The sequence below is a fragment of the Clarias gariepinus genome, chromosome 5 (genome assembly GCF_024256425.1).
Source record: "Clarias gariepinus isolate MV-2021 ecotype Netherlands chromosome 5, CGAR_prim_01v2, whole genome shotgun sequence".
NCBI lineage: Eukaryota > Metazoa > Chordata > Actinopteri > Siluriformes > Clariidae > Clarias > Clarias gariepinus.
In genome coordinates, this window is record NC_071104.1 from 24,041,754 (window position 1) to 24,330,111 (window position 288,358).

Genomic DNA, 288,358 nt, shown 5'->3' on the forward strand with positions numbered 1-288,358 from the left:
GGGTAAGGTATTGTTTGACATACGTGAATAAGGCATATTCTAGACTTGTACCCAGTGTCTGTAAAATCCATGTAAAAAAAAGTCCATGTACACTGTTAAACCATTTTACAGTTGGGGTTACTAAAGTAAATATAAATTAATCTAATTAATTAATGAATCAATATTTAATTGTTTGCCTTGGCTTAGATTTGATCCATACATGACGATGATGAAATGACAGAATAAAGGTTATGTATTTATTGGCCTTTTCATCTTTTAGATTTGAACTGTACTGAAAACCGGTCTAAATTAAAGTCAGTCCACAAGTGCAAATCCAAAAGATCCAGGTGTTTCCAGGAAAAGGAATATTAAGATAAGATAAATCATGTCTGACATTTTACCCTGATCATATTATTGCAACCAATGAAGTTTTGTTAAAAAATGAATAAAGATGCTTTATGGAAGATGTAGATGCAACTTAAACTAACCTATTTGATACTGTACTGTAAGTGGGCACATCCTGTTACCATTTGCTTACGTATAATACAGCACTCACTGTTTTGGGTAAGAGTTTATGAACTTAGCACATCTTGATTTGGATTTTTTTTTTTTTGTCACTTTTTTTTTTGGAAAAATACTTTAGAATTTTCAGATTGTGAAGGAATCTTCTGTGTATAGTCCTCTTTGAATTATTCAACAGGTTTTTATAAGACTTATACCTAAGCTTTGACAGAGCCAGTCCAAACCATTCATCTTCTAAAGCCATTACCTTGGTGAATTGGATTTGTGCTTCGGATCGTTATTGTGCTTGGAGATTTTTTCTTTCTTTTGGAAATGTTTTGTGATAGACAGAGTTGTATTAGTCTATTTTATTCTGGCTAATAGCCCAGCCTTAGCTGCACCGAAACCTTACTTTCGTCTCATCTGACCAAAAAACTGTTTAATATTTGGTTTGGGGTAGATTATCTGGGCGGGTTTTTTTCATGACAAAGGGCTTCTATATCTCATAAAACAAACACTACACATACTGTAGCCCAGCTTTGTGAAGAATACAAGGGATTGCTGTCACATGCAGGGGATAACTTAAAAGATATTTCTGAATTTAGTTGGAGCTTCTGCAGCATTTTTTTGTAATATCACTGTTCTGCCCAGTTGTAACGTGTTAATGAGGGGCCTTATTGTTTTTAATGGTACAAATAATGTTTTAGGACTTCTTTTGTAACCCTCTTCTGATCAATACCAGCTGACATGGCTTCAGCTGTATAATTTAAAAAGTTGATTATTAGAATTACTGATGACAGCGGTATAATGTTTAGATTCGGTCATGCTCCAGCAACAGTCACAACCTGCTACTGTAAGTGGATAGTTCTACTGTATATTGTATATGTATTGTATATTGAGTAAGAAGAAGAAGGAAAGTAGCCGAACAGTCTAATTTATGCCTAACAGTTGCAGGATTCCTAATTCAATCTTGAACATGGGTTTCTGTACGTTTCATTCATTCATTCATTCATTCATCTTATATAGCCCTTATCCTGTACAGGGTGACAGGGGCCTTGAGGCTATCCCAGGACAGTTTGGGTATATGGTGGGGCACTCCCTGGACAGCGAGCCAAGTGATCACAGGATACACACACATACAGAAACACACTACAGGCAATTTGGGAACACCAATTAGCCTAATCTGCATGTCTTTGGACTGTGGGAGGAAATGGAGTACCCAGAGGAAACCCACCAAGCACAAAACATGAGTAAACTCCATGCATGCTGACCCGAGGTTAGAAATAAAACCTTGACCCTGGAGGTGCAAGGCGACAGGGATAACCACTGCGCCACCCGTGCTGCCAATGTATGTTTTAATTTATTATTTCCCAGGGCTTTGTAAGTTGCCGCTAATTTTTTCCCTCTATCCAGTTACGACGCAAAATGTTCTAGTTTTGATAACTCTAAATAAACTTCTCCTCTGAGGTTCCTGGGAAGGTCTTCATAAAAGCCAGTTTCATCGTGATGCTTGATGGGTTTTGCAAATGCAGCTGACAATACTGTTCTTACAAGAACTAATCGAGGACAGCTGACCTTTGTGTTTAAAAATAACAAATGACCGTTGTTGTTGTTGTTGTTACATAATTACCTAATTCCATTTGTGTTATTTCATAATTTTGAAATCCCCAGTATTGTTGTAGAATGTAGAAACAAAAAGAACGAAATTTGCAAGTGATCCCAAACATTTGAGCGTTAGTGTATGTCACACTTCTTTACTGTTCACTGCATTTTTAGACATGTGTAACCAAAAAAAGCATCTGATTTATATGTATTTATAGTTACAGATAGAATGCTTTTTTTATTCGTTTGTTTTTTTTAAATCCATTAACACACTTTCTTCCAAAAATAGCAGTGTGTGTGTGTGTGTGTGTCGTCACCTGACCTGCAGGGCCATGGCAGATAAACAGCAGCATCTCGGCTTCCATGCTGGTCGACCCTTTCATATTCACTACTACAGTGTCCTGTCACTTCGGCAGCGCGCTTCATGATCTCGCGAGAAAAGACGTGAACGCTGCAACAAGACAACCAAAATAAATTGTGGACAACAGTTCGGAGTGAACGATGGCGGCGTCGCTGCTACGCCGGGATAAGAAAGCTACAGCCGCTCACTTAAAAGCAGACCTCAATCGGACTGACAACAGCTCTGGGGTCCGGCAACTTCAGGAACTGCTGGATAATGTTCTTAATCCGGAGAAACCGGCGACGGACACCGAGGCCCTGGACTGGTGTAAATCCCTGCTGGCAGGAGGGGACGGGTTCGAGGAGTTCTGCAAAACCGTCCGCTCCTATGATAACGCTACGCTCTGCGGCTTGGTCTGGACTGCTAATTTTGTAGCATATCGCTGTCGGACCTGTGGCATTTCGCCGTGCATGTCACTCTGCGCTGAGTGCTTTAATAACGGCGACCACACCGGACATGATTTTAATATGTTTAGGAGTCAGGCTGGAGGGGCCTGTGACTGCGGAGACAGTAATGTCATGCGAGAAAGTGGGTAAGTTCAGCTGCTCCATAGCTAGCATATCGCCTAGCTGTCCATGTTTAGTCATTAGCTAGCTGAGAGAACATTATTAGCTAATGTCACCTGTCTGTCCTGTACTTTTTTGGATGGGTGTTTTCAACTCGATGCATGTCATGAGCACCAGGACGCGGAATAATACAAAAATAACTTGTTTAAGCCATGCTACAGAGTCGACTCTTCCCCTCCAGGCTCCCAGCACAGTAACACAGCTAGCTTAGCCTAGCCTAGCTTAGCTTAGCCTAGCCTAGCTTAACCTAGCTGCACGCCTTACAGAGTGTCAGTGGTTTATTTTTAACCTCGCAGAGCCTTAGTGACAGCTCTTTCCTTTTGCTTCTTTACATTTAATTACATCGATATTGTTTAGCAACTCAAATACAAACCGAATGTATAAGTTTTTCATGTCGGCTGATTTGTGGTTTTACACACAGGTGTCCTGGGTAACTAATGACAGCTTTCATTGGGTTAGGGTTTGATTTCTGAATTGAGTAATAGTGGTACTAATTGCCCTGCAATTCTGTCTATGTTCATGTTTACAGTATAGTTCCAAGCCCTTGGTGCAGTTTAGAGAGAAACCAGTGCATTTCAAGATAATCAGTGAAGAAAAGTTACTGTGCAAACACAAAGCATTGAAACGTGCCAGTCAATAACACAGCACAATAAATATAGCACAGCAGAGTACACCTGATTTTACAGTGCATGTCTGATCAGCACACCAAGCTGCAAAATATCATCCATATATTTGTTTCGTTTCATGGTTGACTTTTGAGCAGAACAACACAGTAAATTGTCTTACAGAGAAAGATCCATCCGTCTTTTTTTTTAAGACTAGTATTTTAACTTTCATTACTTCTAAGTGTACAGGAGGTGGTACTATCAGTCTTTAATTGAAATAATCCTCTTTTTTTATGTTAGACTTTTGTTGTCATGACGACATGAGGACATAATCCAAATTGCACACTTTTTTTTTTTTTTTAGTTAGTTAGGGAGTTCTTCACCTCTGTTATAGCTACAGATTAAAATATAGTTTTACTACTTGCGTGAGTTTTAACAGGGTAATTGAGAGCTTTTCTGGGCTTCTTCACAGAACGAGCAGCTGATAAAGGAGGCGATGTGCTTAAGCTATTTTACACAGATTTGGCAGCTGGTGTTATTAAACCTGTCTTTAGTTTTAGGGTTGCTTTGTTAATTTATACATTTTCATTTAGTATGGAGGTACTTGTTTACCTCTTATCGGTTGTGTGATTAAGGTTTATTGGACAAAGCAAATGAAATAAATCCATGATGTACATTAAAATGGCAGGGGTAAACGTAAAATTTGTATGATTTAGGAGGCAGTTTGTTTACTTGTAATCTGAGCAAAAAACATGAACAACTGGATTGAACACCCTTGTTTGCCCACTTTCAGTGGGCTTCCATTTAACATACAAAGACCAAATCTGCCATTTAGGAAATAAACATGTTTAACTGGTGTGCAATGACTGCCCTCCTTCCCCAATAATGGCCTATCCTATTATTACAATCTTTAAATGATCATTAAAGTCATACTCTTAATCTGTATATAGTTACACATGGAGTGTCCATTCCATACAATTAAATGTCAAATGTATATACTAGTTCCTGTAATAGCAATAATGTATTCAAATGATCACAGTGATATAAAACTATTGTTGATTATTATGACCAGTACTACTGTGAGCTATTATTATAGAAAATTAATAAAAAATGAAAAGTGAAGAACTCCTTAGGTTTATGTACCTGAAGGAAAAAGCATAAGTGTACATGCCCTGTGATTTTAAAATTTCTTAATTTTTTTTACTTTATTTTTAATTTGTTATATCTACCTTTCTTTGATTTGTTGCCATATGGGTACAATAGATTTTTAAAAAAAAATTTATGTCTAGTAAATATTGCCAGTTAAAGCGTTTAATGAATTTGCTTGCTAAGAATGTTATTAAAATTGGCAGGTTTTGCCGAAGACATCGGTTAAGAACCGGAGAGAATGTTCCATCAGTTCCTAGAGATCTACTGCTCATGTCTGAGATGGTGCTTCCTCGTTTTATTATCAACATAATACAGTACCTGAGAGATGGCTACACAGAGTCAGGTAAGCACATTAGTCACAATCTTGCATTTCCAGAACCAGTATCATGTGTCAATTATGGGATCTTTTTTGTTTAATGCACAGTGGTGCTATTTTTATGAATTTGTCTCTGTACACCATCACAATGGTTTTGAAATAAGGCAATTAAAACCGTTACTGAAGTGTGGACATTCAGTTTTTTTGGGGGGCATCAACAAACTATTTTATTAAAGGATTAGCAAATAAAGCTTTCTTTAAAAAAAAGAAAAGAAAAAAATTCTTCCCATTTCCACAGGCTTAAAAGTAGTCAACAAACTGTGCTGCCCATAAAGGTTGCAGATTCTAAGCATTGATCATGACCTGCAGTGCAGTAGCTAATTCATGTGTGCAGAGGTTTCCTCAAAATCCCAGAACTACTTTTTTGCGATTTCAGTCCTAACATATAAACATTACTTTATAGAATAAAAAATGCTCCAATGGGATAAAGGTTATCAGCTAATTTAATTTATTACCACATAACGCTGAGCCTAAACCTAACCAACGAAAGCAACCCCAGATCAAAACACTGCCTCCCTACTCTTATACAGTGGGGCTCTATGCATAATGGATGCATCACTTTATGCTCTGTTTCTTTCCCTGATTCTTCCAAACCTTTTTTTTTCTTTCTTTCTTTTTTTAAATGACGGAGCTTCAAGTGTTAAGTGTTATCAATCCCCCCCCCCAATACACATTTTTTCTGTAAAGTTGATGGTTTAGCTTAGTCATTTTAGATTACCTTGGTTGGTTTCTTTCCTTGATGCATACCAAAAATCGGACCCTTCTGATACACTGCCTTTTTTGCCAGGCAGTGTAATATAATCATCATCATTGTATTAAAATTAATATTAATACTTAAATTTTTGGTTTTTGAGTCTAATAATGGCCTCCTTCACTTGCGTTGCAGCAATTCCAATTGGTTTCTTAGTTTGTTGTAAAATAACTTAAACAGGTCATATCTATCCAGTAAACAGTTGTCTCCCCACCCCAGAATCCACCACAGAGAGAGATCTGCAGAAGGTCCTTCAGCAGCTAGAGCCTCAGATTTCTTTCCTAGAAGACCTCACTAAAATGGGTGGAGCCATGCGCACAGTCCTCACAAAGATCTTAACCAATCAGCAGACCTTTAAAGAACTCAGCATGGGTAAGCACATCCATTTGAGCAAAACATTTTGATTTAGTCCATATTTAAAAGGCATAAACATAAAACTGTGGTTTGTTTAAAAAAAAAAAATGCTTATTTTCATCATACATGTTTCTGTAATATCCACATTGAAAAGGTGAGTACTGTGCTTGTAACAAATGTATTATCCATATTATATAAATGTATAATGTTCCCAAACGTCAGCAATTCATAATAACTCGCCTCTTCGTTGGTGTGTTGGTATGCATGATTGCGCAGCTAAAGCTAAGTTATGTTTCACATGACTTGGTAACAATAAGCGTTATGTGCTGTTCTTGTCTCACTACAGTCACCCACACCTGAACTCTGGCCTAAGTGTTATTAAAGCAAAGTTTTTTTTAAGGGAGTCATGCCTTGTTTGTTTCTCTTTGATGACAGGCCAAGAGGAGAATGTGTATGCCAAGAGAAATTATGAGAAGTACCTGTCAGCACTCAAGAATTCTGGCCTGGTGTCTGCAGAGGATAAGGGGTCGGTGGGGGCAGCGGCAGGGGCAGCAGACTCTTCGGCTGGCGGTGGAGCACTTGGTTTACTGGGTAATTGTTTTCATTCTTACTGTTTGATAGATATTTTTATTTATAATGTAAGACACACTTTTTATTTATTTATTTATTTATTTGCTCTTCGTTATTCTTTTTATTTATTTTTGTTTGTTTTAGGGGCCACTGCAGCAGTCAGCCCAAATGAAGAAAATAAAGAGGTAAGATGTAAAATTAGTCTCTTTTATTTCTCAGTAATGCATGGTAATGTGCATGTTTGAGTATTAATCACATCACAGCACATTTAAGTTCCTAAATGTTATATGGTACCTGCACCACAACACTGTCACTGATTAATTTTACTATAAGAGAATGCTACATTGTCTCTTAAGCCTCTGTGTTCCCTATAAGAAAATCTAAGGCACATGCTATTTATCTTTCTAAAACAGGAGGAACAGGATGGAGGGCAGAGTATAGGCCAGAGAAAGAGAGTAAAGCTGAGTAGCAGTACCAAAGGTGAATGATTTCCTTGCAAGGTTCCATTTCTCAATCGTTTATTTGTTTGTTTGTTTATTTATTTATCTATTATATCTTATCTCCTGTTGTTTCTTTATTTGTAGATTCGTCTATAATGGACGTTCTAAAACATAAATGTTTTTTAGAAGAGTTATTGTTTTGGACTATTAAATATGAGTTTCCACAGAAGATGGTTACTTTTCTACTCAACATGTTGCCAGATCAAGACTATAAGGTACACGTTTCATACTGAAACAGTTCGCTCATGTTGAAACAATTTATTTTTCTTTACTACTATTTACATTTAGGCATTTGGCTTATCCACTGAGCTATTTTTTATATACTGTAGTTATGATCACGCAACGGTGGTGTAGTGGTTAGCACTGTCGCCTTGCACCTCGAGGGTTCGATTCCCGTCTCTGTGTGCATGGAGTTTGCATGTTATCCCCATGCTTGGTGGGTTACTTCTGGGTACTCCTGTTTTCTCTCACAGTACAAAGACATGCAAATTAGGCTAAGTGGCATTACCAAATTGCCCATAGAGTGTAGATGAGTGTAAGTTGGTGTATAAAAGTGTTCCCTGCGGTGGTTTGGCACCCTGTCCAGGGTGTACCCCGCCTCGTGCCCTAAGTTTCCTGGGATAGGCTCCAGACCCTCCATGACCCTAAATACAGGATAAAGTGGTATAAATGATGAGTGAGTGAGAGTATTATGATCACTTAATGCAGAAGTGTGTACCTATTCAGACAGGGTTCTGTTTTTTTCCATTGTTCTATTTCAATGCTTTTCATTTATTGCATTTGTCAGAATAGCTTACTTCTAAGCAGGGCAATGAGATTATGAATTATGAACCTACGGTAAGTGGCTGATGGATTTGTAACCGGTTCACCTTTTCTCTTCAGATCACTTTCACTAAAACATTTGTCCAGCACTATGCCTTTATCATGAAGACTCTGATGAAGAGCCATGAATCAGACACAATGTCCAACCGAATAGTTCATATCAGTGTGCAGCTGTTCAGTAATGAAGAGTTGGCACGTCATGTCACAGAGGAGTGCCAGCTGCTAGACATCATGGTCACCGTACTGCTCTACATGATGGAGAGCTGCCTTATCAAGAGTGAGCTGCAAGGTACAACATGCATGCTGGTCTTGATATGTTGGTATCAAAAATAATGCTCAATTAATGGTATCACAAATTAGCTTAACAGTTTTATTTACATTTTTTTACAGTATAAAAAAAAACCACTTACCATAACTGAGGTTTCTTTTTTTTTTTCTTTTTTTTTTTTTTACAGTGTTGTGCAAGTTTACATTTCACAGGAACTAACTTAAAAATTATTTGTACCCATCCTACCTCAGCCTCCTTGCCCAGGCCATAATTGCAAAAATTTAAATACGCTTTGCTGAAAGCAGCATTGTTCTCAACAACATGTGTAGTGCGCTGTTTTACGTCATCAGAAAATTCTTTAATTATATAATTTTTTAACACATTGATGCACACCACTGCCTCTTAATATAGCTAACTAAAAATGCATAAAAGCCGGAATAGGGGCCTCCGAGTGGCGCAGTGGTAAAGCGCTCGCCCTAGCATCCGGAGATCGCTGGTTCGAACCCCGGGTAATGCTGTTTTCCTCTCACAGCCGGAGGCACAGAGAGAGCTGATTGGCCGAGCTCTCACAGGGGGGAGGGATGCGAGGTACTTGCGCTCCCACAATAATCTTGGCTCTACAGCCAATCAGGGGCGTCTGTGAGCTCGCACACGCGAAAGGATAGGGCTAGTGCTTTCCTCCAAGTGTGTTACTCCGCCCCTAATGGTGCGTGAGCAAGCAGTTCGAAAAGATGCGGTCGGCTGACGTCACGCGGTTCGGAGGAAACACGGGATAGTCTTCGCCCTCCCAACTGAGTGGTAGTAGTAGCCTTAATGTGGGAGCTCCCTAGCGATGGGGAGGAATTGAATACGACTAATATTGGGGAGAAAATTGGAAAAACCCCAAAAAATTATAAAATAGGGATGCTAATAATTAACTTTTGTTACTATACATCTGCTGTACCTCCTGAACCATTAGTTCAGCTTTTTATTTCATTAGATTGATAAATTTTGTAAACATCCATCCAGGTACAGTGTGGTTACATTATGGCACTGTCAAAAGTTTGGGCACCTTAAGAGTTCCAGAGTCTCAGAATTTTTACAAGGTTTCAGACCTTAGTCAGCTCATTAGATCTGATGCATGACAACCACTGTCATTTAGTAAATTCCAATTTCAAAGCTTTACAAATACTTTGACTCTTCAAACCGAATTACTGAAATAAAAACTTTTTTGATATTTTTATTTATTGAGATTTACTGTGTGTGTGTGTCAAAATGTAATGAATTAATGTGAAGGGTGCAGGAGTTATTAAAACACTTAAAATAGTATAATGTGTACTGTATATAATGTAATTATATAATTAAACTTTACCCTTTTTCCTTTTATTGTAGATGAAGAGAACAATCGTCATGTGGTGGTGAACTGTGGTGAAGCCTTGTTAAAGAACAACACCTACTGGCCTTTAGTTAGCGACTTTATTAATATTCTCTCTCACCAAAGTGTAGCCAAGCGGTTTTTGGAGGATCACTCTCTGCTCATGCTCTGGATGAGCTTTGTCTCCTTTTTTCAAGGTCAGTTTTGATGTCACTTTTCTTTTTACTTTGTCACTTATTTTTTTGGTTTGTAATTTTTGATTGCAAAAAAAAGACAAGCTTATAAACACAAGTGTTTTAATTGGAGACACAACTATTTGTATTTGTCTATTTTAGACAAAATTTTAGACAAAACAATGAACTACTATTCCCCCTTTTTTTTTCTTTTTCTTATTCATCGGAAATTTCTGTATTATCAGGAATGAATCTGAACAAGAGGGAGTTGAACGAGCATGTGGAGTTTGAATCACAGACATACTATGCGGCTTTTGCTGCTGAACTAGAAGCCTGTGCCCAGCCTATGTGGGGACTGCTTACACACTGCAAAGTCAAAGTAATGTCTCAATTTAATACGGTTTCTTTGTTTTTTTAAATGCACATGTGTATTTTTATTTTTTCAGGGAGCATAGCACTCTGACAAAAACAGGCCTCATCACTTTATACATATAATAAGCCAATCCTTACGTCATTATTGACTTAAGTGACATGTGTTGATGTAATTCAGAATTCAAACAAAAAAGTGTTTAGGATGTTTTATGTAATTTGATTTCTTAACAGGAAACACAGGATTACACCAAAACAGTTGCACGCTACTGCTTGGAGACTTTACAGATATGGTTTGATGCCATTGGCTTTGTTGATGAGGTACAGTATTTTTTCTGGTTGCTGGCATTCATGTTTATTAGAATTATAATTATCTATTTGTGCACTTTACATCTGGCATGTTGAGTGTGACTTTTCTCTCTCTCTCTCTATCAGCCGGCTCCCAATCAAATAACATTTCATTTGCCATTGCACCGCTACTATGCCATGTTTCTTAGCAAGGTAACACACATTTTTTCAGTTTTTGCATACAAAAAACCTACTTATTTATTAAATTTGTCATATAAACAGTTTACCTTTTGGTTTTTAAGCTTAAACTACCAATGTATTTACTTCTGATTTTTCTATTCAGTTGGGTGTTTTATAAATAGGCTTTTAGAAAATCTGTTATCTGTGTTTTTGATTTGATCCAGGCAGTAAAGTGTCAGGGGCTAGACTTGGACAGTCTCCTTCCTGACCAAGAAATGCTGATGAAGATTATGGTGCATCCTTTACAGATTCAGGTAACCTAACACCTAAGGCCTAAGTAGAGTCACACTTGAATATATTCTCAGCAGGATGATCCACTGGATTCATGAAGATTTATTTATGTATTTAAAAGTATAAACAGCATTTAACTTTTTTGAATACATAGAATTCTGAAATGCCTTGCTTTAGGTGACCCTAAGGAAAAATAAAAAAACAAAAGTTGAGTGATAGTGGGTCTGGTTCTGTTATATCTTCTCTTGGTAGTTTTAAAGCTATTTTGGATCTGAAATAAAAATTTAAAATGTATCTAAGGATACGCGCCAATGGATCCAGACTTTTGGGCCACTCTATATATAGCATCAGGTGACTGCCAAGATGTTGGAGGAGCAGCCAACCACTGTGGTAATGTAGCTAGTGTCAACTAGATTTCTGTTGAAGTTGAGCTTGATGTTTATACAGAGCCCTGTTGGTTAGTTCATTTAAATGTTATGTAAATGCTGGCAGAGTTGTAAGAATGACCCATGGGTTTGCTCTTGTACAGCATCAGTCTTTAAGGGTGAATTCACAGTCCAGTGAGAGCATTTTCAGAGAAATGTCATTAGTCGTATGTTAGAGCTTCAAAATTTAAGTATTTCTTGCTAAGATCATGACTAATAAGTACTGTGTTGTTGGGGTTGTTGTTGGTTCTGTTTTAGAGTGGGACTTGTGTTAGTTTAACAGTATTACAACAGGCAGGATTTAAATTAATTATGTCTATGGTAATGGCTTTTTCCCCCCACCATTAACATTTTAGCAGTGAGGTAGGGCATGAATTGTAACAGGGGTCAGCTCCATGTCGTGTTGTGATGCCTGTGCTGTTTTTGAAAATGTTAATTAACTGATTAGTGTGTGTGTGTGTGTGTGTGTGTGTGTAGGCATGTCTGTCTGAGATTCACAGTAACATGTGGGTGAGGAATGGTTTACAGATCAAAGGGCAGGCTATGACGTATGTCCAGTCACACTTCTGCAACTCTATGATCGACCCAGACATCTTCCTATTACAGGTATTATTTTATAATCATCGATATGAAAGCACTGTAATTTACCTCCTCTGTTATTTAGGTAAAATGTTTCAAATTGGACATTTTCCAAATGCAGTGATTGGGGGGGGGGGGCTCTCACAGGTGTAAACATGACTTGTTGTTGACATCCGTGCTCCAACAAGGTGTTATTGTGGCACAGATCATAGTGTTCTTTTACTTCGAATAACATGGAGTATGGGTGCAAATTGCTCAACAGGGAGCCACTGTATATAACACCACATGCTGCCTTTTAGATAAAATGAAGCACTTTGAATGGTTGAGCTTCTCAGATTGTCATGAAAATCTCAAGTAATGGTTGACTATTTATTTGATCGAGCAGAACAAAAAGCAATGGCTGGTTTTGTAACCGAGTGTGTATAAAGAGCTGTTATGTCCTACCTAAATGTCAAATAAATGGGATGATACAGCCAGACATTTACATTTAGAAGGCATGTGTTAGCAATGCATTTGTGGATAAAAATCAATATTAGCTCATTTTTGTGCTTAAATCTTGTTTTACAGTCTGTGTTAATAATACATCTGCACCAGTGAGATTTTGTACTTTTTTTAATATATATATATTTTTTTTTAATCCAGGTGTGTGCATCGCGACTAGATCCAGACTACTTTATTTCTTCAGTGTTTGAGAGGTGTGGCTCAGATCCTTTCTCATACTTCCACTGCTTCTTCTGATTTACCCCCCTTTTTTTCTTTTGTTAAATAAGAACCATGTACCTAGTATTATGTGATTAGAATACGTAAATCCATCTACCTTACCTTGTATTATGTCATCTGTTAGCAAGATTGCACTTGTATTTAAATGAGACATTAGACAGGTTTCCCAGTTAAAGGCATTATTATGCTTGTATATCAGGTTTAAAGTAGTGGACTTGTTGACGATGGCATCACAGCACCAGAATGCAGTGCTGGATGCAGAGCAGGAAAGACCCATGTTGGAGGGGGCGCTTACTTTCCTTGTCATATTGTGCAGCCTTCGCATACACCTGGGTTAGTACTAACCACATAGTGGTGCTATCTATATGTTTCTATAATATACATGTCGTTTAGAGTTTAAGGTGTCAAAGGCATCTGTTTGCAGTGTGGGTGCAGGTTTTCATTCCAACTAAGCAGAGGCCACAACTAAATATGTTAAAAGGCAACTATATTTAAACAGGTGGAATCAGGTTTGACTAAAAATGAAAAAAATTGAAAATGAAAATTTGCATTACCTTTTCTAACGAGATATGACATCTCTGAACTCGCTCTTATTCTGAAAAACATTTGGTCATCAAAGTTGCATAAGGTCAAATCTGATCACAAAATAAGCAAACGTACCATGAACAGTTTCTGTCAGATTATCAGATTCAGCTTTGGCCTATTTAAACTGGTAAGAGTACACGTAACTCATATGGCATTAGGGTAATTATCAACAACAAAACAGTCAGTTATTATTTAATTACCTAATGCCATATGTGTCACGTGCTGCATTAAGTAATTAAGTAAGAACAACAAAACAGTCAGTTGTTATTTTAAGACATGAAGGTTGTTCTGGAACAGTTTTTGCAAGAACAGTATTGTCAAGTGCATTTTCAAAACCCAACCTGCCTCTCCCTTAGAGAAGACGCATTGTGAAGGCTTTAAGATCAGAAGACACGTTCTGATCTGTAATATCAACTGTTCAAAGATTATTGCATATTTTGGATGCTTTCACCATTGGAGACAGAAATAAAAATCAGAAAAGACTATTGAATTAGAAGGTTTTGAACAATTGATACGCAGGGTGAATCAATGTTCTAATGTGTGAAGTAAATAGAAACCTTTCCACTTCCAGTGTTGCATCAATTCTATACAAGATTTTATTTATTAATAAGGATAATACTTTGTATAAAATAAGGATTTTCTTTTTTTTGTTCTTAACAGAAACCAAGCTCTGCTGTATTTTATGTAATGTTTTGGTTAAAACTGACATTCAAATTGAATAAAAAAATGACCCAATATCTAAGGTTACATGCTTATGTGCAAGTTTGAAAAACTATTATCTTTTTTTTTTCTCCCCCCCACATTTATTAGGCATGACTGATGATGAGATACTAAGGGCAGAAATGGTCTCCCAGCTGTGTATGAATGACCGCACACACAGTTCTCTTCTTGATCTTATATCCTTTAGTATCGCCTCTATCAGGACATGGTTCTCAAACCGCTTTGCAGAAATCTGAATGTAGTATTAATTTCTTTAAAAAAAAAAAAAAAAGGCCACAAGTGACATTTGCCACAAAAAGGAAGAAAATTTGAGAAGTGCAAGGAATCCTTTGTTCTTCCGGGTGCTGCCAGCATGAAGGATATTAAATGATTGATCATAATCACTTAGTTTTTGCCATCATCAACCCATCAGTGTGTATTTATTTATTTATTTATTTACTGTTTTTAACTGACTTTATTTCCTGTACTTGTTGTGTTTGGATTATACATTTTTAATACTTCTGCTGCTCCTTAACGAATATTGCAAATCCCAGAGAACCCAAACCCTAAGAGTGGGATAGTGCCTGGTAGTTGTAGCTTTGAGGAGATGCTGTCTGCTGTTGCTGACTTTAAAGCTCCAGTATCTGAACCTGGTGGCTCCATGCAGCAGGGCATGTACACACCCAAAGGTGAGCGACCAATGCTGCTTGTTCTTATACATATTTATTGTGCATTATTAATCTTTGTTTCGTCATGAACTCCTACTGAAGATAAGGTAAACACCCAAATGTTTATGATCTCACTAATGCTAAAAACATGTTCATATTGAATCAGTAGAATTGCCCTAGCTTGTATATTTTCCTGTTCATGAGGTAATCAAAAGGGACAAATGCCACAAAAGTTACTGTATTTATTACACATTAGCACGTAGTACATATTGTTTAAGAAAATATTTGCATGGGTAAAGAGAATGTAGGCAATATTAAAGATGAATCATACATAGTTTAGATGGGGCAATGGTGGCTCATTGGTAGATTTCTCTGCTGCCATGCGGAAGGCCAGAGTTCGATTCCCAGTCAAAACTGACCTCAAAAAATTAAGCTTAGTATTGTGTAGGTTCCTCTTGTGCTGCCGGGGTAGCTCTGGCCCCTTGGGCATGACTCCACAAGACCTCTGAGGGTGTACTGTGGTGTCTGCCTACGGCACATTTGCGGCAGATGCTTAAATTAACTTGTGATTGGTTTGCTGGGTGGGGCCTTTATGGATCAGACTCGTTTGTCTGGCGCATGGGTGCTGAATAGGATTGGGATTTGAAGGTTGGGTGTTTTGATGACTTCTTGTCATGGCCAGCGTTGACATTTTTTGGTGATTTTGTGCTGCATTTGGCTTTTCTATGGGATTGGATTGGACAGGCTGGCAATTGTTTCCCACAGGCATGCGTGAGCCTTGGGTGCCCATGATCCTGTCTTCAGTTAAGTGGTGTATAATTGGTAATCAATTGTGTTGTGTGCTGTGTTAGTAATATGGCTGTAGTGGTTGTACAACCCTCTTTGTGTATATAGCTTTGTGTTCCTTCCATCTACCTCATGATGGCACTCCTGTTCCATTGCTGAAACCTCTGTGCTGTCAGTTATACAGTAATTTAATGTCCAGACATATGTTGAATGTGATTTATGTGCCGTTTGCTTTGTTTGTTTTAGCGGAGGTTTGGGAGAAGGAGTTTGACCCCATCATGGTGATTCTGCGCACAGTTTATCGGCGAGACGTCCAGTCAGCAATGGATAGATACTCAGCATTGTGAGTCATCTTTTTTCAGTCTCCATAAATGATTGACTGCTTTTAGAGCTTTTGCTTCCTGGGTGTATTAGAGAATTTTTTTTCATTAGGATAAATCTTTTACTCCCAGTGATCTCTGTGTCTTCTGTTAAAATGTGAGGGAGGGTGTACGGCCTCTCCACTTATTTTGCCCTTGAAAAGATGTGCGTGTGAGAGTCTGTGTCTGATACAGGTGCCTCCAATTAGAGCCAGGGCAGGAGCAATCAATAGATCAAGTCCAAAGTCTAATTGGCCAGGGTGAGTCCTGCTGTATTAAAGTCAGTTTAGACCCTCAAGACAAATGTGAAGGTCTAGGTTCAGGAGATAAGGCAAGGTTAATTTCCTATAGATCTCAGCGTGATGGGATGTCTCCAAATACAGTACGACATTCTGCAGCTGGACAGAGGAGTGAATTTTGTGTTTAAATAAATCGTTTAGCAGTTTAGGGCTAAAAATACCAGCTTGTGGTTGGAAGAGTCTAGTACAGTGCGTCTATTATCTATCAAATAAGCACAAGTTATTTAAAACATGACCATACTATACAACATAATTAACTCCATGGCAGATATAACTATGCCTAACTATGAGCTGATGCAATTTTTGACAAATAGAAATCAAGGCACGGATCATAAAAACACCATTAACTGTGTGTAGTAGAGATTTATTTTTTTATTTTTTATGTTGCCAGACTTGCTGTATGTGCTGTACAATGATGGATTGCCTGTCAGAGCAGCAAAATGTTTCCTGTTCCACACCCTTCTTGTCTAAATGCAATCAATGACATTTTAAAAACCATTTATTTCTCTGTTTAAAATATTTTTTAAGTAAATTGTCTAGGTATATTGTTAAATTAGTTAAAATAACCCCCGTACACACACTGAGCAGTATGTTGTGTTCTGAATGCAGTTTGAAGCAGTCAGGTATTCACACCGGCAACCCCTGGCCTCCGTATAAGGAGAGGACACCCCTGCACCCATGCTATAGAGGACTAGTTCGACTGCTGCATTGCAAAACTCTACATATCGTCATTTTTACCCTGTTGTACAAGGTTCTCATCTTTTAAGAATATTCATGTATTGATTACAATTTAATTTTGTTTTGCTGGCTTTCTCAATAAATTCTGTTTTGCTTAGATCTGGATGGACCATCAGAACATGTCAGAGCATGTGCTGTGTATGGTGCTTTATTTGGTTGAGTTGGGTTTGGACAACCATGCACAGGAAGACGAGGAGGATGAAGTGAGTGACTCTTCTGCTGCAGCCTTTTTTTTTCTTTGACCTTTTTCCAGAGCTCAGGATACAGCTGTTCTTTACATGAGGTCCATGTTTTCCTGTTTTCTTAGTATTTGGAGAAAATTAAAATGTGCTCCCCCCCCCCCCCCTTTGCTAAAGGAACCATGTATTGAGGAGCACTGCCATGACAGCTGGTTCCCGGGTACCAGCCTGCTCTCCAATCTGCACCATGTTATCAACTTTGTACGGGTGCGAGTGCCTGAGACAGCCCCAGAAGTGGAAAGAAAAAGAGAACGGGAGAGAGAAAGGGAAAGGCAGAGAGAGACGCCTCCCAGCACCAGCACTGACTCCTCAACCTTTGGACAGGTCAGCTAGACATGTTCAGCCCTAGTTGTTAAGCAGTACTCCAAAACTAGTTTTCATTTTTTTTTTTACCTTCCGAAGATGTTTACTTGTATAATAACAGTATAGATATTCATTAATTTTATGGTGAACATTAGCATGGTTTGTAAAATATTTAGTTGTGTAAATCAGTGGTTCTGGAATCGTTGGTCCAGAACTTCTCATATAGCTTGAGATATTGCTCGATATTTATTTAGTTATTCATTCATTATGTTACAGTGGTGAAAACCACAACTCAGTGTTTCCAAGTATTAATTTTTCTTTTACATTTCTTTACCTTAGTTACTTTTGGGTTCTTGTAATTTGGTTGTTTAGAACTTAATGCCATAAATCGAAAGCTCAACATCTCAAAAACCATTTGGTCTATAAATAATTTCACTATTAACTTACTGGTCATTTTAATAAAAAATGTACTCTGTGAAGATAAGTCTAATAAGAAAATGCACTTTGGAAAGTATATAATAATAAGAAGTCAAAATATTTATAGTACTTCTTCAAATTAACCTAAAATTTGAGTTGTTGCAAATTGTATTTAAAATTAATTCTCAGTTTCATAGAAAAGTGGTCTTTCATGTTGTCTAATAATCCTTAAAATAATAATGTAATGTTTGGCATATTGTAAGAGGTGTTGCTCACTTTGTACTCCACAGAGCTCCAGAAGGCTTACAGGGAATTGGAGAGAGGTAGCTGGCTTTGGAAATGACTGGTTTGGAATTTGGGAATGTTTTGGATTTGTTGACATTGTAAAATGAATGATTGGGAGTAAAGATCTGTGAGACAAGTGTAGGCTTGATCTCCCTGGATGCAAAGACTAAGCATTCAGTAATGTGATCTTCCAGTAATGTTATATATATATTTTAAACATGTTCCTCGCCTTGCTTAAAATGGACTAAATGGTGTAATAAACATGCATGTTGTTTATAACATTAAGTCCCAAAATGTTTGGAGCTGCAGTACTTGTCATGTGAAGTGTTTATATAGTGTCTGTGTGTTCTGCACTTTTTGTGTTTTTGTGAAATGTTGTCAGTGCTTGGGTGGTTGCCTTCTAGAGTTTCACAACTGATGCCTTTGCAGTGTGACAAACTAATTATGCATTAATGTTGAGTAAACAGTTTTTGGCATGTAAGATTGATGGATGTGTTTCTGAGGGAGCGGTGACACATGTTGCAGGTGTAACTAGCAGTCAGCAGGACTGACTGTTTTCTTTTCTAACACGTTAGTTCTGTATAAACTTTGATAGGTCAGTTATTCTGGTACAAACTTGTGAAAGAACACATGATGGGCCATAATAGAGATACACCTATTGCAATTTTGTTGTCCATTTCTGCTTAAAAAAAAAAAAAAAAAAAGACCCCTACTTTGCCTGATTTCAGCTTTCTTTAATCTTATAAGTTGTAAATTACAGCATAAACACATTCAATTGTATGTTTATAATAAAACATGATGAAACTGGCTCTCATGAAGAACTTTCTAAGAAACCAAGACCAAAACATACCTCTGTTGCAGAGAAGTACATTTAGAGTTACCAGCCTCAAAAATCTGGTTTTAATCACCTCAGATTAGAGCTGTTATGAAGGCTTACAGAGCAGAATTAGCAGACACATTTCAATACCAACTGTTTAAAGGAAGTTATTGCATGTTTTGGAGGCCTTCAGCATTATTTTGCAGTGTGGAAAAAAAAAATAATCTGGAAACGCCATGGAATTAAAAAGCTTGTCCAGACTTTTGACTGGTAGTGTATATGTGAGGCCGATCACTAATTCTGGCTGATCATGCTGAAAACCATCGAATTCTGGTTACTGGCCTTTCGGGTGTGAAAGGGATGTAAATGCAATGAATAATTAAATAGTTCCAGTAATATGCTGTGCACCTAATCTAAATTAATTATTTGTATCCATATCGTTTTTAGATATGTGTGGTATGTATACATATTACTATAAAAACTACAATGAGCATTCTGTTGCAATGTTTGTTTAATTATTTATATTAATTTGCATTTGTCCCATCAGTGACCTTACTTTATGCCAAGAAGGGTAACTATATTCAGCATGGTTAATATATTTTCACAGGCAGTTGACCCATACCTTTTAAAATGTGGTAAAATGGATTTGTTAGCCAGTACTGTCATTGACTTGACTAAAGTATTTTTCTAATTGTTATTCTTCTTCTATAAATATGTGCAATAGTGATGCACAGGACGGGTATTTTTCCAACCCGCGGGTCCCGCTTTTATGAAATTATTTGGCCCGTCCCAGCCCGCCCCGCACCACTGTATCTATTTTTACAACCCGCCCCGCACCCGCGACCATTAAATAGACATACTAGCCATTGTAATTTAAATGAAAACAGCCTTTATTTCAGCCTGAAAGTGCTTGGAAACATTGCCCTGTAAACTGGCAACAACACATGATTATGAACGATAAATCAGGTCATATTAATAACAAGATAATAATACACATTTTAAACATTTACAAAGCAGCGTTTGTAATTTAGGCTAAACAATTTTTTTTTTTTTTTTTTTAGATTTGTATAGGGCAGGCCTACAGTTTACAGCCTATGCTAAATAACCACTGACATTTTTTTTTTTTTTTCAGTTATCACAAGGAAATGTTCATTTTGCGTTTTTACGTTCACTGTGCAAAAAAAGAATGCTAAAACATTAGATTTAGGAGCCTGACCTTTATTTCTTTTAATGATGTAAATTCCCGACCTCAAGTTCTCCCACGCCTCGTCTTCCATCTTCACTTTTATTTCTTTGTTTTTGTTGTGACTAGTAGCGGTAGCTGCTTGGCGCTTTCGTGACTTGTCACGTGATGTAACTTTATCAAAGAACTTAATAAAATATAAAAATAGATGTTCCCAAATATTTAATATAGGCTATAGGGAATTGCACGCAACGTACATGGATTATTTTAATTTTGTTTTTAATGACCCACCCCAACCGCAAGTAAAGTGACAATTTCTTTACCCGCCCCAACCCGACCCGCGGGTTACCCGTGGAGTCCGCGGGTTACCAGACGACCTGCGCAACACTTATGTGCAATGGATTCAGGGAAATCATGATCATCCTTACCATTTTTTTAACTCCCATTTATGCATTATTTTCTTGTGAAGGCATAGATCTTTTATATGTTTTTCATTGTACTGTATTTTTTGTATTTAATTTTTTTACCGTTTTTTGTCTCTCCATCAGAACCTGCGTGAGGCTCAGCTGTTCAGTCTGGTGGCAGAGCGCAGGAGAAAGTTCCAGGAGATTATAAACCGTAATAACCATGAAGCGAACCAGGCTGTGCGGCCAAAGTCTTCCTCACGTTGGCTTCCTCCAGGCTCTCCCCCTCAGATGGTCACTGAGATTCTAGAGATAAGGGAAAGCATGCTGTCCCTGCTGGTCAAACTGCACCAGAAACTGTCAGCCAAGCAAAACTCGCTAACTCCGAGCTGGCTGGAGGAGGCCGAGTCTGCACACCATACACATGGAGATGGCATCACTGCCATCGAGAGGATTTTGGCTAAAGCAGCATCACGCAGCAGACATAGCAAAAGATGCCTGCAGGAGATTTGTGGCAAAGTGTGTCCACCCGTGCCTCTTAAAAAGAACAGCCCAGGAGACAAGAAGAGCATGGATAAAGAAGAGAGGTGTGTGCGTATGTGTGTTTATACCAAGGTTAAAATAGTATGATTCTGTACCTCCGTTTTGCGTTATGCATAGCGTTTTTTAAAGTGCAGACAGTGCAGGGTTTTAATTTATTTATCAAAAAAATTCTAGCCATCAACATGTATATGCAGCAAGAGAAAATTTCTTCTATTTCCATTTCTTCTGCTTGGGTAGGTCTGTGTATATCCCAAAGCTGAGCAAAATTGTTCATTTGGCTTTCATTTGCATTCCGTTTAAATAGATTTGCTTGTTTCTTTTTCCACGCATAGGAGCAAAAATGCCAAAGTTTACCCAAATTTTTAAAAACTATGTGAAAATTCTGTATGTTAAACTTTCTAAAACATCTAAACCTACATAGCTCAAACTAACAAATTAAAATAGGTCACATAATCTATATTGTTATTGGGTATTTTTTTACATTTTTGTGTGTAGTTTCGCATACTGTTGTCTCAGTTCTGTACAAATGCTTGTGCATTAGAAATATGGTATTAATTTAACCTTGTTGTGTTCATGATGCTGTTACTGCTTTAAGTCCTCTTGCTCCATGAGCTGTCTTTGATTGATCTGAATCTTCACCAGATTTTTGAGGGCAGACTGTCTCTGATTTTCCCTTTCTAAAGGTGATGGAACAGCCTATAAGTCATCCATTAGCACCTGTTATTATGGGCTAGGCACCACCTGCAAGTCTAGATAAATCACACGCCTACATTTTAAAGATGATTGTAACCATGACAACAGTGCTTGGTCATGGCATTGGACCGTGCATTTCTCAGTGTCCTGTCTTTGTCCCTGAAACTGGTGTGTGGGAACTGAAGTGTATCGTTCCTGTCTGCACTACTTTCGTCCTTTTATTAAGCCACTTTGTTTTGCTGCATGCATACAGTATGTAGACAGTGGAGAAAGCAGAGGAAAGGCAATTGTGCCATTTAGATCTATTTTATTGCTGCACGTGAGCATGATTAGCTGCTGCTTATTTATGATGAGAGCTAATGATGGGAGATAAATTAGTATTATAGCCATGCAAATGAAAAATTGTAGATTCTACAATATCTGTACCTGCTGTTCACAATGTTGCATCTAATCTTACTTATTGCTGCTTTTAAAATTGGACACATTACCAGATTTTATTTTTTGATGTTTTATTTATGCATGTCTTATCGACTGCTCTAACATTTTCTTCACTGTCTCAGGCGGCAGAGGGCCAGAGAGAGACAGCAAAAGCTCTTGGCTGAATTTGCCTCCAGGCAGAAAAGCTTCATGGAGACAGCCATGGATGTTGGTAAGCATAGTAATTACTCTACTATTGGTGCTTTTTAAAGTCAATTAAATTGTCCAGTTAAAATAAGAAGTGTATTTAAAACCCATGCAACTGCCTTTCTAATGTACGAATGATCAATTATTTCAGTCTGCTCGTTCCAAAATTGAGTAAGTCTTGTTTGCTCCACATTCACAATCATATGTGTATGTTTTTATATACTGTATCCATATGTTTGCGGACACAAACTTCTCAAACGTCCTTGAAGGAAAGTGCTTCATTGAGGGGTAGGAAAGCGAGGTGACACCTGCTACAGCTTCCCAGGTCTAGTTAGCATGTGTCTTTCTCAGGGGAAACAGCTCACTGGTTGATAAGACTGTAGATCAGCATGCTAACAGGACTGTAGACACAAAGGGACTGACCCCATGTGGAGTTGTTAAGGGATGACTAATGTTGCTTTTCAACACTTAGCACCACTAAATATAACTCTGTGTCATGGTATAGAGGGCATAGAGTATATACAGTATCAAGGAAACGGGCTTCATGCATGACTAACTACCACTGGTATTATGGTATGCAGTTTTGCATTAATGTTGTATCTGTGCCTATACATTCCTATAAAAAATATTATTGCACATATCTAAGCAGTAAGGGGTTTAAGGTAATGTGTTTCTATTATCTGGTACATCAGGATTTGTTGAACTAAGACACATGTTTAACCACCTGTAATATTTGACAGGAGAAGTTGTCTTTAGTATCATCATTGGTGCCTGGTCTGACATTAACCCTCTGGATGTAATTGCTTCCCATCTTATTGGAATGAAAAATGGTCACTCCGACTCAAACTCTTTTCTCACCAGACTGATAGAAAAGGTCACTGAACAGCAATATTTGAGGTGGAAATTTGCCAAGGTGACTTAAAGCACATCTGTTCAAATAGTTTGAACACAGTGGTTGTGTGACAGTGGTAGTTTTTTTAATCTGTAACTTGAATATTAGAATAACATTTGTTTTTTTTATACATTTATAAATTTATCATGAACAAGGTCCAAAATATTAAATTACTAGCCCCATTATTTGTAAATAAGATTTTTTTTTCCCCTATAGTGATTGTTGCTGAATTAACTGATGTCAAATGTTTGGAGTGTGTGCACATTTGGTCTTTTGAGAAATGTGTGTGCACGCCATCAAAAAACGCTTTTTGTGAGATTGCCCCAGGCCCACACTGTCACATTGACTTCCAAACAAAACATTTTTCCCAGCTGTCTTGCCCCCTAAAGCAACAAATCAATCCAAACACACTGGCATTTGTTGCCCTGTGTTTATAATTGAATTGAACACACACTAACATTTTGAAAAAGTAATTAATCTTCAGAGATGAAGGTCACTGAAATTGTGGGAAGTACTAGATGTAAAGGGTGCATAGGCAGGTTAAACAGTATTTACAAAAAGGTTACAATACTGTGATCAGATAAACAGAATAGTAGAACAATGGTAATGCTTGCTGTTGTGGTACGGTGAAAGGTGTCCAGAATTTTTCCCCTTTAGATACATGCAAATGCAGGGAGGTTGTCCAAGTCCGCTTGAGCACTTGCCCCGTTACCCTTCCATATCAAAAATACCCCCAAGAATAGCTAATTGTGCCTCGTTCCTAAAAGGAGTGGAAAGTGTTAAATCAGGTGAGGAGACAGGGGCTCAAGTGAAAGCGTGTGCCATTGAGTCACAGTCAGCAGAATGAGTCTAGGGAAAAGCAAGCCCAGAGACATGAAAAGAGGCCTGATTGAAAGAGGGACATAGCGTGAAGGCGTCCATTCTTTTTGAATGTATTGCTACAATTTAACACATTATGCGGTAAATTGTGCTGGTGTATTAGCATTTCCCACAAAATAGTACAGGTATGCCAGGCCTACATGACAAACTAATACTAATTTATAAAAAAAAATATATATATTCATTTTTTTATGTTATGACTATCTAAAACCATACAATAAAACTGTAAGCTTCGTAATGCGGCTATACAGTGATACCAAATAATGCAGCAGTGACGCTTTCTTTTTGTTGTGATAGATTGTAGTTGAATGTGTGTACAGAAGGGGTAGTTTTGCTACGATACCACTCTTGGCTACCTTGCTGAAGTTTCTCTCTTTAGTTGTTAAAGAGTGGTGCAAGTATGTTATGTATTGGCTAATGTTTGTGTACGGTGTAGACAGCTGGTTTATGTGAACGATGTTTAATACTGTCAGAATAAAGCTATAGTATGGAATACCCCATCTGGGAATGTTTTTGCCTTTCTCAGCTAACTTGCTATCCTTAAACTAACCACAGGCTTCAGCTCCCCTCAATAAAGTTGAATTGACATTTCAATATTTTCTTGGTATTCAAAGTTTCTTCCCTCCTTATGAACCAATTGAGTAGGAAAATGACCTGATAATCCTCATTCACATTTTATATATGATGTGTGAAAATGTACCATCAATATTTATTCAAGAATGATGCTTAATACTTTATCAATTAATCTGAAACTTGTTAGTTTGTGTTAATATTTGTAACGCACACAAACAGTTCTCCTTTAACACACCATGTCTATTGCTCTGTTAGTAGTGTTACCAAAGCAATATATGTGTACAGACCTAAAGATCTGCACTAGCTCTAACAGTATATGAAGATTATTTTAAGGAGAAAATTTGTTAATTATATCTAATCCTCTTACCGCTTAAACAGTAGTCTATTAAGCAGCTTCAGAGGTTTTCCAGATAACAGCTTTTCTCCACTACATTACGTCTAATGTTCTTGTGTTTACACGTGATTGGCCAAACCACTACAATCTGTTAATTTAACCAAAAGAGGACAGAAAAGCAGTCACATTTTTATTATTTAGCTAATTAAATATTGTCAAGTCTACCTCTCTTGTAACTCGTGTTCAATATTTTTGTCCCTATCCCCTCTATTTCTTTCATTGTTGCTGTTTGTTCGCTCCTGGCAAATCTACAATTGATCTAAATGAACAGTGGTGTGAATTTCTGATTGCTGGAGTTCTTCCAAATCCTTTCTGGGCACTGGTGGCTGTTCTGTATTTCACACACCATTTGAGCAGTGCCACACAGCTGCCTACTCATTTTAATCACTGTGGGATTTTACAATCAGAGGCAAAAAATTAATCCTTCTTTCCTTTTTACATTGTTTTGCTTTTATCCTTTCTGGTCTTGTTATTTCAGTGTACTCATGAACTAGAAAATCCATATGGTTTATTAAAAAACCATTTATGATCAATCAGTGTCCATCCTTGTTTGCTTGGTTCAATTATTTATTTATTTTTTTCAGCGTATGGATTTATCTGCCACTCAGTGTTGATAAAAGATGCTTGATAAAAGACTGAAACCGGGTCTCTGTTTAAGCTTGTTTGTTTGCTTGTTTGTAGAATGTCCTGAAGTGGAGGCGGCAATGGATGTGAGCTCAGCCGAGCCTCTAGACACTGAGGTTCTCTATGACTGTGTAATATGCGGCCAGAGCGGCCCCTCTACTGAAGACAGACCTACTGGATTGGTGGTGCTATTACAGGCATCCTCAGGTGCACAGATAACCCATACCTTTTATCTTTTCTCATATTTCGGGTGGGGTTTTTCCTCCAAATTTAAGCATTTCCATCAACAGGTGAAGGATTTTATAGCCAGTCTGCAAGCGCATCCCGCTGCACAGCCCAATGCTGTTATAGCGTCTATTAAACAGCACCTGAGCCTGGGCGCATTGCACCACTACTTTTAATGACACCACATCGACACCACCATTTTAATTGCTTCATTCATCATATGTTTTGATCCTTGAACTGACTCCATCTTCTGTAGAGTAATTTCTGCCATGCTGATTTGGACACAAGAATCTCTTATTCAATGTCATGAAAACAAATAGCTTGTTTTATTTGTAATTACCACACCACGATGATGAACGCTAGAGCATGTGTGAAATGCACAGCATCAAGGTCAAAACGATGTCCTCTGGTATTCGCCAGACTCCTAAAATAAAGCCGCATGTATACATATTCCTTTAAATAATGGTCATTAAAGTGTGGTCATTAGCGTTGTTATTTTAGTTCCACCTGTTATCATGGACAGTCATTTATATTCTGATGTATAAATAAGTAGAACATGCGGCGTGAAGAACATTTTAGATGGCGTGATGGGTGTCACAGTTTTGATTTTGACGTGGTTCTTCATTACAGTATGCAAATGATATAATGTTTTCCATAAATGGAAACATCAAAGTTAATTAGCATAGTGCTGTCATTTATGAAGTAATGTGTGTGTGTGTGTGTGTGTGGTTTCAGTGTTGGGGCATCGTTGCTGTAGTGATCAGGCAAAGCAGCTCCCCACAAGTGATGACGAGCAGATCTTTCCTGATGACACGTGTGGGGCAACTAACGACGTTAGACTAGCACTTATGCAGCGTTACTTTAAAGAGGTATGCACTTGATATGCTCCAGATTCTGCCGCAGATTAGACACTCACATTCAGGATACACATGCATGTGCAGGTGTCTTCAAATACTTGATTAGTCTTTCTAGTACATGAAATTTTAATTATTTCAATTAGATTGGTGGAGATGCTTTTGTTTTGAGAATTCTTTTGTTCTTGAATGCTTTTGTTAGACTCAGACTTGTGTAAATATGTATAAGCTGATACCCGTTTTAAATTAATTTGTGCAAATGGTTTCTTTCACACCAGCAGAAATAAACCAATACTACAGGAGAAAATGTATATATTTATGATCTATCAAATTTAATGCAAATGAAGTTAAATCTTGCAGAATACTGTAGTCCAATCCTGTGCAAGCCTTGATTTGCTGACTATGATGTTGTGTCCCATTGCCACATTAAACAAAATGATGCAAGTCCTAATACACTATTAGGCAATAGCCAGTTGCTGATGATAATGTTTATGCAATTTTTTATTTATATTTGTGCTTTCTTGTCTAACCTACAGCACATGGTTACCTTAAACTAATCGATTCGCTAATTATGTGCACGGGCAAAGTTGAAATAAATTGAGCTGAATTAACCTAACTAGTAAATCTGGCTTCCTGTATTTAATTGTTGCCTTATGTGATGTGTCAAGAACTGCATTAATTGAGAATTCAAGTGCGACTTTTTTATAATACCAATCTATTTGTACCGGTTATGCTAGTAATAAATATATATTTTTTATGATGTGTTGAATGCAAGTATTTTAGGTGGTATTGGGTTGTATTTAAAAAAATTTTGTTCACACTAATACAACTGTTGCAACTGTGTACTGTGGTGTTCTTGAATGTCCTTAAAGGCTCAGTTTTAAGAGGTAAATGGTAACTCTCTCACCAGAGTTCCTGTCTGCAGTCAGTGTCTATTGGATGGGATGGGGGTGTGTATGTGCAAACTTGTGGTCATACATTGCACATAGACTGCCACAAGTCCTACATGGAGTCTTTACGGGTAAGAGAATGAAAAATTACAAAAATATTAGCAGCATATTCAGTAACAATCGTGTGTTTGTGTTAGAGCAGTAAAGTGGAATCGGGTTAACAGGTTACCGACATCAGCACTCACCATCACATGGTGCATCACTTGTGCTTAAGGCTTTGATTCATCATTTCCCTGCAATGGCTTTGGAGATTTTATATTTTTATAACATTAACACGTACAATGCTGTGTCAATAAGAACATTTGGTTCTCACTGACACAGATTGTGTTTTTAAATTAAACAATGACTGTAAGGTTAAAGTCACTGCTCAATAGTCTGTACTAAGCACAAGTGTTTATTCCAACCCCCCTTTACCATATTAGTTTGCTGAGATAGAGAGAGAGAGAGAGAGAGCATGAAGATGGGTCCCTTTCAGATATCTGACACATCATTAGTAGGTCATCCATCAAAGTGACTTTTCTCAAATTGATATTTCAGAAGTGCTCGCTCCATCACTCACTCTTGTGACGTTTATGATAATGGGCACAATACGACATCCCTCTCTGCTGTAATAAGCTCTAATGTGAGCAGACAGGGTGAAGACTGACATCAGAAAAAGAAAGTGATTTTCCATGCATGTTGTATGGGTCTATACAGTGGCAGCTAAGCAAGTTTTAATATATAAGATCTCTTTTCCTTAAATGTCCACAGTTGGTTAAATACATTTATCATATTTTTCTTTTAGTGTTTGCTTAAAAAAAAGACCCGTTTTTGAAATTCGACCCTTAGAGTGATATGATGTGTACATAATGTCTTCTCCAGGTTTTCTTCGTTTTCATTTCTTGTTTATGTCTGGTTAGAATGACCAGGTGTTGCAGGGTTTCTCGGTGGATAAGGGCGAGTTCACATGCCCTCTGTGCCGCCAGTTTGCTAACAGCGTCCTGCCCTGCAAGCCGGGCCGTGGTACGGAGGCAGGCGCCTGGCACATACCCACTAACAAGAACTTAGCAACACTAGTGAAAGAGGTGGAGGATCTCCAAGACCAGTTGACCATCTTTCCCGTAAGCACAAGTGTAAGGCAGACATTTCTCCAAATAGCATTTGTTAGACTGTTTCTATCTTCCCTGTGACAATTCCATCCTCACCACAACCCCAGGCTGGATGGAATAACACGTGTGAGTGTGCGGAACCTGACGGTCATGTAACTGTTGTTCACAGCTTTACTGATTTAGCAACTCATGTTATGTGCATCTTTGAGGATTGTTATTCATTGCATTTGACCTTTATTTTAATATTCCATACACTGAATGCTTTAAAACCCTCTCATACTCGCAGCCTAAGGATATGTGATCTTTTACTTTAAATATTGATTTGCCTTTCAGACGGAGTCTAACCTGACAAGGGAGATGGAATCTGTGATTAAAGACATAAAGAATGCCACACAGAAAAAGTACATGGACTATGGCAAGAACCCTGGCTCCCCTGATAATGACTTCCTGTTCATGTACTCAGTGGCCAGGTAAACATTGTGATAATTATGGATGGACATTTACACATGCATACATTCAACTGCTAGCTGCTTTTATCCATTACCAGCTGTCAGTATCATCTACAAAACTCAGCAGTTTTAATGAAACTCAGCATTTTGATTAAATGATTGATCCATCTGTGGCTTACTGGCATTTTTGGGATTTTAACTCGCATTCTTAACCATTTATTCATGCCAAACATACAGGGAAAGCATCTTGTCTAAGCCAAACCTTAAATGTTTATCTGCATAAGTAGACTGCCTATTTGTCAGCATTTTCATGAAAAAAAAAAAAAAATCAAGCATGCTGTCTGTAGAGGTTTTTTTTTTTCTTTTCTTTTCTGAATCCCAGTCCTTTTTCTCCCCAGTGATAGCTAGTGTGCTCAGACCTCCTCCCTTAAACCTCTTTCCTCTATATTCCCTCCCTGTTTCTGTTCTGGTCCCCAGTTTTCTGTCCTCTTTTTCCGTATTGGCTGAACAGTGCAGTGGAAAATTCCACTATCTTACGCTCACCTTGTTATCAGTGCTAGCCAGGTGAAGTTGCATGTCTGCATTATCTGTGGGGAAAATTGCATTTTCTCTCACTGTCACTTTCACATTCCCATTTATGAAAGGTTGAGTATTTTGCTTTCCTACTATGTTCACATAGACCTACTAATTGTTTTATGCCCTTAACAGTGCAATAAGTTAATCACTAGACAATGTGTCATTTCATTTGTTCATTTTTTCATTACATAGAAAGCAATTTAAACATGTTTAGCCCCCTTCCAACATACTTTTAGCATTTCCTACTTATTTACTTTTTCTTTGTCTTGCTCTGTCTTTCTCTTGTTTACCCTCTGTCAGGACAAATCTTGAGTTGGAGTTGGTTCATCGTGGTGGGAACCTGTGCAGTGGGGGGGCGAGCGCTGCAGCTAAACGATCCTGTCTCAGTGAGTGTTAACCCACAGCCCAAGACATCCATAAACTTTTGGTATCTGTCTCTGATTTCTAATTTTGTTTGTTCATTACTCCAAACCTTTGAGCTTTATTACCTCACTATCTTACCCCTGACGTTCTCAGGTAGTACAAAATTATAACATGTTAAATTAGGTTGATATAAAAACCATATTCATTCCAATATGGCTGTTCAGACAGAGGTTATATCAGACATGCATTGGATATACCACATATAAAAGTCCCAAAAAATAATTGAAAATGTTTTTTATTATTATTATTATTTCCCCTCACACAGCCATGCGAGTAATAAATTTGGGTTCAAGTTTTAATAAAAATATTGGATTTGCGATTTAAGTAGTGGTGATAAGCCCTGAGCATGTCATGGTTGCAGTTACAACATTAAAATAAAATGTTACAAAACAAAAAAAAATTAAATAATTATCTAAATGTTACTTATGATGTATTGTACATTGTTCAGTTAGGAAGAAAAGAGATAAGCTACTCCCTGTGCTCTAATCTCCACCCCAATTTAAAGTTTCTTGTTCAGTCTCCTGCATTAGCTTTGGTGTGTGTGTGTGTGTGTGTGTGTGCACGTGTATGCTTGTGTTGGTCATGTCCCTGGGCTCTCATACAAAGTTCTGTCACTCTTGAATGGAGCTGAAGAGATTTCACACTCCACCACCAACATTTGCTGAGCTACATTAAGATCATGGGCACAGCTCTAGCCAAATTCACTCCATGGCAAAAACAGGAGGAGAGAGAATTGCAGGGGGTGTAGAAGACAGCTGCTGTATGAATGGAAAGGAACTGAGTCAAAGAATAAGAAAAAATAAATCTGGAGTTTACTGGTATCAAAGTAATTGAAATAATATTTAGAGGTAGTTTGTCTGAGAAACTTGATGTTATTATGGTAGTATTATACTGTTGGGATTTACAATTATTAAACATCCTTGTGCATGCCTCATGAACTACAGAGCTCAATTAAGCCTTTTTATTCTAATAGACATATTATTAAATTATTATTATTATATAAAAAAAATTATATCACCAATCTTTACATAAGGTCAGAGATGTTGGGTAGTTGGGAAGATTTCCAAAATTCTAACTTCCTGTGACCATTGCAACAAATGCCTGTGCTCACCCTTTTGCTGACAAATAATAAACATGCAGATATCTAGGTGTTCATGCATATATTTGTTTGATGTATGGCATGGCTAAAAAATGCTAAGCTGTGGGGAGGTTGGTACTTTATAAGCAAAGGTTGGAGAATAAGCCAGATCAATATCAGAGTAAGAGAAATGGTGAGATCTCAATTTCAGCTGTCAGTGTGCTTCCAGCCACAGGAAGATAGAGTGATTTAACGAATGAGTGCCAGCAAGATGAATGTGCATCAGATAGTAGTATACCAAGTTTGATTAGGAAATGCGTGGTGCATATGTCAGTGGTTTAGAATCTGTGCAGTTCTGAGACAGAAATGAATCATCCTCATCCCTGTTCTGTAACCTTCCTTTTAGTTGCTTTTCTTTGCTTTAAGCTGTCTCCAGAATGACATAATCAATAGTTTGATGAGACATTTTCTTTCCTCATATTACTGAAATGAATGATGTAATAAAGATGTAATGCGTGTTTACATTGTTCTCCCACTGCTGTGCTGCCTGCAGATGGCAGTATTGCTCCACAATAGTCTTTTCAGAGAGAACAGGTCAGCTTGGTTGCCTTCTGGTGCTGGTAATGTATTATTTGCCATCATGACCTCAGAAATGGGGACATGTACACCCGACAGAGCCAGACCATGTTATAAAACCAAGAGAGTTCCCTTGTGTATTTTAAGTGAGTCTGGATGCAAATGGAAAGAAGAATATGATTGTGAAAATGGCACTGTTGGCAGTATGTCACATTTCTTTTATTATAAGACACAGTAGTGTTGTAAGTAATGGATATTAATGTGTTTGGTTAATGAATAGCTTTTGTCTGTATACAGCAAAGAATGGCTTCTATTTGGAGATTTGCTCTTTCACCAGAGTATGTCTGTTTTTTTCCTTCCCTTTAGGAAATTGTAATCATACTGTATCAGGCAAGAACCATAATAATAATAATAATGATAATAATATAAAAAGTATTTGAGTTCGGCAGGACCTATGTAAGGTTGACCTGGATTTTGTTAAATAATGCTCTGCTTTTTTTTACTACTTTGATGCTTTGAAGGTTGTTTCTAGACCACCAGTCTTGATGTGATTTGTGAAACAGGACTATGTGCATTTGATGTATAATTGTCATAATGGCTGCTGTGATTGATCAGTTTCTGCATTCTGAGGGAGAAAGTTCTGACTAGCAGTGCTCTGATCACTGTCAATTGCCTTTCTATAAGTCTTTTAGGCCAAGTGATTCATTGTCCATAATATTGGGCTCTGATTTCAAGCATGAAGTGCAAATCAAATCTCTAACATGAACATGGTGTTAGAGATTTGATTTGCACTTTATGGTTGCACTACATGGGTATAAAACACATAAATACAGTCATTTGATAGTCAAACCCAAATGTTCCTCGAAATACCTTCAAATTGAGAGTATTTATAACAACAATTTCTATAAAACAGCTCAGAAGATTAGCTCTTGTATTTAATTTGTTTTTGAAAGCTGTTAGTCTTTTGGTGCATGTCTTTATATCTGAAAACGAAACTGCTTTGTGAAATGTTGAGGTTCTCCTTTGTGTTCATGCTATTCATGCGTGTCCTTTTGTTCTGTTTCAGATCAGTTGTTCCATGTATTAGCCATGCACATGCGCCTGTACAGCATCGATTCTGCTTATAATCCTTGGATTCGACTCACACAGATCACCCAGCACAGAGAGTCAGAGTAAGTACACGCGCGCGCACACACACACACACACACGCATGCGCATGTCCACACTCCAGTGCACCTCCTACATTCATCCTTCCTTTTTCATGTTGCACTAAATGGTGCCATCTCCTCAGGGCTCCCAGAAAGGGAGCATCGGGGGGGAGAAACCCATATGGCGTTGCCATAGATACCAGTAATTGCTGCATCTGGCAAATTATGGGGTGCTGTGCTGCTCAGAAACGGGCAACCTCAGCCTTAAGTCTCTGAATAAAAGACCTGTGTGTGCACTTTGGTCTTTTGATTTTCTGCAACTTGAATTAATAGCTCTTTGCAGGAAAGTAAAAAAAAAAAAAAAAAGCATTTGTAGCAGAATTTCTACTGTATTGTGGTTACTGTTCCCTAAGTACCATGCCCCCACTCAGAATACAAAACCACCCCAGATTGGAAAAGTACTCTGCGGTCAACTCTCATGGCTCCACACTACTGTATATTCACTGATCATCTGCTCAGCATGGCAAAATGGTAGAATAGCTTTCTTCTGGTTTTGTTTCCCCCCGTTCTCAGATTAGCATAGTATGACAGCTTTTGCACCTTTGAGGAAGCTCTTAACCTTGCAGTATTCAGAGGGGAGGCATATACTGCTAAAACATCTTGTTAGGGATATTAAAGGAGAGCACCATCAATTGCTCCCCTGGGTTTCCTCCCAGTGATATTCAAATAATGTTAGTAATCTCTTGGGCAGCTTGCTGAATTTAGTTTCTTTTTCTGGCAAACTACAGGTTCTTATATATAGGTTTGTGTTAGAGGGACTGATTTAATTATTAAAGTGTTTAGAAAAATAGCTTCTTTTTAAAAAATCTTACCACCTGACAGTTAGCTGAGATGGAGAAGGTTTTTTTTGTGCCTGTCTGTGTTTGACTGTATCTGTGACGTTGCGAAAGAAAGGGAGAAAAAAAAATTGAGCAGGCTTCTTGGGTACCCATTGTGTAACCAGAAGAAAATATCCTATTAAAATGGAGATGGCAATCTAACAACTGCAGCCTCAGTGCTGCCACACGAATATTAACATTTACACATATAAAAGCACTTTGTCTCACTGCAGTGATAAATCACAAATACTTTGAGCATTTTATAGACTTTCGTTTTCTGTGAACAATGCTTGGAACCTAATTTATTTAAAATATCACTGAGGCATAGATACCACTTCATTTAATCCCTGCATGGTTATCTAGTAGTATGTCATGATATATTTTAGGAACATTAGTCCTGGATATTTATTCACTATTTTAAGTCAGTGACACTTTATTTAATGTGATTAAATAAATGCCAGGATGTTTTCCAACGCTTTCATTAGTTATGTAGGCTTTGAGAATGTGCTGTAATGTTTGGACTTTGGTCATCCACATTTGAGCATGGGGGGAGGTTCTTTTGGCGTTTAATGCTATTAATTGACACATCATGGAACACCACTTGCCTCTCTCCTACCATTGAAAAATTTTACATTTTCTCTTTTGCCTGTCAATATGATTTTCTCGCTTGAAAGATATGGCAGCATTACTTTGTCAATGTACTTTTATCAGCCATAACATTTAACACCAACAGCAGGTAAATTGGATAACATTGATTGATTATCAGTCATATACAAGTAAACTAGTGACAGAAACATGGGCACTCAAGGCTCATCCAGAGGCCAGCCTGTTGGTTTGATCTCACAGAAAAGCCAATGCATGTTGATGTTCAGCCTCTTATTTCCCCAGATCTCAATCCAATCCATGAACAAAAAAGTCAGATACATAGAAGCTCGCAAACCACATAGCCCACTTTCAGAAGTCTTGTGGAGTCATGCCCCGAGGGTCCAGAGTTGCCCTGCTGACACCAGGGGAAACATGCACATTAATGGGTGTAATGTTTTGTGTTTTAATGATGTGTATAATCAGTGAATTTCTTTTTCTTTTTTTTTTTTACGGGTGATTCTGAAAACTTGTTTTTGCAAACTATAAACTGTTTTGATGTCCACTAAATACAGGAGTTTACCAGCCCTGACAATTACTCTTAAAGATGCACTATTACATTAACTATATCCAGTTTGTTGGGGTGTAGTCATGTGTAACATTGCTGATGAATGTGTGCGTGTCCTGTGTGTAGATATGAGGATGAAGAGCATCCCGAGGTTCCAATGCTGTTCAGAGATGTCCCATCACTACTTATCATCTTTGTACTGACAATGCCTCAGCCACTACGCAAAGGTACTAAGTCAAATTCACTTATTTAGATTTTAGTGGAAAAGACCGTTGCAAGCCTCCAGGTGTTATATAGTCATTTAAAGTATTCATGGTAACAGTTAACAGAAGGTTTATAGTAATACATGCTTGCACAATTGTTGTTTTGATATCACCATCAAAATATGATCGATTATACTACAATGAAAAACAAGTTATTGCAGTCAGAGCTTTTATTTTCAGCTTGTAAGCAGGTTGTAGAAAACCATTTTATGCCACTTCTATGCACTTCAATCCAGTGGCCAGAATATGCAACATCAGATCTCGGCCATTTCTCTCCTTATCTGTAAATGTTATTAGCTTACACAGACTTAAATAAATAAATAAAATTAGGTATTGACTGTTTTAGAAAAATGAACAGTGGCATCCCCTATCTCAGTATGACTTCAATACAGTAATGAAGGACCTTTAATATTGTGGAGTATACAGAATGTTCCCTGCTGTGTGTTTTAGCTCGTATCTGTTCTAACCTTGTCCGGAAAGGCTACTGTCCAACATAGTTTTGCTATCTTATCTGCTCCCTTCTAGTTACTTTATCAGGTCTACAAATAACTCAATCCTCCTCTTTTCGCATTGCTGTTGTATTTTAAAAACTGAAGAAATTGGCGCGAATTGCAGGATGCTTGTGGAAGCGCGCACACAGCTCTGTAGAGCTGTAGAGGAGCACAGGAAAATGTTGACACATAATTTTATTATTATTATTTTTTTTTTAAGTATTTAGCCAAAAAACATTTATATAAAACAATCTGCCTCAGATTGCTGTATACACCAGGTAAGTAAATGTTTAAGAAATAAGTCCTTGTGAACAGTATACAAATGAAATGCATGCTGCGGATGCATATATGAAATATTTCTTCATTCTTCTTCTAAATGAAAAGGCTCAATGTTTCATATGTCCATGGGGGGGGCTGTGCTATTTGCTTCTAAGTGCTTTCTTGCGCATCTAAGTGTGAAGTTGCATCAATTCTAAAAGCACTCTAGCAAATATGCCTGCCCTCACACCCCACCTGCCACTGTGCTTCAATTACTGCTCAAATGAAAATGACCAATGCGTAAAATAGCAGTAGGATTTACAAGTGGAAACCAGTCTCAACATAGACTGCAGAAAAAGTCAATCTGATGCCCTTTTTGAATGCTTCATGTTTAAAGAACATTACCCCTCCTTGCTCGATGTGTTCTTCAGGTCGAGCTCAGGGGAACAGTACACAGTTTATGGTGTGTATGTGCCCATCTAGCATTGATCAGAGCCAGAATAATTATCTTTACTCCACTCATTGGGAAATTGAGAATTGATTTTAACACATCACAGTGGGACTTGAGTGTGAATGAAGTCTTTTAGTAAATCTACAGGGCTGAACAAATGGGTCAAGAATTGACCACTTGTGTACAGACACACCCGCTGGTCTGTGAGCTGTATATGTGGTCCTTCGGAGAATGGTGCAATAATGGCGTTTCATTGTGCTCCTGTCTGACTCTCTGAAATCTGCACTACTAATGGGGACACAATTTACCACTTCGTTCCACACATGCATTCACACATTCAGACAGCATGCATTTATTGTGTTCATGTGATTGATCCCTGTGTCTCTTACATCCACTTTAGCAAGCGACATGTCAGCCTGCATTTTGCAGGTGTCCACTGTTCAGCATTTTTGTTTAGCTGTGATGAAAATCAGTAGTAGCAGCTTCTTTAATTTTTCATTTTATGTTTCATACCAGATTTGTTGACTGTTTAGCACAGCAGTGTATAGACGATATTTGCTACTTTCTTCCAAGCACATTTAAGAGGGGATAAGATCAGGGGGGAAATGCTGCTAGAAGATTTTTTTTATTTTTTTTTTGTGAATTAAACAATAAATGTAGACAGTTTGAAGTATTGTGTGATTTGGGAACTGAAGAAATGTCTCAGCATCTGCTTCATAGAATTGATTTTAAAAATAATTTGTTACCAGTTATCTGGATTTGTCATTTTAACGCAACATATTTGACTCCATATTAATTAAAAAATCTCTGATAATTAAATGTCTTTTTTTCACATTTGCTTTAAAATCACTGTTGTGTTGTAAAAATGTTGGTTGCTTGATAGTCTTAATAAAGGGCAATGATTTTATACTTTAGCAGTGATGATGTAACAAAAACTGACTCTTACCTAAATATAGCCGTAGAACCTGGCATGGCATTGAAAAAAGAAAGAGAGGGAAAAAGATTGTCACAAATTAATAACAGTTAGGGAAAAAAAAAGCATGCTTATGAAAAAGAATATAGTTAGTTCCATTAGGATTTGTCTATTTACACTTCTTTTTTTTTTTATTTTTTTTTTTTTTACATTTTTAGCTTTACTTCAAGGCATTTAACATGAAATGACTTTAACCATTTAAGAACCATTTAACCATTTTGTCTTTATAGGCTGGGTTGTAGGCTGTAACCTGTACAGTGTTTGTTAGACAGTTACTGTTTACATTTGATGGTTCAAATTTGTGTCTTTGCAGAACACTTCACATCAGTTGTGAAGGTGCTATACACTCTGTTGTATACTCAGGCCTTGGCTGCTCTGTCCATTAAACTTAGCCCAGAGGAGAGACTAGCCTGGAGCAACAGCGGAGTAGCCAAGAAGGTAAGGCTTATCGGGACACTAACATGGTTTCCACTGCCACTTATCAGCTAGTAGGAATTGGGAGCTCCACAGTTAAAATATTATTGATTGTTTAATGCATCTCATTCATAAACAGGACCTTGGGATTAATTTATTTGTCTAACAGAATTATAAGAATTATTAGGTTAACACTATACAGCAAGGAGAAATTAGACATCTGTAATATTTTAATAAAAAGACATTTATTTAACAGTCCCACAGTAATAAGCAATTTGGTATTGCAGATGCCATGTATGTGCATAGTAAGGCTGGGGTCATTAGTCTGAAATTGTTTTTAAAAAAGATGAATTGTTTTAAGACTTAAACATCTATCATTATTATAGAGGTTTGCGTTCATCGTCTGTAAGGATTGGTCTATTAGCTCTCCACTTTATTAAATCTCAGTTGGACATGAATCATGGAATATAAATTATGAGACCCAAATGTAATAACTTGCTGATTGTTCTTCAGGTTCCTTTATTCCCCATTAGCTGGGGCATCCGGTGTAAAACCCGTGCCAAGTTGTTGTGCAGATCAGATGGTCCGCTCTGGCGAACCCTTAACAAGAGCAGCCGATGGACTAACAATATATCTACCCACATACAATGGTGTAAAAAAGTGTTTGCCCTGTACTGATTCCTTTTTTTTTTTTTTTTTTTTTTTTTTGCATGTTTGTCACACTTTAATGTTTCAAATCATCAAACAAATTTAAATATTATTCTAGGATAATATAAGTAAACACATCATGCAGTTTTTATTTGAAGGTTTTTATTGTTAAAGTGAAATCAAAATTCAAAACTACATAGCTCTGTGTGAAAGTGTCACACAGTGTGTGTACCAAAATATCCTTAAGGAGAATGTCTGGTCATCTGTTTGTGGCCTCAAGCTGAAGCAAACTTGGGTGGTTGCAGTAGTTGCTGCTAAGGGTGGCCCAACCAGTTATCAGGTTTTTCACACAGGGCTAGTTTTGGATTTTTGTTTTCCCTTAATAATAAAAACGTTCATTTCAAAAACTGCATGATGTTTACTTATCTTTGACTAATATGTAAAGGTGTTTGTTGGTCTGAAACATTAAAGTGTGACAAACATGCAAAAAAATAAGATGTCAGTAAGGGGGCAAACACTTTTTCACACCCCTGTACATGTATTATGATAAACTTTTAAACGTCATGGCATTATGTTCTTTGTATTTACTTTAGATAGATAAGGTTTTGTTTTTCTGTTATGCGTCATTGCATTGCTTATTACCAAAGCATTAAGAATTTTGTAGGACAGTTGTCTTTCATCTGATCTTTGTGTTTGAGTATTATTAGTTGGCAAAAAAAATTCCTTTTCTTTTCATATATAGAACTTGCCAAATTCTGAGAAATCATGGGAGGCACTTCTCAGCCATGTGATCGGTGAGCTCACCATTGCCAAAGGGGTCTATGACAACAAACCTAATGAGACCGTGGTAAGAATACTTTGACCCAAAGTTATTCTACTCCATTTTGTAGTAATGTTTGACCACCTGAGCATCAGTCAGTCAGAGCAGCAGAGGAAAAAAAAAAAACTATGTTTTTATTATGGAAAAATGTTATGAACGAGAGTACAGAATCAAATGGGGGGAAAAAACATATTGTGGACATAAAATTATTTTTGATAAATTGAAGGTTTTGTTTTGGGTTTTTTTTCCCACCAGCTAAAAGCATAACACAGTAATATAAGGACTTTTAAATGATTCATTTATTTGGAGTCGGGATTATATGAAAAGTGGGTTTAAAAAAATCTTTTTAGCTCTACATCTCACCATGTTTTTCTTTTTTGAGGAATAGCACCATCGCTACTATAGCCATGCTTTAGAGGTCCTGCTCTCTTTCCACTGAAAATACCTTAACATCCATGTGACTGTTACCAATGGGAGGTCATTAAGGTGATTTCTTTTCTGCCCCTCTCTCTTCCTTTTTCTAGTTAAGTTCGAGTGTATGGTCTCCTCAATCTATAGAGTTTACATTGCAGCAATTCTGTTTGCCCTTCATGCGTCTGTCATGTCTTCTTCAACATCATCTCTATGGGGACAGTTTACCTGGCTGCTTGGTATTATCGCACACACACACATTCACACTTATTTATATATACTGTCAGGAATACATACACACATCCATATGTATGTATACTGTATATTGTATTAATATGCATGTCTATGCGGTTTTGTCTGCTGGACTGAAAAGTTAATTAACTTTGGACTGTGATAGTCTGAGAACAGAAGCTTACAATTCTGGAATTTTGTTGTTGTTTTTTTCAGCTGGAGGAGGAATTCTTATTGCTGGCTGGTGGTTTGGGTCTGCTGTCTGCCTCATTTCAGCCCAGCACCTCCATGAACAGTGCAGCATGCCTGGAATGGAACATCAACGCATTTGAGCTCATCTCTCAGTGGTGCTCTGAGCTCATCAGCCTGACAGACTCACCGTCACAACAGTCTATGGTCAGCTTTGTTTATTCTTGTTGTTTACCGTTTGTAATAAAGCTTGTCAGTTAAGCCAAAGAAAAGATTTTAATCAGAAAGCTTCCTCCTCCCCCAGTCTCTGTTGGCGCAAGACACTCAGTGGTCAGCTCCTCGTTTGCTGCAACTTCCTGACAACTACAACACTATCTTCCAGTACTACCACAGGAAGTCCTGCACCATGTGCAATAAAACGCCTAAAGACCCAGCTCTGTGCCTTGTGTGTGGAGCATTCGTCTGTCTCAAGGGCCTGTGCTGCAAACAGCAGGGTGTCTGTGAGTGTGTGCTGGTGAGTGCTGATGCTATATAGTTTTGCCCATCATTGAATCATCCATAATTCGGTGTGTATCAATAGGTTTAATTTCCTCAGACTTCATTCAAGTCCATATTGCTTGTGTTTCCAGCAAACATATAACCATATTTGGATCCAACACATTGTTAGATTCACTAAGGCTAAAAAAGGATGAAAACTGAAAAAAAAAAAAAAAAATTGTTACATGCAATAGTTAAATCAGAAACAGCTTTAGCAGGCTTTCTGGGAAAAGTTGAAAAAAGCAAGTTTAAAGTATAACTACTAAGCAGATGTAATGGGCTCTTTATCAAATTTGTGCATCTTTATAAACAAGCATGAACAGTTAGAATTGCTTGTTGTAACACATGACCTTTTAAAGATATGTATCTTTTATGTTTTATTTTCTGTAAAAAAAAATTTTTTTATTATTATTTTTTTTAATAGCACTCTCAGCACTGTGGAGCTGCAACAGGAATCTTTCTTCTAATAAACGCCTCTGTGATCATCATTATTCGTGGTCATCGTTTCTGTTTATGGGGTTCTGTTTATCTAGATGCACACGGAGAGGAGGACAGAGACCTACGGTATGAACGCTCATTTTTATTGTAGACAAATAAAACCTGAACACTTCAGTATCAATTTCCATTTGTTAATGTTTTTAACAATTTAATATAAGCCTACAGATGTGAAATGTTGTTAATGATTGTGTTTGTGTGTAGTCGTGGCAAGCCTCTGTTCCTGTGCGAGGAAAGATACCGTGTGCTGGAGCAGCAGTGGGTGTCGCATACCTTCGACCATATTAACAAGCGCTGGGGTCCCCACTACAATGGACTTTAACACACAACCCCAAACTCAGAGGAGCCAGATCACAGTGGGCATCAGTGCCAGCCTCCCGATCTCCTTTTGATATATGCTGTCATGTAATATAAAAACAATGCTGTGAGTGAATTGCTGCTACAGCCTTGGTTATGTGAAGTTTAGTGTACAATCATGCCTAATGACTAACAGCGTGTGTGTGTTTTTAAATGATTTCTGGTGGATTTGAGAGGGGAAGAGATTTTATCCTTGTTTTTGGGACTGGCTCACAGTGAAAGCACAAATTTAGCCCAATCCTGAACGCATTTATTTGAGTGATGTTTGTGCACACTTCTCAAAAACATGCTACTGTTTCTGCATTGGAGAGTAAAACTCCATGGACACCTGCTGTCTGAAGCTTAAAGAAAATTTTTACAAGTCCACAGCCTACTGTATAAGTGGACATCTCGGCCATTGTAAAAAAAACACAAGGAGGTTGGCTTCTCTTAACCGTGATGTAATGGACGTACCAAACTGGCACCAGGCATCCTCAAACATCATAAACCTATGACAAATTCAATGAGTTGTCACCCTACATGTTCATAGCTCAGGCCTTTAAATGCTTGTATGGGGTAAAAGTTTTGTTTAAATGCAATGTTCCTTGTTCCACAGAAATCTTCACTGAATGGTAGAACAATAATTAAGTGCCCATCGAGCCCTAGTTGGATTCATCCTCAGGATTTTTTTTTTTTTGTAGTTAAAAAAAGGAACTTTTTAATATTTAAATTATTGATGCTATTTGATGTTGATAGTTATATCATTGTGCAAATGATTTAAGGTTTGGGCAGAGGGCAATGTGGTGATCAGTTTGCAAACTTTGTGTGGCAGAGGCTGCAGAGATGGTGTGCAGCAACCTTGCCAATTACAGAGCATTTTTTTTGCCGTCCGAGTAAATCACAGTAGTACGGGATAAAACTTGGAGTAATCATTTTTTTACATGAATTGGCAGCAGGTCATATAAACAGTAATCCTAGTAATGATGTGTAGTAATAATGTTTTGAAGAGGCATTCGGAATTGCTTTATTCATCCCAATCAATAACAAAAACATTCTTTTATTGGCTAATCCCACATTAAACTTTAGGTTTTAAATTTATAGGTTATAAATTTATAAATTTAATCCCACAGTATATAAAACACTCATGTAAAATGTTTTTATTAAATGCACTTAATTTGGATTGAGTTTATCCGCAACAATATAATTGTACTTGCATAAAGCGATCCATAATGCAAGGGGAAACCATCTGTCATTTTCATGTTTCCATAGTCCTCCTTGTTCCGGTTCTGTTTAGAGTTAAACAAATATTTCAAAGCATCAGGTTAAGAGCATTAAGGTTATAGACTTTGTAACAGTTTTAACTAAATCAATTGTCGAATAGAGAACAAGGCAAATATTATGAATTTAAATTAGAAAAAAAAAGACTCTGGTAAATTATTTTCCAGTGGCCAGGATTTAAATCGGGCCTCGCAAAGTTGTAATCAGTAATGACAGAATGTAGTTAAGTGGATTTTTTTTTTTATTATTATTATTAATGTCTCGCCCCCTTGATATGGTCTTGTTTAATACACATGGAAACTATTTCATAATATTTATTATAAGATGTTTTTGTATGGTATATAAAAGATATTCACCTGTGACAAGTTTTAGTTTCTTTACATTATTTAAATAAGTTCTGTTGGTATGTTTCTTACTCCTATGAGCTTTCTCTCAGAAACTGACAATAGTCATAATTGAGTGATTGTCACACACGATTTAGAATGCAATCTGTTCCAGGCTTTAAAACAGGATTGAGGATTTCAGTGCTGTGTATTTTTATTTTTTCCCCTTTCACTCAGTCCCCGTTTTAAGTCTGTTATATTTAGAAGGAGCCACAGATGAACACCGAAAAAGCATGTTTAGGTTTTGTTCACCATATTATCGAGTATTGATTCTCAGTGCTGCACTTACACAATGCTGGATGGATGCCAGGGACTCAAATTCTTAGTTTCCCGTCGTTCTTCTGTCTTGACATTTTGCATGCTGCTGTTTTTCTTCTTTTTATTTTCTCTTTTTCTTCCACAGCCCAAATATTGTATAATTGGAGTTTTTGAGTAATGGGTATATATTGGAATGGAAAGCTGCAGTGTGTGTGTGTGTGTGTGTGTGTGTGTTTGTGAATGAGAGGAGAGTGACTGAGGCAGAAATACAGTACATTACTGTAGGTGCTGATTCAAACCTTCAGATTGCAAATCAGAAAGGGTGGCAGACATTTAATGCAACATGTAACATATGTGAATAAAATGTAACAATACTCAGATATGTGTGTTTAATTATTTTATAAGTCAATGTTCCCTCTGATTCTCACTACTAGTAATGGACTTTTAATAGACTATACAGTGGAGGTATTTAAAGGTTTCAAGATTAGCGCACCACAGATCGGATTGCTTTTGCCGTACGTCCTCCCTCAGGCGCCTTAAAAGTAATATTTGGTATTGACTGACTGGACCCCAAGTTCTCTGTGCGCAATCCTGTAAACGTTGAAAAAGGCATGCACTTGGTCGAGGTGCACACTTACCTTGCCTTTTTCAGCTGTGGAGATGACGGGCTCTACCATTGTGAGGACTGTTGTTTTGTCTCAGGGTCTTATCCATACAACCAAGTTTCGTCACCGGTAATGATTCTCGATATGAAGGACGGGTCATCCACGTCACACTGACGGAGTTCTTGGCAGATTTCGACAAGATGTTTTTTCTGCTCCTGGGTCAGCAGGATGACTCTGCAAGTTTACTTCAATGCAGTAAATCATGTAAAATGTCTCCGTGGCAGATTTGCTCAGTTTCATGCAGAATTTCACGTTTGTTTGTTTTTCTACAGTAACTTGCTGTCCATGATAGAGTAGCAGACAGGGTAACACGTGATCAGAATAGCAGCAGCTGCACAGCTCCTTAATTAGACACAGGCTAATTAAATTTTATTTGTATAGCGCTTTTAACAACGGTCATTGTCCCAAAGCAGCTTTTCACAGTTAAAAGAAATTATTGAAGAATGTGTATGAATCAAAATGAACAGAAGATTTCTTTTGGCACACTGACTTATGAAGATTGGTGCTCCCTGTGACTATGCGTGCAACCCTGTGCTGCCATCTGTGGTCATGTTACAAGACTAATCTCAAAACATTTTGATACCACCTTGTATTGGCGTCATGATTTGATATGAGGGTTCGATTGTGGAATTAAGTTTTGTCTTGTTCAAAATAATAATTTTGGTGTGTCATGAAACTGGTTCAGATAGTTTAAGGGTTTTTTTTTTTTTTTTTCTTCAATTGGCTGATTTGTAATGCAAAGGACCTTATTTTCAATCAGGTCTCAATAAAAGTGAATGTTTTGGCACAGCTAAGTTATACTTTTCTATAATGTCTAATAACAGTGTTAGAAATATATTTTTTTAAGCTTGTGCTGTAAATAGGATTCATGCATGAATTCATGCAATAATATGATTTAATACAAGTCTGTATGAAGTTAAAGTAGTATTGGGCAGCAAAACTGCTGTTCATTTTTAGAAATATGAAACAAGTACAAGGAATTACTCATAGGTAGTATGCATATTGTGTGCAGTATGACATGGAGTAGAGATGTTTATTAGGGACAGTTTCCCCTCACTTCGTTCCAGTTAAGTGATTCAGTGACCAGGCCTGAAAATTAGATGGGAAGTTTTCGGGGTCACAAAACAATAGCGGTTTTGTTTTGTTTTTTGGCCGTGGCAGCTGCTCTGTTTCATTGGTTCAGCTAACTTGAGATAGCAAGTGGTATCTGGTCTCTGTTTGACTTACATGTTTGTTACATCTATGCTTTTTGTCAGCATTCTTTGTTAAAATTCACACTATTAAAAAAAAAAAAAGCCCACATTAAGCTCTCATATTTTTTTTTTGTTGTGTGTTAACATTATGGTCATCATGTACTGTATGAGTCCTGGAGTTAAGTGGTTTGTAACTTCCCTGTGTGTGTGTGTGTGTGTGTGTGTGTGTAGCTGTGGGACTAGCAGTATGGTAACCGTGGTGTGCCACGCAGCTTCCTCCGTCACTGCTTCTTCTCACATTCCACTCAATTATTAACCTTGATGGAAAGCCTTGAAAATCACTTCGGCAATGTTAGGAGATGGCCATGGCAGGTGAGTTTGTTCTTCAGAAAACCACCTTTTTGACTGCTAAACACAAAATTAGTTTGGCTCTGTTGGAACAACCGGTGACATTATTCTATAGGGACTCTTGTACCTGGTATTATCCTGAAGATAAATAAGCTCCATCTGCATGGTACTGTATGGTGGTATAAATGCTTTTAAAATCACTTCTGCTTAATTTTTTTTTAGGAAATGTAAATGGAAGAGATGACACACTCAATAATGGGTAAGAAATTATACTTTCTGATATTATTTAAACAGCTAAATATATATATTTGTTTAAAAATATTATCTCCTCAATGTTATCTATGCTGGAAGCACCCATAGTCGTGGGGGATATTTGAATTATACTGTAATTTAACTATAGACGTATTAATTATAGTTAATTATAAGTTATGATATCAAGTCTTTTATATTTCTTTTGTATTATCATTATTCTGTCATTATTTACAGTATGTTTACTGTTGTGACCTTGATTTGCTCTCAATCTTAAGTATTTCAAGGACCACCGTATTTTAAATCTCTTATTCTTCCCCATTATAATATCATTTTCCGTTAATTTTATTTTTGCTGCAGTTTGGGTGTTTGTTGACACAATGCAAGAGTAAAAGACATAAACAATGGTATTAGTAAAATGTAATTGTTGATGCACATCAATATGGAAAGGGGGATAAAACCATTTCCAAACAATTTGGAGGTTAATGTTCTGCAGTGAGAAATATTATTCACAATGGGAAAGCACTCAAGACAGTTGCCTATTTTCCCAAGATTGGACGTCCCAGCACTTTCACATGCTCAGGTGTGTGTCTGTGTGTCTGTCTAAGACCCTATAGGCCTCACTGATCAAGTTAAAGTCTATGACGGCACAATTAGAAGAAGACTCTTTCAAATTTGAATTTGGAATTTGACTGAACAAGTTTCGTTTAGGTTTGTTTTGAAGGGTTGCCAGGAGAAAGCTTCTTGTGTCTAAAAAGGACATGGACACAAGACTGGTTCACAAACCTGCATCTAAACAAAGTACAAGGCTTCTAGAACAATGTCCTATGGCAACTCCAAAGTGGAGTTGTTTGGCCTAAATGAACAGTGCTGTGTTTGGGGAAACCAAATAGCATTTCAGCAGAAATACTCGAAATATATGGAAGCAAAATAGTCTCATTAATAATTCACAAAAAAAAAAAAACGATGCACACATGCGTATCCTAATTCACATGCATCAAACCCAATTTATGTGCATGAAAAAAAAAAAACATTCACAAAAAAACAACTCGCGTGCACAAAATAAATATATATATTCATAATATACGTTTTACAAATGCAAAACGCAATGCAATGCACGAGTGTTTCATGGAATGGAAATGTGAAAATCATCTTTCGTGTGAATCGCCCTGGATTGTGTGTGTGTGTGTGTATATTATTGAGACTTTGCTGGCAGCAATGTGGGTCACTCATACTCTTCAACCAATCAGATGCGGCATCACCATTCAACCAATCACAGCCCTCCAGGAGCGCAGCACTCAAGTAGCTCAGCTTTGCACACCTTTTGCGCAATCTGAGTTAATTACAATGGAAATGTAAACCAAAAACAGGATTCACGTCTAAGTTATTACTCTATTTCATAATATTTTACTAGAGGACTTCGCCAAAAATAACACAGATAACCACTTTATCTTCTTTATAAACACTTCACCCTCATTACATGTTTGTCAATCAAGACAGTTACAGTTTTTAATTTGGAGAATAGATGTTTCTATGGGTCATAGGGTATTCTCATATCTAAATGCAACCAGATTCATTAACAGCTCAAATGTGTACACTGAAAACCCTAATAAGTTAATTGGACTAAATTGATTGAGTAAACTCGTTGCCTCAATTTAATTGAGTAATGGAATCTTCCAAAACTTGCATATTTAAGTTTATTTAACTTGGCGGTTTTGTAGACTGTACTTAAATCATTCAGTTCAACAAACTTAGCACTTATTTAATGTACTTAAAAAATTGCGTTCACTTGGTATAAATTTTTTTTAAGTGTACTTATATATTTAAGTTAACTCAACATGAAAATGTAACTTAAACCTGTTAAACAATGTTCTTATATTTGACTGCAAGCTTTGTGCACACCGAACTGAAATAAAACAATGAACAGCATTTTTAAGCTTAGATTTTTTTATTAATTCAGCCTCAGCATGAACCGGAGCACATTTCACACGTCACCCCTTACCCACACACACAAACAGGGCCGAAGCCACTAACCCAAACACCCTTCCTCAACATGGTGAACACACCGACATCCCCGCAAAGCATGCTGGTCGTCAGCCGCCGCCCCGCCCACGCCACATTCACATTTGTGAAAATTGACCTTTTGAAAATTTTCAATTTTTTCCCCCAAAGGATTAATCATGATTTTGAGCTCACAACACTTGAAATCTTAAGTTTATGCATTTTGATGGTAAATAAGTTAAATGAACTTATATTTTTAAGTGATGGGTCCAAAATGCAAAATTTTAAGTAATGTTTAGTCAACATTACTTGATTGTATAAGTAAAGACAACATTAGGGTTTACAGTGTATAACATAATGAATTAAAGCTGCACGACTTCAAATTTGCTTTGTCACTGAGCCAGAGAGCGGGTGTCATTTATAGGTATTATTAAACAGCTTCACAAACTCTCTCTTCAGTCACCATTATTTCTTACAATATGATTTTCTTACGATAATTCAAATTATCAGAGGTACTGGGATAAAAGTTTGTATTTCTGCTATAAACACTAATGTCTACAATACAAACCAAAATAGAGTTTTTGAAAATTTATAACATTTCGAAAGCAACTTTTGCTTTAAATAAAAGTCGTATCAGTTATATCATGGCTCTCAATTTATCCATTCATGCAGCTGAGTGTGAATTATCAATAATTATAAAAGACTGTTTCAACAGGTGACGAGAGTTAATTGATACAATAAAATAACACCAGTATTACATAGTAGCTGGCAAAACTTGTCAGAGTACAGCATCTTACTGCAATCTTTTATATATCTATATTTATATTTGTCTGATCCACTGACGCTGTATGAGGTTGCCTGTATTAGATTTGACAGTGCTGTCATGACATCTTCTGGAATATGTATCATTTCATCCAGGGCACTAATAACCACTAGCTCCTGTCTGCAAATAAACTGTAGGTAGTCAATGTTCAGTGGCTGTGTCTCCAGGACATGAACCAAACGATCATGAAGTTGTTGAAGAACATACTGCTGGAGAGATTTCTAAATTATTAAAAAAGAAAAGATGTATTTTAATGGACAGACAGTAAGTTATATTGTTTAAAATAAATGTTTTGAATCATGCTGCATATCTTCTTCAAACCACATTGTTACAACATAGTTGTTACGTAAAGTACAACATGCTATACTGTATGTATTCATTGCAGCCGCTGTAAGTTCAAACGGACCAAACACCAGTTTATAAAGTCATAAGAAATGATCAATTCACCACTTAAATGGTACAAATGGTAGTCAGTCACATGCTATTTTTACTATGCTGAGTCATTGCATTGTTTCAAAAAAATGAAAAACTGTGACAAATATGTAATGAGGGTGAAGTGTTTATAAAAATGATAAAGTGGTTAGCTGTGTTATTTTCGGCAAAAGTCATTAATGAAACATTACGGAATAAAATAATAACTTACACGTGCATTCTATTCTACTGATGGGATTTCCGTTGTAATTAACCAGTGTGCAAAGCCAAGCTACTTGAGTGCTGCGCTCCTGGAGGGCTGTGATTGGTTGAATGGTGAGGTCGCATCTGATTAGTTGAACATGACATGAACAATGGCATCTTATTACAACTTATCTGAAATAGGAAAGGTGCCTTCATCTGCTATCCTGCCCCAATTGTTTGGCATGTGATCTGCTAAAGGCCCCTCCTTATCCAATCTTATCCAATATCCAATCCTATATCCTATATTATCATATATCTAATATAACCAATATCGGTTCCCAAATTGCCCGTAGTGTGTAAGTGAGTGTGTATATGTGCGTGCCCTCGTGATGGATTGGCACCCTGTCCAGATGTACCTCGCCTCGTGCCCCAAGTCTAGGATAGGCTCCAGGCCCCCTGCGACCCTGAATACAGGATATATATGGGACATTCTTCTTATTTAGTTAACCAAGAGGCGTCATGAGATTTTGTGCATGAGAGGATCAAGAGAACAAATAGTGCTACTCTACTAGGTATAATGTCTGCATTTGGGGCGCATACAGTATGTAAGAGGAGTCAAACTACAAGGTAAGTATGTAATGAGAGGCAGGATTGGCTGTCATTACTGTGTGTGGTGTCCTGTGTTTTAGGTCCACAAATGCATGACTCAGTGTTACTTGTTTTCCGCCCCATGTGCAAAGTGGTAGCTATCAGTAAGGGCATGTTGTGTGTTTTTTATTCTTATCATTCCATGCATAGGCTGGCTTCAACGGAAGGGAAAGAATTATACCATCTTCACGGCAGGATATGGTGAGAGAGAAAAGCAGAGACTGATAAATTAACAGTGTGCAAAGTTTGTCCCAAAGCTATTCATTATTTAAATGAAACATATTTACACACTCACTCTTCACTTTAATAGAAACACATGTACTGTACATCTTCACATTCATGCAGTAATCATATGGCAGCAGAGCAACTCATATCCACACTAACCCACAGTAAAAATAACAGCTTCTGATCAGGGATCTTATACATTTCCTTAAAATAATTACACAGCAAAGGGGATCTACACTGCTTGGTCAAAAAACCCTTTACCTTAAATTATGGTGTACATTGACCATGGCATTGTTTCGACAACCTTATGCAATGCCAACCTTATGCTTCTGACTTGAGTAAACTTTTTGACGAGATCTTGTATAGACAGGTTCGACTCCTGTCTCTGTGTGCATGGAGTTTGCATGTTCTCCCCGTGCTTGGTGGGTTTCCTCCAGGTATTCCGGTGGATATTCAGGTCAGGTTAATTGGCATTCCCGAATTGCCCATCGTGTGTAAATGAATGTGTGTGTGCCCTGTGATGGATTGGCACCCTGTCCAGGGTGTACCCTGCCTCGTGCCCTAAGTCTCCTGGGACAGGCTCCAGGCCCCCTGCGAAACTGAATAGTGGATTAAGCGGTATAAACAATGAGTGAGTGAGAGTTGTGAGATCTTGTATGGATGACGGGAGAGTCAAACACTCCTCCACTTCTCTAGTATATCACCAAAACTTTCAATGGGGTTAAGGTCAGGACTCTGGGATCTAAACTAGTCTGCATGCTCCTTTACAGTTTGAGCCCAATTAGTCTTCAACTTGTAGTTGGGAAATATGTCCTGGCCATCAAAGAAAAAAATCCTTTATAATTATCCACAGGGATAACGATAATATAGTACAGGGATGAATAATTGGATCATTTACATGGCTAATGGCATTCATATGGTGGCCCCTAGAGACAAATAACATGCAAAAGTTTAAGCACAAACATTACAGAAACATGCTGCAAATCCAAAAACACACACAGAAAAGCAATGCAAATACTAACACATTCACCAAAGTTATTTTAGAAAGAACCAATCAAAACCAAAAACACAAAAAAAGTCACAGCACATGGTTAAATATCTATGGTTTAATGAATTGGTGGTAATAATTACTGTATCATTCCAATTGTATTTTGTTTCTGTAATAATGCAGTGTTCTAATAATCCTTAAACAAACAGTTAAATCAAATGCCCATGTCTTGTTCTGTCAAGTTTATTCTGTTAGCTGTGTAATTAATCCCACACCCTAACCATCCCTGTATTTCACGGAACTGGCATGCTCTTACCTTTATAAGTTATTAGTCCTTTTTCTATCTGTCTTTATCCTCTCTGCATACTATAGTACTGACTGAAATCTTTTATCCCGGATATCCCACTCTCTTTCTCAGTCTCTAACACTCTAGTATAATCTTTCTCCTGTGCCATAACCCCATGCTGAGGTGCCGTGTCCCCGGTTGCTTACTATTTATAGTAATTGATTATGTTTTAATGAATGAAAAGAAGCTGCCAGGTGTAAAATTACTAGCACTGAGCGCTACACTATGATCTTCAGCTGACGCACCTCAGATCGCCCCTCCCCCCTTTTTTTAAATAATTATATATATATATATTTTTTTTTAAACGTAAGAAAACTGTCAAAAAAAAGAAAACATCGATCTACTCAGAAACTTTTTTGAGGGGAGAAAATAAGAGCTTATGTGCTAACCAGTGGCAAAATAGAAGTGATGACAGCCACCTGTAGCTAAGGTCCATGGGATCACAATCAGCCATACTGATGGGAGGGACAGCGTATTTTTTTCTCTCTGGTCAGTCACAGAGGCACTAGCCAATTGTACTGGAAGTGATACTCCGTCCCTAGGACGGCATCATAGCCATGCTGATATGACCCTCCAGGTCATGCTTTTGTGCTGAAAAAGGTTAAAGATCCTTATAGCATGTAAAGTGACTGACAGCAGCTAAATAATTGCTAAATAATTTTTTTTTGAGGTAGGCCCTGGTCAGTAACCACAATGCACTGTGTGTTCTAACACATTTTTATCCAATCCAGGATTATCTTCATTGTTTTTTTTATTTTTATTATTTTTTTTTTTACAGTAGCTCTACTTCATTGGATCGGTCTACACAGGCCAGCCTTCACTTCTCATATGCGTCACTGAGGCTAGTAACCAGTTTACTGGGTTTCTTTCCTTGGAACATTTTGTCAGGTTCTAACCAACACTTCAACTTCAGGGACAAAACCTTATACAGTGAAACCTAGGATTACGAGCATAACTCATTCCATTCCAAAACACTTGTAAACCAAATCAAATTTTTCCATAAGAAATAATGGAAACTCTAATTATTCGTTCCACAGCCCAAAAAAATAAATACATAAAAATAATCAACACAAAATATAAAGTAAAAATAAAACAAATTAACCTGCACTTTACATTTTAAAAAAAGTAAAAATAAATCCTGACGGATAACTGTTTCCATTTGTGCGCGAAGGCACTGTGTATGTGTGTGAGAGGTTAAAGAAAAAAGCCCCTCCCCCCATCTCATCTTACACACCCTTCCTCCACTCTTTTCACACACAGGCGCACACAACAGAAACACTGTTTTATCGGAAAAATTAACAACAAATCTTTCTAATGATACTTGATTGAGCGACACACTAACGGAATCACCGCTGTAAAGTAAAAATCAAACAAATTAAACTGCATTTTACCTTTGAAAAGAATCACGACAGAGCAGTGTGTGTGTAGAGTAGTGTGTGTGTGTGTCTGTGAAGGCAAAATTAGGAGGAGTCTGTGTGCGTGTGTGTGTCAGTCGCCATAATGATCACACACACTACTCATCACTTGCCATATACTGTATCTTAGTATGCTAGTATGCTAAAATGCTCAAAATATCCTTGCATCATATTTTTTTCTCATTTCCATGAAAAATACCAACAATTTTAGAATTTATAGAAGTTATTTGCCATGCATAACTCATTCAATGATGAGGCACAGGGTGTATTTATTTTTATATTTTTTTGAATAGACACTATCATCTATTACATCACATACTACACTTCTATCACATCACATACTACAGCTTATTAGTATACAGTAGCATGTGACCAGGACTGAGTCATTGAGTATGTCATGGCATCATGTTTAATCCTAAATGATGCTGACTGAAAGAGAGAATGAAATTTACTGTGGGACAGAGATGTGCCGTTGTTTTCACCCAGGTCCTTTTCCCACCTGTTCTTCATTCTTCGTGTGTATTCTCCCTGGACTTGAGCTCATAGCAACATGGCCACTGTTTATCACAGGAGTGGAGTCTCTGGGTGTAGTCAGTCTAGGAGCTTTTGTGAGTGTGGATGGCATGCAATACAGTATAAACATTTTTAAATGCACATTTGTCAGCAGGCTGCAGGTGGAAGCTGAACGCTAAAAATATTGATGCATCTTTAATATACAGTATTGATATGAGATATTTGTTTAGATCATAGTGTCACAAAACAACATAAAGTGGATCTTGAATGCCTTATGTGTTTTAGCTGATGCTTGGAAAAACTGTAAGCATATTTTACACTTTAACATTTTATATTAAGGCAGTTCAGTACAGCTGATTTAGCAGTTTTAGATCACAGTATTCTGGACACATTGTCTACACTATTTATCTATAGTATATCACACATGCTTACTACATCAAATGTCAACTGCATTTCTTGTAAACATTTCATATGGAAATTAGCGTTCCGGTGTGTGTGCATCCGTATTTTTAAGTAACCTGAGTGTACCATATTATGCTCTTTTATGACTGGCTACATCTCTCCTTTGAATATTTAAAAGATGATCACATTTCACATTACAATTTAATGAACTATTCATGAAAGCTGATTGCATGATTTCGGCTTGACACATTTTCACCTAAGATACACAGACATGCATACAGCCATTTCAGCAACGTGGTAGAGAAGAACTTGATAAAAATAAGGTGTGTTGTCTCTCTTTTTGTTTTAAATCTTAAACTATTCTAATCTACCATGTGTTTGTTTAATTAAACGATAGTGAGGTTAGGAACTCTCGGTTATTATTTGGACCTCCTCACGTTTTTTTTTAAATATGTAAAATTTTGTAAGTATCTTTCAAAATTGTATTGTGTAGGTAAGGATTAATGAAGGATATATTAATATCAGTTGATGCTATTATTACAGTATATGTATTATGTAGTGTGTATTACAGTATGCAAAGTTTACATGAACTGCTTTAATTTTCAAGAAGATATAGTGCGTTTCATTTGTAGAAACATTAAGATAATAGATTTTCTGCTTCCACTTGGCATAAAAATAATAGAAAATAAGGAGATTGTTTGTTTCGTTTGAAAGGTGGAAGAGAATCTGCTTGACTAGAATGGTTACTGTTTATGCACCTGTAACCTTTGGATCAAAAAGTGTTAGATTTAAGGTTTTTTTGGTGTTGTTGTTGGGGTTTATGGTGCATGTGGAGTGTTGCCTGTGGGTTTGTGAAAGTTAATATCAGGATATCGGATGATCGTGTCACTGTGCTCCCACAGATGCTGCGAGCAACATGACCCTCTTACAAAAACAATTGTATCCGAGACATTCTGTGACTAAGTTCACAGTTTTAAGACTATTATCTGACATATTTTCAAATAGTTTATTGAAACTCAACATAACCTTGATAAAAAATTATTATTATTATTGTTATTATACCGTCTTTTATAAGCAATTCTCTCTCTCTCTCTCTCTCTCTCTCTCTCTCTCTCTCTCTCTCTCTCTCACACACACACACACGTTGGAGTGACCTCCAACCTAGCAAGGATTAAGTTCTGCACAAAACAAATAGTCTACTATTAAATGTTTTTAAGTCTGACTGCAATAAATTGAGCATTTGCACAGTGTTATCCTACAAATCCTTCAGATAGTTTACTGTTTAGTAAAGATGTAGGCTACACTTAACATTTTCATTGTTAATTTCATGGGCTATCATCATTCTGCGTGTGTGTAGGCCTACGTGTGTCTACCTAGAAATCCGATAGTCAGCCGTGTCATTTATATAGCTCTGGGGGTTTATTTCTTGTACTGTGTGAAGATTGACAACAATTTCGATCAATCGTGACAGACGTAAGACCACTCGTTAATGTGATGTGGATGGCAATGTACCTAATTGGCAGACGGTTTATTTGCGAGTAGCAGCTAGGTAGGCTAGTGGTGCAGGTTGTCGCAAACACTCACATGCATGAGTGACACACACGCACCCCAAAAAGCCCTCTGTCTTCCCTACATAAATGTCCCTCCCTTCACTCTGCCAACATTTCAGCTACTTCTTACCGGACTCGTAGCTATTCTGAAGCCTTCCTCAATTTGTCCCTGCTGGCTCACGTCTCTCACCTCCTCCTCCTCCTCCTCCTCCTCCTCCGAATCAATTTTAATAACTACTCCTTCTTCATCTGTGTGACGTTACTCTGCTACTCTGTTACTCTCCGGCAGCCTGAGCACTCTGCACTGCCTCTGCACTGTTGTTAGATGTTAAAAAAGTTTGCCACCACCACACGTTCAATTGCAGCTGCTGGTGCAATTGTGATTTTCGCACATTTTGCTGCTTCCACTTTTAGCCTTTTGCGTCTTTTCTCCCGCAGCTTCTCTGCACCCCCCTTGCTCTTTTTCTCTTTTTCTGGTTTATCCATTGTTATAGAAGGACTCATCTCAAACTCGAACTCTAAATAGCAGATTTTGTCAAGGGGAGATGAGGCCTGCCCAGGAGGGAGGCAGGGCGTGGCCTGAGATTTCATTGGACTAGCTCAATGTCCTCTAAGACAGTCAACCAATGGGCCGCGATTCGTGTCTCAGATACTCTACCGTTGCGGTAATAAATAAATTGGTCTAATAAACTTTTTAAAAAATATTAAATTATGACTGACAGCACAGGCCCAAAAATGTGCGTCGGCCCACCGGGCATTGCCCGGTATGCCCTATGGTCTGTCCAGGCCTGACTATAGGCTGTTCAACTGTACTTGTTGGTAAAATAACTCAGGGGTTTTACTTAACATAGACTCCATTACAATCAAGTAGGGATAACTGCAGGCTGGAGCAAAAGTCATGCCGAAAGGTAGGGGGCGTGCCGAAAGGTAGGGGGCGTGCCAAAAGGTAGGGGGCGTGTCGAAAGGTAGGGGGCGTGCCGAAAGGTAGGGGGCGTGTCGAATGGTAGGGGGCGTGTCGAATGGTAGGGGGCGTGTAATCCTATTTATATGTAAGTACCTTTAGTTTAGCGTGGAAGAACATGGCGGTAAGGCTTGGCGTGGTTAGTCAGTATAAATAATTTTTTCCTTTATTTTCGTCATTTGATTGTTCGTTTAATTGTTGTCGACAAACACATTACTTTGGCATCGGACGGAAAGGAGTGTTCACAGCATTTTATTCTGACAGAGAGTTTGACGGATTCTGTTCAATGGACTGCTACTACAGCCTGAATGAATGAGCAGATTGGGTCGAGGGGTTCTTCTTTTTTTTTTTTGCTTGTGAAGACAAGCTCTTAAACGGAGCAGCTCTGCCTCCACATTTGGAACTAAATAAATATTTTATTGGCTAAAATTGTGTCTGTTTACTAAATTCGTGCCCCTTCAACTGTTACTAAACTGTACTCCTCCTTATTGTGGTGTTTTATGAACCATATTTGTCCTTATCAGGCAATGTCTTTTAAGTTTTCATGCACTTTTAGTAAAACTACAGAAAAACAACTGTCAGTTCAAAACATTCTAAATGACTAATTCTGTAACTTATTGTATTGCAAAAATATAAAAATTACATAAAAAAATTTATGAACAGCTTGTGGTACTATATTCTTTTAAATAATTGTAATTTGATTTTGATTATGGGTTTGATACAGTTAAGGCTAGAAGGAATACAGCTCGAGCTCTATTGGGCACATCAATCTAACGTTTTATTTTCTTCTACTATACAACAGTAAAACTTTTTTTTTTCCGGTCGGAGCTATATATCCCTTTTAGCCACGACCATGGCTTAAACGCTCGAGGATGACGTCAGTAACCCGCAGTAGAATGTTTAGAAAGGAATATTTGCAATATCGATATTTTACAGGAAAATAATGGAATTTTAATATAGAGGATTATGTTGGCTGCATTACTTAAACGCATTAGAAAGAACAATAGCGTTTAATATTAGCCTTTGTGCGAAACAGACAACTTGCGCGACCAGTTATAAAGACCTTTCGGCACGCCCATTACTCCGATCTGCAGCTACCCCTGTCTCATCACAACTGATGCTGTCACCTTAATTGAACCCAAATTTTGAATCCTCCTTTTTCGCAGCTGAGGGTCTCCCACTGCGTGGTGTCTCTTCTATGCTGGTTTACTCTCCTTTAAACTATGTCTATACTTGCCCTTGTCAATCGTGTCATTTCTGTATCCATTCTGTAGAGCAGTGGGACGTCATCATCTGCCACAAAGGGAATTGGGTTCAGTGATGGCACAAACGCATCGCTTGTGATAGAGACTATGTTTGGTAGTACCTTTATAAGAAGGAAGAATTGCTTTACCGATATGTTCTACCAAAAAAAAAAAGATATGTCCACTTTTGTATTTCATTTGATACAGCCCTTACACATTAATTTTGTTTCATTTACAGGAGTTTAATTTGTTTTGCTGCTAAGCATGTTTACATTTGCTCAAAAGGACTTTAGACCTCCTCATGTACTGTACTTAATGGGTTTTGCTTTGAGGACATTGTGTGTTTTCTGGACTGCCTGTGGAGAACTGGTAAATGTTTATTTCCAGCTAAAAATGGACCCATTAGAGACATCTGTCATAGGTTAGGCTGCACTTACCATGTCCCTTTCAGCAAATAAATGAGAACTATGAAATATCCATCTCTCAGGGTACAACACCCACCATCACTCACTGTCTGCCATAGTGATTCATAATTCTGCCTGCGTCGCTGAGCGTGCACCATTTACCTTCTCCACTTCAACCTGCGTCCTAAGTAAATGCGTCTCTAGTGCAGGGTTGCGTATCCGTGCACATATACATCATACAAATCCAAGAACGTAGTTTCAAAATGTGCTGCATCTTTAGCAGTAGACAAATGCATCACTGGTTTATTTGGAATTACATTTCACATGTTGTGTAACGTAACAGTCACGTCCTGTTGGTTTGAGATGTCATTTGCTCTCACAGGTTGGATAAGTTTTATACTGACTCAAATAATGTGGAGCTAACTTCGGAATGACACTCATCTATCTAAGGCCCTGTCTGACTTTGTGCACTCTTCTAAGCTTTACCTTACTTCAGGACAAGCCTCAGTCCCTAGACACATTGTTCACTTTAGTGTTGCAGCATTCAGTTGGCATTAAGAAATTGTATTAAGGGAGGATGCTTTGTCTTACTTGGGAAGGGAGTGAAGAATGTAAGTAGATTTTAAGACTCGGCTCAAGAGACACTACACTTTAAGGGAGAGGTAATCTTCCTCAAATCCAATAGTCTCGAAAGGATTGCTGAGCTCTTAATGTTAAGGCAAAGCTCTGTGAGCATTCTGTATCTCCCTCTGGGTCTTTGCTGTTCTCTCTTGGGTGATGACCTTGGTTTCACTTCTGTCTTCTGCTATGGTCACCTAAAATACTGTAGTGAAACAATTAGAAGCATTGATTGAAACCTTGCATCTGTTCTCCTCGTGAGTATTTATTGTTTGTCTGATGTAACTGTAAAAGCTCCTTTATCTCCCTGTTATTTTCTGATCTGTCTGTATGAGATAATCTCTGATGTGACTCAGACTGGAGCTGTGATGAGATTATGTGTGTTTGTTGTGTTCAGGAAATCACTGTATGGGCTGTATCCCTACAAGTCCAGTATGATCAGGCTGGAGGGACTGGAGCACCCCTCTAACGACTGGGATATCGTGGAGACCATTGGGGAGGGGACCTATGGCAAAGTCTACAAAGTCATCAACAAGAAAGATGGAAGTCAAGCAGCTGTGAAAGTTCTGGATCCTGTTAATGTAAGTCATTAAGGGACTGAATGAGAAAAGTGTGTATTAGAAAGTGTTGACTGTAAACTGGTAGATTTTAAGTACAGTAATATGAACAACTCATATTCAGTGATCTATTTTAGAGTTAAAGTATACACAAAAAACACTTAATGGAAAAAAATTAAGCAAAAAGTTCTACAAGTACTGATGATACTTTTACAAAAGTCAAAGAGGACAAGGGCCAGGATATACTCCAGTTACTGTTTTATTAACATTGATTAAGTTTTTAATTATTTGGTTATTATGCTCTGTTAACTACTGTTCTGCTATAAAATCAGTTCCGACTCTCAAGGACTTAAGACCTTCACAGTCACTAAGCAAGTGTTATAAGAAATTTAGATAAATAAATAAATAAAAATCCAATGTGTGTCATTTAGCAGTGGTTTTAGATAAACATCTGTAAGTCAGTAGAACATTATTAGAACCTGAAAGAACTGTGCTGCACCTTCAACTTTGTGGAAGAAATGTGGCCAGAAAAAAAAAAATCTGGAATGGAGATTTCTTAAACGCTTAGTAAAAATGCATGGTAAAATATGTGACTAAATGTTAAATAGTGAGTGTAAGAGCATTTCCACATACAGTATACAGTTTGACAAGTGTGACATCAATTTGACTAAACAAATGTGTTTTGCTAGGGATTATAATATTATATATTAGACATTGAGCAATGGGTAAAGGTTGAGTGGTCTGATGAGTCCAGATTGAGCCTGTTCCAGAGCAATGGGCACGTCATGGTAAGAAGAGAAGCCCATGAAGAGATGTAGACATCATATATAGTGGCCACAAGTGGTAGAAGCCTATGGAGGTGTTATGATCTTGGGTTGCTTCAGTTGGTCAGGTCTAGACTCAGTTATGTGACAATAAAATAAAGTCAGCTGATGACTTGAATCAATCAATCAATCAATCAATCAAATTTATTTCTTAAGCACATTTAAAACAACTTTAGTTGACCAAAGTGCTGTACAAGTACAAAACAATAAATCAGCAGGTACTACTTAATATTCATCGCTCACTATTACAAATTATAAAATAAAATAATTTTTATTTGTTTTAAGCATGGTTTTAAAATGATTAAGATTCCTGAATGTACTGAATGACCAGTGCATCACATCAATGAAAAATGCATACATAAATGTTTATGAAAAAAGTGTTGTAAGCAGAATTTTTTATCCTCTTTCTTCAGGATGTTGATGAGGAGATTGAGGCTGAGTACAACATATTACGCTCTCTTTCAAACCATCCTAATGTGGTAAAGTTTCTCGGCATGTTCTATAAAGCTGATGAGTTCACTGGAGGACAGCTGTGGCTGGTTCTAGAGGTTGGATGCTGTTTTTTCCCTCTTAAATTTAATCATGTTCAAATAACCACAATAACTAAAAAGACTACTAATATTATATAATATAATTTTTTTTTTTAACTGGTTCCTTCTAGGGTTTTGTCCATATTGATGAACCCTTAAGTAGAACATTGCAATAGGTTTCCACTAGGACTTCTTTTATTGTTGAATAAATTATTCAAATATTTTATTTCTTCTTCTTCTTTGTTTTTCGGCTGTCCCCTTTCAGGGGTCGCCACAGCGAATCATTTGCCTCCATCTAACCCTATCCTCTGCATCCTCTTCTCTTACACCAACTAACTTCATGTCCTCTCTCACTACATCCATAAATCTCCTCTTTGGTCTTCCTCTAGACCTCCTGCCTGGCAGTTCCAACCTCAGAATCCTGTACACCTTTCCTTTCATTCTCGCTGATACTCTTTTATCGCACAACACCCCTGACACTTTTCTCCACCCATTCCAACCTGCCTGTACCCGCCTCTTCACATCCTTTGAACACTCTCCGTTGCTCTGGACCGTTGACCCTACTTAAAATCTTGCACCTTCTTTACCTCTGCTCCCTGTAGCCTCACCGATCCTCTTGGGTCCCTCTCATTTACACACATGTATTCTGACTTGCTGCGGCTAACCTTCATTCCTCTGCTTTCCAGAGCATACCTCCACCTCTCCAAATTTTCCTCCACCTGTTCCCTGCTCTCGCTACAAAACACAATTTCATCTACAAACATCAGAGTCCATGGAGACTCCTGTCTTACCTCATCTGTCATCCTGTCCATCACCAGAGCAAACAAAAAGGGGCTTAGAGCCGATCCTTGATGCAGACCCACCTCCACCTTGAACTCTTCTGTCACACCTACAGCACATCTCACCCCTGTCTTACAGCTCTCATACATTCCTGCACCACTCTAACATAACATTCTCTGCCACTCCAGACCTTCTCATACAATACCACAGCTCCTCTCTTGGCACCCTGTCATACGCTTTCTCTAAATCTACAAAGACACAATGCAACTCCCTGTTACCTTCTCTGTACTTCTCCGCCAGCATCCTCAAAGCAAATACTGCATCTGATGTACTCTTCCTAGGCATAAAACCATATTGCTGCTCACAAATGCTCACCTCTGCCCTTAACCTAGCTTCCTAACCTCCTGTACAGATCCACCTCTCCCTCCTTACTGTCTAGCCTAGCATACAAGTCCTTATATGCTCTTTGTTTGGCCTTTGCCACCTCTACCTTCACCTTACTCTGCATCTCCCTGTACTCCTGTCTACTCTCTTCAGTCCTCTCAGAGTCCCACTTCTTCTTAGCTAGCCTCTTTCCCTGTGTACACTCCTGGACTTCCTCATTCCACCACCAAGTCTCCTTGTCCACTTTCCCTTTACCTGATGATACACCAAGTACCCTCCTACCTGTCTCTCTAATCACATTGGCTGTAGTTGTCCAGTTAACTGAAAGCCCCTCCTGACCACCCATAGCCTGTCTCAACTCCTCCCTAAAGACTTCACAACATTCTTCCTTTCTCAGCTTCCACCACTTTGTCCTCTGCTCTGCCTTTGTCCTCTTCGCCTTCCTCACCACCAGGGTTATTTTACACACCACCATTCTGTGTTGTCTGGCCACACTCTCCCCTTCCAACACTTTGCAGTCACTGATCTCTTTCAGATTACAACGTCGACACAAGATGTAGTCGACCTGAGTGCTTCTGCCTCCACTCTTATATGTCACCCTATGTTCCTGCCTCTTCTGGAAGAAAGTGTTTACTACTGCCATTTCCATCTACTTTGCAAAGTCCACCACCATCTGTCCTTCTACATTCCTGTCCTGAAGACCAAACCTGCCCATCACATTTTCATCACCTCTGTTCCCTTCCCCAACATGTCCATTGAAGTCTGCACCAATCACCACTCTTTCACCTCTGGGGATGCTCTGCATCACTTCATCTAACTCACTCCAGAATTTCTCCTTCTCTTTGAACTCACATCCTACCTGTGGGGCATAACCACTAACAACATTGAACATTATGCCTTCAATTTCCAGCTTCAGCTTCACCCTATCGGATACTCTCTTCACTTTTAGAACATTCCTTACAAACTCCTCTTTCAGAATAACTCCTACTCCATTTCTTTTCCTATCCACACCATGGTAAAACAATTTGAACCCTGATCCTAAGCTTCTAGCTTTGCTACCTTTCCACCTGGTCTCCTGTACACACAGTATATCCACCTTCTTTCTTTGCATCATATCAACTAACTCTCTTCCCTTCCCTGTCATGGTCCCAACATTCCCTACTATCACTCCTAAACTCTTGCCTTTCCTCTTCTCTCTCTGCTTTCGAACACGCCTTCCTCCTCGCCTTCTTCGATATTCAAATATTTTATTTATTTATTTTTATTTTATTTTTGTGTTTTAAGAATTGCGTCTTTTAGGCGTAGCCCAGGAGATATAGTAGATAAATGTAAAATATATCTCCAGAAGTACGGTATGTGTTTGCTGCTTCACTGCTGCTTATAAATAATGAAAAAGAAATGAATAGGGAGTCGATGAGTGTTTTATTCTCTCTCTTAGCTGTGTAATGGGGGTTCAGTAACAGAACTGATAAAGGGTTTGCTGATGAGGGGAAAACGTCTGGAAGAACCTGTCATCTCTTACATCCTCTGCGGTGCTCTGCTGGTAAGACAGAAACACACACACTTACTCACTCACTGCTAAGTTAGTACACCAACAGCACAAGGCTGGGGCCGATGAGATGGCTTGCTCAGCACTCTGCCATGGGAGAAAAAGGGGAGCAGACACAGCTGTAGAAAGAGCAGAGGGAACACATGGACTGAGACAGGAGCAATATGAATTAAGCTACCAACCCCAGTGCAGGCGGTTCACAAAGACGTCTGGGGCCATTAACTCCTCTTCATTAATTTGGTGCCAGATAACCTATTTTAGGCTTTTATTAAAAGTGGAAACTTACTTTTCCAATTTGATGCCCTAGCTCAAATTTTATGGTGTGCATAAAACCGTCATTGAGCACTGTAATGTCTTAATTACCAGTTGACTCGTCTTTCCTTTTGAGATAATAATAATAATAATAATAATAATAATAGTAATAATAATAATTTGAGTGTCTGTCAAAAGACACTGGCATCATGTGGAAGGGTTTCATATGCCTGTTTTCATAAACATGAGGTATACTAACAATAATTTAGGTAACTGTAAAATATGATTTCTACATAATATGAAGCAACTATTGGAAGGGGAGGTTAAACTCACTTACTCACTTTAACCAATTATAATTATTTGGCTTCACTCCAAATAAACCCCATTAGTATGATAAACCATGATTATGCAATACGAAAAAAAAAAGCCCTCTGTTGCATAGATACATCATACAATACCTGCTAATCACAGCACTATTCAGTGATCATGTCTTAAGCCTCTTCCATTTCTTCCACATTCTGCTTTTCCACATCAGGGCCTCCAACACCTGCACAGCAACCGAATAATCCATCGAGATGTCAAGGGCAACAACATCCTGCTCACCACAGATGGAGGAGTCAAGCTGGTGGATTTTGGTAATAGCTATTTGTGTTTCAGTCTGTACTGAGAGCCTGCGGCATTGTGTAGCTTTTCACCTAGACATGCTGACAGAATGTCTATAAGTGGCTACATAATGTAGGTCTACAGAGTCCTCCACTGTACACGCACCTATATTTAGCAGCAGAATCATAAGCAGTCCTATAGACAGGACATACTATACTGACTAAATAGAGATTTAAAAATGATTTACTTTTGCTTTTGTTCAGTTTTGTGCTCCTTTTTTGCGTGTCTATATGTGCAATGCTAACCCAGACACATGCTTAAACAGAGAGTACTTAAATGAGGTAAGTGAGGTGAGCCATAGAGAGAGAGAGAGAAAGGGGTGGGTAAGGGGGAATTGACTTTGGCTTGCTCGAGGCATTTTTGGGTCTGTGTGTGTGTGTAGTGGGAAATGGAACCCTGCAGTGAGACAAAGCTGCTCCTTTTCATTATAAACGATGAGCATGAAGAGTTTGATGACAACAATGATGGCAATGATAATGATTATAATGGCTAAAGTAAAGGACTATTGTGTTGTGCCATGTAAAATTTTGTACTCATGCTTAAATGTTGATATCTGTGTATTTTTTTTATATCCTTAATAGCAGTGAAAATATAAAGTTTTCACATGATACAATAAGATTTGAATGATTTAATGATGCCACGGAACCTGCTGCGATACGATTTAAAGGCATCTAATCAATACATGGCCAGATCTGTCTGGAATTTGGGGTAGGACTAACCCTGATTGACAAATTATGTAATGTATGACAATTTTATAAAAGTATCAGATTTAGATATTATTATCAAAATTATAAATAATTTAAAAAATATATTTTTTAATATAAATAATTGTTTTAAAAGTTCAAAAAGTCATTTTTTTTATGAAAAATTATGATCAATAAATATTTATATGTTTTGGCCTCAATGCATGTCAATTGTTGCTTTTCAAATCACATGATTGTTCAACCAATATACATTATTTGTTTCTTATCTATTTATTAGATACCATAACTGCCTGCCAGACTAGTTTACTTATTAAAGACTGCCAGATTGGTGTACATGCTGAAGGCTGACAAATTTTAGTTTTTTTTTTTTACTATAGGTTGCCAGAGTGGTGTACTCATTAATGGCTATTAGATTGGATTACCCATTGGCTATATTGATGCATAGTTTATAAAAAACAGGGTTGGTTATATGAATGTTTATTGAGGTGGAGGTCAATAGGGGTAGTGGGATCACTGAAATATATTCCATTCCATTCCATTCTCCCTGTGGAATATGAATATCATTTCCATACCATGATCTCTGAGATGGGTTTGTGACCGTTTCTGTTGCAGGTGTGTCAGCTCAGCTGTCGAGTGCACGCTTGCGCAGGAACACGTCAGTTGGAACGCCTTTCTGGATGGCTCCTGAGGTATCTCCTCCCACTCTGTCTATTTCCGTCCTGTGCACTTGCAGATATAGTTCACATTGCAATTCTATTTTGGCCAGGATCATTTCCTTTCCATTCTCCCAAACATTCTGCACCCTGTGCAAATCTATGGGTTAATAAAGCATTGTTTAAAGTAGTACAGTTTACATTTTAAATGATATGTATTCCCCTGTGTCAGAGACTCTATGCTTGTGTGCATGTGCATTCTCAAGTGTGTGTCTGCATGTGAGCACAGTGGGGGGTCATATGAAGGTTAATAGCTGAGTGCCAGTTTGCCCCTTGCTTGTGCTATTCTTGAGTGAAGTGAGATGATTGGGCTAGAGGGAGGCTGGCCTCCAGGCCAATTAAAATTCAGTCTGCCAAAGTGGCTGTACAGTTTTTTCACGATTTGTCACAGTGACGTATGAGCCTTTCATAGCCTTGATGAGAAAATACAGCAATTTAATGTGGCAACGATAGTGATGTCTAAAGATTGTATATAAATCTACAGGAACAAAACAATACCAATGTAGGAAAGATTCAATCAGGAATCACAATAACATTAACATTATTGTGTTTGTGGGACTGAAATGCTATACATTTGTTTTGTCTTCTCCACAGGTTATTGCATGTGAGCAGCAGCTGGATTACTCGTACGATGCCCGCTGTGATGTGTGGTCTCTAGGCATCACTGCTATCGAGCTGGCTGAAGGAGATCCACCACTGGCTGAGATGCATCCTATAAAAGCTCTGTTTAAAATCCCAAGGTGAGACAGCAGAGGGCACCATGCACCCACCCATACTGTCTGGAATGGAGAAGATGGGATGGGAGAACTGAGAGGGTGGGATGGAGTGACAGCTGCGTGGATAGAAAGCCCTGTTCTTATAAAACGTCCCTGTAGAGGATTCTGTCTAAGCCGTCTGCTGGTGATTAAATACTTGTGTTTTTAACCTAAAAATCTTTTTTCAAAATATATTCTTTATCCTGGGTTAAAGGGAGATTTGAGATTTGTTTATTTATATTTGTGAAAGATTTTCATTTTTTAGCATTTGTGCTGATGTCAAATAAATTTAGCTTGAGGTTTTTGAGCTTAAAAAAAAAGAAGAAAAAAAAAAAGAAGGAAATCTGTCCCTACCCATTGTTCTGGTTAATGATTATTTGAATGCTTTGATGGTAAAAGCGTTTGACCTTCTGTCAGCTGTACAATCACATGATTATCTCACACAATACTGTGTGCCTGCACCCTCTGATTGCAATTTGCATGTGTGATTAGCCTCTTCTTTTCTCATTGAGATGAGGCTGACACTGAGGCTTCCTGCACAATGTTATCTGTCGCTCAACAAGCCCACACGAGAGGAGGGCCCTTAACTGTTAGCGTGATGCTAACCTTACACACACCTTCAGTCTGTACTACATCCAAACACGTGAACGGCCTAGCAGATGTTATGATAGCCCATGCAGTTGGTGATGTCATGGGCTAGCAGCAGATGTCCCAGTAATCCGGTTATTCTAAGTAACACTAATTATGATATGATGGACGTTATGAGACAAAAGGTAAATAATTTAAAAGGAAACCTGGCATATGGTGCTAAAAACGTGTAGCTGTTCATTTGCTGCTATCTCCGTCTGTCCTGCTCTCTCGTTATCCTCTTTTTCTTAAGATTTATTGAAATGAGAACAGATATCTGGTTGAGACACACAAATCATTGACATATGAAGCTTTAGCAAGGCCATGTCTGAATAAATAGGGGTAGCTGTGTATGAGTGTGTGTGTGGGGGGGTAGGGGGGGTGGTGGTGTGCACTGAATTGTGAAATGATTCCGTTAACATATCATCTGTCGTGGTTACACACGCTCCCTTACTGCACTGGCCTCGGACATTGATATTATGAGTGGGTGTGTGGAGACTTTATTCTGTCAGTAGGAGGCGTGTCCCTTCATAATGGAGGACATCTGTGACTGTGGCGCATTGAGTCACACCTAGGTTACAGATTGACTGAATATAATCTTTAAAATGTCACCATGTCAAATTCTAACACATTAGTTACTGACACTATTCATTGACATGACACTGTAACATGACACTATTTATTTCCTCTGTCCTGCTGTGAAATGAAATTCATAGTCATTTATAGTAATAAGCAGATCCTCTCTGGATTTTTATAACGCTCAGTTAAATCAATTTATTATTCTTACTTAGACACTGCACTGTCGAGCCAAACAAAATCTGTCAAAACTTGTGCCTGGCTTTAAAATTTTTTTTTATATAGATTTAGACACAAGTTATGCAGAGCGTGCATTAATAGATGCCATAAGGCTTAAGAATATCTGTGGTTTTAAGTGGCTGAGCCATAAAGTTTTGATCAGGAAGGTCATACATTTACATTTAGCAGACGCCCTTATCTAGAGCGACTTACATTTTTATCTCATTATACATCTGAGCAGTTGAGGGTTAAGGGCCTTGCTCAAGGGCCCAACAGGGACAACTTGGTGGTCGTGGTATTTGAACCTGGAACCTTCTGAACCTTCTGAACTGTAGTCCTCAGTGGCATCTAAATAAAATATTTATAACAATAATCTATTTAAGCTAAAAATACAATTCTATAATTTGGATGATATATAGAATATTATTCTAATAGCGCATCATAGTATATGCATATATTAGTGTCAAATCTTACAAATATACAAATCATAAATATACAAATGGCCAAGGCTCATCTGTAGGGAACAAAGGCAGGCCTGTCTGATCCGATACCACAGAAAAGCCAATAAAGCACAAATTGCAAAAAAATAGTCAATGGTGGCCAAGGTTAAAAAGAATCAGAACACCCAATGTACCTCACACTGCTGTGTATAGAGCTAAGCAAGAAAAGAGCTCAAGGTTGTTAATCTGGCCTCCACATTTTTCGAGATCTCAATGTAATTGAGCATCTACAGTATGGCTTCATTTTTCCAAACTGGTGGTTGCCCCTTGTAGTTACCCCAGCAGTCATTAATTACTGGGATGTGGTTACCTACTGACAGTGATAAGGTCTGTTAAATAGACTATATTTACATTTGGGCATTTGGCAGACGCTCTTATCCAGAGCGACTTACATTTTTTTTTTATCTCATTATACATCTGAGCAGTTGAGGGTTAAGGGCCTTGCTCAAGGGCCCAACAGTGGCAACTTGGTGGTTGTGGGGTTTAAACCTGGGATCTTCCAAACCGTAGTCTAATGCATTAACCACTGAGCTACCCCTGACCCCTAATAAGGACTAATAAGGGACTTGGAACTTGTGCGAACACCATATTATGTACTTAACAGTGCTGTGGTGCCGTGTGGGGGTACTGTTGTGTAACCACTGTTGATGCACGAATGGACATTAAACAAGGCATACTGTACCTGTACTGTACCAGGGAGTCATCAATTACTGAAGTGAAACTGAAACTGGTAGTGCAGGAGGCTGATGATGCGGTAAACTGCATTTCTTGCAATGCTGCAATGTTCCTCATGAGCTTCAAAAATATTTTTGACACAATTTTTACACTTTTTTTGGCATTTATGTTTTTTAACACACTTATGACCCAAAGAAATCATGCACAAAATATTCTCTCTTGGTTTGCCTTATTTGGAACAACAACCTTGTTTTACCCCCTAATGCAAAGAAGTATCTTATATCTCAAACTGTTTATATCTATATATTATATAGAATGTTCCACCTATTTTGCATTGTTTTTGCTCCGATTGCCTTTATATATTATTCCTTTATATAATATACATTCTCTCTTAGACTGTCACAGTCTGGCGGAAATATTAAATTTAAAACATCTGACTGTTTCCATCTCCTCAGTGTTGACGGTGTTATATGGGAGAGCCAGTGCTTATCTCAAGTGAGAATAATGGAGATACTAAAAGACATAAAAGTAAAAACCATTAACAGAATAATTCATTGCAGCTATCCGTGGTCATGATGATATTTAAACATTATTTACAGCAGCGGTATGCATCCTCTACGCTATCACCTCCTCAGGCATAAAGATGATGTACTGAGTCGTAAGTTAATTTTGATTTAGTTCTGGATTGTCCAGGCTTTGTCCTCCTACATGGCAGGATTTAATAGTTTCCCCAATTCACCCCATCTGATCAGTTAACCAAACCCCTCATGAGGTTAAACCCATATGTTTTTGAGCAGGTAAAACTTTAAAATGTGCACAGAAACATTTGTATATCTAGAAGATGAATTGAAACAAAATTAACTGTATGAATAGTCCAAAGATTTTGTAATGCATTGTACAGTATTATTCCATATTAGTCAGAAAATCTAACTAATAAAATGATTTCATCATTAGTTATTTGAATATTTAACATAATGTTAATCAATATTAGGACATATACTGCTGTATGTTAGTAGTAATGGCTAATGTGAAATTTAGCCATAATGAATATATAATATGTCACAAAAGAGTAAAGTTCAAAATATACTGTACTGTTAGCAGGCTGCTTTGTCATTACACAGACTGAAACCACACTTCATATTTATATAGACTGTTTCAGCACAACAACCTATAATCTATTTTTAGTTTGTGTCCTGCTCAAAGCTTTTCTCAGAAATAATCACTAAAGAGCCACCCGGGTTGCTCGGTAGTTCTGAAAAATTGCACAGCCCTTTTTATGTGGCAGATTACTATTGACAAAATGTCTGCTAGCTCCTATGTCATGTACAGCTCGGGACAGAGCTAGACTTTCTGTTTCAGTTTTGTTTGTGTGTCTGTTTTGGTAGTTCTCTTTTTTAAATAATTTATAAATTATAATAATTAATAAAAAGAAATTCATAAATGTGTTTTTGGTAGGTGTATTACACAAATTATTGTGTAGATGCTTCATATATATATATATATATATATATATATAGTGTATATTTTTGATTTTTGCAAAAATTCTTATTTTTCCAACTTTATTTTTATATTATTTTTATGCATGAGCTACTTGGTTTGCATACTGGTAAACTATGTAGAGGTAGCTGAAATGACACGTATCATGAAGGATGAGAAGCAGTTTCCATTAGTGTATGTTTATATGGGTGTTCATTTATATCACATAAAAACATATTCAAAGACTAAACTAAACCGGCTTTTGATGGGAAGTTTCTCCTCTTTTCAGGCTCGTTCCTCATGCCAAGTGTAGCTTTGATTTATTTATTTTTTTTATTTAATTTGTTTTATGACAGTAAGTGTACTGTCTTTCAACGGTGTGTGTGTGTGTGTGAGTATTTGTGTGCTTTTTTTTGTGTCTTCGGCTTGTCATCCGGAGTGTAACTAACTGATGCTTTGAGCCCCGTTGCTGACGGCATGTGGGTTTGGCAGCGCGCTCTTTGACATGCATTTAGCAGCTCTGCACCTTGATTAGAACAAACTGCTCCTGTTTACACGCTGTCTCACAAACAGGCGGCGAGGGGAGAAGCCTTGGCGGAATTTACACAGCACAATAAGGATGTTGAGCAGCGCCATCAGCCACACTGACTTGACTTTGTTATGTAGAAGCAGCTCGCCATGGCAGCGCAACATCAAGGCGAGAGCATCGCTGCGGGCTCGCATTATAGTTTGCGTTGAAGGAGTCAGTTATTCTCCTTTGATCTGTTCTTCAGAGAGAACTGTCTGTCTGCATTTCTATCAAAGGACGGGGTGACTTAGAGCAGCCGAGGATGACAGATTACTGGTAGAAAAAAAAAAGGAAAACGGTGCTTAACAGGGTTTTCACTTATATATGCCTGACTGCTTTGTTCTCACAGATAGTTTATGATGAAAGAGCGAGAAGATGTGTCTTTAAGTAGTGCGTCTTCCCTTAAACCTGTACAGCAACCTGGATGTAGTCAAGACTTCAATCAGTGTTAAAGTAGCACAGGGTATTGAATAGCACCATTATAGGCTATGGGAAATGTTGTGGGAGAAAATAAGAGATTTGATCTCTGTCTGGCAATTAAGCATGTTGAAATAGTATCCAGAAATGTCAATCTTCTCGAGTCCTATGGGTCTAATTAGTCTCAGGTACAGATTAATGATGTATTATTGTTTTTTCCTTTCAGTCTTCCAACATTTCAGCTGGGTTGTTAGCCTCATCCTAGTCCAAATTTTTGAGAGTTGCTTGTGACTCAGTCATTATTGCTAGGGTTTTTACTCTCACTCTCACTCTTCATGCTTCCGCTTCACATTCTATCTGCATCTGGATACAACACCAGAGCCTGGCAGAGCTGGTACATCACCTGGCTTGCCCCTGAATGTTTGCCTGCTGATGGATGGAGCCATGATCAGGGTGCTGACAGGAAAATTATTTGCTCTTGTAACTTGGCCACACTGTGGCAGATGCTGTGTGACCGACTCCGAGCACTTTGGCTCATTTGTCATCTTCCAGTGGAGCGCTTCAGGCCTGGCCCACACCCAAAGTCAGCCTCTAGTACTCGAGCACTTACAGGTCTGCTTCCCAAATCATTCTAATTATCTTTCTATGGCACAATGCCACATTGCTGATTTAAATCAACATTGACTGTTCATAATTCAATAAATGTGTGATAGTTGTAAGAGTTAAATACAGTCTGGGCGACCTTATCATTGTTTTACTGGATGTACTGTAGTTCTAAAAACTTACAGTTGTAACTGAAATGTATTTCTCCATCTCAAGCAGAATTTAATGTCCCTTAAAAATTAAAAGGGAGAACATTTCCATTCCAGCTGGGGTGCAGGTGCTTTGTGGATATTCTGATTACACTGATTACATATGATTACATTCAGTGTATGAGGAAAACAGATTTACTGAGCAACATATCTAGTGAGACTGACTGATTTTACCATTCTGTTTGTTAACCTGGGTCCTTATTCAAGATTAAAAATGAAAAACATGTTGATTTGGTGAACTGTATTTCTAATTTCTTTTAAATAATAAAAGTGCTGGCATGTGATTTTTTTTTTTTTTTTTTTTTTTTAAGTAAAGCATGAATGATCAACATCTCAGCATCACTTAAACTTAAAAATGTTGCAGAATGACATTCCATAACACAATTTAGTTTCTGTTATTATTTATGGCAGCTATAGACCGTTGTCCGTTCTCTCTCTCTCTCTCTCTCTCTCTCTCTCTCTCTCTCTCTCTCTCTCTCTCTCTCTGAGGGGAAACCCATGCATTTTATGTTCCTGAGATCCTGGAAAGGGCAAAGTCCTCTATCTTGAAGACTTCCTACCTCGTAAAACTAAATATCTCTCACAAAGTGCTGACACTGGACATCTTCCAAAGCTCTTAATGTCTTATTAATAAATATCTCCTTACATACACCATATCAACTTTACAATTACAATATGTGAACTGTCTGCCTGCCCGCGTGTGTGTGTGTCTGATTCTGAGAAGCCTGCCAAAGATATAGCAGAATGTCAAATTGTACAGTACTGTAAAAATGAGGCCACACTAAAGCATGATGAGATGTAAATTTTTTTTTGGGGGGGGGGTGTTAATCAGTATGTCACCCAGAGGCTATGATTTGTCTAGACTGTATCCTCATGGCACCTTCACTGAACAATTTCCTGTTCTTCTACATTTAATTTTATAGAACATTTTGATTTATTCTTTTATATAAAGAAAATGAGGCGATGTGGCTGCACTGTTATTTATCTCTTTCTCTCCCTTTCTTACTATTTGCTTGTTTGTTTGTTCATTTGTTAATTTATGTCATGTCCAGAAACCCATCTCCTACACTTCGCCATGCGGATCAGTGGTGCAGGAGCTTCAGTCACTTCATTGCTCAGTGAGTATTCTCTGAGACCTTTTTAGATGTTCCTATACGTCCTTCACTGTGGCTCTTCTAAATTATTAAGAGGTGTAAGAGAACTATGGACTGTGTTTAAGAAGTTCACTAAAAATAAATCAAGTTGGATTTGTTAATTATACTTTTGGGAGCCTTGCATTCAAAAGACAAATTGGTCTTGGTGGCTAATGTTTTTTTTTGTGAATGTTTTCCTCAATTAATAAGGCAAATGCAAAATTTCAAATGACCCTAAGTTATAAGAAATGTAAAGTTTTTATTATTATTGTTGTTGTTGTTTTACTTAACAAAAGCAGCAGCAGCAACTGTAATATCTTTACTATTATTATTATAATTATTATTATTATTATTATTATTATTATTATTATTATTATTATTATTATTATTAAGAATAATAAGAAAAAGAATAGTACATACTGTATGTAAAGTGCATACTGTAAATGGTACACAATACATTCAGTATGTAAATAAGGATTTATTGTCTCATTTTTCATTTATTTTGGATGAAATCATCTGCCAATTGACTATATGCAAATGTAAAATTAATCTATTCATTAGTTATATAGCAGCAAGGGAATTATATATTACCTTCTCAATTACTAATATCTCAGTTGCTGATAACGCTGTGTTATAAATGTAAACCATTTTCACGGCAGAACGATTTTATAGTTTTCACGATATATCATGGCAAGAAGAGTTATGAATATTACTATATGTGTAAGGCATTTGGGGATATCCAGCATTCATAGTGGTCTCGCCAAAATATATATGCTTTTGTGTGTGAGCAAGCGAGCGAGAGAGAGAGAGATGTGTGAGAAATTGAAAAACTGAAATCAAATCATTATTAATGTGAAAATCTTATAACAGAGCTTGTGCACACAGCAGGAGAAAATTGACTAATTTGTATTTTTATGAATTTGTCAGGCAGGTCTATCCTCCAGCACTGATGAATTAAGAGCAAACTCTAATGTGCCATATTAATAATTGGAAGTGCAACGAATTGTGCTTTTTAATTCTTTTGTCCAGTCTTTCAATTTCCTACTTTAAAAATCATGCAGGAAAATCAACAAGCATCATCCTTGTATCAAACATTTTAATTTTGAAAGTTTCTCCTGCTTCTCCTTAATTTTCTATTGATTTTCAATTCCAAGGTAAACAACAAAAAACTGCTTACAGAGTTATGTGCACAATTACAAAGAAAACCTTATTGAAAAAATAAATCAGTTGCCTGAGAAAAAAAAGACATTTTCTGTTGTGTTGTCTGCTGTCTTAAATGCGATTCTTCTTCAAAAGTGGCTTTTTAAGTATAACACCTTCTATCTCAAAACCCATAAATTATGGAAAAATGGGGATCAGTCAATGTTTGTGTGCAGAGCTTTAGTTAGAGGAAGGCAGATAATGTTATCAGGTGGTGCAGGCTGTTTATTGGACACCTCCCTCTTTTGATTGTAGTAGTGTGTTGTTCTTGGCTAATAAATGCATCGGCAGTGTCAGTAATTGTGCCTTGAAAAAGCTTTGCTCTTCCATATCAGCGCGGCCCTGCTGTTAGGGCCGCAGCACTAATGGTGGAGCTGTAACGTTCTAATGGCACATCCAGGAAGGGTGATGGTGTCGAGCGAAATTTCAGTGTGATTTAGATGCCTGTGATTTGTCTTTCTTTAGAACATTACTATGCTGCTGTAGATCACTGAGTGACGTAGTCATACTAAATATGGTGACTGCACCATAGCAGAACTGCTTAGTATATATTTGCCTACATATAAGAGTTATTAATTTACTCTTGTTTCTCTTGTATTTGTCATCTAAATCTATGCTTCTCAAATGAAAGTCCTAGCAAAGGGGTCTGCATTTTTATGTAAATTTTTACTGTTAATAGTAAAAAGTTAGTAAATAATAGCACTCCATTATTAAAGTTAATGTATTTATTTTTTAAATTCCTTCATTTATTAGTTTATTTGCCTGGTTATTTTAATTGAATATGTTTAAGACATGCCTGAAAAAAACACCACAAAACATTCATATTTAATAAATGCATACTGTAGTTTGAATGGAAATTTCAAAATTCAAGAGTAAAAGACTGAACATAGAAGGTCTGTAGTATCTTTTTACATATATACTGTAGTGAAAAGCATCACTGGCTGCACAACTTTAAGAACTCCTGCTACATACTGTATGATAACCATAGGAACAGCTTCTTACCAAACATGATATAACAACACTGTGTATCTTCAAACATCATAAGCGGCGTGTCACTAGTGTGAAATATGATTGCGTATTGTGCACAGGCAGAGCTGTACATTGTCCAGGAGGTTATCTGGTGCTGTGCATACAGGTCAATGATTATTACTGTAAAGTGATAGCCGAAAGGTTAGTAAGTCAACAGTTCAGCCTGCTGCCTGCTTTACCAAAAGAGCAGGACTGGAGAGAGTGGATAAGACTGGCTTCCCCCCCCCCCTTCCTCCCCCCACTGTGTTTATGAGGGATAGAGGGAGTGTGTCTTATTTTGTTCTATGGACCACTATCTTGCTCCAGTATAGATCTGACTTGGGCCACAGCACGATGCACAGGTGACTTAGTAGATCTTGTAAAGTGTTTGTCTTTAATTCAAATTTCTGTAAAACATGACCAGTACCAATTTATACAACTTTTCTTTTCTTTTTATATTTTTCCCCACTTTTTAAAAAAAATGTTCCAGGTGCTTGATAAAAGATTTCGAGGCACGTCCTTCAGTCACCCACCTGCTGGAACACCCGTTTATTAAGCAGGCTCATGGCAAAGATCCTGTACTCCGGAAACAGCTCTCAGCTCTTATACAGAACCAACAGGCTGGCAGCTCCAGGACAAGGACAAGGACCAAGTATGTCTTCTCTTTTTAGATATTAACCCGGGGTTAGATGGAATGCCTTAAAATACTATGCATGCATTCTTTTAGAGCCTTTATAAAAATGTATAGATTATTAAATACTTTGGGTTATGACTATTAAGTTATCAAATGACTTTTTCCAAGGTATGCTTTTCGTTTTACATAATTGCAATATATGTCATCTTTATCTCTAATCCAAATATTGAATGTTAAGCATTCTTCAGCTGGTGGTGTTTTTTTTTTTAGCCAAAAGGGGGCAGAATGCTATATGATTCTGAGACACTGATTACCAGTAATAGACCAGTACAGTGTTTGAGTGAAGAGAATGTAAAGATATAGTCTTTATGTGTATTTTACAACCATCTAGTATATAGCATTAATCTCAGTTTCTACTAGACACCCACAGGAGATTTAATGAGTGATGAGCTGAATATCAACAACTGCTACTTGTGCATTAGATACAGTATTTGTTGGTTGTATGTGATCAAGAATCATTGTTACTTTTTTTTTTTGGAAACTGATGTACTGCATGCTATCTTTGTTTAATCAAAACAGAAATATAAATATATAAATCACCTAAGGATTTTGCAAAGAGCATTTGCTTCAGTTTGAAAGAGCCAGTCTAAGTAATATTGCCCCAAAGACACAGTGCACATGGCCACTTTTTCCTATGTTATGAGAACATTTTGCTTTTATCCCTCCAGAGAGTGTGAAAGAGACAGATAGAATGATGGCCAGCGAAAGGACCTAATAAGATTATAGGCTTGTAAAAGAAAAGTCTTAGCCCTGCCAGAATACTGAAGTCAGAGAACAGATTAGGGAGATAAAGGATAGTTGACAAGCACATGAACACAATAATGCGGACACACACACATGCTGGGCTGTAGTCTGAAGTCACTGGTACAATGTGCAGGAGACGAAAGTGTAGATGTAAAGGTGTAGCTTACACAGGACATATACTATGTTGCACATTTTTTATGTTTCACACTCATCTTAAAAGGATTAAAATACTTTCATCATTCTATGCACAAAAATAAAAACAAGTTATTAAAACATTTTATTCAAATAAAAGACTGAAGTATCCCATTTACAGTACATAAGTAATCAGACCCATCACTTGGTACTTAGTTAAAGCACCTTTGGCAGCAGTGACAGCCTCAAGTGTGTATGAATGATGCTACAAGCTTGACACCTTTACTTTGGTAGTTTCTTTCATTATATTTGGTAGAATTGTTGAAGCTTGAAGCTCAACTAAGTTAGATGAGAAGAATCAGTGCTAAGGCATTTCAGGTCTCTCCACTATTGGGTTTGTGTGTACAGTACCAGTCAAATGTTTGGAAACACCTTCTAATTCAATGATTTTTTTATTTATTTGATTTATTTTCTATATACTAGAACAATATTGGACATTTCTAAACCCTAGGACACAAGGGAATTACACAATTAAGTCAGTTGATATTTTAAGACATGAATGTCAGCTGTTCTGGAAATGTTTTTAAAAAACCCTAAAGCACTATGATGAAACTGGCTTTCATGAACCCCTTCCTAGGGAAGAAAAACCAAAACTTACCTCTGCTGAAGAAGTTACCAGCCTCAAAAATCACCAATTAACAGCAGCTCAGATTAGAGCCTCTATGAAAGCTTTACAAAGCATACAGTAAATAGCAAACCCATCTCAATATCAACTTTTCAAAGATTATTGCAAATGTTGGAGATATTTATCAAAAATACGCAATAATACAGTATATACATATACAGTATATATAGTACAATTTAAAAGTATGGACACAGCTTCTCCTTCAGTGTCTCCACAGATTAGTGCCCACATAAATTCTTCTTGAAGTTCAAGCGGAAGACATATTTCAAAATGCACTCTTCACAGCTGCAAAGAAACCATTAATTTTGAAGAGCAACAAGAAAAAATGTTTTGCTTGCGCCAAGAAACATAAGGAATGAACATTAGATCAGTTAAGAACTGTCCTTTGGTTTGATGGGTCCAAATTTGAGATTTGAGATTTGAACCACCAAGTCCTTGTTAATCTTTGAAAGGGTAAATAGATGGTTCCTGAATGAGTGGTTCCCACTGTGAAGCATAGAGGAGAAGGTGTGCGATGATGTCGGGGTGCTTTGCTGGTGACCCTGACAAAATTGAAGGCACACGTAACCAGCATTGCTACCACAGCATTTTGCAGTGCCACGTCATCCATCTGATCTGAACTTAGCAAGACCATCATTTGTTTTCCAACAGGACAATGACCCCAAACACCCCTCTAGGTAATTTAAGAGCTATTTGTCCAAGAAGAAGAGTGATGGAGTGCTGCATCAGATGACCTGTCCTCCACACTTACCAGATCTAAAACCACTAAGATGGCTTGGGACGAATTAGACTGGAGAGTGATGGGAAGCAGCCAAGTACTCAGGACCTCTAGGAATTCCTTTAAGATTGTTGGAAAACCATTTTAGGTGACTACTGTAGGTCAAGAGGCTGATTAAGGGGAATGCTAAGTGTGTACAAAACTTTAATCAAAGCAAAATGTGGAAAATGTAAAAATATAAAACATATTGGTAATTTAACACTTTTTTATTGATTATGTAATTCCATGTTTGTTCTGTCATAATTTCAATGTCTTCAGTATTAATATACAATGTTGAAAACAATAAAAATACAGAAAAGGCATTAAATAAGAAGGTGTGTCAAATTTTTCCTGTGTGTGTGAAATCTAAAAACTAAAATCAAATCATTATTCATATAGAAATCTTAAAACAGGGCTTGTGCATACAGCCGGAAAACAAAAAAAAATTGTCACTGAGGCAGGTGTGTGTATGTACATATACAGTATGTATACATATGCATACACACTATCTGCAAAACTTATTTGGCTGTAGAATTTTTTTTAATTACATTTTAAATAAGACAAATACAACATTACAAATACACTTTGTCCATCCATCAACAAGCTTTTGTATTCATCCCATGAATGCACTGCTGTATTAGCAGTTTAGGCTTCATTTCTTCAATAAGTATCTCACTGTAATGAGCACTGTTGATTGTTAAACCTTTTTCCAGATAACATTTCACTACTGGCCCTTGAGAATTGTAGAAAACTGTAACCTTTAACTGTCCAGCTGGTTATTGACTTGATTAACGAAACTGAGAAGAGAAACTGAAAAGGTCTGCCAGTAGACCAAGTGTATTCCTGGGCTGAAAAGAAGTGTAGAAATTCTACAGATTCTGTTGAATCTTTTTATTTTGATGACTACAGTCTTACAATCTTATAATAGAAAATACTAGATAGATTTAATAATAGTGTAAAAGATATTTAAAATATTTGTTTTGTAGCTCATTGTTTAAATTGTAAGTGTTCACATTTTACATTCCTTTTTGAAGCATTTCTGCTTCGTCCTCCTCACTTCCTTACCTGTGATTACATAAAGCACATCTCACTATACGCCCAATTCTCTAAACACACATCTTAACCATACGTTACATGACACAGATCTTCTGCTATCAAACCTAAACAATAGACAAACAGACAAAAATCACTTTATACTGCTTTAACAGATTCACGACAGCAATTGACGAACACAATATTGAAAGTTATGAGGATGGCGATTCTATGTTCACTTACTGTATTTACACTGCCCCAGCATTGACACTGTATATATAACTGTCTCACTGAACTCAATATGAATTATAGATATTAAATATCCCACAAACTTGCTTTAAACTCTACACACCACTGTATTTTAACAATTACATTCTCACTAAATGGAAAACAAAATACATTTTAACACCAAGTCTGACCTAAGATAAGATGCTAATTAAACCCAATGGTTAAAAGAATGGCATGGCTTCAGCATGCAAGCAGGTCAGTCTATCGACACGTGCTCTTATGGTTAGCTCCCTTAGTAACCACACACAGCTGATTGTTGTCCTTAAACATTAACTCAGTTCACAATCAGTCACTCCTTACCCACTTTTCCTCTAAATCATGGTATTTTAAGGAATTGGTCCTTATTTTTTGTACCCGCTAAATGTTATGACCTTTTGCCCTGATTATCAACAGCATTGTTTGCCGATTTAGGCGCGAGCACTCTTAATTAACACAAAGTTCAACATTTTGAATTTCAATTTTTTTAAATAGGGAAAATATTTAAAAAAAATTTTTTTTTAGCTGTACATACCCTTACAGGGCTACACATGAATTGCATTTTGTAACTACAATTGAATTGTTAATTGTATCCCATCTTTTATAGGCATGAACGGATCAATACACGAAAAACACTACTGATTGAGAGTTTTCCTGATGATGACCTGGTGAACCTGGAGGCTTTAGATGAGGTGTGATTGATCTTATACCTAATATACTTAATAATCATTTATTTTTTAGTCCCCTTAAATATATGCTTTGCTAATTTCTTAGCACTTAAACATAGCAACTAATGTTGCTATAATATTATATACTGTAATTCTAGTGGTGCATTTCATTCATTGCGGGGAGGGTGCTGGTGAGATGGAAAATTATATTTATACAACATTGCGTATGAGCAGATGAGCATATAAATATGGCAGATGGGAACTTGGATATTAGCAGATATCAAAGTAATTAGTAAAATTTTGGCCTGTGCATGAAGTATGTGAAGGATACACTGATACAGCACCTTCACAATGTGCTTAATCCATCAGGTTAAAAATAATGTCTGTAATGATAATCACACTGCGATTTAAAACAAATTGTTTTTTTTGCTTCTGTTTGCATTTTCTTAAAAAACTGGGACGTGGCCCTCATGGAGAAATATTTGAATAAGTTGGCTGTAGTGCATATTTTGTGATTTGTAATATGCAGTTTTTAATTTGCTTTTCACAGGAAACTATAATCACACATCTTCAGAGGCGCTATCAAGAACTGCAAATATACACCTATGTTGGAGACATTCTCATCGCTCTCAACCCATTCCAGCCTTTGAAAATTTACTCACCACAGGTCCTGACACAGCATGCTTAATATAGAGATGACTTCATTGAACTTCCTTACATCTCTTTTATTATTATAATACAAATAAGAAAATTGTGAAATAGTGAGTACTTAATGTAAAAGGTTTTGTCTTTCACTTGTTTGGTATAGTTCTCTCAGCTGTATCATGGAGCAAAGTGCTCAGATAATCCTCCTCATATATTTGCCACTGCTGACGCTGCTTACCAGGGGATGGTAACATTCTGCAAAGACCAGGTATTACCCTGTAGGGTTTCATACCAGTCTACAATCAACTCCAGAACTATTAGAATTATTAATGAACGGTTAACAGAAGTTATTAACCCACTTTTGCAATCATAATGAGTTAAAAGAGGTATTTGGACTATTTTATGTATTTGTTTTGGCACTCTAAGATTTTAGAAAGAGAAGTTGTTTTAGCAAATAAGACACTTAAAATGATTTTCCAGACTGTATATTCATGTAATACAGTGGATCCTTGGATTATGAGCATAATTTGTTCCGGAATCGGGCTTGTATTCTAAAACACTCGTAAACCAAATCAAATTTTCCCATAAGAAACAATCGAAACTCAAATTAAAAATTAACCTGCACTTTACCTTTAACATATTTTTTTTTTATAATAAATCACATGATTTACACGCGTGCTGTACACAAACTCATACAGGCACAAAATAAAATGTTTTACGCACACACACGTACTCGTAAACCAAGACTTGGTAATTTTTCAAGCCAAAATTTTATAAAAATCTTTGCTCGGAACACTCGCAAACTGTGTTAGACGCAATCCGAGGTTCCACTGTATATTGAAATAAAATTTTACATTTGGACTTTGGAGAAGTGGAAAAAGGTCATGACCCTATTTTTTAATCACTTGGCCACTATACAAGCCTCAGAGCTGGTGTTATGAACTGGGGTTGCTTCAGCTGGTTTGGTCTAAGGTCTAGGCTAACATTATGTGGCAAAGAAATTAAAACGCCTGCCTATGTTCCTTAATTTACTGGGACCATGAGGAATCATTTTCACACAGGAGTTGGTCACCAAAGCTGAAGGCAGTTAAACAAAATACTGTGGGAGGAATTTGGTTTGGCCAGGCAGAATATTTCTGGCTAGAAATAATAATTGAAAAAATCTAATTTGTCCATACTGTAGGTTGCTCTTTCTCAGATTACAGAGTGTCTGACACACAGGATTATGCGATATGTAGGACAGCAAAATATGTATGGCAAGTACAAAAATTACTTGGATGAAAGTGCCTAAGTAAGGAGCATTCTATGATTTGTGCATGACCCAATGCCTTCCTGATGTTTTCTTTCAATACAACATCTTTGGCAGCTTTTAATGTTTTGGAAACACCCTTAGTTCAAACCAAGCCTTGAAATGACAATAGCCCTAAACCCTAAGATTGCTGTAATGTTGAACACAGATTTTTACTATTTATTTATTTTTATTTATTTATTGTTATGAACGACATTTTAATATCACGCTTGTTCATATTTTGTGGATTTGGCTTTTGTGTAATTCAGACAGCAGGTTTTAATGATAGTTTAACCATAGCTTTTTTTTATTAAAATGTGTAATTACTTTCTATTTTATTTTAAACATCAATTTTGTTTGTTCTCTTAAAATGTTGCAATAATTATGGAGATGACAAAGTAAAAGGTTTGTTAGTATCTTAATGCCTTTGATGCATCATGATTAAACCTTCAAGTTTGCTGTGAGACAGATTGTGTCTTTTTTCTCTTAGTGTATAATCATCAGTGGGGAAAGTGGAGCAGGCAAAACGGAGAGTGCTCACCTCATCGTCCAACATCTCACTTTTCTGGGAAAGGTATAAGACACACTCATTTTTGTATGAACAAGATTTCAATAAGGTTGAAATGTTCTTTATATTTTACAGATATACTGATTTCAGATTTCATAGGTTGTTTCTGATTTACAGTATGTGTATGTGTTAGGCCCACAGATTCCCCCCTAAGTTATGGTTACATTTTATGTCATATGTATAATAGTCAGAAATCCTCCTCATTAATGACTGAACTGAACTGTATAATAGTCACTGTCTGTGGATGTTGTTTCTTTTGCAGGCTAACAACCGCACACTTCGAGAAAAGATCCTGCAGGTGAATCCTCTGGTAGAGGCATTTGGTAACGCATGCACAGCTATTAATGATAACTCCAGTCGCTTTGGGAAGTACCTGGAGATGAAGTTTACACCCACTGGCGCTGTCATGGGTGCTAAGATCTTTGAGTACCTGCTGGAGAAATCACGAGTCATCAAACAGGCTATGTGAGAGACGTACTCATCATCATGCTATGGCACATAGTTAATTCTAACCCTAATGCTGGCGTAGAAAGGGTTTAGTATTTCCCTGCTAGTGTTCAACACTTAGATTGTTCTATGTAGTGTTCTCAGTTTAATGTTGTGATTCTAATGATGTTCCTATTTCTTTTCTTTTTTTTTTTTTTGCAGAGGGGAAAAAAATTTCCACATATTTTATTACATATATGCTGGTCTTTATCACCAAGACAGTCTGAAGAAATACAGGTTGCCTGAGAAAACAGCTCCAAGGTTTGAGACTCTGATCAGACATTTATTGTTTCTACACCATTTTCATGTTCGGAAAATTACATAGGAGGTTGAGTGCATGATTTTTTGTTTTTTTCTTTTCAGATACATTGACAGTGCAAATGGCAAAGTGATGCAGGACATTGTGTCCAGCAAACTATACAAAGACCAGTTTGATGCCATTCAGGACTGCTTCCGCATCATAGGGTTTTCAGAAGAGGTGTGGTATCCTAAGTTGTTAACATTTAGCACCATATGCACAAACCTGAGTGTGTAAATGGTGTACTGTATGAAGCTTTTCACTGCAAAACTCGGACCATGCAAACATATGCCATCTGGAAGTTTTAATGTTAATGTTCTAATGAATGTAGAATGATTAACAGTATGTCTCTCTTTTAGAGTTTTAGAGAGCTTTCAGTTCCCAAAACCAGTACTCATATCTTTGTGCTATCAGCTGAGACCTAAATAGAGTTTTGTGAGTTTTGTTTCTTGGTACTTTTCAGAGAGTATTTGGGGATGTAGGGTATATTTCTTAACTGTTACTAAGTAGGATTATATCAGTAAGGTTCCAATGCGTGACAGACAAATATGAAATGTGAAGAAAGAACTTCAGTTGTTGGATTTCTCAGCATCAAAAACTTTATTCTTGTCCCATTAAAAATTTATTTTTGAAGCATAGTATAATAAGAAAAAGACAACCATGCAGAAATCTTGCACAGCCGTTCTTAATAAGTCTATACTTTGTTCAAAATCAAAAAGAACTTTTTTACAAAGGGGAAAAATAAAGTTTTTTCACTTATGATTTTCTCTGGGGGTTCAAATCTTGCCTCTGGTGTGTGCATGGAGTTTGCATGTTCTCTATGTATTTTGGAGGTTTTCAAACTTCCAAACTGAGTACTCTAGTTCCCTACAGCCCCCCCCTGTGTGTGTGTGTGTGTCTGTGTGTACGCCTGTGTCCTGAACACCCTGGTATATAGGCCCCTGCAGTCCTATACAGGATAACCTATATGTAGAGAAATTAATGAATGAATGATTTTCTCTGTCAATAGCAATAAATTACCCTTTACACACCACTTGCCTACACACCATATGTGGTTAAATGTTTGAAAAGTCTATTTGTATTACCCTGTTTTAGACAGGATCATTCATGACAAAAAACATTGTGCAGTAACGATAAATGCATGTACTAAATTGTAATACAATCACAATTTTATTATCCTACACATTAGGGCTATTAAACATTTAAATGCTGAAAAAAAAAATATATTTGTCATTTCTGTTTACCGTAAGTGTCCTTTTCTGCCTAGGAGGTGGCTTCTGTCTACAGAATCTTGGCAGCTATTTTAAACACTGGAAATATTGAGTTCACCTCCACAACCTCTCAGCACCAAACGGATAAGAGTGAAGTTCCTGACTCTGAAGCCTTAGAGAATGGTGAGAGCTTAAAAATGTGTTATGCCAGTGAAACTAAATACATTTACAGAGAAACCATTTTCATATGTTAAGCATTATAACCGTGGTGTTTTTACCATTTAAGTTAATAGTACTAATCATTCTAATATGGGTATCTTATTGTTTTAATCATTATTGACATGCTTTCTGGCTCTTTGTAATGCAGCGGCAGTTCTGCTGTGTATAGGAGCAGAGGAGCTGCAGGAGGCACTGACATCTCACTGTGTGGTAACACGTGGCGAGACCATAATCCGCACCAACACGGTGGACAAGGCTACAGATGTGAGAGACGCCATGTCCAAGGCCCTCTACGGCCGACTCTTCAGCTGGATAGTGAACCGTATCAATGCCCTTCTGCAGCCGGACATCAAGAGCTGGTATGTGATATTAATTAGCAGATTGCAGCAAGTTACTTCTTGATGATATTTATTGTCTCCTATAGCACCAGTTTAAAATAGCATTGCTTAAGCCTTCATTGCCTTATTATTATTACTATTTTTTTTTTAACTTGTGCTGTTATTTGATCTACTTGAATTGTGAATTTCTCAGTACAGAATGGTGGAACCTGTACTTAATTTCTAAAAGTTTTCATACACAGCTGTGTGTTGTTTTCTGGCTCTGTAGATCTTTCACTGTATTGGATTTGGTATGCATGGCCTCTCTATCGTAAAGGTGACCTCCATTTCAGCTAAAATAGACTGCAGAATATTAATTGCCAGAGCAAAAGGAGAAAAGCACAATGAGGCTTCTATAAATTTTTGATATTGAGTTGCATTGAGAAAATACTATTTCGATGATTAAACAGACTTCAGAAGGAGAATAAGAGGCAGTTCATTGATCCAAGAGAATCCCTTCAGATAGCAATGTGTGGACATGTCACAGACTCTAATGCCTTCCAGTCTACTTCACAAAATCCATATGCACTCGTTTCCCATCCAATCTTTCCTATTTTCATCCTTATTGTAACTAATAACTGTTAACTATGCAGAAGGTGACCTTTGAAAACTGTCAAAACAGTCAAATGCTGTGTTTCAGCCAGAGTGTGTTTCCCTTGTCATCTTAAAGTAAGCATGTAGGTGTGCATTAAGAATTAATGCCTTATTAGTGCATTATTTTAAATAGTTTGCTTTTGTGGAGTCCATGAAATGTTCGATGTTTGTGCTTTAAAAAGTTATATATCGGTATAATGTGAACATGATGTGTCTGTTCTCTGTGTTTTAAGCACTGCAGAGAGTGGGATGTACGTGGGCATCTTGGACATCTTCGGATTTGAGAACTTTAAGAAGAACTCGTTTGAGCAGCTGTGCATAAATATTGCCAATGAACAGATTCAATTCTACTTTAACCAGCACATATTTGCCCTTGAACAGGTGCGACGCGGATCTTCTTTTTCAACCCTGCATTAATGTGGATTTTTTATTACTTTGAAGATTTGTGTATTCAGGTAGCTTTTATTATGGTCATGATGCAATCAAATAAAATGGACGACTTAATCAGACTTTAAAACTCTACCACAGAATGAAAAAAAATTATATTCAGTGTTTAAGTATACCATTGCTTTAAGAATATTACATGTTCTCAGTTAAAGACATAACACCACACAGACAGTGTGTAACTGCATGTGATTTATTATAGTGTCTAGCAGTGCAGCAAAAATGTAGTGTCACTGATGAGGGCTTTAAACACCTCAGGTGCATGAATATTTAATTTGAATAAACACTGAGGCTCATTTCTCTCTCTCTCTCTCTCTCTCTCTCTCTCTAACTGAATATTCCAGCTACAATACAGCAAAAAATGAGAGTAAAGAACTGTCCCTGTCTAATATAAATACAGTACAGTTATTATAGATCAGATAGCTGTAACCTCCTCCTAATTTAATTAAATTAGTGTGCTGAAAATATTTCCTTTAGGTAAATAATTTACATTTTCACAAAATTGTCCTGTGATTCAGCAAGTTGTTGCTAATGCCGTATTTATTAAGTGCCATTTGTTTTGGCTTATCTTCTTGTCCATTAAGCAAGTGTGTAAGTGTGTAAGCATTTGGCCTGGTAGGCTGACTGCATAATTTTTCTCATTACTAACAGCAGCATTAGTGAGCTTCATTATAGAGCTGAATGGCAATGTGATTTAACACACACCACTCCTACTTAGCGATAAACACACAGCCCTGCTTTGATTAAAATGTGAGGAGTGGTTCCAGAAGCTCGTCACAATTAATCTGCCGAAGAGTAGACTGAAAGAAATGACTTTGTTTGCGTAATCTTATTGTGATAATATGACAATATTTACATTATGCATTGGCTTTTAAATTTCAAATGTATATTCTTCCTATTCTGCTGTATTAGGGGATAAAGGATAGGTAAAGCGGTTGCTGATATAAATGAATGAATGAATGAATGAATAAATGAATTTGTCTTGTGGTTCAGTGAAAATCTACCCAGTTATTAACTTCACTTGAGATAAATACACTTTACATATTTTAAGGTGTCAATGTCTGACAGTTAATATTGTTAATACAGTTAATATGTACTTTTCAGATGGAGTATCAGAGTGAGGCCATAGATGCCAGTCTGGTAGAGTATGAGGACAACAGGCCGATTTTAGACATGTTCCTGCAGAAGCCCATGGGGCTGCTCTCACTGCTGGATGAGGAGAGCCGTTTCCCTCAGGCCACGGACCAAACCCTTGTTGGTAATGCACTGCATAGAGCTCGGCGCATTTTCTTTCCTTACTATTAACCTGCATTTATGGTCTTGTGAAATGATCTAAGATCATAATTAAAAGTCTAACACACAGTCTTTTATCTAGTTCTTGTGTTCTCTTTTTTCAAGATAAGTTTGAAGACAACTTGCGTCACAAGTACTTCTGGAGACCCAAACGTGTCGAGTTATGCTTTGGAATTCAGCATTATGCTGGAAAGGTGCTGAATGCAAATCCCCTTTTTTGTCTAATTAGCATTTTCTCAAATCAGTGCATGCTCTTTTATATTTGAACTATGTGTTCTTCAAGGTTTTGTACAGTGTGAATGGATTTCTGGAGAAGAACCGGGACACACTCCCTGCAGACATCGTGGTTGTTTTGAGAATGTCTGATAACAAATTGCTGCAGCAGTTGTTCTCCAATCCTCTCACCAAAACTGGTATGTCTCACCACTCTGGCACACCAGTCTAGTTAAATGGTAAATCATGTGATGTCAAAAGTCCCATTTTGACATGCTTTACTGACATTATTTTTTTAATGATGTCTCATGATTAGTTGATGCTCACCTAATATCAACACGTCATGAAACATCATTACCTGGACAAAAGGTTTCTCTCAGCCAGGATACTGGAGAAATCTACATTGTAATCTCCACCACTTAGTGTGGGATCCACTTAAAAGAGCGTTAATATAATCACCACTGCCGTGGTAACACTGTGTAACTCTCACACCTCCCTATCACCTCTTAGGGGTCAGTCTCGGGGAACGCTCCTATAATATATAACTATAACACTGCAATTTGGCTGTTTATAGGAATATTTGGAATGTGTCGTTACTCTCACTTGAAGTGTCTGTTGCTCTTCCAGTGGTAAAGTTCAGCCTAAGGGCAACACTTCCATGCTGTAGATACGCAAATGTATTGTCATATGCCTGGTCGAATGTTGGTTTGTCACAGCCTTTTGAGCATAGCTCTCTCTCTCTCTCTCTCTCGTGTTTAACTAGAAATCATTTTCCTGCTTTATCACTTGTGTAGCTGATCACTGGGTGGAGAAATAGCAGGATAGAAGGAGTATTTCATTTTCACAAAAAAGTCCCTCTTGCTACCCTGCTGTTCTATCTGTTTCCTGCCTCTATCTCTCCTAATTTGGGATTTTCCAGCGATAAGGTGTTCAAACACCCAACAGATGAGATGCCACAATTTAGAGCTCTTATAATGCATGCATTTGTCTCCTATTTTCTTTATCATTGTGCTCCCACCGAAGTGCTTAAATCAGCCTACCATCAGCCACCTAGGTAGACTTCCAGGCCTCGGCTACTAGATTTAGTGAGAAAGAAGGTAGCAGAGCGTTTAATTATGTATTTCGCTTTCTTCTGTAGATAAGCCATTATTTGCCTCCCATCTCCTTTCAGTATCCTTGAGTGTGTTTTGTCTGAGCAGAATTGAAAGCGGTAAGAAGGCAGTCATTTTTCTGCTCTTAATGGATAGAAAAAAAAGAAAACCTCTTTTGTGTGCATCCCTGTAACTGCAGATGCATGTATTTTATTTCTGAGAATAGAAAATGGCGAATACTGCATGCATGAGAATAGTTCATTCCTGTTTGTGATGATGAATGCATACATAAGAGGATGTTATAACAATTATTGTTACTACACTCTTGCTGATTCTCCTCTACGACCTTAATGTGTATGTGATTGCCTACTCTTATATTTATCATAACTGGCTGATTTCTTTTCTGATACAAACCAGCAGAAACAGCATCTCACTTTTATGTCACAAATTTTAGCAAGATTAGGGTTTTTGATCTTCAGATCTTCAAAATTATCTTGGGAATTTAATTTACATATGTTTATACCCAAATTTTGCAGCATTCTCCTCTTATCTCTGGAACTGCAGCTATCTGCAGGATCTGATAAAAATCTTTTTGTTCTTTGTGGTGTTTGCTTTACTGACAGGCCTTCTTCTGTAGTCTGCTTCCCACCACTAGGGGGCAGTCAGGATGACTGATTTTTTTTTATGGCATTTGCTGTCTGTCACACACATACTTGATATTGATTCAGAACTAGGTTGTGTTGGGAAATGTGTAGCATAGGAAGGTCTCAGCAGGTGATACATGATTCTTGATAGATTTTTCTATATTATTTGGATGCTAAACTGAAATAACTGGCTGCTAAAATGAGTCTATGTTAATTACTGGTTGGATGAGAAAACACCACATTTATAGTTGTAATGAGTACTTTGAAGAGCTAATTATGTTAAAATGTGTGTAAAAGGTTTAAAAAGTATTTTTTATAAGCATTTTTAATGTAATAAATGAGTAATAGAAAATAGTGAAAGTATTATTTTTCAGTAACACTCAAGTAAAACATAACAATATTTAACACGAAAAACACTAACACTATATTAACTGAAGTATTTTTCATGTATTATGATTATTATTATTGCTGTTAATAATAATAATAATAATAATAATAATAATATTATAATTATGATTATTATTATTATTATTATTATTATTAATAACAACAACAACAACAACAACAACAATAATAATAATAATAATAAGTTGAAGACCAAGAAATTGTGACATTCTTATCCAGCTAATGTGCTCACTTAAATTAACAGGTACAATGAAAAAAAGTTAATTAAAGGAACAGTAGCTTACGGAGGCCTATATACTGTAGTTGTCATATTACATTTCCACACCTCAGAAACTGATGTGTTAGTAAGTGAAAAGGATATTTCTAGACAGATTTTTTTTAATAAAAATGTTTTAAAAGCATTTGTTAGAAAAACTGACTAAATCATCATCATCCAATAGGTGAATAATTTAACGGTTAAATATTAGTACTGTAGCATTTGCTTTTTAAATAAGCTGAATCTTATATTTGGTTTGTTGTAATCTTTTACAGTATTAAGGAATTATAGATAATTTTTCTAGATTTAAGATATTTTCACTTCCTAAGATATTACTTTATGCAGCCTTTGTCATATCTCATACTGTAAGTCATGTTAATATTCTACATTGACAGGAAGATATGGGGCACTTTGTGCTGTGACCTTTTGATTACTGCATAAAGCATGTTCTCTCATTAACTAACCAGATATACTCCATTTTATTGTCTTCTGTTGTGAATACTAAGTGTCCAGCTGAACGCTGAAGTGTAGAGAGTTGTACTTTACATTTGGGCATTTGGCAGATGCCCTTATCCAGAGCAACTTAGATTTTCTTATTATACATCTGAGCAGTTGAGGGTTAATGGCCTTGCTCAAGGGCCCAACAGTCGTAACTTTGTGGTCGTGAGGTTTTAACCGGGGACCTTCTAAGATGTAGGCCAATGCCTTAACCACTGAGCTACCTTGACCCCTTTCTGCTGGGATTCAGTCACATTCTGCAAAAGTGGTGCTTCACAGTACAGATTGATGGTTTGATGACACAAAATGTATCATGAAAGAAACACAAGCTTAAGGCAAAGAGGAGGAATGTTCTCAATGGGCCAAGTCAGTCACATGATCTTAACCCTTCTAAACATGGTTTTCACTTAGTGAGGACATAAGTGAAGTCAGAAAGACCTTCAAACAAGCAGCAACTGAAGGCAGCTGCATTAAATGCCTCGCGAAGCAACTTAAGGGAGGAACTTCAGCTTTGGGGATGTTCATGGGTTCCAGACTCCAGTCTTTAACTGCAAAGTCCTTCTACACAATATTAAATATTAATCATAATATTTATGATTTTTTACTTTTTTTTTTTATCTGTAAATTTGGGGATTTGTAAAAAAAAAAAAAAAAAAAGAAAAAAGAAAGAAATGGTTGTGATTCCTAAACACTTAATGCAAAGTTCTTAGTAAACTCCTTGAACCAAAGCCGCAAGTCTACACTGCAATCCCAGTTGTTTTGCTTTATTGTAAATCTATTGTGGGATTATGAATCTATTACTGAAACATTTTTTTTTACAGTGTTTAGAAATAAAACTAATCTTTAGTCCATCCTTTTTTCTTTCTGAGAGCACATCTTTGGGGCTATGGCCTGTCCATGTGCCCTGGCTTTGTCACAGGAAATGGATTATATTTGCATGGACAAATTCCCCTGAAGCCTGAGCACATCCGTGGATCAGGCAGATCGGTGTGTTTGGGTTGGCCCAGTTCTAAGACCCTCTGTGGGATCAGCTCTCCTGACCTGCAGTCAGCCTGTATGTATGTACTGTACTGTATATGTATATATATATATATCCCAAAATAGGGCCTGAGTATAGATTTACATTAAGCAGCTCTACGTTAGAAGCAAAATATTAGGGTTGTTAAAGGGATTAAAGTCAAGTTTATGTCATGTGAAGACTGAAAAGCTAAAGTTCTGTTGGATCTGGATCATTACATCACCATATATGACAAAAAAGGCACATCATTACTGAGTTGAGTTGCTTCATCTCATTTCCAGATACAAAGTCCAAAAAGTTGCTACTCAAGTCAAGTCCCTAATGAACCTCCCTGTGGATATTGCCTCTGATAATTTAACTGATTGAGATCGATTAAGAGAAAACTGGCTGCTTTAACAAATGTAAGATGGCTATACAGTAGTAGGCAGTTGACACATTAGAGAATGCAAAGGTAAATAAAAAAAAAGCTAATAATTATGATAATATACAAAAGGAGGCTGTTTTGCAAAGGTTTTTTGGTTCTTGCATGGCAGCACTGTGGCCTAGTGGTTAGCACTCCAGGGTTGAGTTCAATTCCTGCCCACGGGTCAGTGCACGTGTCTCCCCATGCATGGTGGGTTTCGTCATATACTCTGGTTTCCATCCTAACGCATACTGTATGCTCTGGCTTACTCGCATTGCAGATTCCCGAAACATCAAGAATGTTAAGGGCTTGGTCTGATGCTGCTCAGTTAGTTACTACCAACTGTGCACTGCTTCATTCACTATGCATCATTGCACCATCTATAATTTATGTTATCATTGCACTGGTGTATATTTCACCCATATTTATTCTGTATATACAGTACTATATTATACATGTACATATGTATATTGTATATCTTCTTGAGGTTTCTTCTCCATTGCACAATCAATGTTTGCACAGTTATACTGTTACATAAGACACTCTCACACATTTGTGCTTTGCACAAATACAGTAAAGTTGAATCTGATCTGATCAAATCTATTCAGCAAGCTAAATTTACCCTTGTCTAAAATAATGGCTGAAGTTGTTCACCTGTACTCAGGTCATTCTGGTAAGATCACCTTAATAAGGTGCCAAGTAAACATTTAACCCTCATATCCGTTGCAGCTGCGCTGAATCTTTAGCTCCTTTTCTGCTGCAATATGGAGAAAGCAGTCACATTTTTGTCAGCTGTCAGTGCATCTCCTGATAAAGCAAAGCTGTGTCAAGCATCCACAGCCCATTACAGTGTTCACTCGCTCCGCTGATTGATGCTCTCTGACAGTGAAACATGCTGTTCAAAATGCCCCTGGCCTCAGCGCACGGGACACTGACGAGAAGAGGAGGCAGTGGAATAATCTCATTTGCCTGGTTGCTGACTTGATTTTTAAGAATAGTCCATATTTATTTAAAAATGATGAAGGGGCTTGAAAGCAATCAAGGCCAGGAGTCAACATATAAGAGAAAGCATGCTCGAGCGAGTGAGAAGAGAGTGATATCTAGCAGCTCTTCTCAGCAGAAGGCGGCTTGTAACGGCTGCTGTCTGACAACTTTGATTGTCCCCTGTGTCGACAGCCTGAGTCTGGCCTTCTGAAGTACAAGGCACACACAGCCTCTGATGAAAGCGAGCAGAGAGGTGTCATATTGAACGAGGGATTGCTTTTTAATCCAGGGCACATTGACTATCCTTGTCAATGGAAACTCAATACAAGTGCCAGCTTGAGATTTTTTTTTCTATAGGAATCTTGCTGGGCTTAATTTTCAAAGTGAATGCACAGATGCCAAGGAAGGGCTTTTTTTCTTCTTTCTCCCTCTCACTCGCTCACTCTTGTTCTTTGTGTTGTCAGCATTTTCTAGAAGCAGCACACGTGAAGTAGAGATGATGAGTGTCATCCTCTTTCACAGAATTGAGCCTTAACAGACAGACTGACCCAGTGGATGAAAACAACATGCATGTACACACAGATTGGATTGCTCTTTAACTTTTTCTAGAGAAATTGGACACAAGACACATATTCATACGATATAAGATATTTCAATAAAATTGCACCAAAGTAAAAAGCAAGACATGATCCTAGATTTGAATTCAGGCATCATGGCATGAAAATGCAACGATGTGGTGTCCTTCTTCCAGTCTTACTAATAAGTCATGACAAATATGAACAGGTTTCTCTGCAGAGAGACAGTAGAAGATGGAGAGATATCGATATAGATCAACAAAAGACACAGGGATTGTTATACAGTGCAGATGGAAACTGAACTGTTCATTTATATCTATAAGCTGTGCATGTTGATATAGGCAGTGACAGTGTTTATAGATGTCTGCATGCAAGTAGGCCAGATACTGTAAGTGCAGATGGTCACGGTGCTACTGTATTTCAACTTATTCTTGGCTTGCTTGAACACGACCTCGCACTGGTTAAAGCGTCTTGTGGTGAGGTACAAAAGCTACATTAGCTTAGCCAGATAAATGTTCTGGATCATATTTTAAACTGATGCTGATTTTTGTTATTCTCAGATTGCATTGGAACTTCAGTGTGGTTAATGTAGGTTTGGATGTGATTTATACTAGAGGTACATTTTCTGAAAAAAATCTGACTGGTGCTTGCCGTGGCAAAACTTGGGCCTCAATATTGCTATTGCCCTAGGGGCAATTTATCCCCACACCTGAGAAAAGTCATAGCACACCATATCCGAATAAGCCACACGATTTGTCCACTGGGTCTACGACAAACTGTACGGGACTACTTACGCACCAAAGTCCCCATTATATGTCAGTGGGGCAAATTTGGGCAGCTCTTGCGCCCCAGGGGTACAACTTATACCCTCTTGCGGGATATGGCGGGATACAGCTTGCAAACCTCTTTAAATGTGGTAAATTTGAGATTTAAAACGAAAATCTTGCTCTATGCTAGAATCTGTCAAATTTGGTCTCAGTGTTAATTCTATGGGATTTTTTCTTCATAACATACCAACGGGGCAGATTTGGGTGCCTCTTGCTACATGATACTACATAAAAAAAAAAACAGAAAATAAGAAGTAAGTAAAGAGATGAAATATGCATTGTCAGTGTATGTATGTGTGCATAAAGTGACAGTGTATAAGGGGACACACATATACGTCACTATTATCATCTGTTACATAGAGGTGAGTAATTGTACAATGCGATGGCGAACGGTAGGAATGATTTCCTGAACTGTTCTTTATGACAGTAAAGCTGGATCGGTCTGTTGGAGAATAAACTCCGCTGCCTCTTTATGGGATCATGTAGTGGGTGGGATGGATTTTCCATAACTGACAGGAGTTTGTTTAGTGATCTGTTGTCTCTCACTGTCTCCAACCTGTCCACTTTGTAACCGATGATGTATTCAGCCTTGCAGATGATTTTACTTCTTTTCTAATGCGAGCTTCATCTTGGTTGGTATTCTCTACAGCACTACTTCAAATGCTGGGTTCTTACATACTGAGTGTTATTTTATAAGGTAACAGTACTGCATTGCACTACACAGAATGATTGATTTAAAATACCCAAACATTTTCTTTCTGTGTGATGTGGGGATGCATCAGTTGACATTGTCCTTTAACCTTGCTGGCCAGCATGGATACATTTTTGAGCTCTAATTAGATCTGACATGCAATGGTAAATGCAGGAATAATTTCACTCATTTTTGTTGTGGATAATTGGAAAACATGATGTTCAGGATGATCCATAAAATGATGTACAGTCATCATTCCCACAAACACAGAAAAGCTATGTGGTTAGTGAAGAAACAACAAAACATTATTCAACGATCAGCCATAACATTTCAATGCCCAATGTTGTGTACGCTCCCCTGGTGCTGACTGGGTAGCTCTGGAGCTTCAGTGCAGGACACCACAAGACCTCTGGGGGTGTGCTGATGGTGTCTGAACCCAGGACATTGCCGACTGATCCTTTAGGTGCTGTGGGTTGCGGTGTGGGCCCCCTGTGGATCGGACTTGTTTGTCCAGAGCATTCCATGTGCGCTCAATCAAAGTGGGATCTGGAGAGGTTTCAGGCTGGATCAGCTTTGGGCTCTTTGCCTGCTAGGCTCTATGCTTTTAATCATGGTCAGCATTGCTCTTTTTCTGCCATTTCTGCTGCATTGGCTTTTCTGTAGGATCGGACCAGACAGGTTAGCTTTTGGTGCCTATGGGCATGGGGGAAGCTTGGGTGCCCATGATCCTGTCACCAGCTTTCTCTTATATACCTAATAATCAGTGTTAATGTTAATATTATAGCTGATCGGTGTAAAAAAAAAAAGAAGTATGAAAGAAATTATGAAAGTCTGACAAAACATTTGTTTAAATAACAAACTAGAAAACACAGCAGTACAATAGTTTTATAGCCCCAGATTCTTCTAGACTGCGTGCACACACACATGTTCATTGGGTTAATGCTGCTTTCCATTTCTGCGGTGGGTATTTTTCTAAAGGTGTGTGGCACATCTGTGCTGCTATTGTTTATTCATGCAGTCGAGCCTTTGAAATGTGTTAAAATGCTTCCCACTCATTATAAAACTCCTGCCACCCATGGATTAGCACTTTGATGTCACCAATCCTGCTTCAAAGGCTGCTTTCAGTACCATTAATCAGAGTTTAGCCTCTGAAGACTCAGCCAGAGAAAACATTTGGACATCTTGTGCAGAAAGTTTTGAAACACGCAGACTGCTGTGCATGTGCTACAGCGGGGCTGCATATCCTGTAGAACTGTGTGTGCGCGCGTGTGTTTGTGTGCATGTGCACGCAAGCGTGTGATGGAAGGAGAGAAAAAACGAGGATGCTTTGCTGTGAAGTTTCCTGTACTGCTGTGTTTTGTGTCTAAACCATTTTCTAGTCTATTGTGTTAAGAGGTTGTCAGCAGTACAGATTTATGTGTGTAAAAGTGTCACTTCTACTGTATGTTAGAGACGTAAGCTAATGTAAAGAGATAAAAACAGATACTGTATGTATATACAGTATATCTGGATCCCAACAGGACACAAGAAAAACTTGTGCAAGTGCAATGGTTTTAAACATATTCAGTAATAAATGCAATTAACTTAGTTGAACAAGATTACAATTTACATTATATTGTTGACAACAGTGTTGTACCCTGTGTGTCAGTAAATGATTGACACTTTATACATGTTGCTATAAAAAGCTTATCGACTGTTTTGTAAAAGCCAGCTCTTTTCCAGGTAACCTGGCCACCTCCAGAGCCAGAGTCACTGCAGCATCCCGATCCCTGCCTCCTCAGCTCCACGCAGGACGTAACAAGGTGCGTACAAGCACACTAAATATACCTTTCCTTCTCTTTCATATAAGAAATAACACATGCGGGACGTACCTCGCCAGAATTAATGATTACAGGTTTTTTTTTTTATTAGATTATTCCACAGCACTTTGTCAAGATTCTATAATTTATCATAAATAATAATATTAATATAATATTAATTATTAAATAATAATAATATATTAACAGATAATTTAATGTTGTGAGAAAATCCATTAGTTCACTGTGAACAGCCAATTCCCCACCAGCCTTATTTTTTCTTCTCTATTACTATTTATTTTGTCTATTGTTTGGACAAAATGCTGGTGGTCAGATAACTGATTAACTGGAACCCCTTTGTCCTGAACAATGACAGATGTAGAACACTGATTTAGAGCTTCCTTTCATAAATGTTAAATAATATTCTTATATACTTGTTGTTCATTTTCCATGTCCTGTTATGTTTTATTGAAATGTTCTACTCTGTGTATGATACCAATTTTAACTCACATTTTTGTCTAATGTAGGTGATAATGAAAGCTGTGTGCAACTTTTTTTGTCCATACATATACAGTGTGTATATACATGCATATACATGGACAAAAAAGTTAGCCACTCTAGGATTTCATCGTCACCTTTAGCTTTGATTAAAGCACACAATGTGGAATTTCATTTGTGAAAATGATTCCTCACTTTGAAAAAAAAAAAAAAAACTCCACTGATATGATATGGTTATTCAGTAAAATCAGGTTATCAGCTGACTTCACTTTATTGCCACATAAGATTGATGAGTCTAGACCTGACCCACTGCAATTCCAGATCATTACATTACCTGTAGAGGCTAATGGTCACAATGAGGTCAATATGCCTGATGGGTGCATCGCTTTATGTGCTTCCCTTCTTACTCTGATGCACTCATCACTTAGGGTCAATCTGCGCTTATTAGAACACACAACACAGATGGCCACACAGATCTTTAGTCACAATCCTGTGTTTCCATTGTGTGCGTATTCTCTTACTTTTAGTATTAAACATAGCCCTAAAGTTGACAGCCACAAATCTCATTAGTTGTTTTCTTTGCCCCTATAATTTTTCCCTTCTGAAATGGTGACTTTTATTTTTACACAGGCTCTGTGTGTGCGTGCGCGCGTGTGCCCGTGTGTGCATGCATGTCGACTTGTAACCATGGTAACATGCTACCATATTGCAATGTTACCAGCATGAGTGCTAGTAACCATGCAGCAGTGGGGCAGTGGTAGCTCAGAGAGCTAAGACACTAAGTTACTGATCAGAAGGTCAGCGGCTCGAGCCCCAGCTCCACCAGGTTGCCACTGTTGGGCCTTGAGCAAGGCCCTTAACCCTGTCTGCTCAGGGGCGCTTCATCATGGCTGACGCTGCGCTCTGACCCCAGTTATGCTGGGATGAGCGAAGAAAGAATTTCACTGTGCAGTAATGTGACATGTTATACATCTGTTGCATTTAAACACTGCTTTGAAAGAGAGCTATCTGCTTAAACATTATAGCAAGGCAATAAAACAGCTGCCTTTTGTTCTGGACACACCGAATATCTTCTTCATGTTAATATCACTATCTCAACCCTTCCAGTACCTGCTTTCTGTATGAATACTTACTGTAACTTCTTACCTATCTGTTCTTTCTACTTTTCTGTTCCAAATGTACCTCTCTACTCTCAGTCTCCTAGATTACGGAAAACGGTAAGCTTGTTAAACCTTTGTTAAAGCTTTGTGAATTTTCCAGCTTAGATTCAGCTTTGCTTATTGCTGATTTAGGATTCTGCTGTTGTTTTTTACACTGAGCCAGTGATTGAAATAAACACCAGTATAGTGCAAGGATTCAATATGTTAACTAAATTCATTTGCTTTATAACACAATACTTTAAAATTAAATGATCAAATCTGATTGCTCGGGTGGTTTCGAGTAATTGTCTGTAAAAGACCAGCTCTGACAATATTTCAAATAATTGGCTGGTATTAATGCACTTATTAAATTCATTAGAATTTCTTCAGTAACATCTTATTTATAGGAGCTAAATAAAAAGAAAATCATGTTGTTTAATAAAGTGTTCATTTTTATAAGTTTAAGTTTTCTGTGAGGAAACATTTAGGTAGTAATCATGTTCTTATAATCAGGACATGTTGTGTGTTCTGGTTTATTAACATCAAGAAATAAAAAGAATAGAGTCTACCCTGGGTTTAGTGACAACAGGACCTTACTTGTATATTGCTTTTTTATATCATGCTCATTTCTACACAGACACACAGGCAGGCATTCCTTATAAATATTATATGGTTAAATTAAATGGCAGATATAATTCTTCTGTAAGATGTGAGCAATGCCAAAAGTGGGACAGATATACTGAAAAGGAGGTAGTCTTGTTAAATCAGACACACAGTACCCAGTCTCACTCCCTGTTTCTCTCCGAGACAAAGTCAACTGTCAAAATCTCCAATTACCCAATGTAGGGCCAGTGAAATAAAATTCCGGGCATACCTTTTTCCTTGGCTCAGATGAAATAAAGTAGTAAGAAATGCACTTTGCTGCATAGATGTTCCATAAAATATTTAACACATCATTAAATCTGATGAGTCCAGGAGAGGAGATAGCTGTTAAGAAGATCATATTGTGTTCTTGTTAAAACACTGTTGAAAAGACGAGATTTATTATTAAAAAAAAAAAATGGAAAAAGTACCCTGAAGTTTTAATGCCGTTACGATTCTCACACAATAATCCTGTTCTTTCTTGCAAGCCACAGATGATGATGTTATTGTTATCATATTTTTATTAGATCACATCACTTCATTATAGAGCATTCACTTCTAAAAGAAAGAGAGATATACCTATGTGGATGGACTAAAACAGAAGTGTGCATAATTTATTTGTTTCAAGGTGGACACCATGGAGATGATGAGACACCCAGAGGAGACAACCAACATGAGAAGACAGACTGTGGCTTCCTACTTCCGTGTGCGTGTTCACAAAATCGGGCCTCATTTGGTGTCCCACATGGGTGACTGAGTACTATAAAAATAGAGGAAATAGTATACATTAAACATTTAGATGCTGTTAAAGGGGTAGTTTAATATATGTACTTTAAGCAATTTAAATACTTTGTATTAATGGCATTTAATTTTTTTGCCAATACAGTATTTGTTTCATAGACAGTATCTCATAGCCAGTTTTACTGTGTGTGCTTTTCTCTAGTATTCTTTGATGGATCTGCTGTCTAAGATGGTAATGGGCACGCCTCACTTTGTGCGTTGCATTAAACCCAATGATGATCGACAGGCTCTGTGCTTCTGTCAAGAGCGTGTGCTGGTGCAGCTACGATACACAGGCATCCTGGAGACAGTCAACATTCGACGCCAAGGCTTCTCTCACCGCATCACCTTTGATGACTTTGTTAACAGGTACAGTAGGAGAGCTCAGAGCCACTGTAGCAGCCACTCAGGAGCTCTTGTACAACAAGCCCTATCAGACAAAACATGGCTTGTTAATTAGGCAGAATAAGTGGGGCAGATTCGGTAACGTGGTTATAAATGGGAAAACTCTGTACTCCCTGAGCGAGGGATGAGAAGATTCAGAGTAAAGTAGCTACTAAATGAGGACAAAAAAAGGAAATAGATGTAAAAGACGATTTCTGGTTTAGTTTTAATTCCAGCTGTGCATCATCAAATAAATCTAATAATAAAATTGTTTTTTGACAGTCTGGGAAAACTCATTAGATTGTTACCATGGCTGATTTCTGAAAAATGGCCAAAAATGATGGAACAATAGGATTTAACCAAAATCTTTTGCTCAACGGTTAGGATAAAATACTTGATAATCTTCATTATAAGAGATAAACCTGTCTTGTATTTCTCGCTGCAAAGATCATGTTGGTTAAGAAGCCAGTTAAACATACTTAATAATAAATGCAATCAGCAAGCCTAAAGCTGTCTGAAACCTTATGTATTTTTCCTCACACAGTGAATCTCAGGCTCTCAAGTTGGGGGATAGTTGTGCGCTTGAGCGAAAGGTGTTAATTTAGTTTAAAGTGGAACCTTGGATTGCGAGTAACTTGGTCTATGCGTGTTTTGTGTTTTTTCATACATTTTAAACTTGATAAACGAGCGAGGTCTTGATATACACATGCGCTTTGTATCCCGATCGTCAATTTTTCTCCCACTGTGGGATTGTGGGTAATCATCTCCCTTGCTTAACCTTTTTTTTTTTATTGTATCCTGTTTATTGTGTATTTTTTTTGTAAGTGTAGTTACTGTTCTTTAGTAACTGTACTGCAACACATGAAGGAAAAGGTTACAAAGGCTGCAATGTCAAATTTCCACGAAATCCTCATTCTCCATTTGTTACTCATTCATTGGCTTAGACCAGCATCACTCACTGCTTGATCTGCGAAGGGGACTCACTGTTCCGTGATTTTCAAAACGGAGAAGAGAGACGCACACCACAACTCAACCACAATATGTCACACTGTTTATGGTCAAATAAAAAAACAATTTTATCATTTTATATGTCAAGACTGACAGCAGACTGCTGAATAGAGAATATTTAGCAGCAGTACTCACTACCACATAACCAGTAAATAAATAATTGTTACTTTATCAGTTGTTGTTTATGAATACATTTAAAAAAAATCTTTTCCCAAAAATATAACATGATTTTCAGGCTTTTGTGGGATGTCACATTTAAATAAATACAGCCTGTATTAGTGCACAGGGCATTGCTCAAGATTATGGAAATCATACTTAATGTTTTTAAGCCATTATGTATTTCTAATTGAATCTGATTTTCCATGGGCCTCCCTGACTGGTTCTTGGCCCCCCTGTGCCTCCCCATTTACAAAAGCCTAGAATCTCCCCTGGACAGCGGACCATGAAAAGCAGAATATATACTGTATATATATATATATATAAAACCCGATATAATTAAACAACTTATAACAACAAATTCGATCAACTGAACTGACTGAAGTAATTAGGGAATATTTATCCACTGCTGTCAGTGATTGAAAAAGATCAGGCATGTGAGGAGATGACAGTGAGGCTTGAGTGCTGTGAGTGCCAGCTGTAAAATAATACTGTTTAGAAGCAGCGCTTGGGGTGAGAGCTTGTTAGCTCAATTCAGCTGCGAAGTTGCCTAGATACTGTACAATCTTCTTGGTTTCTTTTAACAAGTTTACATAGCTTTTTTATATTTTATATTTTTATATACATTTTTAAATTGAACCCCAAACACATACAGTTTGGAGTTCTGTGGCCAGGCAAACCCCTCTGCAGCAACACTAAAAGGGCATTAGGATTCACTCATCACTCTGACTCCCATTAATTTGCACTTTGGTCTGTCTGTCCACATTATATACATATTTTTCCCTTATTTTGGACTAGGATCTTAGCACCCCATCATACCAATTCTATAGGCATTAGATATGCTATCCCGACTGCTACTGCCTTATCTGAATTATTACACTCATTTGCAATTCTATATTTTAACTAGGACTTTTGATTTTGCAGAATAGCAGTATTTCTCTATATAATGCCCTGCTACACTAATGCACTTATCCCAGTGTTTCACTAGTGCTTGGATATCATCAAGTAACCAAATAGGAAGTTTTCTCATAATGCCAGAGCCATGATTGACTGCCTGCGTTGCTTTGGAAACACTGGCCTCCCAAGAACTCCTTTAATGGCTCAAACATATGGAAATGGCTTAGAGTGAGGGCAGGACTGTACAGGAGATGTGGCAGTAACCCCCAAGCTCCTGTAATGTGCATGTGGTGTTCGTGAATGATTGTGTGTACAGTTCCCAGGTTGTACAGCAAATAATCAGTTTTCAAGGATCAGTCGTTCCATTCGTTGAATGTTCACAGGAATAACTGCATTGGTCCCTGAGCCACCGTACACGGGATCGGCCTCCTTTAAAATTATCAATTAAAATTCACCATTCAAATGTTTTGGAACACATTCTTTACTATCCCTTCCCCCACACACTATTTACTTCTCTAACCCTTTTTTTTTTTTCTCACCCTGAAAGGAAAATTTACATGTAGGTCATCTACATTAGCATCTCGCACAGTTTAGTCCTCCTCCAAAAGGGACACAACAAACTCCAAACGGTCCTCCTCTTTCTTGTTATCTTTCAGATCAGAGAACTGTCCTGGTTATTTAGCTTTTCCCAAGCCTTTGTATTTCATGACCATCTATGCTATGTCTTGTGACCATTACATAACATTGAGGCAATGAAGAAACAGGCTTTAATATGAAACTCAACTACATACTGTATAAACTAGCTTAAATTTGTTTGACTTTATCAAAGCATTCTCTGAAGTCATGGAAGTGTCCACTTTGACTCCATCATCAAAGCGATTACAGGTATAAGCATGAACTAATATGAAAGGCAGTGGGGGCTGGTGTATCAAAGAGAGACTTTCCTCTGAAAACACAATAGTTATCTTCCTCTGCAAAGTAAACACCCAGTATCAACCTGGCCTGTCGTCAGCCTTGATGTGTGTGAACAATGAACCTGAGGTCCTGCTGCTGTGAACGCTGCTTTCAAGTGCATGACGACAGTTTGAAAGTAAGATTGTGAATCCAGCAAATCAAGGGTTAAATGCTTTCAGTTTTCTTGTTTATTAGTCAAACAACTTTCTAAAGTTACATACAATGAACACAGTATATACTATATTATAGTCTACAGTTAAATATACTGTCTGCTCAGCTGTGTTATGTAAACCAGAAAATGTTTTTCGCACAAGCACACACAAATCACCTTCCCAAAATTATCTAGTTAAACAAATAATTTTTGACTTACCGGTAAATGCTATTGTGTTTTACAGAACTTTTTGAACTGTGATTGATGTAAATAAAATTATTACAATAATGTAAGACAGTGTTGACACATTCAGTGCACACAAATTTTACCTGATTTTTTGCTAATTCTCAGCTGTCTGGTCTCTATGAACTTATGTCCTTCATAGACTCAGATTCCTAGACTCGTTCAACAGGTTGGGTATCCGATGTGTCTTCTACTGTTGTAGGCCTCTCCCACAAAGTTTAATATAATATGCATTCTGAGATGCTTTTCTGCTCAATACAGTTACACTGGTTATCGGGGTGACTAGCCTTCCTGTCAAACAAGGCTGGTCTTTTTACACTCTCTGTCAGCCGGTTAAATCCCATGAGATCAGCTGGTTCTAAAACACTTGGACCAGATTGCCTTTTTTCAAATACAAGTGCATTGTTCGTTCTAGTAAAGTAGTCTGTAAGTGGATATTAAGGAACTTAAACCAGAGTTGATGTCGATAAGTGTTCATATGAGTTAATAAGAATGGGACAGCTACAGTACTGTAAGTGATAAGTAGAAGCTAAGGGTACTGAACCTGTGTGTATTATACTATGTGTATACCTACTAAGTATATTCTTACATGATTACATGAACTGATTCTCTTGGCATGATCAATAAAACTTTCTTATCTCCTCAGGTACTACTACCTGGCGTTCCGTGCCCATCAGATGCCAGCAAGCAGCAAGGAAAATGCTGTCATTATTCTACAGAAAGCCAAGCTGGACAACTGGGTTCTAGGCAGAACCAAGGTACAGTCATCATTCGCTGAACACCCTTGACTAAATTAGCTGGGCAATAGGATGATGAAATACCTGTTCTACACAACACAGTGCTGTTTTTTCCCACCCCATCCATTGCATACAAAACAAACTCAGCTCTTTGATTCTCTTGCTCCATCTTTCATTTTCTCTCTTTCTCTCTGAAGAGTTAAATCCCTAAGCAGAGAGGGGTTGTTATCTATGACTCTAATTGACCAGATGGTTGGCATCTGCAGCTTTGAAAAAAAGAGAGAGAAAAAAATAAGAAGTTCAAAGAGTGCTATTCCCCTATAAGCCCCTTGATTGCAAACATTGTGTCTGTTTCTGAGAGGTGAAGGTACCCTTTGCACATGAATGTGTATTTTATGTGCATTTATATGTGCATGTGTGTGTGTGTGTATGGGCTTGTGTGACAGGTGTTTCTGAAGTACTACCATGTGGAGCAACTGAATTTGTTGTTGAGAGAGGTGATGGCTCGGGTGGTGGTGATCCAGGCCTACACTAAAGGCTGGCTGGGGGCGAGGAGATACCGCAGGGAGAAAGAAAAGCGCAATCACGCCGCAATTATCATTCAGTCAGGTACAACACGGCTACAGAGGCCTGGATTTCTACTTTCTTCCAAGTTTAATAGATACGACTAAGAAAGTGTTTTCTCAAGTTTTTCACCTTACATTAGTGATCGGCCATATTGCATGTGATCAGCTGTGCATTATTCTTATATTGCGTTACATCAGGGTTATTCAGCTAACAAATGTCAATGCCCAGTTACACCAAATTCCTTCTTGTGCAAAAGTCTTTAACAACTTTAACAAAATGAAATTTTGAAGAGTTGAAGTGTGATTTTGCTTAAAAGTTAATGATTAGTTTATAGCTCTAAATAAAGCAGTGTAGTTTGAGTGTATCACAATAATAGTTTTGCTAGCACTGTGGAGTCTCAGCACATCAGTTTTGAATTTGACATGAGGAGAACAAACACATGCTTCTCGGTCTATTCATTGTTAAACGTCGTTTTCAATCCTTGTTTAATGAACCCTGTTGTTGGTTCACTAATCAGACCAGAGTAAATAAAATAAAAAATCTTTGAAAGTCTGTGGACATTTTCGCCTTTCTGAGACAATTTCTCTAGCTCTATGGAAAGTCTCTCATCCAATGAGCTGCCAGCACCGTCCATTATGTTACATTAATTCTTAAATGCTATGTAGACTGTGGTGTCCTAATTGACAACAACTTCTTTATATTCTATGGGCTTTTTTTTTGTTTTGTTTTGTTATGTTTTAAAACAGAATGATACCACATGTTGTCATTTTTTTTTTCAATTACTAATACAAATAATCCAAATCTAATTATCTGAATTTTGTTGTTACCTTTGCCAATATTAACAAAGATGGTGACTGTTTGATTACAAAACATATTTTTTATTTTGCTTTCTGTTCAAATTTAGCCAGCTTGCTTTTTGTTTTCTGTAACCCTCTAAAATTTAGCCAAATCTAAAATAGTACTTTATGCACTTGGTTTCCTCACTACACAGTGACCATAAATGTACCTCACTATATGTACACAACGGTAAACCATAGGGTTATTAACAATTAGAGCTTAAAAAGTCCACTATATACTTTAAATACTATTTAAGATCCAGCCATATATATTTATTCCTGAGTTTTAATTTTGTCCTAAAAAAACAACCTGAATTTTGATTGCTGTAACAGATTAAATTGATCTTGTATACAACACATGCAGATAAACAGCAGTGTGGTTTAAACATTATGTAAAACAAAGTGTAGGCCTGTTCCTTTTCCTTTTATATAGAAAGGTCTTCCCACTTGATTAACTGGATCGATTGGGTGGTGATTAATTGGAGTATTTTATTAGGTCACTGCTTGTGCCTTTCTCCAGAGAGCTCCTTCTTCTACTTTGTACATATATGAAATTAAAAATAGGCACAGATACTGAAGTAAGGCAGTTTGGGATTTGGATTTGTCCCCCCAATGTGCTGTACCATATTGTGCAGAGGAAAAGTCCTTAAAGGCTCTCTGCCTATCTTCTTTCTTTCTTTCTCTCCGTAGTATGGAAGGGTTATTTATGCCGTCAACATGTCAAGCAGATTAAGCAGGATCGGGAGAACGCAGCGGTGCAGATTCAGTCAGGTACTTTCAGCTCTAAGTAACCACAACCTCACAACAGATTTCACTCCTTCTTCTTAGGGTTGTGCATCTATTCATACAAATCTTTTTTAATGAATTCTTAAAACTAGGCTATTTTCTCAAAGTTCCCTTATTTTCAACAAATAAAACCCATGGAGATAATGAATTAATAATGTAACAGAGAAGAAAAGTTTGAGAGTTTGGGCCTCAGCATTTGGTCCCCATGTTTCAGTGGAGCAGTGCATATTGAGATCTTTTCTTTCCTTTCATCTCTTTCCCAGTGTAGGCAGTGGAGGAGAGAAGAAGGGGAAAGGGGGAGGAGGTGGTGGTTTATCCCCTTCTGTTTCCTTGCCACTTCCTCTCTCAAATTCCCGGCCTATTACAGCCCTCTCACATACCAGAAACAAGATGCCTTTTTATACTGTCAACCTTTTCATCTGAAATGTAAATGAATTCTTACTCACTGTGGCCTGGCAGAGATCAAAGCGGGCATATTAACCTTCTTGGAGTGCCCCCTCCTTCGCTCCACTACTCCTTTGAGGACATGTGGAGGGAGGGAGAGGGCGGGAGCAGGGTACAGAGGGAGGCAGGAGAGAGGGAGGGACGGGGAGGAGAGATGCCATTGTTCTGCTCTCCTCTCTTCAAGTGCTACTCACCTCCTTCTTGGCACAGAGGCTGTTGTGTCTCTCCCTCGCTCTCCCTCGCTCGCACTCTCATTCTTCATCATCCGCTCTCTCTCTCTCTCTCTCTGTTTCTCACTTTCTCTCAGCCCTCCATGTGCCCAGTATTAAAGCCACTTGTAAATAGACCAGATGAACAGATCTCTTGCATTGAGAAAAACCAGCTGACGTGCTCTAGTTGATGTAGTCCCTCTAGTTGATGTAGTCCCTCAGCAAGCGCATGTTAATGTGCGTTTGTGTTGTTTCGTCGTGGGGGGTTTGGGAGTTCTCGAAATCAAGGCCCTTGAACTCCTGCTACATCACTCCAGCACGTTCACATTGTTACATGCAGGTCTTTGTCTTGGACTGTTTTAGCATGTTTAACACAGACCTTTCACATGAATAAGAACACTGCATACTCAAAGCACATTAATAAACTAATCACACCGTGTATGTGCCACTACATGTCCTCTGTTCCTCCATCGCTCTGTGTGTGTGTGTCTACATTTTAAACTCTTAATACCGAGCGTGTTTGGCTCAGTTATTCCTCACTGGACTTGCTCAGTTTTAATTGCTGAACCTCATTTAAACTAAAATGCATGAATGTTTCTGCATTTTAACTCCAACTGCTTTTATGTGTATTTAGTTTCGTGTTTTTCTCCTCAGTTAATTTGTAATTCGTAAAGTAATTATGGACTAAAGTAATTACTGATATTTGATTATAATCATTAATGCATGTTTGGGTGTGGGTTTTTATGGCATTGAGAATTTCCAAGTAAGCACCGGTTGGTTTGTTTGTTTGGTTCGTTTGTTTGTTTGTTTGTTTGAATGAAATATTGAAAGTTGAATTTTTATCACATAAAATTGCTTCTATGAAACAAACTTGGCAGCAAAATGAAAATCTGCAGCATGTTTCAGTGACTAGTATTGAAATTTGTTGCAGCATACAGAGCACACAGAGTCAGAAAAGAGTACAGACAGAGAAAGCAGCAGTCTTTGTCTGTTTCCAAATCAACCAGGTACGTGTCGGCGTGTCTGTGTGTCTGTGTTGCAAATCCCTGTTTAAAGTTTTGTTTCTTACAACATTGTTTACACAGCCATCTTTAGTGTTTGTGGATGTCTAAATATGTCATTTGTCATGGAAACACCCATTCAGACATGGGTTTGGGGACATGCGCATGTGTGGCTCTGTTTGCTTATGTGGTGGTTAAACATATGAAAGCCCTCTGTACTGTAGGTCAGTGTTGGAGTATTGGTTTTGATCCCTGCTGGAGCTACTCTGCAATGTTTACACCCCCGCCCCCCCCCCCGCCCCTGTTTCAATTATAGCTAAAATATTAACAGAAAAAAAAATTATAATTTCACCACGTCATCAATTCTCATGTCCCAACACAAAACTAACATTACAAGGTAGAATCTGGCAACTGTTGTGAAACCAGAAAGAGTTGATATTAGAGGACAATAAAAAAAAAACCACACACAGAGTGCAAAAACAGCATACGTGTAACAAACACATAATCACATAAAAACCCAAAGACAAGCAATTGAGGTACAGAAATTGAGAAGATATTGTATAGACGTAGTAATGCATAGACACTGACTGTGTTTGTGAACAGAGAGAAGAAAGATGAAGAAAATACAAATTATGAGAGCACCACAACACTAAAAGATCTGTAACTTGGAATAATGTAGTCTCAGATGGCCAGTGTGTATTTGTGTTTTTTTATTATTTTGACCAGTTCTTTTCCTCAATTATAATATATCCTTCTGTGAGGATGTGTGCAGTGCGTGTGTGTTTGCATGCGTCCATGCTTTTTTTTTCTGGAGGGATTTTGTGAGCTTGTTTACATCCTAATTCTCTGTGGTGAAACTTTATTATTCTGTTTAATCATTTCTGGAGAGGATCCATATAGATTTATTTCGACATCAGCTGCCTATTTAGCTTCTGGATGATTCACTAGCTTGCGTTCATGCTTATTTTTGGTACCTTACCAAATTTTTTATGTCTGTATGTTGCTTTTGATTTCTCTTTGCTTGTGTTTTACAGTATATACAGGCCCCTCCAAAAACATTGGGAAAACAGGCGCTTATTTCTTTCTTTCTTTCTTTCTTTCTTTCTTTATATATATATAAATTGTGTGTGTGTGTATATATACATATAGATTTTTACCATACCCTAATACCATAATATATGTAAAACAAATTAGAACAAGGAAACTTGGGTGGCAGGCTATCCATTTTTTGGCCAAACCAAATTATTCTAATAGATAGTCTTGATGTAAACAAACTATTTGTTGACTATTAATCTAGTGACCCACTGACTTCACCAAACTGATCTTTTTTTTTTTTTTTTCAGGTTTATGCCACATTTTTATTAGTTGTTTGTTTACTCCTTTGGTTTCCTCGTTAGGGGTAAAATGCATGCTCAGTTGGGTTAAGATCTGGTAATTGACTTGGCCAGTCTAAAACCTATCACTGTTTCCCCGGTAAAGTACTTTGTCGTGTTGGCAGTATGTTTTGTGTTTTGTCTTTTATTGGTTGCATGATAAAGTTCCTCCCATTCAGCCTGTAGCCCATTGTGCAACTCCCAAGAAATGTAGCTACATATGACTATGACCGATCCACCTGGTAGCATCACATTTCTGGCTCCTACACTTAAATTATTTGGAATTGATTTGAATGTCGAGTTGACCATCTCTTCCGCGGTCTTCTCTCGTTTCTGTTGCACAAATTTCAGGAAAAGTAACATTTATTTAATGTCTGTTAGCTAAACTCCAACAAGATCCTACCAATTGCATTGTTTGTAGTACAACAACAACAACAAAAAAACACCCACCAGAGAGTGTTGAAGAGACTTGGCACAGTGGCATAAAAAAAAAACGCCAACTAGTGATTTTGCGGTGTAACTGCAGATAGACACAGACACACCAGCCACAAAAATATAAAAGTACTAATGCCTTAGGACACTTGCATAGTTTAAAGTGCAGTCATGACGTAGAAGCCAAATCTGTTTTAATAAGGGACACCTGAGCAACAAGCTGTCAATCATGATCGGTTTACTTTAAGTACTTGGCAGCTGGTTAATTGGTTGGTTTAAAAAAATGTCCCATGTTCTAAGTTGTTTAACTCATACAGATGTAAATAGCAGAAAACATTTAAAGATAGCAGGATTTTAAACCCAAACCCAAATTGAATAATAATAATAACTATTAAATGGGCCTTGCCGTCCACTACTTTTGTAGTAAACTGTGTGCTACCATTTTAATGGTTAGCAATATTTTATTTTCTCCTCAGGGACAGCACATTTCAGAGAAGAGGCTCTGACGGTCAGCCCCATAAGGACAAGGTCAGAAATGAATACTTTACTGTTGTAAGATGTGTTATGTCGAGGCCAGTGCTCTGAGTTCAGTACTCAGCAATCTGCATTAAAGGACAAAGCATCTAAGACCGATGTCCTTTTTGAATTGTGAGAGACAGACAGAGGCAAAAGACCAAAAAGTTCCCTCATTCTCAACTCCCATCCCAGCACAGAGGAAGAGAGAAAGCGTGTGAGAGAAAGGGAGGTACAGGGAAGGAGTGAATCAAAAGGCTGGAAATCCATGCTGGAGAGTAAATGCTAGCTTCTCCCCGAGGTGATTTGTCTTTGCGCTTCTCTCTCTACAGATGTTAGGGCCCTTTTTTAGTAAAGACCTCAGGTTCTTTGCTAGCACTTTGATATCCTGCTCGAATTCAATATGTGAAATAGAGGAGCCACTCTGTGACTTGGAGCACATTGCCTGGCTTTGAAGTCTGATCCAATTTTTGCTGCTCACCATTTGATGTTGAAAGGATGAGATGAAGAAAACGTACAGTTTTTGCCAGTAACTCTGCTGAGCATATGTAAGATTAAAAAAGCAAAATCCTTTGGAGGATGTACTTAGAAATGTTAAGCAGATTAATACTTTCCTATAGCTCTTTTATTCAAAGATAAAAATTAAATATGTGAGGAAGTCTGCCTTCGTTATTTCCAGCATTACAATTAAGCCACTGAGACAGAAAGCATACTCACCCAGGGAGAGAGTGCTCGAGTTAAAAAAGAAATCTGACGTCTGTGCATTAGCAATTACCGCTGCAAAACACACGGCTAATGGCTGCTAATAAATATCTCTGCCTGAACAGTGAACTCAGTCATTAAAGTTCTTTTAACTTTTTACTTTTTTTTTTTTCATTCATTGTTGTATTTTCTTACTTTCTGACACTGTGTGGATGTGTTTGTGTTTGTTTTATGTCCCTTTTTAAGGCTGTCTCTGTCAGCGGTGACAGACGGAGTGAAGTTGACAGTGAAGGGAAAAGCACAGCTGACACGTCTGTAGTGAAGACTGGTGGACAGAGGGACAAAGCAACACATCACAAACAAGGTCAGGGCAAACACAAAAGAATGACGCACAGACACTCACAAAGGAAATCTGAAGTGACATACAAAGACAAGCCATTTTCCCACATGTACCTTTATGTGGAAACTCAATAGTAAAAATGAACACAGTTGAAACCAAGAAGATTGACTCAGCAAATAGCCCAGGATGAGACTCACTAAATGTTTACACTAGCGAGTCACTTGTGGTTTTTCTCTTGTATGAGTATAGTGACAGTCACTGATCTTGCTCATGGATATTTTCTCTCTCTCTCTCTCTCTCTCTCTCTCTCTATATATATATATATATATATATATTCATCGTACAATGCTGGTTTAAAACACTAACACAATGGAGTGACAACAAGGAAAATGTTAAGCTGACAAAAGAAGAAACAAGATTTGCCTCGATATATTGGAGCATTTCAGAAACTAAGGAGCTTTTGCTCATTAGTGCAGAAAATGAAATCGGATGAATGGTACAGTCAGAACAGTACAGGATGCAGCCAATTATGAGTCATCAACAGCGAATCCTCATAATGTGACAAAAATAGAGAGAAGAGGTTGACATGCAAATTATACAAAATCAATTATATGTATTCATAGTTGATTTTTATTTATTTATTTTGGTTTAAGATTGGTAGAGTGTAGGTACGTACATACCCAGAGCTGTAAAACATGGGCACCATGTATGTAAAAGTAGATAAACTGATGCAGGTAAATTACCTGTTCAGAGTCTAAAACCCCTTGTTTGTTTAAAAGTGGAGCTTATAAAATCATTACAACAGAAAATCTCTCTCTGTTTTTGCTCTGTCTCCTGTCCTCAAGCATTCTTTCATTAATAATAAACACAAGTCGTCCTTTAAGGCCAGGGCTGCAGTTAATACCCGGCTCAGGCCTGTGTGGAGAGCTCGGTCTCTTTGTAGCTTAAAAAGCACAGCAATCACTTTCACCCCAAACAGACCCACATAGTTATATTAATTATAACACACACACACACACACACACACACACACACACACACACACACACACACACACTCATTTGCTGAACATATGTTTGGTTTTTGTTTGGCCCTGAGCTATGAATCGCATTAATGAGAGCTTCCTGGGAAGAGTGTGTGCACACATGAGTAGGGCGGAGTGGGGGGACCGATGTCACATAGTGATGGTTGCCAGGGGAGACGGGGGTCCATCATTAGTATGATTAGTGTATGAAGGAAGAGAGGGGGCGGGATTGAGATTAGCAATGTGCTGAGGATTATGGGATTATCTATGATAATGTAACACAGTGACTGCACTGCAGTGGGCGCCAGGATTACTGTCAGCTCACTCCGGCACGCCTCGCTGAGATACCAGCTAATTCCGTAGGAGGCAGAGCAGGTGACCCCACTCATCTCTGCCTCTCTCACGCTTGTTTGACATGTTCTTCATCTCTCTCTCTCTCTCTCTCTCTCTCTCGCTTTTATGTGCTCTTATTTTACCTTTGTCTCTTGCAATGACAATTGTCCTAATGTGATAACACTGTGGATATTTTGAGATAATTTAGCAAAGTAATGACTCCAAGAAATCTGGCCTCTGGTTCTCTGGCTATGATTGAGGAGTATGTTTCTATGTATGAAATTATTCCAGCACTGCCAGCTTGTTTAATAGTTTTCAACCAGCCCGGCTTGAATATGTGAACTGAGAGAGAGAGAGAGAGAGAGAGAGTGATCATATTTTGCTGATTCTCCATCTTACAAAATTGCATAAGCTGTAGGTTGGGACTTTCCCTGTGGTTCATTACATTTGTAAATAACTAGTGGAACAAAGACTGATTCAAGTTCTAAGACTCATAATAAACTTCATAATTAACTTAACTAATTGGTCAAACATGACAGTCAATGAATAAATAAATGTATTGCCTGACATTTTCTCAACCTGTATTTGATAAACAACCAAATACTAATAGACTCTTACAGTATATCAGATATCGGACTTGTGGCCACCAAAGGGCAGATTTTTCCATTTACATTTGTTTATGCACAAGTAGTAAGTTTAAAATGTAGTTGGATTGTGCATGCTAATAAAAAGTCATTCTGTTTATGATTACATTGTTAAATGTAAATGTCCCAAGCCATTTCATTCCTCAAAGCGTTCCACAACTTTTGCAGTAATGCACAAAGTTGAGAAATGTTTTGCACCTCTTGCTGCTTTGCGAATTGTGTGCATGCGTAAATACATTATGTCAGGGCTGGATCAGTGTCTCTGTATGTGTGAGAGAGAGAGAGAGAGAGAGAGAGAGAGAAGCTTTGGCAATACGAATGTAAATATTTGTCATGCCAATAAAGCACCTTTGAATCTTAAGAGAGAGGAAAGGGGAGAGAGAGAGAGAGAGAGGGAGAGAGAGAGAGAGAGAGAAGCTTAAAGGAGTCCAGGGAGCTCGCAGTGCCAGATGTCAGGAGCTCAGTTGTCTTCCTGCCTCTTGCTTGTTGCCCCTGGGGAACACACAGTACACACATTCTCTCTCTCTCACTCTCACTCTCTCTCACTCTCACTCACACACACACACACACACACACACACACTCACACACACACTCTCTCTCTCACACACATGGCATATTATAAGTGCTTCAGTTCAAGGTCAGAGACCCAGAATCACTTTACCATGTTTTCCTTTTGTTTGATAGGTATTAGGTGCCTTAACAGGTGTGTGTGTGTGTGTGTGTGTGTGTGGGTGTGTGTGTGTGTGTGTGTGCGTGTGCGTGCGTGCGCAACAGAAAGAGAGAGAGAGAGAGATGGTTACCTGCCATTTAACCTATATCTGATTTTCATAAGGTGTCTTTCCACTATGAGAAACTTTAGGAAAAAATATATATTTCCTCTTCCATGCATGTTTTCAGGAATCTTTTTGGTTTCTGCTTAATTTCAGAGGAGATGAGAAGATGACATTTCATTGATTTGTACAAGTTAAATTAAATAGAGATGGCTGACACACTTATGCCTTGTGGGGAATGACAGACAGCACTAGATGACACTGATTTGTTTTAATCATTTACACTCACTGGCCATTTCATTAGGTGTCTTAACTACTTGCAAATATCAATTCAGCCATTCACATGGAAGCAACTCAATGCGTTTAGGAATGTGACCATGGTCAAGACAATCTGCTGAAGTTCAAACAAAGCATCAGAATGGGGTTAAAAATATTTCCTAAATTGATTTTTACCCACAACCATCTCTAAGGTGTAAAGAGAACAGCCTGAAAAAAGAGAATATATCCAGTGCATTGCAGTTCTCTGAGTGAACATGTCTTGCTGATGTCAGAGGTTGTAGGAGAATGACCAGACTAGTTTGAGCTGGAACGGTAACAATAACTCAAATAGCATCTTGTTACAGCTACAACTGAGGTATACCAAAGAGCATCGCTAAAAGACATAGAAAACACATAAAAACTCTAAACCTCAAATCTTTTAGTAATACGAAGTACCAGACCGTCTCTACCTACTTTCTCCCTGGTGACAGAAATGTGTTTTGTGTCATGTGTCATGTTCATGCCAAGAATTGAAATTCATGCATATTTCATGCAAACAGCTAACAAACTTAAGTTAAAATTGATAATATTCATGCAACTAAAATCTATGAAGCTCAACTAATTTAAGCACAACATCCTTACTATTTGCTGTGTTCCTGTTATTTTGCCCTGCCCTGGCGTGTTTTACAGTGGGTATTGTTGATGTCTCACAGCTCCTAGTACACTTGGTTTCAAACATTTGTATTGTAAGTTCTTTGTTGGTTCTTTGGTTTCCTCCGGTGTCCAAAAAACATACCAGTAGGTGGAATTTCAATGCTATAGTGCCCCTAATTGTTAATGAGTGCAGAGTGCTGTCTCTAACTGGGTACATTCCCAGATTGATCTCGCTGGGTTTTCCAAAGATGAATGGAAAAAACAAACTGTCAGAACCATCCTAATGTTTGCGTAAGAGTCACAGACTTGCAGTATGGTAGGAACACAGACCAGAAACTCATCCCTCAACTTTTAATCATGAACAGTTTTGTCCCTCAAAGAATACTTGAACCTCTGTGTTTGAACTGAGTGTGGACTTAACACAAAAAGCATCCTGCTGCATTAGCCAAGTTGCTGCATAGATGGGCTTTTTCTGCCCTGAGAATTTCAGACACTTGCATGAACACACACACACACACACACACACACACACACACACACACGCGCGCACACACATGCATGTCTGTCCTCCGGAGTATTAATCTGAGTTGCAGTCGTCATGTTTTCCTGCTGGGAATGTAAACACAGGGCTGATCAGCTCAGTGTCACTGCACATAAACCACCTGAACTCTCCTCCACATCCACACCTCCTGCCTAATCCCATATAGTAATACCTTATTGAGGCAGTACCCTGTGAGGCATGTAAATACACAGGCAAACCCTGAGCACTGTCAAAGATATGTTCAGAGCCTTCACTCTTCTTCAGCACTCTTCCTCTCTCGTAAACAGGATCATGCTTTATGGGATATGAAAGCTGAGCTCCTTATGTTAACATGCTTTTTGAAGATTATGCTGGTGGTAAATATGCATGTCAAGAGTTAGACAGTGATAAGAGTGACAAGGGCAATTACTGTGAAGAAAGGGAGACAGAGGAAAATAACCTTCTTCTCTGAGGTCTGCACAGAGAAAGCTGATAAGAAAATAAATGCTTGGTAGTCGTAGGATGTGTAGGAGAAATATTTACATGTATGTTTTATGGTTCTTGTACTTATCCTGTGCTCTAGTGAAGTAACACAAGTATGGTCTTGTTTTGCTTTGTTTTGGTGATTGTGAGGTCTGCTTTTGATTGTGCTTAGTAAAAATCAGCTCCAGGATCCTAGCATGACTTCAAACCAGAGTTTATTGTTCATGTATCAGTCATCAACACAGTACACGACATCTTGCTATTCATTCCCACTAGACATGAAATGAAAGGCTGGACATAATCATTTCTTTTGTACCTGTTAGGGCATTTGTATCAGCTGACATGAAGAAAATTTACATCTGCTTCATGTAGAATATTTGTTGGTGTTCCTCAAGGCTCAATGCTTGTGTCTCTTCAGTTTTTCTTTATACCTATTCTTCCAGGTATGGTGATCTTTACATAGCTTTTTCTAGCACAGTTAAACTGATGATATCATGTGATCTTTTCCTATTTACTCATCACTATTTAAAAAAAAGCTAATCTTCGATAAAACGTCAGGTGAGATTGGAAAAACTCGACTGGTAGAAGGGGAACCCAATATGGTCTTCTGCTGTTGTAGCCCACCTGACTTAAGGATTGATGTGTTGTTCATTCTGTAATGCATTACTGTTCATCTTGGTTGTAGAGAGTGTTTATTTGAGTTACCATAACCTTTCAGTTAGCTCACACACAAGGTTGGGAATGGAGTTGGGGATTTAAAAGTGATTCTAGTATCCATCACAAAATCAATATTCCTAATATTCTCTCAGACCTTGCTAACCCATGTGACACTGAGGGTAAACATACACATGCAAACACAGTTGGCATTCACTTAAATAAAAATAACAACTATGAGCATAGTCAGATTGTAATCCATAAATCTTTTATTTTTTATATGTTTTAAACATATGTGCTGTTTACGTATATAAAAAGTTGTTAACAGGTTTTGTTTGCTACAGAGTATGAATCTAATCATAGCACCCTCAGTCATCTTTAGGACACATCTGGAGCTCGTTCTGACAGCCTTCTGACAGCTGATACACCCACTTTGTGTTCTACAGGCATAACTCCCTCCCTTTCTCTCTCTATCCATCACTTTCATTTTCTCTCTCATGCTGCCTCTTATTCTTACTCTTTTACTCTCCAGTGTACCTGTGTTCCTCAACTGTCTTGCATATCTAATACCTAGTTTATGCCTGCTCTTTAAACCAGACTATTCAACAGGCAGAGCACACAACAAGAGATCTCAGTCTACTAGTGGGAATATGGCAAAAAAAAAAAAAAAAAAGTTGTCTAAAACTTTCCTAATTCTCTTAAAGTCAATACGATTAGTTAACTGGAAGTTTTTTCCCCCGCTACAGCTCAGACTATATAAAAAAAAAAAAAATGATAATATTTAAAATACAAATAATCATTCTGTATCTTTATGTTAATAGATACATTGTTTTGTTTAATGCCTTTGTGCTGGGTTTTCTTACACAGCATTGCTAACACGTTACATTTGTTGTCACGACTGCTTTTGTGTTGGGTTTCAATGTGATGTGAAATCTTGGGTAGGTCAACTGTAGAAGGATGAAGGGAGAAGTGTACTGGCTTACTAGAAATTAACAACTAAGCGTTTACTAAAGATGAACTTATGATTGATTAGTAGTGTTGCAGTGGGTCATTTGCATAAACTATATATTAATAAATAGGTGTTAGTCTTTTAAGATAAAATTTTAATACATAAATCTTTACCAGCAATTATTTAAAAGATTTAAAAATGTAAGAATTATTTTAAATCCCTTTTAATGCTGCCCTCCTGCCGTCTGTTCTGACTTAATAGGTAATTCTTCTTCTCTCTTTCTCTCCTTGTTTGCATATGTGAGTGTTTGTGTCAAATCTAAATTAAACCCCAATTTTTTTTTTTGTTTCAAGATAAGCTGATGTTCAATATTTTGATCAAACTTCACACATAATCACAAAGATTAAAGAAAATTTCTATTTATTCAATAGGATGGTTACTTTGTAAACAGCAGTGATACAATATGGTCTGGGCATCACCTGAGCATCACATCTATATGTACATCTTCCCCACAGTGCGGCGACAAATTTGGACAACAGAGAGTGCAGGTGGCTATAGCAGCAGATTAGGACCAATTCTAAATAAATACACTTAGTTTGGAATGGGATGTGCAACATGAACATAGGGCCTTGATGATCAGGTGTCCATTTACTTTTGACCATATAGTGACGTGTCTTTTTCACTCAAATCTTTCACTAAATCTGAAATCAAATTAGTTCTTCAGACTCAATCATAAGGAGTCAGAGCATGGTCTTCATTCTGCTTCTTTGTTTGCTTATTTTCCTCCACTTTGAGTAGTAGATTTCATAAGAAAGCACATCATGGTCACATCACCATATGGCTCCTGCTTAAAATTCTTGGTCAATACGCACATGCTTGTCTCTGGTCTTTCTAGAGGTAATCATAATACTATGGGTATTTCCTGTGGGAGTGTTCCTACGTTCTGTATAACACATGTGAATTAATTGGGCCTGTGTCAATCAAGGTCATAAATCGCTGAGAAACCAGAAACAAACTTTAGCAGTCTGCAGTTTCACATTGTTTGGAGTATGTTTTCTAAAAAAGCACAGTGTCTGCCCTGTCTTTGTGTGTGCATGTGTGTGTCAGTGCATGTGTGCGCGTGTGTGCACGCATCTTCCAAAGGGTCTGGTTATGTTTGTGTTGTTGCGTGTGTGCCACAGAGAACATGTTTCTGGTCTGGTCTGCACATGCCTCATTTAGAGATCAAAGCAATGTGCTGATGAGTTATCCTTATAGACCATGGTGCCTTTTTATACTTCAGCTTTAGCATCTGAGTAAATAAAACCCCAGCAGTCTACCCTAGCCCATAATGCATCAGGTAATCACAACATGTGATAACAGGACAGAATCAATAGTCCTTCCTTGTTTACATCCTCAAACCACTTTTAGCATCTCTTTTATGTACGTTTCTGAGGAGCTTCTGACTTTCAATGGATTTGAGAGCTTGTAATAAGGAGATGTTTCAAGAACCTTGAAAACCGCTTTGGATTATGAAAGTTCCAAAAAAAAAAAAAGTCCCTGAAAAATGTTTACACACTTCAATCTGAAAAATATATGCCACACTTTTGACGGTCACATCATGGCATCATCGATGGTGCGACGACCTCTGACATCTATAGAGGAAAAATAATACCACACACTTCTGCTGTGATTCAATTAGAGTCTTTTACACATTGATGAAGTGTGTATACATTTTTTGTGCCCTTCTGTATTCAAGACTGCATTTAAAACAACTGATTTAATCATCGATAGTTTATTAAAGCTTTATTCTTTATTTTACTTTTACTCTGTTTATTAAGATTAATTAATAGTGTATGAACAGATGATTGCTGAACTGTACTACCCTCTGTCAGATATTACTTTCTCTTTCTCTCTACATCTCTCTCTCTCTCTCACACACACACACACACACACACACACACACACACAGTCTAGGGCATCTATCCACTTACTTACTCTCTATAGCGCTTATCCTGTACATGGTTGCGGGAGTCTAGTACACCCTGAATGGGTTGCCAATCCATTGCAGGGCACAAGCATGCACACACACTCGCGCACACACACACACACACACACACACACACACACACACACATTCAGATGCACTCACTCCAGGCAATTTGGAAACACCACTTATCCCTATCTGGATGTTTTTGGACTGAGAGGAAACAGGAGTACCCAGAGGAAACAGGGAGTACATGCAAACACCACAAACAAACCCTTGACTCTCTATTCAGTCCATGTGAAATAAATACTTTATTCTGTCTTGGTAAATAGCACTAGACTTATATAGATAAGATTTTCTAGACATATTTTACAAACAGCAGCAATAATTTGGAGTTTCAGTATCGTCATGTAATTTAGCTATGCATTTTCCATCATTTACAGTTTTAAAGCAGCTGCTTTATAGGGTAAGAATTTCAGCGCCTATATATAAATAATTTCTTTACCATTTTGTGCATATCAATAACTATTCCTCTATTCCTCTAACTATATTCCTATAGTCAGTGGTACATTATTTTTAACCTTTGCTCTATTATCCATCTCTTATTTACTCATTTTTTTTCTTCTTATTGAATTCAAATTCAAATTTTGTCACATACACAGTCATACACAGTACGATATGCAGTGAAATTCTTGTTGCATTGCTCGTGTGTGCATATTGATCAAGTTATTGCATTAGTTTTTCTGTAAATATGTGCAATATATGTACAATAAATTCCATTATACAGACGTTATCAGATTACAGCACTAGCTCTAGGTCAACATTGTGTGTGTGAGGTGTTTGTGTGTGTGTGTGTGTGTGTGTGTGTGTGTGTGTGTGTGTGGGAGGGTGGCGGGGGGTGTTGGTGGTAGTCAGCAAATCCACTACATTGTACCACTATATTTTTTCCCCTCCCCTATCCCTCCCTCCTGCTCCTCCTCCTTTCCCATTCAAGCTTTCAGTCTCTCTGCCCTTCAGCTAGTGATGTCCTCTTTTAACATCCATTGTCCTTTAACTTTGTAGTGCACAATCCAGACATACTTCCACGTTTAAGTGTGCCGCCTTAACCAAGCTGTTATACTCTAGCTGTTTCCCAGGGACGGTACTTACTGATGATGGAGCTTCTCTCATAATTGAAGAAGTGTTCTAGAAATTTTAACATAAACAGTGCAGTATGTTGATTGTGCCATGTTCTCAGTAATGACTGTCTTTTAATGACAATAAAAGCAGGTCAGAGCTGTACAGGAAAGATCTAGGGAATATGTGTAAGCTAATGAGGTGTCTTGTCACCCAGTCAAAAGGTTGGCAAGGAAAAAAGTGGAAAAAAAAAAAAGGTGGAGAGATGACTTCAATAATTCTGGAGAATCCATGAGAGAAAAACCTCAATGCAAGGCTTGTAAGGCTTCAAGATGTATGTTAATTTAGTGGTCTGTAGAACGTTTTTTAAAAGCTTGGTGCTAACCTTCCATACCTTTACCGGGCAGCATAGCTTTTTCTGATTTTTCTTGTAGAGGGTGCAAAGTGAGTCAACATTTCAACTTAATGCTGTGAAAAAATAAATGACATTTAAATGAAATATTTAAAATGTATATGAATATTCACTGTTTATATAAATGGTATGTGCGCATTTTTAAGAGCATGTTTTCAATAACTTCAAGTCTACAGCTAAGTGATTATTAATTAATTATAGTGATTCTCATGTGTTTGATCTTTTGGCCATGAATTTGGGGGGAAACATAACTTGGGGATAAAAACGTTCGAAGCCGCACCACTGAAGGAGTTTTTGCACTTTTGCATAAGTCACTGCCTGGATTACATGCATGAACTTAAAGCACATCAATAGACACGAAATATTTGTAAAATCCATACAGATGGAAATTACATTTTTTTTTTTATTCAGAGGTCAAGTGAAAAGTCTCTCAGCTTTGAAGTGTACACAGGATTGAGATGTGACGCTGTGTTTTTAAAGTTACTGCCCTGTCAAGTTCTGTAACTGTGAGTTAGTGAACACCATCTCAACAGCAGGAACTGGAGAGGCCAAAGAAGCTTGAAACTATGGCTCCAAGATAAAACTGAAACAGGCATTAAATATACATGTTGCCTTGTAAAGGTGTCCTGGATTTTAGTTTGCCGCTTTTGTGGATCAGAAATTTAAAAAGAGAAAAGAGATGAAACATGAACATGAGAGAGCAAAGTTCTGAGCTTTGCTGACGAGCTGTTTGATCTACAATAACTGTAAATCCACAGATTACAGAACACAGATATCCTGTTATAATACATGCTACAGGTATGAACACGTTTTTGATTAATATGTTCAGTGAAACTCATTAAAGTGGTGCTTGGACAAAAAAAAATGTTTGCCATACAATATATGGTGTATAAAACCTGTAACTGAACAGTCCAATAATGTGGAGTTTGCTTGATACCCCCCTCCCCAACAAACAGAGGAAGTAAATGATTAGGTTCTCATCCCCACCACACAATGTATATTCATATTGTGCATTTAGTTGGATGTTACATCGACCTAATCAATAGCTGGGTGCAAGATTTGTATATATGCTGATTGTATTATATTGTTATCGCTATAGTAACAACTCATTCACAGGGCCTTGTGATGGTAAATGCTCCACAGAATTAAAGAGTGGGTATTTTTTAAATTTGCTATTATTAAACAAAGGAAAATGTGTAGTTGCTGGCATGGTGAGAAAAAAGTTTTACTTAAGGAGATTTTTAAGTAAGGTTCATGGAAGGAGGCTCGACTGTCCATGTAGGCTGTTTGTAGCTTACTGGTCCGTAATTTAGCCGAAATGAGAAACGCTTTTTTGAGGCGTTTGGGGCGTTTGTGCAAGCTTTTTTCTCGCTTTAAGAAAAAAAAAATATTTTTATGGCTGGTATAACGTAAGTGATGGCAGGAATTGACTTATCAAAGTTGTACATTTGTAAAAAAAAAAAAAAAAAGTGTAATTTAATAATGTTTAAATTGTATTAGCTGGAGAATTGCTTCAGTATAAGAAGAATAAAGCAGAATAAAACCTGTTGCAAAACCTGTGATTGCAAAACACCACCTTGTTGATTATTATTTTTCTATAATAGCGTATCCCATAATAGTTAATTCTTTATTAGATTTATACTGTAAATAAACTGTAACTGAAATTTTAAACCATTTCTACACATATTTTCATTATGAAGAAAAAGTAGGCCCTTGTGTGATTAATATTGTAAGACTCTTGCTTGTTTATGCTATGAGGTTGTGGTGCGCTGAGATATCTATTTTGTGAATACGAGTGTTTTAACTGTGACATTTTTTGCACATTTCTGCACATCTGAGTGTTTCCTGTAGTGTGTGTGTGTGTGTGTGTGTGTGTGTGTGTGTGTATGCTTGTGTTGAGATCTCAGTTCTTGCTGCAATGTTGCTTTAATGTGATTTCTGTGGGGGAGCTCGACAGGAGGCCTGTCACTCTCTGCAGTGTGACTGATCTCTCTGTGTGCGTGTTGGTGTGCGCGTGTGTCTTCCTCAGGTCCAGCAGTAAAGTTGCTGCAGCGCACCCCTCGGCGTCGGGGCCAGCAGCCCAAACTACTGAACAGCCCAGAGGACAGTATTTACTACAGCCAGCTCAATGTGAGTTCAAAGCCAGAATAGAGCCCTTTGTCCGACTTTGTTTGCTGATGATAATAGAGTTAAATGTACCTGTGCCAGAGCCATGAGCCACACGGGCCTCCTCCTGAACCAGCAGCTCCCCCACACTCAGGCTCTGTTGTCTCCAGCATGGGCTTCTGCTCTTTATCTGTTGCTTTCATGTGAGGATGTCTGCCTTCACGGTGAATAATTGATGTGGTTTATCAAAGCCGAGCAAGATGCATGCTTCATCAGGCTCACTCCAGCTCTCTTTGATCAAAAAAATTATGCTGTGACTTCTGATATTATCAGCATCTGTTCGCATTCAACGCAAAAATCACTTTGAATTAAAAATTAATGATTCTCGCTCGTTCGTTCATTTACTCGTCTTTTCTGACTCTTTCTGACTTTTTGCTTGTGTGTGTGTGTGTGTGTGTGTATGGGTGTGCTTGTGCTCTCTCTACAGAGAGCTCTAGATTACCAGGGGAGCAAGAGGAAGCCCAGAAAACTTGGGTAAATAGTTGCATTTTCCTACTTTCTGTTCAGTGCCGTATCTAAACAGACCATGGCCTTTGTGGAAGTGAGGAACCAGAGACGGATTTTGTTTTCAAAATAAGGCACATTTAAATAGCTCACTGTTTTCTTTAAATTCCAGGGAGGGAAGTAAAATTGTACATAAATGCAAATTAAGCAATATGTATGTGGCCACTCCATCTCTCTCTCTCTCTCTCTCTCTCTCTCTCTCTCTCTCATCCTGGTTGGCACTAAACGGATTAACATTTTACTACCTATTTCTCCCTGGAGGAACATAAAGTGTAATATGTCTATGAGATTGTGCTCTAACCTTATTTTCATGCTTTTGTCTCTTTTATGTCCCTTTCCTTCTTGCCATTCCTTTACATTTAATTTTTTATCCCATTTATCTATTTTCCCACCTTGGTATTGCTTCCCTTTTTTTCTTTATTTCTCCCTTCAAAATATTTCACACCTTAGCCAGATCAAGCTTCTAGATGGAGAGGATGAGTATTATAAATTGTTGTTGGCGGCAGAGTCTGTCCCTGAGGAAGATTTTTCTTCTATCCCTCCTCCTCCTCCTCCCTCCTCTCGTCCTGCTCCGATTTCCCCGTTGAAGAGAGAAGCTCTGCTCACCCAGACCTGAAAGAATAACACGTTACTGCTGCTGAGCTTCGACCCGAGCCCCAGCTTAGTCTACAGCAGGGTAGGGTTTTCTACACACACGCAGACACACACGCACAGAGAAACACACGCAAATGAAATCTGTTTATAATACTATATTCTGCATTTGGTTCTCTACACACTACACTTTAACTAGATGAGAGATTTCAGTTCACCATGTTACTGACTTCATCCCTCAAATTAAGCCTTTGGGAATTATTGAAAATAACCCAGCCATGATGACAGACAAAATATTTAAACTGATACCAAACAGAAGATTTGTGATAAATAAACATGAGCTAATTAAACATGACATAAACAATTGACTTAATATGTAAATCAAACAAAATTCAAATATTCACCAGGCATCAGCCAAATATTCACCATACTTGGTTTGTGCTGGGAGAGTATATGATATAAATATAAATAATATTTAATTCATCCAATAATGTCTTTATGTCAATTAAATGCACATCGCCTGTTCAATTCACAAACGGCGTGCCTACTTTAACAGAGGCATCATAGTATTTATTGCATACACAGATATATGAGAGAAACTCATATCCCAGTATAACACTAACTGTGCTTAGGAATTCAATTATTGACTATTACGAGTTTTTCTGCTTTGCTCTGAGTAAAAGTACTGTGTCCTGAAACATAACAACCTTAACTCAGAATGCTCTCTCTCTCTCTCTCTCTCTCTCTCTCTGTTTCCCTCTCTTTCCTCGTCTGTATAGTTATATTAATAAATTATTCTGTATATAAACTATATCTTCTGATTATTTATTAATTTCCCACTCATTGTGCTTTGATATCCGTGACGGTACAGATATCTAAATAAATACGTAGTGACAGTAATAACAAGCTATATGGTGTTCGTTATACAGATGGAATGTCAGCGGTATTCTCTTCTCACATATTCAAAGCTCAGAAACACCGGACTTACTACATGACTTCAGCCTAGTTTCCTTTGCAGATACACAGACCGACCAACAAACTCACATGTTTTCTCTTTTAGAACAGAGCATTCTGTGTTGAAACTATAATCTTACTTCTTTAGGGACACCCAGGGCAGGCGTAATAGGTGTACAGAGAGAACCAGAGAATCTAGGTCTAGAGCTTTACAATGAGCAGGACCTCCCATGCTCCTCTCTGGGGCTGTGTGTGCCCATATCAAATACAGACCATCCACATCTTTATTTCAAAGCCTGGAATCTACTTATAAAGTCCAGGAAATTCCACAATGCTTATTCGCTCATTTAGATCTTTGATATCTTTTTTTTTTTTTCATTAAGAATATCTTATCAAGTCAGTAATGGTAAAATCCTTAAATTGAAGCTTCTTTGAGGAATGAGATAACCAGCTTCCCCTCTGTTGATCCTCCTATCCAAGAGGGGCAGCTCTTAAAAAGAGATAAGGTCGTCATGATTGTAAAGCAGTTCACGCTCATTTATATTCCTCATATTTATCAAGACACCTAAACTGAGTAAATGTTTTTGTGCTGGTTAAAGATGGGGTCTCCACTCTGTGCTGTTCCTACTAAAGGGGCACAAAAAATTGTGGTGGTGTTTTTTTGTACAAAATTTGCATATCATGCTTCATCTCGTTTTGTCGACACCCTAGGGCCCAGGCAAAGATTTTGAACTTCATAGAGTGATAGAACTGAGTGTGCACTTTGTTTGTAGTGTTTTGGCGTACTCTGTGTCTGTGAAGCATTCCACATTACACAGGTGTGCCATTGTACAGCCAGAGATCTAGATCATTTGCACTGACGCCTTGCACCTCCAGGGTCCAGGTTCGATTCCCGGCCAGGCTCAATTCTTGTCTCTGTCTGTATGGAGTTTGCATGTTCTCCCCGGGCTTAGTGGGTTTCCTCCGGGTACTCCGGTTTTCTCCCACAGTCCAAAGATATGCAGATTAGGCTAATTGGTGTTCCCAAATTGCCCGTAGTGTGTGTTTGCCCTGCGGTAGATTGGCTCCCTGTCCAGGTGTACCCTGCCTCTTGCCCTAAGCCTCCTGGGATAGGCTCCAGGTCCCTGCGACCCTGAATACAGGATAGAGCAAATAGAAAATGAGTGAGAGTGAGAGAGTGTTAATGTGTGAGATGCCACAGCAATTTAATGAAAAACAAACCTTCTTGTTTATTTACTAAAAATTTTATGAATTTAACAAAATAACTTATTTTAGTTAGATTTTTTTTTGTTTTATGTTGCCAGTGCACTTTACTAATAATATAGTGTAATAATAATAATAAGTATAGTTTTTTTTAGAGCTAGCTTAAATTACTGCCTGAGATGCCCAGGGTTTTTCCCCTCAGAATCCTGAGATCATTTTCATATTCTGTTTGGATTATCTTCTATATGAGAGGATTCTGTCCTAAGCACTCAGGCTGAAATAGATAACTCCAAGAGCCTCAAGTCTCTACAAACTACATGGAGTCAGTTAACAGATCTACTTATTTTGGGTCTGTTTTGGCATGGAAATCAATTTGGAAAAAGTGGATTTTTTTTGGTCTTATTGAGAACTTCTAAAGTACAGTGTCTTGCTGGAGTTCCTCTTTTACTAATTTCCTCTTGTCTCCATGTGTTCTGGCTAACCACAGACCAAACATGGCAATGGGTAACTGGCATTTCCCTTTACATACTAGAGTCATTAATAATATTTAAAAGTTGTAGCTTTCTACTATCATCATTTTATCATCATTAGTTGTATCATTCCTCAATAAGAGTGATAGTTGGATCTTTCACTACAGGTCTACAGAGATGTAAACAACATAGGTCTGCACCTGTTTTTGTTAATGCCGTTCAATAAAAGCATGACTGCCCTATTATTTTCTTCTTCTTAAAGAGCTGTGTGCATCTGGAGCTGCAGACAAACTCGTTTAATGTGGTTCGTGTTGTGAACCACCAAAGTTATTCCATTTTAGCTGTTTGTTCTAAACTGCATTACTTTCTTTTTTCCCCATCGTACCAAAAGCATTGCCACCTTTTAGATATTTCAGAGCTGTAATCCTTCAGTGGAAGATAGAAAAAAAGTATTTGTTGTCAGACAGGATACTCTGTCTCATATTAATAGTGAGGGCCGACTTCAAAGGATGAACACAAATAGACTTGCATTGTCCTGCCTCTATATCCTTCAGAGTTCAAAGCGGGAGTTTGAATAGCAGTGGTTCTAAAGCTTTTCTTTTAGACCTGCTGAGATGTAAAGCAGGTAACCTGCTATTGACACACATGCATACAAACACGCACACTGATATGTATGCTCAGAGCTGCTGTTAATACATTCTTTACAAAACTTCCTGCTAATACTGTGCACCGTAATCACACACATATGATAAGACTTAGCATTAAAGCTTACACTTTATTAAAATTCTCCTTCGCAGAGCACGCCTGCTGTCTCTCTTTAGTACTGAATAAGCAGATAGTTAAAGTACAGTTACTTTTTACCCTGTGCTGTAATGATTGATACCCGAGTGAGGGACGTGTGTGAGGCGGACAGATGTCAGATGTTCAGATGTGCATGTTTTGGGGGGCAGTTGGGGGGACTGCCGAAGCACCTTCCCTATAGACTGCATTAATGAAGTCAGAGAAAGAGAGAGTGAGGGAGAGAAGGGGAAGGAGATAAAAGAGAGAATGGAGTATTCACATCAAAGAGTTGCTAATGATGGGAGATGCCATTAGGGGTTGTAGTGGCCTTTGTTTCTGCTTTCTAACACCTGCAATTTGTTGAGGGCTTTCTGTGTACCACTGAATTACCCACATTTGCATGACTACTGTGCGAATACAAAAAGAAATGTTAAAAAAAAAAAAGATTCCCAAAGAGTTTAGGAGACCTTACACTTAAGTACTGCTTTATGTCCTTTTAAGAACTAGCTGACTGATTACCTAGCTGATGCTGCAGTACAGTATAGGGCTAGCATATTCTATCATTCCATCTACATATCCAATACATTCAAAAGACTGCATTATAAGGCATGCATCCAACATAGTGCTGATTCTTTCAGACGACACTAACCAGCTATTTCTATTCAGGTTAGAGAGATTACAGCTGTGATTTCACATATGGAATTTAATAGCAGCAGATATGAGATTCAATTGAGTAGTGGAAAAGTTGAAAGTTTGTGGTCGGGAAAAATAAGTTATTATGAATTAGGAAGTGATGTTTTAGGCTAGTGTCAGCTGTGGAAATGTTATTGTTTAACTCTGGTCAACAGTGAAAGCCTGGTCAGAGAGCTAATGCTTAATTAGCCATGTTTATTTCTGCATAGCTTTTTTTAATTATATGCTGCTCGGAGTCTGAATGACTCACAGAAACCCTGTGTCATCATTCCTATTTTCAGTTATTGTCATTGAATGAGAAACATTTGACTCAAACTGGGATATTTGATTGTGCAGAATAACAGAACCCTGTTAACACAAGTAAAAACTTCCTTTATTTAAAAAAAAATTTTTTACATTCCTGCTACACTAGTTCTTGGATGCCATCAAAGTTGAAAATTTTCTCAGTCACAATTGGCCTGCCAGCTTCACATCTGAAACACTGGCCTCCTAGAGCTCCTTTAATGGCCTAAACATGTGGAAATGTCTTGGAGTAAGGTCAGAACTTCATGTGGATGTGGCAATAATGGTGTTTGACAAATGCATCTCTTCCACAAGTTGGCAACAAATTATTTGTAAATTTTTAAGAATCATTGAATGTTCACGAGCCACCTCGTATATGGGCTTCGAACACCCATCATATAATGTTTATTAATATAGCAAGCAAAAAACAGAAACTTAATGCATTAATTCTATTCTATTCTGCTTTTTATTTTTGTTGTACCAACATATCGTATCACATCAAATTTAAATTATGTGCATCATTACCCCCTAACATTTGAATACACCATGCACTTGAGAAGGCATTATCAATGTCTTGACATCAGTGCATACTGCTACAGTAGGACTTTAGTATATTAATCCATATAGCCATATGGGTGAACATGTATCCTGTCTCTTCTGAAAATGAGCGTATTTAACATTTCTGGGCCTGTGGGGTCTGGAGAGAATTGTGAAGCAAATCAGAGCGTGAAATTGCGATTAGCCCCCGTTGTTTGTACCAATTGAAGGAGGCTCTTGGACTTGGCATGGCCGAAGGTGTAACCTGTTTTGTTTGGCCTTGCTGAAGCCCTCCCAGATGGAGTGAGCAGCTGCCATTGAGTAAATGTGAGCTGTGTATGCACAACAAATATGGCCGTGTCCGTTTTTAGATTCAGGAAGCAAAGAAACAAATCTGTCGCTCACAGTCGGGAGGCAAAGCCTTAGAGAAACACCTCAAGCTAGAGCAGCAGCTCTTCGGGTTCAGCTCGACTGGTTCTGTCCTGCCCTGCCTGACTGCTATATCAGACTCAGTGGAACACTGCTAGTTCTAAACATTAATATTTGAAAATGTAGTCTCTTCCATTATATGTTTTCAGAGGACGGACCTTCTAATATGCTTTAAGAAGCAGCAGTATTGCTGTCTGAATCATGCATGGCCATAACTAAGGGTTCCTGAGCAGTCTACTAGAGATCACAATCTTATTCATTCACAGCGGGTCCATTACTACACCAAAGTTGATTTATTTTCCAGTAACATGATGGCCCAACATTTTTTAATCATCTTAAGCCTAACCACATTTTTTTATTTTTTTTATTAAAAATACAAATTTCATGCCTTTTTGTCCATTTATAGTTACATTTTTGGATAATATTGTGGAACATTTGTGAAAGAAATTATATCCTGTCATGTGCTTTGTAGCAGCTATACAGTTGTTTCCTCTGCATCCTCTCTTTTTTTTGTGTGTCTCTTGAAGTTAATAAGACAAGTGCAGCTTGTAAATTTACCAATAAACCACAAGGTGCAATGTCCCCTGTCTCCATCTGTCCTGCTGCGGAAAAATTAACTGTGACCATACAAACAACAACATGCTTTGATAAGTTGAATTAAAACTTGGATTAAACCTCTGATTTGCTTTGTGTGTTTAAAAAAATACAAATTAAAAAAGGTCTAACACCTGCATGGCACCTGAAATATGTTACAGTAAGTTAAGGTTCTTGTATTCAAAAATGTTTATCCAATACAATGGGGATGCTGCACAAGTTAAGCAAATTAGAATAATGAAACAACTTTGAAAGTGGCCTCACCAGTTGGATGTAGGATGCACTGGCAGCTCTTTGCATCCTACAGTCATGTTGCCACACACGGAGCTCTGGCTGCTGTTTGGATCGTGACCTCTCCTTCCTCTCATGACCCCAGGTCTGTCTGTGTTTGACCTTTAAACGTGCAGCCAAGCTTTTGCCTGGCAGCTTGAAGAGGGCCAGCCATATCAGATTTCAGGAGAAAATGTTGGAGAGTCGGGAGTGCAGAGCAGTGCACTGGAGCCTGAGTACAATGGCAGCTTTCTGTCAGGCAGCAACTTCAAAGGCTTACTGAGTGACTGCTCTGAGTTAGACTTTGTTGTAGATCACTGAGGAAATTCACAGATGTTTTCTCATACGAGACACCATTATGGCAGCTCAAGTACCCAGTAGCCCCAAGCATTTCTCTCTCTCTCACTTCTCTCATTCCTCTCTTTCCATCCTTCCTGTTCTGGCTCTCTCTCTTTCCCATGCTCCCTTTTTTCTGTGTGAGACAGATGTGGAACCAATTTTTTTCCCCCTTTTTCTGCAGTCTGTCCATAGAACATTAAAAAGACAATATATTCACTTGGACCTTTCCAGGGAGAGACCCAAATAAGGGGGCGTGGAATGTCATCTTTTAATCAACAAAGTATAACCAAGAAGTGACTATTAGTAAAATTTGTTAATCATTGTGTGTGTGATTTTGGATAGTAATAATAAAAGCTCATTTACTTTAAATAAACCCATGTGTTTTTTTTCATGACTCATCATGACTAATTAATCTCTCTCTCTCTCTCTCTCTCTCTCTCTCTCTGCCTCTACACACAGATTGCCATCTTCAAGTCCTGACCATTGCTAAGGCATTACAGTGTTAAATCTTTCTTATTTAAAGTGTTTACCCATACTGTATATTTTTTATATAAAGAATTAGACAATACATTTACAATTTAACTTTCAGACAGATGTGTTCCTGTGATTTCATTTTTATAATAATATTTTTCTTGCCAACTGCTGTAAAAAAAAAAAAAAAAAAGTTTCTGTTCATATGTCATTTTTTATCTTTAACCTTGTGTTTTATGACATTGCATATTTTATTAATTTCCTAAATCTATTTCTTTCTTTTTTCTGGGTAGGGTGGTGGGTCATGTCATTTACTTGTTTAGGACTTCTCAACCAAACATGCCTTACCACAGCACAGTGCACAAATGCAAACCCAGAACTGTCCGTACTCCAGGCGAGTGCAGTTCATTATCCCATTTTTTTTTTCAGGAGGGTCTCTGGTGTTAAAATGTTTGAAACAATTAGTAAAATACCATTTGAGATCTAAATAAAAATTAACTTATGAACTGAATCCAGGCATCTCTCATTTGATCTTATAATGCATATGGCACTGCTGCATTTTTCTCTTAAAGCAGCAAAGTTAAGCACGACAAAAAAGACAGACATAGTACTAACCTAATGTGAAAGATTTTTTTTTTATGCTAGTAGAGTCTCTATTCCAGTCATAGACATATTGTGCAACTATGTTTGATCTTCACCATTTTTAACTCCACCTGTTTCCTGGCTGGCATGCATGGTACCCAAGTAACGAGTGGGACCAAATTCTCCACTGACAATTACATTATGGCTATCTTAGCCAAGATAATAGTAACATCATGGAGAATCATGAATAATGGGTAAGGGGTACTGCATTGTCCTGTGGAAAAGATATGCTTGAATGAGTCCTGCCTTCGAAAAATACAGATAAAACTTTGGTCTTAATATTGCAACTTGTTGTCAGTGTTTATGTGCATGCTTTTTCATCAGCTGAGTTTTGTACCACCTTGGCAAAAAAAATAATAAACAGCTTACTACAAATATTTAGGACCATTATGTTATGTTAATACTGAGCTTTCAAATTACAACTCATTAAAAACAAGTAGATACATGTAAAGATGTATTGAGGTTTCTTTTACTATATGGTCAAAGATTTGTGGACACTGAACTGTTAAATCTATACAGTGTTTGTTTTTTAAATCCAACTTCCTATTTATTTCCGGTTTGCTGTTATAATAATCTTTTTTCTTCTGGAATGGCACTCCACTAGATTTTGGAGTGTGGGTATGGGCATTTGTCTCATACAGCCATGAAAGTATTAGTGAATTCAGACATTAATATTGTCCAAAGATCTCTGGGGTGCAGTCGGTGTTCCAGTTTATCCCAAAGGTGTTTGTGCAGGCCACTTGAGTTCTTTCACTCCAACCTTAGTCTTCATAGACCTCACTTTGTTCACAGGGGCATTGTTATGCTGGAACCGGTTTGGGCCTCTTAGTTATAGTGAAGTGAAATTGTAATGCTATGATGTACAAAGACATCCAATATAATTGTCTGTTTTAAACTGTGGCAACAGTTTGGGGAGGACTTAAAAAAGGTGTATAGGTCAGGTGTAAATGAGTAAAGTTTATTTATAGAGCCCATTTACAGCAACAAAAGTTTCCAAGTGCTATACATTAACAGGAATGAAAGACTGAAAAAGGACTAAAAATACAGACGGGGACAATAAATAAATAATGATGTTAAGAGACTAAATATTAATAATGAAAATACAAATAAAATCTAACACAAATATGATTTTTTTTGAAAAGCAAATATAAAAATTTTTTGTTCTGATTTAAAAAGGTAATTGACAGGGCATTTGTGATATCTAGGTGTAGGCTGGTCCACATACTTGATGCATTAACTATCAAAGCACAGTCAACCCTTCTGATCAAGGTGTTCACATATATTAAATTAGAAATGTATGATTGGATTGACTTTTTTGGCAAAGTTTTTAACTATTATAAAACCTTTTTTATCTAAGAGGTTTTATACACATATTGTAATAAACCTTTTAGCAGATTCTATGATCATATGTGTGTAGGTTGTAAAAGTTCTGGTTCAGGGAAAAGGACATTCTAAAACAAAGGTCCTTTTATAGCTACAGTAAGTGAACAAAGTGTTTTAGAAACTGTGTGAATAAAAGAGTAAATCCTTAAAGATTGTTGCTATTCAAAGCAAAATATTCAGTGGAGTGAAATGTTTTGAGTTTATAAAAAATTTTTTGCCACTTTTACGAGCAGTTTCCTTAGTGTTATATACATTGCTATTATCCCCTTAGAATTGAGGTTCATATTTTAACAATTGTCAGTAACAGTAACAGTACTGGTGTCAGTAACTATAATGCATATCCTGTAATATTCTCTTGGTAAAGTTTCTTAAAAGTAACAAGTGGTGGCTAATTATAACTGCTTATTATGCAATTGAAGTTTTTATACATAAAATTTTACCTTAAATTAATGTTTCTATTTTACAAGTAAGCCTTGATTCACCTGATTATTATGGTTATATACATCATACTATTAAAGATAACAAGGTAATACAAAGAAAAGTTGCAATATTATTCATCAATTGCTGGAAAGCTGAGGTTGCCCTGAGCCCAGTGGGAATCCCCAGCTCACTGCTTAGATGGGAACACAATAATTCCTTCAAAGGACACGATCCAGTTCCAAATCAATCACTAAAACTTTTTAGGAACAGGAGGAGTCCTTACAGAAAAGCCAAATTAAAAATCTGCACAAGAGCAAAATGAGCTAATTATTAGTTTGAAGTTAATTTGACTGATTACTACTTTGCCTAACATTGTCCTTAGTTATTTAACTTTACAATGGTGGAGCACATTTTTATTTAGCATGATACCTTAAAGTTAAGTCTACAAGGCATATATGTAGATTCCTTCCACCGTACAATAACATAAATTAATATAATTGGCTGCAAACTCTATCATAGTAAATCTTATATTTAAAAAAAACTGTTTAATATTATACTGTGTTTAATAGCATTTAATAAGACAGTTGGATAATTGAGATTAGATTGCTTAGACAACTGATGTGTAGACAAGTAGGTGGAGAAGTAGGCGGGTGATGGAAAAACTGTTTCCTTTCACTAAAGATTGAATCTCCTCCCTCAGAGTATGTTAAACTGGATTTCAAGTCTATTATTTCAATATAGTCTATTAAATACTAGGTTTTTGCACCCTAGGTAACAACTACGTGTCTAATAGGGAGCCATTTGGGATTCAGGCTCAACTTTTCAAGGAAACGCCAAAAGAAAAATGTCATGCTTTTTGACACTTTGACACCTTTAATTAGCAAAGCTAGTCAACTATGACACCTTAATCACTTGACAAGTGGACTACTGAGGCATCATTTGTCATTTGTTCATGAGAATTCCCATACAGTGGCTTTCAATTAGGGATGACTGAATAACTGTTAGAGCACTTCTTAAGTTAATATTATGTTAGTTTTATAAAAAATTTGAGGTGATTTTGAAGGACTTCTGATGGTATGGATTTAAAAATAAGAAAAGACTGAAGAATATAGCTTCCCCTCCTATTACAGCTTCCTTTATGTTAAAGAGTTTTAACAAGAATAGCTTTTTTGGGTTTTCCCTGTTATGTCTTGTCTTAGCTGAAACAAATGGGTCGAATCCTGATTAACTTTGTGTTGAATCGCATTATCCCGTCTCTTTCGCCTCCCCCCGTGAAGCTATCTAACAAGCCTCGTACCAATAGATTTGTGCAGATAACACGGGGGCATTGTGGCGACGGGCTGCGCTACAAATCCTTAATTACAGCATGGGGGGATCGGGTAACTCCGCTATCCAATACCGGGCTCCCCGCGCGGAGAGGGCTCTTTGATCAAGAAAATCCAATTATTTGTGTATATACATTTCCCACATAGTGATTACTTCATTAATTGTCCCGCCTTTATCTCCACCCTGCCCATCCCCCCTAATAATCAGCCCTTTTATCCAGACCAACAAACACACCATAGGAGCTTTGTGGATTCAAAGGATTTGCTTCCCGCTCTCAAAGAGCCGCTATTCTTTGATGATTGGGCAGCGGCAAACTTCAAAGTAATAAATCTTCCTCCTGACTGGCTGGCGGCCCACCAAAGTCCTTATCAAATCCTAAGAAGTGATCCTTCAGTCCCTCAGATGGTCCAAGGATATCTGGCGGAGAGGAAGCGCAGGGACTTCACTTTTCTCCAGCAACACGCTCCGACTCTTCGCCTGAGACTGTGAGGACAAGCGCAGGGAGAAAGTTTGCCATGGCAGCGGTGGCTGTGCTGAGGAACGACAGTCTACAGGCGTTTCTGCAGGTTCGTGTGACGTTTTAAAACCTATTAGAAATATATGTATTTCCTGTAAAGTGACAAACATTTGATTATTTTATTTTATGTTACGTTACATGTTGTTTGACTTGTTTTTGTCTAATATAGAATAATAAAAAACTATTTTAACTTTAATCTTTTTCTAATAACTTGCGTCTGTTCTGTGTTCAGATTGGCACTGAATAAATCACTGAAACTCCATATGGCAAAGTTGCACATCTGACTTTTCATTGTCTTCCCACATGCTAACTTAATAACGTGTCTAACGTTTTTTTTTTTTTTGGATCATCCAGGACCGTACTCCAAACTCTTCACCAGAGAACAACAAGCATTCACCCCTGGCGCTTTTAGCAGCAACGTGTAACCGGATCGGGCACCACCACCACCACCACCACCACAATCACGCATCCAACCCAGCCGACTTCATCCAAGTTCCGTACGACGCGACCCTGGGTTCGCCAACGCGTCTTTTTCATCCGTGGACTAACGAGGCAAATCCTCAGCCCGCTCTTTCCAACAGTTCCTCCTTCGGACTATCATCTAAAGCTCCGCTTTCCGCGCACCTCCAAGGCTCCTACAGCTCTCCCCATGAGCTGCCCTTAACCCCTCCGGCTGAGCCCTCGTACCCTTACGACTTCTCGCCGGTCAAGATGCTGCCATGCTCCGTGCAGTCGTTACAAGCCACGTGTCCGCCGAGCTACGTCCCCGCTGTGACGTACACGGCTCCAGCACCCATGCCACCTGCCGTGCCAGCTTTTGTAGGCGGCCACTCGGGCCTGGTACCCCAACAGCAGAGACAGTTGTCCCCAAATCCGACGGAACACATCCCGTGGTGGAGCTTGCAGCAAAGTAACGCCGTAAGTCACCCGTCGTCTCTGGCGCCTCACCGTTTCCCCCTTCAGAGGGGGTTAGTGCTCGGCCACACGGACTTGGCGCAGTACCAGAGTCAGATCGCTGCTCTGCTGCACCCTAAATCTCCTCTCGCCTCAGCGCGCCGGTGCCGCAGGTGTCGCTGCCCGAACTGTCAGACGTCCAGCTCGAGCGACGAACCGGGGAAAAAGAAGCAGCACGTGTGCCACGTCCCCGGCTGCGGCAAAGTTTACGGCAAGACGTCGCACCTGAAAGCGCACCTTCGCTGGCACTCCGGAGAGAGACCGTTCGTGTGCAACTGGCTCTTCTGCGGGAAAAGTTTCACACGCTCCGACGAGCTGCAGAGGCACCTGAGGACGCACACCGGAGAGAAGCGCTTCGCCTGTCCCGACTGCTGCAAGAGGTTCATGAGGAGCGACCACTTGGCCAAACACGTAAAAACACATCAGAACAAGAAAACCAAACCTCACGAAAAAAGCACCGAACACGTGAAACGGGAGGACACGAGACACATTTAAATGGACTAAAACAACGACAGGGGTAATATCCGGTACATATTAAGTGGACTTTGCAAAAATTCTTGGAACTTTCTAACAGAAATGCAAGCTGTTTCCATTTAAGGCGCGAAATTCGAACTACATTGGAAGCTACAGTTCTGGTCTTGTAAATACGATTTTCGAGTTTGTTTGACAGTTCTCATGGGGACTTTGAAAGGTGTTTCACATCCCTGTGCTGCCCAAATATCACTAACAAGTTTTGAACTTGTGTTAAGATATTTTTCTTCGGTGGAAGATCTCACATTGATTGTAAATATATCTATTTAATAGCTTTTGTTGAAGGAAAGTGTCAGTTTTCGCTCCTTGTGGGGTGTTTTAGCATGCTTTATTGAAAACAAGCTGTTGGATTGCTGTGTAAAAATAAAGAATTCCTTAAAGATCACTTAAATGAGTAATACGTTTCACATCAGGGAAATGAGGGGGGAAACAGTTCTTTTAATCAGTTTGATGGTTTGACCAAGTCCTTCAGGTAAATGTTACAATATAGTAAGGGTTGGTTAAACAACAACAACACAAAAACCAAAAAACAGTAATTATAACAGCTTTGTTGGATCAATTACATCATAGTTAAGGAGCTAATATTTCTATTATCCGTGCCCACAGCACAGCTTAAGGTCAGATGATGGATTTCAAATTTGGGTAAGCTGGCTGGCACAGCTTTAAACCAATATGACTAAAATATGTGGATGTCCATAACTTAAGCCCATTTTCGTGTGGTGTATGTGTGCTGGAGAGTATTTATATTTAAAGTGATTCGGCCACATATTGTATTTTTAAAGTACTGCTAAAGTTTTACCAATGTGGAGATGTAGTCAAAATGCTTAAAATCATCCCGCTGTGTTATAATTTTTTTTTATTTTGTTGCTCTTAATTTGTTTGTGTAAGTTTTAAAAAATAGTGAGAGTTGTGCTTCTCCATATGTTGGTGTTTACAGAAAATAGATAAAAGAAACTCAATACCTTTACTGAATCACAATGTTGTTGTTGTTGTTATCATTTATTTTTTTAGTTTACTTCATTTAATACCTTGTGACACCAAAAACTATTTAGGAAAGGTATAATATACCAGAATTGCATTTGGTGTATGCATGCGTCACAATATAGAGTCCTAAAAAGAGTTAAAATTATACTGTAATGATATAGGCTTTGGAGAACCCATTAGAACATGCATGTTGATTAATAGAGCTCCACCACATAGTGGTGTATCAGACTGTTGAAAATGCTGTTATTACTTGTGCCCTTATCTTATAATATTACTAAAGACACATTTCTTGACATCACTACAGCACCACCTAGTCATCATATGATAAATCAGTATACAGTTTAATTTTAGTTAGATTCCATAAATTTTACTTTGAGACATTTACAATTCTTCAGTATCAAATCAATGATAAGCAGCAATCATGAAGGCCTGAGACAGAGGCTTGTGGATAGTTCAAATATAGATTTTTAGTAAGCAATCTAACTAAACCAATAAAAAAATTAATGGAAGCTACCTTAATTATTAACTTTTATTGTCAAATTGATGTAAGATTAAATGTAAAGATTATGATTGGTAATATAATTTCAACTACAACACTATCTCCTTGATTAATCTTTTTATAAAGTGTGACTTGTGAAATGTTGTTTTTGTCAGTTAAAGCTATTCAGATAAGGAGAATTTTGCACTGACATTTTTTTTCCAAATCTTTCTGCCTTTAATCATTGTTTCTAAATCTGTATTTTTTTTAAAGTAGGGAATTCTAAATTATTGTTGCTCATAGTATATGTACAGCAGAAATAAAATCAGGCAGCTAAGTTCAAATCTGTAATGCAGATGATCAAAATGGCTTCATAAACAATATTTTTTGCAAAACATTATCATTAATAATGATATCTGAGTGCTGTGTTATATTCATATTTATAGGTAGAGCTCTAATTGTGTCAAAATAGCAATCTATACAAATACATTTTAAATTATTTTCTTCTTTCCTATGGTGTGAACCTGCCAGCAATGCCAAGAATTCTCAATACAAATAGAGCCCTAAAACAGATCACATGTCAGGAATTTACATATAGACTACATACTGTATGTAAAAATTCATATAATAAAGCTCTTCTCAGAAGCTAAACAATATAATAAACTAAAACTTTAAAAAAAAAAACATGCACATCTAATGGCAACTACTGGCTGTTAAAAGACTCTTCAGTAACAACTGCAAAAGCACAATTATTCCGGACTAAGTGGCAAGATGAACTGGCTAGAAGATCTGTGATAAGTGTCCAGACAAAATTGGCAATTTATCAAAAGCAAGCCCATTTAAAGGTTTAAAACATTTAATACATTCCTCCAAATCCAAAAAATAGATAACTGTGTAGCACTTATTTTGATTAATTATAGTCACAGAAAATATCCCAAAATGCAACAAATTTCAGTAATCTAAACAAGAATGAAGGGGTGGCCTAGTGGGTTTTGAGCAACATTCCTTTGCTAAAAATAAAGATCTGAATTGTATATGATACTCTGCAAATTGTTAATCAAAGACAAAACAATCCATAACAAAGTGTGAAATTTCATGTATAGTAGTAGATTACTCAGGGGTTACAAAAAAAAAAAAACATGACTTAACTTTTTTCCCCCAAAACTTATAATTACTTCCAATTTGCTTTTATTTAGCTATAAAAAAAATATTGGTCTTTCCAATTGCAATGTCCTCAGGACAATAATTTAGCCATTGGGTTCCATCAGCAAAACAATTAAAGAGAATGGTATTCTTATGTCTATTGTGTTTCTTGGGGACGATTATAGAAAAAATAATTGAGTTCTAAAGTCATTCCCTGAGGGAAACAAGTGGTTATGGTGTCAGAACAGAAAAATCAATCACTAATATTATAAGTGGAGCTAGGTAACTACATACGTAACTACATAGGTAAAATGTATGGTATTTGGAAGATACCTTTACCCGAAGTGACTTCAAGTACTTCGAAGCCTCTATCAATAATTACATTCTGATACTGAATAAGAGTACCATCAGTCTGAAAACTTTATATATATATATATATATATATATATATATATATATATATATATATATATATATATACACACACACACACACGGTAAAGTTTTTTTATGTCATCTGAAGACAGACACTCAGCAGTGACTTGGCCATTCCTTTCAAGAGGAAGTTAATTTTCCTACCTAGGTGCCACAACAGAAAATACCCTGTGTAGAGTACGCCTGTGTAGACCAGACAAGCATGAATACCCCATAGTCCTTCAGTGTTAGATAACTGAGATCATGACCCAAATGTCTCAAAGAAGATAATTTGTCAGAGCCAAGTCCTGATAAAAGAAAAGTGTCCTACAATGTGCTGAAATTCATATTGCAACTTAACAATAACATTAAATGGTTTATTTGGTTTATCTGGTACTATTGTACAATTCAAATCTTATTCCCTCATATGAGGTGGCATTACTAACAAACACTTATAACTGCAAATAACACTGCACATTGAGCTAATTGATAGAACTATGGATATATGAACAGAGGGACAGGTAGATAAAATGCACATCATTAATAAGATTAATCTTCATTTATATAATGCTTTTGTAACATGTATGGCTATAAAATGAATGTGATTTCACCTTTTCCCTAAGAATAGCTGCTCTGATGTTGTTAGCTTGCTAAAGGACAAATTGATGTTTATATTAATTAGCTTTAGTTGATATTCGCTTCACTATAACTTCAATTTGACACTAACAGGCTTTCCCTCAAAATAAAAAATGCTAGGCTCATGGCACTGTTCTGAGATCTTGATGATCTCATGATCCATAGTACAGTATATCGCCTCATCTGCAAATCTGCAATGCATTGTGATGTGAGACTATATTGTTGATATTAATTAATTGTTTGTTTATGTGGTATGTAGCAAAAAAGTAACAATTAAGAATCAGGTCATCCTGTTTAGACTTCAGTTAGCAGCAGTGCACTCAGTGAACGCATGACTAATGACTAAACCGCACTGAACATTAAATGTCAGTGCATGTAAATTACATGGCCCAACCAAAAAAAGTCAACCCCAGGAATTAACTAAGCAAATTGTTTAGAACCTTTCATTAGATAATTACTGAAGTGATTAAAATGGTTCAACTGGTAGCAAGTTATTTATTTCTTTTATGACAACCATATCAAAAGACATATTCTATAGTCATAGTAAAGATGTTACTCTGTTTCAGAAGGCTCAAAGAATGCTACTAAAAATTTAGTTAGTTAGTAGTTAGTAAAGAGTTAGTAACTACTAAAATTGAATTAGTAACTGTCCAAAGTATTATTAAAGCCTGGAGGAATAGTGCTGAACCATCATGTTCAAGGAAATGATGTGGTCAGAAAAAAAAAAATTATGATTATTTAAATGTTAAGGAAAATAAAATGGTAAAAAAGAAAAAGCAAAGAAACAACAGAAGCCTCCTTGATAGTAAAACTAAGAACATTTCCACATGCACAATGCAAAGAGAACTTAAGGGATTGGGACAAAACAGTTCTGTATAGAAAACTACTTATCAGATAGATTAATCAGTAAAAAAAAAAGGCCTCAGGTTTTTAGGGAGTATTAATAATAGACTTTGAAGCAATAATAAAAGGTCATATGTCCTAATGAGTCTAGATTTATCATGTTCCAGAATGATGTGTGCATTACTTTGTCCTTCTCTCTTCTTCTAGCGCCTTTCATACAAGCCATTTCAAGAAATGTTATATGTTGTTGCTTCTGTTTAGCTGATAACCTCATTTTTAGGTACATAACACTGCTGAACCTAGATCACACAAACAGAAGCAACAACAAAAGAAAATCCACTAAATATACTGAACCAAGTTTTCTTCTCTGATGGCCACAGGTATATTCCAAGATAACAATGCCAGAATGCATCAGCCTCAAATTGTGAAAGAGTGGTTCAGGGAGGAAAAGACATCATTTTCACATATGGATTGGCAACCACAGAGTCCAGATGTTAACTTCATTGAGAATCTTTAGGATGTGCTGGAGAAGGCTTTATGCAGTGATCCCCCATCATCAATAGAAGACCTTAAAGAGAAATGAATACAACTCTGTTGAAAAAAAAAAAATTGAACTTGCAAAAGCTTATTAAAACAATGCCAATGAAAATACATGCCATAATCAGTGCAAAAGGTAGTCCAACAAAATATTAGTGTGTGTAACTTTTTTTTTTTTTTTTTTTTTACCAAGCATTGGATAGGTAGGGCGTATATCAGTCTGGTGATGTATAGACTGAAAATTCATGCAAGCATGCAGTTTTTCAGTTGCAAAGCTATGCAAGGCAATTTATTTTAAAAAGTATTTATTTAAAAGGAAACATATTTGTTGAGTTGTTTGAAATTACTAGACTGGGAGGCTTGTGTATATAAAAAGCTGTGGATAAGAAACGATTCTTCTATAGGTCTGACATTCTTTGGTTCTCCTGATTTTGAAGATGAAGAAATTAATAGTACAGTACCTGTATGCTCTTATATTCCAACGCCATCTTGTGGTGATTTGAGGACAAAGCTGTATGCACATTTTCTCTTTCTCTCTCTCTCTTTGTCTGTATATATAATATATATATATATATATATATATATATATATATATATAAGGGGTGTAAAGTATATATTCAAGGAAAAATGTTTTGTATAATGGGATAAGTAAATACATACCCGATGTTGCTCTGGACATTACATTATGACCCTGGAAGGTCGTGGTTTTGTGTTTTGGTCTTAATTTGATCTTAACTAATCTTCGGTAATCACCGGTACTACTGTATTTATATGGGGTCACAATCATTCCTCCCCATTTAGTGCACTAAATATCTTGTGTTTGGCGGTTTGGCGCTGTGACGTAGATGGAGCTGTCCAAGTCCTGAAACACGGAGCCGCAGCGCCGCTTTATGGCAATCTGAATAAATCTGTTTCCACAAAACGACAGGGTATTACTATGCATTTACCTGTAACGTTTGGGTCAACACACGAATTATCCGAATTATCAGCTTCCTGTTTTAATCGACAAGTGGTTATCGAAGTTTATTAAATTAGCTGTTTACCGCCACCGTGTGGATTTGATACATTTTATGTATAATATTTGTGTTTTCTTACATTTCGTTCTAATATAGAGACTATCGCTTTATACCAACCTAAGGAAATTTGTTCCATTATGTGTATTTCTGGTTAAATATTGACATACATCCTACAGAAACACCGTCGGAATGTAGCCTAATTCATACCAACAATCTGCTCCACCGATAAAATGAATGATGTAATAATATTGTGTGATTAGGACGGAGACTATTTATAGCATATTCGTTTCCCTTACGGGTGCGTTCGTCCTACGTTTTTTTTTTTTTTATCAAGGTCAGGATTTTGCAAACCCCACCCCACCCACCCTGTGCTTAAAGTGCGTGAGTGTGACTTCCAAAATCTTACGTGACTTGTTCCTCCAGTCGCGCTATCAAGACCTGCGGGCAAGTCCTAAAAGTAGCTTTGATACGTCCTGGGAGATATTTATGTTTTTTTCCCCTCTTTTTTTCTGATGAAGACTACTTGGCCTGAGATGCGTTACAACAGGAGGTAACAGTATGACTCACGCGCGCGGGAACGAATAAAACGGTGGAGTCGCGCGCTGAATCTCAACAAATCACACGTGTCCTCTCCAAAGGTCACCGCGGATGGGATTTAGGCGGCTGTTATTTGCGCCAAGCTTTGAAAGGAGTGAGGACACATCTGAGTTGACCTGGCTGTCTTTTGATTTTGGATATTTTGGTGTTTCCCAATCACTGGATTTGCTTCACAAGGTAACTATAAATGCTTGTAATATTTTGTAGATGTCTAACTTGAAAACAATGCTCTAACAGGTGCCTTATCTACGCAATAGTCTACACTGTGTTAAGGGAGTTTGTGTGATTCTGGTGTCCTCTATTTTGGTACATAAATAATCATTCCGTTTTGGGTTTTGATTGAAACGGTGCTACAAGTAACTGAAAATGAATGAAAGAATTTAGTAAGCGTCAATATGCTTATTCTTTCAAATATTCCACCAATAATATTTACTCGACACTTTTTGAAGTATTTCTCAGTTTGTTGATGGTGTATTGTGCTTTTTTAATTAGTATTCAGTAACAACTTGTATGCTTTCAATCATGATCAAGATTTAGAAACTGACATACATTTTTGCGGCGCCACTGTCTAGTACGTTTTTTATTCATGTCAACTGTGTGAAATAAACTTTTCCCTGCAATCACAAATATTCTCATCAGAGATTTTCCTGTATAACTGGAATAAGCCAAATATTCGTATAGCTCTTTTTGGTTTCTAAATTATCCAATGTGTTTTTTTTTTTTTTTCATTTAACTACTCATCGCATTTTATCAGCCTGGAAATATTGTGTTAAATGAGGCTTTCTAAATTCTGCTGCGAATACTGGCGATCTTAAATTTCAGCCCGCTACCTTTGTTTAAAAAAAGCCTATAGATTTGAAGCGCACCTGACGCTAAACTTTCTCTCTGTCCTCCTCGCAGTGAATGTGATTGTTCAGCCGAGGTGCAATCAGAGCCGTGACAGCGCGCTTTGGTTCTTGGTCTTCAGCTCCTGTCTCTCTAGAGCGATGGCGGCGCCGACGGCTCCTTCCTCCTCCTCCTCCTGCGGCGGCGAGCCCAACCCCAACATGACAAATTTACGGCCACCTGCGTCAAGTAGGTGCATCGTCCACATAAAACGCTATTGCACCCCGGCTATTTGCTTTGTGGCTGCCGTCGTTAATCTTGTCCTGGAGAGGGGGGTGCAGGGGTAGGGTAATGATGAGGGTGAAACGGCACCGATTGGTCATCGCCTCAGGTGCAGCAAATCACACACACTCACTGTCAGAATTAAAAGCACAAAATGGGGACGATTAAAGTAGACAGACGCCCGCAGAACCCATTTATCTTCATCCCTTTTAAAATGTCATGTTTAAGACTTTTTAATTTTTCGTTTTCTTCTAGTTTTAACAACATAATAATAATAATAATAATAATAATAATAATAATAATAATAGTAATAATAATAGTGGGGTACGGGAAGAGGGCATATTCATCGCTACTGTCATTTCAATGTAATAATAATAATAATAATAATGTTTTTGGTAGTCTATATTTATTAGCTTACATCTCAGCCTTTTTCATTTGTTTGAAAAGCGAGCCTGGCTTCAAGCAGTGTGTAGCCTAATTAAGTGAAGAGCAACCCTAATTGTGGGGACACTAAATTGGTCGTAATGGCTGACTGCTCTCTGCAGCTTTGTGTGCTTGAGGGGGGGTCGAAGCATTTCCAGTTTCTAGAAAAGCAATAGACTTCTTTTACATGACCTACATTAGCACTATTCCATCATTTACGCTTAGCTGTGGCCCAAAAGCTGCTCTGTATGTTTTTGCCTTGTTTTTTTCCAAGTAATTTTTATAGCCCATACCTGCAACAAATGATAACAATATTCTCTCTCTCTCTCTCCCCCCCCCCCCCCCTTTCTTTCTCACACACATTATCATCTATAAGACATCATGTTTTCTGTTTTCGCTGATGATTTTCTTTACAAGCTTTGTGACTACCTGCTCTGCCGCCTGGATAACTGAGATAATGTACATTTTATCCTAGACTTTCCTCCAAATAACTAACAATCTTCCTGCCTGTGGGGGAGTTGCACACGGTCTCACTTAATTGAAAGTGTTTAATGGAAACACGGCAACTCGGCTGGACTGCTTTTTAAAAGAACGTAACTGCATTTAGGTCTAATGCGTTTGCTAATTTTCTCCCTCTTTATAGGCTATGACTGGAGTGGAGTAGCACACGGGTGTACTAGAAAGCTCGGGATGAAGATATGTGGTGAGTTCATGCTGTTCGTTTTTTATGCGCAAACAACAGGTAAAACGTATACGCATTTGGGACTGGAAAAAGCGTAAAGGTTTAGAATGGATTGCTCATGGTTTGCCCTGACACATCACTTTAAAGCGTTGTCAGCTGTCACTGTCTAGTTCGGGTGTAAAATGTCAATGCGGAGTGATTTGGGGCAAGGGGTTGCATGATTTATTTTGGATATGCCTGGAAGAGCTTTTATTATTAAATCAAGAATCCGAAAATGAATACTGACAAAACTGCACAGGAATGAAATGATGTTATTGTTGGTGAAGTCGAATTGGTCCCTTACGTGTGCCACATATTCAGTTAATGGGATGACAGCTAAGTCCTAGTCTGATCCTCTAGCGCCCCCAACAGAGGATGCACATGGGAATTGACAGGTTTTTGTTCAGCTAATTAATGTTAAGGTTAAATAGAGATGGAACTGTAGAAACTATGGAAAAAAAGTAAGTCTATATTTGCGACATAAATGTGCTTGAATACAGAGCATAAAACATCACAATATTAAATAATATTCATTCTACATGCAGGATTTTTTTTTTTATCTTTAGTACACTGACTGATTGGCTCGAACAGGGAGATTCCGTGATATAGTTTTAGATACTTAATTGCTGCCGACTCTAAAAGATTCCAAATTAAAAAATAAAACACATAGGTGATTATGACCTGTGATAAATGCCCTGTTCCCTGAGGATTCCTGCTCAGCAGTTATCTGTTAACCAGTCTCTGGGTTCTGGGCTGTGTTTGTGTGTTCGGGGTGTGTTTCCCCGTGATAGCGCGCTGCTGCTTGTAGACGGCTGCGGTGTTACTGTGAGATTAGCGCTCCATCAGATAAGATTTCCCCGCTCGGAAATATGGCCAGGACGAAAGGTCCGCTAAAGCTCTTCAAAATAAATAACATTCGAAGTGTTTTTTATTCTGATTTCTTATTTCTAATTGTAACGTATTGTGTGTTAAATTGTTTAGAGGTTCAAATGAACGCGCATTATTTTTGTGGGAAGTTTTTCTTAGTTTTTTTTTTTTTTAGATTGTTTGTTGACGATACACAATGCCGAAATATATTTTTAAAAAATACGTGTTAAAAAATATAATTCTGCTATTTTACTAATAACACACCATATACAGTATCAGGATAACAGCCGCTGATTTGTGCTGCTATCTGTTTCATTTCTAGTTTTTGTAGGCTTGTATGTTTCACGTGACTATATGTTGTACCTTTAAAGCAAAAGATTTTAAGCCTATTGGTTGAAATTAATATGATTTTGTATGCTCCTTTAAGATTCATGCCAAAAGTAAAAACTGTCGCTCGATAGTATCACCCAGGCACACGGAATCGTACAATTTAGTGCCGTTTTTATGTAAGTGCTTTCTTTTTCTTTTTCTTTTTCTTTCCAGAAAAAAGAAACATTTTTAAAATTTTGGACGAGTTAAGCCACGAGTTAATTTAAATTCACTCTAAATTTCTTGCTTTTTTAACAAAGCCTGTTCTTCGCTCCATAAAAACAATAATAACAACAACAAAAACAACAACAACAATAAGAAGAAGAAGAAAAAGAAGAATAAACAATTATAATTGTTAATAATTATATTAGTAGTAGTACTACTAGTAGTAGTAGTAGTAGTATTAGTATTATCTCTGCATAAATTGTGATTTGGGGGTTGGGGGAAAGCTATTTTGAAATGTTACGGATCAGTGAGTCAGAATGCAGCATGCATCATTAGCTGCGAGCTCAGTAAGTCAGTAGTCGGTGGAGTGTGTGATGGTCTCGGTGTCTCTCAGATCGGCTCCAGGGGGATTTAGAGGCGCTCTAAACGGAGCCCATTCATTTTTTTCTTGACTGATGTCATGGGGCGAACCTCCCCCCGATTATGGCTCCATCATAAATCCCTATGCAGCGGCACTGAAGGGGAAATCCTCCATGCTCCACACAGCCAGTAAAGAATATATGAGAAGGTCTTGGCTCGTGCAAGTCCCACAATACGATCCTCCTCTCTTTGTTACAATTCAGGATTTTTGCAGAAGAACAATAATCTTGATGAAAAGAGTCGGATTGTGGCTTCTCTGAACGAACAATCACCACAGAAGCTCGGTTTACAGGACTCACACTTCCGGCGTACTGAGACAGACTTCAGCAACTTGTATGCAAGGGGTGAGAGAGTTCTCCTGCTTTTCAAACACATTGATTTTTAGAAACCAAAAGAAATGTGAGATAATTATATTTTTGCACATTATTTCTGTTTTGCTTGAACTGTGTTTGCTTTAAGTGTTTCTTTTAATTCCCTCTTTTTATCTGCACACTGATAACAGAATAGTATTATTACTGTCATAACCTAAAGATTTACTGCCTGCCAAGAACGGTGAAGAGCCTACAATCCAGTTCCTCCTAGACGTGGTGGAAATCCTCACCAACTATGTGCGGAAGACATTTGACAGATCCACAAAAGTGCTGGACTTCCACCATCCACACCAGCTCCTAGAGGGTATAGAAGGGTTTAACTTGGAGCTCTCAGACCAGCCTGAGAGCCTGGAGCAGATCCTAGTAGACTGCAGAGACACACTAAAATATGGCGTTAGGACAGGTGAGGCATTACAGGACATTTCAATAGCTTTAAAAAAATATGTGGCTGTTACTTTACAGATGATGGTGTTAGAGGGATTATATTTGATTCCACCATTTTGATGCTGGATTAGTGAACTCCATTCCCTTTGTTGTGGATGATGTCTTTCAGGTCACCCCAGGTTTTTTAACCAGCTGTCTACTGGGCTGGACATCATTGGCTTGGCCGGGGAATGGCTCACCTCAACTGCAAATACTAATATGTGAGTTTTCGTTTTTCTGCCCAATCTTCTGGTGTATCTGCAATACACAGGTTTGAAACATAGTCTATAGGGAGAAGTATAGATAGGAGTGTTCAGGCTGTAAATGCATTGTTTGTTAAGGTTTATTTGCATCTTGATGATGTCACAGGTTTCTGTAATATATATCTCTCCATTCAATATAATATAATTTTGTTACTATCTAAATAGATGCTGGTGCCCCATAGGGTTTTACATTTCAATGTAACTCATGCTAGATTTCACCATCAGAGGAGTAGGACTAAAGAAATACCAGGTGAACACACCAGTTTAGAATGACCTTTAGAGGTCAGAGATTCTATCGTGTCTTTTTATGGCATATGCCCTTAGAGGTCAATAAAACATACATTGTTGATTTATTTCACTATTTATCTCCAGTTGTATGATGTTCTATTCCCTTTAGTTGTTTAGACTGTCCAAAATTACTTTTCAAGATCCAAAATGACTTGTCAGTTAAGGGGCAAAAAGCAGTTATGCAATGACACATATGTTGTTTTCTCTAACATCTATCCATCTATCTATCTATCTATCACACCCCCAAATTATACTTCAGTAGTCACCTGATTTGAGCTCATGTTTGATCTCCTCAGCACTGCCGCAGAGCTTTATCCTGAACTAAATTGCCACATGTTATTCACAGGTTCACATATGAAATTGCTCCAGTATTTGTGTTGATGGAACAGCTGACTTTGAAAAAAATGAGAGAGATTGTAGGCTGGTCAAATGGAGAAGGAGATGGAATATTCTCTCCAGGTTGTTTTCCTACTTACATCTGACTCACTTAAACAGTAAAGCATTATACAATTTGTTTTGTGTGCTCTTAACATTCCAATAAAAACTTATTACTCGAACGTTATCCTTATAATGTCAATTGTGTCAGTTTTTTTGTAGAATGTGAGTAAGTTGATTTTTGTTTTGACAGGAGGAGCTATCTCCAACATGTACAGTGTAATGATTGCTCGCTATAAGCACTTTCCTGAGGTGAAGACTAAAGGCATGACTGCAGCCCCCAGGCTTGTGCTGTTCACATCTGAGCATGTATGTATTGTGTCTTACTGATAAATTAATAAAGATATTTCTGATGGTAGACTAACTAGCACTGCAGGTGCTATGAATGATTGTTTTCTATAACAATATGTAAACAGGAGAGATTTTTTTTCTACAAGCCGCTACACTGTAAATTTCTTCTGCACATTTATAGGAATGTTCACTTGTAAGAATATTTCTATTTTATCACATATTGTAGTTTTATATTTCTATTTTACATTGATTCAATTGTATATTAAATTGATTACCTGTTATTTGTATTGTTTTAATATGTTTTAATGTAAAAAAAATATGTTTAACTAAGATCATCAATTATACAGTACATTTTCCTTATACCGGATTCTTTCCATTTAAGCAATACTCTGGATTTTTAAAAATATAATTCCTGTGTCATTATCAAGAACAATAATTTACGCATGTTTCCCTGTACTAAGAAAAGAAAGCGAAAACTGTTTATTTACTAAGTCAAAGGTATATATTAATGATGCACAAAAGTTGTATTATTCAACAATAATATTTTGAATATATTTAAGTTGATAAACTACTTTTTCAGAGAGAATTAGTGTTTACAAATATAGTCATGTGGATTTAATTTTGCAGAATACCACAGTAAAAGTGTAATTGGCCTTGTTTGGACTGTATTGACTTTGGTTAGGCTGTGTTTTATATCGGTCTCGTCTCAGATGTATTGTATTGCAATTACAATACATTAATTAGTAGATAAGTTGTAGTTTTTATTTGTTTCTCATAGATAAAATTTTTTTATATTTATGTATTGCAATTTATGCAAGTTTTGAGTGAACAGACACTTTTTTTCTCACTTGATGTGTTGGAAATGTGTTGGAATTATTGTTCATAGCAGGCAAGCTTTCTTACACATGGCATCTGTATGGTTTTCATATGCTACTTACAGAGTCATTACTCTATAAAGAAAGCGAGTGCAGTTCTTGGCTTTGGGACAGAGAATCTGATTCTGCTGAGTACTGATGAGAGGTAACTTATATGTATGTGTTTGAGATGTGTGTGTTACATTCACCAATCAGCACATTATCAGCACAGTATGATATCAACACATTAACATTAATTATTAATTATATACCAATAAACCCTGTGACGATCATGGTCATGGGCATCCAAGTCTCAGTCATACCCACATGTACCAAAGGCCAGCCTGTCTGGTCTGACCCCACAGAAAAGCCAATGCAGCACAAATATATGAATGCTGGTCACAATAGAAAGGTATCAGAACACACAGTTCACTCCAGCTCGTTCTGCATGAGGCCCAGCAGGCAATGAGCCCAAGGCCAGTCTTTAAATTCCCCAGAACCCAATCCAATTAAGCATCCACAGATCGACTAAGACCCAAACGCACAGCACCCAAAGGATCCACTGTTATTGTCCTGGTGCCAGACACCACAGCACACTCTCAGAGGTTTTTTAGAGTCATGCCCTGAGGGGAAAGAGCCACCCAAGTAATGTTTAGCAGTGTAAGGTTATGGCTGATTGTGTATTTGTCTCCTTTGTCAGAGGTAGAGTCATTCCTGCTGATCTGGAGGCCAAGGTCATTGATGCTAAACGTAAGGTGAGTCTTTGCACAAAAAATAAACAGATGTTTGCGAATATAGTAATTCTTAATTACACATTTCCTAACATAAGAAATCATATGCTTTATTAATCAGTAGGCACAGTAATATATAACTAAATATTTTTCTAGATTTCATTGCAAGCAAACACATAATCTGTAGTTGGTGGTTTAATAAAAGCACAATTCACCGTATTTATCTTCGATAAGAAAGTCCAATGTAAAAGGATATAGGCATACACAAAATAAAAACGCGGAAAAAACCCCAGGATGATATCACTTATACTCTATAAGGCATGCTAAATCTGAGTAACATTTGTTTAAATACTTTTCTCAGCTCTGTTGCTTTTAACTTCTTTCAGTCAGTGAAAGTAGTCCATTGAGAGTGATAGCTCATCTGTCTCTGTGCTTTCTCAGGGCTACGTTCCATTTTTTGTGAGTGCCACAGCTGGTACTACAGTTTACGGTGCTTTCGATCCCATCAGCGAGATTGCAGATATCTGTGAGAAGTATAACATGTGGCTGCATGTGGATGTAAGTTCACAACGATGGTTGTAAGTGCCAGTGTCATTGGTTTAATGATTTAAATGGTTTAATGGTTTAAAATGACTCTTATACTTGTGTAAGTACTAGTAATTATAATGTAAAGAGTTTTGCATAGTTACTGATAAAACCCAGTGCAAATTCATATTTAAATACTCCCATATGTCAAAATCAGATTTGTCTTAAAATTTAAATAAGAGTATTTGAAAACTCTATAGGTTAACTTTTATATAATTGCTGTAGCATTCCGATATTTAAGAAAATCATATGAGCTTATAATAAACTGGAATTTGTCAGTAACAACATGCTGCCTACAGAGACAATATGGACTTATTTAAAAGCAGAGACTCTACATACATTTATAATTTAATCCTGTCCATGCATGCATTGTTAAAATCAGAAATAAAATCTTAATGGAAAAAACTTATAATGTAATTATACTTAACCTAATACTTTTTATATACTTTTTAATACTATTTATTATACTTTGCTAAAAACATTTCCACCTTTCAAAATGTGCTTACATGAAGTTGGTGTATTTCTGTAATCTATCTGTAGCAGTGTGCACATTCTCAGTAGTTACATTATATTTGCCTGTATAGTTATGAGAGACACTTAGTATGATGTGAGACTGTGCCATTGGCATGTTTGCTGAAGATAATGCTCAGCAGATCACTTATGTGTGTGTCCACAGGGAGCATGGGGAGGTGGACTGTTGATGTCCAGAAAGCACAGACACAAACTTAATGGTATTGAGAGGTACTATTTACACTTCACCTTGTTACATAAATACATACATACATACATACATACATACATACATACATACATACATACATACATACATACATACATACATACATACACACGCTTTATTTATGCACAGTCAGACAGGTGACATATTAAAGAAAGAAAAAAACATGAAATGTATTAAGAAGAAGTTGGACTGCAGGATGTGACCAGAGCAACTTCAATGTGCATGGACATTGTCAATTAATTGAATCCTCAGGTGGGATTAACATCATATGTCCAAAATATATCTGCTCTATAAGGTTTGATGATGGTTGTTGTGAAGCCTGCCTAAAATTGCAGTTCAAAATCTCAACTAGAAACTCAATGAAATTAGGATCTGGTGACCAGGAAGACAATTAACAAACCATTAAACAATTTGGTGAGCCCTGTGAATGGAGCCATTGCCATTCCGGAGGAAACCACTTTTATCAGGATAGAAGATAACTGTGATCAATCAGAATGACTAATAATGTTGCTTTATTAGAGTAACCCATTCTTTCATGTAGACAAATTGAGCCAAACAACGCAGCACAACATCCCAACAACCAAATACAGCCATTTTTTCCTTTAATTAGTCATCTGTCTATATGTCTGAGCCTGTTCTCAATCTGCCTGGCTACTTTGTAGAGCAAATTCTGTCACCTGGAATCCTCACAAGATGATGGGCGTTCCACTACAGTGCTCTGCCATTCTGGTCAGAGAGAAGGTAAGGCTGAGAGTATGTAGAAGAATGGTATTGGGGTGGGGTGCATGAGAGTGGATGGGTGATGCAGGGACAGAGAGACAAAAACAGACAGAGAGATAGTACTTGAAAAACAATAAAAGAAGGAGACTGAGTGGGGAAGTGAAAAAAAGAGATAAACAGGACAAAAGGGTAGAAGAATCAGTGAGGGGCTGTGCTCACTGAAGTGTATCATTAACCACTCTCCTCACCCCTCTCTCTCTCTCCCTCTCTCTCTCTCTCTGTGCATTGACATTTCATTATGTGAACGTCTGGATGTCTGGGTGTTCTTACTGTGTGTGTGTTTTACAGGGACTTTTGCAGGGCTGCAACTCTATGTGTGCTGGCTATCTTTTCCAACCTGATAAACAGTATGATGTTTCCTACGATACTGGAGACAAGGCCATACAGTGTGGCCGGCACGTGGACATCTTCAAGTTCTGGCTAATGTGGAAAGCAAAGGTCTGAACACAATTACATAAGAAAGGAATTGCAGCTTTTTTTTGTTAATTAAAATTTACTTGATTTTTTTTTATTAACATCCTATTCATCTTAGTGAACTGAATATTAGCGTTAGAGTTAAAAAGGAATAAAAGCAATATGAAGAGAAATGTACAGTATAAATACATATAAGGTGATTTATTTCCTGTTTATTGGAACAGGGTACCATTGGATTTGAAAAGCATATAGACCGGTGTCTGGACCTCTCGGAGTATCTCTATACTAAGATCAAAAACAGAGAAGGCTATGAGTTGGTGTTCCAGGGGCAGGTGTGTAAAAAACATTTCTAAAATTACAGCTTTTATTTTATATCTTTTTTAGAGGGAAATATAACTGATAAAATGTGTGGAAGGTTAACTATAGAATATAGCAGTTTTTGTAGTTCAGTACTGTGTAACAGGGTTATTGTTTTGGTTGTGTTCTCCTACCCTCAGCCTCAGCATACTAATGTGTGCTTCTGGTACATTCCACCGAGCCTGCGTGGCATGCCAGATGAAGAGGAGAAGAGGCAGAGGCTCCATAAGGTAACAGCTGCTTCTACCATTTCCAAACTGTCCAACTGTGGCTTCCATGGTTGTAATATTTTCAGCACATGAGAAAAGCCTGTCTAATGTCATGTGATTGTAAAACAATGTTTTTTCTTCTAAAACCAGGTGGCTCCTAAAATCAAGGCTATGATGATGGAATGTGGTTCAACAATGGTTGGGTACCAGCCGCAAGGTGACAAAGTCAATTTTTTCCGGATGGTAATTTCCAATGCTGCCGCCACCAGGTCAGATATCGATTTCCTGATTGATGAAATTGAAAGACTGGGCCAGGATTTATAAAAGGTGCAATGATATTTTAGCTGCTCCATGTTCATTTAATAACAAAATACATCTCTGTACAATACCGAATAATGTCACAAAGCATTATAGTTGTAATACCAAAACAGTTGTGGCATGGGGTTACAGTGTTGCCATCCCTCTAATTATTTTTATTCAACCACATTGGAGTCATGTGCCATATACTAAAAGTATTTTGGGATCAGAATATTAAAAAACTTGATCGTTGTGAAGAATTAATTGCTTAATGTTGAATCATACGAAGGTCACAATTTCATAACTGATTTGTTATAACAGTAAAAATTATGGCAGTTCTGAGGTTTTAAGTGAACGCTACATTGACACTAAATGAAAGTTTTTATAAGTGTTATTTATAAGTGTTCCTAAAAGAGAAGATATCATCATCTGCAAATTTCCAAAATCTTTCAGTGGCATGTGCTTATTCACAATGTTCTTCACACAACCTCTTCATTCCCTCCTTATTGTATCTATCAGTTAGGTAAACTGTGTGTAATGATGTTATATAATCAACTGTTGCACATTAATTTCAGATATAGATTTCAAGAATTCAATTAATCAAAAATCTAATAATTGTTGGTACATAGTGTTGTCAATGTGACTGAATTTCAGTGTATATTTAAGCTATTCTGTAGCACAAATTAAAGGGACATAATGCAGCCAACACTATCCTAATAGGCACAATAATTGATATGTTTACTTGGATCTTAAGTACTTTATGTAGATTGTGTACATTATAGTTATATGGCCTTTGTGATTAATGTCTTACATGGAACTATGTAATGCATTACAATACATAGTTTTACTTTGACACGTTTAAATAGATTCAAATTGAAAAAAGAATTATTTTCTAAAGATTTTATTTATATGAAAAGATGTCTTTGTGTGCATTTGTAGGGTACCATTATTTGTATTCGAGCGAATCTTAACCTTAGTGTTTTAAAATGTTTTAGAAATATTAGCATAATCATTAACCAAAGACCTAGAAGGAAGTGATTTTCATTTATCAATCAATTTTATCTGTACTAAACAATGACCTAGGTTAATTGATCGGTGTGTCACATAAAGTTAACATGAGCACATACATTGTAACTTTACTGCAATCAATGTGGTGTAGCTGTGATTACTATACTTATGGTTATAAGTACATAATGAATGTTCTAAGTAAATTGTCTAGTTCTAGTCAAGTGAAATGGAAATCAGTAAAGAGCAGTGCATTCTAGCTAAAATTGCTAGTACTTAGTAAGGGAAGCACAACAAAATTGTATCCCTTAAAATACATGTACAGTGTTATGTACTTTACGCATATTATGCAAGATTTTTACTGACATCTTAGTAAGCACAGGACTATTTGTCCAGTCATAGATCAAGCCAGTTTTAGCGTTAGTGGTGATTATCAAATGTGGTTTGTTTGTTTGTTTGTTTGTTTGTTTGTTTGTTTGTTTGTTTGTTTGTTTGTTTGTTTTTTATTCAAATGTTGAATCTAATGAATCAATGTTGCTGGGACTGGGCTTAGTCTGTGTTCGGAAAAAAAAGAGCCGAAGGGTTCAATTCCTAGAGGTAGGCAAAGGTCATGCTTACATTTCTTGCTCCAGGTATTTAATGTGTGTATGAGGTAAGATTATGCATTAACAGTCAGTGTTTTTGCAGACAAAATGCTGGGTTAAGACAGGCACTTTAAACTACATTCACACTAAGTGAACTTGTGCAGAACTGATGTTTAAATACTGCAAATAAAACACTTGAAACCAACCAACTGCTCCTTCTTTTATTGTAATTTCCAAATATGTTTTTTATCCCTTCATTACAGTATTTTATCCCTTCATAACATCACCAGTTCTGATATAATGTTATTTATTTAGTGTCAGATATAAAATTTGGGCTACATTCAAAAACCTTAAAAAGGGAATTCTATTAATCCTAGAATCAGTACATCAGAAAAAACATTTTACATATATTTTAATAGTATTCTTAAGCCCATGCCAATATTATTATGTTTTTTTCTTTCTGAGTTCTACAGGGGTTTGATCATGTAACAGTCCTGTTATAAACATGGTTGACCATGAGGAACGGGAATCAATCTGCATAGAAATTAATCATTTGAACAGATAAAGAGCTTTGCCCACATCTTCATCAATCATTAGCTTTCACAAACCATGGATTTTCTATAGAACACATTTAACATGCCTCGCCTGTGAGCCAGGCCGTGAATTCATATGAAGCTTGAATCAATCCCACGAAATGCAAAATGGGCCACTAGGTAACCTAAAACATCAAATTGAGGTACTGTAGATTGCTTTACACCTTCATCGGTTTTGTAGTTTAACAGAAAACAGCTTTGCTGGGGGTTTTTTTGTGACAAGGACTATAGCTCGCGTACAAAAATCGCTGCTTCACTCTCTTCTATCTCTACTGTCATTCACCATATCTCAAATTAATAGCCCAGAGAAAGAGTTTTACAGGGCGATCATTGCAGCGCAGAGCTTTCTTAGCCCCCTCAGTGGGTTGGAGCTCTGTTCATTATTCACTCTTTTAAAGGCATTTATCATAAAAGTCATCAGACCTTGTTCTCTTTTAGACGTGCCATATGAGCATATCGAAAGGGAATTTCAGCTCAATCCCTGTCTTAACCGGAACATTTTATTTAAAACATGTAGCAAATAAGTTTGTTTCTGCGTTCACTAGAGCTTTTAACAGATTGTATGTAATATATAATAGGATTTTAAATAAGCCTACTTTTGCAATGACTATGAAGCATCAACATTAATGCATAGTGAAAATTAGTCTACATTTTCCATATAACACATTCTAAATGGTGTTATTGTTTGAAATTATTTTAAACTTTACCATGGTGTATTCATATTTGGTGTTATCTATTTATTTAACAAGATGCTAGACTAAATAATAGTACTAATAATCATACTGAACTTCAAACTCAGTGTCCAGTATAAGTAGGGTTATAAATAATACTTTATTCACTTTGCTAATAATAGACTGAACAATAGTACTAATCATAATACTGAATTTTAAACTCAGTGTCCAGTATAACCCTACATTTTAGTGTTTTCTCAATTCTCAGCACTAATCAACTAATTTGTGTGTGTGTTATAGAGCAGGGTTAATAGCAGGGGTAAAGACCGGGGATTAAGAAACACTGGTAAATGTATAGCAGATATTACCAAATAAGCATGTCTTTGTGTTTAATACCTGATACAAAAACACAGTAAAAATAAAAATAGAATAAAAAAATAAATGACATCTGAAGATGGTATGTTTAATTTGTTATATTTATGGGTTGGTGTAATATAAACCACTTTTTTTTTTTACATCTATAATATGTTTTCCCTCATTCCTCTTTAGTTAACATGTGCAGTAAATAGCGTGTAAGTATAATCTAATAATAATAATAATAATAATAATAATAAAACTGCCTAGATATGTATGCAGGAATGCTTTTTTTTTTATAAGAATTGATCACTGGCTTTTTAAAGCAGCCTAAAATTGTTTGTCTACTATATAAGTGGCTACTTTTAGGTAATATTTAGTGGAGATAACATTATTCAAGCTTAATTAAATTGATGCATAGTTACAGAGTTAATTGGGAGCCAGGTGTCTCGGGCCTTAGGAGGTAATTGCTACATAATGAAAACCGAGAGAGTGCCCTGAGAACAGAATAATCTGTTCCAGCCTTTAGTGCCACTGTTATACTGTGGCGGGACACAGACACTAACCCTATGCATAAGGCTGTGCTCAGTGGACTAGATTGCTGCTTACATAAAAGGCAATATTCTTTGTAATACAGTTATATACAGTACTGTACGTGGGCATTGAAAATCACATTACCGTTAGAATACTGTTTGTATGTTTTTTCTTACTCTGAAATAAAACTGTAATCAACCATAAAATACATTTTGGTCACTTATCATGCAGTCTGCATGTGTTCATATATTTCTCCTTTGTATAAGAAGCTTGCCAAGCCATATGAAATGACTGAGTAAGTTCAGTTAATGCTTTATAAAACTCACTGACACACAGCCAAAAGAAATCACACAATTCCCATTAGCTGCACTGCATTAGCAGAGCCTCAAATTCTCCATCAATTTTAATTACAAGCATTATTAACCTTAGCAGGACTTGGGGAATAATAATAAGCTCAGCTCAGCCATGTTTCTTTCTTTTCCTGCAACTCCATTCTTCTCAAGGTCTATTAATAAGACAGACAACTCAACAGGAAATACCTGCTGTCTAAATGTATATTGGATTATCTGCATGTTGGCCATTACAATAATATCTCCAAATGCATTGTTATAACTGTGAATGTTTATTTACTAATAAATGTATTTAATATACAGCCTAACCAAAAATAAAAACCCGATTTCAGAATGGACAAATTATTGCATGAATCAAAAAAATCAAGGACATTCAATAAGGAAAATAACTGGAATTGGGTCAAAAACTGTCTAACGAACTATTAAAACCTATAAGGATAGTATTGAACCTCATACTTTGTTGAAGAAACGTGGAAAAATTGTCTGTGATCAAACACTTTGTAAATTACATCTTTAAAAAACGGACCGTAGAAATCAGCTAAGTTTAACAGTAAAAGTAAAAGCATTCCCGTGTGCGCGCACACACACACACACACACACACACACACACAATATGGGATAGGACTGGGATAAAATCTGCTGTGTGACCATAAAGAATCATTAATTTAAAAAAAGGAAATGAAAAACGACATGTGGTCTTATGTGCCCAGATTTATTTTATTTCAGAGGGACGGGCACACCAGGGTAAAAAGGGCTGCTTATGGAGCGATGCACCCATCATGCCTTATGCCCACTGTACAAGTCTTTAGAAGCAGTATTATGATCTAGGGTTTCTTTGGTTGGTTAGGTCTAGACTTAGCAAAAATATGTGGAGATTACAATTTAGTCAGCTGATGACCTGAATGTACTGAATGACCAAGTTATCCCATCAGTGGAATAATGTCAGTATCTATAAATTGTTTAATTTTATTTCAAGTCTGAGCATATTATTATTATTCATACAGTACATAATTAAAGTTTATCTCTCAGTGGATGTCAAGTTAAGCCGATTCAAGAACTTGGGAGTGCTTCACAAGGAGTGGAGTGAGGCTGGAGGCAGTGCATCAAGAGCCACTACATGCACTCACATCTTTAGGAAATCAACTACAACTGTTGCATTTCTAGTATCAAGCCATTTCTGAACTAGAGACATTGCCAGAATCATCTTACCTGGTTTAAGGAGACAAAGATCTATACTTACTTACTCATTATTTTTTTAGGTGATAGTACATTTTGCATTTTACATATAAATCAAGGTCCTAGAGTTTAGAGGAAGTCAGGAGTCCAGTGTGAAGTGGTGACAAGCTTTGTGTTAATTCTGATTTCTTTTTCCAGCAGGACTTAGTACCCGCCTACTTTGCAAAAACTACCACTAACCTTTTTCTTTTTTTTTCTTTTTTTTTTTACCTTTTACCGTTTGCTGCCCATGATGTTACTATGCTTCATAGGCCAGCCAACTCACCTGACCTGATAAATCCCACAAAAACATTACAGACGGGCTGAAGGCTGCTATCAAAGCAACGCTGTCTGCAATAAGATAAAATATTGCAATGTTAAAATATGAGAGTTTAACAATTTAATTACATTTGAATTAATGTTTTTTGAGATGCTCTTCTATAATTGGATTAACCTTTATCTTTGATAGGCGTAGCTAAAATAAAAAAGGTTGGATGATAACTATGTTTCACTATAACTATGTTTTTCTAAGCCTATCCCAGCTGCTGCTTAACCTTTTTTAACATCTATCACTCTAGCGCCCTCCAGTGGCTGACTTGCTCAAGCTCAGTTCTCCTGTTTTTCTTACTAGGAGAAGGTTTGAAAACAGCTGGGACAGTGGTCCCTGAAGGCCTGATGTGACTGATGTCTCTTGACCTGCTGGGACTACCTGCTGCATTAGGCCTCTGATAAATGATGATAGTGCTTCTGTGCATGACTCCTCTAATTAAATGTTGATTGTGATATTGATGAAAGGAGCCTGGATTGGCGCCAGAGTACATCCTTCAGACATTGTTTCTCTTCTGTGCTCTCATACTTCATTCACATACAATATTACAAAATGATTAACCGCATTGGTCAATACAATAAGTAAATCTAGTTGTATTGCTTCAAGTACATTTGAGGCTTCAGTACTAACCTGCTGCTTGTTGTATTTAACGATTCTTTATCATGTTTACTGCCTCATATCTAGTTTTTAAATAGCTATGTAAAATGAGATCAATCACGAATGTGGTAGCCTTCAAAAATATTCTATATCTTCTATGGATATTGATTCTGTGAACAGGAGCACTTTACTGTAAAAAGATTTATCGGGTTTCAAGTACAATTTATTTCATCCCTGTCAGCTGAGTCACTAATAGGTGTCTTGTTGAAGCTAAAATATTGGAGGTTAATGGCCTTGTGAGAATAGTCTTTAAGCACTTAGCCAGATAACTGCCACTTTGACAAAGTCTGCATACTGCATTACATGGGAACACTGTGATTATGTGATCACTGATACAACACAGGTATAGTATGTTGTCTAAACACATTTACTGAATGACCTTTCACGGTATTATCAGTGGTTGTTAGTTATATATAATGCAAAGCACTAAATACAATTTTGGTATTTTTCAATTATAGCACACCATTATTTGCTAAACTTAAGTTGTCATTTGGCGGTGACATTGCACATGATCATCATATGTTTAATAAAAATAAACATGGTTGAACCAATTATAGTCTTCCATGACTACCTTTTCTCCCCTACTTTAAAGAGAAGAAAATCAATACCAAAATTACTGACACTGGATATACATGAGCAGAAAAAAGTACATTTATTCTATAAAAAAAAAAAAAAAAAAGTGAAAATAGCACTCATCACTTTGCAAACAACAGAATCTTGCCAAGCTTGGAATCCAAGAACCATTCCCCTAATGTCCAGATCCTCCAGTGTCCTTGGTCCTATCTTGTGTACTCTCCTGTTCATCTCACCTCACAGGTATTCAGGAGTCTTTAGGTCAATGGACTAACATTTAGACACACTGAATGGTTTTTAGATTATTGTCCTGCTGGAAACCTTCTTGACAGAGGCAATCTAATCCCAATTTAGAATATTCTTGTACTCCTTGAATCCATGCATTGTATCTTGCAGAGGTTTTCAGGGCCAACGGAACAAAACAGATCCCTCACCAAACCACAGTAATGATAACTGTATATTCCTTTCTGTAAAACAATTTTTCTTTTTGTGCCAACACTCTTAACATTTGTTACAAAGAGATCTAACAAGTTCCATCTTACAATAATGTAATGTCCAGCACTATGTTTCTGGTTAGAAGAAACAAAGACAACAAATCAGCAAGCATTGTTCTGGGACACCTTTTAAATGAGTTGGTGACTTTCAGTTCTGTCTATCTGAAACATTCAGAATATTGGTGTCCCCAAAATGCTGTCTCCATCTGCATATCTGCAATTTTGATCCACCCTTCCATTCTACTTACCCTCTGTTCATCCCAAGTATAAAATTGTATTGTGCAGGCAACATAGTTTATTTATACTGTATAAACACTCCTAAGTGAAGATTTGTGTGTTTGTTAATAATATTTAAATAGGATAATGCATGTTATATTTTATTTAATTACATTTTATTTTATCAGATGAATTTAGTAATGGCAATTCCAGGCTATTTCTAACATATTTTGTCCAGTTATTCTGTAACTGTCTGTTGGATTATCAATTTTGATGGGAATTAATATTGACCATAATATATAAGCAAGAAAATGTATTATAAAAATATCTTTAATAAAGGTTTAAAATAAGTTGGTCAAGTGCGTAAAGAACTTTGGCCCAAACTGAACTGAATTTTTAAACTGGCATCAGATGGCACTTAAGGTGGACAAGTGGTGCAGTTAGAAATCAAAAGCATGACAAGTTTTAGTTGCAGATTTGAACAACAGTATATAATCTGAGGCAACATTATAATTACCTGGCATTTATTACCATTTTAAATTTCAACAGAACTGTACACTTCGTACCCAAAGTAGTTCAATACAGCCATTCTTAAAAAGCAAAATAAAAGCAGCAAACACTTCAGGAAACCAGATTTACAAGAAAAAACAGCAAAAAAAAAAAAACAAAAAAAACATTTGTACAGAATTAATTTGTTGAAATTTAATATCTGCAAGTATGGTCCTGTACAGCAAATATACATTAACTTTCTAGAAGGGATTCTTTTTGTCCTGCATAGGGATTCTGTACATTGTCATTTGTCTACATTTGGTTATATTGTGCATTCAAAATTAGTATTCTGTCTGGCCCTATTGCGACACTACATGTCACAGAATATGCTAATTACATTCTTGTAGCTAATTGTACAGAAAACAGCTAACATTCCCCCAAATCCAAAATATCGCTGCCAAGTTCATAAGGAAAACCTTTAGAGACCTACTGTATGCTTGTAAGCCCCTCTAGCAAATCCCTGTCAGAAAAAAAATATTTTATCGTTGCCATCATTTTACCTGGCAGAGACTGCCTTCATTTATTTATGGTAGGTGTCAGATCAACCATCCCTTCAAAGCAACCTCCACACACGCACACAAAAGAAGTTGATCACATTTCAAGTTACTTAGATGGAGCAGTGCTTTATAGACTTTTTAAAAGGCCATTATGCTTCAATAAACGTTTATGCAACACTCTTTCTGAATGAAAGTTCACTCTTTTCCCACCCACTTCAATTGGTCAAACAGCCCGAATCTTCAGTCTCCATGATCCGAGGACATTCATATCCCTTGCCTGCTTGGCTCCTGTCTTGTTCCTGCAGCAGGGAGAGCAGGGATGGGCCAGCACAATGCTCAGTCAGTGAATCAATGCAGTTTGTCAGTAGATGACACTTGAAGGAGCTGGACTTGAGGCCAGGTTGCCAGAGGAACTGGAGCGTCTCATGTGAGGCTGCAGGTATGAATCACTCCCCAGCTGCTGCACATCAAACCGGTCCTCCTTCCTATATGCAAGACATCGTCGGATAAATGCCTGCCAACCAAAAATATACAAATAACACTTGTTAGGTAAATTTTTTAGACATTATGAAACCCTGCTAAAAATATATATTTACTCCCTGTGTACAACAGTTGTAAACGATAGTTTTAAATACCATTAATCTTTCAAGAGACCAATCTCTCCCTCTCTCTCACACACAGTGCTATATATTTATAACACTAGAGGGCATCCTTGTGACATGCCTCCAAGTAAAAGAACTAAACGTTACATTGTTCTACAAATTTACTGCATCCCAAAATCTGGGCTGCAACTTACACAACCTCTTAAGTAGAGTGAAAGTTTTCTGGTCAGCAGTAAAGCCACATTATACATTTTAATAATTAAACAACATGTATTTTATTATGGATGAAACTTAACCTAATCTCTGATATACTTCTGCACAATTTTTTAATTGTTCTGTCATTTTCTTAATTTTTGGATGGAAAAAAAAAGAAATGTGGACTAATAACTGCCATAAAGGATGCATTAGTTACATATTTTAAGGTTAACATTATTGTGTGTCATTTTGATCAAACAGTTAAAATAAAAAAGTTATCAAAGTTTAGGCTCAACTGCAGTTTAGATTTTTGGGAACTATTTATGCTGTAACCTATACCACACGCACACTCACTGACCTTGGCCTCATTGCTGGCCACAGGTTTGACTGGGAACTGCACCTCTGTGGCTTTGAGAATAGTGTTCTCCTGCAGGATATCCTGCTGGGACTGGTTATGACCAAAAGGCTGAAACACAGGAACCATTGTATTATTACTGCTCTCATAACTTGGCAAGTTAGTAATTCAGGAGGACATTGGAAAGGTTTAACCCATGTTATTTACCATAAACCTTATTTTATAAATAATAACATTTCAATACAAACATCCACCATCTTACAGCCAGGTCACACTTACCTTTCTTCCATATAGACATTGAAAAAAGATAACTCCCACAGACCACACATCCACCTTGTTTGAGATCTTTGGAGGCTCTTTACCCACAACAAAACACTCAGGGGGCAAGTACCTTGAATACAAAACCATGACAAATCTCTAAAAAGACGTTATGCATAAAAAAAAGCCCAGCATTATTTAAAGTCCAAGAATACGATAAGCTGTGACAGGTTACTTTGAATCTCCTACCAGTATGTGCCAGCCCCTTGCGATGTGAGGTCCATCCCATCCACTCCGTAGTTGTCATCATCCATTATTTTAGACAAACCAAAGTCAGTGATTTTTATTTCTCCACATGCAGTTCCATCCACTAGCAGTATATTCCCTTAAAATATAAGATGATTCATGAAATAAAGATTGATGTAATTGGCCCGGTTGGTACTGTTTTCAGCTCTGTGTGCATGTCTGATACCTGGTTTAAGGTCATAGTGTATTATAGGTGGTTTGATCTCATTCAGATATCGTAGTGCATTAACAATCTGCATAACAATTGAACGAGCTTCTTTTTCAGACATCAGCTTGTGCTGTTTCAAGTAGAAGTCCAAATCATTGCCTTCACAGTATTCCAAGACTGTACAAAACCTATAAAGAGAAATAAAATAATTGTGCAAACATCTAAAACTTTTCAGTAATAAATGAATCAGAGTAAACATATTTACAGCCATTACATAAGTATAATCACAGACCAGGATTAAGTACAAGCTAAAAGAAATGTTTTATTGCTTTCATATCTTTACGTGTGGATGCACCCAAGCATCTATCGTCAAAGCTCCAACCATTATTAAATGGTTCAAAATTAGGCACTGATTCGTCAGCAGGTTATTGTTGCATCAGTGAGAAATAAAATGGACTAAGTTAATATACTAATGTTTTTTTAAAATAAATTATGCTTTACAATTGTGTAGTCAAGGTAGCTAGTTTAGTAGACTAGCCAAAAAAACAAAAACAAACCAAAAAAAAAAAACTGTTTCCGGAGTCTGGACCAAAATATTAAAATTCTATTATTAGAAACCACCTTCCTCATAATGTGTTCTAAACCCGAGCACCACAAAAACAATGTGGACCGTCATGCAACTGTGGTACTCACGTGTCTGTGTCCAGTGAGAAATAGTCATAAAGTTTCACTATTCGTGGATGATCCAACTGCTTGTGTATCCTGTACTCTCTACAGGCATGTCTACATATGAGATTGAGACAAGGGGGGGGGGGGGGTGGTAGAGACAGAGAGCGAGACAGAAAAAAAATGGGGGGGGGAGAAAGGGAGAGTGAGAGGTTACCATGGGCAACAGGGGTTCAGCCCTAGGCAGGCAGTCAGCCTCAGGTGAAAGTGACTTGATTTCCACACATTTACAGCACAGAACAGAATACCAATCAGACTGAAATACCTTAGTAGCCATCTCAGTGCCTGAATCATGAACAGACATATATTTGCCCTCTCATCTACCAATTCTAACAACCATTTATTTTTTTATGCAAGTAATTATGCATCAAATAAACAATGTAATAGAAGAACCATAATTACAATGTATTTTATTAGTACTGTATTACTGCATGCTTTATTTTCATATATTGTTATAATTCAATGATTAACTACAGGCTGCCTGAACACACAAACTTCTATAAACCTTTCCTCGCTAGTACTATCTCTTTGTAGTGGCATAACAAAAAAGAATGAGGAATGCATTTGTGCATTACTTGTGATAGTTCTCCTTCTTCTCCTCTCTCCAGTTTTTGTTGAGTTGATGGATTTTCACAGCTGCATAACGTTGTTCAATAAGATCAAAAGCCTAGAAACACCACAAAATACTGCAAATAAAACACTTTAAAATGTGACACCAGCTTTATATAACACTTAGATTTATTTTGTTTATGCGGATTAGTCTGTAGGTATAAAATACCTTGTAGACTTCACTGAAGCCACCTCTTCCAAGCAGATGCAATAACAAATAGCGCTCATTCAAAGTTGGATGGTCTTTGAACCTATTGATGCACAAAAAGATTTGCATTCATCTCTTTTCTTTTTTTTTCAAGGACATGCAGATTCCCTTATATGCTATAAAGCATGAGCATAAGAAGTTTTAATAAGCATTAGCTTATTAAAATCCAGGTCCTGTAAAGAGCCCATGAGCAAAACAGCACCGTCACAAATAGCCCCTACAGTTACAATGCTAAAGCTACACTGCTAGATCCTCCAGGTTCAGTCATTAACTTGGTGGAGATGGAACACCTAAAATTCATAAGCATAAAATCTGCAACTTTTCTTCAATAAAAGTTTCAGCACAAAAGGTATATCAAAAGGGAGGAGAAAAAAAAAAAGGCAGGCAATGCACTGAGAAGCATAAATAATGACAGCGCTATGGGAAGCAGTACAGTGACACCATGGTGACGGTACTCACTGAGAGCTGTCCTCGTTGTTTATTCTCTTCAGCTCTCGGATGTGAAGATTCCGCACTCTCTCCAAGCGCTCCAACTCTGCTTGGATCTCTGCCTCCTCCTAAAGAACATTCACAGTCACCATCACTCAATCATTCAGATACACTGTAGAGTCAGCACAAGGAGAACTAGCTCATAATTCTCTACAATTAATTCAGACGAATAAACTAACATTGAATATTAATGTCTAGATTGAGGGTTTGAATTTTCTGTTAAGAGATGAGGAATTTAATAAAGCTGTTTACCTTCTTCAGATGGCCAAGACGTAGCTTGAAGATTTCCTCCTGCTCATGATACTCGGCTATAGTTAATCTGCACACACACAGGGATACACAAATATGCTGGATTGTTTAAAAGATTGGGGGGGGGAAATACATAATCATGAATAAATGTGTTTCTATCCCAGGATAGAGCAAACACTACAGAGCATCGCAAATCCACTCACAGCTGAGGCAAGCTAGGTTTAAGGAAGGGGTCAGTCTCTGCACCATTAACAGCCTTGGTTTTGCGCTGTTTTTGCTCGAAGTTGGTGCTGGGGCTTTGGGAATTGCTGGCTGAAGGAGGCTTCCGCTTGGCTAACAACTTTCTCTGTCTCTCTATGTCCTCCCTCTGTTGGTTTATAGACTCTTGCTGTCTACAGGACACATATATGCATGTTAATAACAAAAATTCAAACAATATAGTGTGTATTAAGGTGATTTTTTTTTTTAAGAAAGGTTTTTAAATAATTTACTATGAAAATGGCAGGCAGCATGAATAAAATCTTGTTCAGATATGTTACATATCTCATTCTTCTTGCAAAACATTAAGCAGGGAGGCCCTTACTTAACAAGGTTTTGGAAGGCATAACCGTCTGTCCACTGCTCAGTAAATGAGGCCCCGTGTCTTACAGTGGTAAAGTGTCCCAAACGGAGACGGTCCTGCATGCTCTTCTCCCTACATGCCTGCTTCTCCTGTGTGCTCTAAACATAAGACACACGCATCACACTAAACACATCTCTAGAGCAGAAAAAAACAAACCAAATGAAACAAAGTCGGTCAGCAGCTAAGTATTTGTAACGTGTGTAGAATTTACATTAGGGCTGGGCGATATGGCTGAAAACTGTATCACGATATCAGTGTTTCATATCGGTCGATATCGATAATTGATATTTTTATGACCCATTTAAAATAAGGACCAGGAGAAAAATATATTACATTTAAACATTTTTTATTTTAAACTTAACCTTCCTCTGATCATAATAACTGAGGGGACTAAGACAGAAATGTCAATAACCATGGAAAACTCAATTAAAATGTAAACATAAGGCTAAAGTTACAATGAACACTCAAAAGTTATCTCTTTAAGGTGCAAAATGAAAGAAAATGTAAGAAATGCTTAATAAAGTGTAATAAAATAAGTGCATTTTCTGCTTTTGAAGAGGAATCCAGCAAACCAGCATGAGACAACGACATAGCGCAACCAAACTGTCACATGATTGACGTAAGTGTATCACTCCCTACGTTTCTAGGTTACCAGAGAGCGAGTGCCTTTGTTAATGCAACTGTCACGAGCAACTGGAAGCGGACCAGAAGACTAGCAGTTAGCCCTTGTAGTGTGGACGGTAAATCCAAATGCGGAAATAGTGCAAACAGGCAGGATAACCACACGAGTCATTGTAAGAACTCTCTCACGCCAAGAGCAAGAGTTTACACAATTATACCCGCTGTTGCGGGAGAGAGGTTGATTTTACGGCAGCTGTTTACGGGAGTGTAGTCCAGTGCAGGCAATGCTTTGTGGGTAATGCAGTCCAATGTGCGTGAACGCAGAAATGTGAGATGAGCTGGAAAATAGAGCCTGAACCTGTTTTCTTTTAGTAGTTTTTGGTTTAAGTACAGAATCCACCCGGAAGTTTGTAATATCGCCTGACAACGCAGAAAATAAAAGAATGGACATGCATCGACTCGTTTGTCTTTCCCAACACTGTATGGGCATGAATTAACAAGCTGGAAAACGAGAAGAAACGACAAAAAAAAGCGGAGAAGCTAACACCGCATTCTAGCAACACACACTCAATCAGGAATTGAACCCAAAATCACATAAGATCCGGCGAAGCGTCGGAAACGGCATGGGCAGACTCAATGACTGAGCAATGTGAAGCGCCATCTTGTTTCTTTTTATACTTCCTGAATCGCGACCGTACTACTTCAGGGTCCTAGTGCCGGTCGCGGAGCGAGTGCGCATGACAGCAACCAAACTAGCTTCGCGACCTCTGTTTTCTTCCGACAAAGAATAAAAATTATCGAACGTTTTATCGAACACATTTTTTATTGATATCGATCACGTGTCTATCGCGATACATATCGTTATCGTTTTATCACCCAGCCCTAATTTACATTTTAAATTTTAAGCGCTGACGTCTTAAATTCAGCAAAATCGTTTTTAGAACCTGCATCCAGGTGAAGAGAAAAATTGTTGCTTCTGACCTTTTCAATGAGGAGTTTCTTGCTCATGCTAATGCATTTGTTCAAGCGTTCCTTGTACTTTTCAAGTAGTTTCTGTTGTTCATCTATTTGTCTCCTGAGATCACAGTTTGCCTGATTTAAAGGGAAAAAGAAGAAATAATTTCAATTAAACATATAATAGAATATGGGAGCGGGGGGGACACGCACAATACAGCAGTGTTTGACTTCATTGTCTTCTACTTACCCTTAGCAAGTCATCTATCCTACCCTCCTTTTTCTCCAGGTCCAAGTTTTTATTGCTCTCCAGAGCAGCCAGCTTCAACATGGTTAGCTCAGTCTGAGGTTAAAAAACACAAAATGCACAAAATCAAGTGGTCAAATTAAGTTTAGTTCATTAACATCCCATGAAGGAAAAGAAAACATCTAAAATGATCTCAAAAGAATAGCATTTTTGCAGTCAAACCTGAACACTCTTTACTGCTAACTGTTTAGGGTGCATCATGTGGTCCCCAAAAGTCAGACTAGTGGGTGATGAACTGTTTTGCCTGACCTAAATCACAGAACCGGAAAAGCAATAACAGTGTTAAAGAGGCAGAATCTGACATTGTGTGTTTCTGTGTGTGTTTGTGCACAAAAACATACACTGGATCCAGGTGCAGAGTGGGAATGTGAGTTCTGGGGAGAACGAATAACTGGTGGTAGCCCTCGAACTGGACTGGACCCATTACCACCCTGTATCTAGAGCAAGTCACAGAGAGCAAAAAAAAAAAAAAAAAAAGAGAGAGAGAGAGAAAGGCAGGAAAGGGAGGTGGTGACCTCTGTTAATTTCAACATTACCCTGTTCCATGATAGGCTTTTTATGGGGGGTGTTTCTATTTGTCTGCACCACATCACATCATTTTCCTCAAAAGGAAAAAATGACTGAAACTGACAGGCAACTTGAACTGATTTCTTTTTAATCAGTTCCAGTTAAAAGAGTGACAGACATATCCACCCATTTTCATTGCAGATTCATATTGTTGCATTCACATAATGTCACATCATTCAGTTCCGATCAGTGGGTGATGAATGCAAGACTTACATCAAAATAGTCGCTAATTTTGGTTCCCCGAACGATAGATTTCCCTAAAAAAAAAAAGGGGGGGGGGGGGGGTGACATGGCAAGTAAAATCAGTAAAACTATAAATATGCAAAAGAATACTAGTACCTTGACCTAAATAGAAAACAAAAAAGAATAAAAGGGCCAGCCAGCAAAAAAATAAATAATAATAATAAAATTACCTTGGCTGCTCTCTGATTGGATCTCAGCTTTCCTTTTTCTTCCTCTCGATGACTCAGAGTGTTTCTTTTCAGGAGTCTACAGGACAAAAAAAAAAAAAAAAGTTGATGCATACATCGACATGTCCACTATCATATAGTTAAAAAAAAAAGGAGGGGAAAAAAACAAAGAAAAACTTTAATCATATCACAACCACTGTATCAATTTGCCAGGGTATTTCCATACAGTTAAAGGGAAAAGAATAAGGAACATTATAAAACAGTTATCTTTAGTACACAATTACAGACATGTTACACCTTTAAAATTCAGATGGAACTTAAAAGATAAACACGATAATGACTTGCTAGGTAAATGAATTTAAGGATATGCTTGGGGAACTAATATCATTAATTAATAAACATAACGTTACATTCTTAATTTTTGTTCTTTTAATAGTAGGGTTGGGTTTGGAATATGTTGTGGTAATGATCATGAGTTCAACGAAAGCCACTGAAATAGCCAACATCACGCAAATACTATGTGATTAGCTTGTTTCTCTAAATCACCATTCTGACATCATCAGGACACAGTTACAGATGTGGCAAGCACACAATATTCCTTTTGTTATGGATATTAAAAAGTGTCTTGCTATGTGATGTCACTTGAACTGTAACCAAACACACAGTTTAAAATAAGCATTGTAACGTAAATTTACCCCACTGCACTGCATCACATGATTAACAACATAAATAAACTAATAATGTATTTTGTGTTGCATTCATACCACTAACACATGTTGATATAAACTGATGGATTGTTACACCCTGCAGCAAACAGGAGAACTGAGACGGATGCAGAAATCCTACTCAGCAGAGACAAAGAATGGCTAGCTGCCAGTACATCTTTGCATTCTGATCACCAAGGCACTCACTCACTGCCTCAGTCTGGAAAATACTTGTAGCCTTCTCCTAAAAATGCATTTCTTTGACAACCTAATTCCACTTAGTTCTTATGCATCTAGATTCGAGTGCTGTTGCTTTTTATGAATTTGCACATGCTGATTAAAACACTTATCTATTTAGAGCTTCATAACAGAGACTAGTGCTCTGAAAATAATCAAATACTGTTGTATTATATAGTAAATAATGTAGTCCTGCAATAGTCATAAGAGAAAGTGAAAAAAAACAAAAAAACAAACACCAAAAGCCCCCCAAAAAAAGAAAAACTTACTGAATATGCAGGAGAACTGCCTCTTTTTACATCAGAACCCTGGAAAGAATCAAGGTGGGGTACAAGCAGGTAAGAGAGAGAGAACAAAAAAAAAAAGAGCAAAGTAAGATGTTAAAGAAAAACAGGTTCATCGTAACAAACTACATGACCAAAGCTTCTGTTTATAATTAGCCTTTAGTGACAGTGACTGAATGTCACAGCAGTCTTAATGAGCAAGGCAGGCTGGTTATCGATGCACCACACACTCCCTGCTGGCATTTTTGGGTCACAGTGGCCACCAGCTCAGAGTCACGAAAACAAGAGAGAGAGGGGAAAAAGAAAAAAAAAAAAAAAAAAAAAAAACACAACTCATAGAAATAAAAATAGAAAAATTCACAGACTGCCAAAGTAACTTACTACAGTGCATGCCAAAAAATTATAATAAAAAAAAATATATATATACACATGTATAGAACCGCTTAATGAGGCATCCACAAAAAGAAAGGAAAGTAAACACTAAAAAACTAAAAACACACAATTTAAATCTATTTGAAAACCATAACCAGCATAATGTTAATACCACAATTATTAAAATGTACTGTTATTGTGCAACAGGTCATATACACGAAGATTAATCATAAACAGTATATAATGGTATAAAGTAAAAGTATATTACATATGCAAAGAGGACACCACTTATCTAGGTTTCTGTATATACATGCAACTTATTTTAATTAGCAAAATGCTGACACCATTAGCTTTTTGTGGTTGGGTCATAATTTAATTCTGTATGGCTTATTACCGATTTCGTACATCATTACCCTTTTCCTCTAAAGAGATATGCTGAGCTGTGATCAAATGAACTACTTCTCATCATTAATGTACAAAAATTAATAGCAAAATGCATGTAATTGTGATAAAAGGAAGCACTCAAACATATCAAAATTAAACCATGTTAATTAAATAATTATATAATATATTAAACATACAATTAAGTTTGTAGCAAATAATAAACATCTGAACCTAAATGCATAAGTAAGTATAAGGGGTTTGCCTGAATGAAGATCTGCACACAAGAGATGCATGAACAAAAGTGTATTTTTCTTGGTGTAGATCTACAGTATTATTGTGTACATGATGATAAATTAGTGCTGGTGACAGACATTTTGTGCCATGCAAGCCTTTAGATTTCTGCACGTTCATGCGTAGGAAACACAACAGAGACTGCAGCGCAGTATGACAGATTTTGGTTAGAGGTTTCTGCCTACGCTGCCAAGTTTGATGTAGACTGCAATATTTATTTAGTTAGCTGCACTATCCAGTGGATTTGTCTATTTGTGTTTCAACTGCAGCATTTGTAGTTCTGTATTTGTGTATTCACATCCTTGTGCAGCATTATTAGACACAGCGTTAGCATTGATGGTTGCTCTGTGTCTGTGGGAGTGTTTGTGACAGGTGTGTGTGGTGATTGAGAGTGGATCTGCTGCATCATTAGAGAGCATGCTGACGTATGGGGGCATCTGTGTGCCTGGCATCTGTGCACAATCAGCAGCTCAAGACACCACAGGACTGGACAGCGGCTTTATTCGCACCTCAGAGTTTTTCTTGCCCTCTCTATTTTAATCTCCTTCAAGCTTTTAGTTCATGGCTTCCTTTTTTCCTTTACTTTCCCTCTTTGCTCCATACATGCACACCCCCTCTGCTCACTCCTGTATTACCAATTACCACCTTGGCCATCTCTCACTCTAGCACTATCTCTCTACCAATCGCTTTCTCTCCAATTCTCTCTTTCTGTCCCTGTGTGATTTATGGCACAAGCAGGTGTGCTAGGCAGGGGGCAGGAGGGGGAGGGCTGCAGACAATGTTCTTAATGTCTGTCTGGGTATGTTGGCTGCTTAGCACTGCCTAGGTTGAAAGGTTAAATAGCAGTGCAACAACAACTAGCGAACATTTATGATTAACAAACGATTTATGTTTAATTGTCGTATTCTAGGTGAAAGGCCTCATGAAACCTGGATAAACAATGAAAATGTAATCAATCCATAGTACAATACCACACAGTTTCACGGTAGAGCAGTATTCCATTATAAAAGGAAATAAGTGTCCAGTGTCCATGAAGCCTAAGGCTTAGGGAAAGATGTCATTGGACTAGTTGTATTTACCACCACAGTTCATACTATAAGTACTTGACACACCGTGACATACATTTTTACTTTATTTAAAGAAATTTATATAAAAATGGGAGCGTGGCCTTGCAGCTCACAAAGCTCTCATAGGCTGAAATGCTTTTTAAAAATCCGGGTGTAAAAAGCATCCGACACAAAAGAAAGATGACAGATAGGAGTGTTCATCGTTTTGAGAAATCATCTTTACTGATACATTAAATTAGCCATGAGATACACTGTGTGGGCAAGAAAATTACTTATATTCACTAATATTTGTCTGAATAGCCGTTAGTTTGATTGCATGCCTTGTTTCGATAAACTTGTGCAAAAACACAAGGTTTATTTCTCTCCAGAGTGGCCGTAATGTTTCCCGGGATTGTGTATTAATTACGAGGATGGAATGAACCGCTATAATTCCTTTCCAGCACATCCCGAAGATTTTGAATGAGGTCAACGTCAGGACTCCTGGTGGCCAATTCATGTGTGTGAAAATTATTCTGCTCCCAGAACAATGAGTCCTGGATGATGCACAAGGCAGCAGGGCAGAAATAATCCAAGGTCATTTAGTATATTCAGGTCGTCAGCTGACTTAATTTTATTGCCACATAATGTTGCTGAGCCTAGACAAGACCAACTAAAGCAATCTTAGATCAAAGCACTGCATTTTTTTGGATTGAAAGAACTGTTGCCAGCTGAAACACATTAATCACTGCAGCCATTAGTCCTTGCTTTTTTAAAATCCAAGGAGAAGTTTTTTCTGGCCAATGACCACATTTAAGTTTATTCTTAAATATGGTCATGTTATTTATAATATGTTATATAATATATAATACTCCATATGTTACTCCAGCTATTAGTATATTATACTACTGTATTAAGTATAACTATAACTTAATATTTTCTTACCTCAAACAATCATGCTCGCACTGTTTTTGCACTCTGTTTACACCAACACTACGATCAAGGTCCCACTTCACATACATTCCATTGTATATATTTTAGTGCAATTACCTTGTGTTTATTCTTTATTCGTTTTTTTTATTCTTCAATTTATTCTTATGTTTATTATTGCTGCTGGTCTCTGAGAGCTACCAAACAATGACAAAGACTCTTTATCTAAATCTTTATATAAAAACACCTTACTCAGAAACTACAGGATGCACAATCGTGACATCATAGATCATGACTTTAATTGCATATCTAAAGTAAGAGCATGAGCTCGCATTCTACATGCATCTCACAAAGCTCATGTGGTTTAAAACTGTATCTGCTGTGATGCTTTTCTACAGTTCTTTAGAAACATTGAAAGGATCAAAGATGGGTGGTTCTCTTCTACTATGGTAAAAAATAAATTTAAAAAATCGGTTTTAAGAAAATATACTGTATGCATTTTCAAGAGCTGAAAGATGATGTGGCCCATATACTAATGCTACATTCACTTTACCAGCCACATTGACCAGAAAACATTGCACTTTAGAAGTTGCCAGTAGATTAGCAGGACAGCTGCATTTGTAGCCAACATTAACTAACAAAACTGAGGCAGCAAAGCATCCTTTAGTTTTATTTGAAATACATAAAAATGTAACAATGGTAAAAAACAACATGGGTATTATGGGTCTTGCAATCACTGTGTGCATGCAAAAGTCATGATGCTCTGGTGCTTAAACAAATAGCATTACAGCTTATAAGTATATGATGTGAAACAAAATTTGAAGCAAAAATTAGAAGGCACTTGTTGCAACAACTCAGTGTTTAAAGAGATACCAAAAAGAAAGGCTGAACATGGCTATATCTGGTGCACCTGGCTATAGTGTCAAAGAGGAGTTTAAAAACTAACCTGAAAGATACTTAGGACTTGAACCAAATTAATGGCTGTTTTACTGCGTGAACACAAGTGGCACAGCGTTCCTTTGCATATGCAGGTCAGATTAAAAGTGTGATCTGTTCAGACTAAAGTCAAATAAAGAGCATATTGCAAACAAAATGGTCCAACAAAAATTTGGACAGCAAATCATACATGGGGCACTTTTGCCTGCAGTGTGACCCACAGTAACACCATTAATTGTGCAAATTTACAGCCTTTTACCAAGACATTATTAGCATGATTTAAAATCCTAAAAAGGCAATTGCCTTTTCTGCACATTACATTTCTAGGAAATAAAATGGACATGCTGGCCTCAAATTTATCAGAACATACCTCCGACTCCTTATCGCTGGAAGATCCCAGACTGCCAAAACTATGATTGGAACATTCGTTGTTTGTTAAGGCCTGAAACAGGAACATGGCATAACTCGTACATGGATTTGCACATATTGACACAAACCAGTAAACTGGCTGAGACTGAAACAGTAAGACTTAACACCTTGCCTAAATACAGCAGGTGTTGATTACAAATTAATGACACCCCTGCAGAACAGCATGAGGCAGCCAGATCAAGTCTAAAGACGGAGAGCAGAGATGTCACAAAACGAGGATGCTTTCACAAGATCAAATAACCTCTTAAAAGGCCATATAATTCTTTTAACAACTGGAGACTTTCCCCACCTCATCGGCTATTCACTTCCACACGTATTTTACTTGAAGACAACAGAGGTGACAGTAATGTAGATAGCGCTTATCTAAGAAAAAAATAAATAAATAAAAATCAAGCTTAGACTGTAGGTCATACTTCCACTTACCTTGGTTCCTCCACTGGTGCTGCCGGTACTGCCAGTGCTGCCGCTGATGCCACCCATAAAACGTGCCTCCAGGAGCTCCTGTCGGCGCGGATCCAGACTGTGCAGCTCATCCATAGCACCTGAGAAAACACAACAATAAGCATCAGTTAATCCCTGACAATATTGTAGAAGAAGACAAAGTATTAAAACATGCTTTATGCAATTGGGCATTAAAAGGTGACCATGTTCAGAAAGAATGTCAAACAATTTTCAATCCTGGAAATAAGATATTATAAATCAATACTTTAAATAATTTATAAAACCCACATCTGTAGCATTAGTAAGACCATCAGGTGTGCCGTCATGAGTGGGTAACTATCTACCACAAGGAAGCAGACTTCCTGGATTTCCTGAAATGTGCTTGTTGGCATTTTTGCCAGGGAGTCTAAAAATATACATGCTGGAAGCAGTCTGTTTTTCAGGCCAATTTTCCTACACTGCTACACTATAGCGGTTCATTGTTGCACATCTAGATGTTAACAGTTTTGTAAAATGTACATGTTAAAAAATTAAGTATACTGATAACTATATGAATGCAGACAGTGAAAGTACACAATCCCCTCCTGCCTAAAAAACCCCTAGGTTACTTACACACCCACACACCAAATGGATACATAAAAAGCTTTTTTTAAGAGAAGTAAAAATAAATAGATAAATATATATAAAAGGGAACAACATGTGCAATAAATTGCACGTTGAGCTTAAACATACAGGGACATATAGTTTTATTTAACTGCGTTTGTTATTTTTTTCTATTTAATCTAAGAAGTATATGTGATTTAAGTTCATACAGTGATTTTTTTTTTAACTAAAAAATAAGTGTTTTTAAACTAGTATCAACACACAAACAGAAACGCATAAAACAGAGACACAGGCCCTGGAGAAAAGGGTTATCTAAATAATTTATGATACTCCTACTAAGACACCAACATGTTTTAGCCATTTGGCCTTTATCTCGGTCTGACCATGATGAAGACCAAAATGTTTGTGTGTCTGTATTTTTAATGCATTTGCCCTGATAATAAAGACTCCCCGCCCCCACTGTTTTTTTGGTGTGTTAAAAATCAGTGATCCCCTTTTTTCCAATGTGAACTAGTTGAAGATAATTGACACAAACTGCTCAAGGCCCTCGTTACTTCTTACCTGTTGTGGGATCTTGGTCCACTCCTCTGTGCAGAACACTTTATATTTTTAGGTTTGTGCATGTGGATGTCACGCTTCAATTCAAACCACGTTTTCACTACGATTTAAATAGGCATATTGAGAAGATGTATGCAAAACATGGATTTTCTGTTTCTTTAATTATTTCTTCAAAGATTTTTATTTGATGTTTGGCTCACAACTTGAAAAGCACTATCTATATGGTAAAGTTTGAAACTAATGGCAGAGGTGTCTAGGTTTGTTGCTAAAATATTATTTATTAATAATATATATATTTGCTGCTTAAAATTAGAATATTAATAAAAATAGGAGTATTGATCTTGATTTTAAGGCCACAAGCGGTCATATAAGCATTTCACTGCATATCGTACTGTGTATGACTGTGCATGTGACAAATAAAATTTGAATTTGAAATATCCTGGTTTTTAAGCAGAATTAATGAAGCCAATCAGGCTTCACAGAAGCCACAGAACCACCAGCCGCCGCCAACCCCCCCAAAAGAAAAAAATCTTCTCTATATTTAACTTTTTAAATTTAAACTTTTTAAAACATTTAACCTAAACATTTGGCATTGGTCTCACCGGGCCATAAAGCATGTTATCCCTGCAATATCCATCTGGTCATGACACAGACCTGACATAAAACAACTTCATCTGGCCATAACACAAACTGCATTTCTCATGGCATTTCAGGTGCTGCATGTTCAGAGAAGGTTCCACGATGGGCTTCCTTTCGTAATGCTTTCAAACACTATGTCTTTATGAAAGTGGCATTCGAGACAGTTAGAGACAGAACCATTTTTTATTTCCTGTTAACTAACAGCAAATAAAAACAAAACTTTGCAAGAAAAGCAAGTCCTTTGCTTGTAGTTAAAAAATTTCTTACGCGTGTCAAACATAATGCATTTTGGAGAAAATTCTGGGTTTTTTTTTTTATATAGTTTTATTAAATTGTGCATATTTTATTTGTACCTTTATAAAGGTAACCAATAATTCTGGAAGGCACTGGGTATTTACAGACAACTCATGAGGGCTGGGAGCACAGGGATTGCTTGACTGCACCGAACCCATAACAACAGAGGAACTGGCCCCAAGAGATTACCGTTTACATTACTCAAGCATAACACTGCCAAAACGCAGCTGTACTTGTCACATGGCATATTTTTATTTCAAAATAAATGAACGCTAATGTACGCACATACACTTATAAGAACCATTTTATAATACATGTCATTAGGGACAGGGAAAGTGGCACAGACACTATAGTAAATAAATAGTGAGATTCATGGAAGTGGTGAACCACTGAGGGGAAGACATTGTGCTACACAGTGTAATTGGCAAGACAAAACTTAACCTAAAACAACTTAGGACTGTCATGAGGCTGAGGTTTGTGAGGCCAACTGAGATTGCTGGAGAGTCTATAAATATGCATATTGGAAGCAGACTTGTAGCATGGTGCAATATAGTCTTCCTGCACTAGTACTCTCAACAAACTGAAACACAAGCACATTAAAAATGACATTTGAACAGAAATAACACAGCCAAACTCTCTCACACTCTTGCTTTGTAGGATTGTTCCCCTCTTTCAATATCCACATTTCTCCCTGCTGAAACTATGGGCTCCATCAGCCCCTCAGGCAAAGAGGCCTGGCTGTAGCTGTGAGGATCCTCCAGGCTACAGAGTGCTGATGCTCTCCTCAGGGTCTGCTCTGCTGCCATTGTATCTCTCTAATGAGCCGCCATCACAGCTCTACAGCAATTCCAGCAGGTTAGTGCAAGATTACATAGGGCCAGTGCTACGACAACACATACAGATCTCATCACACACACAAACCACAACCAGGGTCAAAATAGATGAATGCTAAGCAACATTAAATGCAGCTCAAATCAGACAGTCATGTACATCAATAAAGCTAATATTTATTATCATCCCTTTGCCTGCTAAAGGTCATGTCCTGTTATTTCCTGCTTCTGTCACTAACACATTTCACAGCAACTGTGCATCATGCACTGTAAATGAAAACCAGTCACAACCTCACACGTTCTGTAATACAAGTCCATCATTATCCCAGGCTGAGGCCAGTGTTAAACCATAAAAGAAGACCAAAACACAATTCCTTCTGTCCTCACCTCAACCAGACTATCAAGTAACAAAAGAGGGTCAGCTACTAGTGTATCCTCAGTCAAGCCGCTCTCCACAGGGAAGTACCCCCCTCCACTCCACCCACTCCCCTGGCTTTAGATCCCAGAAGTAGTAGGCTACTAAAAACAAACCTCTTTCTCTCACCACTCAGATAGAGATGATGACAGATGTGGAGACTTAAATTGTAAAGAATTAACATAATAATAAATTTTACTAAAGAACAATGAACATTTAATCTGTTCAAGATAGAGATGTATATAAAAAGCCTTGTCTATCACATTGTACATTTTAAGTCTATATTTAGTGAGACAATTACTTCAGAGTAAGACTACACTATTATAATATTAACAGAGTATATTAACTTTTATGTAGATAAATAAATAAATTACTATGACAACACAGGAGATTATATATATATATATATATATATATATAACAACTGTAAAACTGTGATTAGATGCAGATAGAACAAGGGTAGCCAATTAGCTTAGCTCACCATCAGACAACATGTATTCGTTAATGCCAAAATCCATGATTATACCTAAAATTTGACTGGCTTCACATATCTGAAAGTCACACAAACGTAAAATAATTCATACTATTCTCTAACCTAGTTGGTTGCAAGGGGTTGATTCATTTTCTTTAAGTGATCAATTCTGACAGTACTGCAAGCTGCAATTCAATCTTCATCTTTATAGTCATGTACTCATCCGAACACATGATGGTGTACACCAACAACTAATTCACTGGAACTTGTTTTGCTTATACAGCACAATATATTAATAACTTAATATACTAATTGCTTCTCTTTTTGTAGATGCTTGTGTTGTTGTTTTTTACAATTCAATTCTGGTTTTGCAACCATTTGTTCCTTTTTTTTTTCTTTCTTTTTTTTTAAAATGAGAAAATCATGTAAAGCAAGGGTGTCCAACCCCACCCGCAAAATGTCCCAGGTGGGTGCAGGTTTTCATTTCAGAGAGCATAAATGTGTGGCTTTGCTAATAAAAGTTAACACCAGTGATGTAACAATTTTGAATGAGATTATCCATAAATCAGTGGTCCACAGAGTCAGTTCTGGGCTCTAAAAAACTCGTGGTCTGTGGGTTCGTTAATTGAAAAAAGGTTTGTAAAGAGAACAAATTTTGAGCTCGTTTTGTTGTACACTAAAGTCACTTTCATCTAGGTCCCTTGCAAGTGCACTTTACAGTTCATTTTAAATGAGACTAAATGTGAAAACATCCATGAATTCAGTCACCAATAAAACAAGAAGACCTTTCTATTGGTATTGTTTTAACAAACACAGTGAGGCCTATACACTCAAAACTGAAGAAAAGCTGAATTAAGAAAGTTTGGGGTCTTTAAGATATACATGCTGAGGGGAAGAGAGACCAGCCAGCAAAGCAGGAGGAGAATTCACACAGTTAAAGTTGTGGCGCGAGTGTGTGCAGACGGAGGAGAGAATATAATTACAAACACTCCTCTTTGTTTGTGTATTACTTAGCTGGCAGCTTCATTAAGCCCTCTTTAGTCTTTAACTTCATTTGGCTCTACTGTAGATTGTTCCCATAAAGCATTTAAGCTCTGTACATTCAGCAGCTTAATGCGCAGTTCTCTCTCACAGACACACAGCCGGAACAGAAACGCTATTTGAGACACACACACAATAAACAGGCTAGCCCTCTCTGCGTTCAGAATGGGAAAGTAGGGAAAGACAAGGGGCAGAGAATGCAAAAGGGAGGGAGAAGGTGAGAGGGGGGAGAAAAAGAGAGAGAGAGGGAAAATATACCCCTGAGACACACAGGATCAGGTAGTAGAGAAGGAACTTAGACAGCCAAGATGGCTCATTTGTGGAGAAAGAGGGTGAAAGAGATGTGCTGCTCAGTGTATAAGCCACTCTATGCTGTTTAAGATGTCAGTATACAGTAATGATAAGGTAGTGGGTGGTATGATGGCTGATCCTGTATACTAGTTGTGATTCTTAAGCTGTAGATAAACATATAGAGCTAATTTATGTCATCTCTAAACGACCATTAACATGTGATATTGACTCAAATGGTACACTGCTCCACATATTATCATCACTACTGCGTTCGGTAAATAATGGTTCTTCGTCCTATTATGATGTAATCATGTTAGAGAAACACAATTTGACAGAAACCTAACTAAGCAAATAACTAAATAGCAAAAATAAAAACAACAAAAAAAACAAACAGTTTATGGTTGTTTACTCAGTGATATGCCTAAGTACACCACAGTATGTCTACAGGTCTTATTTCTGTGCACTACTGATAAAGTGAGCTATAGCTTATAGCATGCAGAATTGCTGGAGAAGCAGCCAGAGGATATTTCAGACCAGAGCACAGGGTAACCTGAGAAATGTCATGTAACACGCATGATGTAGTCCAGTAAATATCTTTCTGCCAAATGACGCAAAGCTTCATTTTGAAAACACACAATAACTGGTTGGCACGTTGTCCAACAATGTCTTATTTCGAAGCATCTAAGGAGCACAATGGAATATTATATGCAAGTTCAAACAGCACAGGCTGAGTTCAGGTCTGTAAAACGCTGTAGTGGTATAAGATATTCTCAATATTCTGTTGTCAGGTGCTGATAGTAATTAACCAGCACTGATCTTCAAGCAGAGGATTCCTAAACTTGTATGGACATCTACATGCTTTGTCCACAAAACATTAGCTTTATCTGCGTGCATTTTTGAACCTATTTAACCACATTGTCACATGTGGATTGCTTTTCATCAGATCCATTTTGATATTGAGACTGCACAAATTTAGGCAAACCATACAATATTTTTAGAAGGGTGTGGGCCAACAGGAAAGTAAAAAAATCCACAAAACTGCTGCAACTGCGTCAACCTGGCAAGAAGAATACAGAGTCTAGTGCTAGAAAAATAATTTAAAGCGTCAGCAAATAAAATTCTTTCTGATTTGTGTTTCCTGGAAAAGAGATGCAGAACCTATACACCAAAACTAGCATCACAATTCTTAACACCACCTAATTAGTCCAAAGATTAATTCATTAATGAATGTATACACAAAAAATTACAGTGATGGACACCAAACTACACAATTACACCAAAAAAAAAAGCATTTCTCAAGCAGCAAGTACAGGTTCAAGGGCAGAGGGAGACAGCATCAATATATAAGGTGTTTGCACCACAGTCAGACTTTGTGAAAATTACAACTTGATCTCATTTTTAACTATTCAGCATGTTTTGGGTATTTTTTTTTTCTTTCATCTTTAATTAATTTATTCTCCTCAGAGCAGCTGCGGGCTGTAGCCACTTTAGCCTCAACAGTACTCAATGCCCAAAGTGTTTCCTGTCTAGAAAATTGTGCTGGTTAAAGCAGAAAAAGGGGCGCTGTAAAAACGTGCTGTGACAACCAGGCATATAGCTTATCAACAACTGGGGGGGGTTAGGGTTAGGGATTTCAACATAATAAAGAACAGAATACAACAATAAGACTTTTTAACAATGGCTTTAAGGGTACCGAGTCAGAGCTTCTCAATAATCCTCCTGTCAGAGCCACCTGTTCTGTCTGCTGGTTTGCCAGTAGCTTTCAGTTGTTAGTTCAACTGTTGACATCAGAACGTCTCAAATGTTCTACCATCACTAATACATCACAAAATCATGTCTCCGCCATAGGGTACGATAACACTTTATTTAGGGTATGATAATTTTTTTTTTTTGTTCCAGTCGCTACCTGTTCAAGCTATATGGTGTAACTGCACGCCTCATATACACTGCCTAACTAAATAGTTTGCATAACAGGAAAAGGATTTAAATTTTTAAAAGCATGCAAACAAAAATGCTCTACTAAAAATGCAAGTAATAAATTTGAAGAGCATTTTGATGAGCTTTTGAATCACTGTTTTGGCTGCAAATTGGAGAACAGAAGATTATTTTATGCTAATAAATGCACTGGCATTAAACACAGTTCAATCATTAAGCATAAATGTGTAAGATTTATGATGCAAGGATGTAAAGCTTAGAGGAAAAAATAAATATGAAATTAGTTAAAGAGTTTAGCATCTGTACAACTTTAAATCAATTCTGAATTGAACCATAGATTAAATCAGGTGGTTGCAACACTGCAAAGTATCTAGATATAGAATATAATGTACCCTCCTTAGATGTATAGGTTGATTTGCAAAGGGGGAAAAAAGAATGTTTTAAAAGAGACCAGGTCTTAACTCCATTAAGTGAATTATTTAACTGCTTGTTATGAGCAAGGGAAATGGCTGGGCCACTGAGCTTAGACGCATCTCCATAACTCTGCTCTGCTCAAACTGCCACTACAGTGTGTGGCTGGCAGCGCTCTTTTAATCCACCCTTAGCCCACACACTCTCTGGAGTGTGAGGAGCCAACATGGACGCCCCAAACACACTGAGCCTGACACAAAATGGCAGTGCAAAGATCAGCCGTGTTATCAGGCTTGAGGACAAATAGGTTGGAGATGGTACACAGAGTTGGTGTCAGAGTAAAAGGCAGAAATAGCAGAGGAGGTGGCGAGACTGCTCGCAGCGGAACAATGCAGCACAGAGAACAAGCTTCAAGTGTGATCAATTATTTAATAACCTTTCAAAACTCTGATTAGGAGAAAGTTACTGGTGCAAAATATACCATAAATCACTAATAAAAGATGCAGATCAATATCGTCAATAAGACGTGATCATTTACAGTTTGTTGCTTTCCCAAATAACAGTGAAGAGGAAAAAGTGCAACCCAGAGTAGGTGTAGAGTGGAGTACAGGAATAGTAATTCCCCCCACCCCCATCTGGTTAGGAGGCATCATTTCCTTGACATTCTGCATAGGTTTTCAGTGCACACGCGCACGCTCACACACACACAGGCAACAATTTGAAGCCCCTGCACAGGGAAGCGGTTGAACCCTTAGAATGCAGTGGATGTCATTTTAGCTCTCTATGCACTTCAGCAGAGCGGGGTGTCCACCTGTTTATGGCACACTCAGACTTTTAAAATTAAAAACACCAGCCTCTTGTGTCTTTGCTTGAGATTTTGCAGGAAATTAAAGGTCAATTCTGTGAAACAGTCTGGCTGATAACTTGGCCTAGGTCTATGCACATGTAAAAAAAAAAAAAATCAATAAGATTAATTGTCCTACAACATAGATTGTTAAATACATGTTATATATTAGATAGTAGTGCTTTGTCAACCAGCCAACGTAATGATTAAACCACAAGCACCAGGGGAAAGTGAAAACAACTCCTGACCGATGCAAGAACTTCACCAACATCCTTGTAACTTAAGAGTGGAGCAATGTTCTTGTCTTAAGAGTGGTCCCATCACTGCAGTCGCGTTAAAGGCCAATCATAGGAACCACTTGTGCAAAGAAATTGATCATAGTGAAAGGCTTAGAGTCTCAGGTCAAAATGGCAGAAGTTGGAAATGAGTCAAACAAGTGTGATTAGACGTGCACCCAGACGAGTGCAGTGCTCATCAGAATCATCAGCACCTCTCTGCTGGAGAACTAGATCAGGGGCTTGTGTGCAATTGTTTGTGCAAAGCAACACCCTGCTCATTTCTCCATGAGATGAACTGCATGTCTAGGATCACACACACAAAAAAGGATCTGCCAAAAACATTAAAAATAAAAATAGAAAAGGGAAAATAAGGATTATGAGCCGGTAAACACTGTGAATGATCATATCAATAAAGTCGATCGAAGTAAAAGTTACACCGGAGACGAAGGAGGGAAAGTCTTCACTAAACAACCTCAGGTCCTCCATGATGTCAAAAGAGCTGACCTTTTTTTATAACCAGACATCTTTGCTAGCACATTCAGGCTGAACAAAACTATCGGGAATATCTCACTGTCGTGAACTCGCACTTGTTCCAAACTTAAACCGAAAACCTTTTTTATTGTGAGCTCCATTTTCGTCCAAATGCAAAACAATTCTGCTATCTAAGAAGACTGGCAACTAAACGGCTCATAGTCAGAGCTAGTTGGTTGATGTTTTTTTTTTTTTACTTCACACCAAGCAGACACCTTATAGCTCCGCACTGTACTACAGTAGCACTAGCATGCTAACAGGCTAGCCACAGCGTTGAGAAGCCTAGCGAGTGCCGAGCGAGCGACCGTGGCCTCGGCACAACTCGATTCAGGACGGGATTTTTAAAATGTAGAAAGCCCGTAAAAACAAAACAGCATCTGCAAACTAAAGAGCAGACGTTCAAGAATTAACCGTGTATCCGTTACCTTGCTTGGCCTCAAGCAGAGTCGCGCCGTGTTGCTGAGAAGGCAGCCGTGGTGGTGTTGGGGACGTGGAGAGCCGGGACCAAGATGGCGTCCCCTCCTCCAAACTTCCAGCACTTCCACTTACTTTGGACACTCATCAAAGCTACTTTTGGGAACGACAAAGCAAACAAAACAAATGGTCGACAATAATTACGAATCTTTCTGCACAAAAATACACCGGGCAACTACGAAATTAAATTTCGACATCATTCATTTATATTGCATTTGTTGTTTATTTTTTTGGATTTGACAAATTTCGGACACAAACCTTCACGCGGCTCTGCACTGCGTCTGGTGGAGAGAATGAGGTGAAAATCACAAGCGTCACTAGTCACCCGTGTGCAGCGGTGAGACACTATGGCGATGTGCATGTGCATATCCTATACACACACACACTCTCTCACACACACTCCGCTGACGGAAAAAAAAAGTCTGACCGTCTACGTAGCACCGTAAACATCTCTTACATCACGCCCCATAAATAACATATGCAAAACACGCTATTGTTTCAATCAGTCCCAGTGTCAGATATTAGCTCTTTGCATTTCTAACAGAAAGACATCAGTGCCACCAAATCAGCTTCACAGGACAAACCAATTTTATCCAACTGGTTATTTAAATAAATAATAAATATTCAAGATATTAAGCAAGTACACATTTATCTGCGGGGTTATACACAATAAAATGTTAATATTATTTAAAGTAAAGCACACACTTCCGTATTTTATTATTCACAGGCAAACCAGGTTTCTGTATTGAGGTCAGTACTATTGGACCTCAAAAAGAAAACATCTATGTCATTGTTTAAATATGGTCATAACATACCCAAATGTACCATTTCTTGTTGCAGAACACAGTTGTAGCATTACTATTTATCTTTCATCTAGAAAGGTTAAAGTAGTTAAAAGCTAGACAGTAAAAAGTAGTCAAAGATTCATCTTTTACGTGCAAAAGATACCTATTAAAGGTAAACAAGATACACCTCTGAGTGTGATGCTTAAGTCACAAGAAAAAGTGCATTTTACAAAATTTATTTCTGATTGTGTGCAAAATCAAAAAAATCCAGCCCCCCTTTCCCAACCCCAAAATTTACTGATGCAATTTTATGCTGTGAAACTATTTACATTTAGTCATTTGGCAGACACTTTTATCCAGAGTGACTTACCAATCTGCTTTGAAGTTTCCATCATTGGACAGATTCGTACACTGGTTAAAAGGTTATGAAATGCCATCAAACACTGTTGGAAGATATAAGGGCAATTTAATGTAGTTTCCAGTTTTTGCAAAGTGAGAGGAACATGGATAACCCACATAGACACATGGCCAATTTGGCACAGACAGAAAGTTCAAAACTTAACACAAAATTTGGGAGCTGTGAGAAACACTACCTGCTTTGCCATCTTGTTTCCAACAAAAAGCTAAAGTAGTGCATCCATAATTAATATTACAAAAAAATGTTAAACAGCTGATAAATTGAGCATTCTGTTCTAAAGTGATTAATCATGTATATAATACATGTAATTTAATTACATAGATTTGAATGTGAACAAGAGGTCAAAAGTAGTTGTTCAAAGGTCATAAAAGATGGATTCAGCTCTAATAACGCCACTGTCTTGGTCACAAAAATGCTGTTAACATGACACATTAACAATTTACCATAACTTAAAGAATGTTGGTAATTATGAAATTAAAGCTACACGTAACTGAGCAATCACCAGCACAAAAACATAGAGGTCTCTTAGAATATGCATTCTCCAATGAAATAATTCTCAAAAATATTTATGAATTTGAATTTTCTGAAAATATCAACAATTGTTGAATATAAATTGTAGTTTTCAAAACAACAAAATGGTTAAAGACTTTTTACAATTCACATGTTCAAAATGCAAAATCCTACAATCATTCACCTAAAAGGGGGGGAAAACATTTTTACTGCTGCATTTAAAAAATTTACAGGATCCTTAACTCCAGTCCTAAGGAAACATTGCCCTGCTGCGTTCTGAAGTTTTTCTCACTGCCATCCGACTCATGAAGAGCTTGATAATTAGCTGATTAGCTGGAATCCACTGAGTCGGCAGTTGGGGAAATGTTCAAACTCTGCAGGGCAGAGGGTCTCCAAGACTCCAGTTAAAAAAAAAAAAAAAAAAAAACTTTCATTACTGTTTAAAAAAATAACATCAATAAAATCTTGACATATCAGACCAAGAAGGGGTAATAAAGTACTACTTCTGAAAAATATAACTATACAATTGCAATGATAGTGAGTTAAAGCCACAAAACTAATGTGTATTCAATATCTAGTCTACTGCAGCATGACCTTTGGCAACACTGTCAAGGTTTACTGAAAATACTTTATGGCTTTACAAGCAGATTTTCACTGAACAGTCTGTAGCTTTGCATCCCAACAGGAAAGAGAAAGACCTTCAGATCTTCAACAGACATAAAATACAGATGGTCTTTGTCACTGTTTTTATTCACATAAATAAAATAGAAAAGTATAACAGTAATCAGGTATTTAATAAAATACAGTATCTACTGTGAAAAATGTCTTAGTTATTTCTTAGTTATGATTTCCCTCTCATGGCCAATTGTTAAGTTAACCCTTCTATACGACTCACTCGCAACATGATCATTTATGTCCATACATTCTAATATACTTTCACATATTTAATCCCAGTGGTCAATCTCCTGGTGTTGAAAGATCTAGGACATTGGTACTCTGGAAGGTTTCCGATACTTGCTCTGCATCCACACTCTATGCATCACCACTTTCTTTCCTCGGTTCACCTGAAGTCTTCTGTCTTCCAGGTTCTGAACCTCTTCCAGCCCAGCATTAGTGAACAACTGATGGACTTCATCTACAAAACAGCAAAGGAGTCATCCTTCTTCCTTCATATATATCTAGTCAGTATTTCATGTCTTCATAAGGAATTGTCTAATAAAAACATGAAAATCATTATCTATATACATAGAGTTAAAGTTTCAAAGCTTAAATATTATATTAAAAAATACCTTTCGTAAAAAAATATACACAGGTTCCATCTTGTCGTGTGTAGAAATTTTCAAACAAACACTGCCCTGAAAAGCAGGATATCATACTTGTGTCATCCATGCATGTGGACAGGGTAATAATAATCCATCCCAGAATTTTTAAATAATCCACGGGGCTTGTGGATTAATTATTTATAAAAGCAGCTCTGACTATTGTTGCGTAATAAATTCAAATAATATGCTTATATGAATGCACTGATTCTATTAAGTTTGTTTCCGCAGTAACTCATTCATGGTTACTTGTATGGTAAAAGATGCACATACAGTAATCTCAGACTGATAATCTCATTAATATGTGTTGTTATATTATAAAATTTTGATATGGTGACGTTTCCTTTTAGGAGACATTTAGTTAGCATTTATGAAACAGGGCTCAGGTGTTAGCTCTTTGTAACATTCAGTTATGGAACAGCCATCAGGACAGATGTCTTGCTTATGATTTCTGTTCAGTATCATGACAAGTTTATTACATTAAACAGAAAAAACATAAGCAAGTAAACAACTGTTTACTGGCATTATACAGTAAGTAATAACAGGAACCAAGTTTTTTCACATGTTCCACAACTTAAATTTAACTATGACTGTTAAAGAATATGCTGAGTTGTTCCTTAATAAATTAAAACACGGTAATTGTTGTTCATCTTCAGCAGGGTGGGCTGTTCATTTATTTTTTTATTTTTTTATTTATTATTTATTTATTTTTATAACAGCATGTCTGTGCAATTTATTTACATTTAGGTATTTGGCAGACAGCATTTTTTTCATTTATATACAAGTATAGATAAGCCAGGAAACTATTATGCATTTTATCTGGTGCCTTTAACTAAGTTGAAAAGATAAAGTATTTCAGTTGCATTGAAGAGTCCTTATTGCCAATTTACCTCTTACATTTAGTGTTAAATAAGTCTAAAATAGATACATATGTATAAAAATAAGATTGTTTGAGTACATTTCTATGATTTCATATATGTACAGGGTATGGATTCCACCAGTTGTTTCTCCTTTTATTTGTGTTCTTCCAGTGACATAAAAAAATGAGAGTCACTTAAAGTTCCCAACATTTACTTCAACAACATGAACACATCTTTTATGAGCTACAGGACTAATGTATTAGTGTATAATATATATTAGTATTAATGTATTATACAAATATTAGTCACATTTATTAAATTAAATGTCAAAAAACACACCCCAACATACTGTAAATAATATCCTTCAAAACATTTGCTAAATAGGTTTTGTTTTTAAGCCAGGGTGCACATTCAAGAGCATACATTCACTAGACCTTGACTAACATAATATACCTTTTTTGAATCGCAGTTGAGCCAAATCATATCTGCCATAATCTCGGAACAGGATGATTCCCCCATGCTTCAGGTAGCCTGAGAGACGATTAAGCACACTTTGAATTCTGTTGGGGCAGAAAGGTAACAAACATACCGCTCATCAGTTAGATGGATAACATTAATAATGTTCAAAATCAGAAAACAATTTAGTTACATGAAGGAGACAATGACTACATCTTTGGGCATTAACAGTGTCTAATATATGCGGCACCGATGGCACCTTTGGCCTCACCTCTTCTAAATGAATAACAATGACATATATTTAGGATGCAACCTGCTATCAGAAAACTGCACACTGAACATAGTTTTTTACGAGAGGTGTTCTCACATGTCCGTAAATGATATTATGTTGAGAAGAAGTGAAGTGATGAGCAGCTACAGGGCAAATTATGTCACAGCATCTAGCACTTTTTTCTGCCTTTTGCCTCAAGGTGGGCGTGGCTATATGTGTCACTCAACACGATTGTCATTTAGTTCTTTTAATCAGAAATAAAATAAAATGTTACATTTTTAATAAACAGCCCCCCCCCCCAACACGTCTACATACACAAATTTTGGCTATAGTTTCAGTAATGAAACTATTACAATGCAGGTAAAAACATATGATAAACAGAATGAGCAGCTCACCTCTCATATCTTCTAGTCCGAGTTGTTCGTTCTTTTGAATCTACTGCACTGCATAGCGTCTATGGGAGTCTATGTTTCCTGTACATAACCTATGGAGGTTTTGTGATGCTTTGCGCATTCGCGCCCAGTAGAAAATGAATGAATCACTCTCTGATACTACTCGTTCTTCTGAGTCACGTTAAAGACTCATTCAAAAAGAACGAATCATGAACATTAATGAACGACCCATCACTAGTTGTTGGTGATTATTCTGCAGGTTCTCTAGTGGAGTTTGGTGTTCCACAGGGTTCGGTTTTAGGGCCACTGCTTTTTTTTTACCTTTACATGCTTCCTTTGGGCAACATTATCCGTAAGCATGGTATTAGTTTTCATTGTTATGCTACGTCATTGTTATACATCTCGGCAAAACCAGATGAGAAAAACCAGCTTGCTAAAGTTGAGCAATGCGTAAAGGATATAAGAGACTGATGCTAATTAACTTCCTTCTGCTTAATCCTGATAAGATAAAAGTTCTAGTCATAGGACAGCATGCAGCTAGATGCAAGATTTTAGACCACACTGTAACTTTAGTTGGCCTTTCTGTTCAATCAAGTGCAATAGTGAAAGACCTCTGTGTAATTATAGATTCTAGTCTTTTATTTGAAGCTAGAACAATATTGTAGACAATATCACCAGGATAGCATACTTTCACCTCAAAAATATTGCCAAGTTGATGAATATATTGTCACTAAATGATGCAGAAAAACTAGTTCATGCTTTTATCACCTCTAGGTTGGACTGTTGTAACACCTTACTGTCTGGTTGTTCAACTATGTGCATAAACAAGCTTCAGTTAGTTCAGAATGCAGCAGCGAGAATCCTCACAAGAACCAGAACCATATCTTATCTTCACTTCACTGGCTCTCTATGAAATTCCGCATCGATTTTAAAATACTACTTTTGACATATAAAGCATTAAATGGTCTCGCGCTGCAGTATCTGAGTGAACCGCTAGTGTCTCACGATCCGCCAAGCCTACTTCGATCAAAGGATGCAGGCTGCTTGTCAGTACCACGTATTATGAAAACTACAGTAGGGGCAAAGCTTTTTCTTACAAAGCCCCAAAGTAAAAAAAAAAAAAAAGGCCTTCCTAATAGTGTTTGGGACTCAGACACAGTCTGAGTGTTTAAGTCTAGGCTAAAAACCTATTTATTTAATCAAGCATTTTTGTAAATAGGTTTGCCTTAGGTAAAGGAGCAGTTCTGGTGGACTCATGAACGTAGAGTATTATGGTGAACTGGTATGTTCAGATGTTGTCTTCCACCCTCTCATTGATTACTTTGGTTTGTTGCTGGTGAGGTGATTAAACTTGCTTTACATCTCAGGGAGCCCTCATGTCTGTTTTCTTCTGGATCCCCCTTATACTTATTTACATTTAGGCATTTGGCAGACGCTCTTATCTAGAGCAACTAACATTTTTTTTTATCTCATTACACATTAGTTATGCTGTTATAGTTATTCCTGCTTGAAGGGAGCCTTTTCAAACACTATTAGAAAGGCTCCCTTATAGTTATGCTGTTATAGTTAGTCCTGCTTGCACTCTACACTAAATATACATTCAACTTATACATTGTGACTGTGACCAGACCTAACTGCTATCGCTTCTCTTCTGCTCTCCCCTCTCCTGTTCTCCCTTTCCCTGTCGAGCTACACATGTTCCTGAGCTGCCAGTGATCCAGACTGCCTCTGCCCTCTGGACATGTCTGACTCATCCTGGTGCCCCGCTTCTGGTTGGAGATGGATGCCCCGTGTGTCGCTTTGGGATGCGTTTGGTGTCTGGGGACTGTTTCACTCTACAATGAAGACAGTTCTGGCCTCAACTGATGTTGACAGCTGTTTCTCTGAGGACTTGACTTGGCTGCAGTCGCTTGATAGTTTATGACTGGAATTTTATACATGTCTACCTGAGCCTCCAAGAACTATCTGGACTCCATATTAACATCAATTAACATCAACTGTTATACTGAACTGCCTGCCACCTAACACAGTATAAATGGAGATCAATTCCTGCCTTCTGTTTCAACCAGATGAGGATGGGTTCCCTGTTGAGTCCTCTCAGGAAGTTTTTCCTTGCCACTGTCATTCTCGCCTTGCTCATCAGGGACAATCTGACTATTTTGATTCATACACATTCCATACAAACTTAAATAATTCTTTTGAATGTGTAAAGCTGCTTTGCGGCAATCACAATTGTGTAAAGCGCTATACAAATAAGATTTAATTGAACTAGTTCACCGTGTATAGACAGAGGACACAGCAACGACAAAATACTTAAGGAATAGAAACAAACGTGCGATGCAGCATGGCTTACTCCAGTTTTGTCTTATATGTTTCAAAAGCGTGGTATAAAAAGCAGTAATGTGAATCGCCACTTTAAAAAAATAAAAAAAACACGGGTTGTTAGAAAAAACATATCCACAACAGTCTGAGGTTAAGTGATTTAAAGTCCCCGAACAGACAGCCCAGTATTATACACTATAATGCCCCGGATGGATTAATAAATAATCACAAAAAAATATTTATTACAACATAATTTTATCATGCAAATCTGGCAGTACTTAAATATCTGTCTGAAGATTAACCTGTAAGTGAAATCAAAATGCTACATAAAAATGTTTAACCATAGGTGAAATCAAAATGGTGAGTAAAAGCGATGTTATGAACAGTTGTGCAAGATTAACTTTAATTAATCTAATTAACTTTAAAATTAATTGTTGCTCCACGTAAACAAGTAGCTTATGTTAAGTAGGAAAGCTAAACTGAATATTTTTACTGGTGTTAGAAAACATGCTTTTATGAGAAAACTAAATATAGTGATACATAAGAAAAATATAGAAAAGTTTTTATGGCTCCAACTAGATTACGTTTAAGTAAGTACTGAAGAAGCCCAAATCTTTATTTAAAGAAAGCTAAGCACTCATTCGTTTAGACAGCCAAGAGGAGTTCCTTCCACGATCTGGACAGAGTGCAGATGTGACGTACAGCAATCTACACCAGCTCTCTATGAAGAAAGCCATCACATTTAGTTACACAGAGCAGGCTGCCTGAGCTTCCTGCTAAATGCCTGCCTAGTTACACTTAATTCTCTTAGAAATAAATCATAAATACCTAAGGGCTGTGGTAAAATATGTAAACTGACATTCACATTGGTCAGAATTTTCCAGGACATCTCTCAAGCAGTGGAGTCAGCTGTCTAAAGCCCTTACACTGACAAGACTGGGGAACGTTTATATTTAATGAGAATAATATTAGAACCACAACTCAGAATGACAAACTATAAAAATCAAATGTTTGCAATTTACAAATATTAAATTTTATCCGTGCTTTATACGGTCAGTGTTTGTATTCCCTGGATTACAACAAAATGTCCTTTGTACACTTTTTTATGTTAACTAAACAGAAATGCCAGAGTTTGGTTTAAAAAAAAAAGAAGAAAGAAAGGCTAGGAACACCATACCTCTCAGGGTGAATAGAGGAGAGCACAAAGATTACAACAATAACATCAAGACTCTCATGAGGAAAGGGAAACATGGACACTTCATCACAAATGTCATGCACAAATGCATGGCACACTGCAGGATCGTAGTCTGGATGCTCCTGTAGGGTGACCAACAAAAATGAATAACAAATATAAGCCCCCTAAATAAGGATATTTTAGAAAATATAAAGACATTAAGGCATATTATGATACAGTTAATCCTAAATGTAAATAAATAAAAATAGTTTAATAATTATTATTAATATATATATATAGCAATTTTAACCATTATGCGCAACACATTTTCCAAAGGCAGAATGAGACAGACAAAAGTGTGCAGTGAGTAAAACAGAAAATTAGATAAAACAACATAAATAAATTGAGCATTAAAAGATAAGCTTACAAAGAATGTGTAAGTAAACAATAATTAGAGGAAATTATTTTATAAAATATACAGATTAAGCAGAAAGGGGTAAAGAAGAATAAGAAGATAGCATTATTCGGTTATTAATGTAGTTTAAAGCGTTATAGCACACTGCTAAAAAGTCAAAATTAAACATCCAGGAACAGCTTTCTATTAACATACATTTCCAGATTAGATTTAAGATTAAAGCAATCGCTTAAATACTGACACTTGTTTAAGACTTGAAGCAGAGCATGTTTGGATACTTCCTATATGCTGTGATTAAACTGCAGGTTTCTTGTACAGTACTTACTGGGTTTTTTAAAGAATGTATAATGACATATTAATTAATAATAATAGTTTAAATTCATGGAATATTTGGCTTTCTTGAAATGGAATATATTATATATTAAGTTCTGGCATTTTAAAACCTGATTACATCAAGCAAAATTGTAGAACACTCTGTTTAAGGATTTCCCTACAGTAGCCCTGGAAAACACCAATATATTGATTGCCTCAAACCTACTGATATTTATTGGTTGTACTAAACTTAAAACTATTTGCCTCTTTTTGCCATAATTTAGGCACAGAAACATCTAATGATTTTCCCCAGATGTTCTCAAATGTTTCCACATTTCACATTCCCCTAATTTAAAAGCAGAGAAATATGAAATGTAATAATCAGAAAACACTCACAACAGGGAAAGCTTTGTACATCGCAAGCTCTTAACATAACTGGTATTATTTGAAAACTAAGAGTTTTGTATTTAAACTTTGTCTCCGTAACAAATGAGGTATTTCCTTATCCTTGTTACAGTTGAGTGTCTCCTCTTGGGTTGTGTGCACAATCTAATGCTTTCACTGTGCTAGCAGCCTCCTGCCTCTATTTGATAAAAGCCACTGCATTCTGACAGCATCAAATATCCACCGGGCCAATATGCACACACACTCGCGCACACATTCGCCCGCTCACGCTCACACACACACACACACACACCGACCTGGCAGCCATTTTAACTGATCTGCTGTCGGCAAAGTGGTTGGAAATAAGACAAAATGAAGGCTGGGGAGACCCATCGTTTTCTTCCTGAGTGTATGATAATTTTCATTTCACTGATAAAGTCTGTCTACTAACATCTGCTCATCACATTAAGTAATGTAAAGTTGTAATTACAGGGAACATTTTTTTTTATTATTCACCTGGACAAGTTGGATTGCTTTGGAAGAAAAGTCAAAGCAGTACAAGAACACATCACTGCCTCTAAAAAAAGAAAAAAGGAAAAAAAATATTGTAACAGACTAGATATTTATATTTGAACACAGCAGACTACAATGATTGAAAATAAAGCTGTTATACAAAATCTAACAATAAAAAATGTTCAAGTGAAAGGTTGTTTTGACATCCCGACCATCTTAACGGGTGAGACTTTGAAGCATTGTGATCTACAGAATGTCCCCAAAATCACTATATAAAGAGCTATTTTAAACATATATATTAAACATAATTGTGCAATTATTGTATTGTGTTAACAGGTTCATCTTGAGTGAGAAAGGCGATTCTGTGTTTAATAAAAAACGGCAATAAATGTAGAGGATGTCTGGCTCCATTAGGGAAACACTACCCATAAAAAGTATTTTTCTTATTTATTAAACTGAGATTAATAATGCACAGAATTAGTGTTTATTCTAAGACTTTTTGTCTTACACTACTTTAATTTATTTAGCTCCATCAAGTATGCATGTCTTAAGCAGACGTTCCTTTAAGCTTGCAATGTCTCAGACAAAGATTAATGGATTGGCTGCTTTTCTAACCTGATGGCGTTGATGATAGGGAACACACTGTTGCCTGCACCACAACCCACCTGTAGCAAAAACACAACATGTCACACAGTAGTTGATCGTAGCCGACTGCAAGAAAAGGCCTGTATGAAAAGTCAATAACCTCCAGTATTCTAAAAGAAGCATGTTGCCCTGGGAAAGCAGCAGCTTCTTGAGAGTGCAGTGCAGAAAGCTGATGAGTGTTCTCTTTTAGTACATCATGGTTGAGAATGTGAGAGTCTTCCTGCTGGCTTTCCATCCCGCTGTGCGGAGTTTCTCCTAACTCAGGATATGCTGGCACTGAAGCTTCCAGACCTTCTGTGGTACGATTTGTGTAACAGCCCTGGGGCAAGAGCTCGGGAAACTCAGAGAAAAGCCACTGCCGATTTTTGAAGAACTTGCTTTGATGCATTTTGTAAAATCTGTCCCAATATTTGTTAGCATCTCTGTCATACCTGACTGGAAAGCATAGAAATGCCCTGAACTGCACAAATTGTTTATCCACAACACTAGAGTCTTGAAATTTTCTCTTTATGGCTAAAGGTTTGTGGCCACCTGACCATAACACCCATATGTGGTTCTTCCCCAAACTGCTGCCACAAAGCCACAATTGTACTACATGTCTTTGTACACTTCATTAAGATTTCCCTTTACTGGACCTAATGGTATAAACCTGTTCCAGCATGACAATGCCCTTGTGCACAAAATGAGGTTTGAAGAAAATGTAATTTACCAAGGCTGGAGTGGAAGAACTTGAGTGGCCGGGACAGCGCACTGACCTCAACCCCGCTAAACTCCTTTGCTATAAACTGGAATGCGGACTGCACCCCAAGACTTCTCACCCGGCATAACAACCTGATCTCACCAATAATCTTGTGGCTAAATTTGCAAATATCTCTACGGCCATGCCAAAATTTTAGGTTATTATAACAGCAAAGGAGACTTAAACTGCAATCGCATGTTCAGCAAGCACACATGGATGTGATGGTCATGTATCCACATATTTTTAGTCAAAAAATAAATATATCTTCATTCAGTGGTCTAAAATATTTGTCTTACGTTGCTCCTCTACTGGAATCTGTTCTCTGGAGTTCTCCTCTGCTTTTTGAATGGCTCTTTCCATCTCCTCTGGTGACCACTGGACATGATCCCTACATCACAGCAGCAGATATGCCCTTGTTAGAGAAATCAGTGCTTTAGCATAACTCTAGTCATGAATAAGATTAAAGTATGAATAACAGGGGTTGAAACAACAAACATGCTCCGCCCCCCAGTTCAGGTATAGTAAACTTTACTATTGCCCTTGTCTAAATCCCAATGATGTAACATTACTACATAGACATACCACATGTTATGCTGGAAGATGTCCTTAGGGTTGGTGAGAATTCTGCCTCCGAGTGGTGCAGGAGGTCGTCCACTGAGACATCTGAAGGAAACATATCCAACACCACGGACCACAGCTGACACAATCATCTTCATCAGTCTTCTCATTTTACTTGTTTATTTGATGAAAACTGAAATGATCAAGAATAGTAATACAACCTATTAAAAGTTTAAAAAGATTTGTATAATTAAATTATATATTGTTTAAATAAATAAAATAACCACATGCCTTTATAATACATTAATCTCAAAGGAACATTGTCTGCTTGTTCCGAAAAATGAAGCACATCGCTTCATAGTTTTATGTTCATAGTTAATTTATAACTATGGTGGATTGGCATCCACCTTGCACACATCAGATCCACAACAAAGACAACCAGAGTAAATCAGTTACTAATTATGACATGTATGAATGCAGTTTTTCATAGCCATTAATTTTTTCATTAAGTAATTCATTCATTCATTTATCTTCACCACTTTATCAGAGTACTGTATACAGAGACACAGGAGCCTGGAGCCTATTCCAGGAGACTTAGAGGCTGGACAGGATGCCAATCTATCGCAGGGGCACACACACACTACAGTCAATTTGGGAACACCAATTAACTTAACCTGCATTTCTTTAGACTGTTGTGGAAACCCACAAAAAATGGAAAGAACAGCAAACTCTACGCTCACAGATCTAAGACAGGAATCAAATCCTTGACCCTGAAAATGCGAGGCCACAGTACTAACCACTAGCCCACAGTGCCAGCTAATTATTTATTTATTTGGGAAAACTTTATGAACTATTTAATGAACGATTGCCTGAAATGTTTTCCTAAATCCTTCCTCTTTAAAATCTTCGGCAAGGGTCCAATCCCTGACCATTTCAGAATGCACAACACAAACTTAAAGACTCACCCTGAATCCAAACATGGCGCTGGTGCATTATGGGTATTCTGTACCTGCTACACACATCTTTTGAACCTAATGTATTGCAATTCTTTCAGATTATATAATCCACGTGGCTTTTAGACACGAATTAACCTTGGTAAAACTCCAAATGTTAATAATAATATACACTATACAGTGTACACGGCGCACTTTCGGGTTCTAAATGAACTCGAGTAACCCTTTTACTTGGACGCCATTTTTCTTCCGGGTCTTTCAGCTCTTCCCGCTGAGCGGGAAGCGGCGGTGGAAAGCGGAAGTGATTGAGACTCATCCCAGGTGCAGGACTGGAGCAGTTACTTTAGCTTTTAGCTTCGCTGCAGAATAATGTGACATGCATAGATACTGGGTCGCGTGCACCAAGTAGCTAGAACCGTTAGCCAGCTAGTTTGCTAAAAACAAATAAACTACACAACTATAGCGTTTGGCTATACATGATAGCACTTATTCCTAAACAAATACAGCTGTTTCTCAAATGATTATCGGACAAATTCGAAAAAAAACAGCTTCCAGACGTATAAGTTAAACATTTAACTCGGGTTAGACAGATAGCTAGTCTACTACCGTTAGCTTAAGGATAAGAGTTATGTCGCATTGCAGGTAATAACTTAAGGTTAATTTATTCAGAGTGAATATGGACGTCGCAGATTTACTAAAACAGACCATTTAAGTTCGCAAAATATCCGACATCATACCTGTGCGCGCTGGTCTCCAGTCTACAGCGAGTTAATGGTCTCAACATCCTTCTCCATGTCTCTGGAGCGGTCTCCTATTGCTCGCCCTCTAGCGGGCAAGGCGCGAATCAACAACGCCTGCGTGTTGTTAGGCTTCAGGTCTACAGGAGTCACCTCACATGACTTTGGTACACTACTAGGAGGAAATCTCAAGATCCTCAAGAATATTATCCTTCAGGTATTTTGTTTAATTCAATTATTTTGTTTAATTCGGTAGTATTGGTTATTATTTTTAATTATTATTGTTTTCCAAGGATGGTGCAGAATTCACAAAAGTGTGGGCCAAATCCTCCAAAACCGTCATTTCTTATGAAAGCGGAAGGATATATTTTGAGAATTACAGGTGCTCCTACACCAGGTGGAGTACATTAACTAATCCTGTTTTTTCTTATCACTAATTTATCAAGAAGAAGTTGCTCGTACTAAAATTACTTTTGTATACTGACTAAAGTTTATCATGAATTGCAGCTTAACACCTCAACCACAGCTCTTGTATGAGATGCCAGTGCGACCCAAAGCTGAGAAAATTGAGGATTCTTTATTATGCCAGTGTCCACTTGTAAGTGCTACATATTATAACAAAACAGATTTATGGGATAAAAACAGCACAATTGCTAAAGATAAAGGATAATGTGGTACCACAAATCATTTTACGATTACAGTATGTATATTACAGGAAAAGATGCTTCCACAGGCTTTGGAGCAGAAGCCCAGTCTTATAGCCCTAACAGCTAATAATTGGTTGTATCAACTCTCAGCTGACACAGGACAAACACTGCGCAAAGTCTACCTCTCATCTCATGTCAAGTTCAGGTAATCTTAAGATACTTGCCACACTTGAGTGCAAAGGTTTGCGTTTACCTGCTTTTTAAAAACATAGAGAATGGAGATCTCTTGTGCAATTGATCAACAAATAGAAATAATGTGAAGAATGTATTGTAGGCAGGTGAATCCTGGGACAAGACAATATAAAACCTTAACAGACAAATCATGTTGAAAAGAACTACAGGCCGGAAACTATGATCCTCTCAACCACCAGTCCTGATCTTAATAAGGATGTGTATAATGTTTGGTTGGGATAGAATTCTGGAAGAAGGATGTAAGAAATATTTCAAAAGATGCTCAGGGGTTATAATAAAGTTTTTTAACAGTTATTATGGCAAAAACATTTGGTATGCAAGTTATAATAGAATGTTTATATAACAACCATGGTGTGAAAAATAAACATTTAAACTGATGTGTTTCTTTCAACTTATTTTATTAACAGGCAGAATTACTTTGATGACCCTTTTTATGTATAACAGCAAAAGAGTTATTTAATCAGGAAGATTTGAATAAGCTTTTTGGGTGTTTCAGGCAAGTTGTGGTATTGCGAAGAGACTATGGTTTAAAAAAATGTGCAGGTGTGTGTTTAAAGTGTTTCAGCTTTTTAAAAAATAGTTTCTGCAGTGGTAATGTGTGCACTACCCTGTGTAACTTGACAGATCACTGGGATGGGATGTCTCTCAGGAAACATTTTATGTCAAATCCATCCAGCATAAACAGACACCACTAGCACGACAGGTGAGATTGTTCACAGTTCTTCTTTTGATTAATTGAATATTTATTCTGCACATGATGGTATTTCATGTAAGAATGCTTTCACGCTCTCTCTCTCTCTCTTCTCTTACTCTCCTTGTCGAAGGCTGGTGTTGAGAACAATGTCCTCATGCATTTAACCATATTTAAAGTCTTTCCTCTTGATGTTATTGGACTGATGGAGATCAACAAAAAAGTAAACTATATTTAATTTAATAGCCATTATTTTTATCAGTGAGTAGAAGTAGGTCTTGAATTTTAATTATATACCATTTCACTTCATTTCTAGGTCTTTGGTAAATCAGTAGTTGATGTTCTCCTCTCTCAAGGAGTGTTGGCTGTGTCCCACAGCACAAAATGTGTAAAGCTTTATAGCTTTGAAGACATTGTAAAAAAGGTAAAGTGCTTTAAATTTTGTTTTGTTGTCATTTTGTTGTTTATATGTAGATTAATAGGTGTGCATACACCTCATCATACTGGGCTGGTGTTCTTATTGTATGTTTTGTTCTAGTTCAGAACCAAGAAGCTGATACTAGGACAGGAGTGCGATTTATATGGTGCTAGTGGAATAGTGGGAGACGCTCCCTATGGCATTCCTGTCAACATTCACATCAATGGTTGGTATCTATTACCAAAGGCCTTTGTGGCAGCGAAATGACTAAGAATAAAGTATTCTGGTAGAATATTTTGAATAACACGTCCTTTGTACATTGGTTAGACATACCAAAGATATTTGCTCAGCTTTATATGGAAACAGTGGCTCATTTAGATAAAATAAATGCCATTCCAGAATGTCCTCCCGCATTGTTCGAGATGTCGTACTTGGATAATGGGATCCAGATTGGAGGCCACCCATGGCACTACATCTACACACCCAACCATAAGAGCCACAGGGGGACGCACCACATATGCTCCATCAGTGATGGTGCCCTGGTAATTTATATCTAATATATTAGTAACAAATAATGTATTATAAAAACACAATGTGAAAAGTTATGCACAAATGACATTAATCCTAATTATAATACCAATGTTAAAAAGCTATTTTAGGCTGCAAGTCAAGGGAGCAACTCCGGCCATGCTCTTTTTTTTTCTTTTCTTTTTTCCCCAGCAACACTGATGAATCATGGCCATTTGTTCATTTTCACACACAAAAAACCCAAAAAAAATAGCTCCCCAGCAAGTTGACGAGATACAGAGACAAATAATATGCCAAAGATCACAGTTAGAGAGTTGCTCAATTTAGCTGATTTTTAGAGATTCAAAATGCTACCCCTATAAAACAAGCTGTTTTTAGGACTGTGTGAAAGAGGTTTTTCCTGGAAGCAAACCACAAAATGTAGTGGTTAAACCTCAAGCATCATTTCAGCTACAGTTTGAATCATATGCTGTAGTAAAACTCAATCTTTCGGGTCTTACACAACAATTGTAGAGAGTGGTAAGTTGAAGTCAACATGAATGCCCCTATGCATTAATATATTTTAGCTTAAATACCTAGTAGCCTCATAAAAAGAATTTTGTAACTTTTGTGAATTCATCGAAATTGACTCAAACAATTCACAGGAATATAGGGAAAATTTAAACGTTTGTGCCAAAGATTCCATTCCAGGCTTCTCCAATCTTCAGGAAAAGGCTATCTTTTTACTAAATATTTATTGTTGAGGTGCTAATCATTTAAGAAAATTGCAATTACACTTTTTTGTATAATCTTTTAAGTCTATGCTCCTCTGACTGGCATTCACTTATAAGGCAAAGAATGGTGTGCAGGATATGAAGTGCGACTCACTGGAGGCAGACTGGATCTTCTTCCACCCGGATGACTCGAGGAGGATTATCCATGCTGGGCCCAGTACCATTAAGTAAGGCTGAAGAAGAATTTTTGAGGCCATTGCTAATAAATATAGTAAACAAGAAGACAACTGAATTTAGCTGTCTCTATAGTGTGCTGAAAATCAAAGCAGAAAACGATGTCGATTCCAAGTATGAGGTGGTCTGCGACTTTTCTATTAAAGCATCCCGAGAAAACAGTGTAAGTCTCTTTAAATTTTTAGTTTGTATAGGTTTTTATTATTGATTTTCCTCAGATCTGAGTTCATGAGGTGATATGAAAGCAGATGTTATACTGGGGTCAATCAAAAGGGGTCAAATATTCTGATTTACAATGACATTAAACCAAGTGCTGAGTTTTATAATCTTGGCTATTTATTGACTTTGTAAATAACACCATTTACTTATAATGCATGTAGTCCATAAACAAGCTTTTAATTCCACTTTTTAAGTTTGCTCAGTAATTAAATATTATTGTCTGTTTGATGCTAAATGTTTTTCATTTCTACCTACAGGAATCTTCCCAAGTGACAGTGACCTCCTCTGGCCGAATTGTAAAGAAAAGATTTCAGCAGCTGGAAGATGATCCTGAGCAGGAGGTACATTAGTATGGACTAAAACACTCCTAGCATCTGAATGCTTAAATGTAAGCAAGAAAAACATCCCTTCTAGCTAATGGTGTTAGCTAGTTAAGCCTAACTGAATGGGTAACAGGGTGAAACTTTTTTTTCTTCTTTTTTTTTTTTTTTAATTCCAGTTAAAATTGGGTTCTGATTCATCAGTAAGAATTGATTAGGTGCAGAGATAAATGATTTGTTCATCAGGCTCATCAGCAATCTACGTTGGACAGATTATAATTAAATAATCCATGCAGAACTTAACACGTGTGGAAGAATTATCCTGGTTTCATTGAATATAGAAAGAATTACAAAAAAAAAAATTTTTTAAAGACCATTGTAAACATACAGGATTTTCCTCATTCCCTTCAAACTAACACATTTTCTTATTATTGGGTTTTTTTGCTTTGGCTTTCTTAGACATTTAAGATGGTTAAATATGAGGACGAGCTGGACTTGTTAGCCATTGTGGAGGTTAGTCACACGGAAGATGAGGGACAAGCCAGTGTTCGCCTCCACCACAATAAAAGTGGAGCACTGTTAAAAAGAATTGCCCTTGAGGAACCATGGGATGTGGTAGGTATTACACAGTACTCTTACTCCCCCTCTCCCTTTCCCCATAGCAAAATTTACAACTAAGTACATTTTTGTTACAGACCTACAGTCATGAAGTCTACTTCGACAGGGACACAATCATTCACATTAAACAAGAGAGGAACAACAGCTACTGTTGCCATGTTTATAAGATAAAACGAAGGACAAACTGAGGACAGTGTGAACACGTGAACACTTGAACACAGAATACACAGCTTGCATTTAACTACCCAACTATAAAAATATTGATTATAGAATTGGTTGGATTTTTTTGTCTTTTCTTACAGCTTTTCCCCAGGGCAAGTATGTTAAATAAAATAATAATTTGTGGTGACTTTAAAGATGTATTAGATTGTTTTTTACACTAGTTTTTTGACTACCAAGAATTGAATTTCAAAATGTGCATAATCTGCAGCATTTGCGCTAATTAAGATGTGTGAGACTTGCATAAAAATCACGATTGTCTTATGATGTGGTTTCAAACTGCTATATACAAACTATATGAGCTCTATTTTTATTACAAAGTGTTCGGTGCCAGGGGTGGCTTGGTGGTGTAGTGGTTAGTTCAATTTATTTGTATAGCGAAATAAATTGAAAAATAAATGACTACAGATATAAACAAATAAATAAATAAATAAGCTTCCTCTTATGCCTTTTTTATCCCTAATCACGTGATTAAGTGGGCCTCTGAGAAGAACTAAATTTATGTTTTAATATTCATTTGAACATTCAGGCATTACAATTTTATTATAAATGTATGATGTTTATAATGTTTGAGGCAAAATATAAGATGAATTCCTCTTTAAGAATTCTTGGAGCAGTGACGTCACTGTGTTGCCGTTAAGTGTAACGACGTTACGAGTAAGTTTTTTTTTCCTTAAGCGCCATTCGTTAATAAAATTTTGTTTACGAACCAGATGTGCTCGTGATCTAATTATAATGCATGTGTCATTGTATCGTTTGTCCGTTACGTAAAATCGGTGGATGTGGCAAGTTACAGAACTGCGAGTGAAGACGGTGAAAAAAAACTAAAAGCGCCTCGGCCACTTGAGTGTAAGAGCACTACACACTCCAGCCTGCCTCAGCTCCCAGTGGGTCTCTGTGTAAACCCGACATTACAAACATGCAGAACCACAGGCCCTTTCTTGTGTTGCTGTTCTTCGCCTTTGCAGTCGGGTTTCTCGCGGTTGTGTTCGTCTTGAGATGGGCTTTACACTTCAGAGAGGGTTTAGCCTGGGATGGAGGAGCCAAAGAATTTAACTGGCATCCTGTTCTGGCTGTGACTGCTTTTATTTTTCTTCAAGGTATCGGTAAGTAGTCCGTGCTTTGCTTTGCTTTGCCTTATTACACCGACTGCAGTGTTTGACGCGCTGTATTACTCTGCTGTGTTGCGGGTTTAGAAAGTTTAGTTCAGCAGCAGTTTGATACGCAACACAGGTCACGTGATTTGTCGAGCGCTGTGAAGTAGCGTTACATTCTCACGCGCAAAGTAGTTTTTGCTCTCCTTAACTCGACTCGCATTTTCAGCTAGAAAATGCTGCCAGCATAAAGCCGAAGATTATCTACAGTATTCTAAACTTTCAGAGTTTATGCGCTAGTACAGCTTCTGCCAAGGTATTCACAAGGCCACAGCCAATGTTTGTTCTGCTTCTGTATAAACTGCAGCTCTAATCTACTGTAGCTGATCTGCAAAGTCTAGCCAACTGTGAGCTCAGTCTTAAACGAAACTGTTTTCCCCATTCATTTACCTTAAGTGAGTGCTTTATCGTACTCGGTATTCTTTCCCTGGAGCTCTGGGTATATGATAAGTGTTTAGCTAAGCGTTTAAGCTGGGAATCCACCATTGTTTGTTCCCAGTCACCGTGTAGACACTCATTTACATCTATGGGAATAACTAATGCCTGTATCAGTATGTTTTTGGAAGGTCGGAAGAAACCAGAAAACACAGAGGAACATAAACCCTTGGACTCTGGGAGATCATGTGAAAGTCTACACAGATAGTAACATGAGTCCAGGGATGACCTAGGGACTAGGAGCCAGCAACACTACATTAATCTTGTTGAACCTTTATCAGATAACTGGATATTTCACAATAAATAGATTTACTGTTTTTTGGGCAAGTCTTGCTAAGAGTGTTTAGATTAGGACGTGGGGATCGTTCCTGATAATACTTAACCCAAAAGCCTGGTTCATTTTGGTGCCCCAAAACATAATCGTTCCTTAAAATCAAGTCTCCTGGAAAAGGTGGTCTCGAGGACGGCACAGTGTACTCGGGCACGGATCAAATCAGATATGGAAGCATAGAATGCGCCAATCTCATTCTTTGACCTACACAGCCATATCCGATACATTAGGAAAGCATGTGTGTGTGTGTCATTGACATTTTTTCCAAATATTAGTAATAATAGTCATAGCTTAAATGTAAACGTCCCCATTCCCTTGTAATTAATGCCAGTTAAAAAACCTAGTAGGTACATGCCATCTGCTGTATCAGAGAGAGTAAATGCAAAATGTCCCCGAGAACGGAGAGCAAAAGTATGGTGTACGCTGGGGAGAAGCATTCAATTTTAGTAAAAATTAAGTGCCTGTTTTTCCCCCCCTTCAGCAATTGTTGTGTACAGACTTCCATGGACGTGGAAATGCAGTAAGCTGATGATGAAGTTCATTCATGCTGGCCTGAATGTGCTGGCCTTCATCCTGGCCATCATCTCTCTGGTAGCAGTGTTTGACTTCCACAACATGCAGAATATTCCAAATATGTACAGTTTGCACAGCTGGGTGGGATTAGCTGCAGTTATACTCTTCTCACTGCAGGTAACATTCTTATGGCTTTTCCTCAGATATTTAAGTTCTGTAATCAGATACAAACGTGTATACATATTTACATTTTTATTGCAGAAAATATATGTTTATTATTTATGTGTAATTTAACAGATTGTGCTTGGAGTCTGCATCTTCCTTCTGCCTCAAAGCCCAGGATATTTGCGAGCTGCATTTATGCCTATACATGTCTTTAGTGGTCTGTTCATCTTTACCACTGTTATTGCTACGGCACTTATGGGCATCACTGAAAAGCTCATATTTGGCCTGTAAGTATGTTACATCACCATACTTTACTGAACAAATCTCTGTACTGTGTATGGAAAATTAGGGTATTTATCTGCTTAGAAGGCTAAATCATACATGCAGGTTGCCTCAAGAGTGTATTACTGATATCCCTTGGCTTGTGTCCTGCTTGTTTGCACAAAACCATAGTGATCACACACAAATGTGGCAGTCCTATAGGAAACATCTCAGTGACAGCTTCCATCTTTTTTTCCCTATTATTACAGAATATCTTATAACTGAATGTTATGTTTTACAATCATACACAGGAAAGATCCAAAATACAAAGATTCTCCTCCAGAGGCTAGTTTTGTAAATGTGCTCGGATTGCTAATAACGGTGTTCGGGGCACTCGTACTCTGGATCGCCACTCGACCCTCCTGGAAGAGACCTAGTGAGCAGCAACTGCATTCCCTGCACAACAATGAACCGGCATCAGTAGGCACCAAAACAAACACCACAGAGTCTGAGAGACCTGACCCAGACAGTGAGGCCCGCAGAAGAAATGGCAAAATGGAGGAGTAAGGACCAGTGTAAGAGAAGAACTCTTTTTTTTTTTTTTTTACTGAGCTTATTATTCCGGAGCAGGCAAAACATCTCTTCATAGATAAGCTTGGACATTTTCTGTTTCTGTGTTCAAAGAGATTTGGTGCACTGTTGCCAATATAAAGAAAAGTATATTTTACAAGAGGTGCTACATATCTCATAGCTATTTTTGTAAATGGCATTACAGTACACAACAAGTAAGATTTCACTGGTATCATGAATTTGCAGTGAACTCCTTAATCTTTCTCTTCAAACTTAACTGAAACTATTATCGAATGAGTTACTGACTTTAAGAAATTTGTTTTTTTCTTTTAGCTTTTACCTTGTTTCCTTTTCAGGTTATTCTCTGTTCCGCTAGTAGTCATTTAGTAATTTGTCACCGTATCATTATGCAATAGTTACGATATACTTAATACCTAAAGATACTGTATATCTCACTTTTCAGTTCATTATCCTGCAGTGAGACTTTTTGTATAGTTTACAAAAGATTTGGAGCTTTAGCAAACGCTAGAACAGGTCAATTAAATTAAATACAGCAACATCAGTCAGCTTCTTCAATCAGCGATATGTTAAAAAATTAATTGTTTATATGTGGTACTTTACAGAGCAATCTAAGTGTTCTTCAACATATATTTGTCAGCTGATTAAGTTAACTGCAAATAACATTAAAAGAACGCTTCTTTATACTGCATTTTCTCATCCAATTGGAAACTGAACCAGTATTCTTACTCAGTTATAAATATTACCAAGTAATACTAGTGATTGTCAAATTTAACAACATTAATAAAATATATATATATATACAATGAGCAATCACTTCAATTTTTTATTTTAAAAAATCACTGTTTTTCAGAACCTAATGATTACTTTTGCTTTTAGGCTCAAGTGATTTTTAAGCCACTTTTTCAGCAGCCCAAAAACAGGTTATTTGTCCTGTCAAAAGCTGAAGTTATTGTGGCTGTCTGTATAATTCCAGCTGTCAAAATGTAGGCTAGTCTGCTTCCAGTAATCTTTATTATGAGTAACATTTGCCTTATTTCAGTTTATTTATTAAATATGAGCATGCAGGTATTTATGATGCATCCTAAAGGAATGTACGGTAGATGAAATTGTTTTGTTTTATTTGTTCTATTTTGTTTTCTTTCTTCCTTTCTGCTTAATAAGATGAAATGGGGGATAAGGACATGTATCGCATTTAGTTACTCACTTACAACCACACACACACTGTGATTTTTCTCTCTTTAAGACAAGCAACAACATTTCACTTGAGCTGATAAAAAGACTGTACTTACATTTAAAACTGTGTGTCTGTCACCCAGTGAACATCCATAGGTATTAGGACAGTGCCTTATAGTCAATCCAATTTTCAGTGTTGTGCCTTTTTTTGGTCCTTCCTCCTCATGGCTTCTAGCTGAGATATTGGAACCCGCAGAGGGACGCCAAATATGCTGGAAATTCACCCATCTGAATTATGTACAGTACCTTTACTCATACCATACCTTACCTCAGAGGGCAACCTAGGACATACAGTGTGTGTGTGTGTGTATATGTATATATATATATATATATATATAAAACAAACTCATACAAACATTGCATCATACACAAGAGACACAATTTTAAAGTACACAATTTATGATCGTGATTATAAGGTAGGTCCTTCAACATCATTAGGTCCTATCATGCCTGATAACTTCCAACAGTCTTGTTTTTTTTTTCTGTGCTGATTTTAACATACAAGGATAAAAATGTTCAGCATTGAGGAAGTTACAGTGCATCCGTAAATCATGACATACTTGCCTCAAATTGGTGAAACTACATAATAAAAAAAATAAATGCTTTTACTTTCGCTATGTTTAATAGTGAAAGTAAAAGCATTTTAACACACATAATGTGATGAGAACTCTCAGGATTGGGACCAAACTGCTGTGTGGGCATGAGAAAACCACTTGTTACTGAGACTAATTGGAAACAAAAGACTTCAGTTTGCTTGGGAGCATCAAGATGAAACTTTGAAGGAATGGAAAAAAGTCATCATGGTGAGTTAAAATTTATCCAGTCTCTCTCCAATTCTGGAGGGATGTGCCAGTCAGGGTACAAAGGGAACCTCATTAAGCAATGCACCCATCATTCAAAGTGCCCACTGTACAAGGGTCTGGAGGCAGTGTGATGATCTTGGGTTGCTTCAGTTGGTCAGGTCTATGTTCAGAATGTACTACGTGGTAATAAATGTCAGTTGACTACCAAAATGTACTGGATGACCAATTTATCCCATTATTTTTTTTTCTGATGGCGTGGACATATGTGACCCTGTCTGTGAAAACCTTTTTTTTTTTTGTGGTTCAATGTTTTCTACATAAATTTATAATGTCACATATTCCAGGACTCAAATTGTGAAAGAGTAAGGAATCATTTTCATTCATGAACTGTCACCATAGTAGATGCCACAGGCAAAGCAACACGTGGTAGCCTATACATTTTTGTAATTTGGGACACTGTGAAGTAGGATCACACAAGTGTATCTTGTCCTGTGCAAAACACTGAAAACTGCTTATAAAACATCATAGAAACCAAGATGATGTTAGTGGAAGTGTTGTTGGTCTTTCGGCTTCTCCCGGCAAGGGGTCGCCACAGCGGAATACCTAGTCCGCACTACAACTTGGCACAGGTTTTACGCCGGATGCCCTTCCTGACGCAACCCTCCCATTTGATCCGGGCTTGGGACCGGCACTGCATCGAGTGGCTGGGGTTTGGGCACTGGCTGGGAATCGAACCCGGGCCTTCCGCATGGCAGGCGAAACATCTACCACTGAGCCACCAGTGCCCTGGACTTAAGGAAGTGTAAGACTGTGGTTAAACCTATTACCATCATTAGTGAGGAGGTTGGGGTAGTCGACAACTACATGTAATTGGGTACTTGAAGGACCAACGCGACACTCCGTATAAAAAGGGGTTGAGCAGATTTTTTTCCTGAGGAAGCTCAGATCCTTCAATGTATGCAGTAGATTGTTGTGGCTAGTGCCCTTTATAGTGCTGTGGTCTGCTGGGGCAGCAGCATTAGTGCCAGGGATGCGGGCAAGAGAAATAAACTCACCTGCATGGCTGAACACTTAATCAGACACAAATTCGACAGGTTGGAGGTAGTGAGGCACAACAGATCACGGAACAAACTCCTGTAAATGATGGAAAATCCATCCCACCCACTACATGATTCCATACAGAAGGCAGCGGAATTCATTCTCCAAGAGACTTATTCAGCTTCACAGTCACAAAGAACGGTTCAGGAATCAGGACAGGACTCACCTCTACGTAACAGGTGACAATAGGAACTTGTATACATATCCCATTATTAACTGTCACTTTACACACACACACATACATACACAGACAATTTGCACATTTCATCTCTTTTTCTTTTTGTGAATTGCCAGTTTGCACTTTTTTTTCTTGGCATCTGCAATAATTTCTATTAGTTACAATTACATTCTGCCCCCCCTTACTACTGTTTGTAACCTGCTGCTGCTGTAACATAATAATTTCCCTCACGGGATCAATAAAGTACATTTATATATATATATATGTGTGTGTGTGTGTGTGTGTGTTTATATTTATTTATTTATTAGGCCATGTGATCCCTGGGTTGCACTTCTCCTCTCCACTTCTCTGGGGGCAGGGGGAGCCTGTCTTGGCAACAACTGTGGCTGGATGCCTCAACTGAGAATGTAACCCGAAACCAGAGTGCAAACTACCTTTGATAGCTGCCAAAGCATTTGAACAATCTTTTTCATTTACTGTTGAAACGAGGGTACCTGGCTCTTAATGATAATATGAATTTTGGGTAATGTATGCTAAATTGCAAGCACGTTGGGAAAAGTGACAGAGGACAGAGGTAGTTTTTGCTGAACCAGTGTGTGCCCATTGCAGAAAACCCATTATAGTCAAAGGAGTAATGTCTGCAATGATTCCATGTAATTTTTAAGAGATTAATTATTTTTGACCAAATGAGATTAGAATGAGATTATTGACCAGAAAAAATTTGAGACTTTCAAGGTGACCAAAAATGAGCAAGCTATAGTCAGGGGAGCAAAGAGTTTTTGCAAAATTGATCTGTGCCAAGATCAAGATCATTCCATTGCGTTCTTTAGACCCATCTGGAAATTGAGGGTTATACAGCCCCAAAGTCCTGAATCAGAAAGATGAGAATTTTGGGAAAACCTTTAGTCAGATTCTTTGGAAAAAGTAATAGCAAGCCATTCCCAGTGGGGAGACGGGACTGGGCTTCTTCACAGGGTTCCTGATCACTGTTTAAGATGCACATATATCACTGTACAAAGTACATATATACACTTTTTTATATTGTTCTACTTTAAAAAAAGAGCAGAGCAAAAATATGCTCTAATACGTCAATGCAACCAACACCTGATATTGTCATATGTGCAAGAATGTTTTTATTATAATATCTAGCAAATTTAGCAAACTGTTCAGTCTTGTCTGGTGCAGTGCAACACCTAGAAAAATACATTCAATACAATTTATAACACACATGTAACTCAGCTGAACTGCATGCATCTCCAGGCCTCCATGAGTCAAATGCACAGTGTATTCCATTTATTAGCACTTATATGCCATCTGGTAAGTAATGGCTACATATTTCTGGAGAAATCGTTTTTTTACCATGTATCGGTGTACATGCTACATGACCTGAATTTAAATGTGTAATATAAAATGAAAAAAAGTTAACATCCAACTTTAGTTTTTAATCTGTTTTAAACTACCACAAACTCTGCATAGTAAATGAATATGTACATTCATATTAAACATACATAATAAAGTCCCTACATTGTGTTTAGGAATGATTACATAATACTCATTAAAATTATTTTAAGCATGCGTAGTAGCATCCAGCTAATACCAATGTTTTGGTAAACCACTTCAAAGGTTGCTGGAAAAGCGAACATGCCCTGCACCTGTTTTATTTCTATATAAAATACTAGTGCTAAAATGCCCAACAGTAATTGCAAACTTGATGGCTGTTTATTCCGCAGTGCTGTTAAGGTTGTGTTGTTTGATTTTCCATAGCGCCACTTCGACGGTAGCTCCAGCTGCATGGTAATATATTAAGATACACGTCCTAATACTGTATGTTATTGTTTAAGTACATGTATGGCAGACTTTCCACATAAAATCTATTCTAATAACTGATATGGTATTTTTCTGTGATGATACATGTATTTTACATGTTTGGAAGGAGTCACAGTGTCAGTCAAAGCTAAAGCTGAACAAAAGAATCATGCTTTCTGCCACAGGAAAGACTTTAGCACAGAGGGATTTGTAGTCTCTCTGATAAATAAAAAAAACTTAATATGTAACAATAAAGCAACAGACAGTATGATGTGTTTTACATTAGTTAATAAATCTGCAATCAGTGGTCTAAAAAGGGGGTAAAACAGTGTAGTACCTGCTGTGTTATGGGTGGTAATGGCATCACACCAGCACTTCATTGACTATTTTCCTATAACAGTAAGTCCTATTTTGCTTTTTATGGCTTATTGGTCTTGACGACAGTAGGTGCATCTACAAAATGGACAATGAGTCATTGGCGTAATTTACTGGGGGAGGGGAGGGGATTGTAACTCCCAAATAATCAAAACTGGCCAATACAATCCCCCCAAAATATCATATCATTTAATGATAAATTAAAATTACTGACTGTTACAAAACATGATAATGTGATTGTTTTTCCTGATCCAATGTAATGGACAAATAAAAATAACATTCCTCAGCCCCCACCCCACCCCTGTGTGTTTTGTCCATTCAGCTGTAATTGCAGGCACAAGCAATAGAAGCACATACACAATGAAAAGAGAAAGCATAAAAGACCATCCAATGACTTTAAATCAACAAAATAAAAATCTTCCCCATCAGGAGGTATGCTATGTGGTGAATTATTTTACCACTATTCAACAGTACAGCAGTTGTAAAGCATGTTGTTTTGGTATGTCTCTTGGTTTTAAAATAAATGTGAAACAGGCGCTTACTGTCCTCGGACACCCCCTACATGGGTGGAGATCTCAACCGTCCTAATTTTGAACCCAAAGTTACGCCCTTGCTGAGAACAAATTATAGATTTACTGCTTCAGATCACACAACAGAGCAACCCAATTAAGAAGGAAGACCAAAAAATATGCAAATGCATACAGATCATTTCCTTTTCAATTATATTCAGTCAATCCATACAATTTGAGCTACCAAATTTCCTGTTAAGTAAGCCTCCTGAATTATTCTTATGTAAAATCAAATGGACTTCTGAAACACACACCTACGAGCACTGAAGCTCACAGAAGTCACATGTATTCCTGGATGTGTATTCTCACTTGTTTTGTATGATGTCTTTTTTGTGCCAAACTGTAGTTTATCTGTGCCGTTCATAGACACATCTGTTCATTTATTTTTAATCTAATACCTACTCAGCAGCAAAACTCACAGACAGCATAAGGTAAAACATATTGTACTGTTCACATATAAAACCGTGCCATACAGTACGCTAGACTGCTTTCATCCATTGTGCATATCAGGTTATTTTATCCATATAATCTGCTTAATTTCTAATTTCACAGTTTTAGGAAAAGAAAAACTTTGGCTAAATCAAATAAGACGAAAAAAAATAAATAATCACTTTGCAAGTACAGTTCAATATTTACAAATTTAAAATCAGTTACAGTAGTCCAGTAATCATCCAGAATTGTACAAATGTGTGTATTTTAAAGACTGCTCCTTACTCTGTATACAAAAATCAAAAGAAAAATATCCCCTAATTATACATCATTACACTTTAGTCATTTGCTGAGTGTTTTAAGACTGACACCGTTGCTGTGTAACAAAACCAGTGCATGAAAGGAGTCTTTTGTTTAGTTTCTTCATTTTAACGCCAGACTGTGCAAAGTCCTGAGTCCAAGCTCCATTGTATTTAATGGAAAACAGAAGTCCTATCATCTCTCACATTAGCAATACAAAAGTCTCAGGAGTAACTTTCATTCTCACTCCATGTAGTCATCCATTGCTTCTTCTCAAATGGATCAAACATCATGTTTTCATCTGAAAAGTGGCGTGTCTCCTTACGAATCCTTACCGCATGGTACTTCGGAATGCTGTCATCATACTTGGAACGTTTGAAAAATCCACACTGATGGACAGAATGCAAAGAAAAAGATACAGCTCTAAATGTCAGTGTAACGTCAGATATAATTTTAGAGGCTTGAAGGTTTAACTCGAGTCTCAAGAGTGAGAGTTATTGAAAGAGCATGCTTGACAAGTGTGTATAGCATTTAGAACAGGCCATCCAGCAAGTCACACTGAAAAAAAGACATCTTTAAAACGAAATTTTAATGAAGAAATAAAAGAAATGTTAGACATCTGCTACAGACAGAGGAAATGCAACAAAGCAGCTAGTGAAAGGGTCACTCACTCACTCATTTACTCATTTTCTATACCGCGTTATCCGGTATTCAGGGTCGCGGAGACCTGGAGCCTATCCCAGAAGGCTTAGGGCACGAGGCATGGTACACCCTGGACAGGGTGCCAATCCATCGCAGGGCACACACACACACACACACCCATTCACACACTACGGGCAATTTGGGAACGCCAATTAGCCTAACCTGCATATCTTTGGACTGTGGTAGGAAACCGGAGTACACGAAGGAAACCCACCAAGCACGGGGAGAACATGCAAACTCCATGCACACAGAGACAGGAATCGAGCCTGGCCGGGAATTGAACCCAGACCCTGGAGGTGCAAGGCAACAGTGCTAACCACTACTGTACTAAGGTGAAAGGGTAAAAGAAATAATTATTCCAGCATCCAAACTTCTCATATCATTAAACAGTGAGGCACTCTGTTCACAAGGAAGCACTCAGATTTCTCTTTTCTTCTTTTGGCAATGCAGAAAAGCGTTAGTGATTAAAGTGTTAAAGTTGTGTGCCACAGCACACTGGGCCATTACGGTGGCCTTGTATATTTTACCCAGGCGAAGGCCTCTAGGCCTCAGTGGAGAGCTTGTCTGTGTCTGAGGGCTGAGCATGGATCTCAGCTTTGTGATATGCTGCATCATATTGTTCTTTTTGGGCACGCTTGAAGAAACCACACTATAGAGGGAGCAAGGTGATTGATCACTACAAGCAAGTGATGGTAAAGCGTGTGTTTTTCACAAAACACTTGGTATAATAGATTTAAACCTGACTGCCTTGTTACCAGTTATTTCATTTTAACTACTGAAAGCCTTGAATATGTTTGTTAAAAAAGCAACATAATTAACAGATATAGTTAACCTCAAAAGACATCAGTATCCAACAAAAATCTTTTTAGTAGTATCATTATTTTTTTAAACAGTGTTAAACAAAAATATTTTATAGTTATTAACATTTTAGCTAAATAATAAACATCAAAACCAGCATAAAAATTGCAGTCTGGTTAATTACATGTAGCTAAGCTTACCTTCCAGAGTAGAAGTACTAGCAGAGAAAGCATCAGTATTCCCACTAATACAGCCACTAGTATTATCCACCATGGCACTCCACCATAGTGAGCCACCGTATCTTCAGGGAAGATAGTCAATCTCACCTTTCAGAGAAGAGAAAATAACCAATTACTCATGATACTGACTTTCTGATTTAGTACAATATGTCATAGAGCTTTTTTCAAGGCGTGATAGAAGTAGAATAGATTTTAAGCCGGTCTAAAGGGTACCCTATAAATAGTGGCTATTATACCTGTGTCTCAGGATTTTTCAGCACAATGTTCTTAGCAGAAACATCAAGACTGATTGAGGCTTTCACTATCAATTCAAGATAATTATATGAGGCATAATCCTGTTAAAGAAAAAAAATAACGTTCAACATAATGAACATTGTACATTTACCACAAATAATGTATTATTATTATTATTATTATCATTATTATTAATGTTTTTTTTTACTTACTTCAAGGAAAGTTGTGTTCCAAAGGCGAGACCTCAGTACAATGTGTGCACTACTGTCTAGTCCCTGTAGAGGGCACTTGATGTCCACACATTTCGCATCCCCAGCACATGACTGACAATGAATGAAATACAGTTAGGGATCTTAAACCATGGTTCTTTCCCTACAATAATAAATTATAATAAAAAAAGAATTATTTACCAGTGTTTTGTGTTTTCTTTTATCTGTGAAGAGCGATATTTTGGTCCCTTCAGATGTCCTGCTTGGCTCTGTCTGACGCTTCCTTCTTGAGAATGTGGATCCCTGAAAAAGCAGATAAAATACTTATTATCCAATATACACTAAGATTTAGTGAAACTAATTTATTAGTTTAGTGTAAAAAATTATTATTATTATTTTAGAAAATAAGGGTCAATAAGAAGAGTAAATAAATATAAGAGGAAATGGAGGATTAGCACAGGGTTTCTTATCAATAAAATGTAGGACAGGAATAAAGGAATAAACATGACCTGCACTGAATAGACCTATATTAATTACAGTAAAAGTCTCTACATGTGGAAAATATATAACCACATAGAAGAATAGTGCTGTACTTCAATCAGGCTGTTTGGGTTGATCTCATTCTCTGGTAAGCAGTTGATCTTTTCCAGCCCCTTTGATGTGATCTTCACAAGATACAGAAGCCATTTCCCCACCGCACTTTCTTTAGGCCACTGGATATTGATGTAGGCTGTACCATAGGATTTCAGTGGCTTGCCTAAATTCATTACCTGCAACCAAATATTTTCATTTTTTTACAGTTGTTTACATACTTTTCAAAGTACTTTTATGTACTTTTATTTTATATTGTTTCCTTTAAAAATTACTATAAGCAGCCTTTGAAGGTTATTATCAGGTTACTTTAAAAAAAAAAAAAAAAAAAAACTTCTTACCCTAAATTCATATTCAATCAAACTCCCAACTTCTTCCTCTGACTTCATGGCGCTTTCTCCTCTGATATTCCCACCAAAATACACCTGTGAGGGCTTGGCAACTCTAATCCATCAATCACAAACCATTTTAAAGTTATTTAAAAATGTTAAATGTGTACCCTGGTGATGAAATTTAGTTCATAACAATAAGAAAGTTATGTTATGCTGGTATGTTAGTTTATTATCACAAAAAAATATTCATGTAATTAATTTCTGAAAATAACTTGACACAATGTGACTCAAATACTATCTAATAATGTTTAATGCCACTTTGCTTTGATCACTGACTTTACCTGTAAATCTTTTCACACCAAGTCTAAATCATTGTAATTCCTCTTTTATCTCCGCCTGGGTGCCTTACCATTTTTTCATGTTTCATCGGGATCAATAAAATATCTATCCATCCATCTATCGATCCATTTATCTATCTATCCATCTATCTATTTATCTATCTATCTGTCTATCTATCTATCAAACAAAGAAAATTTAGTGGTTGATAGGGTCATTACGCAATTACTTTTCAAACTATGCAATTTCGTGTGGTTTAGTTTTGGATTGTGGAAAACTACCTACATTTTATTTTTAACACTATGGAATTCTACTTTTATTTAGACAATTTGATGTCACCCTGCTTCCATTCAACAACTATGGGAATGCTAACTTTTACACTAGACCATAAAAGCAAAAATCCACTGTATGTTGTATTTAATAGAACAGAACAGAAATGATGACGGTGATAAATTACCCTTGCACTGATAGCAGCAGTTCAATCTTGACTTTGGCTTTAGCCCTCACCCTCTCTAATCCCCCCTGCAGACTTGTCCTTTTAAAGAAAAAAAACAAGATTAAAATGTAATAAAAATGAAAAAACTATAAAAACATGAATATTAAACATATACTGAAATACTCACGTCTCTAGCTTGAGGTCAACCTCAACCTCAGTGGTGTGCAGTGAGATCCTCGCAGTGCTCAGGATAATGTAAAAAGTAACCTAAACATCAGCAGCAGATTGTTTAGTAAGAATAAAATAGGAAGGAAGGTAACTAATTTCCTATATTTACTTTTATATTCTTATTCTTAAAATATCTTACTTCAGAATCACGTTTGAATGGGTTCCCCAGTTCACAGTCCACTTGTGAGCCATTCTGATTGGCTGCACAGATCACATGCTTTTCCTAAGTAAAGGAATAATTTTAGTTATTGTCTAACTCTGTTATCTTAGAAAAGAAATCTCTGTGTCTTTGCTACTCACTGTAGTCTTCTGAGATCTGAATCCAGAATATGAAAGCGAATCACCAAACCATCCTGTTAGTTTGGCTTCATGAGCATCATCTCCATTTCTATTCTTCACTGTTACCTCCAGAGCAATGTCTTTTTGGTCACTCAATGATACCACTGCAATATCATTCTTCCTGTTCAACACAGCACAACATGCAAGTCTTGAATATCACTTACAGGCAGTAATCAGTAGAGTTTGTGTGTTTGTTGTTTGATGGCTTAAACATTATTACTTACATAGGTAATGGAGGAAATATGTCCTGGTTGGATTCTCTGTAACAGAATCTGTACTGGAGCTGCAGATTACTCTGACATATGTTGTCAGAACCACAGCCCTCCTTCAGAAAGTTCACCTGAGATAGGAAGTAAAAGTGCTATGACTGTACACACCTTTCATCCATGTTTTGAACTACCAGTAAGGCATCATAATTAATGCCTTTATAACTATTTTGCTTTCTTTTTAATATGTGATCACTTTCTAAAGAGTTTATTTCAGCTGCTTTTTGCCATTGTAATTCTACAAATCAATCATTTAATTTATTATTCCCTGTATCTTTGGTAAGCTGCTGTTGCATTTTGCTTTTGTAGCATAATCATGAATCTTACACCTATAGTAATTTACTTACGTCTCTAACTAAAGGTCAACGTCAACCTCAGTAAATAACTATTTGTATAATAATAGTCCATTCCACAAGCTGTTGAATTACCAATCTTTAGAATTTTCTCTGCACACTTACTTCAGTGCTGGTCTTGTTTGGTATATTTGAGTCCAATACAGGTACCAGGTCTGGTAATGAAGTCGAACCTTTCCCTCTCTTGGCACTCTCGATGGCACAGGAAACCTCAATGGGTATTGCTCTCAGTTTATCCTTGATGTTCTCCTGAGAATAAGGTTTGAACAGTCATTATACAAAGTGGATCTGAATAAACAAGTAGTTCAGCCTAAAATGAACCTTGCACATTCTCACTTACACCAAATAAGCCATAGACTGGCTGCCTATATAATACTACTGTATACTGGTAGCTTTACACATTCTTTAATTGTGTAAAATGATAAGCCTCTTAGCTCTTGTGCAAATCTGAGGAAGCATACACAGAAAAAAAACACGACAACATTTTTTGTAGTTGTGAAATTAATACCATACAGTGTGTACATGGGTACAGTAGGATTCATATGGGTTCTTTAAGTGTGAAATCAATACTGGAATTTTTACTATATACATGTAAATACACCCCAAAATTTGTGGCTGATTGTCTATACAAAATACTTTTGTTTTTGTGTAAAAACAATTCTTTTTAAAAGGTCTTTATACCATAATTGGTTCTGACCAAATAATTTGATTTGGATAAGAGGCATACTGGGTATTTAGTCAGCCACCAGTTGTGCAAGTTCTCCCACTTAAAAAGATGAGAGAGGCCTGTAATTTACCAGCAACAGCGTGTGAAAACCTTGTGAAGACTTACAGAAAACTTTGACCATTGTCATTGCCAACAAAGGGTATATAACAAAGTATTGAGATGAAATTTTGTTATTGACCAAATACTTATTTTTCACTATAATTTGCAAATTACAGACCTCTCTCAGCTTTTTAAGTGGGAGAACTTGCATAATTGGTGGCTGACTAAATACGTTTTTGCCCCAATATTTTAATAAAATGATTATTTTAATAATCATTACCCAAGTGAACAAGTGCGCTACTTGGTGTGTGGGACAAGGACTTTACACCCTACATAGCACACTAGCTTCAAATTTTACGTTACTTGGGATTCAAAAACTGGAACAGCTGAGGCTATTCTGAAGTGGAATAAGTGAAGATGTAAAGAGAAACTACAGATTTACAGTACTTTCCACCACCTCAGTGGTTTATTTTTTCACAGCTTTTAACTCCACATTACTGGCCAGAATCTAAAACAAATTTCACAAAGTTGACTTAATGCTGATGTTCAGTACATTAAGTCATGTAATATTGCTTAATTATACCGCAGGGCTGTTGAAAGCTCAGTTATTACTGCTCACCAGGTGCTGATTAATTTCCTATAACAGCAGCTCTGACATTAAGGTTTATATTAATGGCCTTGATCTATTATGTTGTGGTTTCTATAGTAAAATTTCAACAGTCACAGCTCAAACTACAGTACAACTTTAAATTCCCTGCAGGAAGTGCTGTGTAAGATCAACAGAACATTTTAGGACCTGGTGTAGGTGTTAAATAACCCCCTTTTTGTGGTTACATCATTGAATTAGGCTGTGCCACAGCACTTTTTTTTTTTTTTTTCAATGTCCAGTCTTTTTTATTTCCCTAATTAGTGATCTGAGAGTGGCTGACAGCAAAAGCAATGCCTGATACAAAATTAGAACACAAGAGTAAAATATACCAGAGAATACGGAATTTAGAAATGTAGTGACTTGTGGGTGAAGTACCTGCAGTCGGAGTTTGACTTTGTGACAAGTTTTTTTGTTTTGCCCTCTTAGCTCTAGCATGCCTGTAGACTGGAAATCTTGATCAGTTGGCTTTTTGTCCAGGAAGGACACCCTAGAGTGCAACCCCTGCTTTCTGCGTTGTGACTCTGTCTCAAGCACGTAGGAAATGGCTGCATTGACATACACATAACATGGGCTTTAGTGTTGCACCAGCTCATGCTCATACATTTTGAAAATACGTGAAATGTCCAAATTTAGACACAATAAAACTTTTACAGTTAGTGCAGCATGGTGAAGATTTAATGCCCTAAGTAAGTATCAGCAATTACATTGCAATTCTAAGTAGCAGTCTCAGACTTACTCAGTTTGGGGTTGTAAGTAACAGGATTTGCTTTATAGGTAAAGCAGACGTCAACATTTAAGCTGCAAACAGGAAATTTCATTATTACTAATAATAAGTACACACGAGAAATCACTCGTTTAGTATTTCCAACAAGTAACAGTTATGTATCTTACCAAATACTGTTTCCACACGTTTTCTTTGTCAGGTCAATTTCCTTTGGTGTAACCTTGATTTCCATTTTTATACTGATGACAGGTCTGGCCCTATATTTGATTCATTGTGATTACATTTAGGTTTTCTAGTGAGAGGGTGTCAGTGAATGATAGCTTGTGAAGAATATATCAATACCTGTATACAAACACAGCATCAGACAGAGAGCCAACAGCAAGATCTGTGTAGGAGTTGTCATCCAAGTCCATGTTTCCAGCCAATGAATAGCCAAACATGTTTATGCCATGAGGTCTACCTTCCAGGATCTGTTATAGGTAAAAAGACATTTCACTGAGGTGCTGTTGTGGTTGCCATGTAGTGAGTACCAATGCTATATTTACTATAGAAAAAAACATAAAATTGGAAAAATGATGGTGCAAATCTTTAAAGGTTATTACAAAATTGTACGAAATTGCTCAAGATTGTCCATCGTCCTGTTCTTTATTATAGTAGTGGTGTTTTGCTCTTAAAGATCAGTCACATTATGGAAGCCCATATACAGCAATATAGAGAGAGGAAGTGGGCAGAGATTTAGAAAACGAGAACGAGAGAGGGAAATCTTGACCTGAGCTGGTTTGGTGTTAATGCCATAAGCTGCTCCATGATAGATGTACACTCTACCAGAGCCTGCATCGGCATAAGGAGCACCCACTGCAATATCTGGTAAAGACAAGGGACAATTATGAGTCTCGGTCATTACACCAAAAAAAAAAAAAAAAAAACAGTTCAATAAACCCAAAAATTTATATATTTACTGTATATTGATATCAGGTAGAACATAAATAAAAATAACATATAAATCATTATTTTGACTTTGCTGACTTATAGTCACAATCTAACCTCCTACAATATGTAAGTAAGAGGACATAACTTGTGCATGCTGTTTTGGTGAATAATCAATGTGTCATGTTACCAAAAACAGGAAAAGCACAACATGATAAATAAACGTTTTCATACAGAAAGCTTCATAATATCAATTGATGATACTTTTTTTTGTTAAATAACAACACATTTTTATCTGTCTGTTAATCCAAGATTATGTGAAGCCTCAATCAGGCAAGTTATACTATAGAAATGAAAATATATCAGTACAAGGGTATTAATATAAATGTGTGTATGTGTGTAAATGTCTCCCAGACTATACGGTCTGATTCCACAGAAGAGCCAATGCACCACAAACCACCAAAAAGGCAAGGCTGACCATGACAGAAAAAAAGCTATTTTTTGAGGAAAATTCCCCAGATCTCAATCCGATTAAGCATCCATCCATGAGACGTGCCGGACAACGAGTCCGATCCTTTGAGGCCCCTCTCCACAACCCACCGCTAACATCCCAGTGCCAGACACTATCCAGAGATCCGGTTTAGCCATACCCCCGAGGCCATACCCCAGCACATAAGGGAAACATAAAACCAAAGTGGATTTAATGTTATAATAGTTTTAACGTTATAGCTGATTGATGAAAATGCCGACATACTGTAGTATATCTCCTGTAGGTCCTGTATATGAACATCACCCAAAAATATCCATAAGCTACCAAATGCTCCCACCTTCATAGGAATCCAGATTGGTGTCCCCAATATTCTCCACCGCCAATCCAAACATTGAGTCTTTAGTTCCATTGAGGCGGGTGGGGACGACGGCATTCCACTTTCCAGCCTTGTTGATGTAGACATAGACTGCTCCTCCTACCTCACCATCTTTCTGAAAGAACTGAGGAGCTCCCACCACAATGTCCTGCCATCTGGAGGAACATTCACACACACACACACACACACACACAGGATGACATGTCATCAATAAACACCAATCCCATTTTAATGTACCAGTGAAACCTGTCATGTCTATGACTGATTTCACATTTAGCAGTAAGTACTCTGTTTGAATTGAACCCTGGTTTGTTTTCTTCTTGGTGTACTTTGTTTGGGCAGATGTGAACACAGTAATCACAGTGATGTGGAGAGGAATACAGCCTCTCTAAGACCATTACTATGAAAACTGTAGTTTTTTATTTGTGTAACAACTAGTCCTGCCAATCGATTAAAAATGTTAATCTAGTTAATCAAAGTCATAGTCTGTGATTATTCACGATTAGTCAAAAATTTTAAATTATAAACATGAAATGTTGGAATAAAAAAATGTATAACAAACTGGTTTGAGCAAACAGATTATGCAGTTTTACACGATCTCAAACATTATACACAGTGGACCCTCGGCATACGAACACTCTGACCTGAAAATTAAAAATTTACGAAGCAAAATTTTGTGTGGATTTTGTTTCGCCACCTGGAAAGAGGCAGTAGGATTTACAGTCTTAATGGCAACTGGTCATATGCACTTAAACAACAATGGAGCGTTAGCCTTGCGCTTTTCCTTTAAGCATGATCAGCTGGTAACTGATTATAATGTATACAATTCCATAAAAAAATGAGCGGCAGCTTTATAAAAACCCATTATGTGCCTGCGCTAGATATTATCAAGGAGGGTATCAAGAGGAAAACAGAGCCACTTCAGTTACATTTTTAAAACAGCTGCTGTCAAGGTCAAATTGAGGTTAAGTGAAGATTAATGTCTATTTATTTCTTATTTTACTTCATTTACATATCATATCTAAATGTTTAGATTGGTAATATATAAAAAAATATAATTATAGTATTGGAAATTAAATATTTTTGGCTGACTGGAACAAATCATTTCCTTTGGGAGAACGGAATAAATTTGTATGTTGAGGTACCACAGCATTTAACAGATAGCACAGTGGCTTAGTGGTTAACACTGTCGTCTTGCCCCTCCAGAATCCGGGTTTAATTCCTGCCTCGGGTCTGTGCGCGTGGAGTTTGCATGTTCTCTCCGTGCTTGGTGGGTTTCCTTTGGGTGCTCCGGTTTCCTCCCACCATTCCCACACTTACATTTAATGTATGCTTTAAGTAAATTTTTTTGAAAAAAATTAATTTGTTCAATGTAAAAATGTTCATTTATTAAGCTTCCGTAACTGCTATATACCGATCAGAGTCATTGTAGATTCAGAATCATGGTAACCCTATGTGTGAAGTGGAAACACACCCTGAATGCAAAAAAAAAAAGACTATTCAAGCTCAGGATCAAATTAGGGAACAATTTGTTAGGTGGTAGCTCTACCTGCTGCACCACTATTCCCCCCAGGGTCAGAACAAGTCAGATCAAATAGAAAGCCGAATTGAAGTGAGAAGAGATTTCTGTGTAGCAATTTTAGGTTGTGATAACTTTGCAATACTTTGTTCCCTCGAGAGCATGGGATGTTCTTTTTTAAACAATTCCAGCTGAATATGTGCCATACCCATCTGCATTAAGATCCACAACTGCCACATCGTATCCAAATGAAGAGGCAAGTCCAGGTCCTTGTAGGACATACTCAGGCGACAGCATGGTGGACACCTCCCCCTCCTTCCTCAGCAGCACCACTGCGCCACTGTGATTGGCTCTCGGTGCTCCAGACACCACAATCAGTTTGCCCTTCTCAGTAATGCTGTGGCCAGAATCCAGAGAGAAACCTTGGGACAAAAATGTCAAATATTTTGAAGAGATTTTTTGTACTTTCTGATAATATAACATCACAAGCAAACGCACAAACGAACAAACAGTATGCAGAAGTGTCGACAAAAAAGTCTGTTAAAGTCGTTTATTCAGTAATGTTAATTAGTTAAAAATGGAATTAACTAAAAAGTTAATTTAAGTAATGAATGCACATTCACTGCATGTTTTTGACATGGTTCCCTCTAATTAAATGTCTTGGGATAATGGTTAAATCTGGGATTCATTAATTTTTTTATGATATAATATTTGTGAGAAATCCTTCATCAGAATATGAATTAATCTATCAAAATATAATACTGACACATTGTTCATAATATTTTCTTATTAAGGGTTAAGGATACATAAGATAATCCTTACGAGTTCTATACTTTACATAAACACGAAAAGGTTCTGTGGAACACATGGATCTGTGGATCAATCTGTGGTTGACTTGAAAATGACTTGAAATGCACACTAACCAATACAAGTCAGACATATATTGTACAAACACACAAAGTTTAAACTTACCTAGGTAACTGTTAGCAGGGACAGGAACGAGTTCTGGATCCAAACGGCTTTCATCCCCAACCTCATATGGGCCATCATCATAAAAACCCATTTCCAGGAGAGTGTTGTTTTTCTGCTCTACTCGGACTATACCTGTAAGTATAAGGACATGAGAGGAAATGAGATCAGGGCTGGAAGGTGCAAAAACCAAATTAAGCCAAAATCTCTCCTCTCAGACAAAAATAACATGCAATGTGGGAAAAAATAGTATTAGTGCTTAATTTGGCCCAATGTCGTGATCCCTCCGAAGAGAAACTAAGAACTATTGCTATGAATCTTCATTCACAAACTGTTTAGTGAAAACCAAGCAAATCTACCAGATCATACCAAATCATCCTGATACATTTTAAACCATGCTCACTCCTAGAATGAACACCTATACCTTTCCAGTTGTACGCTCCTGGGGCTCCAAAGATGACGTAATGGTAGTCTTTGGTGAAAGTTGCAGCCAAACCTTGCTGACAGGCACCAAACCTCTCGTGACCCCTGGCACGACCTTCACAAAATTTCCAGTTGCCACCGTCTTCATCTGACTGGCCATCAATACTAAAATCCTGACTGAGAACGTAGCAACGGCCAGTAATGTCCCGTGACTCCTGTGGTGTGTTCACAAACAGCCGCCGTTGATATCGGTGGGCGCAAGTCTGCCAGACAAACAGAGAGGACATACAGTACCCATTTGTACAGACAATACACACCACTATTTGCATATGTGTGTTATCAATAATATAAACAGTGCAAAATGTTATAGTGTAGTTGTGACAGTGCAACTTACCACAATCTTTCCTCCTGGCCCCTGACTCTGCACCGTCACCCCCATCCACTGATTCTCTTTACTCTCCACACGCATATCAGCTAATAACAAAGTATTAAAAACACAATTTTTGCAACTGATTTAATTTGTACTGTCAAACATTATAATGTTTAACATTGTGTGTTTATTTATTGTGTAATTTGTCACTATTTCCCAATAAAGTAAAAAAAACACGTTTAAAGTTTAAAATGAGCTGATACATGTATTTGTAATTTAATGATGTATCGATAATATTTTTTGGCGAAACTGTGTGAATTAATAACAGAAAACTTGCAAAACTTACCATCGTTGTCGAATTCAATACGATTGCAGTCATCCATATGAGTGGTGATGTCACAGTTGTACAAACCCCCAGTGATGTTCGCAAGCTGATTAGGTAAAGCTTTGGCCCTGGGAGCTCCAATAAGAAGTCTATTAAAAAAAGGCATATTAAATATTAACGATACATTATTTACTTAGTGATATTGATGGTAATGAATGCTAAATAGACTATAGATATAATATATCACATATTTCCTTTTGCATGCACAGCACCTCCCTGCCTAAAGATCTCTGCCTATAAGAATAGTGATTTGTGTTCAAACATTTCCCAATATTAGCATTAGGGAAAAGGAAAGGTTAGCACGTGATGATCAGGATAGATGACAGCTTACATTAGCACCAGCTGTCTACCTCCTGCCCACTTTAAGCAGATGGGCTGGGTTAATAATTTATGCACCCCCCCTGTCTTCACATTGGGAGTCAATACACAGATCACTAACTAGAAATTAAGCAATACAGCGATTTAAATCTATTTAGCCCTTTCTTTAAGAATGATCTACCTTCCTAATACAAGGAAACAACAGATCACAGACACATACTTATCTAGGTAAGTATAGGTATCTTTTCAGGCAAGGGAATATGCTGCGTTTTGTCTGCATAAACCCTTTTTAAAACCTTGGAAGTGAGTGACAACATTTTACTAATGACCCACTGGCATGTACTGTAGGCTCACTTAGCCCAGCTTAACGCATAAGTCATTATAAAAGCAGAGTGACTTGTTTTAACAAAACATTTCCACTAAGGCCACTGGCAAAGCAAACTCTTATAAAGTCACTGTATAAAGCAAGTTGCACAGGGAACAAATGATGACAGAAAAAGTGCCTAAAGGCTCACTTTTTCCAGGCAGGGCTCTGAATACTAGAGCACAGAAAAAGAACACCTAAGCACACGAGACGAGTGGAAAGAAAGCAAAAGTTCAAAATGATCCCGGATTTTGAAAGAGCTACTGTTAAAAAGATATAATACAGAGCACCTAAAGGGTAACCTTCCATACTGTTGCATGCGGAAAATAAGGAAACAAAATGTTATTCACCACATGGAACTATTGGTAACAGAAATAAACATAATTAAACATTCAGTATACAACTATATATAACATAAAACTTTTATGTGAACATTAAGCCCAATACTGTGTAGGCTCTCCTTGTGCTACCAAAACAGCTCTGAAACCTCAAGACATGACTCCACAAAAACTCTGAAGGTATGCTGTGGTATCTGGCACCATGACATTAGCAGCAGAAGTGTTGTAAGTTGCAGGGTGGGGCCTCCATGGATCTGAATTTTTGTCCAGCATATCCCATGGATGCTCAATTAGATTGAAATCTGGAAAATTTGGAGGCTGGATCAACAACCTTAAAGTATTTCCCTGCTAAGCCGCATACAGTACACAGCAACCTTAGATTCACTAGGTGTTCGGACTTTCTATCATAGCAAAATACAATTTGTGCTACATTGGCTTTTCTTTGGTATCAGACCGGGTGGGTTACCCACAGGCATAAATGAGCCTTGAGTTCCCATGATCCTGTTTACACATATCTATACCCGATACCAATTGACCAAAGTGTATTGAAGACAGAAAACCTATTAGAACCTATAAAGAAAATCTTTAACTGTTATATCTGTTTTTATGGTGTTAAAAGTCTTTGGAATTGGTGAAAAAACAGCAAAAGGATGTGAACGAAACATTTGTACCAGGCTGTGTGAATAAAGATTTCCACACTTTAAAACAATCATCTTTTTTTTATCACATTATACATTTTTATTTATGTCTACTTCTGTTTATTTCCAGGAAAAAACAATCCAGGTAGAAGTTGGTCAAAAAAGCATACAAACTACTGCACAGCCCTTAGAAACAGTTGTCGAATTTAGCATGTCACTGAGGGACAACATTGGCATTTACTCGCTGTGGATGGTGAATTTAGGTCTACCAAATATCTCAACGCACTGGAAACAGGCCAGTCATTATAGTGGAGAGAAATCTCCTCTTTTCATCTGTGAACTCAGAGCCCCCTAATCTGCTTTGCGGCATGTGTTCATTCAGATGAACGGACAGCTAAGCTGTGGGAACCACAGAATGTTACACAGGATTGTTACTGGGCCACTCAGCCTTAAGGATGAATGAGGGACTTCATGCTGATCAAAGGATTATCATCATTGTCCACCTTTTTCCATATAGACTCAGCCTATCCAAGTCTTGTTCCCCTCCATAGACCCTAACTCCCTTATTTACGCACTAAACAGAAAAAAAATGTTAGATACTAAAGCAATCACTCGATAAACAGTAAGTCAAGAGAAATGTTTCATCAACTGATTTTAGAAATACCACATTGTAATATAATTTCATAAGTTATATCAAATTAAGTTATCTAGTCAATGCATATAGATTTATTCTAGTGTGAATGCTAAGAATTTAATACTCCAGAAAACCACAACCCTATGCCCAAACCCATCGAGATATTTGTGGCTCCATGAGTTAAGGCATCAAAATTAATATTTCATTCAAAAAAGCTTGTTTAAAAAAAACGTAAACAAAGTCAATTCATCCTAGTACACTGCTTATTTGTAACAAAGGCTTAGTGACTTGGTTTATAGAGAAAGCTTAAATAGAGAGCAGCTGCAAATTACTAATGCATACTGATAAATCCAAGCAGCATAACATACTAGGACAAGTGTCACTGTAATGCTGTTTTAAATTGTATTTATTCTAATGCAGTGATGTAATGCATTATTGCCCAAAAACTTTACCTTTAGCTACATTAGACTGATAATGGCTGGTTTGTAACAGCTGGTGATACTGTACACAGCTGTATCCTCACAGTTTAATCAAAAGTAAATTGAGCTCTTTGTTTGTTTAACTTATGTTTTCCAACTAATTCAGAAATATGATCAAATTTCTTAACTTGGGCTACAATAGGTAGTTAAAACGTGTTTGGCTAATAACTATCTTATTTGTTAAATTGTGTGTGTCTCTTTGTGTTTGCTCTTCCTAAACTGTATGCAGCTGTTTTCACAGAGCCAGATGGTCCGCAGCAGCTGACTGAAACATATCACTTTTCCCAGTTACAAGTCTCTACTACTTTATTAATATTAACATTTTATCAAAGGAATAAGTTAATCGCAATTACCAAAAACATTTTTAAATATCAGTTCACCATAGACGACATTAAGTCTGCATTCCTGTGTTACTACAAGGCAAATTTATAACAACTGGCAATTAAGCAGTCGTCATCAGTTGTCACTAAGCTCATACCACAGAGCTTTTATTGAAATGAATGGATCCTACATTTATAGTTACCTATATTGTCACTGAAATTTTATTGACATTTAATGGCTTGTAATCGTAACAGAAGCTTCTATTGGTCAAGCTAGTTAAGTTTTTAAAGACTTCTTTATAGCCACAAACACTGCAAATGTTCACTAGTAAACAGCTGCAGTCCACACATGCCAATCCAAAAAACCACAAAAAACAGCAGCTGTTTAGGCTGTACAAGCTTACAATCCTAAACATTTTGTAGATATGTGCCCATGTAAAAATATGAAATTTCTGCAGTTCTAAAAAAAACATTAAAATGTCTGGAATTTAAAAATAAATCAGTAATTAACAAAAAATTCACTTTTGTGTTTCAGTATGCCCTGGACTCCTGTACAACTAAAAGGATAACAAATAACAATACACATCATTGGCTTGTATTATGAAGAGCTAATGGTGTCACCATGAACTTACAGAATTAAAAAGCTTGCTTCTGGCTATCAGTCTATCCTGTTTCATTGCCACAGATGTTGGTGTAACATTAGTAACAATTAGTAACAAATACCAACCTGAAAACATTTGACAGCAGAAAAGATGACTAAACATTCTCTTTAATGGTGTAAGATAGCTGTTTAACCCAGTTGAAGGAAGACAGGTTGCGTAGCAAAAAGTAGATGTGAAATCTAGCCCACATTCTGAACGGGTCCCAGAGATGAAGTTACACGATGCTTGTTCACACAATGTACTGATCCGCTAAAGGTTGTGCATTCCACTCCACCGGATTCCATGTTTTATTCCCACATACAGTACAAACCCAACCAAGCATCCAACTTCATTATGAATCAACAACCTAACTAATAAGCAATTTTTTTGTTTGTTTGTTTGTTACTAATCTCAAACACTCGGTTATACACTCATCAATGTGCCTTCTTCTTTACTTGTCATTTTTCCCTCCTTTTTTCTATTGTTCTTGTCTTGTTTGGTCACGAGACAGCAGAAGAAATCCAAGTCTCCACAAAACCAGTAAATACTGTATCATGAGTTCTAGTAATTCGGTATGACCTACTGTTCAGTCAAAGCCAATCAGTTCAGTTATTCAGAAGTATACATATTCTGATTTTATATTCTCAAATCAGTTATGTGGAACACTGTCATCTTACTTAATTACTTATTTAAAAAAAAACTCCTATTATATAGAATTACATTATTATTATTATTATTATATACAATTATATTTAATTTTAAAAGTACCATAGCGTAATAACATCTTTCTCATATACACACATAAACATAGAGTCTATCGCTCAGCTCATCACCAAAACCAAAACACATTCCAGGTGCATGATGACTGAGACTGCGACTTTTTGAAGTTTAGAGCAGAGGTTGTAGTTAAAGTGTTAATGTATACACGTCTGTGTTTGTCTATTTACCCAAACCCCACCCCAACGTAACATGTTCTGGGTGGCCCTCGGTCCTCTTTTACAGTCATTCAGTCAGGTCAGCTCCCCCTGATACATCACAGTCATGAAGAAGAGCACCATGCAGTTTAGAGGCACCACATCCAAACCCTAAAACCAAAACTTTTGAGCCTAAGCATGTGCAAGCTGATGAAGCATTGAAATGTACCATGTAAAAGCAGTTAGGAAGTCTTAATAAACACAATAAAAATATGAAGTGGAATTTTTCACATCAGATATTTGATAAGCCTGCTCATCAGTACCATATTATGTAATTTTTGTATTCTACAGAAAAGGTGTAAAAAACAGTGAGGCAGAAGAAAGGGCCAGGACCAGGGCGACTTCTACAGGCTGCTCTCCATTCATTCAAACAACGAGAGCTCTTCGCCTCGCCTCCATAGGGCACATGGCGCAGTCGAGGAAACGTCTCGCAAAACATAACACAAGTACAGTGCATTTCATGCAGCACAGCAAATGTTTATGTATATCTTTTGAAGTCAGGAAGTTGGAGGGAAAACCACAGACGCGGAAAGCGAGCGGAAAGCAGGTGCACTGATGGCGCGCGCATTCCGGGCATCAACGACGCGTCCATCGCGTCTTTCTTATAGGTTTTATAAGCTTAATTTAACAAATAACAATCATGACTACTCACATTCTCTTATCCACCGGATGGAGTTGCCGGTGCAGTGCGACAGAGAAACCAAAGAGGCTGCCAGGATCCCCGTTCTTCCTCAACACGTTTTTTGTGTCCAAGTTAAATGCGCGTGCACCTGCCCATAGGAGCAAAAGCAGCAAAACCCGCACATTAAAAGAAATCCTCAGTTCAGAAATCTCCATGGTGTTGATAGGTGCGCAATCTGGGGAAAAATCTGTGCACTTTTTTCCAGAGAAACGCACTGCACTTTATGCTTCGCTTCAGTACTGACAAGTTTAGTGAGAAAGCCCCTCCTCAGGCTCGGTCCCAAACCCCCATCCCCCACCCCTTTATTCAAGCACGACTCCCTGTACAGCTCCCTGAGTGCATCCTCCCAAACTGAATTAACACAAATTCTGCTGATTTAACATCTAATGTGCCCAGCTAGTCTTTTCTACTGGGGTAATTACAGTTCAATTACTTTTCACTGAAAGACTTCAAACATTAAAGTTCACAGACCTGCATCCCATACCATGCTTAGTAACAGTACTGAAAAAATGCCTTACATCTTACCTCATCACTTGTTTTGTCTGGTAGTCTTTAGTCTTTTGTAAGGTTAGCAATATTAACCTTGGTCACAGATGGCAGGCAGTCAACTGTGAAGCTAATCAACTAGACACATAAACCACAAATCCCAGACACAAAGTGCACCAAAAGAGTGCGTGAACCCTGACCACCTGCTTTAAGCCACACCGCTGGACTTTAAACAACCTAAAACTGTGGGAACCGTGCAGTTAACCTGGTTGAAAACAATGTCTCTGAATCATCCATGCATGCCCATTCAAACATGATGCTTATATTTCTATTCATTGCTACATCAAATATATTACTATTGATCAATAATTGTTTACTTAAGTCCTTTATAAAAACAAGTGTTATGAATTTAACAATGAAAAGGTGTACACAAGGGAATTGTTTAAACAAGTAATTCGAACTGATATATTAAGATGAGATGCTAAGTTTATGAAAGTTTTATGCTGCACTGACAAATGACATGACATATTAATCAAAATTACAACAAGAATTTTTCTATAGGCACAACTTGTTAGTTAATGTTTCAGAAGTCAGCTACAACACAATTGGAATAAGATATTGTGTTCTTCAACACTGTGTATATATGTAAATCTTCAGACACTATAAACCATGCATTTCATAGACTGAGAAGGCTTTGCAGCTTCAGAATGTTTCATGTTCATCTTCCCTTGCTGCCCACACTTTTGTCACATTGTGCATCAGTGAATGACAGTGTTGTGTGCACTCTGCTGACTCAATGTGTGGGCACAGACATTCTTCCAGCATGACAAATGAGAAAGTGGTTGAGCCAATAAAATATTATACCTGTGCTAGCTATCAAATAAATTGCATAATATCCTGTAATATGTATTTGGCTTTGAAAGAAAGGTACATCTTGAATTAAAGTGATAATTTTTTTGATTAATTTTAGGATTTTTAAGTCTTGAAACCATCAATTCATCTATAACAGATACAGGTTACAAAGTTACAAGTAAATCCTTTTTGGTAAGTTTTATTATTAACCTTAACTATAAATGGAATTCCTAAATGTACGTGGAAGGTTTGTCAAAGTTTAAAACAATAAAGTAAATATGGCTCTTTTCATTAATGTTAATAAGGTAAGGTACATTTATGTAGCCTTCCCCAAGTTCTGTAGTTTCTATACTAGCAGAGTGAAGGGCATTAAGCTTTACAATTACCACAAAGACCTATTATGTCATTGTGATGGTCATAGCTAAGGCATTTACATGTCTGAAGATTTGAGAAGACAGATGTTTGCTGGGTACAGAGTCTTTTGGCTCCTGAATAACAAAAGGTGACAGTGACTGACAAAATGCAGACATGACATTTTGGTTCTGACAGTAGGGGGCTGTGCAGACAATAAAGACACTAACAATCAATAGCTGTCATACTGTTAGAAATATTGATATTTCTTGGAGTAGTTCTTTGTTGTAATTCCGAAGCTATGGTGGCTTGTCAGCTAAGTCACAAGCCATCATAGAACAGAGGTTATGGTACAGAAGGAACTATTAAAAATGTCATGTCATTTTGGGGTTCTCTTATTTATGGTTCTACCTAAACTTTTAAAGTGTCCCTGAGAGAGATGATCGAAAACCCGTCAGACGGTTAAAGAAATTATTGATTTTGGTCAAGAAATATTTTTAGCATGCTTAACCAAGCATTATCCACATGATCCATATTTTGTTAACCATTTACCAACAGGAAAACCAGATCCTGGGTGGCCAAGTAATATGAGATAGAAAGAAACCACTCAGATTCTACCTCCTTGAAAGGAGGTAACCTGAGAAAGAGTGTTTCTTAAGGGACCATTCCAGGTGCAACCACACAGACGCAAACATTTTGAGATATGCTTAATTCATTCAAGCATCTGCACATTCTGCTTTACTAATATTTTGTTACCTCATTCCAACACAGAGCACAAAAGAAGACATTTAGGAATTCCCGCCCTTATTTATTACTGTCCAATCTGAACTGACATAAAAAATATAGGAGTCCATTTCAAGCCATATGTTTTTAAACATATAAACGTAACCTTTAATATATATATTAGCTAATTTATGTTAATGACCTGATATAAGGAGAAAAACAGCCAGTAAGGTCAACTAGCTATAATAGAATAGGGGATACACCACACTAAAGGCAGCCAGGGTTAGAGTATTTAAACCTAGTTTAAATATTAATGAACACAAAATTCTACTAGCTAACCATCCAGTGTGAAGTGTTCTGGTAGCCAAGGAGTGTTTTTATAACCTCTATGCTAAGGTCATACTTGTAACTAAAAAGGGTCTCCCCTTTAGGGACAAGATGAAAAAACACTGAAAATTTTCTATTATGTCCACTCCTGGTTGTCATGTTTGCTGTAGTCCTATATGATGGCAGTTAATGAGAAATCTGGAACTCTAAACCCATCATGCCTTGCATGAGTGGCTGCATAAAAAGTGCTGTTTAAATCACACCAAGCAGCACATCTGTCCGTGTTGTGACAGCACAGGCTCCTTTGTGCAACACGAAGCGCTGTAAATCTAGCAAGCTCTCTCTTCACAAATGCCCCACTCCCTTTTTACGAGTGAGAGAAGGGGGGTGAACTGCCCTGTGAACAATAAGGATGTCAGGACACTTGGACACCAGTGCATGATTTCTGACTGAGCTCCTGAATGCTATGTTAGTAAAGATCCTTACATGGTGTAGTTATACCTTTAGCATTATTCCATCGTATACACTTTTTAAAACTTTTTTAAAAAGTTTTTTGATGAAATAGGTACAGTCTTTTGGTAGACCTTGATTTTCATGAAAGTAAAAAAAAGTTTAGCCTAATTATAATTACCACTCATGGGGCACAGAGCTAAATGGAAAGTGTAGATAAACTCCATATCAGCAAAAGCTGTGTACTATTCCACATGCTATAGCAGGTTTACAGTACATGCCCTGTTGTTTCCATATATGCTGTAAAGTCTTGTGAACTCCACTCAACTGAATCCACACTCAGGGTATTCACATGGAGGTAAACAAACATTAACTTCCGCGCTTTTTAATTTGTTCTGTTCTCCCAGGGTCTGTGTGTTTGGCTAAAGTCCTAGGATTACCAACAAATTTGTGAGGGGGCTACGGTAACTAACTAAATAGCCTATACTCACTTTTGCTTGTAAGTAGTCATTTTACCATAATGACATTTGCCAAAGTAGGCTAGTATTCAATAATTGCCCAACTAATTGCTTAATGTTAAACAATTACTTTAAACCCCTGGCTAAAAACATAACTTTTGACATATCGTGCAAAACATAGATTACTGCTTATGTGTAAAAGAAACTACTTCTGTAAAGATGAGAACTGTATACAATTAAATGTTTAGGGCAGCACTGGAAGAGTTCTCCTCAGCAGGCTAGTTCACAGCAGTTACTAACACAATAGAAGTCATATCCTTCACTTTCTCCTCCCCCACCTCCCTCAAATACACCCAATACGCACTGAATAGACAGAATAGAAGTACTAAGCTGGTAGAGGAAAAACATCATTAAAAACCCATGAATATACATTTTTGTGAATCCAGGTATACCATAACACTTTGTAATCGATACGTGTTATCAATTAAAGTTAGTAGTGTCATATTACCAGTTTTTGATCAGCAGACAGTTTTTGATCAGTAGATTTACACCAATGATCGCAAACCATTATAGATCTGGCAGGATGGCAGACAGTTTTTATTTTCTTGAAAAAAAAAGCATGTAGCATGCTAAAGTTAGCAGTTGTTTGTATTCATGCCTTCTTCCACTGATAAATCCAGGGTCAATGAAACAGAGTTCAAGGGTTATTTTCTCAGAAATTAAATAATATCAGTTGCTGGCATGATGACGTATGGCTAGCACTGTGGCCCGCGCCTCCAGGTTTAAGGGTTCCATTGCCACTTAGATTAGGTTAATGTGTGTGTGTGTGTGTGTGTGTGTGTGTGGATAATGCCCTGCCTTGGCTTGGCACCCTATCCAGGGTGTACCCCGCTTTGTGCCCTCTGGGACAGGCTAAAGGAAATATGTATAATAAAGAATATATATATACCTAGGTTGGCCTAAAAATCTGGATCCATAGGCAAACAAGAAATTGTAAAATTAGGCAGGGACAAAGGTCACATTTAATGCATTGGGAGTTCACAGTATTTCATGCATGCAATTTGATATTGACAAAACTCTTCAGACAAAAGTTGGAAGCGTCTGCACATGATCCTGGCAAACTCCACAACATCTTCTCCTCCCTACTCAACCCACCGACTCCTCCTGCCCCTTCCTCTCTGACTGCTGACGATTTTGCCACATTCTACGATGGGAAGATTGCAGCAATCCGCCAGTCCTTCGCTCTCAACCAAACTCCTACGGCAGAACCTCAGGACCTTTCCTTCCCTCCTTTAGCAGAATTTTCCAACTTGTCATCTGACGAGATTCAACAGATCATCTCGTCATCTAACCCCACCACCTGTTCATTAGACCCAATCCCTTCCACAATGCTCCAGGCCATCTCACGAGACCTCCTTCCCTTCACCACAGCCATCATCAACCAATCCATATCATCTGGTCATGTTCCTGCCGCTTTTAAGAAGGCGAGGGTTATTCCCATCCTCAAGAAACCCTGCCTGGACCCATCAGAAGTTAACAACTATCGCCCAGTATCACTGCTCTCTTTTATTTCCAAAATTCTTGAAAGAACGGTTTATAATCAAATGTCTCTTTATCTCTCACAGAACAACCTTAATGACCCAAACCAATCTGGATTCAAAGTGGCACATTCCACAGAGACTGCCCTTCTGTCAGTCACTGAGAAGCTCCATGCTGCTAGATCTGCTAAACTTTCATCTGTCCTCATCCTCCTGGACCTGTCAGCTGCATTTGACACCGTGAACCACAAGATTCTATTATCTATTCTTACAAGCCTTGGAATTTGTGGAACAGCGTGGCAATGGTTTGCTTCTTACCGTAAAGATAGGTCATATGAGGTAACATGGAGGGGATCTACATCTGCCCCACGCAGACTCTCTACTGGTGTCCCGCAGGGCTCAGTACTTGGTCCTCTTCTGTTCTCCCTCTATACCCGGTCTCTTGGTAAGGTCATATCATCGCATGGATTCTCATACCACTGTTATGCAGACGACACCCAACTTGTCCTCTCCTTTCCTCCCTCTGACACTCAGGTTTCCACCCGGATCTCAGCATGTCTGGCAGACATCTCATTTTGGATGGCTGCTCATCAGCTGAAGCTCAATCTCAGTAAAACCGAACTGGTGTTTATCCCTTGTGACTCATCTCCAGGTCAAGACCTTGTGATATCCATGGACAACAACCAAATCACTCCCTCAACCACCGCCCGCAATCTTGGGGTAACCGTGGACAATCATCTGTCATTTTCCCCACACATCGCTAACCTTACTCGCTCTTGTCGATTTCTTCTTTACAATATCAGAAGAATTCGCCCATTTCTTTCTTCACAGGCTACTCAGGTGCTTGTTCAGTCCCTTGTTATTTCAAGACTGGACTACTGCAACTCACTCCTGGCAGGCCTGCCTCTGTCCACGATTCGTCCTCTGCAACTGATCCAGAATGCAGCAGCACGACTCGTTTTTAACCTTCCCAAGTTCTCCCACACCACCCCACTCCTCCGCTCCCTGCACTGGCTTCCTGTAGCTGCCCGCATCAAATTCAAAACACTGATGCTTGCCTACAAAGCCAAAAATGGCCCAGCACCCACTTACCTCTCTGCGCTAATTACACCACGCACTGCACCACGTTCCCTCCGATCCTCCAGCACTGCTCGCCTCATCCCACCATCTCTCAGGGATCGAGGGCGGCATTCATCCAGGCTCTTTTCTGTTCTGGCACCTAGATGGTGGAATGAACTTCCTCTAGATGTCCGTACATCAGAGACTTTGACTATCTTTAAACGACGACTCAAGACGCATCTGTTTCTCCAGTACTTGGACTAAACCGCCCCCCCCCCCCCCCCCCCCCAAAAAAAAACAAAAAAACAAAAAAAAAACTCTTCTCAGTTGTGTTGGACTAATGGTACTTAGTTATTAACCTAGTTAACCCAGTGTAAGTATGTATCCAATGTTGTAAACATTAAAGCACTTTTTGTAAGTCGCTCTGGATAAGAGCGTCTGCCAAATGCCTAAATGTAAATGTAAATGTAATTGATATAATACAACAGCTAGATGTTAAACTTATAATATGTAGAAAGTATATTGAATCTAAGTATCATATTTAAAAGTATCATATTAAATCAAAACATTTTGAGAGTTTTGTTGTGGACCCAGTGCAAACATTTATTATCTAATATTACTTATATACTGTTTGGTAATGCTTCTCTTTTTAGTAGAGGATGGGTGTTCAGTCTTTAACATGGCAGCTACGCAACACATAACAAGACACTGTACTCACGTGATCTATCCATGTTTTAGAACATTTTTCCCTTTTAAAAGCAGAATTACTTTAACATGAAACTTATGAATGTAAAAGTACTAACCATAAAAAAAGTGCAACTACAGTTGTAACTATATCTATAAGAATATACTGTAAATATCTAAGTAGAAAACAATTCAGAAGTTAGTACATAATTTTTACAGTCCATGCTCTACAGGTAAGAGTGTAGGTTTGACAGAATTATGTTTTTATTACATTTTTATTCAGTCTTCATGATTATTTTAAATATTTTAAATAGACTCAGATATTAACATAAGAAGTGAATTTTTGCAGCTGGGTGCTATGTGTTGTAAACTTACGAATGCATATAAAATCCAGAAAGTTTAAATGTTAAGGAAATTTATACTATAGTATACCAATGCAGAAAGTGTGCTCTCTATCCTTGGCAAAGTGTATCATCACTTACTTTTAAGATATTAGCTGAATTTTAATAAATCATAACTCAGTAGCCAAAGTAATGCAACAATCTCTGCCAACTGCACATTCAGCAGAAATTCTCTCTCATGCACAGAAATTCTCAGAACTATGAGGACTACCCTTATGTGGTAGAAAATAGTGCTATAAGTGATTTATAGATCAAAGTAAACCCAGCATATCCATTACTGAAATGTAATTGTCCCTGGTGAAATAACAGCACTTAAAGTACCTAGTATTCACCATTCTTTCTCCGATTGATCCAGGAACAGTTCATGCACAGTTTAACTCAGATACCTTTTAAAGCAATGGATGGAATAGGCTGCCAGCTTGATGGCAAACCAGTACAAAAGAAGTAGAAGAAGAATTCTCTTACATTATGCACTGGGTTGCTGCATCCTTAACCAAGATAAGCAAATACTGCGAGTAAGGGAGTGAGCCTCTTACTTTTGTCACTATGAGATGCTTAGAAATAAACTTTTATTTCTGTTGTTCAAATAATTTGAATATATATATTTAAAGTTTTTACTTTAAATATGCATACACTTATGTATGTAGCATATATACACTCGTACATAGGCTAATTTTTAATCACGTTAGTGAGAGCCTTATTAAAGGCCAATGCCATTGTTTCCATTCCTACATGTTTTGTCACACCTTATCTACAGCTTGGTGTATTATATTTTATATGAAAACACAGACCACACAAAAACTGGGCTTTTTAATATATATTTTTTCAGTGTTATTTGCAGTTTGTCAGCCTTTCAAAAATCCATCATGTCACAGCAAGTTAAATAAATAGTCAGTGGCATTTTTACAGCAAGTGATGACAATATGGCAGGTGTGTAAACACTGGTGTTCAATTGTCTAAGGATCACATTTTGTAAAGAGTTTCTGTTGCTATTGTAATGCTATGTGACACATATTCTTACTGCTCTGTCATGACAGATGTGGTCCGATCAACCCTGATTTTAGCAGGAAGTACAGGGGAAGAACAAATAAAGAAGAATGAAAAATCACTTAGCTTAGTCTACACTTAGTATAAGCTTTGGGTAGGTACTTGGGGTAAAGTATATAAGAGGATGTTGTGGTCCCTACCAATATTCAGTCATATTTACCGCCATCACATTTTCATCTTAGGTGTGTTGATGTGCTTTGAAAACACATGGAAAACAGCCCACAGTCAGCAACCTCTTTCACAAAACACTATTTCACTTTTTTTGTAAAAGCTACATTTTGTTTCAGTTTTGTACAGTTTCTCAAGCCCTTTTTAGTTAGTTGTGGTAGTTACCACAAGCTGTAATTTTAACATAGATTAAAAAAAACACTAATGCTAAACCCTAGCTAACACTAATAGCTTCAGTTAGTTTTGTAATTTTTTCTTTTTCCGAATACTTTCCAAGCACATGGTATGTTTGATGTTACAATTAATAAAACGTATCTGTCAAAAATGCATTTTGTATCTTAAATTAATAGCACAATCTTTATTTTTGTATAACCTCATAGTTACACTGATATGTTTGTGCAAGGTCAACACATGGGTATCATTGTGTGTGTGTGTGTGTGTGTGTGTGTGTGTGTGAGAGAGAGAGAGAGAGAGAGAGAGAGAACTATGAGAGATTAGCAAATAATAGACAAGGTCGCTTGTCTGTTATTACGGCTACAGAAAATTCATGGCATCGGTAACAGTAAATATTTCTCTTCTAAGATTCTGGGAGGAGTGTATGAGAGTTCAGATACACTATAAAGTATAACAATGAATAATGCATAGTCATTTTAATGAAAAAATCAATGATTCAGAATGAGGTTATGCCATTTGGATGATATCCCAGTGTTTATGATGCCGAGCTTTCAAACGTCCAACTCACAATGGATATCAGAAAAGAGTTCCTTCAGTGCTCTCAATTCAAGCGGTTAGTTCCTTCCTGTGTTTTTGCTTCAACTTATGATGAAAGAAGTAGTAAAAGCCCTTTTTGAAAATTATTTATTAAAATATGTGCCCCATTTGCTGTACTAGCTTTTAGCCTGTTCTGAAAAGACATTAATGTAAAACAGTGTTTTCAAATATATTTTAGAAACCTTTTTTTTACTACACCAACACATTTCATACGTAAAAAAAATAATAATAATTTGCACTCACAGGAAATGGCAGTATTACATGGTATTAAACCTAAAGATGAGGTCAACTTGTACATAGTCTGTTGTCACATGATTACAGATGGGCAGATGAAAGACCACCTGCTGCCTGCTGTCATGATGCTGTTAACATCATTCTACTGTTTGGCTCCTCTGGCCGTCTGAGCCTGCCTGATTCATCCTGATGCTATGATTCTGCACTTGTGAATCATTTCCTGCTGTTGTGGGTCACCCCACATGGATACCCTTAAGATTTGCACTTCCCAAAAACAGTTTAGGCTATATTGTTTTGAATGATCTGAATGATCTCACTTAGATACTGTAGACTTATGCAAATGAACTGCTATTTTAATCATTAAGGTGGTACTGTGCTCATCACAAGATATTCACAATAGTCTACATTCTTTCAGAACTCCTAATACTGTTTTATTTATTAAAGAGCAATTAATTCCACATCCAGATGCCACTCAGATGAGGATCACCTTCAAGTCTGGGTTTTCTTAAAGGTTTATTTGTCATATGATCTCTGGGCGTTTGTTCTTGTCACTGTCACATCCTTAGCTCAATATGGAGCTACATCAATATACAACAACAGTGTATGTTGTTAAAATTGCTATGCAACTAAAATTTAATTAAATATATTTATTTTCATTACTGCTGTGTTAATTTGGTTCTAAATTTTCACCTTCAGTCACTCAAATAAAATTATTCAAGAAATATACTTTTCTGCAGCATAAAATCCTCTGTCCTGTGTATGCTGTGTGTTGTAAAGCATTTTTACCTGAACATTCTGACAGCCAAAACTCTTTTCAAAAATGTCAAAAAGAAACAGCATTTTAGGATGAGTGCATTAATACAAACCTGGGATTTACTTTGCAGCTAATACTATTGTCAGAGCTGCTGTTATAAAAAAAAAAAAAAACAACAACAACTGCTGACCGATTAAATTGAAGAATTTACCGGTTATGTGTTATATATTTTTAATGACATGTCATGTTTTTGAGATTTTTGTGTTCATTATAATATCCAGGTGGCACGGTGGCTAAGTGGTTAGCACTGCCACCTTGCACCTCCAGGGACCTGGTTTGATTCCCGCCTTGCAGTCTCTGTGCATGGAGTGTGCATGTTCTTGTTGTGCTTGGTGGGTTTTCACTGGGTACTCTAGTTTCCTCCCACAGTCCAAATACGTGCAGATTAGGCTAATCGATGTTCCCAAAATGCGAGTGTAAATATTGACCGGAGGTATTACTACGATTGTAAAAATAGGAATAAATACAATGGTCACTAGTGGTCTGCAGAGAACTACAGAGGTAGCTAGACTAAAGAGATTGATGGATGGATGGTTTATCATATCCGCATGACAGTGAGGCACTCTGTATTTCTTGAGTCACCGCCATGTACTGCTTGTGCTGCACTGCCCCCTTTCGGTCTGCCGTGTATATTACGTGTACCAGTAATCGCAGCGATACCACTTCACACCAAAGAGGGACTCGGTGTTTTATTTTGACCACTACTCTATTAACACACGTAGTCTAAATAATAGCCATACACACACTGACGTCCACTTTATTAGGAACACGTTCACACACACCCCCTACACATTTCTGCAATTATCCAATCATCTAATCACATTTTAGCAATTATTCAAATCTTCAAATCATTTTGTAGCAGCATAATGCATAAACACGTAGATACAGGTCAAGTGCTTCAATTAATGCTCACATCGAACACCTCAATAAAGAAAACGTGTGATTAGTGTGATTTTGATCGTGACATGACTGTTGGTGCCAGATGTACTGGTTGAAAACTGTCTACTATCCAATTTCTCACAGAGGCAGAGTTCACACAGAATAGTGCAAAAAGCCAAAAACATAGAATGAGCAACAATTTTGTGAGTAAAAACATATTGTTGATAATTGATTTTAGAGGGAAATGACCAGAGCAATCTAAGCTGACAGGAAGTTTATAGTAATTAATATAATCTCTCTGTACAACCACGGTGAGGAGAAAAGCATCTCAGCATGCCCAAAAAAATGAACCTCTTGGTGAATGGGCTACAGCAGAAGACCAGATCGGGTGTCACTCCTGTAAGCCAGGAACAGGAATCTGAGCCTAGCATGGGCACTGGCTCATCAAAACGAGGATCAGAAGAAAATCAATTGGACTTTTTCCATTCTTAAACTGTCCTGTGTTGGTCTGTGGCCACAATAGCCTCAGATTCTTTATCTTGGCGGGCGTGAGTGGAAACTGACATGGTCTTCTTTTGTTGTAGCCAATCAACCTCAAGGTTTGTTTTCTGTTGCATGCTGTTCTGCTGACCGCGGATGTAAAGAGTACTTATTCCAGTTGCTAAAGGCTTCCTGTCAGTTCAGACTAGCCTGGTTAGTCCTCTTTGATATTACTTATCAAGGTGGTTCGCCATGCAGATCTCTGCTCACATGTTTCCCCCCACCATTCTATGTAAAACTTACAGAGTGCTGCAATTCCCTGGACATGAGCAGTTTCTGAAATACTCAAACCAGCCCATCTCGCAAAAACAACAATTCACGGTTAAATTCACGAGACCATACCTTTACTGAATTCTGATGTTTGATCTTAACATTAAATAGAGCTCCTGACCTGTATATGAATTTTGACGCTGCAACGTGATTGACTAATTATAACTGTATATCTATACAAATGTTTCTAATAAAGTTGACAGCAGCTGTAGTATTAACATGTAGTATTATTTTAGATTGAATTGCAGAATTTAATATGAAAATTTAAATCTGTAATATATATATATATATATATATATATATATATATATATATATATATGTATATATATATATATATATATATATATATATACACACACACACACACACACACACACAATGTTTTATAACTTGATAAATTGTCGAGTCTGTGGGTTTTGTCTGTTTATATTGTTCTGTACCAGGTTAAGAATAAAAGGCTTGTGGTAATCTGGACTATATACAGAAAAACTCATTTAAAGCGGATCTATGTTAATGTTTATAATGTGTTTCTAGCATGGAGTATCAAATGTTCTGCTGAAAGGATCTGCTTGATCAATCTTATGATAAGCCATGGCACTGTTCTTACTCTTAGTGGTGATTATGCCAACAGATGTCGCAACAGGGCGAGAAATTTTGCATTGTGAACTGATGTGAAGCGGTCTGTCTAAATTATCATGAGGTAAAAATTAAAGGAACCAGAATGAGTTGTTTTTCTTTGACTTTTCCAAGTTAAATAAGAAAATCTTTATAAAAAGCTTTACATGTGTAATTAAAAAATATGATCTTTAAAGGTACAAATAAATGTATATTAAAGTTAAAATAATAATAAAAATCATCATCATCATTATATTGTGCCTCGTTTGTTCATGTCAGTAATTCGTTTTTTTCTATTTATTTAATTTATAAAATGTATAAAAATGCTAAAAAAAAAAGCTTGAATTAGTAAAAAAAAAAACACGTCGACACGTTCTAAACTGATTTTTACACCAGATTTATTTATTTTCAGTCGAAATAAATAAAAAATGCTGCAAAAACACTTTGAAAAGAGCTTTAATCTAAGGTTTTATTTTTCAGTGTATGTTTAAATGTTTGCTTATGTGTATGTTTGTTTTCGAGCATTAATACACTAAAACTTGATTTATGTGCAGTTCCGTACAGATCGTTGTGTTTTCCTCAAGCCTACCATCATTGGCTGTTGGTGGCGCGCAGGTTCGGCCTCCCACGTGACGCGCGATAAATGCCGCCCGTTGCACTCCTGAGCTGCAGACAATCACGCTCCTCGACTAGGGAGTCAGCACGGTCTCTTCTCTAAACCTCACTGGAATGACAGCTACTACAAAAACAAATTAGTAACACATCGTGAATTTTATTTCTGCTTTTCCACGCGTGCTTTCATTACTGGATGAGTGCCTGTCCATTATTTGTACGTTTTTTTTTTTTTGATTGAGCATTAACCATGACTGGGGTGTTTGACAGTCTCAGCGCAGATATGCATTCCAACCAGATTACCTCGAGTGGTTACCACAGCTTGCACAAGTCGCAGGAATCCCCGACTCTACCCGTCTCTACCGCCACGGACAGTAGCTACTACAACGGCCAGCAACCGAGTCACTGTGCAGGCTCTCCTTACGGCCAGCTCGGTACTTATCCCTACCACAACAACGGCATGAGCAGCGTGCAGTACAACGCCAAGTCCTATGAGCTGGGCTTCAACAGTTCCTTCAGTACGTACAGCACATACGGATCGAGCGCATCGCCTACTCCTACTGACGCAGGTAAACCAACCAATAGTGTGTGACAACTCTTACAGCAAACAACACGTGCAGACTTAAAATAAATCTCATTATAGCAGTGTGTAGCGTAGTCATTAGACTATTAAAATGGCTTTGCACCCCATCTTATTCGTTTACCACATTACTAATGTATCTTGTCCAAACATAAAATGTTATTGTTTCGTTAAAATGCTCTTATTTCAATAAGAACCAAATTTTCTTATTTGATAACAGAAAAGGAGGAGAACGAACCTGAAATTCGTATGGTGAACGGAAAGCCAAAGAAGGTGCGGAAGCCGAGAACTATTTATTCGAGTTTCCAGCTCGCCGCGCTGCAGAGGCGCTTCCAGAAAACACAGTACCTGGCGCTGCCGGAGAGAGCCGAGCTCGCCGCTTCTCTGGGCCTCACACAGACCCAGGTGAGTGTTCACATCTTATTCAGTTATCATATCTAAACGAAGCAAAGCTATTTCAATGCACTCTTTATGCAATCGTAACCAGCAAAATATATTTAACCCATCATGTGCGATCTTCTGAAAGATCGCATGAGAAGCAGTTTTTCTGGTTATCAATATTTAACAGCATATCCTGTATCAGCTTCTGAATATAAAGTTATTTATATTTCTATAATACTTAAATCCCAATATTTTGATTAATATTTGGATGCAAAATTAAGGTTATTGGTTATATTCAGATCACTATGTCTTTAAAAAAAAAAAAAAAAACTTCCTCAAGATTTAGTTATGGTTAATTGAATTTGATGGATTTATTTCGATCAAGCTTTATCTTTATTTACTATTTCAGGTGAAAATCTGGTTCCAGAACCGCCGCTCAAAGTTCAAGAAGTTGTGGAAGAATGGAGAAATCCCGCCCGAGCAACACGTGGCTTCCAGCGAGTCTCCGCCGTGCCATTCGCCTCCCGTAAACAGCGCCTGGGACTTTCCACAAAATCAGAGGATGACTAGTGTGAGTTCGGCTTTAGCCCCGAGCAGCGGCTCTCCCAGCACCACGGCGCCTTCCTTTCTCACCAACTACTCCTGGTACTCATCCACGAACTCGAGTGCGCATCTCCAAGCAAACGCGCTGGCACCGCACCACCACAGCACAGCCGTGAGCGCAGGGACGATATTTTGACAACAACGAAAATGACTTAAAAAAAAACTGGAGAATTAATTTTGCGGGGGAAAACAGAGATAGAAAGAGAAAAACGAGAGCTTGATGTGACTTAAAGGCCTCGTTTTCTGAGAACTGCCGCGACTGATGGACAGAGATGTAGGCCTCCCATGTTCCTTGCTGCGTGTAATACTGTTTTTCTTTTTCCTTATACACAATGTCGTCATCAGACAGACGCGGAAGAATAAAAGACAATGCAATTATTTTTGTATTTATTTATTTTGTCTCTTGGAGGTGGAAAATTAAAGGATAACATAATACATTGTTACTCAACCACTAAGATCCAAAGCTATGCTCTAAAAGGCTGTTGACGCCGGAGTGAACTTTATAGCAGGATGTGTTAACGTCAGATTATGTAGCACAAGTTCAAGCTGTATCGTGCCTTCAGAAATGACCTCACTTTCATTTGTCCACCATAATGTATTTTAAATGTGCCCATCGTTGTCATAAATGAATTTTTGTTGAGTTCTAAGTTGTACATAAGGTTAGCAGGAGAAACTTGTCTCTGTACTTGTATGTTTCACCGCGTCTCTCTGAGACATTGCCATCATTATAGTCTTGTAGGTTAAAAGGTAGGGTTTTCGGTTTTTTGGATATATTAATGGGAAACATTAGCCTATCATTAAGAGCTTAAAAGCTAATCATTTTCCCCAAAGAAAAATTCACATGTAACATGTTTCTCAGAAATAACTTGCTTTTGTTTAATTTATTTTTTATGTCTTATGCTGAATGAACGGTTCTGCCGTGCTATGAAATGCGTATTTAAATAAAAATGTTTCATGTGAATTTAACGTTGCTTTGCGATTTCAAATCCAGTGCTTCTGATATGAATGGTTGAGTTTTTTCTTCTCTGAGCGCTTTTTTTGCTATAGGGCTTGTAGCTCACTGCTGAAATGTTTCAGATGTTTTCCTCGCTCTCCGGCCACGCCTCCTCCCGCTGCTCTGGCGCCAGACGAGCCTCTCGGCCTGTAATAAGTCTGGCTGAAGGCGTGATGCTTGTAAACGTCTCAGACAAAACTCACAAATTCACCTTTAGTCCACCAACATGACAGATATGACTTAGCAACATAATTTAAAATATGATATTCTAGATTTATTACTGACGAAGAAAGTGATGGACATGAGGTGGAGATAAGAAGATGAGCTCATCAGAATAATTCGAGTCTTAGCATCTCCAACTAAACAAAATAAAAACACACGAAAAAAACAACATTACTGCCAGCCCATGCTGCCAGGTCTGGCCACCACACACTCAGTTGGACCTTTCTAAAAAAAATTTGGTTAGTGCGTAACTTTTATATGTAATGTAGATTCTAGCATGTTTTACATGTGTATACATTGGTCAAACACCCCACAGGTCTAGATTAAGCTATATTATTTGTAAGTTATACAATACTGACCAAGAAACAAAGAACATAAACGTAACCAAATAGGGAACACACTTCATTTTTAACCTATTCATAATTTCTTCAGTAGAATGATCAAAGCTATACAGACTAGTATGTAATCGGGATATACTTTGTCTGAGATGACCATATTACATCTATTATATGTTGCCCTGGGGCTTGTATTATTATAGGACAATGATAGTGCATGTGATCAGATTTTTGTAATAGAAACATTATAAATACTGGCTCGTGGTGTATTTTAACCTAGAGTAATTACGTCATATTAGCGCACAATCACCTGGTCAAAACTATGAAGTGTGGCTCAGAAGAGCTATAACTTTGCACAATGGTTAACATCCATTATTATATTATAATAGAATACAGTGTGCCACTTCCATCATTCCATTAGGAGAAATTAGAATATATGATCATCAAAGTAAAATTTAAGTGTTTCAGAACATAACCTAAGAAGGTAAATGTTCCTGTATTACAAATGAAAACAAATGGTGGGCTTTAAAGAACTATTAGAGCCATGCGTGGTCTGCACGCCGCCCTCTCTCCTCCTAAAGGATCAGTGATGATGCGGTGCTAGACACTTCCGGAATCCTGGAGACAACTTGAAAAATGCCATACCCCTTCCCTAATTTATACTCTGATCTGTAATTTTATCCACAATTGCTCCAGTTTGAGCATTCTGGCTCTCGGATCCGAAAGCCTGCAATTACTGTATAATTCTTCGCAATTTTAGATGTCCTAATATGGACTGTAATTTTTGCGCAAGACAATTTCCAGCTATTTCAAGCATCAACATTGTCAAAGTTGCATGTACATAATAAATGGGAATATATATATGCATAGTTTTTAGCATAACATCTTGACTCGGCTATAATTATATCCGTTTGGAGCCTACGCAAAATTAGCCTGAATTGCGTGGTAACTGCTGCTTTAAATTTTTAAAAATTACTCATAATTTTCCCAAAGATTACCAAGATCTCGAGTGCACAATGTCATCAGCGTAATGAGGAGTAAACATTTATGCTAATAATCTGCAATTTTTCCCCCAACAGCTATAAAGAGGGAAAATAAAGCTGGAATTTTTCAGTCTTGTTCAGCGCGCGTGCTGCTAAAGCTCCTAGCCCTGCTTACACGATGCTCTTGCAGGGACCCGAAGCGTCCAACCCAACCAATGACCACTGGATACTAAACAATTAATCATATATGAATATACGACAGATCTGCATACTCATTTATCTTACAAAAGGTAAGTATAAAGCTTATCTGTTCCTAATGCTTGTCATTGTTAATTTTTCTCTATTGTTTTTCGCTCAATATTCCAACAAGACATCATAATATGTTTAATATACATTAGATTTAAACGAAAACAGGGATATTTTTCTACTTTTTCAAAAACTCATCTATCGTTGAATTTGAGACCGACACAAATGACATCATCTGATTAAAATACCTGTTATAAATAACCATGTTTGCATTGCATTATCTACAGGTTAATTCAAATAAATTTATTGCTATAAACAATTCTTTGTTTCATTTTTGTTTCATTTTTACACCTGTTTACGATTTATTTCTTGGGCTTAACGAATATTACAGAAAATATCAGCCAATGCAGATATATAAGAGTAAAGGTACATTGCTATAGTAACATAGACATACTTAATTTTTTTACTCTAAAAAAACGAAACTGATTCTCTGTTGATTTTTAAGCTAGCCTTTCTGTCATTTGTAGGACAAAATAAGGCAGCCCTTGTTCCATAATTTCACGGCAGCTTTAATTATTCCAACATTGTGCTATTGCTAATTTTGTGCGCTCTTCCTATTGACAATCCCTCGGTATACACCTGCAAGCAATTTGCCAGGCTTACTTATGAGCGAGCCGCAGCGAGGGGGGCTGTCGTGCACCTAAGTCGCTCTTTTTTCATCGCACAGCAAATTTTCTTTCAGTGTGCTATCTCCTTTGTTAACAAAAGATTCCACGTGCGAAAAAAATTGCTCATAATTATCCTGTAGATGGGAAACTGCATTAGAATAAATAAGGGCGCAATGACTGTAATTATGTCTGGTTTGATGGGCTCGGCTCGTAATCAAGAGGAGAATATAGTGAAATAACGCTGACCCTCTCCGCTCCACAGCTGCATACCCTAGCCATGTGGCAAAAAAGGAAAATACATTTTTACTTGTTATATATTTTATCTGGCTATTGTCTAGATTAAGGGTGTATTTTTATATAGTCAGTGGACTGTATAGTCAGTGGTTCTATAATTAATCGTGCAGTTTTGTTATACAATGTATGTTTCATTAATCACTGCACTTTTGTGCATAGACAATGAATAAATCTTGGTTTAATAGCCTGTGACCATGCGACAGGATAATTAAAATAGTTTTTTAATAATTAAAAAACAGCCTCTATTCTTGATATTATATGTTTATTACTACTTACAAAAATATTATCACCCATGTGATTTAACCTTAGGATAGCAAAGGGAATCAGAATCCGTCATGTTATAATAATAATAATAATAATAATAATAATAATAATAATAATATAAATAATAATAATAATAATAATAAATTATATTTATTAAAATTTAATTATATTATAATTATTATTAGTAGTAGTAGTAGTAGTGTTAGTAGTTTAATAGTAGCAGCGGCAGTGGTACACGAACTGAAAAAGCATGACCAAATAATGTTAGTTTCGTTGTTGCTGGTCGTAGCTTTTAATAAAAATTTTATTCGATTTGATTTTATATTTTTGACGATAACTGAACCAAATAAAAAAAAAATACCAGCAGCCAAAATATATAATCCTTAATATATCCATAAAATAGATTTTAAAAGAAATATTTTAAAAAGAAAATTACTCATGTTCTGTAGATATAGGTCTTCCGTGGTCTGTGTCTTTTCTTTTGGCCACTATGGTTGGCCCTGTGGAACATGCTGTGGGCTTTCCTGTTCCAGTTATAAAGTTATAAAGTGAGAGGCCATGTTTGCAGGCCCCACATGAAGAACGTCAAAATTTGTCAGAATAATTACTGCACCCTCTGCACTCTACACACACACACACACACACAGTTGTATCCTGTTAGGTGCTGTCTAGATTAAGCAGTAAGTTATGTAAATGATAACTGATCCAGGAAGACTGTTTAGATGCGTCTTAAATTGTGAAGCTATTGTTTTCTAATTATTGTTTTAAAAATGCATGTTAATTTAGCTTTTTTTTAAACTAACAACCATTTTTTAAATAAAAATAAAAAATTATGAATTTTCATATAGCCTATATATATGTGAAAATACTTAATGGATTTTCCATTTTCGTAAACGATTATTTAAATGCGCTCGGTGTGATTCGAATGATTCAGTAAAAAGCGCAGTTAAACTATCCGCGACAACCAAGTGGTCTTTCGGGTTTGTCCGTAGTCCCCCCACCGACTCTTACCGGTCCCTCCACCCCCCTGCCCCTTTCTGCAGGCACCTGTTTCGCGCTCAATTATTCACTTAACACATACGCGTGCTATTCACCCGCGCCCGAGGTTTGTTTCAGCGGCACAAGAGCGGAAAGGAGCTTATAGCGGCTAAACGAAGAAGAAGAGGAACAAGCACTCTTATTGTAGGAGGATTTGCTGTGTTATAGAAACCAGCACAGGATTAATCGGCGATTCATCATTAAATAAAAGTCTAGCAAAGGAGCATGTAATCACCCCGAGTGCGGGAAATACATACATACATGCATACATAGCAAGGAGACAGTGAAATAAAATAGTCTTTTCATATATTTAAAATATTGTAAATGTTTATATGGTTAACTTTAGCTCAGAAAAAAAATCTTGTAATTTTTGCCAGCTAAGCCTATTAATTTTCTTTATGATTGTTGCAATGACGACATTGTAAAATATATTTTAAAGTGTGAACTTTACTGTCAGAGTTTGTACACACATTGTACACAAATCCATAAAACAAACAAACAAAAAAAACAATAAATTAATTTGACCAATATAAAACTATTTCGCCATGTAGAACGCTAAACACATTAATTTGTAATAAACATACTGGGGTCGAAATCCTTTTCACATCATTAACAGCACAATCTTAAACATGGCTTTTTCTGTACATGATCTCTAAACACTTGTGTTGCTTTGTGTCCGCGGGGGATGCTCTTACAGCACCGACAAGCACTCGGCTTAACAAATTCATCTCGAATTAAAGTGGAGTGTTGCTCACTTTAGTGCAGCCATATCTTTTTTTTTAAACATTCATTTTAAATAAACATACAAACGGACATAATCGAAATCTAAATAAGTTACTTTAAATAAACACACAATGAAGCTCCACACAGCCAAAATTACTTAAGTTATCCTATAAAGATTTGCTCTTTGGAATCAGGAAAACCAGGCTCTTCGCATGATTTGACCCTATACTATTTGAAATGCTCAGATCCTGGTACAGCACAACTCATTCACCCTTCTCTGTAGAAAATATAGTCTATGCAAGATATGTTTTTGTGTGTTTAGATATCAACAATTGACGGCTGTAAAAAGGCAGAGTGTTGCTTTTAGGTAGCTAAACCATGCCAAATAAACGCATTTGTTCCATTTTCCAGGCAAAAATGACAGTCTGAAAAATTATTTTCTTTCACTTGTAACAGCTTTATATAACGTTTTACACACAGTAAACTGTCAAGTTAAAAAAGGAAATATCAGGAGCAGCTTCATTTGACCCAACTGTCTGGGAAATCCGCTCTGATAGTAAAGGAGGAAAGCGTATTCCTTCGCAGCAGACGCTTCTTTCTCAGTGTCTCGGCCTGCGGGCTGTTGTTGCCAGTATGTCGGTGTGCTTGTGCAGTGTGCTCCGGTGTGATCGCAGTGTGTACTGTATGGTCTGAGGGCCGGAGAGCCGGGCGGCAGAGTCGCGTGCTCCCCTCATCCGGGTCCTCCGCGAAGGAAGAGGGGCGGGGTCCGCCAAGCGCTGCCTTCACATTAGCTGTGGCTGCTGCATAGAGTCCTGGTGCGTGGTGGGATACCAGGAGGTGTAGCTCGGGATGTACGAACTCGGTGTACCGACGGAGGTTTTAACGCTGGCGGATGAGTTCCATACGGGCGCTACGGGGGGCGAGCCGGCGCTAAGTCCGCGGCCATTGGCCAGTGCGCTCGTGTCTATGCTTCCTCCGCCTTGCTTCATTAACTTCTTGAACTTGGATCGTTTGTTCTGGAACCAGATTTTGACCTGCAAAATGAGATTCATGTCAGCAAAACGACGAACACGTTAAAAAACAACAACATTCATGGATTTTCAATTAAAGAATAAATCATAAACAAGGCAGAACTTGTTGCGTTGTGTGATGAAAAAATAGGCAACTAGATTAGAATGTATAGCGTCCACAAATCATAAGTAAATAATAGCCGACATTTGAATTATGTTATTCTTTTTCAAATACAAATAATAAATCTATAATTAGGGACAGCAGAGAGGTTGGAAAGCTAAACAAACGTGCACCAACAAAAAGTCTTAAATATATCATGTAAATTGTCCAAGTGCTTCGGTCATAAAAAAAGCCTAATTTAAAAAAATAAAATATTAATATTAGAATATACATTATCCATATATAAAAGTGGGATTCAAACAATTTTGAATTATGAATTAGAATCTCCCAGTTAGAATGGTTAGTTCCCAAATGAACATTTATGTAAGACGCGTCCTCACCTGGGTTTGTGTGAGCCCCAGAGAGGCGGCCAGTTCTGCTCTCTCCGGCAGCGCCAGATACTGCGTCTGCTGAAATCTGCGGTTCAGTGCCTGCAGCTGAAGGCTGGAGTATATTGTCCGAGGTTTGCGGATCTTTTTTCCCTTCCCGTTGAAGCGAACCTCCCCTCCTTCAACTACCGTGCTTTTCTCCGTTTCTGGTGCTGCAAGAAAAAGGAAAAAGAAAAGGCGCTCATGATGAGAGTTAAAGTCTCAGAGACGCTTGCAGCGCGCCGCGCATTACTGTGCTAGTTTTAGCTCCAGCCTGCAGTTTAGGTATAATTAGCGTTAATTGCATACATTGTTTATAGCATTACGCAATAAATAATTACCAAGCCTAATACCCACACATCTGGACTACTTCAGTCCAGCATTCTCACTGTGAGCCGAAAAAACAAAGGCACGATTAAGTTAGATATGAAGGAAGGAATAAAGCCATTCTTACCTGCGTCTTCTAACCGCGTCTGCGTTAACGCCGTGCTGTTTTGGTAAGTCTGAACGCTACTGAGATATGGACTTGAAGAATGGCTACCGACCGAGTTGACGTATGGGTAAGCCAGCGATCTGGGGAAAGACGGAGCGGGACTGTACGAGCTGTCGTGCTGAGGATGACCGGCTGAATGTAAACAGTGCATTGAATAATGTCCGTGAGACATAGATGAAGGCGACATTTGTTGACTTGGTGGCCCAAATTCCATGAAAACGCTCTTTCCTGAGACGGGGCTGTTTAGACTCTCTGGGATTGTGGTCATTGTCATGTCTTCAGTGCGAATCTTCCTTCTCCTGCCTTTTTTGTTTTCTTCTATCTCAGTGAAGGATGGATCCCAATTTAAGCTCAACTGATTTTTTCACTTTCCATTCATAAGAAAATGTAGTTTGTCTCTGTGAAAAGTCTAGGTGTGATGCGGCGGATCTACACAAACTCGCTCAAACGTTTGAATCAGGGAATCATGAATATTTATCCAAGGTGCTTTCTGATTGGTCCACCCGCTCCAGGAGTGGCGGGGATTGGAGATCTCGGAGTAGGGTCCGAGGAATATGATAACACAAGAAATAAGACAAACATGAGAGCCAAATTTTCAATGCTAAAAGGGAAATTCAGGGGTGGGTCACTGAGAATTTTTTTTTAATCTCTCGTTTATTAAAACAAATCGCCTAGACCGAGAAACAAATAACTGACATAAGACATTGGTAATATTCTGTTGCATAAAACATGCTCAATGAACACATTTCTAATGTCTGACTGAAACTAGATTTAGTTAACAGCTGACTTGGAGTACTAATAAGCAGCTTATTCTTTTGTGAACCAAATAAAATAATAAGGCAGTCAGATTAAATAAAAATACTCAAGTGTAAACAGACACACACAAACGTTTAGCCTAAATTTACGTATATTATTATTATTATTATTATTATTATTATTATTATTTATTGTTATTATTATTACTACTATTATTATTATTATTATTACTTTTTGCAATGATCGTTATTTTTTATCGTTATAAACTATTTGTAACATTTCAAAATAACAATAAAAAACTTGTTTTAAAACACACTTATTATTGCTTTCTATGCTCGAAGCACTACACAAATATGATTAATAATAAATGGCCTATCGCTTTTGTCTGTGCCCTTATTGTTTCAGGGACAGATGTATTACTAGCTTCATTTGATTAAATGCTAGTCTCAAGTGCTGAAGCCACAGCTGAAACCAGTTAAATTTGCATAACACTGTTGTTTAATTTTCATACGCATAATTAGCCATATATTTAACACTTCCACTGGTATGCAGATTCAAATCACTTCGAACCCCTAAGCGACTGTAAACGCACCTGGACTAAATTCTGCATTTCAGTGAAAATATTGCGCCCAAATAATTACAGTTTTTCAGTGTCATTGATAAACGATAGAATATGCAATAGAATAATTTAAGTCTAGAGTCAGAGTATTGCATTTACGTTTGCACAGACATGTTACTTACAGCAGCGAGTACTATTTCTTTGACATTTAAAAATTACGGAATCCTAATTTCTGATATTTTCCCCTGCTACCTGTATCATTACTGACGATGTAACATTTTTCACATGTGGATTTAGGCGTTTGGTTTAAATGTGACAGGTTAAATAACAAGGCGCTATTTATATCTGGTGGTGCCCTGGGTCATGACCCTAAATCACAAAGACCTCAAGAAAATCGAGCAGATAAAAGTAAAAAAGGCAACGGGCATTTGGTTCCATGTTAAACAATAATGAATAGACGAAGTAAGTGTTTAGATATTGTAATAATAAATACTCTTTGGAATTTGCCATGAAGCCCTGAGTTCATGCCATAAAAACATGTTTACATATGAACGCTAATCTTTTGTGCTATCTAAATAATGGATGAAATAAACAAATAAATACGTAAATAAATAAAATCACTTGGAAAAAAAGCAATCGAAAAGAGGAAAGTGAAGGCTCCAATTACTGTAAACATCAAATTAAATAATCTCCCAATATCCCAATCCCCTCTACTAATTGGTCCGAATCTTAATTGATTTTATATTCTATGGGCTTAGAGCTAGTTTATAATGTCTAACCTACAGGTCCTGGTTAACCCACAAAGGACATGCATCATTTAGAAACCTTGCAGGAGGTCCGAGTCAGACTGAAGCCACTTGGGATTTGGATGTGACGCAGTCGACAGGGTTAAGACAAACACATCTGCCCAGCTGCATATTTATATATGTGCTACCAAACAAAGGTGTCGAGTTTGTAACATGGCAAGCTAAAACGGATATATCAATATAGTTTTTCGATAATACGGTCAATGAACATTTATTCTACACATGTCTGATTGTTTTGAATTAAGGTTTAAGAGTAGCTTAACCTAAACAGGTGACAAAGAAAGACGGCCATACCGGTGCGCTCCTTCCCGGATCACAGCTTGATTTTTAGTTTTCACTGTCATTCTCTTGCAGTTGAACCCTCAGACAGCGCTCCTTCCAAATCTCAATGTGCTTTAAATTAACCGCGGCGAAATTCCGTTACTTTCCAAATTCCCACCGGGCGAGCAATGCAGAGCAGAGCAAGGCAGTGTAGAGCGACGCACACGCTCCAAGCACGCAGTTCTCTGTACTGACGGTCACATTCAGCAATTTTTGTGTGATATCCCCCCCAAAATCGGCTCCGAAAATTGTCCAATTTAAAGCAATTTGTATTTGAAATTACATTCACAAACTACCTCGCAAAGATTTTTTTCATCAATGGCAAAAATAATAACGGCATTACAACCAACAATTATCATCATTCAGTGCTGCGGGAAGATTTTTACATGGAGCGTGGCTTAGACTGATAACTGTGATTATTGCACTTGGTTATGGGATCTAAGACTGAAATTGAGGTGTAGTCTACATATGCACCCTATTTTATTATAGGTGACAGATCTCGACTGCAGATAATTTTACAAACAAAAGGGGAAAACATAATTCAGTACTGACTCTAATAATTCTGACTTAACAAAAAAGAAATGAAATTAAAACAATGATGTCAAAGATAGCAAGTAAAACAACACAACACTCCAAAATTAATATTAACAGGGTAAAATTAAAACATTGTCAAGGCAAAATTGTGGCACAATTTCAATATATAGGTCAATCCAAACGCAAGTTTCGTAAGTAAATACGTAAGTATGTTAGAATATACACATTAATATATCCAATATATCTGGCACATTACATTTATATATTCCCTCTGTAAAAATAAAAATCTTTAAAGTAATAAAATTTAGACGAATACGTAGCCATAATCACGAAACTATCCAGTGGTGCGTTTTAGGGCCAAATCTACATAGCCAATCCAGTGTAATCCTGTGTAATAGGCCAAAAACAGTATACCAAAGGATTAATTATGACCATCATTAAACTGCAAGGGGAAAAAAATAATGTCCAAAGTTCACTTTTACTGCACAGCCGTGACTTTATCCAAATATTTTTGTGTAGAAAATAAATCAGAGAAGCCGCTTTTTACAGTCTCATTAATTATAATAAACTGGGGGAAACCCACGTGCTCCATTTTACAATAACCCAGCTTTTTTTTTTTTTTTTTTTCAAAAAAAGACACTCAAAATAAAGCGATACACAAAACCATGAGGTGGAAGACATTGAAAAAAAGACACATTCAAGAAAAAAGAGATCCTCACGTTATTTTAAACACCTGCTATCTTGTACTTTAAAACCCTGTGTGTATGTGTGTGTTGGGGAGGGGTGTCCTTAGGTTAGAGACAAATACTATCTCCACTCTCAGATGGGGAAATACCTCCCTGACAAAACTCAGCGACAGACAGTTAAGTTATTGCTTCGTCTCCGGCATGAAATCAAGCGCAGACATCCGTCCTTTCAGTATAACTCGATCCGACTGTAAAGGGACTTCCGACTTGTGGGCCAGAGAAAATTTAAAGCAAAGTCTCTGATTAGTTTCTGTTATTGGTGGCACAAGATTGGCTGGAAGATTTAATTGCTTCAGTATGAAGCAGACTGACTTCCTCCCATGGTCAGGCTGACCTGTGAGATGTCCATGTGATAAAATGCGCTTAACAATATAGACAATATAGACAATAACTTCATATACACATCAGGAGAAATACGCTTTTTTGATGACGTGGTACTAGCTATAGGTACCGTTGGCACCTTTAGTTTAAGGAACATAATTAAAAAACAGAATCTATTACACCATAGTAAATTAACTATGGGCTAAACTTTATTCTGAAAATAAATCATGCGAGAATAAGATTAATGCCAATTTCTCATTTAAATTGCTACATGTTGCTACATTATGTATGTAAACTGCTACAATAAATCTTCTTACATTAAACAGATTTCTTGGCATATTATTTCTCAGTTTTATGTGTTAATATAAATATTACAAAAACACTTTTTCCCTTTTGTTAAAATAAAGGTGCTCGTTTATACTATATATGTTGAGCACTTAAAATCACTGTAAACACACACACAGACACACACACACACAATCACACACAATCACACACAAACACAAGTTGTTCACCGAGATACACACATAATAAATTATAGTGGGTATAAAGAAAAACTCTCAAATGGATTGTGCTTCTTCACATGTTTGGATTAAACAAATTGACCATAAGTGTTGCAGTTTAAAAAAGCATTAACTTCACATTAACATAAACAGCTCAGCTGAGTGAATAACAGGCAGTCTGTCCGTTTGGACATGTGGCCCAGTATTTAGCCAGAGATTTGCAATTACACCTTATTTACACACTTGCTAATATGGATTCATTCCTGCTCCATGGCATTAAGCCCAAAAAGGGACAAAAACTGATCAGATGTAATGATCCAAATTCAGTATATTTAATCAACCATGCAGGATAGAATAGTGCTTTACTGGACCAGGTTATACTGGATCTCTATTGGATGGTGTAAGAAGGGCATACCTTCAATTTTTTGCTCCACTGAGTTCTCATAAACAGAGAGAGAAGGCAGTGTAGATGTGCTCATTCAGATTCAGAACAATTTCTCAGAGAAGGAACAAAAAAGGTGTAACACCATAAAACCTGCCAATCGATACAGAATGATTAAGCGATGTTAAATGTTACTTGCACATGGGCTATTTATTTTAACAGTTTTTTTATATTGACAAACAGTTTTGATTTCAAATAATGTTTTACCTAAATTATAGATTAGTGTGCTTAAAAAATTATTAACAAATAAACATTTATTAATAAGTTCATAGAATGTCAGTATGTCAGTCAATAAAAACATTGGTATATGTATGTGTGGGTTTAAAAATTATTTCAAACAAGTTACGAGTTATTAACTGCCTATCGCAATAAGTGAAACCAGCTAAAAGTCTCTTCCTCAGCAAATTACAATTTATGATGACATACTTTAAAACATAAAATAGGCTACTGATCAAAGCACTAAAGTACCTGACTTTAGTAATAGAAAAAATATTTGAAATGAATAGTTATTCCATTATTACAAATACAATTTTGATAAATAATTACTCAATATAAATTAGTCAATATTTACACTGTAGTGTATGCATAGGCCATATAAATGGAGATGAATTAACGCAGAGTTCTGGGCTTCATTTGCCCATCACTGCTGTGTTCTCTTGCCCAGCTGCACACACTCAGGCCACAGTGGGAGAGAGTTAAAGGGGAGCCCTACCTCATGGGTCCTCTGGGAGAGCAGACAGGAATAATTGTCTCCAGACCTGGCCAGTGGTTCACACCTGCAAACAGAAACAGATCAGAAACAAATACACACGCACACACGCACACACACACACACACACACACACACACACACACACACACACACACACACACACACACACACACACACACACACACACAGAATAGACACTAACATTGACATCTCTCAGTGCCAGACAGATTATATGCACCCTCTGAGATTCCAGCAACAGGAGCATATGTATTTAATTTATTATTACTACTTTGTTACACAACATAGTAATGGAAAAATATTAAAGAATCCAGAATAATCAATATAATTCAATAGAAATTAATTGGGTTTAATACAACTCTAACATGATTAACAGTTATTTTAGTTTTTTGATGACAAAGACGTTCTACAAGCACAATTCTGTGTACAGATTGCTCTTTTACTATTATTTATTTCCTGTTATCCTATAAAAACAATGATCAGTTTATTAAAACAGTACAATAGTAATACAATTGTAAGCAACTCTTGACATTCTGCTTTCTTGAAAAATGCTTTCTTAAAGAAATCACCAAAAATATATATATTTGTCCACCTAAAATGCTTGAAATCATGTGAAAATTTAAAAGTGGACAGGATAAACAATGATCGGTAATTAAACGTATGGTTTAGTGATAGTTTATGGATGATGGAGTTAAAATGACAGGTGACCTAGGTGATCAGAGTAATCTTCTATCTGTCTCCTATCTTCTACAATTATCTTCTTCATTCCTCATCTCTCACTTACATGCTTGAACCCTGAATCCAAGACAGGCTAGGTAAGCCCAGCATGGAGTAAACAGAGACTGTCCAGCACTACACATACAATGTACACACCACAGACATGTCAGTGACAGCCCAACAGCCTTTACCATTATCATAGCAGCAGGGGTCAGAGGAACCTGCTCAGCCTCCTACCTGCGCCAAAATTGCCCTCCAAAATGAGCAATTACCTAAGTTGGGTGCGACTGGTAGTAGGAAAAAAAAACATGGCCCAATAAATGGTGGCTACTTAATGCATCAACAACAGCAAAATGAAACGGCTATAAAATTGTCACTTGTATTTCCTTGTTGTGTCCACAGGCCAAAGGGCTGAGACAGCCAGTGATCAAATCTTCAAACTAGGCAGTAAATTAAAATCCACGAAAATCATCCCCTGTTAAAGCAAAACCATTTGGTCTGGTATGCAGTGTAGTTCGGTCCTACACTTACATTTAACCAGCTGGGACTGGGCACAGAGCTCAGACCGGGTGCGGAAAGCATACACCATAACATGACTAGCTAAACTATTTGTTTAGTCTTTTCCCCGATTCCTATTGAAACAAGGTTTGATTGCATGGCTTAAAAGAAGCATCTCTTTGTCCAATTAATGGCCTCGTAAATGAGGAAACATGCAAATTTTCCAATTAAATAATTTGCTGTGCCTAAGCATGGTGCGAGATGTTCAGCTGCGGGGGCTGCGGTGGCATGGCCCTTTTCAGGCTTTGTTAAGAGGTAAAGCCTTGAACAAAGACAGAAAGAGGTCAGTCCTCAGCGACACCTGAATGCTCTCCCTCTTTTCTCTTCCCCTTGATCCCTTCAGCCAGCCTGTCATTAGCCTTAATGATGGAAAATTGTCATGTTGATGTCTCTCTCCCTTTCTACCCCTCTCTAGCACACGCTCTCTTCCTCTCTTCTCTCTTTTGTATAAGTAGTAGGTGGAAGCTCCATTTATTACAAAGTTCTTTTTTGCCTAAAAGCCAGGGACAGAGCATTTGTGGCATGAGGGGGAAAAAGGTGCTTGGATGCTCTTTCCATCACTGGGATAATTATCCCCACTGTGACCTTAATGATCCTTCGTGTTCGGCCTGCGTCTCCTGCACGCGCCCAGCCGCTCGGCTCCAGGCCCTCAGCGGCTCCTCTCCTCTCCCGATGCCCTGTGTCAGGGAATATGAAAACCTCTATAATGAAACCATTTTATCTGATGGAAAAAAAAGGCTACTAGAGCTTCACTTGCTACAAAGACGACTCAATTATATGAGTAATTGTGATAATTTTCCTTCCATTCACAGCCCTTTCTGAAAGGGAAGGAAAAGGGGGAAAACAGAGAAACGCTGAAAGGGAAATTACACGGACAATATCGAGTGTAGAAAACGGTACACACTAAAAACGACTGCAAGAAAAGTGCAAGACTATAAATAAATATGTTAATGTAGGTGGGCCATACATATGTGTAGCCGAAGCTCGCAAAGAGAAGCGCGAATAAACACACACAGATGAGATAGATGTCCAGAGAGCAAATAATAGTATGATAAAAGTAGATGTGCAGCTGTCTGAAAATTAAACCTCTTTCTCCTTCCTATTGACAAAGCTGAGCTCCTGCAAAAGCACCCCAGTGGTTAGAGATCATTTGGAGCCCTGTGACAGGAAAAAGGATAATTACGTCTCCAAGAGAGGCAGGCGGACTGACGCGCCCTTAAGACGCTGCCGTGAATGCAGGGGCTTGATAGAAGGCAGAAGGAATAATTTTGTGCTTTGCTTTTTCCTTTATTCTGCAGAACATGTTTTGTTGGGCGGAAGACAAGGCAGAGAGCACCTCTGAGTGCATTAAACCCTAGGTGTTCGCAAATATAAGGTTCCTCTGTCTATCAACCGCTACCTCGGGAAAAAAAACTCTTAAATGCATTAAAATGTCTCTTCCATTCTCCCTGCAGACAGCAGTGCCAGTGAGATATGCATTAGTTTCTATTTCGCAGCGGGAGTTGGATTTTCCTCACAACACGAACAACATTCTGGATTCCTCTTGGCTAAAAAGGAGCCAGTCTACAAATACAATCTTTCATGGAAAGATTAAATGTCTTGGGTTTCAGTATACATATTGGATATTTATAATCATTCACACCTATGTACTTTATTACATATTTGACTTTTCCTTTTGCATGTATAATTGAATGTTTTATGTATATATATTATTTTTTTTTTTTTGCAATGCAAATAAATCCATTCTAATACGTACTTACCTACTTAGTTCATCCAGTGGTTTACTACATTTCTATGACATTAATTGTAGTTGTAAATATTTGGTTAATGAAATAATCATTTATGGATAGATTTAAAACGAATATATGCATTTTGGTAATAATTATACAATTGTCAAACATGATATAGAGTCTATGACACATCAGGCATACTAACCTAAAACTAATATAATTTTTTTTTTATCTGAATAAATTACCTGCATATTCACAAGGTGAGAAAATTGTTTTGCTCAGTAACACTCGTTGTTGCAAAAGATTGTTATACATCATATTATTTATTGTGTTAGATCAGCCATTGAATCATCAATGGCAAGTGACAGATTTCTTCACAAGTCTTAACTATTATTGCACCTGGGCACATAAGATGTCAGATTTAAAGCAAAGGAATAGTGGTTTCAAATGCCACAAACAGTTTCTTCATACCCACTTTTCTTCCTGCTCTGAAGCCCCCCTGCCCCCCCAACCCTTAAACTGTTCCCACATGTATGAGGTGTGACCCCCTCAGAGCACAGCAATCTGGCTAAATCTGTCCAGGCTGAGACAACCATATCACAGCCTGGCAGCACAAATACTCAGATCAGACTCACATGATGGCTCACTGTTGGCTACCATGTCATCAGTTACATACCAGAGCCCCATCTCTTCTGCTCCACTGGACAGACACCCTGAGAACCTCTAAATGCCTCTGACTGGGTATCCTGCTCTAAGGAACAAAGTGCCACAAAATCTTATCTGTGTTGTACTTACAAAATGTCTATCAGTCATAAGCTCTGCTTTCCAAAACAACTCAGAGGCTGAAATGTTTGTGAGATTGTTGAATGGCACCAGGTATGGAGCTCAATATGACACAGAAGTGCAACAGCAGAGTCTGAGAAGAATCCAAAGCAAAAATCACAGCCAGACCTCAGTCACAGACTAATAGCCATCAGTGGTTAGGTTGACGGCCAGATGATAACATTCTGCCCTACTGCCAGGCCGAACTGACTTTTTTCCCAGCACAATTATAGCCCATAATTTCTACCATATAATACAAAAATATGCTATGTGAAACCCAAAAATCCAACCAGATGCACCAACATTATAAAACAACTAATGCTCAGAGAACTCACCAAGAGGTTTAGCTCATTATCAGTTACTATGTGGAAATAATTTATAATGACCTAAACACCACAGAGAAAAATATTAAAAAGAACTCCTCACAAAGCTAAAGTATGACAATAAAGTAAATCAATTGGAGTACAAACCGATTATACTTAAATTATTAAAAGGAAAAAGGGTTATCAATCTCCAAAAAATATTTGCAACCACATGTGGATGATACACTAAGATACTGTATTTGATGGGGTTTTAAAAGAGGTAACATTCTAAATTAATTTTAATGTTTTGGTTAAGTTATTAATTACTTCGTTTCAGTTAAATTAGAAATGAAAATGAATCATAAATGTAAGCTTCATGAACAAAAAACCAGACCATTGTTGCATTAGGTCTGGTAATTCTATGATTTTAAGGTAATGAGGAATACATTTAAATATTTTTATACAATAATAAATTATTGTCAGTGGCATTAAACTTTTTTTTGTCAAAGAGGTTATATAAAACCCTAATGCAACATTCGAAATCAAAAGCTAAACAGCTCAGTTATTGAGCAACTAGCTTTTAGTCAGTTTAATTTCACAAAGATAAGTGAACAGCTCTTTTGTACATAAGTATCACTAAAGGGAAAAATCAAGTAAAGCCTTTTAACATATTTTTGGGGATAAATAATATTTCTATAGACGCTACAAAAGCTTTAAAATGATAGATGTTGATTTTAGCATTAATATGTTTAGTTTGATCAAATATATATATATATATATATATGTTTGCGCATATACATATACTGTATATATACATATGTACATATACACACAGTATCCAGTCACTTTATATACAGATATACAGAGGATAACCTGGACCAGCAAGAAAAGGCCATTCAAATGATCTCCAATGGCCTGAGCATTTCTGTAACCCAGCATTCCCAGCTCCATTCAGGGGTTAAAGGGTTCCTAATGTGTCTGCGAGGCAGCGGGCTGTCAGTGGCTTTAATAAATACAGGGAGCAGTGTGAGAGAAAAGTGTAGCTGTCTCTGTAGAGTGACACAGGCAGGCCAGCAGTGCCGATGGCTCCTCTCTAATGACAGAGCAAGGTAATGACAGAGCCCGCTCCCTAGCAGCGGGAACAGGAAGATCAATCTGCAGCCAGAGACGGAGGGATGGAAGAGGAGGAGGAGAAGAGAGGGAGGGGTAGACATGGCAGTGTGATTTTCTATTACACTCTTGCTCTATGTTAGCTTTGCTCCCTGTCTCTGCGTCGTTTCTGTCTTGCTGCTGCCACTCTTTTTGAGGCCCATGCAGCGTCTGACCAGCTTTACATTAAAAACACCACAGATCAATAGCTATTACCACTCCATGTTAGGGTGATACGCTGTGGATCTCTGCTGACATCCTCACTCTCTCTCTCTCTCTCTCTCTCTCTCTCTCTCTCTTCCTACCTCTGTCTGTCTCAGGCTTTCTCTGCAGCACTGATCTCAGAGCACAATATTCCATCTCACAGCCTGGTCCAAGGGCACCTGGAGTTCAGTACAAATTGAAAAGCACCAGAGAGAAGGCAGAGGGAACAGAGTTGAAATAAAGTGAGGGAGGGAGTAACTAGCCAGCATCCGGAGCACAAATAAACAGCATTCCACTTTCTCAATCTACTGTTTTTCCTGTGCTACTGGCCATGCAAAAAAAAAAAAAAAAAAAAAGCCTATCAAAGCACATCAAAAACCTTGCCTGCCAGTCTAGGCAGCATTTACATATACATGGCAACTGAGGGCTTATTTATGAGATCTGTTTGTGAGAGAAATACTCATTTTGAGATCAGAATCGATAAGATGTTTCTCCTGAAGAGAAAATGCTGTAACTCGAGAGCCATAACAAACAAAAACATTGGTAGCAATTTGAAAAGAGTGTGTCTCTAAGAAAGCTTGCCAAAGATAAAAACACAAGAAAAAATAGCAGACAACATAAAATTAGCAGCAATTTGAGCTAATTTCTGTTTAATTGTCCTTTGGGACGAGAGTTAATCTGCAGATCTCTTCATTTACCAGAAGCCTGAACAAAAATAAGCAGTGCTGATGCAAACAAGAAGGCTTTCTAAAACATTAACACAAAGAGCTGATTATTACTCAAATTCCACAGTCATATACAAAAATCATATACATTTGCAGCAGATGAATGTCAATCTTTATTTACCATAAATACAGTGAAAGTTTGGTTAGTATAAAAGTGCATAATTATTTTGTTCATTTCTAATCTGCAGTTGGCATGTGGAAGGAATACACCCTGGATGGAACAGCAGATTAAATCTGGTAGGTCTAATTGCTTTTACGTGATACTCTTATTTTGTCCCCTATTTAATATCTGTATGAAAAGGCCAAGTGAAACTTACAATATCATAAGATTTTAAAAGCAATCGTTTTCTCCGCTAAAATCACACAGTGCTTTTTGAAACAGTGGGGTGTATGAAGTTATGTTTTACAGGCGGCATTTCTTTGCATCATCATATTTCCATAGAAGATTTTTGTAGTACAAAATAATTTGACTTTTACATAATGATATGGAGGTGGTATGGTGGCACAGTGGTTAGCACTGCGGCCTCGCACCACCAGAGTCCAGGATTTAATTCCTAAATTGCCTGTAGTATGTGTGTGTGTATGTGTGTGTATGTGTGTTCCCTGCAATGGATTGCCATCCTATCCAGGTTGTACCCCACCTTGTGCCCAAAGTCTCCTGAGAGAGTCCCCCCTGATACCCCGTAAAGGATAAGCGATATAGAACATGAATAGGCCTAAATGAATGAATGAATAATGATATAGTCAGAGGTTCAACAGCAAGGTAAAAATAAACCAGTCTCAATCTGTAGATGCTTTAAAATATTCACACAGCAAATTTAATAAACTGTCATCAAGTATAAGGGACTATAAAAAGATTATTGTCCAAAAAAGAACAGAGAACTAATGTGTAAAAAATTATAAATTGAGTTAGCATAGCAAGGTTTTCTGCCCATAACTCAAATGCATTAAATTTTTTTAAGTCATTGTTTGCAAATGAATAACTGTCATATCCCAGATTAGGAACAAAGTTCATCACATGCCAGTGAAGCTACTGATTTAAATTATATCATTGCAGATTATGCAAAAATATTAAATTTTTGCTCTATCAAAACAAACTTGTACTGAAGTACACATAAGTCTGAGGTTTGCACCCCTATTAAATATACTAATACTGTATCTAATAACTATAGCATCTATACAATACATTCTTTAAAAACAAAACTATATAAATTGATGTTTAATACACATTCAACTGAATAAGTGCCTTTCTAAATAAATATTTTTAACACAAATCTTTGCATTGCCCTGGGTAATTTTAATCATGAGCCACAACATCAAAATGGTTTTTTATTGTTCTACAACCTTTACCTGTCTTCTGTCATGTCTACACTCTTAACACTTTTCTCCAGAATTACTAAATGCAATGTTTCTCCTGCAGAACAGAAAAGACGAAACCCTGACAAACCCAAGTCCCTATGGCTCCAGGAGTTTTCTCCATACTGACTGCTTTTCTGAACCGTACAGGGTGTTAATCAGGAGGAGAGGGAATTCCCAGTGCTGAGCCGAGCCAAGAGAAGCAGCAGCCCTGAATACCTGTCAGGTGTACGGTGACATGACATTGTTTAGCCAGAGCAAGATTGATTGTGGAAGGCCAAGACAGTGAAGACGTTGCTGATGGGTTATGTTTCTGATTGCCTGAGAAATGATGCCTGCATTATCTGTAGTCATGTCAAACTGCAGAGAGATAGGGAGAGGGGAAGAAAACAGCAGAAAGAGAGCGTGGAATAAGTCCAAGATCCGCCGTTAAACTCTAATTCTTTCATTACCAAACTTTAGGCTTGAATCTCTGTTGAAAGTGTGTCAGAAGCATAATTTAAGCATAATTTTCTGATGTTATGTGTCCAAGCTCTATATGTGAGAAATGTACTGATGACACTGAGATTCGAATGGCCTTTCAGATAATTATCCTCCCACTTCAACAAATGGACTTGACCATGCATGTGGGATTTCTTCACTGCTGCTTCTGAGAATGTGCTCCTTTGAATGCTAGCTATGTTAAGAGCTCCTATGAATAACCACTGTACATTTAACTGGACACTTAAGTATCATTTTGAGAGAATGAGACATTACAATGACAGTTTATTTTTCCATCCAGCCCCTAAGTATGGCATATCACCTAGAAAATCCTGCATAATATAATTATCTCCACAAGTAGATCATTATCTGTAACATATTATTAAGAACAATTGATTAACAATAATTTGTAGTTTAAAGAAATGGACTGTCCAAACATTTGAGTAAAGTGACCTCATGTATTATGTACAGAAGCAGAGAAATCCCATATTTCAGATTTCCCATATTTTCTTTTTCTTATTCTGTCTAGCAATCCCTCCGTGACAGGAAAATCTGATTCCAGTCTTTTGCATACTGTGTGTGTGTGTGTTTGTGTGTGTGTGTCTGTCCGTCTCACAATGACACAATGGTTGTCGTCACATAGTCTGGGGTTGTAATATGCTGAGAGTGGACAGAAAAGGAGATTGTACATGAAGATGAGACCAGGTCGGCTCTCACAATGCCCTCATTTAGTGAGCTGAGACTTTCAGGCTCAGTGGCCGCTGGCCTGTCTATCTTTCAGTCCTACCCCAGGAAAGCACTGTTGCCCTGGGGACAATCAGAACATCGACGCCTACTCAGCCCTGCACATCAACCACACATGAATTAGATTGAGTGACTAGCGATATATTGCATAGATACCATGAATGGAGTGACTACAACGATTTATTTTGGATGGGCTATTTACGACATTACCAGTGCAATAATATAATTCAACTAGCCATCAACTTTTATTTAGATATACCACTTCCCACAAACTTCCATTTCATTTACACACCTCTTAGGCTTTAGGGTAATGTCATTTTGCTTCTGTAGGTTGGAAGTGTTGACTAGCCCCTTTTAGCATAAGGATATGGTGTAACAATGCAGTTGTTGACAGGCCGGAATTACTAGAACCACCCACTTCTAGAGTTCCCTCCCACAATGGTATATACACTATTACAATTCAGCTTTTACTGTACAGTCTCTTACTCTTCACTGTTTTTCATTACAAAACTGTATTTTCTCTTTTTATGAATAGCGCCCTACCGGGACTGTAACACTCAGCTGTTTCCCTTATTAAATATTTCCATTAGAAGAACAAAAAGAAAACCTTGTTTGGCAGTTTCTTCTGTTTTTGAACTTTTCAAATGACATCATACAGCAGTTGACAAACGGCTCGAAAAATTAAATCAACACATTACAGAAAATAAACGTTGAAATGTATGCAGCTTGGAAACATTAAAACTGGTAACGTAAGTAAAAAGAGAAAAATACCTTAATCTTTATTTAAGGATGAGAATAACTGGCCTGGTGCAATAAAATCTTAGAAGAGGAAGAATGTTTCCAAGAAAAATGTAATCTAGTAAATTTTATTGTAACAATTAAACTCTTGTATAACTAAGGGCCGATAATTTGAATCTCTATATAAAATCCTGCTCAGATCTCAGAACAAACGAAACACCCTGAGACAAGACACACACACACACACACACACACACACACGAGCATACGCGCACCAGGACCTAGCTATTGCTGAAGGAGTAATCACAATAGGTATGTAGATGGCTTGTGTATGTGAATGCATCTCTATGACAGCAGGAAGGTTTAGAGAGGAGGATTGGGGGGGGGGGTGTTCTGTGATCTCACAGAATCGCAATCAGGTTGAGAGAGGAGCCCTGAGGGGCCAAGACTGCCCCATCAACAAGACCAAGTCTTGTGCTTAACTCTTTACTTTCCAAATACTTAGCACCTGAGAACCAAACAGCAGAGCCCTTCACAGCAGGATTCCTGAATACACTCACACAGATTTCCAGAAAGCCATCAAAAGACTCTCTAACAGCATGCTCATATTTACACATCTCTAAGCAGATTCCCTCTTTCCCGCGCTCTCTCACACACACAGGTAACAGCAGGATCTCTCACTTCAGACTAGCTATAGTGCACTCATATAGGGAGGAAGCCTCTCTTAATACATTCACACACTCGCACAGAGGGATGCCACTTCTCAGATCTCTAGTGGTCTTTACTCACATCAGGCAGCCTACAGAATCGATGATGAGAGGTGCTTTCGGATCAGGGACACAGAATTCCCTGTCTAGTTGACAAGGCAGTTCACCAGTGGCCCGATTTGTGTCTTCACTGATGAGCCGCATACAAAGATGACTCACTAATCACAAGGGCATCCTGGATAAAAGTGTGGATCCGTGTGCATTTTTACATTATCCGGATTAGTTTGCAAGCATCCCCTGCAACAGATTATTAATATTCAGGTATTCACCATATAAGCATAATCCCTTTCTTCCTCTCTCTTTAGAAACACACACCGGGTTGATGAAAAGAAAGGGAACTGTGCTACTCAAGCATGTCTAAGATTGGACACCTGATTACAAATTTGCGTAATATTGGAACCCCAATACAGTATGTGTAAGAAATATAGGGATTCCTTCCACATATGGAAGGAGTTTCCATTGAAGCAAATCTGATGTTTTTTTTTTTCAGATTTCTGCCACATGGAGGTCTAAAGATTGATGTTAGGTTTTTCAAGTCACATTTTTTCTCCCATTAACTTCAAGAGAAATGAAGAGAAATCTATTTATAGCTCCCGTAATGTACATGATAACACCAACAAACTGGTTTTGAAAATGCTACACAGTAGGCACACGTAAATTAAGAAAAATACAATGTTTTGTTTTTAATGAATGTTAAATGGTACAGCTGCCAAATTACTGTGATATAAGAAGAATTAAACACTTCTGTTTAAAAGATGATTAGCTATATAATCTAACCAGGCTAATATTTACTGATATAATGGTTAACAATGGTGTTAACATTTACAACAGCTGGTAAAATAATTAAATGACAAATCCCACCAGTCATATGGCTTAGCTATTTAATTTTATAGCATCATAAAAATAATTGTAATCGATACTTTATTTTAATGTAACATTGGATACTTTTATCCAAAACCACACCCAAAGAAGGTAAGGGGTTATGGGCCCTCTTCAAGGGCCTAGAATTATAACCACTGAGACATAACTGCCACGATTCTCCTTTAAGGATATTAATTATACAGTATAATAAAGATACAGTAAATTCCATTCCTAATGTTGTGTTAAATGGAGATACAATGCCAGATGTGCTGGTCAAAGCAGCACCAGGATATGGTGTTGGGGTTGAGGACCTGGGGCAATCATGAGTAAGGGTGATGGGAGGCCTCAAGGTTCAGGGTTGGGTCCAAGTGCAAACACTGCCAGTGGGGGTGGGTGGGACTGTTTAGTGCTGGGATATATTGGTGGTGGTGGGAAACAAAGTTCAGCTGGGGCAGAGCTCTGGGGAACAAGCTAGTTGTGCACGAACCTGTACATTGACCAGATGGTAAAGCGGTAGAGAGGCACAGACAGGTGGGGGGCATGTTGATGCTTATTTCGGATTTTTAAAAAGTCCTGGATGTCTGGTAGTTGTGAAAAAGTGATGCTTCAGAATATATTTCATTTTAACTTCATTTTACATGCATAGTCAACAGAAGAAAAGTAGGGTGTGGTATTAATGGTACAGATGTAGTAACATATGATGTTATCCTGACTCATGGTCAAGTCATGTGTTCCAAGCATTGCATTAATCAATCCCATGTTTAGTCTACCATCCTGCAAGGAGGGAATACTAGATAATGTTTGTATTTAGCAGTTTCCAAAGAGACAAATACTACAAAATAGATTCAGACTGCCCTGCAATCTGTATCAGGGTTGAAGTTAGAGAGTGGTTTTCAAGTCTTCCAGGTTATTTCATAGAGGAATTATGCATAAATAGACAGGAGAGGAAGAGACATTTTGTTCATTAGTTTGCTGTCCCTTGGGAAGAGTGGGAGAGAATAATATGGGAATATGAAGCACGAACTCAACACTGCTGCCTCAGAATAAGCGTCATCTTCACAGGCCATTGCATAAGTCTACACTATCAATCATATTGGAGCACAGGACCTCCCCTTTGGACTTCTGCACTGTATTACGTTTATACCACTGACATCTGATCCAAGAAATAATACTCATCATACTGCATGTAGACAAGAAATAACATTAGTCTACACTAAAATACCAGGAAAACTATTGAATCCTAGACATCCATTCAGCAACACAAATAGAAAGAACACATGTGTTCAGGCCATTATTTGTAATCACTGCGAGAAAGTATTTTGTTGTAATGTCCTATAAAGACAATCCCTTTTAAACGCAATATAAACTGCAGTTCTGCATGTAAACTAGCAACCCCCCCAAAGGGCAATGAAAACACGGTTTAATGCAAAACAGAGGAAAAGAGAGGACATGATCAGTAAAGCACTTCAGCTGAAGATAAAAGGTTCAGGTCGACTAAGGAAGCTTTAGTAGTGTATGAGAAGAGATGTTTTTGCTATGCCCCTTTGTAGGCTAAGAGCATTGTTCTCTCTCACACATACAGTAATGGGAGAGACAGTCCTGACCCTGGCAGACTGAACGCAAAGCCTTATGGGAGTCTCTTTTCACATGGTCCAATTATATCCCCATGGTGCAGACTTGAATTCGGTGCTTCATGTGAGGACATCCACTCGCATTCAGCTGAACACAAAATCAAGAAGCAACTCGTTGACTAAGCTGTCGGAGGACAGGGAACAACCTGAGCCGTTTCACTGCAGAGGACCATAGAACAAGAAGCGCTTTGAGGGGTTTTGATGAGACCTAGAGCAGTTTGAGTGAGCCTACAAACTTCAGGGGTTAACCTCCCCTACAGCCAAGCAAAATACTCCAAGAAGCATGCAATTACAGCTTCAGTCAAAGGGCATGCGCAATTTCCAGGCCTATTTACACAGTCGCGAAGGGCCCCCCTTCAACCCCCCACCTTACCCTGCCTTCAACAGAATGATCTGAGCAGAGCATGATTAAGGTGGTGTCCTCTGTATAAAACCTTTTATAAAAATTTTTTTTTTTAAAGTTTTTCTACAAAACTGTGTTTTGCAAGTTGTAATGCTTTAAACATACTTCTGAATATTTGATGCTTAGCATAGACACATTCTGTCATTCAGAATTCATTAAAAGATTATGAAGAGCTAATGAATATGTCCCGACTGTTATACTCAGAATGGTGTAGAGGTTCTAGCTTCCCTCTGGAAGTGCTATAGCGTGGAGGCCTTCTAGATCTGTAAAGCTGCACAGCTGTTGGCCAGCACCAGGATCCAAGGGCCCTCTGTACTTCCTCCTCTCACATAGACGACAGCCTGGCCAGGGGGCACAACACTCTAATAATAACAACATTCAGCATGCAGAAACCAGGTCACTCCTGCCCTCCTCTGACCTCCCATCACAGCACTGATGTCTGGACAAGAGCCAGTGCACAGACCCAGCAAGGGAATGCATATTTTCATGTGTGTGAAAAATAGGCAGAGAGAGAGAGAGAGAGCGAGAGAGAGAGCGAGAGAGAGAGTGAGAGAGTAAGAGAGCGAGAGAGAGAGAGTGAGAGAGCGAGAGAGAGAGAGAGAGAGAGAGAGAGAGAGCGAGAGAGAGAGAGAGAGAGAGAGAGAGAGAGAGTGAGAGAGCGAGAGAGAGAGAGAGAGAGAGAGAGTGAGAGATTGTAGGCCGCAGGGCTGCAGAATACAGGGTACAGATCACTTCCTCCAGATCCTGCAGATGACTTTGGTTATTTACTTTAAAACGTATTTTTTAACTTTTATTAATTATTCAGCAACTACACTAAACTACTACACTAGCCTTGTGTGGCTTTTCCATATAAATATTATGTCAATTTTACATAAATAAAAAAATACATTTGTTAATGTACTTAATTCTATTTAATTAATTCTAATAATTAATTAAACATACTGTAAACCAATCACTTTTTATTTATTTTTGTTTAAATTACATATTTGACTTGAGCGTAAATTCTGCTTTTATATTCCTACCATAATTTTTTTTTCTCAGTGTACAGTGAACGTAATGAGAAATGCATGCAGTTACAAGAGCAAGGAATTTAAATCTGGACCCACCGGCAAGTTCTGGGAGTTTAAGAGGTACAAGAGGTGTTTATATTTCCTCATTCAGTGATTGCAGGTTTTCCTGTGTAAATAAAATTGTAAGCCAGAAATGTAATATAGCAAGTGCCTGATTAAATACAGTAAAATCTGCACTAAGACACTAGGATCAGAAGATGAACTGGTGGCTTAAGCCGACTTGCCTGTGTCCAGGAATTCTCACTGATTTGCTCTCCTGCACCGATTGATTTTACACTGTGACCAAAAGTATTTGGATCCACCAGATCCATCACATCCACAGGTGGACCTTTCTGAAACTGCAACAGAGTTGAAAACAGTTTTACAGTTTAGATTTACAATTTTCATTCACTGTAAGGAGGAGTCCAAATGTTGCAGCATGGCAATGTCCCCATGCATGAAGTGAGCTTCATGAACTGCTATCTGGAGTTATTTCACTCAGCTTCTAGCTTTTAATGACAGCTAGATAATGGATGATCTAGGAGTTACCTGGATGCTTAACAAGAATTTAAATGTAATTATCACTCAGAAATGTAATTAATCCGTTGTACCAAGAAGTCAATATCAGAAATAAGTGATTGAATGAGACATGGAGAAAAGCTGGGGTGGAAGAAATATTTTGGGCTGCCTCTTAAAGACTGTTTAAAATAATTCAAGTATAATTAACCTTCTGCTACTGCAAGACCTACAGGAAGAAATTAATAACAGACACTACTTTCAGTAGCAGAGAACAGACAGTTGCAATATGCAGAAGCAATTTAAATGTAACTGACAGCATTGCACCATTATAGGAACAATTCAACATTTTTCCACTTCATGTCTATCCATGTCCAAAAATTTGGTCTGTGAGACAGAGACACAGAAAAGTCTTCCAACAATGAAAATCACTTATAATATAATAGAGATAGGAAATATAGTGCAATATAAGGGCAAAATACATATCGATATTATGCAAATACAAATTCAAAACCATAACTACAATGCAGCAGAAAGTAATAAAGTTTAGTGCCATAAAGAGACACTTATCCATAGTGGCAAAGCACAACCACCAATGATTGCCTCTTAAAAACAGTTCCACCTCTGAAATTATGTATCATACAAATTTAGAAATTAATGTTCAGATGACATTGAAGAACTCATAAAAGTGTTCTACAGAAATATGTTCCACTTATTTTTTTTTATCGACGGAATTCAACAGCCGCCTTTATACTGCCATTGTAATGCAGTTTGGGGTAAATGGGTTCGTCTTTTCTTGTTACATTTCAAAATAATTTTTTTGTGATAATCACACATGAAGATGAGAAAGATAGAGATTTGTGCTAAACTTGAAATGCTGACGATATACAACCTAGCCTAAAAACAGAGCAGAAAATACCATCAGGGAGGTGAAGGCTGGGAGAGAGGAAAGGATGTTTGGAGCTGGAAATAAAGATAAAGTAATGTATGTATGTCAGAATGAACAGAAGAATGAACTCTTAATTACAGTGCAGAGTATCGGAACACAGACAGCAGTTATAATGCACTGACTGTAGCAGGACCAAAAAAAAAATGAAACAGAGTCAGTCACACTGAGATACTGTAGGTTCTGAAAATGGCAGGTTGAAGACTTCCTGCCAGGACAGAGAGTGAGAATAATCACATGACTTTCTTCTAGAAATTCCCAAGCACATCAGAAAAAAAGAGAACCACGAAGACATTTCTAGGTAGTGATAATTCTCACACGCGCGTGCTGACACACATGAATCAGATTGCAGTTTTAAATCTGTTCATCAGAAAACGAATGAAGAATCAGAGCCCCTTTTTCTGTCTCCCTGGAATAACACTGTTGGGTTTTATAAACACTGCAGCCCTCCTCTGAGGCAGGTCCAAAAGGTTGGAGCAGTATGGTGCGCTGGTGGTTAGTCTCTCACTCTTTCTCGCTCTCTCTCTCTCTCTCTTTCACATACACACAAAACTAGGTTCACACACACATAGTATCAAGGGAATACTCATGGCTAATTAGCTCCCTGCATCTGGGAAATGTCAGGCTGTCTCCTTTTTGCAAAAGCAACATTCTTATTTACTTACTAACCTCAAACCATTTACTGTACATCGAAACCCCATTTACATCTGGTATTAAACTGCATACAGGATCAGATTTTGACCAGACGTATATGAATCGGGTCATGATCTCCTGGTCCTCTTCAAGGAATCACTTGTAAGATTATTAGAGAGTATTAGGTGACCTATTCCTGACAAAATACTCCAGTAAATACTAACATAAACATCTATAATGCTTTTGCTTTACTTAATACCATGGTTTTAATACAAAAAATGCATTATAATGTACTTTACCCACTTTTACCGATATTACACACCAAGACACTTTTAACAAGCTATTTTATTTACTACTTAATTTGATATGCTTCAATATCAATAATATAATTTCAACTATCATTAATTTTAGAATTTGTTTAATATACAGACCACCAATGATTAAATAGATGTTTTTAAAGAAAAAAAAAATCTGGTACAGTGGGGCTACATAAAGACAAACTGGACAAAAAAATGTTACTACAACATCATACACTCATAACCCTCATCAGAGCCACATGGAAGAGATTAGTGCAGTGCATCTGATGTTGGGCTTCTCTCCAAACCAGCAAACTAACATTTTTCTGAGGTCAGTGCACATATTACCAAAGCCTCTGAGTCTGCGTGCTATTTCTCATTTAGTTTTTTTGCAACTTGTAATGTCTGCTTACGCTTCATAATTGTAAAAAATTATGCAACTTAAGCTATCTATAAAGTAACCCAATGATTCCACAGTCTCTTTTTTACCTCAATAGTTTTCACTATTTCTTTACTTAATGAAAGCTGCTTCATAGCCTAATTATACAAAAGCTACCAAAGTAGATGGATTTGTGAGATTCCAAATATGGCATCTAAAGACGTCTTTCTAATATTCCTTATAAGCATATTAATGAATTCATATGTGATCCAGTATGTGAGTCACCATATGGCCCTGTGACTGAGAGCTTCAGATTAAGGCTCACCATCAGTGCTGGATAAATCTGATTGATGTTTGGCCTAAATAAGCAGAAGGAAAGCTGGTAGAGATCCTTCACCTGACAACATCACACAGACATCCTGTCTGCCCGCAGAGATGCTATCTCTAACTAGAGGACTGTTCCTCCTTCTGTCTTCCCAATCATCCTCTTCCTACCATAGCAAAACTTTGCTTTGGCCATGTTGTTTCTTCTTTTTACCCCAGATGAATCATTAGTCCGATGCTACTGGGTTAATTACACTGCACCAGAACACTGCATGTGTTCAGCCATAGATGGAACAGATTAATGTCTACTTTCTGTCCTTTAAACTAGATGGTAATATATTTAAAGTGTATCATATTTAATTCCATATGCAGATCCTGCTGGAGTAGCTAATAACTCAACCTCAACGGGCGACTACATCCTAATCATGTTCAAGCAAACTCATTGGTGTATACTAACAAAACCTAAATATTTCATATCAATACACGACATGTATATACACAACCCATGTCACCAAATGGAACTCGAATTCAGGATGGACTTGTTTGCATTTTCAGCACTGCATACATTCATCACATGTGACAAGAAACAACAAGCAAAGCAGTGGAAGTGTTTTATCAGCATCAATCAGTCCAACCAGATGCAAAGTGAGCAAGTGGTTGTTACAATACACCAACCATACAAATGAATGAAAATGTCATCACTGTTGACAAATAAATTGCAAATCATGTAACTAAATCGTAAATAAAAGCTTATATTGGGCTGTGAAACTCTAAAACATTCCTTACAAGGCTTTTATATTAGTTCATACTAGTTACTGCAGTTAATGAATAATATGCAACTAGATGAATAACTGAAGGGAGAAATAATATGAATATACTATTATTTTGCAGATTTCTTTCATGACACAAGCCCAATGTTATGTACCACTTCAATTAAGACGCAAACAAGCTTATAAAAATTTATTTGGTATTTTTGTGACCCGTTAGAATGTACAAATTATGCAAATATATGTAACTTTATTATACAGTCAGTAATAGACACTAAATACGTAAAGATATAAAAATATATGAATTGTACAGTTAGGTATGAATATGATGATGAACCATCTCACCTATTTTACATAGTTTGACCTATTTATGCTGGTAGTAAGTAGCAGTTCTTACTTTTTAGCACATCAAAAAAGAAAAGAAAAAAAAAAAAACAGCTTGGCTACAAAGTCAGTTTTTAGAACTTAACTTTTTGGGGGGTTTTGATCCAAAAACAACTATAAGCTAATTCAGCCTATGTTGGTTAATGACTAATATTGGGATATGAGAGCTCAAAAGTTTCCCCCAAAAAGCTTAACTTTACATAAATCATATCTTTGAGTGATTAATGAAATTTTCTGGTCATTTTTGGTCTTTAGGCAAAAATAAATTAATGGGTTTCTTAGGTCAAAAGCAACAGCTAAAATGTTTTGCCATTGAGTTTTCATCTGTTTATAAGCCATCACTTTTATTCCTTTAAGAAAATAGCGGAATAATAAAACTGATTACTTTAACAGAAATAATAGAAGCAGGAGATTGCAGATATTGTAATGAAAGGCTGTTTTTTTTTTTTTTTTAATCCATTGGGTATACCTTTTATCATCGCTTGCAAGGTGTTCATATCTCAACAGTAATTTGAACAGAGTAAAACACCTGGATTAAGTAAAGTGAAATGTTTACACACTGTGAAGCATAACCACTAGTCCCCAGAGAGGTCCTTTTCTACTGTCAACACATTCACACTCTCCATACCTCCCTGCTCAAGTTTACTAGGCCACCCTATCGCTCCATCTGATCTCACCCCATTCCTCCCTCCCGAACTCAGGATCAGTCTCCTGCAATTAAAAGATGTCAAACGTGGTTTCTTTTTACGGTGTTTAGGTTCAGCTTGTCAGCACGTTAAACGGTATCTAAAGGAGGCCTCATTTAAGAGAGAAAAGGAAAGGTCTGGTTAACTGAGCATGAGGAGGATCAGCTATGTGATAGAGCAGAAAGTGGACAATGCTTTGGGAATCTGATCAGGAACGGTGCAGGGCTTGGGGAGGAGGGGGTGTTGGTGTGGAGCACGGCTTTGCTGTCTGTCTTTCTCTCCTGAGAATTCTTTAAGACACCGAGATTCCAGGGAAGCTGTATCAGGTTCGTAGCTTTCCAAACTGTGGTTGGGACGTGTTCCAAGAGGTGCCTCTGTCTCAAGGCAGAGCTACAGAGGCGCCAGCAGGTAACAAGAGGCGGAGGATTGCCGAATTTGACGAGTGAAACCAGAGATTTAAATTTCCAGACTTAAAGCTTCCAGTCACATTCATCATGAGAGATGAGAGGAAAAAAAATCTTTTCCTGTTTGGAAGTGGTACAATATATTCTTCTCCAACAGTATAAAAAACTAATCAATGTACTATACTCACCAACACACATAGCACAGTGCAAAACATTATACCCATGCTCACAGTGCCAAACCACAACCCATATGCAACACATACAAACTTTACAAGCAAAATCGACCTTACTAACGTTAGGAAACTGGCCAGCGTTAATTGAGAATATTTCATAATATTCAAACCAAGATTTTACAAAAGTCAAACCTGGATTCACTGCAGAGAAAGTATCATGAGATACTGACAGGTCCTTGTACATGGATCTTAAAATAGACTTGTAAGTCTTTAGAACACATAAATGCACTACAGATAACAGGATCATTTACAGTTGTCCCATTTATGACACTAGAAAGAAAATAAATGCACAGAAGACTCTGAAACTTAACCTTCTGCATTTCTATAATGTTCAGACTTAACATGATGGAGAGATGATGGAGACCACTGTTCTTTTAGAATGAAAAAGAAAAAGCCTCGAGGCTGGTCTCTGATCTCTGATAAGTATCGAGCAGGTCCGGTTATGCCACACTATGCTCCACCACTTCACTCAGTCTTGGAAGCTCCACTGTCAGAATGATTGTAGTAGGCGAGACCCTGACAATAGATGACCAGGAATATTACAGTTTACGCAGCCCTCTGAATGAGTCCTTCCCAAAACATGGTTATTTTCCATCCCTCACTCACACCTGCTTTACAATATTTCAGCCGTAAAAATAAGGATGTAGAAAAGTACAGGTGTGTAGAGTTAAGATTCTCAAAGTGTACAAAGCCCGAAGCAAAATTCTAACACAGATGGTTTATTCACTCCAGCCTAACCTTTTCAAACCCTGCTTGGCGGATATGGGAAAGAAATACACTAATTTATGCAGTGGGATTGCAACATTCATCTATTCCAGTGAATTTCTTCAACAAAGCATTTTATCAGAAAATCTGTATGGTTTCTGATATGAATAACACACAACACTGTAAAAGGAAAAAAAAAAATCTAAATCCCTTTTAGGTTAAGCTAGGAAAACTTAGAACATCAGCAAAGGAAGCTGCCAGGAAAGCTGCACAAGCTAAGTGGGCCCAAGCAATATCTCTCCATGCTTGAGAGCTTTACTTATTACCTGGAGGGGAGGAACAAATGAAAATTAACCCAGTGTGTAATTTTTTTTTATAGATGGTTATTCATCAGCATGATCTGCATAAGTGGCAGCACAATGGGTAAGAGGTTTTAAATTGATAGGCATAACCATCATTAGGGAAACAATACCGCACACAATCAGTTATAAAATTAGGTGGAGATTATGCCATGAATTGATTTGGCTTAACATGCCACAAGGAATAAATGACCTAAGTTCATGATCATTAAAGAGGGAAGGTGATATACAGGCTATACTTTCAATAATGTAAAAGCTACTTTTATCTTTATTCTCTCTAATCATATACAAAACTTTTATGATGCAGGAAACACTAACGCAATACAATGAACTAGATGTGCATAATACAAGAAGTAAAATAAGTGTTACTCTAAATTAGAAAAGAGAAGTAACAAGCAAAAATATTAGGATAAAACTGCTAAAATAAATTAATAAAAACAATTAAAGTATTAAATAATTGTTGCACAAATTGTGTAAATTAGTTTCTCAGTTTAATTCATTTGGCTCAGTGGCCTCACACCTCTTAAGGTTGAGGGTTTACTTTTCACCTCGGGTTTTGTGGTGGAGTTTGCATGCTCTCCCCGTAGTTAGTGGGTTTCCTTCAGGTACTCCCGTTTTTTCCCCAAAGACTGACCAAATAATTAGTTCAACTGCCAATATTATGTGAATGGGTTTGTGAAGGCGTGTGTGCACTGTGATGGATCGGAACTCCTGGGATGGATCGGGGTCCGAGTTTGATTCCCGTGCTTGGTGGGTTTCCTCCGAGTACTCCAGTTTCCTCCCGCTGTCCAAAGAAATGCAGATTAGGCTAATTGGGGTTCCAGTGTGTGCCCTGCGATGGTTTGGCACTCTGTTCAGGCCCTAAGTCTCCTGGGATAGGCTTCAGGACCCCGTGACTCTGATTACAGGATAAAGTGGTATAGAAGATAAGTAAGTGAGTGAGTGAGTAAAAATAGTGTCGTAAAAAGTATTATGTGAAAAATTAATTGCCCCTACACCTAATAACAGGTTGTGCAACCCTTGGCAGCAATAACTGCAATCAAGCGTTTGCAATAACTGGCAATGACTTTTCACATCGCTGTGGAGGAATTTTGGCCCACTTATTTACGCAGCGTTGCTTAAATTCAGCCGCATCGGAGAGTTTTTGAGCAAGGACGGCCTGTTTAAGGATCTCAATTGGATTTCAGTTTAGACGTTGACTAGGCCACTCCAAAACCTTAACTGTGTATTTTATGAGCCATTCAGTGGTGGACTTGCTGGTGTGTTTCAGATCACTGACCTGCTGCATAACCCGAGTGTGCTTAGCTCAAGGTCATAAACTGATGGTCGGACATGCTCCTTCAGGATTTTATGGTAAAGCGCAGAATTTATGGTTCCATCAATTATGACAAGTCATCCAGTTCCTGAAGTTGCAATCCCCATCACAATGACCATTAAACTACCACCCAGACTTTTGACTGTTGGTATGATGTTTTTTTTTATTAAATGTTGTGTTAGTTTTATGCCAGATGTAACAGGATTTGTCTTATGAGTCCACAAAATATTTGGCGAAAAGTCTTGGGGTTAATCAAGATATTTTTTGCCAAATGTGAGATGAGCCTTTGTGTTTTATTTGGTCGGCAGTAGCTTTTGTCTTGGAACTCCCCCATGGATGCTATTTTTGCTCAGTCTCTTACTTATTGTTGAATCATGAACACTGACCTTAACTGAGGCACATGTGGTCTGCAATTTTTTACATGTTGTTCTAGGATATTTTATGAGCTCCTGGATAAGCTGTTGTGCTCACGGGGCAGTTTTGGTAGTTTCTCCATTTATAGATAAGGGCTCTCACCATGGTTTTCTAGAGGCCAAAAGACTTACAAATGGCTTGTAACCTTTTAAAGAATGATAGATATGAATTACTTTATTTCTCATCTGTTCTTGAATTTCTTTAGATTGTGTAATGATATGAGATCTTTTAGCATGCTTCCCTTTTGTTAGACAGGTTCTATTTAAGTGATTTCTTGATTCAACATGTCTGGCAGTAATCAGGCCTGGGTGTGGCAAGTGAAATTTAACTTAGCTTTCCACAAATGTGGCTAATCACAGTTAATTCATAATTAAACGGGGAGAATTATTTGGATTTACTCAGGTTATTTTTAGTAACATAAAAATGTTTGATGATCTGAATCATTTATATGACAAATATAAATATACTTTTTCATGTCACTGTAAATAATATTGAAATAAATTACGCAATCAAAATGTGATCGGTAAAAGGAGATACATCAGTCCCCCAGCATCTCAAACATAAATTGCAAAAACACTTTTTAAAAACACTGCATTCTAAGAACCCCAATACAAATGCGAGAATTAACAGGTAATTAAAAATTTACTGACACTGACAAACATCCACTAGAAAAATGTAACTACAACAGACTGCTACAGTAATGTAGAAATTTAATACATATGCACATTGTTTTATACATCAAAGTTAAAAGTGTAAATCAGGTTCTCATTTGTGAGCTCGGAGATCAAATGCAATTAACCTAGTTCCATCAAGTTCCATCAGTTTCCTGGTTGTGGAACATTACCCTCACCCTTTGAATGCCAAACAATTCTGCTAATAATCCAGCTAATCAAGGAAAGATAAACCTGAATATACAGTAATTTAAAAAAAACAGGTGTGCTGACGGTGAAAGGTGTGCTTCACAAGACACAGGTGTGCTTCACAAGATACTGAAAACTGTGACTAAACAATTTTTGTGGAACAAAAATGAATTGAGTGAATTGAAAACCAAAAGAATTTGCTCTATATCCCATTATATATATATATATATATATATATATATATATATATATATATATATATAAAAAAAATGGGATATAGAGCAATTTTTTTTGGTTTTATGTATATATATATATATATATATATATATATATATATATATACACACACACACACACACACAAATAGATACAGTATTAGAAGAAATCTTCTAATAGAACATTTCTTCTTGTGCATCCTCCACTTTAATAAAAAAAAAGGGATATCTATGAATAACACTCACTATATTTATTACCTGCCAGATAAAAAGTAATGATTAAGAATATGAGTGAGTTGAAACAAAATTTAACACAAGTCACTGAGGAACCAAAAAAGAAAAAGGGTGGCATATCCTTGTTATTTTTTAAACAAAAACATAACACAGTTGATCAATATACAAAACATTTATTTCTTTTACAGGAAGGGCATCAAAACCTATTTAATCTGACATCTGAGTCTGACACAAATACAAGAAGAACATGAAACTTTTTAAAAAAGCAGACCAGAACATGAAGTCTTTCCTTGAACATCAGGAACAAGTGATCAAAAGTAAATGAAATGAAATCAGTTCTTTTCAGTGATGTTTAACACCATTTACAAAGTTATGGTGCGCAAAATAAAAAAGGTAGGAGTGGGATTGTTGTTGTTAAATGTGTGCATCCATGTAACATCTGAGCACTCATCTAGCCCTTACTACAGTAATCTAACCCCCACACACCCAAGATATACTCATGCCTGGGCCAGTCTTTCGAGCACTCTGCGATAGTCTGCCAGAACATCCTGGTAGCTTTTCTCCAGTTCTTCATGTTGCAGGTTTGTGTCTATCTGATTGATGTGGGATGCCAATTCCTCTGGACGTAAACACTTGCGCATCTTTGTCAGCTCACGCTGGTTCTTCTGCACAAGAAAACAAATGATAATATAGTCTACTGTAAGATGTAGCAAACACCAATAGTTAATGCAATGGTTTTGGTCATAACATAAAATTAAACATACATGTTTAATCAGATAACTTAATAAACCAAACACAATACTACCCATGTTATTAAAGCTATTCAAGCCAGTCATCCGTAGGGTGAGCTAAAGGCAGAAAGGTGTTGCTACAAAAACCAAAAACGTCAATGTTGGCCATGATAGAAAGGCTTTAAAGCCCACTGTACAAGAGCCTCAGAAAACCCGGCCCAGCCTCTAACCTGCCCAGCTCCCCATCCAACCGAGCATCCATGAAGGACCCACCCTGCAACCCACAGCAGCCAAAGGACCTGCTGCTAAGATCCTGGTGCCAGACATCACAGCACTCCCCAGAGGTCGTGTGGAGTCATGCCTGTGGGCTTAGAGCTGCCCAAGTGACACAAGGGGAACAATAGTGGGCATAATGTGTTGTAATGTTATGGCTGGTTGGTGTATGTCATTAGGCCACCCTCAAGTAAGGGTAGACCCATTGCATGAATTAAGAGTTTCCAGGCATTTTGACTGTTCGCTTTGCATAGCAGTCGAATCCCTTGCAGGCTAATCTACTCAT

The 288,358-nt window shown here is 37.5% G+C and overlaps 12 protein-coding genes and 1 long non-coding RNA gene across 25 annotated transcripts in view; 8 read left to right on the plus strand and 5 right to left on the minus strand.

The window, feature by feature from the left end:
• Positions 1-2,417: 2,417 nt before the first annotated feature.
• On the plus strand, positions 2,418-44,035 carry ubr3 (ubiquitin protein ligase E3 component n-recognin 3). 2 transcript variants are annotated; one of them, XM_053496380.1, is made up of 39 exons: positions 2,418-3,014; positions 5,006-5,145; positions 6,149-6,301; positions 6,719-6,874; positions 6,998-7,038; positions 7,267-7,333; positions 7,438-7,568; positions 8,236-8,464; positions 9,815-9,994; positions 10,216-10,349; positions 10,574-10,660; positions 10,775-10,840; positions 11,032-11,121; positions 12,001-12,129; positions 12,745-12,797; positions 13,022-13,155; positions 14,218-14,303; positions 14,654-14,795; positions 15,807-15,903; positions 16,828-16,969; positions 17,055-17,159; positions 17,313-17,519; positions 20,749-21,191; positions 22,401-22,489; positions 25,884-26,033; positions 26,787-26,920; positions 27,816-27,926; positions 28,755-28,967; positions 29,277-29,413; positions 30,269-30,354; positions 33,112-33,217; positions 35,348-35,448; positions 37,971-38,095; positions 39,462-39,566; positions 40,064-40,189; positions 40,398-40,577; positions 40,675-40,884; positions 41,332-41,471; positions 41,607-44,035. In XM_053496380.1, the coding sequence occupies exons 1-39, from the start codon at positions 2,584-2,586 to the stop codon at positions 41,722-41,724; spliced, it is 5,574 nt and encodes a 1,857-aa protein (XP_053352355.1). In that variant the 5' UTR covers positions 2,418-2,583; the 3' UTR covers positions 41,725-44,035. The 2 variants fall into 2 exon arrangements, with proteins under 2 accessions (XP_053352355.1, XP_053352356.1); XM_053496381.1 differs by having other exon boundaries at positions 28,755-28,955.
• Positions 44,036-44,340: 305 nt separating this feature from the next.
• myo3b (myosin IIIB) lies at positions 44,341-133,448 on the plus strand. Of its 4 annotated transcripts, XM_053496648.1 has the most exons (39): positions 44,341-44,391; positions 45,747-45,887; positions 46,086-46,122; positions 50,350-50,400; positions 59,263-59,446; positions 60,660-60,794; positions 63,379-63,483; positions 64,277-64,376; positions 65,721-65,797; positions 66,416-66,561; positions 73,499-73,564; positions 76,278-76,439; positions 80,703-80,787; positions 81,314-81,430; positions 81,572-81,676; positions 83,187-83,270; positions 83,527-83,729; positions 83,913-84,011; positions 84,114-84,228; positions 85,316-85,442; positions 85,627-85,837; positions 86,683-86,830; positions 87,998-88,151; positions 88,292-88,380; positions 88,470-88,599; positions 97,514-97,593; positions 99,282-99,302; positions 100,495-100,572; positions 100,810-101,015; positions 105,086-105,197; positions 105,623-105,785; positions 107,270-107,350; positions 108,950-109,025; positions 111,301-111,352; positions 112,286-112,403; positions 124,194-124,294; positions 124,758-124,804; positions 125,285-125,510; positions 132,436-133,448. In XM_053496648.1, exons 2-38 carry the CDS (start codon positions 45,875-45,877, stop codon positions 125,448-125,450), a joined length of 4,044 nt encoding a protein of 1,347 aa, XP_053352623.1. In that variant the 5' UTR covers positions 44,341-44,391; positions 45,747-45,874; the 3' UTR covers positions 125,451-125,510; positions 132,436-133,448. The 4 variants fall into 4 exon arrangements, with proteins under 4 accessions (XP_053352623.1, XP_053352624.1, XP_053352625.1 ...); XM_053496649.1 differs by lacking the exon at positions 99,282-99,302; XM_053496650.1 differs by lacking the exon at positions 50,350-50,400.
• Positions 133,449-136,527: 3,079 nt separating this feature from the next.
• On the plus strand, positions 136,528-138,605 carry sp5a (Sp5 transcription factor a). Its single transcript, XM_053496875.1, has 2 exons — positions 136,528-136,784; positions 137,090-138,605. The coding sequence occupies exons 1-2, from the start codon at positions 136,734-136,736 to the stop codon at positions 138,182-138,184; spliced, it is 1,146 nt and encodes a 381-aa protein (XP_053352850.1). The 5' UTR covers positions 136,528-136,733; the 3' UTR covers positions 138,185-138,605.
• Positions 138,606-144,698: 6,093 nt separating this feature from the next.
• gad1a (glutamate decarboxylase 1a) lies at positions 144,699-157,770 on the plus strand. The gene is made up of 17 exons (XM_053497235.1): positions 144,699-145,044; positions 145,768-145,941; positions 147,041-147,100; positions 149,143-149,283; positions 149,471-149,713; positions 149,864-149,954; positions 150,631-150,743; positions 150,913-151,028; positions 151,951-152,030; positions 152,565-152,619; positions 153,037-153,153; positions 153,857-153,921; positions 154,582-154,660; positions 154,988-155,137; positions 155,338-155,445; positions 155,611-155,700; positions 155,830-157,770. The coding sequence occupies exons 2-17, from the start codon at positions 145,854-145,856 to the stop codon at positions 156,001-156,003; spliced, it is 1,770 nt and encodes a 589-aa protein (XP_053353210.1). The 5' UTR covers positions 144,699-145,044; positions 145,768-145,853; the 3' UTR covers positions 156,004-157,770.
• Positions 157,771-164,057: 6,287 nt separating this feature from the next.
• On the minus strand, positions 164,058-188,271 carry tlk1a (tousled-like kinase 1a). 4 transcript variants are annotated; one of them, XM_053496465.1, is made up of 23 exons: positions 188,148-188,271; positions 187,841-187,982; positions 178,256-178,374; positions 177,774-177,845; positions 173,433-173,471; positions 172,226-172,301; positions 172,026-172,069; positions 171,587-171,682; positions 171,408-171,494; positions 171,189-171,281; positions 170,966-171,076; positions 169,325-169,461; positions 168,945-169,133; positions 168,745-168,811; positions 168,463-168,560; positions 167,965-168,046; positions 167,762-167,853; positions 167,154-167,243; positions 166,479-166,648; positions 166,256-166,391; positions 166,028-166,139; positions 165,752-165,859; positions 164,058-165,110 (listed from the first exon to the last, which is right to left on the minus strand). In XM_053496465.1, exons 3-23 carry the CDS (start codon positions 178,367-178,369, stop codon positions 164,958-164,960), a joined length of 2,166 nt encoding a protein of 721 aa, XP_053352440.1. In that variant the 5' UTR covers positions 178,370-178,374; positions 187,841-187,982; positions 188,148-188,271; the 3' UTR covers positions 164,058-164,957. The 4 variants fall into 4 exon arrangements, with proteins under 4 accessions (XP_053352440.1, XP_053352441.1, XP_053352439.1 ...); XM_053496466.1 differs by having other exon boundaries at positions 171,587-171,676; positions 187,841-187,985; positions 188,148-188,251; XM_053496464.1 differs by having other exon boundaries at positions 187,841-187,985; positions 188,148-188,251.
• Positions 188,272-190,331: 2,060 nt separating this feature from the next.
• Positions 190,332-201,739, minus strand: mettl8 (methyltransferase 8, methylcytidine). Of its 4 annotated transcripts, none has more exons than XM_053496276.1 (10): positions 201,653-201,739; positions 199,987-200,155; positions 199,701-199,792; positions 198,766-199,100; positions 198,636-198,685; positions 198,024-198,084; positions 196,400-196,539; positions 192,235-192,341; positions 190,892-190,957; positions 190,332-190,737 (listed from the first exon to the last, which is right to left on the minus strand). In XM_053496276.1, exons 2-10 carry the CDS (start codon positions 200,130-200,132, stop codon positions 190,583-190,585), a joined length of 1,152 nt encoding a protein of 383 aa, XP_053352251.1. In that variant the 5' UTR covers positions 200,133-200,155; positions 201,653-201,739; the 3' UTR covers positions 190,332-190,582. The 4 variants fall into 4 exon arrangements, with proteins under 4 accessions (XP_053352251.1, XP_053352249.1, XP_053352252.1 ...); XM_053496274.1 differs by lacking the exon at positions 201,653-201,739 and adding an exon at positions 200,928-201,154; XM_053496277.1 differs by lacking the exons at positions 190,892-190,957; positions 201,653-201,739 and adding an exon at positions 200,928-201,154.
• Positions 201,217-206,648, plus strand: dcaf17 (ddb1 and cul4 associated factor 17). 2 transcript variants are annotated; one of them, XM_053496272.1, is made up of 14 exons: positions 201,217-201,869; positions 201,946-202,049; positions 202,160-202,250; positions 202,368-202,504; positions 203,176-203,254; positions 203,376-203,465; positions 203,559-203,666; positions 203,781-203,886; positions 204,060-204,202; positions 205,019-205,128; positions 205,211-205,298; positions 205,612-205,695; positions 206,134-206,289; positions 206,370-206,648. In XM_053496272.1, the coding sequence occupies exons 1-14, from the start codon at positions 201,687-201,689 to the stop codon at positions 206,478-206,480; spliced, it is 1,590 nt and encodes a 529-aa protein (XP_053352247.1). In that variant the 5' UTR covers positions 201,217-201,686; the 3' UTR covers positions 206,481-206,648. The 2 variants fall into 2 exon arrangements, with proteins under 2 accessions (XP_053352247.1, XP_053352248.1); XM_053496273.1 differs by lacking the exon at positions 206,370-206,648 and having other exon boundaries at positions 205,612-205,742; positions 206,134-206,259.
• A 507-nt stretch (positions 206,649-207,155) lies between these two features.
• Positions 207,156-210,761, plus strand: LOC128524723 (plasma membrane ascorbate-dependent reductase CYBRD1). Its single transcript, XM_053497457.1, has 4 exons — positions 207,156-207,617; positions 208,913-209,121; positions 209,242-209,396; positions 209,682-210,761. Exons 1-4 carry the CDS (start codon positions 207,431-207,433, stop codon positions 209,935-209,937), a joined length of 807 nt encoding a protein of 268 aa, XP_053353432.1. The 5' UTR covers positions 207,156-207,430; the 3' UTR covers positions 209,938-210,761.
• Positions 210,762-214,433: 3,672 nt separating this feature from the next.
• On the minus strand, positions 214,434-234,974 carry itga6a (integrin, alpha 6a). Of its 2 annotated transcripts, XM_053496933.1 has the most exons (26): positions 234,772-234,974; positions 229,375-229,502; positions 229,053-229,132; positions 228,654-228,921; positions 228,239-228,364; positions 227,475-227,688; positions 225,709-225,902; positions 224,724-224,818; positions 224,297-224,424; positions 224,122-224,211; positions 223,967-224,028; positions 223,606-223,775; positions 221,921-222,064; positions 221,421-221,536; positions 221,158-221,317; positions 220,997-221,080; positions 220,817-220,896; positions 220,651-220,728; positions 219,867-219,969; positions 219,528-219,704; positions 219,136-219,237; positions 218,938-219,048; positions 218,728-218,826; positions 218,453-218,578; positions 217,982-218,103; positions 217,051-217,141 (listed from the first exon to the last, which is right to left on the minus strand). In XM_053496933.1, the coding sequence occupies exons 1-25, from the start codon at positions 234,954-234,956 to the stop codon at positions 217,996-217,998; spliced, it is 3,228 nt and encodes a 1,075-aa protein (XP_053352908.1). In that variant the 5' UTR covers positions 234,957-234,974; the 3' UTR covers positions 217,051-217,141; positions 217,982-217,995. The 2 variants fall into 2 exon arrangements, with proteins under 2 accessions (XP_053352907.1, XP_053352908.1); XM_053496932.1 differs by lacking the exon at positions 217,982-218,103 and having other exon boundaries at positions 214,434-217,141.
• A 13,185-nt stretch (positions 234,975-248,159) lies between these two features.
• On the plus strand, positions 248,160-250,607 carry dlx2a (distal-less homeobox 2a). The gene is made up of 3 exons (XM_053496927.1): positions 248,160-248,651; positions 248,883-249,067; positions 249,453-250,607. The coding sequence occupies exons 1-3, from the start codon at positions 248,333-248,335 to the stop codon at positions 249,780-249,782; spliced, it is 834 nt and encodes a 277-aa protein (XP_053352902.1). The 5' UTR covers positions 248,160-248,332; the 3' UTR covers positions 249,783-250,607.
• A 1,721-nt stretch (positions 250,608-252,328) lies between these two features.
• On the plus strand, positions 252,329-271,886 carry LOC128523772 (uncharacterized). The gene is made up of 3 exons (XR_008360450.1): positions 252,329-252,470; positions 269,558-269,606; positions 270,790-271,886. It is a non-coding gene; the product is annotated as an uncharacterized LOC128523772 (long non-coding RNA).
• On the minus strand, positions 255,137-258,326 carry dlx1a (distal-less homeobox 1a). The gene is made up of 3 exons (XM_053495895.1): positions 257,406-258,326; positions 256,925-257,124; positions 255,137-256,447 (listed from the first exon to the last, which is right to left on the minus strand). Exons 1-3 carry the CDS (start codon positions 257,716-257,718, stop codon positions 256,196-256,198), a joined length of 765 nt encoding a protein of 254 aa, XP_053351870.1. The 5' UTR covers positions 257,719-258,326; the 3' UTR covers positions 255,137-256,195.
• Positions 271,887-287,225: 15,339 nt separating the features above from the next.
• The window catches only part of hat1 (histone acetyltransferase 1), a 21,947-nt gene continuing 20,814 nt past the window's right edge, over positions 287,226-288,358 (minus strand). The window contains exon 11 of the mRNA XM_053497261.1: positions 287,226-287,733. Within this exon, the coding sequence (XP_053353236.1) occupies positions 287,566-287,733 (168 nt within the window). The 3' untranslated portion in view covers positions 287,226-287,565. The remainder of the gene's footprint in view (positions 287,734-288,358) is intronic.

Bases quoted from the DNA above. Each gene is read 5' to 3' on its own strand.
- mettl8 (XM_053496276.1), bottom strand. From the start codon at position 200,132: ATGAGAAGACTGATGAAGATGATTGTGTCAGCTGTGGTCCGTGGTGTT. The intron at 192,342-196,399 runs GTATGGTGTTCC...CTGCCCCAACAG, and splicing joins TCCTCTATTCACCCTGAGAG to AATTCAAAGTGTGCTTAATC. The intron at 190,958-192,234 runs GTATATTATGTT...CCTGCTTTTCAG, and splicing joins TCAACTGCGATTCAAAAAAG to GGCAGTGTTTGTTTGAAAAT.
- gad1a (XM_053497235.1), top strand. From the start codon at position 145,854: ATGGCGGCGCCGACGGCTCCTTCCTCCTCCTCCTCCTGCGGCGGCGAG. The intron at 153,922-154,581 runs GTACTATTTACA...GCTACTTTGTAG, and splicing joins AAACTTAATGGTATTGAGAG to AGCAAATTCTGTCACCTGGA. The intron at 154,661-154,987 runs GTAAGGCTGAGA...TGTGTTTTACAG, and splicing joins CCATTCTGGTCAGAGAGAAG to GGACTTTTGCAGGGCTGCAA.
- dlx2a (XM_053496927.1), top strand. From the start codon at position 248,333: ATGACTGGGGTGTTTGACAGTCTCAGCGCAGATATGCATTCCAACCAG. The intron at 248,652-248,882 runs GTAAACCAACCA...ATTTGATAACAG, and splicing joins GCCTACTCCTACTGACGCAG to AAAAGGAGGAGAACGAACCT. The intron at 249,068-249,452 runs GTGAGTGTTCAC...TTACTATTTCAG, and splicing joins TGGGCCTCACACAGACCCAG to GTGAAAATCTGGTTCCAGAA.
- ubr3 (XM_053496380.1), top strand. From the start codon at position 2,584: ATGGCGGCGTCGCTGCTACGCCGGGATAAGAAAGCTACAGCCGCTCAC. The intron at 12,130-12,744 runs GTATTATTTTAT...TTTTTAATCCAG, and splicing joins CAGACATCTTCCTATTACAG to GTGTGTGCATCGCGACTAGA. The intron at 40,578-40,674 runs GTCAGCTTTGTT...CTCCTCCCCCAG, and splicing joins CACCGTCACAACAGTCTATG to TCTCTGTTGGCGCAAGACAC.
- dlx1a (XM_053495895.1), bottom strand. From the start codon at position 257,718: ATGACAATGACCACAATCCCAGAGAGTCTAAACAGCCCCGTCTCAGGA. The intron at 257,125-257,405 runs GTAAGAATGGCT...TTTTTCTTGCAG, and splicing joins GACGCGGTTAGAAGACGCAG to CACCAGAAACGGAGAAAAGC. The intron at 256,448-256,924 runs GTGAGGACGCGT...CTCATTTTGCAG, and splicing joins TGGGGCTCACACAAACCCAG to GTCAAAATCTGGTTCCAGAA.
- dcaf17 (XM_053496272.1), top strand. From the start codon at position 201,687: ATGGTCTCAACATCCTTCTCCATGTCTCTGGAGCGGTCTCCTATTGCT. The intron at 202,251-202,367 runs GTAAGTGCTACA...TGTATATTACAG, and splicing joins TATTATGCCAGTGTCCACTT to GAAAAGATGCTTCCACAGGC. The intron at 203,667-203,780 runs GTAAAGTGCTTT...GTTTTGTTCTAG, and splicing joins TTGAAGACATTGTAAAAAAG to TTCAGAACCAAGAAGCTGAT.
- tlk1a (XM_053496465.1), bottom strand. From the start codon at position 178,369: ATGGATGAGCTGCACAGTCTGGATCCGCGCCGACAGGAGCTCCTGGAG. The intron at 171,282-171,407 runs GTTTGACTGCAA...TTTTAACCTCAG, and splicing joins TAGCAGTAAAGAGTGTTCAG to ACTGAGCTAACCATGTTGAA. The intron at 166,649-167,153 runs GTGAGTACCACA...TTCTCTTTATAG, and splicing joins TTCTCACTGGACACAGACAC to GTTTTGTACAGTCTTGGAAT.
- sp5a (XM_053496875.1), top strand. From the start codon at position 136,734: ATGGCAGCGGTGGCTGTGCTGAGGAACGACAGTCTACAGGCGTTTCTG. The intron at 136,785-137,089 runs GTTCGTGTGACG...TGGATCATCCAG, and splicing joins GTCTACAGGCGTTTCTGCAG to GACCGTACTCCAAACTCTTC.
- LOC128524723 (XM_053497457.1), top strand. From the start codon at position 207,431: ATGCAGAACCACAGGCCCTTTCTTGTGTTGCTGTTCTTCGCCTTTGCA. The intron at 207,618-208,912 runs GTAAGTAGTCCG...CCCCCCCTTCAG, and splicing joins TATTTTTCTTCAAGGTATCG to CAATTGTTGTGTACAGACTT. The intron at 209,397-209,681 runs GTAAGTATGTTA...AATCATACACAG, and splicing joins GAAAAGCTCATATTTGGCCT to GAAAGATCCAAAATACAAAG.
- myo3b (XM_053496648.1), top strand. The intron at 46,123-50,349 runs GTAAGAAATTAT...TTCCATGCATAG, and splicing joins GATGACACACTCAATAATGG to GCTGGCTTCAACGGAAGGGA. The intron at 88,600-97,513 runs GTATGTCTCACC...GCTCTTTTCCAG, and splicing joins CAATCCTCTCACCAAAACTG to GTAACCTGGCCACCTCCAGA.
- itga6a (XM_053496932.1), bottom strand. From the start codon at position 234,956: ATGGAGATTTCTGAACTGAGGATTTCTTTTAATGTGCGGGTTTTGCTG. The intron at 220,729-220,816 runs GTGAGTATTTCA...TTTCTTTAAAAG, and splicing joins GTTGACCTCAAGCTAGAGAC to GACAAGTCTGCAGGGGGGAT. The intron at 219,049-219,135 runs GTAAATAATTCT...ATTCATTGTCAG, and splicing joins AAAGAAAACACAAAACACTG to TCATGTGCTGGGGATGCGAA.